Genomic DNA, 288358 nt, shown 5'->3' with positions numbered 1-288358 from the left:
AACAGCGGCTCACATTTTTGCTTCTCTCTCATGCGCTCTAGCTGCCATGTTCAGTGTCCGGCTGGCGCACTGTGATTTGGCATATGGGGGTCATGTGCGGAAGCGGGACTTCAGGAGCGATCGCGGACAGGCCAGCCCTACGCCTCACATGACCCCCATATGCCCAATCACAGGGTGTCAGACACTAAACATGGCGGCCAATGTGCAGGGGACACAGGAACTTAAAATTAGGAGGAGGCAGCCAGTAGTAACACATACTGGCGCCCCCCTAAATGTCAGCCCCTGCACTCCCCACGCTATGCCACTGACTATGGCGGCTCCCAACATTTATAGAGTTAGAAACATAGGAAAAAAAGAGATGTGCAAATACGTTATTGAATATTCGTACAAAAACACATAATGAGAGTAATTCAGTGAATGGGAATCAATTAATATTGTGTTTAAAATCACAAACAAAAAAATTCAAATGAAGTAATAATGAAGGTATGGTCTGATGCAGCACCTAAAAATCTGCAATGGCAAATGGTCGGTACTTTATATCCAAGTGGGGAAGTAAGCTAAAAGCCCGATGGCCTCTTAAGACAGGATGGACACCAAATTATAGGGATCAAGCTTGCCCGATATGGACAGTAATCAGCTGTGATGTTCCACCTGGTCTGCTCCAAACACTAGGCACTCTCTTCCGCCAAAGACAATGAGTTGTTTGGTAAGTTTCCAACCTTCCAGTCACTCTGCCTGATGCTCCTCCAGTAAGTATAAAGGATTTAAAAAAAAAGGAACTTCATGATGCAGTAAAAAGTGATAGTTTATTACAAATTTTGCATAAACACAGAGAAGAAATACGGTACAAAACACAGCCATGGGCTTTCAGACTGCCAGCTGGTGTGTGGTGACATCACAAGATTCTCTTCAACCGACGCAATTCCCTGTAACAAGCATTGACTGGGAACGGAGATAACTCTGTGATGTCACTCACCATGTAATTTATACTAGGCAGAGGAGACACCAGAGGTACAAAATTAATTTGTTTCTGCCAGGTGCCATACACAAAACACAGTTTTTTATGCGGCAAACATTGTTTAAAAACAAATATTTAAAAGACAATAAAATTCCTATATAAAAGGAAGGACCTAATTATTCATCCAGCAGATAAGGGTGGGGGAATTGTGTTAATAAAAAGACAGGAATATTTGAAGGAGATGGAAAATTTACTGTCAGATAAAAATACATATAAAAATCTCAAAAAAAAAAACGAATCAGTATAAGCGACTATTAAATAATCTAATAGAGAAAGGTTTTAAGAGAAATTCCTCTGGCCCCTAGGATACATATCATTTATTACTTGCCAAAAGTTCATTAAAATTCTCAAAAACCCCCCGGGCAGGCCCATTGTTAGCGGAATTGTAATGTCCTGCATAGGAAAATGTATTGATTTTTTTCTTACAGCCTTTGGTGTGCAAAACTCTGGCATTTTTGAAAGATTATAGACAAATCTTTAATGAAGTCTCAGCCATTAACAGAGAGAGAGAGGTCTTGCTTGTTACAGCAGACGTCTCATCTCTATATACCATTAGCCCACATTAAATAGGATATATGGCAGTTATATTTTTTTTTTCTATAATGGAGGAGAGTTTTATTTACAATCCACTGGTGTTGCGATGGGGGCTACATTTGCCCTAAGTCTAGCTAACTTATTTATGGCTCTATGGGAAAATGATTTTTTGTTTTCATGTGGGGGCTCACGCTTCCTTTTTTGGAGACACTACATTGATGGCGCCTTCTTCCTGTGGGGGGGGGGGGGGGGTGCATGTGGAGTCTCTACAAGAATTTATGGGGTATCCAAATTCCAACCAATGGGGTGTCAGATTCACCTGTCAGTTTAGTGAATGTTCTATTCCCTTCTTAGATCTAGTGATTTATAAAAAGCAGAACATATTAATGACCAGGACACATTTTAAGTCTGCTGACCAGAATGGTTACATTCCAAAAGAAAGCTGCCATCACCCTAGTTGGTTGGAAGCCATTCCCAAGGGACAGTTTCAAAGAATCAGGAGAAATTGTTTGAAGTGAATTTGGAGGAATTCTCAATACAAGCTGAAACCTTAACCAAACGTTTTTTAGAAAAAGGTTATAATCAAGATAATTTGAAACAAGAATTAGAAAAAGTCTGTTATATGGATAGAAATCAGCTATTGATTCCAAGGAGTAAAGAGCCAGGGGGAGAATAACCCATATGAATGAGTTTTTATTACTACTTTTTCTTCACAGTATTGGAGGATTAACAAGAATGTGAAGAAACATTGGCAAGTATTAAAAAGTGATAACCTTCTGGGTCTTAAACTTCCAGAAAAACCTAATGTAATTTTTAGGAAATATACCACGCTTAACTTCTTGCTGACCATCCGCAGCAGTTTTACTGCGGCACAATGGCACAGCTGGGTGAAATGACGTTACCTTACGTCGCTTCGTCTTTTGGTCACTAGGGGGGAGCGCACGTGCGCCCACAGCGTGTGAGTGCCCGGCGGGCGCAATGACTGCCGGGGCATCTGTGTGTGTAAACACACAAATCCCAGTTCTTTCAGGGGACTAGAGACAGATTGTGTGTTCATACTTAGTATATTTTTTGAATAAAGATCAGGCAATAAAAAACCTTTGAGGGAATTTCTTTTAAAATTATTAGAATTTGCCATGAAGCATAATCATTTCTATTATAGAGGAGAGTTTTATTTACAATCCACTGCTATTGCATTGGGAGCTAAGTGTAGCTAACTTATTTCTGGCTCTATAGGAAAATGATTTTTTGTTTTCATGTGGGGACTTAGGATGAGCCGAACACCCCCGGGTTCGGTTCGCACCAGAACTTGCAAACAGGCAAAAAATTCAGACAAAAACACACGAACACCATTAAAGTCTATGGGACATGAACATGAAAAATCAAAACTGCTAATTTTAAAGGCTTATATGCAAGTTATTGTCATAAAAAGTGTTTGGGGACCTGGGTCCTGCCCCAGGGGACATGTATCAGTGCAAAAAAAAAAAAGTTTTAAAAACGGCGTCTGGTATGGATTTTTGGGGGACCCCCACGCAATTTCTTTTTACATTTTTGGTTCCGAGTTCACTTTAATATTCATACCAGACCCAAAGGCCCTGGTAATGGACTGGGGGGAACCAATGCTGTTTTTTTCAATGAGTTTTATCTATATTGCCAAGACCCGACAATTCATTACAGCCGCGATCAGTTTTAAATGACTTTTTTTCCTTTAGAAATGTCATTTTGCTGTGGTACTGTTCTAAATAAGGGAAAACTGCGCCACTTTTGCAGGCATACTATAGACACCCCCAGGCATAATATCTAAAGTAATATTTCACTTTAAGCATTATTAAAATCACTGCTCCTGAAAAAACTTCAGTTTTTAAAACTTTTTTTTGCATTGATACACGTCCCCTGAGGCAGGACACAGGTCACCAAACAATTTTTATGACAATAACTTGCATATAAGCGTTTAAAATGAGCACTTTTGGTTTTTCATGTTAGTGTCCCATAGACTTCACGGGGTTTTGCGGCTTTAGAATTTGCCGCAAACACGGCATAATGTTCGTTGTTTGCGAACGTCCAAACAACCAAAGTTTGCCCATCCCTATTGGGGACTTACGCCTCTTTTTTGGAGACACTACATTGATGATGCCTTCTTCCTGTGGGGGGGTGATGTGGAGTATCTACTAGAATTGACTCAATAACGTCTGGGAGTAAAGATGGCCAAAGAGTTAGAGGGGTTTTTAAACTAGCCGACAGAGGGGAGGGCTAGAGGTAGAGATAGTCAGCGAGGAACATATGGTAGTATTGAGGGCATTAGTGGTAGGTTAACTAAAGCACATAAACCCAAGGTAAATATAGTAACAAGTCCTAGTTGCAATCTCCGAACACCCAATAAGAGGATAGTATGTGACCAGTCTAAACTAGGTGGCATGTTCACCAATGCCAGGAGCCTGGTGAACAAGATGGGTGAACTAGAGATACTGTTGTACGAGGAGGATTTGGATTTTGTGGGAATTTCAGAGACCTAGTTCAAGAGTTCTCATGATTGGCTGGCAACCATTCAAGGTTATACCCTTTATCGCAGGGATAGAGAGGGTAATAAAGGGGGAGGGATATGCCTATATATATCAAGAATAATGTACAAGTGAATGTGAGAGATGACATCACTAACGGAGCTAGGGAGGAGGTGGAATTCTTATGGGTAATGCTCCAAAAAGATGAAGCTAAGTGGAAAATAATATTGGAAGTATGCTATAGGCCTCAACCTGAGGGAGGAGGGGGAGATGGATCCCCTGTCACAAGTTGGATTAGCAGCAACGATGGGAAGTGTTATCATAATGGGGGATTTTAATTATCCAGACATAGACTGGGCGGAGGGAACCTCGTATTCGTCGAAGGCTCGCCAGTTCCTAAATGTCTTGCAGGACAATTTCATGGTTCAGATGGTAGATATACCAACTAGAAATAAAGCGTTACTAGATCTACTGATTACCAACAATACAGACCTGATCACGGATGTGGAAATATGGGGCAATTTATGAAACAGCAATCACAGGTCAATTGGATTCAGTATAAATCACACAAATAGGAAATATAAGGGAAATACAAAGACACTGAATTTCAAAAGAGCCAACTTCCTTAAACTACGAACCTTGCTAGAAGGCAGGAATTGGGATAAAATCTTAGGAACACAGAGGAGAGATGTGTTTTCTTTAAGAGCATATCAAATAAGGGCATTAGCCAATGCATCCCATTGGGTAATACATTTAAAAGAGCGAACAAAAGTCCTGGATGGCTTAACTCCAATGTAAAAATGCATATAAAATCAAAGGAGAAGGCCTTAAAAAATACAAGGTTGAGGAATCATCAGCATTCAGACTTTATAAAGAATGCAACAAGAAATGTAAGGGTGCAATAAGGATGACTAAGATAGAACACGAAAGACACATAGCAGAGGAGAGCAAAAAAAATAAAAATCCCAATACATTCTTTAGGTATGTAAACAGTAAAAAAGGGAGGACAGACCATATTGGCCCCATAAAGAATGAGAAGGGACATCTGGTTACAAAGGATGGAGAGATGGCAAAGGTATTGGATTTATTCTGCTCCTCGGTCTTCATGAGGGAATCAGGGGGCTTCGGTAAACAAAACTGCACTGTTTATCCCATGACACATCACAGGAAGCACCTCCATGGTTAAAAGAGGACAGAATTAAAATTAGACTTGGGAAACTTAACATTAATAAATCCCTGGGACCAGATGGCTTGCATCCGAGGGTACTTATTGAAATCAGCATGGATTCATGAAGAATCATTCTTATCAAACCAATCTATTAACCTCATTAATGAGGAGGTGAGTTGCCATCTATATCAAGGAAGTCCCGCAGAGTGAGTACATGGATTGAAAACTGGCTTCAAGGACGAGTTCAGGGGGTGGTGATAAATGGGGAGTACTCGGAATGGTTGGGGGTTGGGTAGTGGGGGTCCCCCAGGGTTTTGTGCCTGTATCAATCCTTTTTAATTTGTTCATTAACGACCTGGAGGATGGGGTAAACAGTTCAATCTCTGTATTTGCGGATGATACTAAGCTAAGCAGGGCAATAACTTCTCTGCAGGATGTGGAAACCTTGCAAAAAGATCTGAACAAATGAATGCGGTGGGCAAATACATGGCAAGTGAGGTTTAATGTCGAAAAAATTTAAAATAATGCATTTGGGTGGCAAAAATATGAATGCAATCTATACACTGGGGGAGAACCTCTGGGGCGATCTAGGATGGAAAAGGACCTGGGGGTTCTAGTAGATGATAGGCTCAGCAATGACATGCAATGCCAAGCTGCTGCTAACAAAGCAAACAGAATATTGGCATGCATTAAAAAGGGGATCAACTCCAGATATAAAATAATTCTCCTGCTCTAAAAGACTCTGGTCCGGCCGCACCTAGAGTATGCTGTCCAGGAAGGATGTACTGGAAATGGAGCGAGTACAAAGAAGGGCAACAAAGCGAATAAAGGGTCTCAATGATATTAGTTATGAGGAAAGGTTGCAAGCCCTGAACTTATTCTCTCTGGAGAAGAAATGCTTAAGAGGGGATATGAGTTAAATTTACAAATACCATACTGGTGACCCCACAATAGGGATAAAACGTTTTTGGGGAAGAGAGTTTAACAAGACACGTTAAACCTTAAACTACCTAGAGGGTTATTTACTGTAAGAGCGGCAAGGATGTGAAATTCCCTTCCATAGGCGGTGGTCTCAGCCAGGAGCATTGATAGTTTCCAAAAACTATTAGATAAGCACCTGAACGACCACAAAAAATAGGGATATACAATGTAATACTGACATATAATGACACGTATAGGTTGGACTTGATGGGTGTGTGTCTTTTTTCAACCTCACCTACTATGTAACTATTTAATTTATGGGGTATCTGAATTCCAACCAATGTGGTGTCAGATTCACCTATCAGTTTAGTGCATCCTCTATTTCCCTTCTTAGAGCTAGTAATTTATAAAGAGCAGACTCTATTAATGACCAGGACACATTTTGAGTCTACTGATCAGAATGGTTACATTCCAACAGAAAGCTGCAATCACCCTAGCTGGTTGAAAGCCATTCCCAAGGGATAGTTTCAAAGAATCAGGAGAAACTGTTCGAAGTTGGAGAACTTCTCAAGCTGAAACCTTAACCAAATGTTTTATAGAAAAAGGTTATAATCAGGATAATTTGAAACAAGAATTAGAAAAAGTCTGTGTTAGGCCGCGTACACACGGGCGGATTGTCTGCCCAACTAAGTTCGTCAGACAATCCGACAGACAGTCCGTCCAAATTTTGAATGAACGGACTTGACCACACACGATGAACAGACAGTCCGCTGAAAACTTGCGCGATGACGTGTACAGCACGTACGTCGGGACTAGAAAAACGACGTCCAATACACTGCAATGCAACCTTCGGCCGTGTAAATCCTTTCTGAGCATGCGCCATACTTAGTCCGTCCAACTTGCCTACACACGAGCGGACTGTCCGCTGAAACCAAGTTTGGATGGACAAAACCAAGTTTCAGCGGACAAAATTACGGAAATTCCCAAAGACAAAGTTCGTCAGACTGTCCGCTGAAAAAGTCAGCTGAAGCCCACACACAAGCGGATTGTCCGCTGAAACACGGTTCAGCGGACTAAGTTGGGCAGACAATCCGCCCGTGTGTACGCGGCCTAATGGATAGAAGTCAGCTATTGATTCCAAAAAGTAAAGAACCAAGAGAGAATAACCCATATGAATGGGCTTTTGTTACAGTATTGGTGGATTAACAAGATTGTGAAGAAACATTGGCAAGTATAAAAAAGGGATAACATTCTGGGTCCTAAACTTCCAGAAAAACCTAATGCAATTTTTAGGAAAAATACTACTCTTAAAGATACTTTGGCACCAGGCACCATAAACCCCCCTGTGTCTAAAGTGGATATGTTTGGAAATATGAAAGGCTTCTACCTGTGTAGAAGGTGGAAAGTGTGTAGGACATCTAGAACCATCAGAACCTCCTCTTTTTCCTCTAATGTTACATCTAAGATGTACATTGATTGAAGATTTTATTACCTGTGGGACAGTAGAGGTTATTTATCTATTAATTTGCCCATGTGGGCTCCAATATGTGGGGAGAACCACACAGGTTTTAAAAGTCAGAATTGGTGAACATTTGACCAATAAGTGTAAATGATTTATTGGCCATAATCTACCTAGATATTTTCATGAATGTCACACGAGGGAACCCTCCGAATTGAAAGTTATAACTATAGAAAGATATTCTCCCCATTGGAGGGGCAGTAATATGAAAAGACAGATTTCTAGAAGGGAAACGCGATGGAGTTTTGACCTTTGTTCTTATAATACTATGGGGCTTAAAATAGAATGGGACATTAAAGCGGTAGTAAACCCGCAAATTTTTTAAAATTTTTTTTAAACCTGCAAAGCAAAAGGCATAATGAGCTAGTATGCACCGCATACTAGCTCATTATGAAATACTTACCTTAGAACGAGGCCCCGACATCTGGCCCGATCCACGCCGAGGGAGCTGACATGCTCCCTGGGCGTCTCTTCCGGGTATCGCGGCTCCGGCGCTGTGAGTGGCCGGAGCCGCGATATCGTCACTCCCGCGCATGCGCGCGGGAGATTTCAGTCCGGTCGGACGAGCGCTGCCGGATTTTCACGGCGAGAACCCCCTTGTGCGCATGCGCCGCTGCAGTCAGCGGCGCATACCGAGGGGAATATCTCCTAAACCGTACAGGTTTAGGAGATATTTTTTTTACCTACAGGTAAGCCTAAGGCCTCATGCACACGAGACGCGCGTTCAGATGCAGTTGGACAGTTTTTTCAACTGCACCTGAACTCATTCAATGTTATCCTATGTGTCCATGCACACAGTCTCGTTTTTTTGCGTTTATATGCAGTTGCGTTTAATCTCGTTTTTCCAGAAGCAAAAAAATGCGTTCAGAAACAAAAATTTCTGCATTTCAGACGCAAAACGCGGCTAAACGCGGCTAAACGCGGCTAAACGCGGCACCCGCGTTTAGCCGCGTTTGCGTTTATATGCGTTTTTAAAGGTGACCTTTTTTTTACATTAAAAATCTCAAAAATGATTGCAAATGATGAAAAACCATTAGAAAAATATTTTAAACAATTGCAATTGCAAGTGGACAATCCACAACTTGTGGCAAGTGACGTGGCAAGTGGACAATCCACAACTTGTGGCAAGTGACATGGCAGGTGGCAAGTGATGTGGCAAGTGGACAATCCACAACTTGTGGCAAGTGACGTGGCAGGTGAAGTGGCAAGTGACGTGGAAAGTGGACAATCCACAACTTGTGGCAAGTGACGTGGCAAGTGACCTGGCAGGTGACGCGGCAAGTGACTTGGCAGGTGACGTGGCAAGTGGAAAATCAACAACTTGTGGCAGGTGACTGGCATGTGACGTGGCAAGTGGACAATCCATAACTTGTGGCAGGTGACGTGGCAAGTGACGTGGCAAGTGGACAATCCACAACTTGTGGCAGGTGACGTGGCAGGTGATGTGGCAAGTGATGTGGCAGGTGATGTGACAAGTGGACAATCCACATCTTGTGGCAAGTGACGTGGCAGGTGACGTGGCAAGTGACGTGGCAGGTGACGTGGCAAGTGACATGGCAAGTGGACAATCCACATCTCGTGGCAAGTGACGTGGCAGGTGATGTGGCAAGTGACGTGGCAAGTGGACAATCCACAACTTGTGGCAGGTGACGTGGCAGGTGATGTGGCAAGTGACGTGGCAGCTGACGTGGCAAGTGACATGGCAAGTGGACAATCCAAAACTTGTAGCAGGTGACGTGGCAAGTGACGTGGCAGGTGACGTGGCAGGTGACGTGGCAAATGATGTGGCAAGTGGACAATCCACAGCTTGTGGCAAGTGACGTGGCAAGTGGACAATCTACAACTTGTGGCAGGTGACGTGGCAGGTGACGTGGCAAGTGAACAATCCACAACTTGTGGCAGGTGACGTGGCAAGTGACGTGGCAGGTGATGTGGCAAGTGACGCGGCAAGTAGACAATCCACAACTTGTGGCAGGTGATGTGGCAAGTGACGTGGCAGGTGATGTGGCAAGTCACGTGGCAAGTGGACAATCCACAACTTGTGGCAGGTGATGTGGCTGGTGACGTGGCAAGTGGACAATCCACAGCTTGTGGCAGGTGGCATGGCAGATGACGTGGAAAGTGGACAATCCACATCTCGTGGCAAGTGACGTGGCAGCTGACGTGGCAAGTGACGTGGCAAGTGGACAATCCAAAACTTGTGGCAGGTGACGTGGCAAGTGACGTGGCAGGTGACGTGGCAAGTGATGTGGCAAGTGGACAATCCACAGCTTGTGGCAAGTGGACAATCCAAAACTTGTGGCAGGTGACGTGGCAAGTGACGTGGCAGATGACGTGGCAAGTGATGTGGCAAGTGGGCAATCCAAAACTTGTGGCAGGTGACGTGGCAAGTGACGTGGCAGGTGACGTGGCAAGTGATGTGGCAAGTGGACAATCCACAGCTTGTGGCAAGGGACGTGGCAAGTGGACAATCCACAACTTGTGGCAGGTGACGTGGCAGGTGACGTGGCAAGTGAACAATCCACAACTTGTGGCAGGTGACGTGGCAAGTGACGTGGCAGGTGATGTGGCAGTGACGCGGCAAGTAGACAATCCACAACTTGTGGCAGGTGATGTGGCAAGTGACGTGGCAGGTGATGTGGCAAGTCACGTGGCAAGTGGACAATCCACAACTTGTGGCAGGTGATGTGGCTGGTGACGTGGCAAGTGGACAATCCACAGCTTGTGGCAGGTGGCATGGCAGATGACGTGGAAAGTGGACAATCCACATCTCGTGGCAAGTGACGTGGCAGGTGATGTGGCAAGTGACGTGGCAAGTGACGTGGCAAGTGGACAATCCACAATTTGTGGCAGGTGACGTGGCAGGTGATGTGGCAAGTGGACAATCCCCAACTTGTGGCAAGTGACGTGGCAAGTGGACAATCCACAACTTGTGGCAGGTGCCGTGGCAAGTGACACGGCAAATGCAAGTGTACAACTGCTCTCTATGCTGCTGCTGCTCACTCTGATCAAAATAGCAGAAATAGTTAAAAAAAATGCTTTGAGAGCTTGGGGAGGGTCTACATGATGTTATCTTTATAAACGCGTTTAAACGCAAACGCGTCTAAACGCGTCTAAACGCGGCATGAAAACGCGGCAAAACGCGCGTTTCTAAACGCGCGTTTCAGCTTTTTTTTAACAGAGGTTTCATCTGCGTCTCATGTGCATGAGGCCTTATTATAGGCTTTCCTGTAGGTAAAAGTTAAAAAATTGACCATACAACCACTTTAACTGTTATATCAATAAAAGCTGAGTGCACCATTTGTTTTATATACTTTTTTATTATTTAATATTGTATATGATGTACTGACCCCGTCCTTAGCGGCTGTCAGATGGAGCAGTTATACAGCCAGAATATTATTACATACATTATCTCACCAAAGTGAGTAGTGTACTCACTTTTGTTGCCAGCGGTTTAGACATTAATGGCTGTGTGTTGAGTTATTTTGAGAAGACAGCAAATTTACACTGTTATACAGGCAGTACACCCACTACTTTACATTGTAGCAAAGTGTCATTTCTTCAGTGTTGTCACATGAAAAGATAGAATAAAATATTTACAAAAATGTGAGGGGTGTACTCACATTTGTGAGATACTGTATTCATTTATTGATTCACCAATTCATTTTCATTATCATCATATAGGTATTAACCAAATGATAAATACCGGTACATTTAAAAAAAAAAAAAAACTTTGAACGTTTATTTTATACATAGTGGTTAGATTGTTCTGTGTATTATTAGCATCACTTTGCAATATTATTGCTTGTCAGATGAAATCAGCTAACTATTGCAATATATTATAGTAAACCCTGTATCTGACTGAACCAAAATATGTTTAAATAGTAACTTTGGTGTCAGATCCAAAGTGATACCTAATAGCTAATTTGTGGTAATTGTGTCTACATAGAATTTTAAAAAATGTATCAAAAGAATGAATGAAAACTTTTTCAGTTTTAAATTTGATTGTGATATTTTTTAGTGTGACGGTTTATGTAGAATTCTTTGTAAATATTGTCTTTTAACTCTAAACTGAGGAAAAAAATGTTTTTTTATATATTTTTGGGGGATATTTATTATATCAAAAAGTAAAAAAATAATGTGTTTTTTTCAAAGGTGATCAAATACCACCAAAAGAAAGCTCTATTTGTGGGAAAAAAGGACGCAATTTTGTTTGGGAGCCACGTCGCACGACCGCGATGCAGTGCCGAATCGCAAAAAGTGGTCTGGTCTTAAGCCAGCAAAATGGTCCGGTTTGAAAGTGGTTAAACAATGTTTGCCACATAAAAATCTGTGTTATGTGTATGACACCTGGGAAGAACAAATTAATTTCGTACCTCTGGTGTCTGCCCTGCCTAGTAAAAATTACGTAGTGAGTGACGGCCCAGAGTTATCTCCGTTCCCATGCGATGCTTGTTACAGGGAAACGCATCGGTTGGAGAGAATCTTGTGACGTCACCACGCACCAGCTGGCAATCTGAAAGCTCGTGGCTGTGTTTAGTACTGAATTTCTTCGCTGTGCTTATGCAAAATTTTGGAATAAACGACCACTTTTTACTGCACCATGACGTTCCTTTTTTTTTTAAATCCTTTATACATTACTGGAGAAGCATCAGGCAGAGTGACTGGAAGGTTAGAAACTTACCAAACGTCTCTTTGTCTTTGGCGGAGGAGAGTGGCTAGTGTTTTTGAATGGACCAGGTGGAACATCACAGCTGATTACTGTGCATATCAGGTGAGTTTGATCCCTATAATTTGGGGGCCATCCTGTCTGGTAAGAGGCCATCTGGCTTTTCGCTTGAATATAAAGTACCGACCCAGTTGCCATTGCAGATTTTTAGGTGCTGCAACAGAAGTTGCCTTCATTATTACTTCATTTGAAGTTTTTTTTGTGTTTGGGACTTTTCAACACAATATTAATTGATTCACATTGACTGAATTACTCAAGTGATTACCGTATGTGTTTTTGTATGATTATTCAATAATGTGTATAAGGTTTGCGCAATCTCTTTTTTTCTATATATGTTTGTGAATTGAGTATTTAATTCTTGGAGCAGTATACACATTCACATGTACCTTTTTTTCACTACCTTTTTCACATCACATCTAATATTGTATTACATACAATATTGATCACATTATCAGTTTGGTGAGTGCAGAATAATTAAACTATATAGTTAGGGCTGCAGATAATACTGGGGTGGATGCTGTGGCCTCTGTAGCTTACACACGTATTTGCAAACGCGTGCAAACTAAACTCTTGTTTTTAACGTGAACTGTTAGAAAGGACAATTTAGTTTGTTGCAGGCTGGTTGATAAGTTGAGCCGGGATTTACCTTGTTTTTGTTAGCTGATAAGTGTGCTGGGAAATTTTTGGTCTGTTTTTGTTGCACTTGCACTCCAGAGAGGAAATGACAGCATACTCCATACATTCATAGTTAAAATAATGTAGAAACTGCACACAGTGTTGTTGCCTCCTTTGATTTCTTGAAATTGTAATATATAAAGAACACGCTAAAAACAGGAAGGTCAGTTCATAGCAATGCTCTGGGTGGTACTAGAGAAGAATGTAAGTTGAGTTTCCACCAGTGTAGAGCACCAAATCACAAGCTTCCACTGTAACTGGATTCCTCCCAGATTCCTCCAACCTCCCCCCTAGAAAAGCCATTCTCAATCAGGGCTCCTCCAGAGAATGCCATATTTACATGGTTACTTAGTAGGTGAGGTTGAAAAAAAGACACAAGTCCATCAAAATGGTGGTTTGATGGTGCCTGCATAATTCTGGGGACAACACCACTTGGCAGAGTCAATGGCATGACACCAATGATCTTTTTAGCTGTCTGAAAGACATTCTGACCACCACTCTAAGGGGTGGAAGCAGTATTCTTCCCACTGATCCCCAATGTAAGGAGCATTCTTCCCACTGTCCACCAATGTAAAGAGCATTCTTCCCACTGACCACCAATGTAAGGAGCATTCTTCCCACTGACCACCAATGTAAAGAGCATTCTTCCCACTGTCCACCAATGTAAGAGCCATTCTTTTCACTGACCACCAATGAAAGGGACATTCTTCCCACTGACCACCAATGTAACAATGATGAATTAGGTTGAGAATGAGGTTTTAGAAGGATTTCCCCGAGGGCTGATGATTATTTTAGGGTTTCTTCTGGGGTAAGAGGATTGAGAAAGGCCTAGAATATAAAAAAATGGGTTTCCTCAAGGAGGTGCAGGGGAAAGTCACCTGTCAATGTTTTATTAATTTACAAGACAGTTATTCTGATAATTGTGCGTACAATTTGAAGCATTGTAAAGCCTATCTCTGGCCAAATCATTCTCTCTAAATTTGGATAGAGGAGGGGGAAAGTTAGAACTGCCCATTTTTTTGCCAGCTAGCTCTTGGATTGGCCACTGTGTATATTTATTCTGGTAGAGATGGGAGTACAACCCAGACATTTTCAGCACTGGTTTTTCTCAAAGGGAAAAGAAATAATGATCAGCTAAATTAATTCAAAATGGCCGATTAATCGTTTTCTCAAGGTCAATGATCCTCATGTATGTCCAACATACATGGGGATCTTTGTTCAATCTGGTCAAAATCAGACAGAATGGTTTAAATTATTTCATGTCCAAGAGAACTTTCGTTTAAAGTTCATTTCCAACAAAGATTTTATCATATTTTGGATATGGTTAAGGTTTAAAGTATATGCCACGTTGTATTACTCTCCCAATTGGGAAAAATTAACTCTCATTTCAGGTCAAGACAAAAAGTTATGGAAAAATCTCTCAAATGGGTACACAGACAAAAACAAAAAACTATTTTTCATAGGGTAGAGAAAGCGCTAGAACTAATAATATTGTTATTGCAAGGTGGACCTTTATTAAATTTACTAAATCAATAGTGAGATTAAAAAAAGGACCTAGTGGCACCAACCCATATGTCCTTGGGGGCTTCCTGGAAGCCTTGAAACTCATGCCAGTTATTCAGAAAGACTATATGCTGATTTGCCAGAAATCCAGTGTGTTCTTAACTTCCAGTCTGAGCTGACAACACGGTCCATTTTCTGCATTGAAATCCCAGCCAGCATTGCCAGCCCTGCCTGCTGTACTATCCTCCACCCTTTCTGCCCCACTCCACATTTACTGTAAACATTTATTTGACTTCCAATAGCCTGTCCACAAATTGTGTTTAGGGAAAGGACTCCTGGGAGATGTAGTTCCGGGGATTCGATGATGATATCACAGAGAGTAATAATAGCTGTTTCTTGCTTCAGGAACAAAGTAAAGAAAATAAGTTATGCTAGGACATGTTTCTGGAGGGGGTCATGGATACAGCTGTAGCCTGCCCCTCCAACCTCTTGCTTCTTGCTATTTATTTCTCAAAGTCACGAGCATCCTATGGCCCATTCACACTCTGGATGTCATTGCAGCAACAATCACACATCAGGGGTTATTTGTGAAAGGCAAATCCATTTTGCACTGCAAGTGCGCTTGAAAGTGCAGTCGCTCTAAATCTAAGGGGTAGATCTGAAATGAGGGGAAGCTCTGCTGATTTTATCATCCAATCATGTGCAGGCTAAAATTCAGTTTTTTAAATTTCACTTTCAAGTGCACTTGCAGTACAAAGTGGATTTTCCTTTAGTAAATAATCCCCATTGCATGTGTGTTGGTGCAATAATTTGAATGGCACCCCAGTGCACCATGCAATGAACTCGAACTGTGGTGCACCATCCAAAAATTTTGCATGCATAATCTTTTGTCGGCGCAGAACTCCATACAACACATGTCAAAGTACCATTCAGAATGCATGTCACTGTTCTGTACCAATGCTTTACTGAAACACATAAGAGTGTAGCTATAGAAAAAAAATTGCACAGTGATGTGTCCAAAAAAACTGCTGGTACCATTCATTCTGTGTGAAAAGAGCAAAAATGAATGTTTTCCTATTGGTATTAGTTCATAAATAAAGAGGAGTGCAATGCAGTACATACCACATTATGACCACTAGATAGAGCTGATGCTCATATTAATGAAACACTTTTTTCCTATGATTCTCAGCTCCATCTAGTGGCCATAATGCAGTATTTTCCCAAACAATGAATAAACAAATCATTCATTAACAAACAAACTGCAGAGGAAATAGAGAACATTTGGATTTGCCCCATTTACACAGAACAAATGTACCAGCAGTTTTGCTGGACAAATGGCTATTTTAGTTTTTTTTTTTATAAATACACTCTTTAGTGTGAACGAGCCCTCAAGAAAGACAGGTAAAGTTGTAACTGAACATTTCTACTAATTTAAGAATTTAGTTTTAAGACATCATTACGTTATATTTAATTGGAATTGGTCCTAAAGAAACAAAACAAAAAAAAGCGTATTTAATCTTTTTAAACACATCTAAAGTGCCTATTCAGCATTACAAATGAAGTTCATACACAAAGAGGATACGAGTGACAATTCATAAATCTTGGCTTGAGTTTTATAAACAAATGAAAGCGCCGCATCACCCTCCCTCCTGGCCTCATTTCATTCTCATCATCACATCAATAAATTCCATTGCCCAGATTTCAATCTGATAGAAGGCAGCCACTTTGCTGTGTCAGCACATCAGATAAAAAGCCTGGCAGAAGGACAAGCAGAAAGCATCTTATTACAGGTGGAACATGAGAATTAAAATAGTCAGCCTTGGGAATTTCTACACGAGGTAATGTAGCACTGCTTGGTATTTTCCACTCTTTAAATCAGGCATGTCGAAATCAAATAAAATAGAGGGCTGAGCTGATTAAATCCATCTTCAAGGGGCCACATTATATCTAATGGCCACACTTATAGATAGCACTTCAGTACTTGAATCTGTTGAAAAAAAGCATATTCATCAATTTTGTACTGGCCTGTAATACCCCTTCATTACCTAGTCATTAGTTTGACTGACAATTGCCTGGTCATGCAACACTGTACGCAAACGAATTTGGAGATGGAAGGGCTAACCTATAGACTAAGGAGGGGTTAAGGGTTAACATCCAAATCTTATACTGAGATTAGATGAAGGGCCAGGGGTTAAAAAAAAAACAATTACACAATCAAAACCACACTACCATAAATCTGTTGCTGCCTGAGATCTGGAAGTGATGAATGATTCATTCATTGGTTCCTCTTTCTTGCATTGTGATAGAAAGGGGGTGGGCTCTCAAATGCAAGCAGTATTGATTACATCTGTACATCACTGTGATGACCATTCATAAGGTACAGAGTCATTCAGATCTGCCCTGTACACTTTGTCTGTAATTTAGGCCGTCTAATGACGGCTCAGATCCAGGGCTGGATTAAGAGCATCATGGGCCTGGTGCTAAGGATTTTGATAGGCCTTTTAATGAAAATAAATAAAATGAAAATACAAAATTTTTTTGTTAAATTAAATTAAATATGTTGCTGCAATTTACATATAAATCATGTATACAGCATACAGAGCAGGGATGGGCAGCATTTTTTTTTTAAATCAGAAAAGTTTATTGAGTAACAACAAAACATTTGAGTACAACTTGCAGCTTACATCTCAAATTCAAATCTTTGGCACAGTGTACAAACTTGTTCATCCTTACAAAAGAAATATACAGACAATTATTTCACCACTTCACATGCCTCAGCGCCCCAGCTTCCACATAGATTGACGCAGTAAGTTTCACCTGTCCCCGGAGTCACCCATAAAGAGTCATGTATTTTCAGTGGGCGTCTAACAGTCACTGCCCTTCGCATTCTAAGTTCCCTCCCCTAGCCCTTATCTCAGCATTCTGTCCAGAACTAAGTCAACCAGTGAAAGGCCAGGAGTATCCAACCAAAATGCCCAGAGTTTCTCAAATTTTTCCAGTCGCCCCCTATGTTGAAAAATGTATTTTTCACACCTGGGGCAATCTGAGTCCTGTTGCACCCCCATCCTAAACAGCCTATCCGGCGTGTAGTGTACTCTGAGTACAATATATAACTGAGATAGCCGCTGGGCCACATTTAGTGAGCAGTATTGTACTGCCTGTAGGGCCTCCTCCCATTGCTCCTCCTCGAATGTACCACAATCCCTCTCCCATTTACTCAGTGCCGTCTGTGGGAATCCCCCGAGGCAGGCAACGAGGACCATGGAGGATAAAGCCCTGAAACTGTGTTACATTAACCATAGATCGGAAGATCGGGGTCGGTGAAAGAGTCCACGGGACCCCCCCCCCCCCCCCCCGTCTGAGCCTTCACTGCATGTTGCAGTTGCAAGTAATAGAAAAGCATAGACTGCGGCAAGTGAAATCTCTCCCTCAAATCGGGGAAGGGAGTCAGCCTCCCTGCTGTAAAGATTTGACCCAAGTACATGACCCTGTGTCTCCTCCACCGAGCACCACAGTCCAGCAGTAGCAACTCCTCGTAATGCTTATTCTCCCATATTGGGCTGTACTCAGTGAAGCCCTCCACCCCCTGCATTTGTCATAGTTTATTCCAAATTTTCTGCATAAGGGCATAGGTGGGCAGTCGTTTATTTGATTTTGCGTATGCCAAGGCCTCCATTCCCGAGGGTACACCATGGCCAGAGGTCAGGCACATCAGGGCCTTAACTGGGTCCAAGCATAGGGTCTCCTCCTCTTCCCCTGTCCCCACCTGCATAGCCCTTGCTATATGTTGTGCCTGTGCTGCCAGGTAGTAGGCCCAAGGGTTAGGAAGGGCGAGGCCCCCCGCCTCCTTGGACCGTTGTAATTGTTCCAGTTTAATCCGGGGAGGGGGGTCTATCTAACCAAATAAAAGCTCTAAAAATGGAGTTAATAATGCGAAAAAATTTCAGGGGGATTACCATAGGGGTATTGTGCAAAATATATAAAAGTTAGGGCATAAAGATCATCTTTATCAAATTGACTCTACCGACCAGTGACATCTTAAGACGGGACCAAATTTTAGTTTTATTTCTAATTCTATATAAAAGTGGGGTCAGGTTAAGAGAAACATAATCAAGAGGATCCGACGTGACCTGTATACCCAGGTACTTTAGACCCGAGGACACAGGCACGCCGTGTATCATCCGACCTTCACTTTCCGGATTAGCATCCAGCAGCAGCAGGGAGGATTTGGTCCAGTTTATAGTTAGTCCTGAATACACACCAAACTTTCCTATCATCTCCATAGCCTCCCGCAGGGAAGCAGAGGTGTCTCCCAGAAGTAGCATGGTATCATCTGCGTATAGCATGATTTTTTTCCTGGAATTTCCCATACTGAAAGCCTCGTATCCTCTGATTTGCTCTAATCGAGGATGCCAAGGGTTCGATGGCCACGGCAAAAGGAGGGGCGACAATGGGCACCCTTGACGAGTGCCCCTGTGCAGGGAGAACGGGCGGAAACATGTCCCGCCTCTCTGATAGTCGCCCGAGGCGAGCAATATAATAGCTTCACCCATGACAGAAACCCTTCGCCGAAGCCAAACCTACCCATGACAACCCATAAGTATTCCCACTCCACACTATCAAACGCCTTGTGGGCGTCCAGCGAGAGCAAGGCCCGATCGCCCACATTCTCTCCTTGTGTTTGAAGATTCAGGTAGAGCCTTCGGTGATTAACGGCCGTAGACTTTTGGAGCATAAAACCTGCCTGGTCTGCGTGCATAATAGAGGAGATGACCCCATTCAATCTCAAGGCCAAAACCTTGGCCAGGAGTTTGATATCGCTCTGCAGAAGGGATGTCGGTCTATATGAGCCCGGGTCTAAGGGGTCTTTACCTGGTTTTAGAAGGAGAACAATATTGGCCCTGGTCATAGAATCAGGCAGACTTTGGCCTTCCCTTGCGTAATTAAGAACTCTCAATAGGAGGGGCAGAATTTCCTCCCCATATTGTTTAAAGACCTCCATTGGGAGACCGTCGTCCCCCGGGGCCTTAGAGTTCGGGAAGAGGCTAAGAGCCCCTTGCAGTTTCTCCAAGCTAATTGGAGAGTCCAGGAGAGCTCTGTGAGAGTCAGAAAGTTTAGGCAGATCATTTCCCTGCAGGTATTCTCCTAATTCAGTGGTCGAATAAGACGCCCTGGATTTGTACAAATCTGAGTAAAACCCCACCAATTCTGTCATAACCTTAGTTTGGGTATTTACCAGCCTCCCTCCCTCAGCGCGCAACACACCAAAAGACGGGGACAGCTGGGAGACCTTAACAATTTTGGCCAAAAGACGTTCCGTTTGCTCTCCCTCCTCATAGAAGGCCTGCTTTTGGAAAAACCTTTTCCTGTCAGCCGCCTCCTTGGAGATCCGGGTAACCGCCTCCTGCGCGGCTATCCACGCCGCCCTTGCTGTCTCAGAGGGTTCAGCAACATAGTCTGCCTCCAGTCGGCTAACCAGTCGTTCTGTCTGTTTCCTGATAGCATGTGATTTGGATTTAATTTCCGCCACCTCATTGATCAGGAGTCCCCTAAGATGTGCTTTAAATGTCTCCCATACTAGCCTTAAATCAGGGCAATCCTCATGTCGGCCCCAAAACTCAGAGATCTCAGTCAGCACCCTGTCATGGGATGGAAATAGATTAAGCCAAAATGCATTGAGTTTCCATGGTGCCCTCGGCAAACCCGTAGCCGGCTTGGCAACCAAGGAAACCAATAGGGGCGAATGATCGGATATACCCCTCACCAGATACCTAATATCCTCCAATAAATGGATCGCCTGAGGCGAACAGAGACACAGATCAATTCTCAACAAAGAGAGGTGGGTCTTCGAAAAACAAGAAAATTGTTTCTGTAGTGGATTACGATTGCGCCACGGATCAGCCCATCCAAACTCCTCCGTAAACTTCCGCAGTGCCGTTCGAGCCCTCGTGTTGGAGGCTGCCGGAGGTGGATGCTTTTCCAGGACTGGATCCATGTAACAATTAAAGTCGCCCACTATAATAAAGGGTACATCCGAGTGACCCAATTGGTACGTCAGCATGACCCTCAACACCTCTGTCGTGAAAAGAGGTGGCACATAGACAGCAGTGAGTATACAATGCAATTGGTAAATTTTACACAATAGGATTACATATCTCCCCTCAGTATCTATAAATTTTTCCAGCAGTTGGAAAGCTATGGCCCGGTGTACCAGTACACTCACCCCCCTGGAATACGAGGTGTGAGTGGAATGGAACGCACTACCCACCCAGGAAAATCCCAGGCAGGAGATCGTCTCTGGCACCAAGTGAGTCTCCTGCAGTGCATAAATGGCAGGGGAATATTTCCTAAGGATAGTAGAAACCATAGATCGTTTCAGAGGATTCTGAACGCCCCTAATGTTTCAAGACAACAACGGTACATTACACATGAGGATAGTCACTCATCAACATAACAGGGTAAGGCATCGTGTGTGCCCTAGGCGCTTTAGGGCGTGCATATGTGTGGGGCGCCAAGTGTGACAAAATCTTGATACCTGAGTCCCAATAGACTGAGTCTGCCATGGCATGGAAGGCAAAACAGTTTAGAATACAGTCTCTCCTGTACGCCTGCCGGTTCCCACTCGAGCTGAAGCTGCGGTAACAACAGAACAAAAACAGAAAAATAAAAAGCACAACTGTAGAGTAAAAATTCTCCCGGACCCCGCAGGGGCAGAGAGGGTAGCCCTCTCCAAAAAGTGAGAGCGGACCCTCCATGCGGCAAAATAGGGGATAAACAACATTCAATAAAAGGGGGGAATACCGAGAGAAAAAGTGTACAGAAAAACTCGGGTTGAACATACCCAAAAACTCCAAATGGCTCTTCATTTAAACCACTGGATGTTCCAAACTAAAGTGTTGCTTAACTGTGTTAAAGGTAATTTCACTTGCTCACGTCGCTTGTGGAAAGTCAGTAGGTAATGGCTTCCCAGCCCAATAGTGTAATGACAATCGCTATACAATCATGCTGAAATGGAGGTCTGGTCAGTCTCCTTCCGCCGCATTTCTTCCTGCTTGTCTAATGATGTGTTCATTAGCATCCAGCCACGCGGACGCCTCGGCAGCCGCCTCAAAAAAGTGGGATTAGCCCCCCGCCGTAATCCGCAGTTTCGCCAGGAACAGCATGGCGTATGACGCTCTAAGCCTTTGCAATCGCTTTTTGACATCAGTAAATCTTGCTCTGCGCTTCTGTATCTCCGCTGAGTAGTCAGGATAGAATGAGATGCGTGCCCCGTTATATTGGACATTGCGTCGCTCTCTGGCCTGGCGCAGTACTATTTCTTTATCTTTAAAGTTAAGTAACCTGGCTATCATAGTGCGGGGCGGGTGCCCTGGTGGAAGGGGCCTGGGCGATACCCTGTGCGCTCGTTCAACCGAGTACAGTGGTGTGAACACTTCTTTCCCAAACACCCCCAGTAGCCATTGTTCAACAAAGTCTGTGGGGTCCCTACCCTCCGTCTTCTCCCCACAATACGGATATTATTCCGTCTCAAGCAATTCTCAATTTCGTCAGATTTCAGTTCATTTGCTCTAGCAATCCTGGCTGTAATTTGTGCGTCTCTCAGCAGGGGTGTCAGCTTGTCCTCTATCTCACTGATGCGGCCTTCCGCCGCGGTGGTGCGCTCTCTCGTTTTCTGTAGGTCATGCCTAATAAACCCCAGTTCTTCCTTCAGACCACCAAACTGATCCTGCAGAGTATGAACTGAAGCTGTGCATCGCTGTACTGCTCTCAGTATGTCCGCTAAGGATGGCTGAGCTGCGTCCTCTCCCTCATCTCCCTCCTACATAGTAGGAAGGCTCTGGCTGGGGGACACCACAGGGCCCTGTGCGTCGCTCCCCTCCTCCTGCTGGGTATGAAACACCGCAGGGGTGGCAGACATGTCCTCCCCACTCCCCTGGGCGTCTGGGGCACTATTTTCTGACGGACTTTAGAAATGGAACATGCTTCAAATTTTTCAGACGGAACTCCGCCGGACCTGGTCCCTTCGAAAAATTCGCTCGTGTGTATGCTATTCCGACGGACTAAAACCGACGCTAGGGCAGCTATTGGCTACTGGCTATGAACTTCCTTATTCGAGTCCAGTCGTACGTCATCACGTTCGAATCCGTCGGAGTTTGGTGTGATTGTGTGTGGCCAAGTCCGCTCAGTCGAAAAGTCCGTCAGAACTCTGTCGGAACTCCGGCAGAACTCCGGCAGGACTCCTTCGGAAGTCTGTCGGACATAAGTCCTCTCGTGTGTACGGGGCTTAAGAAATCAAATGAAATGTGACTTTAGAGTCTCTGTTGTGAACTCAGAGGATGAATAACTTCAAGTTCACAGTACATGCATCTACATAGGTCAGTATTGGTTTGTTTTAAAGGACCAGTGTACCTTTAGCACAATAGTAATTTAATTAATGTTTTTACCAGGGCTTTTTTTCTCAGAGAATAGGTCCAGGAACTCGCCCTTTCCCAGTCATCCCTTGTCTCCGCCTGACCCACCTCCGAGCCCTATTCTTTGGTTCCACCCCCTACCCGCCTCCCAGTACCACACCTTTAAAAGAATACATAACCACATATCTTTTTGTGGTGCTCAATAATTTGTATGGAATTTGGTAATGATAGCAAGAAAACCAGTAAAATGGATCCCCTGCAGCCAGTAACAATAGGGCCCCACGTCAGCAACAATAGATCCACCTAATAACAATGGATCATACGAAACAACATTTCCCCTCTACTAACAGTAGACTATTGGCAGCAACAACAGATCTCCCCACAGCCAGCATCAATAGACTCTCTGTCAGCCAACAACAATAGATTCCTCCCTCAACAATAGATTTCTCCCAGCAACATCTGACCCTCCCACCAATATAAGACCCACCCTCAGCAACAATAGGTCCCCCACCAGCAACATTAGACCTCCTCATAATAATAGACCCCCTCCAACCAGAATAGATCCCCCAATCAATAGACCCAGCAGCACACCCCAGCTTTTCTTGCCATTACATACGGTCAGCGCTGGAGGTGCCGAAACTGCGTTCCCCCGCATTCCTGCTGAAAAAAGCTCTGGTTTTTACCCCACTTAATGAAACCCTGCCATGCATTATACCTCCCTCTCCTTTTCATCAATATTCACTATGCGGCCCTGCCCAGTGCAATGTAGCCTTTGCTTGGAAGATGCCCCCACTGGGACCTCTTCTAACTGTGCACACATGCCATGTCCCCATTGATTCCTATGGGTTAGCTGTAGGTTATCGAAATTGTGACAGACCCAACTGGGACATGGGCTTTTGGAGGGGACTAGGGGCTAGCCTTCTACCCACTGATTATGACCCATGGAGGCGATCAGGATCTTGTCTACTTCTGAAAGCTGTATATTGGCAAAGGCACCAAGGCGCGGTGCCAGGCAGTCTATCACATTTGGTGGCAGCAGTGGGATCGGCTTTATTTCAACTGGCAGACCAAACCACTACTGGGACCTAGTGTCAGCTTTTGTTGGAGAAGTGTTCCAGGAGCTAGTTGCCATGGAAGTGGAGTTCCAGTGGGAATGCAAGAGATGTTCACCCAGTACTGGTTTTGTCTGGGAAGTGCTGAAATTGAGAGACGCAATCCGCCAGGTGCTCTGTAGGGAGGATCTCCAAGTGGAGCAAGACTATTATTAAAAAGTCCTCCCTATGTCCATGAATCAATACTGGCTGCAGTTGGACTTGCGTATACCATTCCTAAGAGAGCATCCTCGGGAGGAATGGCTAACAGAGCTGGATAGGCTGGCCAAGACAGAAATTATGCTGGACAATGGGTATTGGATTCTGCAATGGTTTGCTACCTAAGTGTGTCTGGGGCTAGAGAACAACAATCCCATAAAAGGCTCTGACTCTGGTGGCCTGGGATTGATATTTGAGGTGCTTTAGGAGGATACACAGTTCGGTAGTGCAATGGAGTAGAGATGGGAGAACATCCAAAATTTTAGAGAGTTGGAACGTCCCAGTGAGCTCAGATTGAGCAGTCACTTAGGTCACATACACACGATCTGAATTTTTGTCGGAAAAAGCTCTGATGGTTTTTCCGACAGAATTCCGGCGGGATTCCGCTCAAGCTGTCTTGCATACACATGGTCACACAAAAGTTCTCGGAACTTTTGACCGTCAAGAATGCAGTGACGTACAACACTACGACGAGCCGAGAAAATTAAGTTCAATGCTTCTGAGCATGCGTAGGAATTTTGCACGTCAGAATTTGTACAGACGATCGGAATTTCCGATCTGAACTTTTTCCAACTGAAAAATTGAGAACATGCTCTCAATCTTTTGCTGGCCAAAATTCCGCCAGCAAAATTCCGATGGAGCATACACACGATCGCATTTTCCGACCAAAAGCTCTTATCGGATTTTTGCTGGCGGAATTTGCAATCGTGTGTACGGGGCATAAGACTTTATAGACACACAAGAATGGGAGCTGGAACAAGCATATAAAAGACTGTTCAGCACCTATGGATGTTATTGATTATGAGTCACCTGCTGAAGAGCTGGCACTGGGCCCAAGTGCAGCCAGCCCATGCCCTCGCTTTTCAGCAATTCCCAAGATTGGCAATTTAACAGACTTTTCTGCTGAGGAGGAGTAACCCAGTGAGCCTCCAGCAGATGAGCTGGCATCAGGGCAGAACATTTCTGAGCTCTGCTCAGCACCCACAGCCTTCCTGGGAGAAGAAGCAGCTGGCCTTTCTCTCATACTACCAGCAGAGATGTGGGATTTCATGCCAGCAACATCTGTGGAGGTACAACAAACTTCTCCAGCCAAAGCACTGGCCGCAGGGCAGAGTGCTGCCCAACTCTGTCCACCCTTGTCTGAAAACCCAGCAGAGACATTGGCACTGACCTCTGCCAAGCACCGGCAATCCCCCCAGAGCTCCAGGGAGCTGGGAAAGACAGCCCCTTTCCACAGTGACAGGCCGATGAAGAAAAGCTCGAACCCCCAGCTAAAGAGCTGGCAAATGGACAGAGGGTCCATTTGGATCCAAGACCTCTGCCCCACACTTGCAGCAGTTCTGGGGGCCCAGGGAGAGATGGTAGTGGATATTTCCCCCATCAGCAATCCGAGATGCAGGGAGGGGAAGAAGCCATGCCCCTTCCCTAGTGGCAGGCCAAGGACCAGGGAAAGAAGGTAGTTGTCCACATTCCTTAGAGGCAGTTCAAGATGCAGGAAGAGAAGTTGGTTATCCTCCCTCCCCAGCAGCACATTCAGTCAGGGAGTGGAGGAAGCAGTCCTCCCTCCCCAACAGTCAGCTAGAGTGGAAGAAACTGCCTTCCACCCCAGCAAGTATTCCTGCACTTGGGAGACAATACCAGATAGACTCTTCCTAGGAGCTGGATGAGAGTTCAGGATGGAGCACCCTGCTCATCTCCCCACCAGTAATTTAAGGACATGGGAGAGGAGGAAGCAATCTTCACAGCGGCAGATTCACAGCCTGGGAGAAAAAATGGTTGTCCTCCCTCCCCAGCAGCAGATCCAATCTGGAAGTGGAGGAAGCTCTCTTCCCTTCCCAAAAGTTAGCCAGAAGGGAGAATGTGGGGGTCCCCAGCTGAAGCGCTGGCAACAGGGCAGAGCACCCCTAGCCTCTGCTTAGCACCTACCATGTCTTTACGGCTTCAGGGAGTCGGTGCAGTTGGTCTCTCTCTCCAGCAGCAGACCGAGCCCCGGAATGGTAGCAATCTCCCAGTTGAAGTGCTGGCAGACAGACAGAGGGTCCACAACCTCTAACCTAAACCTACAACCTCTAACCTAAACCTACATCTCTTTCCTGCTGACAAGAATGGAAATCAAGTGGACCAACTATGTGTGTTCACTCTGCCCTACTAAAGCAAGTCCAGACCAGGTTAGTCTACCTTTGATGTAGAAATGTGACAGACCCAACCAGGACAGGGGCTTTTGGAAGGGACCAAGGGCTAGCTTTCTACCCACTGATTATGGCCCACAGAGAAAAAAGGGGATTTTGTCTGCCTCTCCCAGTCATAGCATGGAATAGATCTAATTTCAGCCTCTGATCCCATGGAGAGAGCAGATCATTCTCTAATGATGGATAACAACATGATGAAAGATGAGAGTGAGGCTTGGATTAATGCTCTGAATAAAGACAATACAATAAAGAGAGTTCCTGTGTGCACCTAAGCTAGTGTTGTTTAGTTGCTGGGTGATATTCCCAACTATAATACCTCGTTCCTGGGTTCCAGCGGCAAGGAAGCACTGTTTGGTGGGGTATCAGGCAGTCCGTCACAGAAGTGTCTAGCAGCTGAGTGCTGTGGTGTGTTGACTAGGTGCATTGGGGTGCCATACAAAATGAATGGCACACATCGGCAGGTGTTGTGGTACAATGCACTTAAGTTGCACTGTCTTAACAATAACATTATTAAAATTCTCCAATTTACCAGAAGCTTGAATTGCAAGGGACTGTAACTTGCAAATCTCATCATATTCTGGTATTGTCAAGAGCTTGCCTACCACCTCCCACATACACCAATTGCTTTATCACTATGATGGGAAACTTTACTGTCCAAGATGAACGTACAGGTAGAAGAAAGGGCTAACCAAGCTCTCAATCAGGAAATGTTTACAAGTGCATGTTACAGCATCCAGGGAGTTACAGGGCTCTTGGGAAGCTGGAAATGGCATATAAAAGCTTTATTTAAACAGTTGGATACTCATTCTGAATGTGAGGAATTGGCTCATTATAAGTCAGTACACTCTGTGTTCTAATGAGAAAAGCTGCAGTGTCTGTGTCACTTTAGGGCCTGTTCACACTGTGTGCGGTGACCTGCATTTTTATGCACTAGATAAAGGGCAGTCACTGCTAGTACGTGTAGAATTTTTTTGTTTTTGTTTTTATGTGCCCCTTTCACACCAACTTTACATCCAATGTATGGTAATAGTCCCTCCATGGGTCTTGATACGGTCAGGAGAAGGGAGAATTTTAGAGTTTCCTAGAGTTGGCCATTAAGTATTATTAAAATCACTGCTAAATGGGATTTTTTAGACATTTTTTATTTTTTTTGCTTTGGTACATGTTCCCTACAGCAGTGATCAGTCCCCCATGCCACTTGGCTATTAACAATCCCTTGCCTATTAACCTGGAAAGTGGCTATTAGTAGCTGATAACCAATAGGGTTAAGATCAAGCACAAACTTTGATTTTGGCTGGTGCTGTTCTATATTCTGCAGCATCACAAGGGACGTTGGATCCAGTTGCACCCTGTGAACTACAAACTTCAATAAGTATGTTGTATAAAAAAGCCTGAAAATGACATCCCTGCATATCAAGTGCCCTCCTACCCCATCTACACTTATCCTCCAGAGCGATTTCACATTGCTATCAGCGAGGCAGCAGCTGAGTCCCCATCAGGACTACCTTTCTCTTCTCCCTCATCTGCCCGTGGGATCCCCTTGAAGAGCACCATATCACAGATAACCTCCAGAGTTACCAGACTCCATATTGGTCTAGCGTTGTCTTATACACACTTTTCTTTAGCACCCAACTTCAGTAATGTTCACTGATCCTGCCTCCCACTGAACCGAGGTACATTCTGCTCATTGCATAGGATGAGGATTGGAATCATCTACATTTGATACTTCTGTGTGTGTGGGTTGCCTGCATTCCCTAGTGCAGTCTTGTTTTGGCTACCATGTCCCTACAGCTACAGTAGCCATCAATGCACACTGGGGGGGACAATCGACACACACACATGGAAATGACATTATTTTTCTGCCAAGTATAGCTCTGCAAGAGAGAAAAAGGTTGGCGTCACCCACATCAGGACTGGTATAATTCCTCTTTTACAAGGTGGTTTTTCTAAACAAAAACATTTTTGAGCAAGTCTTTTTTTAGAAACCTTAAAGAGAATAGAGAAGGGGGCTGCCACTAAAGGTATCCTCCTGAAAATTATAGTGACTGTTAATGATTTTAATATGTAGTAAGTACAGTTGGGGTATTTTAGAAATTAAGATCTCCATCAATGGCCAGCACCCAACACTGTTGGCATGTACTGTAATTGCTTATGCACATAGTTTTCCAACCAGGATTGGCAATTCTGAGCACTGGGCTTGGAAAAAAATATTTTTTTCTTAAGACTTTTCTAAGCATAGACTTTACATAAACAAGTAAAATCAAACTATCCTTGTGAAAGAAGTCAAGGACAAAACCCTTTGTATGTGTCCAAAATACATCTAGTTTCCTTGAGTGTTCATTGTGTCTGACATGTTTGTCAGACAGGTAATGTAGGATTTTACCCATCACGTGTCCAAACGTCCCTACAAGAATCTGCTAATACAATACCATTGCTAATGTCCCCAACATGGAAAAAGCATACAAACAGAACACATACAAATAAGTGTGTCGTGTAAAAAGAGTAAGCAGCTGACAACTTGAAAAGCACATTTTTACATTTGTTGACAGTTTAGAGTCAATTTTCAGAAGATGACAAAGAAGGGCTGCCATTGCTGAACTACTGCTTAAAGCAGTGTTTCTCAAACTTTTTCCCCCCAAGGCACCCTTTAAAATTCTGCACAATCTCGCAGCACCCCATTCTAAAATTTTAAAAACAAAACTAATAGTTTTACATAATGCAGCAACATCCAAATGCGTAGGACACCCAACATTAGAGGTGATTTATTCCTCCAAAGCAAACACACCTTTGTACACTGGAAACGACTAGTATTCCAATGTTCCCCTTCTCCCTCACTCAGCTAATGTGACCCCAGTGTTGAAGGAGAGGGGAAGAGGAGGGAAAACAAAAATGGTGTGCAGGTGCTCAATGCCCTCCTTATCAACCGATGATGTCATTAGTTGTTATGACACTGGTAGCTAGAAGGTAGTAATGGTGCACAATGAAAACATGGCTTGTATACAATTTTTTGCCAATTTCTAGGCATTTTGCCAAGGCACCCTGGTTGAGAAAGGCTGGCCTAAAAAATAATTCCAGTTATAGCATTTAATACATAGTTATATTGGTCCTGCTTAAACCAATGTAACTATGTACTGTATGTACCAAACCCGTGTAAGCTGGAAATAACTGTAGTAGACATCACTACTCTAGTGATCTCAACTTGTTCCCGGGTCCCATGCGAGTGGCTGCCCCACTGTATTGTGAACACAGGAGGTCAGCCATTAGACAAGGGCACTATTCAAAGAATTCTTTGCATTTTCTCAATAAAAGCAAAGCATTCTCTGATAGGATGCGGCAGAGAGGTGGGATGCTGACATCATGCTCTCCACATCATCCAGAGAATGCTTTACCCATGAATGACACCCATGCCGAGTGGTTGATTTCTGATGTTTACAATACGGCAGAGCAGCCACTTGGCATGGAATCCAGAAGCTAATGAAGATTAATGGAGTAGCAGTGTCTACTACAGGGATTTCAAGTTTCCACCAGAGTCCCACATGTATGTTACATACTTACATTAGTCCAAGCTGGACCAATGTAACTACGTATAAAATGCCTTATTTGTAATTCTTCTTTAAAAGGCTAGATATCTAGCTTCCACACTTAAAGGGTTAGTTCACCTTTTCAGAAAAAAATCTAAAAGGTAAATAAACACCATACCTACCTGCCCCTTTGGTCTCCGGTGTACTTACCTTCATGGGTGATGAGCTGTCAGTGCCTACACAGATGGTGCAGTGGTCTGGGGATTGGAAATCAAGCTCTTCTCTCACTTTTTTTTCTGGAGCGGTTCCAGGATGGTTCAGTACAATGCTCTGTGCTGATGCTAACCAATGTTATTGCCTATATATGGCCAAGTGACCATATTTAGGCAACGATATGAACTGCTCCATTCCCCACCCATTTGCTTACGTGGCTGGGGATTCCCAGCCATGTAAGTGAATGAGTTGGGTGATATCAGTGATTAGTAAGGATGTGGCGAGTGCAAGCACAGCCTGGTTGCTTAGCAACCATGGACAGCTGAAAGCTGTCGAGTTCATCCACGTGGAATGCCCTAAACGTTCAGATGAACATCTGAACAGGCAGTGTTTGGTCTGACTTTACTTTCAGATCAAACAATTGAAAAAGTATTCATGCACCTTGAAATTTTCCACATTTTATCATGTTACAACAAAAAAATTAATTTATTTTATGTGATAGACCAACACAAAGTGGCACATAATTGTGAAATGGAAGGAAAATGATAAATGCATTTTACATCTTTTTAAAAATTCATATTGGAAAAGTGTGGCGTGCATTTGTATTCAGCCCCCACTGAGTGGAACCACCTTTCGTTGCAATTACAGCTGCTTGTCTTTTTTGGGGATGTCTCTACCAGCTTTGCACATCTAGAGAGTGACATTTTTGTCAATTCTTCTTTGCAAAATAGCTCAAGCTCTGTTAAATTGGATGGAAAGCGTCTGTGAACAGCAATTTTCAAGTCTTGCCACAGATCCTCAATTGGATTTAGGTCTGGACTTTGACTGGGCCATTCTAACACATGAATATGCTTTGATCTAAACCAGTGGCGTAACTAGAACCTTCAGGGCCCCGATGCAGGAACCCCCCCCCCCCCACCTCCGGATAGGGCTCTTTACTCCGAGCCCGATGGTGGAACACCAGGGCCCAGTCCCAAGTGGGTGGCTGCATATAAAGGATCCAATTTAAAAAACATCAATTACAGCCACTGTGCCCATCAAACGCCACCGCTGTAACATCTAATGCCACCACTGTACCAACAAATGTCACTACTGTGCCCATCAAACTCTGCCGCTGTGCCCATCAAATACCACCGCTGTGCCCATCAAATGCCACCGCTGTGCCCATCAAATGCTGCCAGTGTACCCATCAAATGCTGCTACTGTGCACATCAAATGCTGCTACTGTGCACATCAAATGCTGCCACTGTGAATCCCCACCGCCCGCTCACTGTCTGCCCGCCACTTACCCTGTCTTGGTGGGGCAGCAGGTAACGGCCATGAGCGGGGTCCTCCATGCAGCTACTGCCATCCTCATCTCCCGTCCTCTCCTCCTGATGGGCGTCCAATAGCTGTGTCTATCGTTTCAGCCAATCGGGTGATGGGTAAAAGACCCGCACACCTGATTGGTGGAGAGGCGGTTCAGTGTTAGGAAAGTGAATATTAATTCACTTTTCTAACACACCTGGGTAGACTGTGAGCGTCAAGCATGGCGCTCGCAGTTAACCTATTTTGAAGCCTATTATAGCCCATGGCTCTAATCAGGTGCTGCAAAAACACCCCCCGCCGCTGTAATTCAGGCACCCGGCACCCCAAAAGGGACCAGACACCTAAATATGGAGGTGGCAGCAGTGGCCATGGATAGATTCATACTATGCTATGCATGAGTCTATCCTTTGGTCATAGAGGGGGTGGAACCTGTGCACCCTTTTGGATGCACCGCCACTGATAAACACATGCACACACACACACACACACACACACACACATACATACATGCTCTCACACATACACACGCACACACACTCACACACATACAAGCATGCTCACACACACACACACACACACACACATACAAGCATGCTCACACACACACATACAAGCATGCTCACACACACACACACAAACATGCTCACACACACACACACACACACACACATGCTCACACACATACAAACATACATTAATGCTCATACACACACATACATGCATGCTCACACACATACAAGCATGCTCACACACACGCACACACATACATGCATGCTCATACACACACATACAAGCATGCTCACACACACACATACAAGCATGCTCACGCACACACATACAAGCATGCTCGCACACACACACATACAAGCATGCTCACTCACACACATACATGCTCACTCACACGCACATACAAGCATGCTCACACACACGCACATACAAGCATGCTCACACACACACACACACACACACACACACACACACACACACATGCTCACGCACACAAGCATGCTCACACGCACACACAAGCATGCTCACACGCACATACAAGCATGCTCACACGCACACACAAGCATGCTCACACACACAAGCATGCTCACACACACACACGCACACACAAGCATGCTCACACACACGCACATACAAGCATGCTCACACACACACCCACATACAAGCATGTTCACACACACACACACACACACACACACACATACAAGCATGTACACACACACGCACATACAAGCATGCTCACACACACACATACAAGCATGTTCACACACACACACACATACAAGCATGTTCACACAAACACGCATACAAGCATGTACACACACACACACACATACAAGCATAAATACAGTAGATAGTCTTATTAAAAAAAACAGCAGACATTTACCTTTGCTCTTCCTGACGGGTACTGCACTCTAGGGGGAGACAAAGAGCACACACTGCTTTCACTAAGCCTAATGTGAGGAGCTCCCGCACCGCCGATTTCAGTTCGGCTGATGATCGTGAGCTCCTCTCAGCCTCCCCTCCTAAAGAAGAGTACAGGGGGCCCTGGGGCCCCCTGCAGCAAGGGGCCCGGTCGCCATGGCGATCTTGGCGACCCCTATAATTCCACCACTGATCTAAACCATTCCATTGTATGTCTAGGGTCGTTGTCCTTCTGGAAGGTGAACCTCCGCCCCAGTCTCAAGTCTTTTGCAGATTCTAACAGGTTTTCTTCTAAGATCGCCCTGTATTTGGCTCCATCCATCTTCCTATCAGCTCTGACCAGCTTCCCTGTCCCTCCTGAAGGAAAGCATCCACACAACATAATGCTGCCACTACCATGTTTCATGGTGGGGATGGTGTGTTCATGGTGATGTGCAGTGTTAGTTTTCCGCTTAGGCCAAAAAGTTCAATTTTGGCTACATCTGACCAGAGCATCTTCTTCCACGTTTGCTGTGTCCCCAACATGGCTTCTCACAAACTGCAAATGGGACTTCTCATGGCTTTCTTTCAAGAATGACTTTCTCCTTGCCACACCTCCATAAAAGCCAGATTTGTGGAGTGCATGACCAACAGTTGTCCTGTGGACAGATTCTCCCACCTGAGCTGTGGAACTTTCAATTCCTCCAGAGTTACCATGGCCCTCTTGGCTGTTTCTCTGATGAATGCTCTCCTTGCCCAGCCTGTCAGTTTAGGTGGACGGCCATGTCATGGTAGGTTTGCAGTTGTGCCATACTCTTTGCATTTTCCGATGATGGATTGAACAGTGCTCCGTGAGATGTTCAAAAATTGGGATATTTTTTCATAACCTAACCCTGCATTAAACTTCTCTACAACTTTATCCCTGACCTGTCTGGTGTGTTCCTTGGCCTCCATGATGCTGTTTGCTCACTAAGGTTCTCTAAGAAACCTCTGAGGGCTTTACTAAATTACACAATTGGTTCCACTAGTTTTTAGTTAGGGATATCAGAGTAAAGGGGGCTGAATACAAATACATGCCACACTTCACATATTTATTTGTAAAACATTTGAAAGCCATTTATCATTTTGCTTCCACTTCACAATTATGTGGGCCTGGAACTGGAGTGGCAGGCAGCTTGTGTGTGAGCCCTGACCAATCCCCATTGAGATTGGCAGGGGGCATGCCTCATATATAAGCGGAGGTAATTCTCCACAGGGTACAGAGATGGCTGAGTAAAGTGAGGAATGGCATGTTAGTCAATCCATCCCCATCTGGGGGTGCGCTGATCGCAGGAGAGGCCCAGGAAGAGCTGTGAGGGAACATTGCCATTGGTCATTGGCAATGTCTCTGCCACCACACGGTCAGATGGCAGGGAACTCCTGGAGCAGAAGGGCAGGTGAAACTGGCAGTTCGCTTGGTCCAGTCAAAGTTCCTCATCAAGGACTCAGGGCTGTTGGAAGGTCGGTAAGTGTTACCACAGTGGGGCTGGAGGTGCCAAGGAGTCTGTGAAGGGAACTCTGCTAGTATATGGTCACTAGTGGAGTTTTCATCAAACACACAGTGGATGATGGTGAGACCTGAATTAGAAAAGAGACTGAGGATCTGTGTCAAGTCGATGTAGCCTGCGGGCTCATGATTTGCAAGTTGGGCTGGCTGGGAACAGTAGTCCATATTTTCTAGAAGATATGCTTTTAGCCCACTGGGCCTCCAGGCCTGGTTTCTCTGCTCTCCATATTGCCTTTTTATACATTGTGATCACTATTTTTTTGTTTAATCTGTATGTGTTTTTTTTTTTTAAATAAATGGCCATCTTTTTTTGACCTACACCATTGGAAGCTTTCTTCCTTTTGTTTTACATATTACCTGCAATACGAGCTGGTTTGGATCTCCGGTTGGTGATTCATTGTTTGGTGGCCTTTCTTCCATTCTCCCGATTCCATCGAGAGAAGATTGGATTCCCTGAGGACACCATGGATTGTTCCATACCGATTGAGGGACTCCTGCATGATCGTGGTTCCATCCTTTTATGCTCGCTTGACCTGGTGTTGCTGACACATAGGTCCATTGGCTCCAGTAAGAGTACCCATCTTTTTTTACATCATCAAAGTCATTCCTTCAGAGATCCACTAATAATTCCTGCTTTATTATACACCACCATGTTTGTGGCAGACCTATTGATTATTGGGACAGACTTCTTTCTTGGATTGATTTTTAGTTCTATATTTCCTTTCCCGGACTTATGTTTTGGTAGTTTGGTTGTTTTATGTTGATGTTCATTTATCAGCAGTTTTTTTTCCACACAATGAACACTTGTCATTTATGCACTTTATTATACACCAGTATTGTTTAGTCACTAGCGCTACATTTTTCCCCCCTCACATTTATGAATTTTGTCACATTCGTATGTAGCTGCTCTTTTTTAGTTTCTTACAGATTAGCGTAATAATTTTTTTTTTTATATATATTCTACACAATGTTTATTTATACAATTTTAACTTTATATGCATGCAACGTTTCACTCCATTGGGTTTTAAATGTGATGTAATAAAATTATATATTTTATCTAAAAATGTTTTTCATTATAGTGCAACGTCTTTAAAGTTCCCCATTTTCTGTAAAGAAGTTTCCTTATAGGAAAGCTTTCATTAAAAAAATAGCAATAAAAACACCACTTCTTCGTGCTTAGACTCAATGGATCTGATACATACTGAGGGTTATTTACTAAATGCAAATCCACTTTGCACTACAAGTGCACTTCTGCTTGCACGATTGGATGATAAAATCAGCAGTGCTTCCCCCCCCCCCATTTCAGAGCCTCCACTCAGATCTACAGCTATCGCACTTCCAAGTGCTCTTGCAGTGCAGAATGAATTTGCCTTTTGTAAATCAACCCCTCTGTATATCAGATCCATAGAACTCATTTCATTGTTGATCTGTATTGAGGGACTGGCGCCATCTAGTGTCTATAGACCATATTTCAATATCAAAAATTTATACTGTACATTCCTTTTAAGAAGGCTCTTTTGTAGATGAAAGCAAGGTCTGCTCACTGCATAAGGGCCTCTTCCCACTTCCAAATCACTGTATGATTTACCTATAAAACGCACCTGTGGGGGGGGGAGGAGAAAAAAAAAAAAAAAAAGATGGAATATAACCTTACACACCCCCCCCCCCCCCCCCAACTTTGCCAATAGGACCCAGGCAAAGGTGATATCAGTCTTTATGGAAATATACTGAGAAGCATGTGAATACAAAAATTTTGGGAGAATCCGCTCTTGGAGATCATTCACGGGCCAGATGTTAGTAAAAGCTTGTACCTTCATAAGTGAACAAGGCCAAGTATCTGCATGCATTGCAGATCGGTGGGTCAGCATTTTGAGGGTTAGAACAGGTGGTGACATACAGATCACCTTTTCAGTGCCTGTCAAACCCCTTTAAAAAAGTTATGCACCATAGATCACTTTTCAAAGGGGCAGCAATAATGCCGCCCCACACACACAGTAACCCTACAAGATTTGGTGTATTCTGCATTTCCTGGGAATCCAGCTGGAAAGTCACCCCCCTGCACTACAGAACTGGGGTAAGGCAAGTATAGACCTTTTTTTTTTTTTTTTTTTTTTAGACCAGGGCTGTGCTTTTGTACAAGCATCATCATTCTGTGATCCATAGCAGATCTTGAGATATCCACTTTTAAAAATTAATGACCTAATAAAATCTGCTCCTCCAATTGTGTAGTTACTATATTTTAGGAATAGGTTTTTGAGCAAGTTAAGACTTTTTGGAGGGGGCTGAGGGGAGCTTGAGTTATCGTACTCTTGACTGCTCACTAGGGGTGCAATGGATCAAAAAACTCATGGATCGGATTGATCCCCAGATGAGAAAATAATTGATTTTACAAAAACCTGTGAAAACTCCACCGCCATATCCACAATCTCCCCCACTATAATAGTGGCTGAGCATGGCTGGGTATTGCAGGGTATGGCAGAGTAGGCTGTCAAAGAGCAGCACTGTGGGCACTACAGATGCAGCCCACAGTGCTGCATCCATCTGATCTCTCCCTCTCCACTGTACAGATCAGTGCAAAGAGGGGAGAGAGGAACCGGCGTCATTTGACGGAGCGATCACATTGTAAACGGCCTGGGTGTAGAAAGATGGCCGCTGCTTCAGAGCTAGACCGCAGCCTTTCCTAAGGCCGTGACCATGGCACGCTCCGCAGATCGCGGCGTGTGTCGATTCATTGCACCCCTACAGCTCACCAAGTTTAGAGCAGTTGCAATTGGGAAGAGATATCTGGGTTCTTGAGGTGGCTTAGATTATAGAACCTTTTTACTTTAGTCAGCAAGGGTACAATTTGAGTGAGCTCAGAACATCTGTCCTTCCTTTTCGGAGTGTTGAGGTTGCCTAGTTCATAGCACTCAGAGGGATTTCACTGTGAAAATATTAAAAGCCAGCAGCTACAAATACTGCAGCTGCTGACTTAATAAATGGACACTCACCTGTCCCAGGATCCAGCGATGTCGGCAGCCAAGGCCGATCGCTTGGCTCTCGGCTGCTGCCGCCACCATTCTAGGTGAGGGAATCAGGAAGTGAAGTGTTGCGGCTTCACTTCCCGGTTCCCTACTGCGCATGTGTGAGACGCGAAGCGCAATAGGAATTGTCCATGCTGGCTCTGGGACCCGTGTGTGTCCCAGTAGACAGGGCGCAGGGACAGGAAGAGGCATAGACTCCCGTGGGAGTCTATGACCGGAAGTGGGTGTAAAAAATCTTTGACAGGTATCTGCACCCCCCTCCCCCCTGAAAGGTGCCAATTGTGACACTGGAGGGGGGAGGGTTCCGATGAGTGGAACCCTGCTTTAACTCCACTGGAATAGGTAGCAAGGCTATATCCTTTGAAGCTTTTAAAATATCATTCAGCTCCAGTTTGTAAATGTTGAACACAGAACCTAATGGGTGTGCTACCCCTTTAAGCAAGTTTTAACAAGCTTCAAGTGCTGAAGCCTGCTAGCAGCTTACTTAAAGTGTCAATCAGCACCCCAGTTAGGTTCTGTGTTCAACATTTATAAAATGTAGCTGAATATTTTAAAAGCTTGCTGAAATTTCTGCAAATGTCTTGGCAAAGCTTGCTATCCACATTGTTAATTGGTTAAAGCGGGAGTCCGCCGGGACTCCGCGTTTTTTTTTTTTTTTTTTTAAAAGCCAGCAGCTACAAATACTGCAGCTGCTGACTTTTAAAATAGTGACACTTACCTGTCCAGCGCGCCCGCGATGTCGGCACCCGAAGCCGATCTCTAGATCGTCTTGTCGGGTGCTGCCGCCGCCATCTTGGGTATGGGAATCAGGAAAATGGAGCCTTTTGGCTTCGTTTCCCGGTTCCCTACTGCGCATGCGTTAATCGCGCTGCGCAATAAGGATGGTCCCCGCTGCCTCTGGGATCTGTGTTTCCCAGCAGGCAGCGGGGCACTTGCGGAAAGCGGCGGGCACTTGCGGAAAGGGGTGTAATCTACGCCCCTTTCCGCAGAGAGCTATCCCGGAAGTGGGTGCAGAATACCTGTACAGGTATCTGCACCCCCCTCCCCCCTGAAAGGTGCCAATTGTGGCGCCGGATGGGGGGAGGGTTCCGATGAGCAGAGGTCCACTTTAGGGTGGACCTCCGCTTTAACATGGTTCTAAAGGCTATTTTTTTTTTTTTTTTTAACCTACTATGCATGAAGGAAAAAAAGCTTCTGGGCGCAGCTGCCCCCACTCCCCTAATTTACTTATTATATTTGTATTGCTGATTAATTTATACGATTACATTACTAGCTAGCAATTTACACTTGGTCACTTTAAAAGCAACACAGGTAAATTTTGGTTATTGCCTATAAGTGTTAAACCACTTCAATACCAGGCACTTTCAACCCCTTACTGCCCAGGCCAATTTTCAGCTTTTAGTGCTGTTGCACTTTGAATGACAATTGTGCAGTCACGCAACACAGTACCCATATGAAGCTTTAATCATTTTGAGACAGATAGAACTTTCTTTTGGTGGCATTTAGCCTTTTGGTGGCAAGCGTATGGAAATATGCAGCCTCATCTTAGCGCCAAGTGGCCAAATTCTTGCATGCAATAGCACTGACAGTGCTGTAAGAGCGCCTTGACAGGTGACCAGTGGTCATGCGACCATAAGCCTCACCTCCTGGCATAGCAAACCCCTTAAAGGGCCAGCAGCAGCTGGTGTTTTGTCCAAATGGCCAATTCATTGAGATGTCCAATCACATCACTTCCGGTTACTGTTTTGACAGAAAACCACCAAGTGGGTACACAAAGTTAGCTGCTGTTCTGTCAAAACAGATAAGAAAAATAAGTTGTCACTGCCTTGGAGGCAGCCATGTTCTTGGTTAGTATTTGGCAGACTAACAATGTTTGCTCATATCATGTACCAGAGTTTACAAAACAGCAATTTGTCATAACCTCCATTACAGCAATGGTTCTCTGTCCTCAAGTACCCCCAACAGGCCATGTTTTGAAAGTTTCTCCTAGATAAAATAGCTGCCCAAAATAAGCCATTGACTGATTTAAAGCACCTGTGCAAGATAAAGGAAAACCTGGTCAGTTGGGGGTACTTGAGGACAGAAGTTGAGAACCACTGGTTTACACAGTAATCAGAAGTTATTAGAGCCCTCAATGGATTTGGCTATCTTGACAGAACACCAGTGCCAAGGGGTTCATCACCGCTGGGATAAAAAAAAAAAAAATCCCATTACAAAATTTTGCATATGATAATCAGTGAGAAATGTCCCCATCACACTTGCCAGCTCTCTAACAGCGTATGCCGATAACTGGCAAGTTTACTTGTGACAGGCCCATTATCATGGTCAGCTGTGTCCAAAGGAGTCAGCAGTCAGAGAGTGCGCTTCTGGGAAGATGTCCTCCCAAAACAAGAGCTGAGCTGCAGCTGTCTTTCTGCTATAGCATGGGTCAGAAGTGGTTAATGTGCCTTGAAAAAGTATTTCGAGGCCCTTGAAACGTTGTCATGTTACAACCAAAAATGGAATTGTATTTTATGTTTTAGACCAACACAATTGTGAAAAAAAAAATTAATTATATTATATATTTAAAAAAATTTCCTGCAAGCAGCATCTTTAGGGTATGTTAGGATGCTACATGGTCTATATTAACCACTTCATCTGCCAGCTGCCCCCCCCCTCCCCCCCCCCCCCACCCCCCCCCCAAGATCCACAGCTCAAGTGAGAATCTGTCCACAGGACAACTATTATTTGTGTGCTCCACAAATCTGGCCTTTATGGAAGAGTGGCATGAAGCCATGAGTGGTCCAGTTTGCAAGAAGCCATGTGGGGGACACAGCAAACATGTGGAAGAAGCTCTGGTCAGACGAGACCAAAAATTGAGCTTTGACCTAAAAGCAAAATGCTATGTGTGGTGAAAAACACTGCAGATCACCCCGAACACACCTGCCCCACCATGAAAGATGTGTTGGTGATACTTCAACTCTGATGCCTGTCCCTGCAGATAGGGCCAAATACAGAGCAATCTTAGAAAAAAAAAAAAAAACACAACATGTAAAGCCCCATACACCATCATATTTTCTGCTGATTTTTTTCCCCCTTCAGTTTGACCAGAACCGTATACTATGAGGTCAAACCTTAGGAGTTTGAATCTGTATGCAGGCAGGCCCTTGCACTACATGGTTTTGACAAATATGAAGACAAAAATCTGGGGCTTTAGAGTCTGCAAAAGACTAGGGCAGAGATTCACCTCCCAGCAGAACAACCCTAAACATATAGCCAGAGGTACAATTAATTTTTTAGATCAAAGTACATTGACATGTTACTCGCCCAGTCAAAACCCCCCCCCAAAAAAAAAAAAAAAAAAAGATTCAGTGGCAAGAGGTTTGAAAATTCAGACGCTCTCCAATCTGACAGAGCTTGAACACACACACACACCCCTCTAGATGTGCAGAGCTGGTAGAGGCATACCCAAGAAGGCTTCCAGTGAAAGGTTGTTCTACAAATTGACTTAGGGGGCTGAATATAAATGCCTGCTACACTGGTGACAGGGCACTGATAATCAGTGCCAACTGATTACATGTGTAGCTGTCCCCCTGTATGAAGATGCTGATCAGCTCTCCACACAGTCAGTGCAAGGAGCGCTGATTACATGTGACCGGCTGGGATTGGACACAGCCAATCACATGGTTAGAGCCATGGCTCTTTAGAGCTCAGGGTCATGCCGTGTCCTAGCAGCAGTGCAATAGCCGTTCTGCGACGCTGTCATGTGATAGCACCCCAGAATGAGAGCTGCGCCACCCAGCTGTCATTTGATGGGCAGCAACTAGAAAGAAATAAAAATAAAAATCTAATTTCCCTGCAACAAATATGTGCCACTTTGTGTTGGTCCATCACATCTATGTTTTTGGTTAGAATGTGACAAAATGGAAGATCAAGGGGTACACACCTCAAAGCACTGTATTTAAGATGTTTAAATGGTTGGGGCAGTGACATTACAGATCTGAAGGGCTTATTCTATGGTAAGCCTTTTATAGTGTGCAGTGCATACTAGCACATTGTCTTGGAGGCTTTTTGCAGCATCTGCTTTGTGGAGGTAAATCTTTCCTTCTAACACATTACAGGCCCCCCCTTGTCCTCCAAGGACCTCTTACCAAGTGCACAATAGGAAACACTTATGGTGATCATACCCCCTCATAGCCAAGCTCCATGCCCCTCATCAGTTTGCTTGCCCTTCTATGTAGCGTCCAAACACTGAACCTTAGGGACCACCACCAACAACCTTCGACTAGAGCAAGAATCCTTAACCACTACTCTGAAAATGTTATTTTAGCCAGTTTTCTATCCATTTACAAACTGAATTGTCAAAGCCTGTAGGTTAACAGGTTCAGTCAAATTCTATACCAAGAATATGCCAACTACCCTGAAATATAGAAGAGGTACACTAACTATTCTGAATTAGCTCTAGTTTGGTCACATGATCTCCAGCAGCCAGCAATGGCTGCAGTGACATCATGGAACTTCCCGTTGGTGCCCATCTCTCGGCACTGAAGCTGTCGCTGGGAGCCAATTGTAACCAGAGAAACCCTTAGCATAGACATTTTACAGGGTAGTTTTAGTATAGTTTGGATTTTACTAAACTTTTGCTATGTGGGGGAACTAACTAGTTTAAGAAATCCTGTCACTGAGTCAAAGTAAAGAGGCAGACAAAAAAAAAAAAAAAAAAAAAAAAATAACCTAAGCAGCTTGTGTCTAAATCAAATGCCGAGTACCACACAGATACAAGCCAAGGATGCAGCTCAGCGCTTGTACACATCTACAGGACATTGGGAGACAGGAGGAACCAGCCTATGAAAGGGAAAGTTATTTGACACTTTAAAAGGCATCAGATACTTTAAAGGTCAGAGATCAGCAACATTGGAACACAGGAGCATTTCTAACATGCTGCCTTTTTCCCCTTTTTTGCAACGGTCACTTTTGGTGCATTTAGGAGTAATTTTACATGTGTTCAAACCTAGGAAAAGATCACATCTAAGGACTGGTAAGATGCAATAGCTACCATTTGTTTCAAGTTCCCCACCCCCATTTTAACCTGGTAATCCTATACGCACTTCCTGTCCTAGGGTGAGGCAATGGACTAGTGCGGTTATCCCAAAAGTGATGGTGAACCTTGGCACCCCAGGTGTTTTGGAACTACATTTCCCATGATTCTAATGCACTGTACAGTGTAGTTGAGCATAATGAGAAATGTAGTTCCAAAACATCTGGGTTGCATTTCCCATGATGCTCAACTACACTGTAGAGTACATGAGCATCATGGGAAATGTAGTTCCAAAACATCTGGGGTGCCAAGGTTCACCATCACAACAAGCTTAATTTTCTATTAGAGAGGAGGTAGGAGAATCAAGGCTACAATCAGACAGCTGCCTACTGTGGCCACTGTCAAGCAGCAGATTGTGGTTGTGAATGCTGCTTGCACATACTGACCAGCAACAGTCAGGCTTATAAAAAAAAAAAAAAAAAAAAAAAAAAAGTGTATTCATTAAAAAACAAAAAATGTATGCATGCATGTATAATTTTACTTCTACAGCTGTGTTCTGCCTGTAGCAGCCATGTTATCTTACGTGTCCATGCACATTAGGACAATTATAGGCATATTTGAGCTCAACATTTAGAGGCAGAATAAAAAGCCTTCTGGTTTGCGTTGGAATTAACTTTGCTGGAGTATTTTTACTTGCCAGTAAGTTCCAAATCAACTTGGGTACAACCAGCCTATTGGATTTTTACATTTGATTACTGCTAGCAGCTATAGCTGTTAGCATTGGTTCTGCTGGCCAGGAAAGCTCCCTGCTGGACATGTTGTGTCCCCCCCCCCCCCCCTCACCACATCAATACTGACATTTGATGGGGGAAGAAATGCTTTCCTTAGGCCCAATTCACACCAGCAGACAGATTGGGTCTGCCTGTTTTTCCAGGCAGACCAGATTGACCATTGTTTTATGGAGTGGCAGATGTTAGCCGACATGTGGTCACCAACACCCACAGGCATTGGATCTGGTATGCAAAGACAGATAGGGATACGTTCACCGGATATCAGATAGAAACGAAAGGGTTTCCATCCAACTGCCCCATAGAGAACAGTGGCCTGTCAGTGTCTGCCCTGCATAGTGGAGTGGACCTGACATGCTCTCCATCTGAAAGGGGCCTTATACACTCATGGTGAAGGAAAGAGCAGAGTGGCCTATTGGCTGCTTAAGCCTGGTAAGTGGCAACATTACATTTTGTCCTTGTAAAGACATCTTTAAATATAAATTCAAAAGCCCAAAAGCAGAAGTCCTAAATCTTTGAACATGGCTGATATCCATCTCAACACCAACAAGTCCAATGGAAGACAGCCGGCAAGTGCTGAAGATCAATTGACAGCCTTTTAGTGAAAGCTTTCCTGGAGAACCATAGTGTAATCACTACAATCCTCCCTGTGGTGGAGGATGGCAGATTAACATGTACACAAGCAAAGAGACAAATGAAAGTTGTATTCCTCTTTTATTGAGGCAAGATTTAAAAAGTAGGGGTAAAATCTGACAATTAGGGTACCCATGTTTGTCAGGCCTGGGTGAAAAAAAAAAAAAAAAAAAAAAAAGAAAAAAAGAAAAAAATAAGAATTAAAAAAAGGGATTAAACAAACGTTTACTACCACATTAGGAACTGAACCAGTCTGCCTCCTAATGGGTGGAGAGTTTCCAAATTTCGAGCTTCTTTTGCCGATTCTTTGATTCTTGTAGGAAAAAAAATTAAATCGTCTTTAGTAGTGTATCACACCCATTGAGCAGGTGGGCTTGACTTAGTCTATAGTCTTAGTATTTCCGGTATTTTGTCTGGAAGTCACCGGTATTCAGGCGAGGGCGAGGCAGATCCCCAAATGGCTGAGTGTTGTCATGCGCCAGAGCTCTCATGCTGGCAGCAATTCGGTCTAGATCTGGAGAGGGAAACTGAAAGGAGAATTCAGTTAGTACTGTAGGACTCCAATGTTAGACGTTTTATTAGTAGGAAAGGCTTGCGCATCATTGCATACACCCATTGTGGGACAATATGTGACACAGAGTGAATACTGAAGATGACCCCTCAATATGATACTGCATTTTTAACCAACCTTCTCATGTACAACACTGAGGATGGACATTACAGCAGCATGCATACTTGATGCCTGAGCTCAATACACTTTACACTACTAAGGGACCGTAAAACCTGCAATACAGCAGGCAAGGTCTGCAAACTTTGTGGTTATAAAGGTCTGACTCACCCAAAAGGGTCATACTACTGATCAGTAGTTATAGGTGGTCTGGTTCATAATTGGTCAGGCTTATGATCCATATGCCCCACCCTTTGTTAAAGTGAATCATGTACAGGGGAAAAAAAAAAATAAAAAATAAAAAATAAAAAACTCAGTCACACAAGTGCATGTAAATGGAGGCAAGTGATACACAACACTGATGCAGCCCATATGCCTCCATGGCCATGAACCTCTTAAACATGCTGCCTGCATGCAGCTAGATGGAAAGATTAGTTTTCACAGCATGTTCCTTAAAAGGGTAGTCATGCAAAAGCCTGATCTTATGCAACACTTATGTCAAATCTTGTTAAAGGCCATGGCAATACCATAGAAAAGAAAGCTTCCTCTGCCTTTGTACATTTGAGGAGGGGGGGGATGGGAACACCTGGATTTAACTATCCCTATAGACCTTTCCCCATACAAGGATAGAGGTTAGGCTGCCAGAAGAGTGCAAATAGCATGATCTGAGGTATACCACTTTAATAGAAAGTTAGTGGGAGAGAATGGTAAACGTCTATTGAACAAGGTACTGGCAACTACACAAATGCAAGCTTACAGCATGTAATATAAAACATAAGCATGAGATATAGATGAACACTGGCTTCGGTTGAAAGCAATACAGTCAAATGTTAGACTTGAGTTGGATTATAGAATGTGTGGGACATCATAAGCACTAGTATGCATTGGTAAATCGCCATTAGTAAGGTTACAGAAGTCAGTGACAAGGCTATCCAATATAGCTCAGAAATTCTTAAACCCACCCCCAATTTTATACACTGGTGCCTATTGTAAGGCATACATCTGTAAACAAGAGTTTACTCTTCACTTATGCTGACCTTTGCGCCTTCATCATCAGAAGATTTGTTAGTCAGTCTTTTCTCTTTGAATCCCCATACAGGCACAGTGACAGGCAGAGACTTGGCATACTGCTGGAGATTGCGTTGTTGCAGAGGTAGCCCAGGGGCATCCTCAGTTAAACTTCCATCTGTAGAAATACCAGAAGATTATGGTTACATACCAAGATATGAGTATTCTATAGCTTTTTCTTGTCAAGATTATTATTCTGTTACAGAGCACTTTACATCAGCCATTGCTTTATATAAAAAATAAATAAATAAATAAATAAATAAATAAATAAATAAATAAAGCCCTCATAAACTAGAGCCATTTTACCAACCGGTGTCTGGAAGTTGGAGGAAACCCATGGAAGCACAAAGGAGAACATGAACACTCCATGCAGGCAGTAGCCTGGTTAGGCTTCAAACTGACACTAGGAAGTGGAAACCACCAAGCGACTGTAGTGCATACTCAATATTCCAAATATAGGCACACCATATGAAAAACCCTTTCCATATACACATGCAGCTTCCCTTTCACTGGAAGACACAAGTTAAAGATGTAACATTTGAGATGCCCTGGATACTTTCAGGTTTAAACATGTGTGATTATATAAAGCCAGATGAAAGGGCTAGGCATCCTGCAAGCTTGCATCTTTCGTCAATTGGGCAATAAAGATCACTTAACCCAGTGTTTCTCAAATCCAGTCCTCAGGTTCCCCCCCCCCCCCCCCCCAACAGGTCATGTTTTCAGGTTTTCCATTATTTTTCACAGGTGATTTGATCAGTTTCACTGCCTTAGCAATTACCACAGCTGTTTCATGAGGGAAATCCTGAAAACATGACCTGTTGGGGGGGCCTGAGGACTGGATTTGAGAAACACTGACTTATCATGCAGAAAATCTGGGGTTGCCAATGCAAGACACATCAGGTGGTGGCAGGAAAGTCTGCAGTCTTACCATCTGTGCCTTCTTCTGGGTCAGAGTCAAAGAAAGGTTCACAGTCTGGGTGGTTTTCTTCATCCATCATAAAGAGCCCTGCAGACAACAAATACAAGTTAATAAATAGTGTCACCTAGTGGAGCACTAACATTTTACAAGCAAGCATTTTCTGCAATGCTAGTACACAATCTGTATGTTACTGTACCAAATGCAACATCATGCACAGGAGTCTACACAAGTCCCACCTGAACTTACAAAAAAGTAGCGCAAGAACTACTTTCAAAATCTGTGCGACTCCAATGGAGTCAGACCAATTTGACTGCTTTCCATGAGTTAGGGTGTGACTTGTCAGGCAGTTTGAAACTCAAGTCACACTTGTGGTTCAGTGAGCAGGGTTGCCAGCTTCCAACAGACAGTTTGTAGATTCCATCATTTTTTGCATCTGTCCATAACGCAATCAGATGAAAAAAATTTGATTTACAAACAAAGTTTACTGAAAGCCAACAACGCTGTTAGTGAAATCCTCAAAACATTACATATTAACTAAACACCACACTTTTAAGGATATTAATCAATTAATCGGTCAACTAATCGATTATGAAACTAGTTAGTTGCAGCCCTAATATAGTGTGTACTTGTCTCAATTCAGAGTACCAAGTGTAACTTCTGTCTGCCGTTTCATTCTTTTGCCATCAGCATGAAATCACAAGTTTTCCTGACAGAAAGAAGGTGACGGGAGCACCAGCTTGGTTGCCGTGTTCAGTGTGTCCCTTTCAATCCGCTCTCCAGAACAATTTCAGTTTTCCACCCCCTTTTCTGAACTCAGACAAGCTTTAAAATTGAGCACTATGGATGTGAAAACACAGATAAACAGGTACAACTTAAAAAGGAGCGTTCCATCTCAATCACCTGAATGAATGAATGAAATACTTCTATAGCGCACAATGCGAACTGAATCGCCTCTAGGGGCCAGTCACTTCACTAGGCATATGCCCAACAGTTGCCTGAACAGCATGATAGGCTTATTCTAAAACCACATGTTGTAGGTGGTCACTTTTGTACAAGACAATCCCCCCCCCCCCCCCCCCCAAAAAATAAAAAACCATACCCCCTTTCTGGGATTGAGCAGCCAATGTTAAAGAGGAAGTAAACCCTTCCAAACAACTTGGACCTATAGGTAAGCCTAGATTAAGGCTTACCTGTAGGTCCAAGCAATATCTCCTAAACCTATATGGTTTAGGAGATATTTGCCCGAAAATGGGCACCGCTGTCTACGGCGCATGCGCCGTAGACAGCGGCGCGCAGGCGCACTAAATGCGGCAAATCCAAGAATGGATTTACCAAATTTGTCGACTCCCGTGCGCATGCGCGGGAGTGACGTCATCGCGGCTTCGCCGTATGACAGCAGCGGAGCTGCGAGGCGCGACTCCCGTGCGCATGCGCGGGAGTGACGTCATCGCGGTTGCGCCGCTGTGATTCGTCGGAGCTGCGAGACACCACAAGCAACATGGATGCAGCGGACTACAGGGGACAGCGGCGACTTCGCTGGCTCCTGTGTCAGGTAAGTGACACATAATGAGCTACTATGCGATGCATAGTAGTCCATTATGCTTTACCTTTGCAGGGAAAAAAAAAGAGGAAGTAAACCCATCAGGGTTTACTTCCTCTTTAAAGGGGTTGTTCAAATTTTTTTGGCAAAAAACCCTCTCGTGCACCAGTGGCCCCCGGCCCCCCACCCTTACCTGAGTCCAGTAATTCCTGCACCAGGGATGAGCACACCTGCTGTCTCAGGTCCCAATTGGCAACAGAGCCATTGGCTCTCACTGCTGTCAATCAAATCCAATGACGCTGGAGGCAAGGTCAAGTCCTGCTGTCAGTGGACACAGTAGCATACCGAGGGAGAGTGCTTCTGTGATGGGCACTTGAGAAAAGGAGCCAGGAGTGCTGCTGAGGGACCCCAGAAGAAGATTGGGGCCCACTCTGCAAAACCAGCTGCACAGAGGTGGCAAGTATTACATGTTGGGGGGTTTTGGGGAACACACGAGACTTTATATATCCTTCAAGGTCACAAACGGTGCCATTGGAATTAGTCTTCATCATGCCTTAAATGGTTCCAAGTGCATTCTAAGGGCCAGCCATAGACCATTTGAATCTTGGCCAGTTCAGATTCAATGGTGTGTGGGTAGGTTGAATGTACCAGGTTTGAGTGTTATAACAAGCCTGGATTCATTTGCGATTATTGCTAGCAATAATCACCTTCTCCCAGTGGGGACGGATTCCCCCATTGGGAGAAAACCATTGCTTGGCAGAAGCACAGGCTATAGCCCGCTTTAGTCAGGACCTCCATAGTCCCCCTAGAAAGTGACCGCTACAAAAGGATACATCAAGTATTGGGTGCTGACTCCCAACCCATGGGCTCACTGGCCAGGCCGTACACTCCCTGGGATTTCAGCCATCTAGTGGAACACTTACAACAGGAGATCTAGAAATCTGAACAACCTGGCACAGTGCAGACAGGATATATTAACAGGGTCACAGCAATACCAGGCTACTGACTGGTAACAATGCTCTATTATATGACTACATAGTTATTAAATGCAATATTACCAAGACAAGCAAAGTTATCTAATGCTTGGCATCTAGTCTTTGACCCATGCGCCCAACACTTCACTGACTGCCATGCTTGTTCCATATCATTGACTTAGCTAAGTAGCAAAGCCTCAGCATACATCTTTAAAGGACAAAAGCAACCCAAGAACGCAATAGGAGTCCCTTGGATAGAACGCCACACTTGAGATGTAGCACAGTCAATTTGTCTGGGTGTTTAAAGTATAGCCACAGCTGTGTATTGGAGCACAAGCAACTGGGACGTAAAATCCCATCTAGTGCAGCATTAGGCAGAGCAAGGAACACGCTGCATTGGAAGTCGGATTTTTGGTAAAACAGAGGGTGCAACCTATACAAGAGAAGGCTGTACTTATTTTTAGAAATAGCTATCAGCATGTTCTTCCCATCAGAAACCACAACTGGTCCACCACCCTTGATGCTTGTTGACTTCCAAGTCAAAAGAGACACCCAATGTGCATTAGTCTGGTACAGTCCTCTCCCTGTAGTTTTAAAGGGCAACATTACCCATAATGTTACAAAAAATAAAGGTATATTCAGGGAATACCAGGATTGCTACTGTCACATTTGCTTGTTTCAAACTGTCGTGTCTGGTGTCATTTAGTCATCACATGTGCTGCAGATGATAAAGAAGCCTCTTCGCTGTAAAGGATGGTTAATTCTACTTTAATTCTAGCAGACTGGCCTCTACAGACTTGTCTGTTCCCAAGGCCCCTTTCACACAGGCATTTTCCACAGGCACTACAGCGCTAAAAATAGCACCAGTATAGTGCCAAAAAAATAAAGCGGCTCCTTTTATCCAGTGAAAAAGCCAGAGGGCTTTCACACTGGAGCGGTGCGCTAGCATGACAGTAAAAAAGTCCTGCTACCAGCATCTTTGGAGTGGTGAAGGAGCGATGTATTCTCTGCTCCTACCCATTGAAATCAATGGGGCAGCATGGCTAAACCAAAGTGCTGCTGCAGCAGCACTTTTAACCCTTTTTTGGCCACTAGCGGAGGTTAAAACGACCTTGCTAGCAGTTGAACAGCTCCGCTAACTTTACTGCTGATGCTAGTGTGAAAGGGGCCTAAAAATGGAGCAACTGAGCCCATGCAGAGCAGTGCGAGACATTACTGGATCTTAAACAGTATAGGCACTTTTCACAAATAGGCACTTATTTTAACGTTTGATATAGCTATACCAGCAAAAAGGGGCCAGCCTGAAGTGATCTAGGAGGAGGAGGGGGACTTCATTTTTGGAGTGATGTTCACTTTAACCCCAAACCCCTGTTAATATTGCTACCTGCAATGTTCAAAAAAGCTAGTAGAGCATTGGGACAAACGGATTGTACTACAGCTGAAGTGAGACTGATTTTACCAGAACTGCTTTGCAGCTGCAGAGAATGCAAAGAACCCCGTGTGCAATTCCATTAGATTGCCTGCATACTGACCACAGCATAATATGGCAGCTGACAAGTCTGGCAACATGGTAAGAAACACTTTAAAGGGAAACTGGTCATTAGGAATCTGCACTCAACTTACATTTCTCAGCTAGAGTACAGCACCCAAGATTCACTGATTACAGCTGCAGTGCTTTGCAGGCTCAAGTGCACCATTCTACAATATGGGTGCTTTATTGCAGAAGATGGCATTCTCCTTTAGGTTACCAACATGGAAAAAGCCTACAGTGGGCATGTCAAACATTTGGGTCACTAGGGGTGACCTTTTGCAGCCTTTAAGGATTTCATGTTGAGATTTTTTTTTTGTTTTTTTACTAAAAAGTCTGTACTTTTGCTACCCGGTACTTCATTAAGATGATTTAAGCCCCTGGGGCTTTACACCTGCTGTGTAAATGATTAGATTACAGTATTTTTTTCCCCCCCTCTATATTACACCCAACTAACACAGAGCCAATCTGAACACAGGTTTCAGATCAGCAACCCAAAGTACCAGAGCTACTGGACCAGCATGAAATCAGGAAGAGGGTCACATTCAGAGAGAGTTCAGTAGTAGCCCTAGTTTTTCATGACAGGTTTCCTTTTTTGAACAGTGCAAAGTCCTAGGCTACCATGGTTCAGAGCTTCACATTTTAGTTATAACCTACATCAGCGTCTCAATTCCAGCCCCCAAGGCACACAAACAAGTCATGTTCTCAGGCTTGCCATTATTTTGCACAGGTGATGTGATCAGTTTCACTACCCTAGTAATCACCACAGCAGTTTCAGACAAGGGAACAGCCTGAACACATGACCCGTTTGCCTTGAGAAACACTGGCCTAGAGCAGGTATATGCAGTTAGCGGACCTCCAGCTGTTGCAAAACTACAAGTCCCATCATGCCTCTGGGTGTCATGCTTGTGGCTGTCAGTCTTGCTATGCGTCATGGGACTTGTAGTTCTGCAACAGCTGGAGGTCCGCTAATTGCTTATCCTTGGCCTAGAGCAGTGATGGCGAACCTTGGCACCCCAGATGTTTTGGAACTACATTTCCCATGATGCTCATGGACTCTGCAGTGTAGTTGAGCATCATGGGAAGTGTAGTTCCAAAACATCAGGGGTGCCAAGGTTAGCCATCACTGGCCTAGAGCAACCTTATCTATTGAAAAGCAGTGGTCTTATATGCTGGGCCTTTCTAAACAGCTTTAACCAGGTTTTCACAGCTCCTTTGAGTAAATATTCAGCATCCACCAGAGCCTCACCTGTTGAGTCACTTAGAACACTGTCCACCTTATGCAGGCAGCTCTGCTTGTTGTAATCATAATCCTCTTCAGGTGGATTCAGAGGTGGCAGCAGCTCAGGAAGTTGAACTGGGGTCTTTGGTCTCTCATTGTCCTCCAGTGTTGAAAATCCATCCTTGCCATAGATAGAAGGGTAGCTCTTAGAGTAAGAGTTCTGTCTGCCACTTGTGGCCTCTGTGCTGGTCTTGCTGATAGGTAGTGGGCTGGTAAAAGCAGTGGTTTTATGTACTACAGCAATGTCATCAACGTACCGCTGAGTGGCCTCTAGGAGCACCCCATTGCCGTGAACATGATAGCCATAGGGGGGCACAAACTTTGTTTTATAAGCAGTTATTAGCACGATGTCATTTCCAGTCTGTGTGCGGTATTTATCTGCAGCATTAATCAAGGCTTCCCAGGCCTCCTTGTGGTTGTCAGCCATGTCAGTCATGATTGAGATCTATCACACCCTGTGAATGGAGAACAGATTGTTAATCAATTCCGTCTTATACACAGGTACAGCAAGCAAAGAGAAAGCATGGTGGGGGGAAACACACACACACACACACATTTCAGCCAGGATGCAACTAAAATTCAAGATGTGCTAGCCAGCTGAAAGTTGTCATTCTGTCGGCTTGGTTCCATTAAGGGCCAAAAAAAAAAAAAAAAAAAAAAATATTTATATAAATCCACACCACACTAAAGACGACCCAGTGTTTCCAATGTGCAACAATATGGCACTTAGACCCCTTTCACACTGGGTCGTTCTGCAGGCGCTATTGTGGTAAAAATAGTGCCTGCAAACCAACCTGAAACAGCTGCTGCTGTCTCTCCAGTGTGAAATCCCCAAGGGCTTTCACTGGAGTGGTGCGCTGGCAGGACAAAATACCGCCGCCGACACCTCCTGCCCCAGTGTGAAAGGGGCCTTAAAGTACCCCTAGATCCACTGGAGCGCTAGCAACTCTATTCCAATCATGGGTGGCATAAGTGATGGAGAGCCTGAAAACATGACCTGTTGGTGTGCCTTGGACAGGAGTTGAGAAACAGTATAGGGCAGTGATGGCAAACCTTGGCACCCCAGATGTTTAACGACATTTCCCATGAGATATATATATATATATATATATATATATATAGTGAATAAAGACACCAGTCCAACCTGAGGGAGTGTCTACAATTGTCCCCAACCCCGTACATTGCACTCTCACATTGGTCCCTACCCTCAAGGAGCCCACAACCCAAGGTCCCCATTCATATACTAGGGTAAGGTGACCAGATTATATATTTTTTTACTAGTAATGGAGGCAATCAGTGGCTCTTTCCATCGCCGCCGCCACCCTCCTCACAGCCTGTCAAGTCGTACTTTCTGGGCCCCGGCTACTACTGGGTGGGGAAGATGATCATTCCACTAGGGAAGGCAAGATAAGCAGGCAGACGGCTGACCGGGACTTGAGCCAAATCGGAAGAGCATGCGAGCGGAGCCAAATGGGCATGTACCCGAAACTGAAGAAATATTCCCTCAGCTCCGACCAGCACATGATCAGAGAGGGGCAGGAGGGAAAAATAAATAAAACCCACACACACCTTCCTAAGCTAGTAGTAGCGGTACTGTGCAATTCAGATTTTTTTATTTTTTATTTTTAATTCTGCACTGCCTGACTTTGGATTTGAACAGTGGTTGGGGCAATTTCAATCTGGGGACAAAACTGGGGACAGTGTTCTCAATCTGGGGACTGTTCCCGGAAACCAGGGATGTCTGGTCACCCTATACTAGGGCCAATTTTTGTACAGAAGCCAATTAACCTACCAGCATGTCTTTGGAGTGTGGGAGGAAACCACAGAACATACAAACTCCAGGCAGGTAGTGTCATGGTTGGGAATCGAACCAGCAGCCCTTCTTACTGCCAACCACTACACCACTGACGCCCATTTATTAATGATCCTTCCGCAGGTCCACCTACGGAAACCTTGTTACCACTTTCACTGCCTCTAGATAGTAAAGTTCGATAGTCTTCTTGGCGCTCCGCCAGAGCCATCGCCAACCCCGGCGGGGCCAACCCAAGGACCTCACTAAACCATCCAATTGGTAGTAGCAACGGGAGGTGTCTACAACTACACTTAACAGCAACAATGTAGTGCAAGAGCTACCCTGATCCGATACAAATTAGGTTTAGATTTGCCAGGTCTTGTGGTTACCCTAAACCAGTGATGGCAAACCTTGGCACTCCAGATGTTTTGGAACTACATTACCCACAATGCCCATGCACTCTGCAGTGTAGTTGAGCATCATGGGAAATGTAGTTCCAAAACATCTGGGGTGCCAAGGTTCGCCATCACTGCCCTACACAATACAGCCTGACCAGAACATCAGCTGTAGATTTAGCAAATCTATGAGCACCTACCTAATCTGACCAGTTTCTATTGAATGAAACAAGCCCTTGCACTACACAGAGGTCATCTCACACAAGAGGTGTCCAATCACAGCCATGTAGTGTAAGGGCTTACTGGATTGGATAGATTAGGTAGGTCCTCATACTCTGTTAGGCTTTTTTCACATGAGCGATCCGTTCAGGTCCGCCTGTCAGGTTTTTTTTTTTTTTAGGCGGACCTAACAGATGCTCCATAGAACTCTAGTGAGCATCGGATATCAGCGGTGACATGTCCACTGACATACAACCCACTCCGTTCCAAAAAAGTGTGACGAGGAAAACTATTTTTCCATCAGTCATCGGATCGGGTGATGGACTCTGCGGTCCGTCGTCGTCCGATCTCCCATAGAGGAGAGCAGCGTTCTGACAGGTCCGTCCCTGCGCAGTGTGCAGAGACGGATCTTCCAGCTCACCGGGGATCGACAGAGCGATCCCCTCTGAGCAAGCAGAGGTCCACAGGGCAGATCAGCACAGATCCGTCCTGTGCGAAAGAGGCCTAAATCTAAGAGGCTTTACAATCAGATTGCAACAGATGTTCTGAGCTTATGGCTAGCATCTATGCAATCCGATTGTATAAGCCCCTTTACATGCACAAACAGCTAGGTTAGTGCAAAGGCCTATCAATTTGATACAAAAATCATGCCTAGATGCATCTATCATGTAGTTTTAAATATAACTTTTTTTTTTTTTTTTTTATCAGATTGCCTAGTGTATGGTCATTCAACTTTAAAGTAGCTGTAAAGGCAATCGTTTTTTTTGCATTCAACACATGAAAGTGAAAACATTCAGCAAGTGGCTTCCTCCAAGTACTTACCTGAGCCCAAACCAGCAATGTGCATAAGAGCAGTGCATTCACAGCCAGTGGGGGGGGGGGGGGGGGAAGCAGGGCCAGAATGCACAAGTCCCCCCCCCCCCCCCTCCATAGCCTGCTATGGTGGAATCCCAGAAGAGAAGGATCAGGGCTGCTCTGTGCAAATCTATTGCACAGAGCAGGCAAGTATAACATTGGGGGGGGGGTTGGGGGGGAAATTAAAAAAAATAAAAAAACACCCCTACCTTTAAGGTTTACCATAATTGTAATGCAAGGACCTACCCAATCTTAAGTTGAGCAGGTCATTGCACTATATACACACACACACTACTTAGATCAGATTGCAATATGTGTTGTGTGCATACCATACAAGCGGATGGTACAACTTCTTTAGCTACACTATCATCTGTTAGTATGAAGGCCTGCCTGATACCAAACTTGCACTCCTATTCCATAGTTGGGAAAGGAGATCGTATAGAGGAGACAACACTGAGCTCATCCCACGTTACTTCTACATTATAAAGTTTGCAGAATGAACGCAATTTGAAAGAAAACAAATCTGTTGTAGAACCAGAAGTCTCAGCATGTCCACCAACAGATCGCTCATGCAGCAATATCTATAGACAGATTGCCCGATCATGATCGATGCGAGATCAAAGCAACATCCCCACAGATAGTTGTGTTCTGCACGCCTAGGACCATGACGGGCGTGCAGGACTACAAGCTCCAGCATGCCAAGGAGAGCCGATCTGATCGGCCGCCACCGTCTACACTGCAACCATACACAACGTGCCCACCACTCATTGGCAACCCCCCCTCCATGCCAGGTAAGGCTGACCGGTCCCCGTGCAGTACCTGGCTCTCTCCAGCAGTCCTCACTCTTGGCCCCTGGGGTCGCACAGCTACCAACGTCACACCGCCCGGTCCTGCACACCGCGTACTCCCCCTTAAACCCCTCAACCCCGCCCCTTTCGCTGTAACCACGCCCCTTTCTATGCTAGACGCTCACCGCAGCTGATGAACACGGGTGGCGGAGCAAACAAGTTCTAATTCAAGGCCAAATCTCCATGCAGCCGAGTTTTCCCCAAATTCTTACATTGCCCACAACAAACATGGTGCCCGCTGCCTCCACAATAAAGCACTGAGTGAATGCAAACAATGCCACTGCCACGGGGGCGCTTGACAGTGGCGCAGCATGCCTTGTGACAAGTAGTCAGGGTGCCCTTAGATTGTGGATGCTACGTTTTAGAACTATGAGTGCGCTGAAAGCAGAGAGACAGGCGTTGCCCTTAATAAATATGGCGGCGCCAGGCTGCAGCTGTTCTGCATGTGTGGGAGGTTGTTGACACTTTCCAATGCTGTGGTGTGATCAGTTTGTTTTTATTGCAAGGAGTGTGTTAACAGAGGCAGAGCTATAGCAGACTTGTATGGCGGCCCATATGTGTAAGCACGCATGTTGCTCAGTCATTCTAGTTACCTCAGAGTTTCCTCACATTATCACATCACACACCTGTTCACCCGGCCATTTTATTACTTGTTACACCTATGAGAAAATCTGCAATTTTTGCTAGAAATTAAACCTAAATAAAATATATATTTTCTGAAAGCAGGCCCTGGAGAATAAAATGGTGGCAGTTGACATTTATGTTGCATGAAATTTGCGCAGTAATTTATCAAACATATTTTCAGGAAAAATACACTAAAATTCGTTTCAGTGAACACAATAACAATATACTATATTAATACTATATACCAGGGATATGCGATTAACGGACCTCCAGCTGTTACACAATTACAAGTCCCATCATGCCTCTGCCTCTTGGTGTCATGCTTGTGGCTGTCACAGTCTTGCTATGCTTCATGGGACTTGTAGTTCTGCAACAGCTGGAAGTCCGCTAATTGCATATCCCTGCTATATACAATATATAATTTGACCCTCCCTTCACGACTGTAAGCTCTAAAGAGCAGGGCCCTCTGATTTCTCTTGTAAGGAATTGTATTGTAACTGTACTGTCTGCCCTCATGTTGTAAAGCGCTGCGCTATATACATCTTGTATAATAATAATAATAATATACTACCACATTTTTTGGTAATATAAAAGATGGTGTTGCACTAAGTAAATAGATACCAAACGTCAAGTCTTAGACTCCATTTACACTGCTAGCGTGGCCGCGTTAGCGGTAAAGCGCTGCTAGTTTTAGTGACGCTTTACCGTTTTTAGCTGCGCTCTTCGGCCCCTACCGGGACACTTTTAACCCCCCCCCCCGCTAGCAGCCAATCAAAGGGTTAAGAGCGCCCACAAAGCGCCGCTGCCAAAGTGCTTTGCAGGTGATTTCCTCAGCCCCGCCATTGATCTCAGTGGCAGAGGCAGTGAAGGAGCGGTGTATACACCACTCCTTCAGTGCCCCAAAGATGCTGCCTGCAGGACTTTTTTTTCGGTCCTGCAAGCACACGGCCCTAGTGTGAAAGCGCCTCAGGCTTTCACACTGGAGAGGATTGAGAGGTATTTTTCAGGTGCTTTACAGAAGCTATTTTTAGCCCTAAAGCACCTGATAAACGCCTCAGTGGGAAAGGGGTCTTAAAATTGCGCATGGCTGTGAGATCACAAAAAAAAAAAGATGGTAGGCAAAATTGCCCATAGGCTATGTTAGGTTTGCCACCTTTTCTTTAAGTCAAACCTGAACACTTTAGTGGCACACAGCAATTTTTTTTAATTATATAAACTATACATATATTTTGCTATTAAATAACATTTCTAATCATAAGAAGTTAATAACAAGAGTCCCCCTTTACATCAGAGTCAACAGAGTTCCCGTTTTACATCTGAATCCAAAAAGTTCCCCTTTTAAATATGAACTCGCAGAGTTCCCTTTCACTGTAAGGTAGGGTTGCCACTTTTTCTTCAAGCCAAACCCGAACACTTTAGCGGTGCACAGAAAAAAAATCTTTTTTAGCATTCACTATAGGATTGTAAGAGACCGCAGACACCTTTTGGGCACTACAAAGAGAATAGTATTGCAGTGTGCATAGTGTCCCCCCACTCTCCTGTCAGGCCCTGTACCAAGTCACACTCTTGTCTGAATGTTGTGTCCGGGTTTCAGGTGGACTGAAACCCGGACACATGATTCAAAACCCGAACTGTAAGGGTGAATCCTGGACAGGTGGCAAACCTACTGTAAGGGAGAACTCTGGGTACCCTGATTTAAGGGGGAACACTGAGAACTCTGATGTATGGAGAGGCCTTAGGGATTGGAGTGTGGGAAGACACAGAGGAGTAGGGGTGGGGGAAGAGGTGCAGATCGAGCCCTCTCCTCTCCCGTCTGTGTGTGTGTGTGTGTGTGGCTGGAGGAACTGTTAGTGCTGACTTTGGGCAGTGTGAAAAAGTGTAACAGACACTCTCAGCTTAGACAACTGCAGCCAGCAACCCTGCTGGGAATCCATAGTCCAGTCTAAATAATGTGTCCGGGTTTCAGGCAGTCTGAAACCTGGACGCATGATTCCAAACCCGAACTGTCCGGGTGAATCCTGGACAGGTGGCAACCCTAGGCTATGCTTTAAGGCCAAGGTCACACTTGCTAAAAATACTAACGCTGACAGTAATGCAAACCAACATGTCCTCAGCATTAACGCCTGTTTATGACATATTTAGCATGCGTTTAACTTGCGTTAAAAAACATACCGCAGATACCCTCCAAGTGATTTATTTTATTTTCACCTCACTAATATTCCACCTTCTGCTTCAATGATATTTCACCTTTCACCCCACTGATATTTGATTAACGCTTGTCAAGCATGCTGCAAACAGACCATAAACATACTGCAAACGCTACAGGCGCATTTATGACACGTTACTAACCAGACATCCCAAGTCTCCCCGAGACGGGAGTCTCCCGCATTTGGTAGCAGGCTCTCAGACACCCGCGAATGCCCTGCGATCTCCAGCTGCAGGGCTGGTCCTGGGCGGCAGTGGTGTCATCCATGTGTCCCCCTCCATTCTCCTTCTCTGACCCTTCCTCGTCACCCTGCAGCAACAATACAAGAAAAAGAACCGCTGCTCCAGGTGTTTAACCCTTTCATGACTACTCCCATTTCTGACATTTGGTGTTTACAAGTTAAAATTCGTATTTTTTGCAAGAAAATTACATAGAACCCCCAAACATTATATATATATTAATTAATTTAATTATTTATAATTTAGCAGAGAATGTAGAGAATAAAATGGCGATGTTGCAATATTTTATGTCACACTGTATTTGTGCAGCGTTATTTTAAACGCAACTTTTTGGGAAAAGGGACACTTTCATGAATTTAAAAAAAAAACAGTAAAGTTAGCCCAATTTTTTTTTTATAATGTGAAAGATGATGTAACGCCGAGTAAATAGATACCAAACATGTCACGCTTTATAATTGCGCACACTCGTGGAATGGCGACAAACTACGGTACCTAAAAATCTCCATAGGCTGCGCCTATTTTACATCCCCTGTGACAGTAATAGGTGGTGACAGGTACTCTTTATGGAGATCCCTCCTCGCCGATTCTGAATACTGTATATTTTTTTTAAATTGGCGCCATTGGCAGCCGAGTAAACAGGAAGTGACGTTGTGATGTCGTTCCTGTGTTTACAATCAGGAGACTGGAACAAAGCCATTTCCGGGTACGTTCCAGTCAGTGGCTAGACGCTGGAAGTGGCGGTTCGTGAATCGGTTGTCCCGGGGGGACGGGAGGAGCGTTCAGAGCAGCGGGAAGCGGCGGGAGGCAGCAGGAGGGGGGACGTCCCCTCCCGCTCATCCAGGATAACAGCCGAGCAGCTTTTAGCCGCATTGATTGTTATCCCTGGAAAGTTGATCGGCGGCTCTAAAAAACGGTACCGGGATGATGCCTGCAGCTGCGGTACGCACATCTGCGTACACTTGACGGGAAGGGGATAGAGATAAGGCTGATGGGAGTATCTTGCAAAGTTCTATCCCCGGCCCACCTCCATGGGAAACTTGGAAAGAAGAAAGCAACTAGGGTTGCCACCTTTTCTTCAAGTCAAACCCAAACACTTTAGCGGCACAATTTTTTTTTATAGTATAAACTACACATATATTTTTCTATTAAATAACATTTCTAATCATATGAAATGAATAAATAACAAGAGTCCCCCTTCACATCAGAGTCTGCAGAGTTCCCCCTCCACTTCGGAGTCTGCCGAGTTTCCCCTTCACGTTGGAGTCCGCAGAGTTCCCCCTTCACGTCAGAGTCCCTAGAGTTTCCCCTTTCACGTTGGAGTCCGCAGAGTTTTCCCCTTCACGTCGGAGTCTACAGAGTATCCCCCTTCACATCGGAGTCTGCAGAGTTTCCCCCTTCATGTCGGAGTCTGCAGAGTTTCCCCCTTCATGTCGGAGTCTGCAGAGTTTCCCCCTTCATGTCGGAGTCTTCATAGTTTCCCCCTTCACGTTGGAGTCTGCAGAGTTCCCCTTTTACATCAGAGTCTGCAGAGTTCCCCCACACTGTAAGTGGGGACCCTGATTTAAGGGGAAACACTGGGAACTCTGATGCACAGAGAGGACTCTGATGTAAGGGGGAACACTGTGGCCTCTGGTGTAAAGTAGAACTCTGATGTTAGGGGTGCTTTGAGAACCCTGATTTACCTTAGTGTACTCTCTCAGTAGCAGGAGAGAGAAGATGTATCTGAGGTTGCTGGAATGTGTGTGTGGGGAGGGAATTGTTAGGTTAGTGCTAACTTTGGGCAGTGTGAAAGAGAGTGTAACACACACTCCCGGTTTAGACAACTGCAGCCAGCAACCCTGGTGGGAAGTCCCGTGTGAATAATGTGCCCGGGTTTAAGACAGTCTGAAACCTGGACGCATGATTCCAAACCAAAACTGTCTGGGTGAATCCCAGACAGGTGGCAACCCTACTACCAACACTGTCTACTCCCCCAACTCCCCCCCCCCCCCCAAAAAAAGCATTATGAAAAAAATAAAAAATAAATTAAATTGTAAAAAAATCAGCAGGACAGTGTGAAAGCGTTGGCCCATTGACACCTCGCATAGTGGGAACTTACATTCCTGCTTGCGATTTTCATGTGATTCCACATTTGGCACTTAGGGCAGCCCATTCATTTCAGTGGGCTGCCCCATGCGTGTTTGATGCCCAAAAGAAGCTCCCTGCTCCTTTTTGGACGACAAGCATCATGAGATTTTTAAAGGTGTGTTTTTCCACAATTGCTGTGTGATTCTGTCGTTCAACAATTGTGGCAAAATCACACTGCGTTTGGGGGGGGGGGGGGGGGGGCATTTAGAATGAATTGCACCCAATCACATGTAGCACATTATGCAGTGATTGCCACGTGATTTGGAATTGCAGATAGAATTGCCTGCAGTGAATGGGACATGGGTCTTCATGGTACACTTGGATAATTTATAAGGCATAGATTATGGAACACTCGCCGGCACATCCCACATGCCGATTGTTCCCCTATTCTCCAGATTTGATAACCCCCCTCCAATATGGAAATTCATGATATTTCCAGGGACAGACATTTAAAGAGATGCAGCTTCAAAACTGGAAACTTGAGACATCTGCCAGGAATGATTCTTCTGTGCGTCATCTATCTTCTTGTGACTCATGTGAGAAAACACTGAATGGCCGTGCAAAATGTTTCATAGTTAGTTAGGTTGATTAAAGACACCAGTCCATCCTGAGTGAGTGTCTACAATTGTCCCTATCCCTGTACATTGCACACACACATTGATCCCTACCCTCAAGGAGCCCACAATCCAAGGTCCCCATTCATATACTAGAGCCAATTTTGGACAGAAGCCAATTAACCTACCTGCATGTCTTTGGATTGTGGTAGGAAACCCATGCAGGCACAGGGAGAACATGCAAACTCCAGGCAAGTAGAGTCGTGGTTTGGATTTGAACCAGTGACCTTCTTACTGCTAGGTGAGAGTGCTAACCACTACACCACTGTGCTGCCCTAAATGATAATTGTGTTTTAAAATAGAACTAAAGGTAAAACTTTTTTTTTTCAATTGTTTATTTTGGATAGAGTAAGATAGAGAGGGTTATCACCCCTGCCAGGTTTTTTTTTTTGCCATCTGTGTCCCATTGGGCAGATTTTCCTTAATTTCCTGTCTCATAGCACAGGAAGTGAGAGGAACACTTCCTAATCAAGGGAATCTCTGGTCATGTCCAGAACTAATGTCCCCATTGAAAGATTTCCCCTCTATTCCCGTTCTGGTGACCACTCAAAATGTGGATTTTTTGTTCAGTTTCCCTGATAATGGTCACCAGGACAAATAGAGAGGGCAAATCTCCCCAGGGGGTGCCAGCATGTAAGATGGCGGACGCATTAGTTCCTAGCTCCAGTTCCCATCTCCACGTCTGCGGCTCCTGCAAGCTACAATAGCACCCAACACTTTGGGAGCTATACCACTCGCTGTCGGAGGTGTTCGGACATCCCATGGGCAAGATTGGCTTCCAAAAGCACACATATATCGAGGGTATAATCCGCCGCCACCGTCCCGACCTACACAACTCATGGAGCGCTTCCTGCTGCAGCCGCAATCCCTGACCTTGAGTAGCCTAGACGTCCCGCCAGACCCTGTTGCATTTCTTCTAGCAGCTGAAGGTATGCCTAAAGGCCCATACACACGATCTGACTTTTTGACAACAAACTTGCAAATTAGCTGTTTTGGAGAAACATCCAACCGTGTGTACGCTCCATCGGACAAACTTTGTCAGTTTTCATCAGACTTTTGTTGGCTGTGCAAATGGACAAACTTTCTGGCAACAAAAGTCTTATGGAGCAAAGTCTGATCGTGTGTACAGAAAACTATAAGACTTTTGTACAAAGTACAAACACGCATGCTCAGAACCAATGCAAAAGATCAGACAACAATAAGGAAGTTGACCAAAGGTGGCAGTAAAGAGCAGAAAAACCACGTGATTTGGTGAAAGTTGGCTGAAAAAGGCCTGCCGTGTGTATGCAATACAAGTTCTCGGCCGACGCCCTTTGTACAAAAATCCCCAGGAAAGTTTGTACAAAGTCCGATTGTGTGTATGAGGCTTTACATTCCGCACTGTACATTCCAGTTTAGTGCAGTGATATTTGAGCCCATTCATTTCAATGTACTACTTTTGCAAAAGCACAGCACCCGGATCGCATGGTACTGCTGTACATGCGATCTGGTGCAAGTAAACGCAGTGCGCTTGTGACCTGCATTCGGGTTGTTGTTAACGTTACATCAATGCCCACTGCAGATCGCACTGCAGATCCTGCACCCCGCTTTGGTGCATACCTCCCAACCTTTTGAGATGGGAATGAGGAACATCTACCAACAACGTGTGTAGGCATAGGACATGCCCCCTGTCACACCCCCTTAAAGGAGAATTAACCAAAAAAAAGGTTAATTAAATCCAGAAGGGCTTTTTTTTACCACTACTGTTCCTTTATATTGGCTATTAAATTGTACAAATGCATCAATTTAGAAATTGGATGAAAGGTTTAGCACTGGGAAACACTTTTTGAAAGATAAACGTGCATTTTATATACAACTATAGAGATAAGACCAAAATGAGGGACAAAATGAGGAGGAATGAGGGACAGAGGGACATTGCTCCAAATCAGGGACAGTTGGGAGCTATGTTGGTGTGAAGTAGCCCTGAAGTCCAACGTGTTTTTACAATCCTGGATAGAGTAAAAATGGTCATACACAAGTAGACTTTCCACCGAACATTCCTACAAAAATTTGTGCAAAAATTACATTCGATCACTCGATGAATGTCATTTGAACGTGCTTCAAAATTTTGTTACTTTTAACATCGAATTTTGGAACAAATAGACTTTACTAAATGAAAACCCCATTCACTGTTAGAAAATTCTTAAAATGTTCTTGTCAGTGTGGTCAAAAATATCGATTTGACCCCACTAACGTTTAGAAAATCAAACAAATGTTCTTAAAACCAAGAATTTCAATAACATTTTTGCCATTTCGAGAAATAAGTCAGTGGGTTTAATGCCACTTTATTTACAACAACCCGCTACCATCATAGGCGTGCACAGGGGGTGTGTCTAGGCTCACCCTAAGCACTCTTTGTGGTGCTGATTCCCCCTGTTACCTGGGCTTCCCTTTGTTTTGTGCCCCCCCACCACAGTGCTGCTGGCTTTCCTCCTCTCCTCTTCCCCCGGCTGCTTTAGGGGATGTTTCAGGATGGGGGAAGGCACTAATCAGTATGTCATTTACTGGCCCCTTTCTTTTCTAAATAAACATAGTGAACACACTCACTCACTGTGTTCAACTGTGTTTACTAGGGATGAGTTTCGTGTTTGAGTCGAACATATGTTCGACTCGAACATCGGCTGTTCGCTGTTCGGCGAATTCCGGACGTTATGGGCCGTTCGCGCCAAATTCGTGTGGCGCTCAAGGCCCACAATGCACTGCGATGGCGCAGTGCATTGCTGGCTCATGATTGGCCAAGCATGCACTGTGACCCCGCATGCTTGGCCAATTACAGCGCCTGTGGCCAATCATAGCTCAGGCTGTGTAGTACACGCCCCACACTATATAAGGCCGCCAGCGCGGCGGCCTTGTGTAGTGTGTTGGCGTCTGTAGCAGTTAGTGGGTGTTCTGTGTACCTTCAACACAGTATACACCGATCGTTATCGGACGATTTTTCGTTCTTGCTCTTCTGTAGTGGTTGTTGTCTGCGTGCCCTGACCGCAGTATACACCGCTATATTCACCTATATAGCTAGCGATATATCTATCTTTTATAATAGAGCTTGCAGTCAGTGTTAGGAGATTGTGCGTGCTGTCTGCATGCTCTGAACGCAGTATACACCGCTATATCCACCTATATAGCTAACTATCTTGCTCATTTTAAATAGAGCTTTCAGTCAGTGTTAGGAGATTGTGCGTGCTGTCTGCGTGCTCTGAACGCAGTATACACCGCTATATCCACCTATATAGCTAACTATCTTGCTCGTTTTAAATAGAGCTTTCGGTCAGTGTTAGGAGATTGTGCGTGCTGTCTGCGTGCTCTGAACGCAGTATACACCGCTATATCCACCTATATAGCTAACTATCTTGCTCGTTTTAAATAGAGATTTAGGTCAGTGTCAGGAGATTGTGCGTGCTGTCTGCGTGCTCTGAACGCAGTATACACCGCTATATCCACCTATATAGCTAACTATCTTGCTCGTTTTAAATAGAGATTTCGGTCAGTGTCAGGAGATTGTGCGTGCTGTCTGCGTGCTCTGAACCCAGTATACACCGCTATATCCACCTATATAGCTAACTATCTTGCTCGTTTTAAATAGAGCTTGCAGTCAGCGGTAGGAGATTGTGCGTGCTGTCTGCGTGCTCTGAACCCAGTATACACCGCTATATCCACCTATATAGCTAACTATCTTGCTCGTTTTAAATAGAGCTTGCAGTCAGCGGTAGGAGATTGTGCGTGCTGTCTGCGTGCTCTGAACCCAGTATACACCGCTATATCCACCTATATAGCTAACTATCTTGCTCGTTTTAAATAGAGCTTGCAGTCAGCGGTAGGAGATTGTGCGTGCTGTCTGCGTGCTCTGAACCCAGTATACACCGCTATATCCACCTATATAGCTAACTATCTTGCTCGTTTTAAATAGAGCTTGCAGTCAGCGGTAGGAGATTGTGCATGCTGTCTGCGTGCTCTGAACCCAGTATACACCGCTATATCCACCTATATAGCTAACTATCTTGCTCGTTTTAAATAGAGCTTGCAGTCAGCGGTAGGAGATTGTGCATGCTGTCTGCATGCTCTGAACCCAGTATACACCGCTATATCCACCTACATAGCTAACTATCTTGCTCGTTTTAAATAGGGCTTGCAGTCAGCGGTAGGAGATTGTGCGTGCTGTCTGCGTGCTCTGAACCCAGTATACACAGCTATATCCACCTATATAGCTAACTATCTTGCTAATTTTAAATAGAGCTTGCAGTCAGCGTTAGGAGACTGTGCGTGCTGTCTGCGTGCTCTGAACCCAGTATACACCGCTATATCCACCTATATAGCTAACTATCTTGCTCGTTTTAAATAGAGCTTGCAGTCATCGTTAGGAGATTGTGCGTGCTGTCTGCGTGCTCTGAACCCAGTATACACCGCTATATCCACCTATATAGCTAACTATCTTGCTCGTTTTAAATAGAGCTTGCAGTCATCGTTAGGAGATTGTGTGTGCTGGCTGCGTGCTCTGATCTCTGAGGACTTCCAGAGTGGTGGAGAAAGAGAGGGAGCTGATGACTTCAGTCAGCCCAGGCCAGGTGCCTGTTTCTCAGCCTAATGAAGGACGTGGAGCCCCTAAGCTCCTGGAGCTCGTCAAGGAGGAGAGGTTGTTTTTGGAGAACCAGCTGGATCTTGCAGATTGGTCTCTGAGACAGCCAGGAGAGGATGTGGAGAAATCTGCAGACAGAAGAAAGAAAGCTAAAAGCTTAATTGTAAAGGCTTCCCGCAGCTACTGCGAGAAAATGAAGGTCCTGGCGGAGCTAAGGAACCGGAGAGACAGATCAGGCGTTGTAAAGAGACAGGAGTATAAGACGGTGATAGACGGATTGAAGAAGCAGTGCAACATATTGGGTGAGCTGTTATCCAACCTGATTGACAGTGCTTCTGGTGAGAAAGACTTTCTATCTAACGTGGACAAAGCGATGAGAATTGCGTGTGACGAGGGGACCCAGGCAGGGAGACGCCGTAGACTGTATCCAGCCCCAAACACAACGCAGGAGGAGGAAATGGCGGGTCCCTCTGTGGAAGCCAGCCATGAAGAAAAGGAAAATGCGGTGGAAAGAAAGGTGGCCAGTGACAAACCAGAGGGAAAGACTGTGGTGGAAAGAAAGCCAGCGGTGTGTAAAGAAACAGTTTTGGAGAGAGAGAGTGCTGTGAAGGCTGAAAATGTGAAGAGCATTCCTGGTGAAAAGACTGCTAGCCCTGCTAACTCCACTAATCCTGCAGAGGGGTCAGGTAAGCCTAAGGGTTGCCAGCCTATGAATGAGGCTGTGTCCCCAGAGGGCAGGTTAGACCCCGGTGAAGTGGGAAGGAGGCAGCAAAAGGACATTAAAGACAGGAGTGTTGTTAAGAAGATACCAGTGGTGCAGCTTGCTAGGATAGTAAGCAAAGGAAAAATGGACTTACCTGTACAGTCCCCAGTGATCCCAGCCGGTGGTTGCAAGCAGGGCACGCCGTCAGTTGCGTTGTCGGCTGCCACTGCTGCAAGCCGGTCTCAGGGTAAGGGGACTAGGGTATATGAGAGTCAAGCCAGCTTGGCTGCCGCTGTGGGCAGCGGTGCAGTGTCGGCCGGCGGCATGGCATCTGACAGTTCGGGAATGGCGGCCGTGAATAAGAGAACGCCGTCTTCCCGCGGGAGGAGGGGTGGTGCTACTGACCGCGAGGCCAATAGTAGCGCGGGAAGGGGTGATGACGCACTTCCGGTGCGCGAGCTGGTTCATGGCGAGAATAGCCCGCGGCCGGAAGTGACGGTGGCGGGTCCGGAAGTTGACCCCGAGGGTCGTTTTCAAAGGACTTCCGGTCTGCTTTCTGGTCAAGAGAGTGTAAACAGTAACAGTAACAGTAATGTTGAAATGTCTAATTGTATAGTGCCAGAACAAGCTACGGCCTGGGGTGACTACCCAATGGGCGAGCTTGATGGTGAGAACCCTGCAATGACGTTCATTCGCGGCTTGGAGGGTTCTCAATCAGGGCCGAGCCAAGTGTCAGTGGATTCCTGTGGGGCCCATATGGAGGTGGAGTGGCAGGAAGCCTGGGAGGCTTTGCTTTATAGCTCTGAGGATGAGACCTATCCTAAAGTTCAGGCTGGGGTAAACGATGTGGGGAGTGTGACTTCCCATGCCGTGAGTGGGGGGGCTGCTTCTCATGTTGTACCCCCAGTGTCTGTGGCAGAGGCTCCTCCTCCGGGACCCGTACTAAGGGGGACACCGGAGGTAAAGTTGCTGACGGCACTTGGTGAAAGGCGTTCCTACGCCAATGTGGCTGGGTCCAGTGTGCCTCTGGACCACCTGTACCACCAGTTTGGGGCCAGTAACTTTCGGGTACCCCCGGCTGGTCAGACCCCTGGGGCCAGTACTTGGTCTAGGGGGACAGGTGGTCTGGAGCGCAAGCGTAGGAATGTGGTCCAGCTGAGATGGGAGGGTGAAGGTCAGTGCCCCACGAGGGGCCAAGTGGTTGGCATGGTCCTGGCGTTGGGGTTCAGGGTGGCTGAGCTATTTGCTGTGATCCACCCAGCTGGCACCCCTGACTTTGATGTCAGTTTCACCAACGCTGTGACTATGGAGCGTTTTATAACCGCTTTTGGGTTGGTTAAAGGGGCTGATCCCTGGAAAGGGTTCCGCCTGATTCCTTTGAGTAGGCAGGAGGAGATTAAAAACCTGACGGTGTTAGTAAGGAACGAGAGCCTGCCCCCCGGAGGACATAGCAACTTGGCTGGGGAGACATGGCCAGTTGCAGTGTCCTCTAAATAAATGCTTAGACGAGCGTGGGGTATGGACTGGAGCATGGAACACCAGGATTCGTTTGAGAAGATCTGGCAACACGGTTGCACATGTCCCAGGAAGTGCTTTCCTGGGACGAGATAGAATCCTGGTGTTCTACCCAGGCCAGCCCCGTAGGTGTTTCAGGTGTGGGTGTCCAACCCACATGAGTGCAGATTGCACAGTTGTGCGCTGCACTAAGTGCAATAAGTTTGGACACTCAGGTGACACGTGTGGGTTGATCTGCTGCAACCTTTGCGGTCAAATGGGGCATCCCTTTAGCAGATGCCCCAGAGCCTACAGGGGTGAAGCTGCAGCAGGTGGTGGGCCAGGAGGGGATAGTGCACCTCCTCCTGCTGGGCAGAGTTCTGGAGGGGAAAGGCAGGGAAGCGCTCCTACGGCGGAGCCACAGGGTGCACCTCGAACCCAAAAGGCAAGTAGGGTCCCTCAAAGAGAAAAGGGGGTACGGCCTGCAGATGTTGCCCAGGCCCCTGTCACTGAAGTTCAGGTGCCCGGTCCAGATATTGGTCAGGTGGAGGTAGTTGGGCCTCCCTTTTTGGATAAGGGGGGGGCACAGGGTTCTGTTTCCCAGGTTACTGCTCCCACTCCCCTTCCTCGGAGATGTAGGCCGGGCAGACGTCTGGTCACTGTCTCCTCATCCGATTCTTCGGCTGGGGATGACATGTCTGGGGAGGAGGAGATGGAAGTCTCGGTTAAGGGGGCTCAGAAACGCCCAAAAGAAGTATCGGATGAGGAGGGTGAAGTGGCTTGGGTCACGATTAGGAAAAAGCAGGGGAAGAAGAAGAAAAAAAGGGCCCCGTTATCTGAGGTGGATCCTGGGCCACCAGAAGGGCCTAGCAGTAAGGGTGATGCTCTACTTATAAATTTTTCTTATGGGGAGGAGGAGGGGGAAGATGACATGTAAGTTGTTTTTTCCCTTTTGTTTGTATAGTTTATTATCTGTTAAATTGCAAAGTGTATGTTAACTGATATTTGATTTGTAATGAAAAATTTGTATGTTCGGTAGTAGATAACCATTAAAAAAAATATCCACCTATATAGCTAACTATCTTGCTCGTTTTAAATAGAGCTTGCAGTCAGCGGTAGGAGATTGTGCATGCTGTCTGAGTGCTCTGAACCCAGTATACACCGCTATATCCACCTACATAGCTCTTCTCTATTTGAGCCATCTGCCATCTGCAGGAGTTAGTGGAAGTTGTGTGTGCCTCCAGCACAATGTACACTACCCAATTGCTGGTTTTCCCAACTCCCTTCAGGCCATTACCATGTCTGGAAGGCCAGCAAGGAGAGGCAGACAGGCACGAGCCGATAAAAGAGGGCAAGCAGGCTCTGTGTCTAGAGACAACAGTGCTGATCGTGGACGCAGTGCATCGTCATCATCAGCACGTGGCCATGGGACACGCTTGTCCTTCTTTTCGGCAGCTGGACATGTTGAGCCACAACATGCCAACGACTTGGTAGAGTGGATGACCAAGCCCTCTTCATCCTCCTCATCCTCTCTCACCCAGGCTCAGGGTACTAGCAAAGCAGCTGCCAACGCATCGTCTTTCCTCCTCTCAATGTCATCATCAGTGACTCCTTCCCTAGACCCACCACGTCCTCCTGAGGAGTCTCCTGAACTCTTTGAGCACAGTATTGGGTACATGCTCCAGGAGGATGCCCAGTGTTTTGCAGGCTCTGATGATGATACTCAGCTAGAGGAAGGCAGTAGCGTGAATGCAGAGAGAGGGGATGCTCAAGAAGGACAGCAATCTGGCAGTCATGTTCCACAAGCTGCAGCATACTGCCAGGTTTGCTCCAGCGATGAAGAGGGAGGGGATGATGAGGGCACTGACTCCACGTGGGTGCCTGGTAGGAGAGAGGAGGAGGAGGAGGAAGCACATGTCCAACGAGGCAGGATGCCCTCAGGGTGCCAGCTTAGGGGCAGCACACTGACTGAATCACACCGCAGAGCTCCGCCTGTGCAGGGCGCTGCCTCTGCACGTTATTTCAAAAGTTCTTTGGTGTGGGCCTTTTTTGAGACGAGTGCATCAGATCGCACCGCTGCTATTTGCAACATATGTCTCAAGCGTATCTCGCGTGGCCAAAACATCAGCCGCTTGGGCACCGCATGCTTGACCAAACATATGTTGACCTGCCATGCAGCTCGTTGACAAGCGTACCTCAAAGACCCACACCAAAGAACAAAGCGGACCTCTCCTTGCTCCTCATCAGCTGGGATCTCCAACCCCACTAGACCTTCAGTCCTCTCTGAAACCTGCTCTGAGAGGAATGAAGGTGTAGAATTAGGTGTGTCACAGCCAAGTGCTTCTGGGCACTCTGCTAGCAGTACACCCACGTCCGATTATAGCAGGCAAATGTCCCTGCCCCAGCTGCTGGGCCGGCGAAAGAAGTTCACTCCCAGCCATCCACATGCCCAGCGGTTGAATGCTAGCTTGGCTAAATTGCTAGCACTTCAACTGCTGCCTTTTCAGTTGGTAGACTCGGCCCCCTTCCGTGAGTTTGTACAATGTGCGGTTCCTCAGTGGCAGGTCCCCAAACGCCACTTTTTCTCACGGAAGGCGATTCCGGCTCTCTACCGGCATGTGGAAGGCAAAGTCCTTGCCTCGCTGGACAGGGCGGTCAGCGGTAAGGTGCACTGACTCATGGTCCAGCAGGCATGGACAGGGACGTTACCTGTCTTTCACGGCCCATTGGGTCACTCTTCTGGCAGCTGGGAAGGATGCAGGACAAGGTGCAGTAGTGTTGGAGGTTGTTCCGCCACCACGCCTCCAAAATGCTACTATTGGTTGTGACACACCTCTCTCCTCCACCCCCTCCACTTCTTCTTCCTCCATGGCCTCTTCCAGTGCTCTGTCCTCAGAACCAGCGGTGCTCCGTAGGCTTTCCAGGGGCTACGCAAGTACGCAGGCAAAACGATGCCATGCCGTGCTTGCGCTGGTTTGTTTGGGGGACAGGAGCCACACTGGGGCGGATGTTTTGTCAGCTCTGCAGGGGCAGGCCGAGAGGTGGTTGATGCCACGTCAGCTTAAGCCAGGAATGGTGGTTTGCGACAATGGCACCAACCTCCTCTCCGCCCTCCGACAGGGACAACTGACCCATGTGCCCTGTGTGGCTCACGTCCTTAACCTTGTGGTGCAGCGGTTCTTGGGCAGGTACCTGGGCATACAGGATGTCCTGAAGCAGGCCAGGAAAGTCTGTGTGCATTTCCGCCGATCATTTAAAGCGGAGGTCCACCCTAAAGTGGACCTTCCGCTCATCGGAACCCTCCCCCCCTCCGGTGCCACAATCGGCACCTTTCAGGGGGGAGGGGGGTACAGTTACCTGGATAATCCAGGTAACTGCACCCACTTCCGGGATAGCTCTCTGCGGAAAGGGGCGTAACGTACGCCCCTTTCCGCAAGTGCCCGCCCCTTCCCGCAAGTGCCCCGCTGCCTGCTGGGAAACACACAGATCCCAGAGGCTGCGGGGAGCGTCCTTATTGCGCAGCGCGATTCGCGCATGCGCAGTAGGGAACCGGGAAATGAAGCCGAAAGGCTCCATTTCCTGATTCCCATACCCAAGATGGCGGCGGCAGGACCCGACAGGCGACCTAGAGATCGGCTTCGGGTGCCGACATCGCGGGCGCGCTGGACAGGTAAGTGTCACTATTTTAAAAGTCAGCAGCTGCAGTATTTGTAGCTGCTGGCTTTTAAAAAAAAAAAAAAACGCGGAGTCCCGGTGGACTCCCGCTTTAATGCCTGTACTCGGCTGGCTGAGCTCCAAAAGGAGTTGAACCTGCCCAAGAACCGCCTTATATGTGACATGCCCACCAGGTGGAACTCAACGTTGGCCATGCTGCAGCGGCTGCACATGCAGCAGAGGGCCATCAATGAGTACCTGTGCGACTACGGCACCAGGACAGGGTCAGGGGAGCTCGGTTTTTTCTCACCACGCCAGTGGGGCATGATCAGGGATGCATGCACTGTCCTGTCACCGTTTGAGGAGGCCACAAGGATGGTGAGCAGTGACAGTGCATGCATCAGTGACACTGTACCTCTTGTCCACCTCTTGGAGCATACGCTGCGTGGAATAATGGACAGGGCACTTGAGGCAGAACAGAGGCAGGAAGAGGAGGACTTCCTTGCCTCTCAAGGCCCCCTTTATCCAGACAGTGTTCCTGCTGTGCCACCCATCACACAGGAAGAGGAGGAGGAGGAGGATGATTGTGTCAGCATGGAGGTGGAGGCTGGCACTCAGCATCAGCAGCAGCATCAGCAGCAGCAGTCTTGTAGGGATGATTTACAGTCCCAAGAAACCCGTTGACTTGTACGTGGCTGGGAGGAGGTAGCTGCGGATCATGTTGTCCTTAGTGACCCAGGACTCCGGACTGAATGCCTCAGCTAACCTATGCTGCATGGCCTCCCTGATCCTGCAAAGCCTGCGGAAGGATCCTCGTATTCTTCGGATCAAGGAGAGGGACCATTACTGGCTGGCCACTCTCCTTGATCCACGGTACAAGGGTAAGGTTGCCGACCTTATCTTGCCATCGCAGAGGGAGCAGAGGATGAGACATCTCCGGGAGGCCTTGCAGAAAGGTCTGTGCAACGTGTTCCCAGAGACTGGGAGGTTACAAACTCCTGGTCCTGGACAACGTGTTGCTGAGGCATCGGTCAGAAGGAGCGGTGGAGAAAGTGGCCATCTGACCGATGCTTTCAGACAATTTTTTAGTCCGCAGCCCCAAGGTATGATCGGTTCCAGCAACCATCGCCAGCGTCTGATTTACATGGGGCAGGAATACCTAGGGGCAAGGTCAGACTTGGACACCTTTCCCACCGAAAATCCTCTGGCTTACTGGGTCTTGAGGATGTATCACTGGCCAGAGCTTGCACAGTATGCAATTGAGCTACTGGCCTGTCCTGCATCCAGCGTTCTTTCGGAACGCACCTTCAGTGCTGCTGGTGGCTTTGTTACCGATCACAGGGTGCGCTTGTCCACCGAATCAGTTGATCGACTGACCTTCATCAAGATGAATCAGTCTTGGATCACCCACAGCTACCAAGCACCTGAAGCTGATGTAACCGAATAATTTTTTTTGAAATATCACATCCCTTCAAGACTGCCTATGCTGATGCTGAGTGACTGTCCTGTTATGTTGATTGTCTATCCTCTTCCTCCTCCGCTGATATGTTGGAAGAACATTTCTTGTTCTGGGTGATGCCATCAGCCTAATTTTTCTGCCCCTGTTTAACAGGGGCGTTTAATTACAATTTTTGATGCAATGCTTTGCAGTAGGGCTAATTCCTGCACTACAACTAGAGTATATGGGAGAGGTTGCAGTGTCGTGGCACCAGCACCAGTGCCTAAGGCCCAATTTTTCTGCCCCTGTTTAACAGGGGCGTTTAATTACAAATTTTTGATGCAATGCTTTGCAGCAGGGCTAATTCCTGCACTAAAACTAGAGTTTATGGGAGAGGTTGCAGTGTCGTGGCACCAGTGCCTAAGGCCCAATTTTTCTGCCCCTGTTTAACAGGGGCATTTAATTACAATTTTTGATGCAATGCTTTGCAGCAGGGCTAATTCCTGCACTAAAACTAGAGTATATGGGAGAGGTTGCAGTGTCGTGGCACCAGCACCAGTGCCTAAGGCCCAATTTTTCAGCCCCTGTTTAACAGGGACATGTAATTACAATTCTTGATATAATATTTCACAGGAGGGCCCGTTCCTGTGCCCACCCAGAGTAACTGGGAGGACTTATAGTGTTGTGGCACTAGCACCACAACCACCAAAGGTCAATTTTTCTACCACTGTTCAACAATGGCATGTAATTACAATTCTTGATATAATCATTCACAGCAGGGCGCTCCAGCGCCCACCAAGGGTCACTTTGAGGGCTTACAATGTTGTGGCAAAACCAACACCTTGTTCCGCCATTTCTGCAGAGCATATAGGGCAGGCCCCTACTTTCAAACATCCAACTTACAAACATCTCCTACTTGCAAACGGAAGGAGACAACAGCAAGTGAGATGAAAAAAGACGGACGGCAAAACAAATTATACAGGGGTGATAACCCTTCCCTATGTTTTCCAAAAAGCTTAAAAATAATTTTTTTGACTGGAGCTACACTTTAAAAATGTACCAGTTGAAAATTACAAACAGATTCAACTTAACACAACAAACCTACACAGTCCCTGTCTTGTTTGCACCGCCTGTATACTGCTGTTCTGAGTATATAGGGCCTGGGGGCCACACGTATTTCCTTTTTTTAATATGGGTACGGGGTTCCCCTTAATATGTGTACAAGACCCAAAGGGGCTGGTAATGGGCAGGGAGGGCTACCCATGCCATGTTTCTCAATGATTTTCAACCATATTGTAGGAACCAGATATAACATTAAAACCGCAAGCAGTTTTAAATGACGTTATTTCCGTTAAATGTCATTTTTTGCAGGGACTAGTGATGGCTGAACGGTTCGCCCGGTGGTCGTTTCGCGGCGAATTTTGGCTGTTGGCGGTCCGCCCGATCGGCAGACTATTGCCGACATTCGCCCCGCGGACTTCCGTGTTTTCTGTGTAAAAGAACTTTGACCTATGATGACACATCCATCATGGGGTACAGGACAGCCAATTGAGACATTACAGCACATGGACACTTGGACATTCCCCCTAACTTATAATTACACCCGATCCGGCGGCCATTTTACATTCTTTCTTCTGTCACTATAGGGAGAGGTTGCTGTGTGGAGCAGGGAGAGATTGCAGTGACCCAAATCGCTAGCTATTTGGTACACAAAAGTTATTTTCAGGACTGGTATAGGTGTTAGGTGTAGTTCAGGATATAGGTTTGAGGCAGTGCTGTGCTAGTGAGTGATTGTTGCAGCAGCCTGAGTGTCTTTTGTCAGTTTAGAGAAAGGGACAGGACGGTGTGTGCTGCAGGGACAGTCAGTTTAGTCATTAGCTGTTACTATCAGGTCCACAAAAGTGCTATTCCAGTTATTGTTCCAGCAGCCTCTGTTTTATCAGTTTATATAGGGACAGGCAGGAAGCTTTGTGTGAGGCAGTGAGGCTCAGTTTAATCAGTAGCTGTTACTATATTAGGTCCACAAAGGTTCTTTTCAGGACTGGTATCAGTGGTATGTTAATAGGCTTGTACACGTATAATATTCTTTCTTCCAAATATAGAAAGAATATTATCCTTGACTGCTGCCCTTCTGCTGCAGTCTGCTAATCAGTCACAACCTACTTGTTCCACAAAGGTCCTTATAAGGACTGGTAAGGTATAGGGTACTACAGTACATAGGGTTGAGTGAGGTACAGTCTGCTATTCTGTAAGGACTGGTATAGGTCCACAATACATAGGGTTGAGGTGCACTACTGCTGACCGTTGCCCTATACTGCAGCAGTCCTTCATCAGTATAGGGACTGACGTACAGTCTGCTAATCAGTCACACACAACCTACTTGTTCCACAAAGGTCCTTATAAGGACAGGTGAGGTATAGGGTACTACAGTACATAGGGTTGAGTGAGGTACAGTCTGCTATTCTGTAAGGACTGGTATAGGTCCACAATACATAGGGTTGAGGTGCACTACTGCTGACCGCTGCCCTATACTGCAGCAGTCCTTTATCAGAATAGGGACTGACGTACAGTCTGCTAATCAGTCACACACAATCTACTTGTTCCACAAAGGTCCTTATAAGGACTGGTAAGGTATAGGGTACTACAGTACATAGGGTTGAGTGAGGTACAGTCTGCTATTCTGTAAGGACTGGTATAGGTCCACAATACATAGGGTTGAGGTGCACTACTGCTGACCGCTGCCCTATACTGCAGCAGTCCTTTATCAGAATAGGGACTGACGTACAGTCTGCTAATCAGTCACACACAACCTACTTGTTCCACAAAGGTCCTTATAAGGACTGGTGAGGTATAGGGTACTACAGTACATAGGGTTGAGTGAGGTACAGTCTGCTATTCTGTAAGGACTGGTATAGGTCCACAATACATAGGGTTGAGGTGCACTACTGCTGACCGCTGCCCTATACTGCAGCAGTCCTTTATCAGTATAGGGACTGACGTACAGTCTGCTAATCAGTCACACACAACCTACTTGTTCCACAAAGATCCTTATAAGGACTGGTAAGGTATAGGGTACTACAGTACATAGGGTTGAGTGAGGTACAGTCTGCTATTCCTTAAGGACTGGTATAGGTCCACAATACATAGGGTTGAGGTGCACTACTGCTGACCGCTGCCCTATACTGCAGCAGTCCTTTATCAGTATAGGGACTGACGTACAGTCTGCTAATCAGTCACACACAACCTACTTGTTCCACAAAGGTCCTTATAAGGACTGGTAACTTGGTCTAGGGTGCTAGAGTACATAGGGTTGAGTGAGGTACAGTCTGCTATTCTATAAGGACTGGTATAGGTCCACAATACATAGAGTTGAGGTGCACGACTGCTGACCGCTGCCCTATACTGCAGCAGTCCTTCCTCAGTATAGGGACTGACGTACAGTCTGCCAATCAGTCACAACCTACTTGTTCCACAAAGGTCCTTATAAGGACTGGTAAGGTATAGGGTACTACAGTACATAGGGTTGAGTGAGGTACAGTCTGCTATTCTATAAGGACTGGTATAGGTCCACAATACATAGGGTTGAGGTGCACTACTGCTGACCGCTGCCCTATACTGCAGCAGTCCTTCATCAGTATAGGGACTGACGTACAGTCTGCTAATCAGTCACACACAACCTACTTGTTCCACAAAGGTCCTTATAAGGACTGGTAACTTGGTCTAGGGTGCTACAGTACATAGGGTTGAGTGAGGTACAGTCTGCTATTCCTTAAGGACTGGTATAGGTCCACAATACATAGGGTTGAGGTGCACTACTGCTGACCGCTGCCCTATACTGCAGCAGTCCTTCATCAGTATAGGGACTGACGTACAGTTTGCTAATCAGTCACAACCTACTTGTTCCACAAAGGCCCTTATAAGGACTGGTAAGGTATAGGGTACTACAGTACATAGGGTTGAGTGAGGTACAGTCTGCTATTCCTTAAGGACTGGTATAGGTCCACAATACATAGGGTTGAGGTGCACTACTGCTGACCGCTGCCCTATACTGCAGCAGTCCTTCATCAGTATAGGGACTGATGTACAGTTTGCTAATCAGTCACAACCTACTTGTTCTACAAAGGTCCTTATAAGGACTGGTAAGGTATAGGGTACTACAGTACATAGGGTTGAGTGAGGTAGTCTGCTATTCCTTAAGGACTGGTATAGGTCCACAATATATAGGGTTTAGGTTATCCTGGCTGACATTATCCTGGATGATGAGCAGGAGCCAGGCCACCACACCGCTTCCACTTTAGTGCAAATGGGGGCCTTCATGCTCCAGTGTTTTAATAGGGACCCCTGTATAAAAAGCATAAGGGTCAAGGACCAGTACTGGGTGGCAACGTACTTAGACCCCCGGTACAAACACAAAATGGCGGAAATGCTACCGCCGTCACAGAGGGCTGTCAGAATGCAGCACTTCCAGGCCTTGCTTCGAGAGATGCTGCATTCTGCTTTTGCGTGCGCTGGCAGAGGAGCAATTCCCACTCCCAGAGAAGGAGTTGCGGGTACCAATCCAACAGCGCCTGCAAGAAGAGGCTGGTTTGAAGATGTGTTGGTGACTTCGGATATGAGGTCATTCTTTCAGCTGACCCATCGACAGGTGTCATCCGGATCCAGCATCAGGGAACGCCTAGACCGTCAGGTGTCCGACTACATCGGGTTAACGGCCGATGTGGACGCTCTGAGGAGTGATGAACCCCTGGACTACTGGGTGGGCAGGCTTGACCTCTGGCCAGAGCATGCCCAATTTGCAATCAAACTGTTGGCTTGCCCCTCGTCCAGTGTCCTGTCCCAAAGGACGTTCAGCGCAGCAGGGGGGATCGTGACCGATAAGCGTACTCGCCTAGCTCACGACAGTGTTAACTACCTCACATTTCTAAAAATGAATGAGGCATGGATCTCGGAGGAATTCAACACATGTGACCAGTAGATCATGTATATTTCTATAAACAATTTTTTAAATCGAGCACACAGACCTTCTTTCTTCATTTGGCTCACTTCCTTGTCCAAAAAAAGCACACCGTACTATATGCCCGTACCCTCCTCTTTGAAGAGGTTGAGCGGTGCCATATTTCTACTGGGGCTGCTTATTATGAGGGGCTCCCACCATCCCTGTGCTGTGCTGACTTCCTCCTGGGGCTGCTTATTATGAGGGGCTCCCACCATCCCTGTGCTGTGCTGACGTCCTCCTGGGGCTGTACCTCTGCTGTGCATATTATGAGGGGCTCCCACCATCCCTGTGCTATGCTTATTATGAGGGGCTCCCACCATCCCTGTGCTGTGCTGACTTCCTCCTGGGGCTGCTTATTATGAGGGGCTCCCACCATCCCTGTGCTGTGCTGACTTCCTCCTGGGGCTGCTTATTATGAGGGGCTCCCACCATCCCTGTGCTGTGCTGACTTCCTCCTGGGGCTGTACCTCTGCTGTGCATATTATGAGGGGCTCCCACCATCCCTGTGCTATGCTTATTATGAGGGGCTCCCACCATCCCTGTGCTGTGCTGACTTCCTCCTGGGGCTGCTTATTATGAGGGGCTCCCACCATCCCTGTGCTGTGCTGACTTCCTCCTGGGGCTGCTTATTATGAGGGGCTCCCACCATCCCTGTGCTATGCTGACATCCTCCTTGGGCTGCTTTTTATGAGGGGCTCCCACCATCCCTGTGCTATGCTGACATCCTCCTGGGGCTGCTTATTATGAGGGGCTCCCACCATCCCTGTGCTATGCTGACATCCTCCTGGGGCTGCTTATTATGAGGGGCTCCCACCATCCCTGTGCTATGCTGACATCCTCCTGGGGCTGCTTATTATGAGGGGCTCCCACCATCCCTGTGCTATGCTGACATCCTCCTGGGGCTGCTTATTATGAGGGGCTCCCACCATCCCTGTGCTGTGCTGACTTCCTCCTGGGGCTGTACCTCTGCTGTGCATATTATGAGGGGCTCCCACAATCCCTGTGCTATGCTTATTATGAGGGGCTCCCATCATCCCTGTGCTGTGCTAACTTCCTCCTGGGGCTGCTTATTATGAGGGGCTCCCACCATCCCTGTGCTGTGCTGACTTCCTCCTGGGGCTGTACCTCTGCTGTGCATATTATGAGGGGCTCCCACCATCCCTGTGCTATGCTTATTATGAGGGGCTCCCACCATCCCTGTGCTGTGCTGACTTCCTCCTGGGGCTGCTTATTATGAGGGGCTCCCACCATCCCTGTGCTATGCTGACATCATCATGGGGCTGTTTACGTTGCAGGTGTCAGTGCTGTATATCATGGTGCTGATGTCAGTACTCTCTATCACGGTGCTGCTGTCAGTGCTGTATATCACGGTGCTGGTGTTAGTGCTTTATGTCACGCTGCTGATGTCAGTGCTCTCTATCATGGTGCTGGTGTCAGATGACTCTATCACAGTGCAGGGGTCATTGCTGTATGTCACGCTGCTGATGTCAGTGCTCTCTATCACGGTGCTGCTGTCAGTGCTGTATATCACGGTGCTGGTGTTAATGCTTTATGTTACGCTGCTGATGTCAGTGCTCTCTATCATGGTGCTGGTGTCAGATCACTCTGTCACGGTGCAGATGTCATTGCTGTATGTCACGCTGCTGATGTCAGTGCTCTCTATCATGGTGCTGCTGTCAGTGCTGTATATCACGGTGCTGGTGTTAGTGCTTTATGTCTCGTTGCTTATGTCAGTGCTCTCTATCACGGTGCTGTTGTCAGATCACTCTATCACGGTGCAGGTGTCATTGCTGTATGTCACGCTGCTGATGTCAGTGCTCTCTATCACTTTGCTGCTGTCAGTGCTGTATATCACGGTGCTGGTGTCAGTGCTGTATATTACGGTGCTGGTGTTAGTGCTTTATGTCACGCTGCTGATGTCAGTGCTCTCTATCACGGTGCTGGTGTCAGATGACTCTATCACGGTGCAGGTGTCATTGCTGTATGTCACGGTGCTGGTGATCATCTCCTGCACCCTCTTCTTTGCCTACCCTGGTCCCTGACCTTCCCTCTCCTCCATTGCCTTCATGCGCTCCACAGTCCTGAATTGTCACAACAATTTCCCATATAAAAAAAGAATGCTTGTAGTTGTCGATCCCAGATTCACCTCATACATGTGTTATGTCATTGGCCATGTGGTGGGACTATGTTTGCACAGCTATTAATTATTTTGTGGCTGCAAATTTGACCTGTAAGTTTGCAACGTTACGCAAAACGTCCCGTCGGAAGTTCGTCCATCACTAGCAGGGACTGTTCTAAACACGGGAAACACGTGGCACTTCACAGGCATACTACAGACACCCCCCAGGCACGATATTTAAAGGAATATTTCACTTTTTTTTCACTTTAATCGTCATTAAAATCAGTGCTCCCGCCAAAACGGCCATTTTTAAAAACATTTTAGGCATTGACCCATGTCGCCTGGGGCAGGAGCCAGGTCCCCAAACCCATTTTAGGACAGCATCTTGCATATTGGCCGTTAAAATTAGCACTTTTAATTTTGAACACTCGAGTCCCATAGACTTCAATGGGGTTCTAAAGTTCATACAAATTTGGGGTCCGTTCGAAAGTTCTGGTGCGAACCGAAGCGGGGGGTGTTCGGCTCATCCCTAGTGTTTACTATGCTTCAGATCGTGAATGAACCTGAAGCAGCTCAGCACAGAGCACTTCCCATTCATTCACTGTTCCATATAAGTGAAAAAAAAGTTGCGCTACTAGTGGAATATGATGAAAAGATAGGTCAGCAGCTAGCACCAACAATCTGGTGGAATTGTATAACAAAAATAAAAAAATATAAAGTGCAGCGCTTGTGAGAAAGAATTATAAGGTGATCCCAGGGGCGATTCCTGGGGATAAATAATAAAATACTGTCCCCTAATCATTAAAAAACTAGCAACATATATATATATATATATATACACAACAATTAATGCAAATGTGCTGCCAACATATATATATATATATATATATATATATATATATATATATATATATATATATATATATATATACAACAAATAATGTGAATGTGCTGCCAAGCTTATGACTATTTACTGAAACAAAAGGAAAAATACCCCTGAACCGACTTCTGAGAGTCTGTGATGTTCAAATGCCTCTCAAAAAATCATTTAGTAAATATGTATCGGAATGTATTAAAAAACAATTGATACTTGCATATAATGACTAAAGACAAAAAAGTCTGTGAACACATATATACAGTGAACTTCCTCCCTTAGGAGGAGTATGGTCCTATTTGGAGAAATTAGGAGTGATGCCTCTTCAGCGTGATACTGAACCAGGGAAGATGGGTTACTCCATATATCACCTGTGCCTATCCGTGTGTAGCAACAAGAAGATTAGGTACCCTTACCACAGCTGGTGGACACACATGCTGTATAGCGTCGGGTCAAATGAGCGTTTGGATCACCAAATCCAATGGGTCTTTCATCGGAGACGCTGATGATATAGGAGCTTGCCTTGACTACATCACAGATGGTGAACGGTGGGTAGCTGGCACTCAAATCACTCCAACAGGTAACCGCACCTGTGAGGGAAGTCAGTCTCTGGCCGAATAGATTTGTAAGTCTCTCAATGGCATCCAATTGGTAATTTCAGATCATAAAAGAGAAGGAAGAAACAGGCCTCCACAATACTACTGGGGCTGCTTATTATGAGGGGCTCCCACCATCCCTGTGCTGTGCTGACTTCCTCCTGGGGCTGCTTATTATGAGGGGCTCCCACCATCCCTGTGCTGTGCTGACGTCCTCCTGGGGCTGTACCTCTGCTGTGCATATTATGAGGGGCTCCCACCATCCCTGTGCTATGCTTATTATGAGGGGCTCCCACCATCCCTGTGCTGTGCTGACTTCCTCCTGGGGCTGCTTATTATGAGGGGCTCCCACCATCCCTGTGCTGTGCTGACTTCCTCCTGGGGCTGCTTATTATGAGGGGCTCCCACCATCCCTGTGCTGTGCTGACTTCCTCCTGGGGCTGTACCTCTGCTGTGCATATTATGAGGGGCTCCCACCATCCCTGTGCTATGCTTATTATGAGGGGCTCCCACCATCCCTGTGCTGTGCTGACTTCCTCCTGGGGCTGCTTATTATGAGGGGCTCCCACCATCCCTGTGCTGTGCTGACTTCCTCCTGGGGCTGCTTATTATGAGGGGCTCCCACCATCCCTGTGCTATGCTGACATCCTCCTTGGGCTGCTTTTTATGAGGGGCTCCCACCATCCCTGTGCTATGCTGACATCCTCCTGGGGCTGCTTATTATGAGGGGCTCCCACCATCCCTGTGCTATGCTGACATCCTCCTGGGGCTGCTTATTATGAGGGGCTCCCACCATCCCTGTGTTATGCTGACATCCTCCTGGGGCTGCTTATTATGAGGGGCTCCCACCATCCCTGTGCTATGCTGACATCCTCCTGGGGCTGCTTATTATGAGGGGCTCCCACCATCCCTGTGCTGTGCTGACTTCCTCCTGGGGCTGTACCTCTGCTGTGCATATTATGAGGGGCTCCCACAATCCCTGTGCTATGCTTATTATGAGGGGCTCCCACCATCCCTGTGCTGTGCTAACTTCCTCCTGGGGCTGCTTATTATGAGGGGCTCCCACCATCCCTGTGCTGTGCTGACTTCCTCCTGGGGCTGTACCTCTGCTGTGCATATTATGAGGGGCTCCCACCATCCCTGTGCTATGCTTATTATGAGGGGCTCCCACCATCCCTGTGCTGTGCTGACTTCCTCCTGGGGCTGCTTATTATGAGGGGCTCCCACCATCCCTGTGCTATGCTGACATCATCATGGGGCTGTTTACGTTGCAGGTGTCAGTGCTGTATATCATGGTGCTGATGTCAGTACTCTCTATCACGGTGCTGCTGTCAGTGCTGTATATCACGGTGCTGGTGTTAGTGCTTTATGTCACGCTGCTGATGTCAGTGCTCTCTATCATGGTGCTGGTGTCAGATGACTCTATCACAGTGCAGGGGTCATTGCTGTATGTCACGCTGCTGATGTCAGTGCTCTCTATCACGGTGCTGCTGTCAGTGCTGTATATCACGGTGCTGGTGTTAATGCTTTATGTTACGCTGCTGATGTCAGTGCTCTCTATCATGGTGCTGGTGTCAGATCACTCTGTCACGGTGCAGATGTCATTGCTGTATGTCACGCTGCTGATGTCAGTGCTCTCTATCATGGTGCTGCTGTCAGTGCTGTATATCACGGTGCTGGTGTTAGTGCTTTATGTCTCGTTGCTTATGTCAGTGCTCTCTATCACGGTGCTGTTGTCAGATCACTCTATCACGGTGCAGGTGTCATTGCTGTATGTCACGCTGCTGATGTCAGTGCTCTCTATCACTTTGCTGCTGTCAGTGCTGTATATCACGGTGCTGGTGTCAGTGCTGTATATTACGGTGCTGGTGTTAGTGCTTTATGTCACGCTGCTGATGTCAGTGCTCTCTATCACGGTGCTGGTGTCAGATGACTCTATCACGGTGCAGGTGTCATTGCTGTATGTCACGGTGCTGGTGATCATCTCCTGCACCCTCTTCTTTGCCTACCCTGGTCCCTGACCTTCCCTCTCCTCCATTGCCTTCATGCGCTCCACAGTCCTGAATTGTCACAACAATTTCCCATATAAAAAAAGAATGCTTGTAGTTGTCGATCCCAGATTCACCTCATACATGTGTTATGTCATTGGCCATGTGGTGGGACTATGTTTGCACAGCTATTAATTATTTTGTGGCTGCAAATTTGACCTGTAAGTTTGCAACGTTACGCAAAACGTCCCGTCGGAAGTTCGTCCATCACTAGCAGGGACTGTTCTAAACACGGGAAACACGTGGCACTTCACAGGCATACTACAGACACCCCCCAGGCACGATATTTAAAGGAATATTTCACTTTTTTTTCACTTTAATCGTCATTAAAATCAGTGCTCCCGCCAAAACGGCCATTTTTAAAAACATTTTAGGCATTGACCCATGTCGCCTGGGGCAGGAGCCAGGTCCCCAAACCCATTTTAGGACAGCATCTTGCATATTGGCCGTTAAAATTAGCACTTTTAATTTTGAACACTCGAGTCCCATAGACTTCAATGGGGTTCTAAAGTTCATACAAATTTGGGGTCCGTTCGAAAGTTCTGGTGCGAACCGAAGCGGGGGGTGTTCGGCTCATCCCTAGTGTTTACTATGCTTCAGATCGTGAATGAACCTGAAGCAGCTCAGCACAGAGCACTTCCCATTCATTCACTGTTCCATATAAGTGAAAAAAAAGTTGCGCTACTAGTGGAATATGATGAAAAGATAGGTCAGCAGCTAGCACCAACAATCTGGTGGAATTGTATAACAAAAATAAAAAAATATAAAGTGCAGCGCTTGTGAGAAAGAATTATAAGGTGATCCCAGGGGCGATTCCTGGGGATAAATAATAAAATACTGTCCCCTAATCATTAAAAAACTAGCAACATATATATATATATACACAACAATTAATGCAAATGTGCTGCCAACATCCAACATATATATATATATATATATATATATATATATATATATATATATATATATATACACAACAAATAATGTGAATGTGCTGCCAAGCTTATGACTATTTACTGAAACAAAAGGAAAAATACCCCTGAACCGACTTCTGAGAGTCTGTGATGTTCAAATGCCTCTCAAAAAATCATTTAGTAAATATGTATCGGAATGTATTAAAAAACAATTGATACTTGCATATAATGACTAAAGACAAAAAAGTCTGTGAACACATATATACAGTGAACTTCCTCCCTTAGGAGGAGTATGGTCCTATTTGGAGAAATTAGGAGTGATGCCTCTTCAGCGTGATACTGAACCAGGGAAGATGGGTTACTCCATATATCACCTGTGCCTATCCGTGTGTAGCAACAAGAAGATTAGGTACCCTTACCACAGCTGGTGGACACACATGCTGTATAGCGTCGGGTCAAATGAGCGTTTGGATCACCAAATCCAATGGGTCTTTCATCGGAGACGCTGATGATATAGGAGCTTGCCTTGACTACATCACAGATGGTGAACGGTGGGTAGCTGGCACTCAAATCACTCCAACAGGTAACCGCACCTGTGAGGGAAGTCAGTCTCTGGCCGAATAGATTTGTAAGTCTCTCAATGGCATCCAATTGGTAATTTCAGATCATAAAAGAGAAGGAAGAAACAGGCCTCCACATGGTGCATGAATCCGAATAAAAAAAGGTATTTTATTTAAAAGTAAAGTAAAAATATACAATCACCCATCGAGGTAAGTATATATAAAAGTCATAGAAAAGATGGCGTGGTAACAAAGAATGCAATGAGCTAGCAACCCGACATGTTTCGGACCATAGTCCATCTACTGGGGCATATATGAGAATTTCGGAAGATGGTTATATTCTATTCTATTCTGTTGTTTTTTTCTATACTACTCAGTTATTGTCTATTCTATTCTAATCTATTCTTTTCTATTCTATTCAAACTTGAATTGATCCTATTTGAATTTTGCGAAACGGTTATATTCTTTTTATTCTATTGTATTCTATTGTTTTTTTTTTGTTTTTCTTTTTATTCTATTCTATTGTAGTCTATTCTATTCTTTTTTTCTATTCTTTTATTTTCTATTTTGTTCTCTTTTACTCTATTATATTCTATTATTTTATTTTCTGTTATATTCTTTTTTATTCTATTATATTTTTTCTATTCTTTTCCTCTATTTTGTATTCTATTTTATTCTGTTTGGAAATTCAAAAACTATTAAAATTTGCAAACTATTCGAATTCAAAAACGTTTTGAATTTTAATTTGAAAACTATTCAAATTCAAAAACGATTCTAAACTGGTTAAAAAAATATTCAAATTGATTTGAATTCTGTTTTCTTTATTTTGGAGGATTTGTTTAACTGCTTGCCGAACCAGCCGCCGTCATTATACTGGGGCAGGTCAGCACGTTCCCGCAAGTCATCGTAACTATACGTTGGCTCCTTTAAGTGGGATAGCAGGCGCGTGCCCACTACACTGCGGGGAGTACCGATGTTCGTGGCCGGTGGTCGGAATGACCGATGGCCACGAGCGATCGGGGGAACGAGAGGCAGAACAGGGGCGTGTGTTTGTGTAAACAAACAAATCCCTGTTCTGTTCTGTGAGGAGAGACAGATCGTGAGTTCCTAATAGCTAGGAACCACAATCTCTCATCTCCTCTAGTCAGTCCCCTCCCCCTACAGTTAGAACACACACATAGGGAACACACTTAACCCCTTGATCGCCCTCTAGTGTTAACCCCTTCCCTTCCAGTAACATTTATACAGTAATTAGTGCATTTTTATAGCACTGATCGCTGTATAATTGTCAGTCGTTCCAAAAATGTGTCATAAGTGTCCGATGTGTCTGCCATAATGTCGCAGTCATGATAAAAATCCCAGATTGCTGACAATATTAGTAAAAAAAAAAATTAAAATGCCATAAATCTATCCCATTTTGTAGACGCTATAACTTTTGCACAAACCAATCAATATACGCTTATTGCGATTTTTATTACCAAAAATATGTAGAAGAATACGTATCGGCCTAAACTGAGAAATAAATTTGCTTTTTTTTTTTTTAAATGGCGATATTCATAATAACAAAAAGTACAAAATATTGTGTTTTTTTCAAAATTGTCGCTCTTTTTTTGTTTATAGCGCAAAAAATAAAAACCGCAGAGGTGATCAAATACCACCAAAAGAAAACTCTATTTGTGAGAAAAAAAGGACATTCATTTTGTTTGGGTACATCATCGCACGACCGCCCAATTATCAGTTAAAGTGACGCAGTGCCGTAAAAAAAAAAATTCTCGGGTCATTGAGCAGGCAAATCTACCGGGGCTGAATTGGTTGAATTCGGTTCTAACGTAATTCGGAAATTCGTATGTATTTCAGTTCGGAACCAAACGAAGTGCACGTGTCTACATATTACACAGGTGCGCGCCAAACAGAAAAATATGCGTTTCTAATAAATTTTTCAATTGAGCAGTGTGAAAGCAGGCTCTGTTCAGATCTATGCGACCTGCGTTCTGCAGTTAGGGCAGCCCATTCATTTTAAAAGGCTACCTACCTGCAGTAGAAAAAAATTAATTGTTTCTTAATATTGTGCCGCATGGAACCGCATGGTGACGGGTGTTTTTCTAAAGAATGGGGGTGCCATTCTGGCTAGGTTCACCTATGTGCAATTAAGCACATGTTCCCGACCCACAGGCAAAACGCATTGCTCTTTAGCTGACGCAAGGGAATGCCATAATTCTTCATAGCACCCCACACATTATAAATGCGTGCTAATGTAATGTCTGCTAACAGAAACGCGCTTTGAGTTCCCAACACACAATAGTATGAATCTCGCCTTACATAGATCCATGAATGGATCTTGTAGAAAATGTTTTTATTCTTCCTCATTCTGAGCACATTACAGTCAGGGACAGAGACTAATAGGGACACTCCTGCAAAAACTGGGACTGTGTATCTTCATATAAGAATCAGAGGCAACACGAAGGGGCGGGCTGTTTCCCGGGCAACGCTTATGGTGGGTGGAGCGAGCTGTCACTGGAGCGGAAGTGACGTTTCAGACGCGGAAGTTTTGGACTAGCTGGTCATGGAGTCAGATGCTTGCAAGGTGAGTTGGGTGATTGCGGAGGCTTGCGGGTCCAGCGATCGGGGCCGGGAGGGCGGTGTGTGCTGTGTGACGGTATGTGATTATGAGATGACCGCTGGGTTTTAGAACGAGAGCCGGTTGTAGTGAGGAGGCGCAGTGCTGCCACTAGGGGGAGCTGTAGAGTTCTGGAGATGGCCGGGTGTTGTAGTGGTGATCAGGTGATCGGCGGTCTTGTGATTCCTCCACAGTTTTATATATACAGAGGGGGAAGGGAGAATCCCCATGTATCTGGGGTGGATCGTTCTCCCTGTGTGACACCATGAGGATAACACAGAGCGATGGAGCCTTCCCATCCCGGGGATTGTCTCCTCTACACCCAACAGTGTGTTCTACTCCATACATAGAGAGATCTCCCTTCACCTCCTCTCCTCTCCTCTCATCAGATCTAACCCACCTGATCAGACTACAGCTGACCATACATCATACAATCTGATCATACCCTCGCCATACATCAAACAATCTGTTTATACAATCTGCAGACACCATACAATCTGAGTGTACAATCACCATACCATCTGATCATACACTATCCATACAGTCGGATTGTACAATCCAATTGGATTGGTGTATAGAGATTGCACAATCAGATTGTATGGATAGTGTATGGATTGTACATTGTATTTCTATTATACAATCAGGATGTATGGAGAGTGTATGATCAGACTGTACAATCTGCAGACACCATACAATATTATTGTACAATCTGGTCATACACTCTCCATACATTATACAACCTAATTGTACAATAGAAATACAATGTCCAATCCCTATACAACATCAACAGTACAATCACCATATCATCTGGTCATACACTATCCATACAATCTGATTGTGCAATCTCTATACACTAGGGATGAGCTCCAGCGTGTTTGCACACTCCACGTGCAGAGCCCGCCAGGAAGTTGGCGCAGCTCCGCGCTAATCACAGGCAGTGAGACATTGCCCCGATGCGCGGCTGCAGAGATCTGAAAATGTCTCACTGCCTGTGATTAGCGCAGCTCTGCGCCGACTTCCTGGCGGGCTCTGCACGTGGAGTGTGCGAACACACCTGAGCTCATCCTTACTATACAGATGCAGTAAAGGAGAGCCGATCGGCTGCTCCTCTGACAGGGGAGGTCTGTGCTGACTATCAGTGCAGCCCCCCCCCCCCCCCGAGGATGCCCACACTGGACCACCAGGGATGTCACCACCAGGTATGCCACCCTAGACCACAATGGGCATCACTGATTGGCAGGCATTGTTTGGCACTGATTGGCATCCTCTGTGCTGCCTTTCAGTGCCCATTGGTGCCACCTATGTGTATGCAGCATTGATGGATACACATATCCGTGCCACCCCATTAGTGCCCATCGGTGAAGGAGAAAACGTACTCATTTGCAAAGTTTTGTAACGGAAACAAAAAAAAACATTTTTTTTTTCAAAATTTTCTGTCTTTTTTTTTATTTGTTTAGCAGAAAATAAAAATCCCAGAGGTGATCAAATGCCACCAAACGAAAGCTCTATTTGTGGGAACAAAATGATAAAAATTTAGTACAGTGTAGCATGACCGCGCAATTGTCATTCAATGTGGGAGAGCGCCGAAAGCTGTAAATTGGTCTGGGCAGGAAGGTGTATAAGTACCCAGTATTGAAGTGGTTAAAATCCCGCACGCCTGTGCAACACCGACAAACTACATAAATTTTACTATCAATAGGCGATGTTTTTAAAGCCTTTACAGGTTACCACTTTAGATTTACACAGGAGGTTTAGTTCCAGAATTACTTCCCATGACCTGACGTTCACTGTTTGCTTATGTGCTGGACCTTTTTAAATTATTATTTATTCTTTTTATATATATATATTTTTTTTACACCGTTGCTTTTACATTTTTTTTTACTTTTTAATGATCACTTTTATTGCTGTCACAAGGAATATAAACATCTATGTGCCAGCAATAGGCATGTGACGGGTTTTCTTTATGGAGAGTTCTAAGATCTATAAGACCCCAAATCCCTCCTCTGCCCTTAAAGTGGTTGTAAACACACGAAAATAAAAAACTCCAGCAAGACAAAGGCATAATGAGCTAGTATGCACCGCATACTAGCACGTTATGAAATACTTACCTTAGATCGAAGCCCCCGCAGCGGTCCCCGTACACCGATGTGGCCGGCGACATGTCTCCTGGAGTTATTTCCGGGTATTGTGGGCTCCAGTGCTGTGATTGGCCGGAGCTGCGAAGATGTCACTGGTAACGGCACAGCAGCTGAAGAAATGGCACAAGCGAGCCGTTTCTTCAGTGCGCATGTGCAGATGACGTCGACACATGCTGATACAGTGCAAGTTTAGGAGATATTCAGGGTATCTACAGGTAAGTCTTATTATAGGATCACCTGTAGGTAAAAGTGGTGTGTAATGCCTAGGACTGAAACAACTAATCGATTATGAAATTAATCTATTACTATTTTCATAATCGATTAATTGGCCAGTAACATAATGAGGTTAAAAAAAACTAAAATGAGCCCTTTATAGTGCAAATAATTGCTACTATAAATATTACTTACACAGTTCTACAGTAAAAAAATTAACCCCTTACTGTAGCGATTATCTGCTTTTTTTGTACTATAAAGGGCTAATTTTGTTTTTTTAACCCCATCATGTGACTTGGTTCACATCTATGTGTTTTTTGGTGCTCTTTGCAGAAACGCACTACAGTTCATTTACATGTTTTCCTATGGGACACGTTCACATTTATGCTTTTTTCAGCCATTTTTCTGCGTATTTGGAAAGGGTCAGGGACACAAAACTTTGCTTTTTTGGTTCAATATTCTTCAATGGAGAAGCTGCAGAAAAGCAATGTAATCGCAGCAAAATCACGTGCGCAAACATAAAAAAGCTGAGCAAAAAGCACTGCAGGAACAGATTAATAGCAAACTGCATAGGTGTGTACTGAGCCTTCTGCTGGCCACACCGATCAATTTTCAGACAAGAATATTCAGACAATAAATCTGTACATTCGCTGAATGAAAGAATGTTTGACATTTTCACTTGTTTTTTAACATTCTGTTTTTAAAATGAATGTAATTTCTGAACGAAAACCACATCCACTGTCTGAAAATTCCTCTGACCAAGAAGTTTTCTATTTCCAAATTTTTCCTGTCACTGTGGTTGAAAATGAACGGCAATTTGACCCCACTAACGATTAGAAAATCGAACGAACGTTCTTAAAATGAAATTTTTTTTGAAGGAAGATTTTTTTTTTTTAAACAATAGTATAATAGTATATACAGTATATCCCTTCTAATAGTATATACAGTATATCACTTCTGTCTGTTATTCTCAGAGTAGATTAGAGATTTTGCTCCCTAACCATATAGTTGGTTATTTATATTTACCACTGCACAGAGATATTTAAGAATAAATTGCCTTTTTTTTTTAACTTTGCATATTTACCGTATTTATCGGCGTATAACACGCACTTTTTTCCCCTTAAAATCAGGAGAAAATCGCGGGTGCGTGTTATACGCCGATCCTCCACGATTTCTGAACGATTTTTGGGCTCTGGGTGGCTTTCGGCCGCCGAGAAGGGCCGAGTACGGCCGAATGTGGCCTAGAACTACCGGGCGCCGCCGAGATACACAGGACATCTCGGTGCTGCTATTTTTAAAAATAAAAGCTGACATTGTCACAAAAAGCTGACAACGAGGCACAAGGCTGCAGTGACGGACAGGCTGCAAATGACACTGACAAGGCTTCAGATGGACACTGATAAGGCTGCATTGATGGGCATTTATATGTACGTTTTTTTTCCTTACATTTCCCTCCTAAACTTGGGGTGCGTGTTATACGCCGATAAATACGGTAACTAAATTATACACCTCATGTTTTTTTTTTTTTTAAAGGTTATTAACCAATTAATCAAAACTATAATCGGCCAACTAATCGATTATGAAAATAATCGTTAGTTGCAGCCCTAGTAATGCCCCATACACACGGTCAGAAATTCCAACTGAAAAAGTCCGTTCGGATTTTGTCGGAAAATCTGATCGTGTGTGGGCTCTATCGGACTTTTTCTGTCGGAATTTCCGACGGAAAAAGTTTGAGAGCTGGATCTAAAATTTTAGGACAACAAAATCTGATCTGACTTTTTCCGATCGGGTGTAGAGAATTCCGACGCACAAAGTGCCACACATGCTCAGAAAAAAATTGGAGATGAAAGCCATTGGCTACTGGCCTCTACGTAGTCCCGTCGTATGTTACAAACGTCACCTCGTTGCGGACGATCGGATTTTCCGACAACTTTGTACGACCGTGTGTGTGCAAGACAAGTTTTGGCCAAAATCCATCAGAAAAAATCTGACGGATTTTGTGGTCGAAATGTCCGACCGTGTGTATGGGGCATAAGGGTTTACAACCACTTTAAAAGCAGTCAAAACACCAGGATCAGTGTTTTTGAATGCTTTTGATTTTTGAAATTGGCGCCGTTGACATCCGGGTAAAGCGGAAGTGTTGTCAGGTCATCTCTTCCAGGATACCGTAGCCGAAAGCCGATCAAAGCCAATCTGGGTTTTGTACATTCGGCTAGCGGAAGTGCCGGCTGGTCACTCGGGTCTCCCAGTGGGACGAGAAAGCCGCGGAGGGGGGCGGGCTTGTAAAGCCAATCCGGCAGGTAGTTAGCCGTAGGATTGCTTTTACAAGAGCGCTAACCACTGGCTCTAAAAAACAGAACCGGGGTGATGCCTCCAGCTGCAGGCATCATCTTACTATAACCACTTGGGGTCCAGCGATGTACCGGCAGGTCACTGGTCAGCAAGTGGATATAGAAAGCGTCAGCAGTATCCACCTTCACCAGGAATGATATAGAGGCGGGTTTACCAGACCATAATGACCCTCTTATTCAGAGTGGTCAATGAAGGCTCAACCAGTATACGCCAGCATATCCCAAGGGGGATCATTTATCAAATAAGCTCCTCCAGTTTCCCAAAAGCCCAGATTCATGTGAAAATAAGCATACAGACACTCCTCATAGTGTAGATAACTGCCAACTATATTTATTTAGTTAAAATTGCACTTACACATATAAAAAAAAAACAACAATGTGCATTACAAGGTTTGTTTCTGGTATGTGATGACGTCAGTGGGAGGCTTCGGCTCATGCGTTTCATCATCAAACAGACATCTTTTGGGCTGTGTGGAGGTGTGGTACTGGCCAGAGACCACATCTATGATTGGTAAGCTGCAGTATACAATTCATTCGGTAAATAATGTTGTGGCTCTACAAGCATTTTAAGCCGCAAATACAGTGAATGGGACGGTTTACATGCTGTGGTTGCAATGTTTACTTTATGGCCACAGCAAAAATGATCGCTTCCTCCTTTCTAGTCTTTTTTAACAGACCTATCTCTTAAGAACCTTTTGAAATATTTATTTATTTATGTTTTTGGGCTTTACTAAATCCAAGAGTTCTCCTTACATTGGTGGTCAGTGGGAAGAATGCTCCTTACATTGGTGGTCAGAGGGAAGAAAGTCCCCGTCAGAAACCATGAATCAGACTGAGACAGAAGTACAGTTAAATCACACTTGTTTAATAATAATAAAAAAATTTAAACGCAGTCAAAACATAGCCAGAGTTCAGGAACCGGAACGGATAGTCAGACAAGCCAAAAGGTCAGGGAGCCAGAGATGAGCATAGTAGAACAGAAAGCAGGATCTGATGCCAGAAAGAATGTCAGCCAAGCAAATCTTTAACAGGAACACAGGCGAGCGTAGCTAGAGATGTGACCAAGATGAAGGTGGAGATCATCTAGGCTGGACGGCTTAAGTAGCCAGGACTGACGAGCAGGCTATCATCAACAGGTGAGTCACTGTGGAGTGATAGGAGCTGGCAATTAGCTAACAGCTGAGTGGCCAGCTTTGAGAAGGAAGGACTGAGCCCAGCCCATCCCTTACATTGGTGGTCAGTGGGAAGAATGCTCCTTACATTGGTGGTCAGTGGGAAGAATGCTCCTTACATTGGTGGTCAGTGGAAAAAATGCTCCTTACATTGGTGGTCAGTGGGAAAAAATGCTCCTTACATTGGTGGTCAGAATGCCACACTATGCTGGTACCATCAGAGGGTAGATCAATCGGCCACAAATCAAGGAACTCCTGGCAACCTCTAAGGAACCCAAGGCTTCCAGAGATCTCCGGTTGAGAATGGTGGATTTCTGGTGTTATTATTTAAATATTATCAGCCACTTAGATTCTGTGGATTTAGCCACAGTTCACAACAGTGCAGCTTTGAAATTGCACTATTTTAGCAGATCAGTGATCTGGACCTCTGATTTCATTGCAGTTTGCAACTTCATTTAACAGAAGTTTATGCAAGTCGCAATGAAATCCCCAAAAAGTAGTGCAGGAATCGTTTTGAAAGCTGCTTCAACTTGAGTTGTAACAATTTGAACGGTTCCATTGCTGGCAATGGGGTGCGACTTGTCATGTGATTTTTGAACTGTCAAATTGCATGACAAATTGCACCAGTGTGAAGCAGCGCTTAGAAACACATCAAAGTCTTACATCACTGTGATTGGTCCGTCCACTTTCTCTAGGAGACCCCACCATGTTGTCCATTGTAGTCAGCTAGACATCTTTTTTTTTTTTTTGTGGGTAATAAATTCTATCTGCCTTCCTCTGAGGTTTTATCAGAGTGGGTTTGTGGTGTGATCAGATCAGCGCAGCTTCTCTGTTCTCTTTACCACAATGGTTACTTCGAAAAGCCCCATACACACTATCAGATTTTCTGCTGACTTTCCTTCAGATTTACCAAAACCATATAATATGAGGTCAAACCTTAGGAGTTTCAATGTGTATGCAATCAGGCAGGCCCTAGCGCTACATGGTTTTGGTAAATCTGAAGGCAAAAATCCGCAGAAAATCTGATGGTGTGTATGGGGCTTTAGAGGGGAATTCTTTAGAATGCATTATGATTAAAAAAAAGTTCTGCCTTTAGAACCCCCTTCAATTCTTAACCACTTGACCACTGGGCACTTAAACACCCTTAATAACCAGACCAATTTTCAGCTTTCGGTGCTTTTACATTTTGAATGACAATTACTCAGTCATGCAACACTGGACCTATATGAAATGTTTGTCCTTTTTTTCACACAAATGGAGCTTTCTTTTGGTGGTATTTAATCACCGCTCGGTTTTTTATTTTTTGTGCTAGAAAAGAAAAAATACAGAAAATTCTGTAAAAAAATGAATTTTTCTTTGTTTCTGTTATAAAATTTAGCAGATTAGTAGTTTTTTCTTCATGAATTTTGCCCAAAATTTATACTACTGCATATCTTTGGTAAAAATAAGTACAAATTGGTGGATATTATTTGGTCTTTGTGAAAGTTATAGAGTCCTCAAGCTATGGTGCCAATATCTGAAAATTGATCACACCTGAAGTACTGACGGCCTATTTCAATTCTTGAGACCCTAACATGCCAGAAAAGTACAAATACCCCCAAATGACCCCTTTTTGGAAAGAAGACATTCCAAGGTATTTAGTAAGGGGCATGATGAGTTTTTTGAAGTTGTCATTTTTTTCCCACAATTCTTTGCAAAATCAAGATTTTTTTTTACTTTTTTTTTCACAAAATTGTCATATTATAAGGTTATTTCTCACACACAGCATATGCATACCACAAATTACACCCCAAAACACATTCTGCTATTACTCCCGAGTATGGTGATACCACATGTGTGTGACTTTTACACAGTGTGGCCACATACAGAGGCCCAACATGCACAGAGCGCCATCAGGTGTTCTGGAGCACTCAGGACAATTCTGACATTTCTCTCCTACATGTAAAAATCATCATTTATTTGCTAGAAAATTACATAGAACCCCAAAACATTATATACGTTTTTTTAGCAAACACCCTGGAGAATACAATGGTGGTCGTTGCAACTTTTTATCTCGCATGGTATTTGCGCAGCAAATTTTTCGAATGCTTTTTTTTTGGAAAAAAAACAGTTTTGTGCTTAAAAAAAACAGTAAAGTTAGCCCAATTTTGGCATAATGTGAAAGACTGCGCTGAGTAAATAGATACCTAACATGTCACTCTTCAAAATTGCACACGCTCGTGGAATGGCGCCAAACGTCGCTACTTAAAAATCCCCATAGGCGACGATTTAATTTTTTTTTACTGGTTATTTGTTTTGAGTTACAGAGGAGGTCTAGGGCTATTGCTCTCGTTCTAACGTTCGCAGCGATACCTCACATGTGTGGTTTGAACACTGTTTTCATATGTGGGCGGGACTTACGTATGCGTTCGCTTCTGCATGCGAGCACATGAGGACAGGGGCGCTTTAAAAAAATGTTCATTTTACTTTATTTATTTTAGTTTGACATTTTTTTTTTCCCCAAAAATAAATTTTTGGATCACTTTTATTCCTATTACAAGGAATGTAAACATTCCTTGTAATAGGAATATGGCATGACAGGTCCACTTTACAGTGAGATATGGGGTCAATAAGACCCCGCATCTCACCTCTAAGCTGGGAAGTCTGGAAAAAAAAAAAAGATTCTGGCTTTGATCGTATTGGCGAGTTGGTAGAAGCACCGGAGGGCGGTGGGAGGGGGGGGGGGATGTCTATGGCTGGGTATTGCAGGGTATCACCGACTATGGCTGGGTATCTCCGAGTATGGCGTTGCAGAGTATGGCGTTGCAGGGTATTGGCGGGTGTTGCAGGGTATTGGCGGGTGTTGCAGAGCATTGCAGAGTGTTGCAGGGTATTGGCGGGTGTTGCAGAGCATTGCAGAGCGTTGCAGGGTATTGCAGGGTATTACAGGGTGTTGTAGAGTGTCTGCAACCGATCTCTTCCCCCTCCGCTGTACCGATCGGTACAGAGAGGGGGAGGGAGGAACCGGCGTCATAACATGATGCCGGTTTGTTTACAAGTGATCACTTCCGCGGCCAGGGCGTATAATAGTGGTGAAAGAGGGCAGCCTTGTCTGGTGCCTCTGCTGAGGTCAAACATTCGAGATGGCCAGCCATTGGCCACTACCCGGGCCGTGGACACCTGATACAGCAGTTGAACCCACTTGATGAAACGTGGGCCAAAGCCATATCCCTCCAAGCAGCTCCACAGATAGCTCCACTCCACCAAGTCAAACGCCTTTGCCGTGTCCAATGTCACCACCACCCGTGACCCAACTTCTGCGTGTGTTGCTTGCAGGTTAATCTACAGTTTGCGTAGATTAAAGGATGTGTTGCGGCCTGGCATGAAGCCTGCTTGATCTACATCAGGGGTTGACAAATTTGCTTGGAATCTAGGAGCCAGCTAAAAAAGTTAGGAGCCAGGTCCGTGACGGCGATCTGGACCTGTCCCTGGCCTGACATGGAGACGAGTGAGGGGAAGATAGCCCCCAGCCCCCCACCTGTCTCCAAGTCATTGCCCATAGCTCTTAGAGGGACATTTTTAAATTGCATTTTAGTGTAAATATGAGATGTGAGGTCTCTCTGACCCCAGATCTCGTATATAAAAAGAGGACCTGTCATGCTTTTTTCTATTACAAGGGATTTTTACATTCCTTGTAATAGGAATAAAAGTGACACACATTTTTTTTTTTTTAAAAGAACAGTGAAAAAAATTAAAATAAAAGTTAAAATAAGAAAAAAAAATGTTTTAAATGCGCCCTGTCTCGCCAAGCTTGCGTGCAGAAGCGAACGCATATATGAAAGCGGTGTTCAAACCACACATGTGAGGTATCGCTGCGATCGGTAGAGTAAGAGCAATAATTCTAGCCCCAGACCTCCTCTGTAACTCAAAACGTGCAACCTATAGAACGTCGCCTATGGAGATTTTAAAGGGTAAAAGTTTGTCGCCATTCCATGAGCGGGCGCAATTTTGAAGCGTGACATGTTGGGTATCGATTTACTCGGCGTAACATTATCTTTCACAATATAAAAAAGAAAAATTAGGCTAACTTTACTGTTGTCTTTTTTTTTTATTAAATAAAAATTTTTTCCCCAAAAAAAGTGCGCTTGTAAGTCCGCTGTGCAAATACGGTGTGACAGACAGTATTGCAACGACCACCATTTTACTCTCTAGGGTGTTAGAATAAATAAAAAAAAAAAATTATATATATATATATATATATATATATATATATATATATATATATATATATATATATATATATATATATATATATATATATATATATATATATATATATATATTATAATTTTTTTTTTTTTGTTTAGGGGTTCTAAGTAAAGGGATGGAGAAAGACTGGCAGGCAATCCGATTAGCATTGTTGGTTGTAATTCCAACGGCCACCACAAGAGGGCGCCAGATTCCAGAAGGAACCATAGGATCACAGAAGGCCTCAAAGCCGGGGGCTCAATTACCGGCCGCCTGCGGCGCGGCCCGACGCGATCGCGCGCGGGGGGGGGGGGTCCACGGAGACGGGATACCCCCAGCTATGCTGCCCCAGGCGCAAGGTCGCTGATTCTAGTCGCCAATGCGACCTGGCGACCGGGTTTTGTCGAGCACTGATCTACATGTATGAGGGACAGAATGACTTGGTTTAATCGAAGGGACAGTACTTTAGCTAGTATTTTTATATCTACTTGCAGTAGGGAAATAGGACGATAGGATTCGGGGTAGCCTCGGTCCTTCCCAGGTTTGGGGATGAGGACTATTGTCGCTTCCCGCATGGAGGGAGGCAGGGTGAAGGTTTCAAATAGGTGATTGAATAGTGCAAGCAGTTTGGGAGTTAGCAATTCTCTAAATTGGGAGTAAAATTCGACAGGGAGGCCATCAGATCCAGGGAATATGGATCTAGCAAAGCTGGAGTTCGCGGCGTCTATTTCTTCCATGGTAAGGGGTGCCTCAAGTGAATCTATTTGTTCTTTCATCAACTGGGGGAAGGTAATGCTGTGAAGGAAAGTGGTCCATACGTCTGTCGGGTCTGTCACTGTTGTTTTATATAGATCCGCAAAAAACTCTCTGAACTTAAAGGTAACACTGCGCGGGTCCGTGATCTGATTTCCCGCCTGGGCCATGTAGGGTAATGACAACTGGGGGCCTGTCTTCGCTATGCACTAGGTATGCGAGGAGCTTGCCTGCCTTTTCGCCATATTCAAAGAGTTTCTGCTTAGTAAAGAAGAGCTTTTGACGAGCTTTCGTATACTGGAGTTGAGTCACCACTCTAGTCTGCATTTTAAGCTGGGCCACCATTGCTGGGGTGGGATTGGCCGCGTATTCCCGTTCAGTGGAGCCTAGCTCCGCTATCGCCCTGTCAAACACTCCAACGGAATCTGTTTTGATTTTGTTTATGTGTGAGATCAGGGTAGTACGGGCGTACATTTTAAATGAATCCCATTTTGCAGCAACAGATGCTGTGTGATCATTTTCCAAGAAGTATTGCTTCCATTGGGTGATGAGCCCATCATCCTCTGGAAGCAGTGAGAGCCAGAACGGGTTCAATCGCCATGGTCTTGGTGGTTTATCAATGGGGATACTGAGGGTGGTCCAGTACGGACTGTGGTCAGATAGTAACCTGGGGGAAAACGCTGTTTCCAGGATCCGTGGAGCTAGGGCAGTGATGGCGAACCTTGGCACCCCAGATGTTTTTGAACTACATTTCCCATGATGCTCAACTACACTGCAGAGTGCATGAGCATCATGGGAAATGTAGTTCCAAAACATCTGGGGTGCCAAGGTTCGCCATCACTGAGCTAGGGTGTGGGATACAAGAATGAAATCTATGCGGGACATAGAGTTGTGAGTAGGAGAGAAACAGGAATAGGCTCGAGTGTATGGGAAGTTGTGCCTCCATGTGTCTACCAGATGATAGGTGGAAATGAGTTTAGAGAATTTAGTCGTATCAGCACTGGCGACTGTTGCCTGCGACGTCTGTAGTCTATCAAGGGCCAGACATAATGTCATGTTAAAGTCACCTAACCAGATCGCCGGTATTGTGGGGTTACGGGACATAAAGTTAAAACCATCGAGGAGCACTTTTACACTAAAGGGAGGAGGTATGTAGAAAACCATCAGAAGGAATGGTTCACTGTAAAGCTTAGCATGAAGAAATACATACCGACCCTTGGGATCAGTTAGAAGTTCAGAGTTCAAAATGTACCGATTTGGCTATCGATAATGAGACACCCCTAGCATGAGTCGTGTAGGTGGAGTGGTACACCCACCCAACCCAGGGGCAACGAAGGGCCATTTGGAGTCTGCCCTCAACATGTGTCTCAACCAGCACCACTACGTCAGCACATTGTTTTTTGAGGAATGCAAGGGCAGCCGAGCGCTTAATTGTCTCGTGCAGTCCCCTTACATTCCACGTGAGAAATTTAATAGTTGCCATGGTGCTGTGTAGGGAGCATAACCTCGCCTCAGTAGGACACGTATCTTTAGGTCTCGTGAAAAATATAATACATAATAGAACTGGAGTACATTAAACACTGTGCGGCACCTCTTCAACAGATATACATTTTCCCATATTTGGTTCCTGAGACACTGTATGCACATTTACGAATTGCAAAAATAACTGTTGAACAACCCCCTCCCCCCTCCCCGCTTTACACCCACCCCAACTTGTGTAGGCATGATCCCTTAACAACTTTGAACTTCCATCTGGGAAAAAACGTAACTTCGCATGTAAGGAGAAGATAAGGAACAGTTTTAGCCACTGGGACAAGTAGTGGTTCCGAGCTAGCCACCACAAAGATCAATTAAAATGGGGCCTAATTGCGCGCCCCCGCATGTTAGTATAGAGAAGTGTCAGTGAGACCCAGTCGCTCTGTTCATCTGGATAGTCATAATTCCCAGTGGTTAGTGGGGCATAAATTCGCTGCACTATGCATGAGTTCCACCTGTCTCCCCGGCCCGGCAAAGCACAACAACGTGAACCCGCCAATGTGAGGCGTAAGTCAGGGGGACTATGTTGCAAGGGTGATTAAGGCAGGCCAAGTGGTGATGGAGATATAAAACAGTAGCGTCTCACCATATGGCTCACCTGGTGTGCAGTCAGTCGCCCCTTCCCTGTGCAGGTCCGCGCTCCAGCCAGGAGATGACCTTGCGAGGATCCTCGACGAATGATACTCGGCCATCATGTTCCACTCTCAGGCGTGCAGGAAAAAGCATGGAATACTTCAGGTGACGGTCACGCAGTCTGCGTTTGGCCTCCATAAGGCTCTGTCGACGTCTCTGTATCTCGGCCGAGAAGTCAGGAAATATTGCCACTTTGATGAATCCTACCGGGATGTTACCCCTCTCTCTCGCCAGCCTCAACGCAGCATCCCGATCTTTGTAGTTTAAAAGTTTTGCAATAAAGGTACGGGGGGAGCCCCTTGAGGAGGAGGCTTAGCTGGCATCCTATGAGCTCTTTCCACCACCAGCACGGGGGAGAAGGCCTCCCGACCGTACGTGGTAATCAGCAGTTGTTCCAGGAATGATGTCGGGTCTTTACCTTCCGCTCCCTCCGGGAGACCGACAAAGCGGAGATTACACCTCCTCAGGCGATTTTCCATGTCGTCCTGCTTGGCGAGCAGCTGGTTAATCTGTCCCTGCATGCGTTCAGATCTAGCCTGTATCGGCGGGAGGATATCTTCTACCGCGCTGATGCGGGTTTTCGTCTCCGTGACCCGTTCACGGATTTTCTGGAAATCCTGTCTAATTAGAGATATGTCCGTTTTAACTTCCTCCATCTGGGCAGTAAGGGTTGTCCTGCAGAGTGTGATCGCTTCCAGTAGTTTATCCATGTCTCCCTGCCCACGCTCTCCTCCTGCCCTCTCAGTGACACCATCCTCCTCAGCCTCCTCTCCCTCATTCCGGCGGTACTGTGCTAGCTTTGCTGCGGCAGATTTTAGGCTCTTCGGAGGGGACATAATATGAGGCTTACGTGTGACAGGTTTAGCCAGTCAGGGTATTGCAGGCAGAGAAGGGAGAGGACGGCAGACGCAAGGCCCAGTAATGGCTGAAGGCTGGGGGTGTACAAAGATGGCCACGGATCTCCTTACACAGGCCAGAGCCTGAGACTTGCCTAATCACAGTAGCTGTGTAGGAGACTCATCCCTCTGTGCAGGCAGTTGGATGGCTGTGTAATTGAGTAGCCAGACTGGATGGGAGGAGGACGGCATGCACAGGGCCCAGCGCTGGTCCGGAGCCATGGTGTGCCAAGATGGCTGCGGACCTCCGTGAGTAGGCCAAAGCCGTACTCTCGCCTAAGTGCGGCCGCCGTGCGGGAGAGCGCCGCTCTGATCAGGCTGCCGGGAGGCCGGAAAACAGATGGGGTATTTAGGAGGTCCCCAGGCAAGCAGCCCGCACGGGTGGGAGGATTAATGGAGTGGAGGATCACTGCATACCAGGAGTAATAGACGGAGCCCTGGGTGTGCAGGTCCTACTCCATGCTCAGTCAGGCCACGCCCCCGCACCTATGCATTCTTAGTGCTTTTTGCATTTTGCAGATTTGCACTACAGAACAAGTTCCATAGCAAACCATGGTAAATCGACTGCAGTGCAAATCTGCAAAATGCAAAAAGCACTGGTGTGAATCCAGCCTAAAAGTGGGTGCAAACCCTCTTTTTGGACTTCTACCTATAGATAAGCCTAGAATAAGGCTTACCCATAGGTAGTGGAAATTTCTCCTAAACGTGCGCCATTTAGGAGATATTTCACTTGTAGTCCGCCGAAAATTCCCACGGCGCATGCGCTGGGAAGAAACAAAACTAAGTGCCGTCTCTTCCCTAGCCTGTGCCGTAAATCGCGGGTCCTGCGCACATGCGCGGGAGTGACGTCACTGCTCCGCCAAATTACAGAGCCGGAGTTGGCAGCACTGAAGGAAGAGGGGCCAGAAGATGGACGCTGCCTACACAAGGGACATCGCTGGATTCTTTTGTAAGTGGCACATAATGGGCTAGTATGCGATGCATACTAGCCCATTATGCTTTTCATTTGCAGGCTTTGCAGCGAGCAAAAGAGGAAGGAAGTAAAACCCATTAGGGTTTACTTCCTCTTTAAATGGAATGTAATGTGTTTCTGCAAAACTGAAAACCCACTAAGAAAACCATGGGTGTGAACCAACAAAACGTATAAAAGGAGACACTATGGCTACATCCTAATAGAGAAAGACTGAAACGGGGATTTCTAAGTATAAATAGTCCCTATAGTAGTCAAAATCTACCGTCATCTCGGGATATGTGTGTTCCTCTGAATTAAATTAAGCATACGGCAAACGGGGGAAAAAGGGTCCCCAAAGAATTCTTCAAAGAGGAACTGCCGGTATTTAAGGGTAAAAAATTGTCTTTATTGAAAACTCCACATAATACTAACAATTGATAAGTGTATAAATATACCAAACCTCCACCACATACATCTAAACATAGACAATTGTCTTAGGGGCATGGGTGGCCACCGCATACAGACATACAGGCCTCCCAATTATCATATATAACTGGTTCTCTATACTGAGTCCTGTCTCGGACATTAGTTGGATGAAAGCACAAAAGCAGGACAGTCCACTCGGTAGGTCAAACTGGATATCTGTAGATATACAAAGTCAATGCTTCAGATTCCAGTCAAGAGACCTGAGCCCGCGTACACACGCGGGGACTGTTCGCCCAACTTTGTCCGTCAAACAGTTTCGGCAAACAGTCCGCTCAAAATTAGCATGGACGGACATGGCCACACACGACGAACGAACAGTTTGCTGAAACCGTGCGCGATGACGTGAACGGCACGTACGACGGGACGAAAAATACGACGTCCTATACACTGCATTATAACTTTCGGCGTGTATATCCTTTCTGAGCATGCGCAGAACTTAGTTTGACGAACAAGCCTACACACGAGGGGACTGTTCGCTGAAACAAAGTTTCAGCGGACAGTTTTTCGGAATTTCCGAAAAACCTTGTTCAGCGGACTGTTCGCTGAAACTGTCCGCTGAAAGCCCACACACGGGCGGACTGTCCGCCGAAACACTGTTCAGCGGACAAAGTTGGCCGAACAGTCCCCGCGTGTGTACGCGGCCTTAGAGATTGGTATTACCCACTTTTATATATGAGATAGTTTTTCCTAGTAATACACTCCACATGGATTGGGCACTGGATTGGAATATGAGGATCCCCCCCCCCCCCCTTTACTTTCCGGTTCCCTACTGCGCATGCGCGACTCGCGCTGCACTATCCCACTGATTGCCGCTGTTTTCTGGGACTCGTGTCTCCCAGAATACAGCGGGGGGACGTGAAGTGGCGTAGATACCTGCGGGTGGCTCAGGTATCTATGCCTGGAGTTCCATTTTTGTTTGGAACTCTGCTTTAACCACTTCAGCTCCGGACCAATAAACACCTTAAGGACCAGAGGTCTTTTTCCAATTTCGCACTGCGCTGCTTTAACTGGTAATTGCGCGGTCATGCAATATTGCACCGAAACGAAATTTGCGTCCTTTTCTTCCCACAAATAGAGCTTTCTATTGATGGTATTTGATTGCCTCTGCGTTTTTTTTTTTTTTGCGATATAAATGGAAAAAGAGCGAAAATTGTGAAAAAAAAAAAAAGATATTTTCTTCTTTTTGTTATAAGAAAAATCGAATAAACTACATTTTAGTCATACATTGAGGGCAAAATGTATTCAGCCACATGTCTTTAGTAAAAAAAAATGTCAATAAGCGTATATTTTTTGGTTTGTGCAAAAGTTATAGCGTCTACAAACTAGAGTACATTTTCTGGAATTTACACAGCTTTTAATTTATGACTGCCGATCTCATTTCTTGAGGTGCTAAAATGGCAGGGCAGTACAAACCCCCCCCAAATGACCCCATTTTGGAAAGTAGACACCCCAAGGAAATTGCTGATGGGTATGTTGAGCCCATTGAATATTTATTTTTTTTGTCCTAAGGGATTGAATAATGACAAAAAAAATAATAATAATAATTTTTACAAAAAGTTGTCACTAAATGATATATTGCTCACACATGCCATGGTTATATGTGGAATTGTACCCCAAAATACATTCCGCTACTTCTCCCGAGTATGGGGATACCACATGTGTGGGACTTTTTGGGAGTCTAGTCGCGCACGGCACCCCGAAAACCAATCACCACCTTCAGGATTTCTAAGGGTGCAAATTTTTGATTTAACTCCTCACTACCTATCAGTTTCGAAGGCCATAAAATGCCAAAATAGCACAAAACCCCCCAAAATGACCCCATTTTGGAAAGAAGACACCCAAGCTATTTACTGAGAGGCATGTTGAGTCCATGGAATATTTTATATTTTGCCACAAGTTGCGGGAATATTACAAACTTTTTTTTTTTTGCACAAAGTTGTCACTAAATGATATATTGCTCACACATGCTATGGGCATATGTGAAATGACACCCCAAAATACATTCTGCTGCTTCTCCTGAGTACGGGGATACCACATGTGTGGGACTTTTTGGGAGCCTAGCCGCGTACAGGACCCCGAAATCCAAGCACTGCCTTCAGGATTTCTAAGGGCATACATTTTTTATTTTACTCCTCACTACCTATCACTACCTATCACAGTTTTGAAGGGCATAAAATGCCAAGATGGCACAAAACCCCCCCAAATGACCCCATTTTGGAAAGTAGACACCCCAAGCTATTTGCTGAGGGCCATGTTGAGACCATTGAATATTTTTTTTTTTTTTGTCGCAAGGGATTGAATAATGACAAAAAATAAAAAAAAAATCTTTTTTTTACAAAAAGTTGTCACTAAATGATATATTACTCATACATGCCATGGTTATATGTGGAATTGCACCCCAAAATATATTCCGCTACTTCTCCCGAGTATGGGGATACCACATGTGTGGGACTTTTTGGGAGTCTAGTCGTGCACGGCACCCCGAAAACCAATCACCACCTTCAGGATTTCTAAGGGTGCAAATTTTTGATTTAACTCCTCACTACCTATCACAGTTTCGAAGGCCATAAAATGTCAAAATAGCACAAAACCCCCCAAAATAACCCCATTTTGGAAAGTAGACACCCCAAGCTATTTAATGAGAGGCATGTTGAGTCCATGGAATATTTTATATTTTGCCAAAAGTTGCGGGAATATTACAAACTTTTTTTTTTTGCACAAAGTTGTCACTAAATGATATATTACTCACACATGCTATGGGTATAAGTCAAATTACACCCCAAAATAAATTCTGCTGCTTCTCCCAAGTACGGGGATACCACATGTGGGGGACTTTTTGGGAGCCTAGCCACGTACGGGACCCCGAAAACCAAGCACTGCCTTCCGGATTTAAATATAAAATGCTACCAAATAAACTGTTAGCGATCGCAGGGATCAGGCCTGACTCTGCGATCGCTGCAGTTATGTGTTTAGTGTTTTGTAAGTGACAGTGATCGATTGATACTGCACTTGGGTGGGCTGGGCAGAGGGGCAAAACGCAGGTGCTAGCAGGTATCTGGGCTGATCCCGCTAACAATGCGTTTTTTTGGAACCCTGAACTGCTGGGGACGCTAGTATAGATCTGATCAGATCAGATATTGATCTGTTCAGATTCTATACCACTACGGGAGGTGTATGCTTTGCGCGTGGGTGTTAGCGGTACTGGCACTAACCTAGCGCTGCCTGGGGCGACGCAGACCCTGACCCTAAAACCTAATTTATATCACCCGCCGGGTGATCAGGGGGTTAAACCTTTATTGGGTAATAAATGGTGGGTGCCCTGATGCTATAAAAAGCAAACTAACCAGAGTCACCCGTAACACTTATACGGTGATCAGTGGTGAAAGGGTTAACTAGGGGCAATCAGGGGGTTCAAATTTTTATTAGGTAGTATATGGGGGTCCCTGGCGCTATAAAAAACCTGACGGGGAACCTAAATAACTAACTGGCTAACCAGCGTCACCAGTGACACTTATACTGTGATCGCTGGTGAAAGGGTTAACTAGGGGCAATCAGGATGTTAAAACCATTATTGGGTAGTATATCGGGGTACCTAGCGATATAAAAACCTAGCGGTGAACCTAAAAAAATAACTAGCTACCTAGCGACAGTAGCGACACTGATGCAGCGATCAGAAAAATGATCGCTTAGTGACACTGGCAAAAGGGGGTGAAAGGGCTAACTAGGGGCAATCAGGATGTTAAAACCATTATTGGGTAGTATATCGGGGTACCTAGCGCTATAAAAACCTGGCGGTGAACCTAAAAAAATAACTAGCTACCTAGCGACACTGATGCAGCGATCAGAAAAATGATCGCTTAGTGACAGTGGCAAAAGGGGGTGAAAGGGTTAACTCTAGGGGCAATCAGGGGGTTAAATCTTTATTGGGGGGTGATAGGGGGCTACCCTGGACCTAACACTAACTGCCCTGACAGTTTTTACTTTTACAACTGACACTGAATGCATTGATCAGTAAAGAAATGATCAATGCAATCAGTGACACTGTGACTGGGGGGGGGGAGGGGGGATCGGGGGCGATCGGGGGGGGGGGGTTTGTGTACCTGTGTGTACCTACATGTCAGTGTAGTGTTGGTGCACACTTACTATTAGTCTTCTCCTCGTAGTCCGGTCAAAAAGACCGCCCCGAGGAGAATGACATCACTTCCTCCTTCCTGTGTAAACAATACACAGTGGGAGGAAGTTCGTCATTGGCCAGGAGCGATCCAGAGGGGGTGGCCGAAAACCAACGGCCATCCCCTCATCACGGATCGCTGCTGGAGGGAAACGGACCGCCGTACCCAGCGGGAGGGGGTCCGTTCGGACCCCCCACCCGCTGGAAGGCAGGCACGTAGATCTACGTGATTGTGCCTGCCTGTGCCATTCTGATGACGTATAATGGCAATACGGCGGTCCTTAAGTGGTTAATATTGTATTGTGGCATTATGGGTGTACCCTTATGCTTTTTAACTAATTAACTTTAGTATATATAATATACTGCCTGCCTGTATATATTCGCTACACCTGTTGACTTTAGTTCAATTACCGATGTGATTAGTATATGCTGAATACAGTACAATGACATGATGGATGTACATCTGTGTGTGTGTGTGTGTATATGTAAATGTATGTGTGTGTTCAGGCCACCAATATATGACTACTTCACCAGTGCTGCCTTGCTCCTCCTTTAGATCCTTCAACTTTTATATCCTCACTTTCTTTAAAATCTATCTTCTTTTGTTTTATTTAGCATCTGTATGTTTGTTTTTGTTCCTTATTTGTTTTTGTTTGCTTTTCTTTTGTTTTTGTTTTGATAATATGCAATTGGTTAAATGTGGCCTGTCTGCACTCCAGTGCCGCCCCCCTGTATTACTGTCTATCTGTGTGAATGGCTGAGTAACCGCAAGTAGACGTCTGCGCAACTGGTGGTGTCTCCAATGCTGGATTGAACCTATGGTATTTAAAGACTCAGGGAAGCCTATCCCACACCCACAAAACTGTCCCCGAGCCGCCCCATTAAATCATTCTCTGCAGCTATTACCTTTTGTACCACCACCCCCTCCCTTTAAAATGTAAGCTCTACAAGCAGGGCCCTCCTGTACCTTTTGTATTGTACTGTAATTGTGTTGTCCCCCTATACATTGTAAAGTGCTGCGTAAACTGTTGGCACTATATAAATCGTGAATAATATGTCCACACGTGCTCTTAAGAAACTCGGGTGACAGGCGAAGCGCGTTAGCATGACGCCATCCCGCCTTCTGATCTGAGGGCACAGATCATCCACCAATCAAACTCCCCTTTGTATCGTTCTGCTTCTCTCGAGGGACTTTGTAAGCACTCACAAGATTTCCGGATACTTCCTATCAGTACTAAAGCAACGATACTTGGCACTGCTTGCTTACTGGGCATGCTGGACATGCTGAATGCCAGATGATGATACCCCCCTACATTATGTGGCTTAGACTTAGCCTAGCCACAAGATGGTGGTAAAACCTGCCCTGCACAAAGGTACTGGATGGTGTGGACTACGGCTGAATCGCGGAGTGGTGAGCGATATCTAACCCTATTGGGATTTATCTATATACATACACACTCACCAGGATTCTTGAGAAATCATGAGTCCACCCCCAACCGCTACCGATTAGTGGGCTCTGTATATCTTTACACTCCAGGGGGATCCTCATATATTCCAATCCAGTGCCCAATCCATGTGGACTGTATTACTAGGAAAAACTATCTCGTATATAAAGTGGGTAATGCCAATCTCTACGGTCACTTGACTGGAGTCTGAAGCATTGACTCTGTACATCTACAAATATCCCGTTTGACCTACCGAGTGGACTGTCCTTCTGCTTTTGTGCATTCATCCAACTAATGTCCGAAGCAGGACTCGGTATAGAGAACCAGTTATATATGATACTTGGGAGACCTGTATGTCTGTGGTGGCCACCCATGCCCCTAAGACAATTGTCTATTTTTAGAAGAAAATTTCGTACCCTAGCAGTTCCTCTTTGAAGCATTCTTTGGGGACTCTTTTTTTTTTTTTTTTCCCCTGTATGGGTGTGAACTAGCCTTAGAAGCGCCTTTCTTGCATGTTTCGTTCACCCTAACCCTGCTTTTCTCTTTAACCACTTGCTTACTGGGCACTTAAACCCCCCTCCTGCCCAGAGCAATTTTCAGCTTTCAGCGCTGATGCACTTTGAATGACAATTGCGTGGGCATACAACACTGTACCCAAATGAAAATGTTATAATTTTTTTCCCACAAATAGAGCTTTCTTTTGGTGTTATTTAATTACAGCTGGGAGTTTTATTTTTTGCTAAACAAACAAAAAAATAATGCAAAATAAAAAAATCATGTTTAATAGTTTGTTATAAAATTTTGCAAACTTTTTCTCCTTCATTGAAGTGCGCTGATGAGGCGGCACTGATAGGCTGTACTGGTGGGCACTGATAGGCATAGTTAAGGTGGCACCGATAGGCACAGATAAGGTAGTACTGATGGGCACAGATGGGCACAGATAAGATGGCACGGATGGGTGGCACGAATGGGTGGCACATATGGGTGGCACTAAGGGGCACTGATAGGTACCACTGATAGATGGGACTGATGGGCACTGATAGGTGGCACTGCTGGGCACTGATGGGCGGCACTGATGGGCACTAGGCACTGGTAGATGACACTGATGGGCACGGATATGTGGCACTGGGGTGCAGCACCGTTGTTGAGGCAGATTGCGGGCACTGCTGGGTGGCACTATGGGCACTGCTGGGTGGCATTGACGGGGGGCACTTATTTATTGATGGGCACTGGCAGGGGGCAGGTGATCGGCTCTTTTTTTTTCTCCTCGCGCTGACAGCGCGAGGAGGAATAATAGCCGATTACCGGCTCCGTTGTATCACATGATCAGCTGTCATTGGCTGACAGCTGATCACGTGGTAAGGGGTCGGGATCGACTCCTTGCTCCGATCCGTGATCAGGCGAGTCTCAAACACTCACCGATCACAGAGGCTGCTCGTGCATGGGACGACGTCAATAGACGTAGTCCCGGCAAAGGAGGTCCGCGCTGTAGCCGTCATTCGGCTATAGCGCGGATCTCAACTGGTTAAAGTGCTGCTCTAGTGCCCCACCAGCTTTCATCTTGGATGATCCCAAAAGATTACAAGCCTCCTGAAGACCCTTGTAGCAGAAGCGCTCCTGTCCATTATCCTCTTCTACTATGGGGTTTTACAACCATGCATGGTTTTATATAAAAGGGTCGGGGACTACTTTCTCTGTGATTTTCAAGGGTACAGCAGTCCATTCAAATAAATGGGTTAATGAACCCACAGCTTGCATGCACAAAGTACACAAAAACAGTCTCCTGCGCTCAAAGGTGATGTAATAGTGGTGGATCTACCACAGGATCTTGATAGTTCCAATGAACGCACATGCTTTGCTGCCTATAAAGGTGCGGGGGGGGGGGGGGGGTTTAGAGGACTCTTCTGCATACAAATTGAAAGTGTTTAGGTTTGACCTCTATATAGTTTTGGTAAATCCAAATGAAAATTGTATAATGTATGGCCAGCCTTACACTAAGTTTTTTTTTTTTTTTGTTCAGCCCAGGACTGAAGTAAAGTAAGGAAGGCTATAGATTATGCAATTTTATTTCCCTCAATCAGTTGAAGGAAAGAAAATGGCTCGATTACTCCATCAAGGGAATCCCTCCCGCAGCACTATTGTATTTTGACAGCAGCCCTCAGAATAAAAATGATCACTCCTGGCGGAGATGGTCTTTAAGGATCCAAGCAGTTTTGTATATAGGACCTATGGCCATGTGTTTTTTTCTTTCTGTGAGCTCTAATGAGGGATAATGAGTTGTCCCACAAGTGCAGATTTATTAATGATGGCTGATAAGCCATCTACAGAAGTCCTCCTACGAAGTAAAACGTGAAGAAATCATCTCCAGCATTTGTAGAGATGTTCTTGCTCACATCATTTAATCTAGTGCAGTGGTAAGGAAGGTGTAGAGACATCCAGAGGGATAGCGGAGATCCCTTTTATCATAGCAGACTGCTCTGCAGGTCTCCTCCTCCTCCTCGGAGTTTCCTTCTTGTAGCTGCTTAATTGATGACCAGCACTGCTTCTGTGGACTTTCTAAAATATTATTTAGATTTCGGGACTGAGTGCTTTCACACTGGAGCGGTGCACTGGCAGGACGCTCAAAAAAATCCTGCAAGCAGCATCTTTGAGGTGCTGTAGGAGCGATATATACACCGCTTCTATGGTGCCCCTGCCCATTGAAATCAATGGGCAGCGCCACTGCATTGGCGCTTTTAACCTATTTTTGGCTGTTAGGGGAGTGGCCAAAATCACCACAGAAATGACGGTAAAGCGCCAATAAAAATAGCGGGGCTTTACCACCGACACCTGGGGTTGCTCAGCGTGAAAGTGCCCTTAGGCCTTGTTCACCCTGGTATTAGATACAGGTGTTTGAGTCGTGTTTTTTGCCCCTCCTCCAACGCCTATTAAAGCAGCCTACTATGGATAGTGGACAGAGATGTTTACATTTGAAAAACGTGGTGTTTAGCAAAAATGAAGACATTTGTCAAGTATGGGAGGAGTTGAAACTTGTCAACTCCTTCCATTCAAGTCTATGGTAATGCCCTGCAAACACACCTGTCTGTCCCCTTTTTAGCTTTCTGTAAGGGTGTAATTCTGACCACCAATGTAAGAGGCATTCTTCCCTCTGAGCACCAATGTAAGGGGCATTCTTCCCTCTGACCACCAGTGTAAGGGGCATTCTTCCCTCTGAGCACCAATGTAAGGGGCATTCTTCCCTCTGAGCACCAATGTAAGGGGCATTCTTCCCTCTGACCACCAGTGTAAAGGGCATTCTTCCCTCTGACCACCAGTGTAAAGGGCATTCTTCCCTCTGACCACCAATGTGAGGAGCATTCTTCCCACTGGCCACCAGTACACTGGTTTAAGCAGAAGTTTCCCCAGACCTGAGATTTTATTTCAAGCGTGTCTCTGGGGTAGAAAGATTGGAAAGGCTGCTCTAAAGTATATGTAAACCCAATCACTATAATCTCATATACTTTAACATGTTAAAATAATAATAAAATATTATGTGGTGATCCTGTTGTGAAGGTCCTTGTTCAGGCACTTTTGTTATAGAGCCACAACGTTGCATGTATGACCAACATTAAAGTGGTTGTAAACCTCAGACATGAAATCTGAACAAAACATATCCCTCTATAATGTGTATTTGTCTCAATCCAGAGACCTAAATGTAATTTCTATCTGCTGCCATGTTCTTATACGATCAGCATGAATCGCCTCTGACAAGTTTTCCTGACAACAAGCGAAAAATGGTGACAGCGGAGGGAGCTTCAGCAAACAGCTCTGTTCCTGTGTGCTGTGTGAAGGAGGGGGTCCCTTATCTTCCCTTCCCCTTCCACTTTCCTTTTATTTGCTCTCAGAGGTCTCCTCGCTGAGCTCTGCAGAATGTAACCTCAGCTCTCTGCCCCCTGCTTTCTGAAAGCCCAGACAGGCTTTTATAAATTCTGCACTTTGGATGTAGAGATGATAATACTGCAGAAAAACAGGTTCAAGTTATGTAGGAGGACTTGTTTTATCTATCTGTATCACCTGAGGATAGTCCCTTCACTAGGTATATGTAAGGGTTTGCAACCACACATGTCCATTCCAACCAGCAGGGGATCAGTACAAGGAGCACCAAGAAAATCATTCTGAATATGTTCCATGGTGTGTATGTGTATAATATAAATATAATTATAATAGAGATAATATATTATATCGGAAGCTAAAGACACAAAACAACATCAGGCCTGTCCCGCCAAGGCAGTTGGAGCCTGTACATAAATGTAAAGTTCTCTAGGACGGTGCCCTATGACTGAGTGCTAAAGGAGCACTCTAACTCACATCACTCGGAGGTAAACTTAGAATTTCTCACTTTGGCATGCCCGCAGTGTTTACTGGATAGCATCAGCAGTTTGCTGACTGAATTTACTTTTTCTCCCTTTTGTGACATGTTTTTGTTTTTTGACGGTTTTACCACTTTTTTTTTTTTACAAAAAAAAAATTTAAATATATATTCATTGTGAAAATATTGTGAAATGTTTTTGAGTGATTGCATTGTTAATAGATGGATAGATGTGTACCTTAGCCAGGTTTGTTGCTGTCTTAGTGGCAGGATTGGTACTGCTTTGCCATATTAAGAAAGGATTTCTGCTTCTTTTTCCAGGTGGCATTTGAGAAACAAGGCGTGTTCTTATATACCAGTGCTAAAAGGCAGAATGATCAGGATTCTATGATCCCTGGTGTCATCCGCATTATTGAAAAGGTAAATATGTTCAGTAGTCAAATGATCCATGATCAAGACAGAAATAAAAGACACAAATGCAGCTTGCTATTCATTATTACATCAATAAACAATTTTATTTTTTCACATGCAACCAGTGTACAGTGTAAAGTATTTGATCCCCTGCTGATTTTGTACGTTTGCCCACTGACAACAAAATGATCAGTCTATAATTTTTAATGGTAGGTTTATTTTAATAGTGAGAGACAGAATAACAGCAAAACTATCCAGAAAAACACATTTCAAAAAAGTTATATTGATTTGGATTTTAATGAGTGAAATAAGTATTCGATCCCCTATCAAACAGCAAGATTTCTGGCTGCCAGGTGTCTTCTATACATGTAACGAGCTGAGATTAGGAGCACTGTCTTAAAGGGAGTGCTCCTAATCTCAGCTTGTTACCTGTATAAAAGACACCCGACCACAGAAGTAATCAATCAATCGGATTCCAATCTCTCCACCATGGCCAAGACCAAGAGCTGTCCAAGGATGTTGGGGACAAGATTGTAGACCTACACAAGACTGGAATGGGCTACAAGACCATCACCAAGCAGCTTAGTGAGAGGGTGACAACAGTTGGTGCGATTATTCGCAAATGGAAGAAACATAAAATAACTGTCAAGCTCTCGGTCTGGGGCTCCATGCAAGATCTCACCTCGTGGAGTTTCTACGATCATGAGAACGTTGAAGAATCAGCCAAGAACTACACAGGAGAATCTTGTCAATGATCTCAAGGCAGCTGGGACCATAGTCACCAAGAAAACTATTTGTAACACACTACGCCGTGAAGGACTGAAATCTTATAGCGCCGTCAAGGTTTCCCTGCTCAAGAGAGTACATGTACAGGCCCATCTGAAGTTTGCTAATGAACAAGTGAATGATTCGGGGGAGAACTGGGTGAAAGTTTTATGGTCAGATGAGACCAAAATTGAGCTCTTTGGCATCAATCTAACTCACCGTGTTTGAAGGATGAGGAATGCTGCCTATGACCCCAAGAACACCATCCCCACCGTCATACATGGAGGTGGAAACATTATTCTTTGGGGGTGTTTTTCTGCTAAGAGGACAGGACTACTTCACCGCATCAAAGAGACGATAAACGGGGCCCATGCACCGTCAAATCTTGGGTGAGAACCTCCTTCCCCTCAGCCAGGGCATTGAAAATGGGGTCATGAATGGGTTCCAGCATGACAATGACCCAAAACACACCGACAAGGCAACAAAGGAGTGGCTCAAGAAGATGCTCATTAAGGTCCTGGGGTGGCCTAGCCAGTCTCCAGACCTTAATCCCATAGAAAATACTGTGTGTGGAGGGAGCTTAAGGTTCGAGTTACCAAACGACAGCCTTGAAACCTTTAGGCTGGGTTCACACCACAGCACGTTCCAGCTCACAGCACTGTGAAGGGAGTCGGGTGCGTCTCCATTCACAGTTTCAGGTCTGATTGCAGCCTGAATTTTGGGTTGAATTCGGACCTGAAATGGACCAAAAGACACACGTATCTTTCTACATCACATGCTGGGGGTCAGCATTGGTGTGAGTGGACGCAGTAATAACCCCCAGCATTGGTGTCAGTGGACGCAATAATAACCCCCAGTTTTGGTGTCGGTGCATGCAATAATAACCCCCATCATTGGTGTCAGTGGACGCAATAATAACCCCCAGCATTGGTGTCAGTGGACGCATTAATAACCCCCAGCTTTGGTGTCGGTGCATGCAATAATAACCCCCAGCTTTGGTGTCATGTATGTAATAATAACCCACAGCATTGTTGTCAGTGGATGTAATAATAACCCCCAGCATTGGTATCGGTGGACGCATTAATAACCCTCCAGTACAGATGTTAGTATTCTCAACTCCTTCCCCACATTGGTGGTCAGTGGCATTGAAATTTAACCCCTCCCATGACCACTAATGTGGGGGGACTTTCACTGTCATTACAACAAATGCAGAAGGGGGTTGGCAGGTTAAAATGTCACTGATATGAGGACCAATGCAGGGTGGGGTTAACATTCACTGCCATGAGGACCAATGCAAGGGGGTCAGTGGCAGTGAAAATGAACCCCCTATCCCCAACCTGCATTGTTGGTTAGGGCAGCGTTAACCCCTTCCTCAATTCCAGCCTGCTCCAGTCTCATTCCCCCACTTTTCTGTGCTCTGGCGATGGACAGGGAGCAGCAATGATATCAAATGTTGCCGGCTGAGCTTACCTCGGCTCACATCTTGCTCTTCCAGACAGGCGGGTGGGAACTACGAGGCTGGCTGTATCTCCATCCCACCCACACAACAAGCGGCAGTATCCAGCAAACCTCCTCGGGGTTTGTCCTACACCAGAGCCTCAAACTGTAGGGGGAGGAGATCCAGTCTCCCAGCCAATGGGAGGGGGGTGCAAAATCCTCCCTCCAGCAGCTATTGCAGCCTGCTCTGTGCTCTGTTCTGAATGACGGGAGTAACAGCAGCATCGCTCCTGTCATTCAAGTACCTGGAGAGCTGAGTGCTCATCTGCTCTCAGCGCCCCCTTACACATAGCACCTCTGCGCCCAGGGCACCTTCCCTTTCTGCCCACCCCTTGTCCCGGCCCTGTGTATATGCAACGGCAATTCCAAAAAAAAGTTGGGACGCTGTGTATAATCTACATAAAAACAGAATGCAATGATTTGCAAATCTCAAACTCATATTTTATTCATAACGGAAAATATAAAACATATCAAACGTTTAAACTAACAAAATGTACCATTTCAAGAAAAAAAAGGTACTTTGAAATTGATGACAGCAACACGTTTCAGAAAAGCTGGGACGGGGCAACAAAAAGCTGGCAGAGTAAGTGGTACTAACAAGGAAGAGATGGAACAACATTTTGCAATGAAATAGGGTTATTTACAACAGGTCAGTAATATGACTGGGTATAAAAAGAGCATCCTGGAGAGTCAGAGTGTCTGAGAAGTAAAGATGGGCAGAGGTTCACCAATCTGTGAAAAGCTGTGTCTACAAATTATTGAACAATTTCAGAATAATGTCTCTCAATGTAAAATTGCAAAGACATTAAATACATCATCATCTACAGTACATAATATCAATTCGGAGAATCTTGAGAAATTTCTGTGAGCAAGGGACAAGGCCGAAGCACAATATTAGATGCCCATGTTCTTCGGGCCCTCAGATGGCACTGCATTAAAAAGAGGCATGATTCTGTGATGGCAACAAAAACAAAGAAAAATTCCCAGCTCAACTTTCCAACCAGCCAGCAGAAAACTGAACTATCCTGTCTAACAGTTCACCTTAAAAACAGGGGTTTAGTTTGCACACATTTGACAGGACAATTTAGTTTGTTGCAGGCTGGCTGGTAAGTTGAGCTGGGAATTTTTCTTTGCTTCTGTTTGACATGCGTCGTCCTTCCATGTGCTTCTTGCTGTTAAAGTGGGGTACCCCCTAAAAAAAAAAAATTAAAAGTCAGCAGCTACAAATACTGCAGCTGCTGGCTTTTAATAATCGGACACTTACCTTCCCCAGGGTCCAGCGATGCGGGGGAACGAAGCCCCCCCCTCGCTCCCCGCTCCGCTCGCGGCGCCGTCATGCATACTGTGGGCACCCGGCTGTGGCTTCACAGCCGGGCACCCACTGCGCATGCGCGAGCGGCGCAGGGCGCCGTGATACGCCGTACAGTCACCTGGGACACATGACAGGTCCCAGGTGAATGTGCGGCGCGAGGGGAAGTGATGTCACCAGCCCGGGCAATGAAGAAGGCAGACTACGAGGGACCCCCTAGCAACCGGTATTTAGAGGTGAGTAAAAATTTTTTTTTTTACCAATTATTTTTTTTTGATTTTTTTAAAGAATTTTAAGTAGTTTTATTTTTTAGGGGGCCAAACACCACTTTAAGAGTTTGGAGCAGTTGCCATTTCTTTGTACTGTTGGTTATTTGGTGGTGGTGGTGATGGTGGACACCTTTCCTGCCATTGTGCTATTTGCTGGGTATCCAGTGCGCCCATGTGCCTTTAAGGAGGGGTGGGCTCCCTAAAGACAAACCTGCCCTCTGCCTATCCATTATTTAGTTACCGGTGAATAGGAAAAAAGCTTTTCATGTTGTATCCTCTGCTCAATACAGGCAGGGGTGTTGAGCTTCCAGGAATCCTCTTTTCTCTGCTCACCATGTGATCCATTGGGCAGTAGAAAGTCTCCGGGCCAGTTCACACTACATGCAGTCCAGTGTTTTTTTTTTTGTTTTTTTTTTTTTTTTTTTATAATTTTTTTTTTTCCTGCATCAAAAACGCATGGAAAGTAGGTTATGTGGTTTTCAATGGCATAGTTCACACTAATGCTTGCAGCTGCAGAAAAAAAGTAGAACATGCTGCATTTTTCCTGCACTGGATTGTACTGGAATGCTAAAAAACGCACTGGAACACACATGTTGTTATTTAAGGTTTAGGGCCAGTTCACACCACATGCAGTCCAGTGCGTTTTTTTTTTTTTTTTTCTGCATCAAAAGCACATGGAAAATACGTTTTTATGGTTTCCAATGGCATCGTTCACACCAGTGCGGTCAGTTCCAGTGCAGTCAGGAAAAAAAAAAGTAGAACATGCTGCATTTTTCCTGCACTGGACTGTACTGGAACGCAGTAAAATGCACCGAAACACACTGGAATATGCATGTCCTTATTTAAGGTTAGGAGGAAACGGGGGTGAAAAAAACGAGTCAAAAAGGCGCATACAGAAAAGCAACTGGAATGCATCCGGACTGCGTTTCTATGGTGGGAACTGGCCCCCTCTCTAGATAGCCACTTTTATAATTGTTATATCCAGATATGCAGCGGGAGATAGCAGGACCCAGGAAGATCTCCAGTATACAAGTACAATAACACGTTTCCTCCGATTCCACAACATGTCGGTTTGACAAACGCCATTCAGAAACTAACTGAAAAGCGTAAAATGAAAAGCGCGAATCAACACTCGCCAAACTCCTACTAACACGAAATTGGCAGAAGGAGCCCAAAGGGTGGCGCTAAAGAGCTGAAAAAACACGTAGTATGCCACTACATTCATGTTTGTTGGCTGTCAATTCCTTGCCGTTTTGTTTGCAAGACAAAATCCAGGCACACGCCTTCGGACAAATGTCAGGTTTTGACTGCGGAAAATCCGAGTGTGTGTACAAGGCTTTTTTTTTAAAAAAAACACACTATACTTACCTCCTCTGTGCAGTTGGTTTTGCACAGAGCAGCACCAATCCTCCTCTTCTTTCCTTTTGGCTCCTCCCTCTTGTTTAGTGCTGCTACAGCAAGCAGCTTTCTATGGGGGCACCCAAGCTGAGCCACAGCTCCGTGTGTCCATTCAGATTCGGAGCTGTGGCCCGGCCCTGCTCACCCTTTTTCTCCTCATTGGCTGACTGAGTTAATTGACAGCAGTGGGAGTCAATGGCACTGCGCTGTTGTTTCAACCAATGAGGAGGGGAGTCCCGGGGAGCTGAGACTCTCTCACAACATTGCTGGTTCTAAAGGGACCTCAGGTAAGTATTAGGGCAGATGAGAGGGGCTGATGCACACAAAAGGATTTTTTTATCCTAATGCATAGAATGCATTACGACGAAAAACCTTCTGCCTTTACAACCACTTTAAAGCATGAGCAGTAGTAATCCTTTCAGCAAAGTAAAAAATGGCAACCATCCAGGTCGGTTGATGGCCTTTCCATATATATTAGCATAAGTAAGGTGCACATGGGCAAGACCATTCACAGAACTATTGCATCAAAATCAGGAGCTTGCATGAAACCTAGTTATGACTAGTCCTCTTTTGGTTGGGAAATGCCAATGGTGGAAAGATATATTAAACTTTTTAAGGCTCCTTCTATTTTCATCTGAGGATCCAGCCAGTAAGTCTGTTTTTCAAAAGGACAAGCTCGCCAGAAGAATGCATCAGTTACAGGGATGAGACAAACCATTTAACACCGACAGGGGTGCTTACAATGATCATATTCTTTTTTTTTATTTTTTTTTTTTTTTTATGTAAAACCTTTATTCTAAAAGCAAAAACTGAGTTTGGCTTCAGTTTGTTAGGGAATCCAAATCTGCTAGTACATCGAACACTCCCCTCCCTCCAGACTGAGAATGCTGCTGTCCAAAGGTGCCCCCTGTGCTCCTTCATCCAGAGTGGGGATGCTCTAATTCAGGACGTGTGCTACTGGCCAGATTACCAGGGGAAAACAGGAAAAAAAGCCTAAAAAAAAAAAAATGCAGCAACCACAATAATTATTGATGAGCTGCAATATATTACATTTTTGATTAGAGGCTTAATACCACTGTAAAGTAGTTCTGGCTCTCGCATTATTGTAATAATGCTATCCAGAATGTAGCAGTTTACTGAAATACTTTTCCTAAGTTATTGTTTACTATGGATGGAAGATAATGCTGGATCTCTCATTTCAGGCATCAGATGTTCTTCTTCAGTGGATCCCTGTGGATGAAGATGGAGACGCCACACAAATTCACTTCTCCAAAAAAGTAAAGTTGTACTTCTCTTATGCTGACCTCATTCCTAATAATTCACAGTGTTTCGGGGGAATTACCTCTCCCTTCCTCAGGGCTGTATTTCTTCAGGAGTGGTTAGACTCTGAGAGGGTTAAATATTTTTCGTTTTGCGGCTCTGCAGTATGCTGGCGTTGTCACTGCAGATCCTCTGATTGAATATATTTTAACCCTCTCGGTCTAACCATTCTCCAAGAAATATAGCCCCGAAGAAGGGGGAGGCAATTCCCCTGAAACACATTGGCTCTTGTATCTTTAAAAAACAACTCTAAAATTCATAAAGCGACTTTTTTGGGATATTGGGCGCTCCTCTCCAATCCAAGTGTTTGTTTCCTGTGGTAATGCCCCCATTGTTGTTGTTTAAAAAGGTAGGAGCCCTAGACGCCAACAGAGTCTATCACATACCACCTACAATTGGTGTACAGCTCATTGGAAGCAATTCCCTCTATACCTGCCACACAGTAATCTGCTGCATCGGATTTTCTGCAGATTTTTTTTTTTTCCCCATCAGATTTGCCAAAACCATATAATATGAGGTCAAACCTTAGGAGTTTCAATGTGTATGTAATCAAGCAGGCCCTTACACTACATGGTTTTGGTAAATCTGAAGACAAAAATCTTCAGGAAATCTGATAGTGTGTATGGGGCTTTCTTGTGTATTGGGCTTGTTCACTCTCTGCACAGAGATATCCATTTTTCTGCACTCAAACACAGACTGGTAGGACACGGGACACGCTTTGCTTTGCTCTGTAATAGAATAAAACAAAGCCACATAATGTGCGAATTACAGTAACTCCTAACAGACAAACATTTCAAGGTACTATACTTGGGCTGTTCATAGGAACAAACATTTGTGAAAATTAAAATGGTCACCAAAATACAAAGAGAATGTAATACTATCGAAATTGTGGGATGATCTTAAAGTATGTGTAAACAATCGCCTTATAAGAAAAACCCATTCAGTTTGAAATATAAATGAAAGGAAAAACATTTGTGTATAGATATAAAAAAACATTGTAAATGCCTGTTTTCCCTTTTTTAAAAGTGATCACATTCCCTCTGTTCTCAACTGCATAAGAGCTGGGGGAGGAGAAACAGCAGTCCACTGAGCTTCCCAGTAAATGGCTGTGTGTGTGTGTGTGTGTGTGTTTGTGTGTGTGTGTGTGTGTGTGTGTTGGGGGGAGTTGGTCAGGACAAGTCTGATCTTTGGAGAAGAGCAGGCTGAGTTCTCAGAACAGCTAGACTGAACTGGTCTCATGCCTAGGGTGGTCTGTTTTCATAGAATGGCAGAGGGACTGGCAAGAATACCAGGGAGTTCACACAAAGGAAGCAAGTACAGATTTATTTTGGTGGTATGTGATCACCTCTGCGGTTTTTATTTTTTTGGTAAAGAAAATCACAATAAGCGTGTTCCTGAATTTGTACAAAAAGAACAGGATATTTTTTATACAAGTAAATGGTACAGCAGGCACATATCAGGAATATAAAATGCTGGATTTACATAATCTTTAAATTCCATGCAAACCCTACAGTAAGGCTTCATGCACACAGGGTGTTTGGCCATCCAGCCTATATAGCTTTCTTCCTGCCAGCAGCATTTTGGCAGGAAAAAAAAAAACTCTTGATACTCGTAGGCACATTTAGGAGTGTCAAGTGCTTCTGCATTAAAGGGGTTGTAAAGGTATTTTATTTTTTTAATTTAGTTTTTTTAATAACAAACATGGTATACTTACCTCCACTGCGCAACTCGTTTTGCACAGAGTGGCCCCGAACCTGGTTGTCTGGGGTCCCTCGTGGCTGCCTCGGCTCCCCCCCGCAAGGACTTCTCATGTTCATGTGAGCTCCCTCGCATGGTGAGGAGTGCTTGCGGCCTCGCTCCCGTGATACAGCTGGCGGCCATAGCCGCTCACTGCATCACTCGGCCCCACCCCCCCAGCAGGCAGCCTCATTGGATGTGATTGACAGCAGCACGAGCCAATGGCTGCGCTGCTTTCATTCCATTCACTGTAACCAATCAGCGGCCAGGCTGATCGGTGAAGAGGATGTAGGGTGCGAGCGTGGGACTTTCGAGGGGTCAGGTAGGTAAAACGGGGGGGGGGGGGGGGGCGACATTGTCTGTCTGATGTTTTTTCATCTTAAAATTGAAAATTGTTCTACCTTCTCAACCCCTTTAATTTTAGGGTTGCACTGATACCATATTATCTATTTATTATTTTAAAAAAAATTTTAACCGATACTTTTTTTTTTTTTTGTTTACACTTCAGCGGTCAGCAATGGTACAAAACATTGAAAAGTTATTTACAACTTAAATATTTTTTTTTTTTTTTTTTTTTTTTATTTAGCGCTTTTTCAATGTGAAATGTGTAAATACCATATATGTTAATATATATGTGTAAAAAATATTCACTAACAAAGCAAACAAAAAGTTTTAATTGTTTTATTGTTTATAAAATAAACGCGAAAAAAAAAAAAAAAAGCAGGAAAAAATAATTTAAATGGAGGAGAATAGGGAGTTAATTAAGGCAGAGTAAATTAAGGGGTTAAACAGAGGAACATTTGTTCATCCCTTTGATCTGCAGATGAAGAAACAGAAATATACAAAAAGAAACAGTTTATGTTTATTTTTATTTTAGTGTTTCAGGGCTGAGCAATGTTGGTAATAAACATTGTCGGCTGCTTTTTTCTTTTCACCGCTCCAATTACCGGACTTCTTTTAAAGCGGGAGTTCCGCTGTTCTTTTTTTTTATTTTTATTTTTTTAAGTCAGCTGCTACAAATACTGCAGCTGCACTTTTAAAATATGGACACTCACCTGTCCAGCGTGCCCGCGATGTCGGCGCTCGAAGCCAATCTGTCACTCAGCTCTCAGGTGCTGCGGCCTTGCGGCTTCACTTCCCGGTTCCTTACTGCACATGCGCGTGTTGCTCTGCGCAATATGGACGGTCCCTGCTGTCTCTGGGACCTGTGTGTTTCCCACCAGACAGCAGGGAAGGGAAAGGAAGTGGCGTAAATACCCGCAGATTCTGCGGCTATCTATGCCCGGAAGTGGGTGCAAATACCTGTATTATACAGGTATCTGCACCCCCCTCCCTCCTGAAAGGTGCCAATTGTGGCACCGAAGGGGGGGAGGGTTCCGATGAGCGGAATTCTCCACTTTAGGGTGGAGCTCCGCTTTAACACTGAGGAGACCCACTGACAGCTCAAAGAGCCGAGCCTGAAAGTATTGACTTCAAGTATCGGTGTATTTGCATGAGTACTGATGCTAGTGCAAATACTCGGTATCGGCACCAATACTAGTATCGGTGCAACCCTAATTCATTTAGTTGGCTAGAATATTAATTTATTCTAGCCATTGAAATGAACGCTCAAGCGCCTAGTGTTAATGCATGTTTTGGCGCATTTACATGCATCAGGCATTTTTTTTTCTGCCAAAACATTGCTGCTCCTGGACTTGTTGGCTGTGGGTTTATTTTTTCTGCCTTTTAAATGCGTCTGCCTCTAAACATCGATGTGTACATAGACACATAGGCTAGCAAGCATGCCGGGACTTTTAGAGGCAGAAAAAAAATGCCAAACGCCTCTTACAGCCACGTTAAAAATGTCCAGTGTGCATGAGGCCTTGTTTTTCAGTATGTTGTATCATTCCTCCCTGTATATAGTTTTCATGAGCAAATATTTGTTTGTCAATTTTTTTTGAGAGTTTCTTAGTTGATGATCCTGCCAGCAACAGGATTAACTGTTGCAGGCTGACACTGTAAATACACTGCCCGATGGCATCAATCGGCACTTGGGCTGTCTGTCAAGTCTGTGCATCCGTACCGCAGACCTGAAAGGAAGCCCAATAGGCAACTGAAATGGGGCACATGGTAGGTCGACAACACTGCTTCTACTTGCACATGGTAGGTCGACAAAACGGCTTCTACTTGCACATGGTAGGTCGACAACACGGCTTCTACTTGCACATGGTAGGTCGACAACACGGCTTCTACTTGCACATGGTAGGTCGACAACACTGCTTCTACTTGCACATGGTAGGTCGACAATGCTGCTTCTACTTGCACATGGTAGGTCGACAACGCTGCTTCTACTTGCACATGGTAGGTCGACAACACTGCTTCTACTTGCACATGGTAGGTCGACAACGCTGCTTCTACTTGCACATGGTAGGTCGACAACACTGCTACTACTTGCACATGGTAGGTCGACAACACTGCTTCTACTTGCACATGGTAGGTCGACAACACTGCTACTACTTGCACATGGTAGGTTGACAGCAATGAATAATGATTTAAAGTAGTAGGTGTGGCGCTGTTCTTATGAGTGAAACAATTCCTACCAGAAATACGAGTGCTCCAATACGACACTCTAACCAGTGACTTTAAACCCAAATATTGCCTGGTGTATAAATAAAAAAATAAATAAAAATAAACCTTCCTTGGTACAAAATATATAAAATATGTAAAGTGACTGGTGCTTTAAAACCAGCTAGTGATCTAGCAATTAATAATAAACCTTTTTTAGATTCATATAACATATAGTGACATTTGTGCAATTTTGAATAAAGTGACTTTTTAAATGCATAAACACAAAGTTACATAGTGGGTGAGGTCAAACAAAGACACAAGTCCATTAAGTCCAACCTATGTGTGTGATTATATGTCAGTATTACATTGTATATTTCCAGAATGGCTGCAGTAATAAAATGCTGGCCTGTGGTGGAGCCTGTGCATATCACTTCTATACTTGCCTCCGGTGTTAAGGCCTGGCCTGCAGAAGGTTGGAGGGGACAGACCAGCCCCTGACCACTGCAGGGGAATAAAAGGCCAGTCATGCATGGATTGAAATTCACCCAGTTCAGCAGGGACAGGCTGAGATTCGATCCATCTATGGGCAAGCTGATTGTACTCAAGTCAAATCGGCGATCAACTTGGGTACCACCAGTCTGTTGGATTTTTCACACGTGATGTGACTATAGTCGTTAGCGGTAATCCTGTTCTACCGGACAGGAATGCTCACCACGCCCCCATATTGGCAGAACACAATAGCGCTGCAGGAGGCCATCTATGGCCTGCTTTATAATGTGGGTAAGGAAGACCCCGGACCTACAAGGCTCTGGGGGGGGGGGGGGGGGGTGATTGCATCAGGATTATGTCATATGTCTTATGTTTGTATTCCATTTACACCTCATCAACAGGAATCTCCAGGCAGTGCAGCATGTCGTATGGAAGAGGACCTGTATGACCCCGGGTATGAGCCAGACTGGGCCGTCATCAGCACAGTAGGAACTAAAGTTCGTCCCCAAGAACTGTCAGGTATGTGTTGGCTGGATCATACATTATGGAGATGTACTGAATCTGCAGGGGTGACATTTTAATGGAAATCTACCTTGAGAGGAATGTGGGGGCAGAAACTGAAAGACCTCCTTCTGAAAATGCTGGTTGTCTGGTTGATCCAATGATTTTAATTTTGCATTTACAGATCTACAAAAACTATGCAGCGTAGCAGTGCTGACTATTGGCTGCATACATTTTCTTGGTTATTGACAGGGCCGCTGATAGGGCAGTACAACTGGTGTTGTTGTACCGGGCCTGGTCCCATCAGCTCCACAGGGGGGCCCAGGCAGCATTATAGTTTTATTATTGCATAATAAAAAAAAATATCTCTTACTAAACATCTACCCTGTTCCTACTTGCTTATGGGGGATTCAATTTTTCCTATTTTCCTGGGCCCCATCAGGTCAACAGAGGGGCCCAGGAGGTGAGTGTAGTGGAGAGACTCTTTCTTCATTTTTTGGGTGTAGGTACATCATTCCTCCCCACTATTTAATTAGTCCCGGCTTGTGACTGATAGTATGATTCCCTGCCCAGCTCCTATCTGGTTTTCTGAGGCAGCCGACAGGTAGCAGGAGGACCACGTGGCTGCACTGGACACTGAGTGGAGAATAAAACATGGAATCCTCGCTGTATACCATCTTATATAATATACAGCACAGTAGGTTATCATCAGCATTATGATAATCACACAGCCAGCACAGTAAGCAGGGACTCTATCACTGTGTCACATGTCTTTCTATAAAGCCCAGCATAGGAGAAATATGGAGGCTGCTATTGCTGCACCTTTTCTGAAAATACTAATTTCCTGGTTGTCTCTGGCCGCTGTACTAAGAGTGACCTATCATCTTGCTCCTATGACAGTGCTTGCTGATTGCCCAGGAAGGCACACTCACTGTTCTGCACTAATTCGCTTTTTACCAGTTATGGCAGAGCCCTTGTGCCATATTGCTCTAACATAGCAGGACTGTCATGGTCAGTAGACAGGCTTTGTAGGCCAGTAGCTATAGCAGTAGAGAGGCTCCCATCAACCAGCTGGAAAAGCGGATGACACAAGCTCCAAGAAAGTCACTCTCCTGCTCTTAGGTGTAATGCTTCGAAGGTAGGAAGTGTGTCAGGTCCCCATTGTCAAAGCCTGGGGTCTTGCTGTCTGCTCAGGACCATAGGTATCCCAATATACTGTAAAACAACGAAAAACAAGAGAAGGGCGCACCAACCTTGTGCAGTTCCATTATAAACATTTATTAAAGGATAAAAAGGGACACACATAATACTCACAAATGTATGATGTATACATGCATATTAAAGAAAATGAAGACAAGTCACCTCCGGGATTGCTGGAAGGCTCCAATAGTGCAAGGAGACCAAATGGTGTCTGTGATGGCTAGGCTGACGCGTTTCAAGGGAGAACCCTCTTCCTCCGAGCCAAAAGAGCAAATGACCCAACATGCATTGAGATATATAGATATATAGATATATAGATATATAGATATATAGATATATAGATATATATATATATATATATATATATAGATATAGATATATATGGATAGACAGTCTCTACCACCCTCTTTGGTAAGCCCCACCCCTCATATACTGTAGATTTAGGGGTGTGTACATTATCGGTATGACATGGGCTCATTTGAGGTGCAGGGCCTAAGCACTAACCGATGTTCACCAGGGCTCCTGATGGTGGAGATGGGTTTTGCTACATGTTAGTACCAGGTTTTGGGCCTCAGGATCGCCCTACCAGGAGGAGAGCAAGCCGGGGCCCAATAGCAGCTACAGTGGTCTTGTTGTATAACGCTGATCTTCACCTAGTTAAAGAAGTCACAGGTGCCGGCAATGCGTATAGTGATGAATGGAAAATGGTACTGGACAGCCGCACTCCGAAAAAGCCTTTTTATTCAAAAAACACGAAATCCATAGTTACATGTCACAGCAGAACAGGAAACTGACGCGTTTCACACTACACACAGTGCTTAAAGAGGAAGTAAAGGGGGGGGAAAAAAACCACACCCTGCAAGGCAAAGGCACAATGAGCTAGTATGCATAGCATACTAGCTCATTATGAATAACTTACCTGAGAACGAAGCCCCCAAAGCGGTCCTCCGTCTTCATCTTCGCCACTGCCATTGATCCCAGAGCGACTTCCGGGTCTCCCGTCTCCGGCGCTGTGATTCGCCGGAGCCGCGATGACGTCACTCCCGCGCATTGCGCACAGGAGCCGACACTCGCGGCATGTCGCTGCGATCTGTGGCCTGCCCAGTGCGCCTGCACGCCGCCGTAGACAGCAATGGCTGTCTTCGGGTAAATATCTCCTAAACCGTATAAGTTTAGGAGATATTTCTTAGACCTACAGGTAAGCCTTAATCTATGCTTACCTGTAGGTCAAAGTGGTTTGTAAGGGTTTACAACCACTTTAATGATTAAGCACTGTGTGTAGTGTGAAATGCGTCAGTTTCCTGTTCTGCTGTGACATGTAACTTTGGATTTCGTGTTTTTTGAATAAAAAGGTCTTTTGACATGACAAAATGTGAAAAATCTCAACAAGTGTGAATACTTTTTCAATGCACAGTATGTTACAAAGAGGAAGGTTTGGTAAGGATACGCAGGGCATGGTGTAAAGCTGGACTCCTCCTGTTTTGGGGTTTAAAAGAAAACGACATTGTACATTTAGAGATATTATTGGAAAATTTTCTTAAAAGTAATGTTAACAAGGCTCTGAACCTGGGATCGATCCAGCGGGGTTCAGGATGGTAGATCAGGAGAACATTCTACTCCTATGAGGAGTGACCCAGAAGTACTCTGAGCACTCCTGGGTCACACATATCAAAATTACAGCCGTGGTGACCATGTAACAAGCAGATTGGGAACTCTGTCGTTGATTTACTAGAACTGGAGAGTGCAAAATCTGGTGCAGTTCTGCATAGAAACCAATCGACTTCCAGGCTTTAGCCTAGGTTCACATTGCTGTGGGTTAGAAATCAGGCGTGTTCAGGTGAACTCACACGATTTCAACCTGGCAGTGCAGTCCGACTTCAGGGGTGATTTGACAGAACTCTGTGCAAGTACAGGAACTACTTTTGGGAATTGGTAGACGCCATTGCCGGGAATAGCCTGCCAATTTGGCATGCGATTTGACACATCAAATCGCATGCCAAATCGTACCAATGTGAACATAGACTCATTGTCAAAGCTTAATTGAACAAGCTTTTTTTAAAAGCTGATTGGCTACCATGCGCAGCTCCACCAGATTCTGTGTTCTCTACTGTCAGTGAATCTCCCCCTGTGTCTCTGATCTGCGCTGTATGGAGGCATCAGAGGCATCGGGGTGTAAAAATCATTTTGGCATACAAAGCAGTTGAAAAGTTATTATTGATAAACTGCTGTATGGCAATATCTCCTGGACCTAAAGGAATTACCCGTTATTTTATTTTATTTTTTTTGGAAACCCCTATGTTTTGCTGATGCCTGTGCCCCCATTTAGTTGATTCCTCCTCCCCTGTCCTAGTGATAATATCCCACAACAACATCTGACATTTCATTTTAATCGTGATTGTCCTGTTTTATCCTACAGCTGCAAAGCCTGGTAGTCGGGAGAAATGGGCATTTTCGTTGAGCTTATCAGAACTAAAATCCATTCGCAAGAGCAAACCTGGCCTGAGCTGGTCCTACCTCATATTTATTACCAAGGAGGGGGTCTCCATTCAAGCTCTGCATTTTCATCAGGGTGGGACAAAGGCTCTGTTGAAAGCCCTCCGGAAATACATCATATTGGCAACGTAAGTACCGGAGACCTTCACCGATCCTTATTCACATAGTGAATGAATCTTTGAGGCTACTTTTAAAGAGTAACTCTACTTATGTTAAAAAAAAACAACAACATTCCCCTCCGGGTGTACATTGCAGGGCTTTTAACAAACTTTGTTGCAGTTTCCTACTTTTTGTTATTCTGAAGAAATGGCTGTTTGTTTGTATGTGTCCGTGTGCAAAGTGAATGTGAAAGGGAGTGACCTTTCATTATTGATCAGCTGCTGCACTTGCAGGGTTCTAATCAGGAAAGCGGGAGGGTCTGCATCCCTTTGGATGTGATTTCACTTCAATTATGTCAACAAAAAATTAATTTTTGTTGCAGGGAATGCCCAAAATCTGACTCCTATCTTAGTGCAGACTTCTGGGAAAGTCAGTGAGCCAATCACACAAGCAGGAAATTTGATTTCTGGGGGGCGTCCTGTGCACCATCTGTGTACAGAAGGCCTCCATGTAACCATATTGTAATGTATTTCACAGAAAATTGGTGCTGTAGATTGACAAGGAAAAGTAATTTTAATAACATTCAATTACAATATGATTTGTGTAGCAATTCTACATGCTATATATATATATTTTTTACTTGTTTCCCATAAAAGTGGGAAGGCTAAGTACGTTTTCTGCTTTACTGAAAAAGTCCCGTTGACCCCTTTTTAAAAATATTGTGTAAAACCTTGGATTGTGAGCATAATTCATTCCAGAAGCATGCTTGTAATCCAAAGCATGCATAGTATACTAACTCATTATGAATTACTTACCTGAGATTGAACCCCCACAGAAGTCTTCGTTCACCGCTCCTTCGGCCGACATCTCTCTGGGGGGCTACTTCCAGGTATAGTGGTTCCGGCACTGTGATTGGCCAGAGACACGATGACGTCACTCCCACGCATGCGTGCGGGAGCCGCCGGTAATGGCACAGTACACCTGAAGCAATGACACATGCATACCTTTGCTTCAGTTTGCTTAAGTGTGCATGTGCCGATGACGTTGGCACATGCAAATATAGGGGATATCGCCTAAACTGTTTAGGTTTAGGAGACATCCAGTGTAGCTACAGGTAAGCCTAATTATAGGCTTACCTGTAGTATCCAAAACTAAAAAGCAAGGGGGGGGGGGGTTGCTCAGCGTTCAAGCAATGCATCCACGTTCTAGCAGCAGGACCCCTGTGCTCCTAAATGACTGCTCTTGTGTTTCTCAGGGCCTTCCAGATCTATTTGCCCTTCGGTGTTCTCGGCGTCTGTTCAGCCTTTACCCACCACATGTGTCTTCAGTATTTTCTGTGTCCATGTAGCCTGAATTCAGCTCCCTGCTTCAGTGATCCCATGCACCCCAACATACAACCTGCTGCAGTGAGACCCTGGGCTCTCCATCTTGCCCCTGTTTCCAGTGACCTTTGTGTGTCTCCACGGTATCACAGCCTGCTCTCTAACCTTGTGTGTTCCCGTGCATGTTGACTTGCTTTCCGTGATCCTGTGTGATTCTGTGCACAGCAAGCTGCTTCCACTCCAGTGTGGTCCTGTGCACTCCAGCTTGTACCATGTTTCAGTGAGCATGTGCACTCCTGCCAGTGTTCTGCTCTAGTAATCCTGTGCCACAAGAGACTCCATGCCCACCTATTCAAACTCCATCTCCAATAACTTGTCTGCTCTGGTGAGTCAGAGGGCTGTTACCTGGGAACCATCAACAGCCAAATCCGTCTCCACCCACCTCTCATCAAGAGAACCTGAATTTGCTTGCCCCTTCTGTCCAACTGCTCCATTCATAGAGCCCTACTACAGCTTCTATAAATGAAATGGGATCTATAAATGGAGGACCAATGAATAAATGATAGCTCTGCCCCTCCATTCATAGATTGTGTTCCATTCATAGACTGTGTAGTATGACTTCTTTGGATGAAGCAGCTGGGCAGAAAGGGTGGGCATAGTTGGGCTCTTTTGATGAAAGCCTGTACCCCCCGCCACACTGGAAGATAACGGGGATAGGGGGTGGTTAAAGGATAAGTTCACCTTTTTTGCAGGTAGAACAATGTGCATCTTTTACTAGGAGCCTGCAAAGCATAGCACCCGCAATCAGAAAATCGTGGGTGCTATGAAGGACTCTTGAAGACTTGTCTGTGTAAGCTGTCTGCTCGTACCTCCATACTGGTAGGCAGTTACACACTGATAGGAAGAAACAATAAACAGCACTCTGGTAGTTCAATGAGATCTACAAGCCGAAAGCCACAAAGGCTGTTGGTACTTGTAGTTTGCTTCTCCGTGCGGGGCTTCGCCCAAATGGCCATTTTTCTTTTTAAGCTGTGACAGTGAATTCGGGAGAAGATCCTTGGCTCACAGTCACTAGAGGTGGCCAGGGAGAGGCTGCAGCAGTGGGAACATGTTACATGTTTCACTCTAAAACTGGGTAGAACGTGAAACATGTTTTTCCAAAGGTGAACTTGTCCTTTAAGACGTAGGAAGATTTTCAATAACAGATACATCCTATTGACTGCAAGTTATGTCCCTTGTGCTGATTTTTCTGTTTGTGATTTTGCCTGCACTTAGGCTTTAAAGTGGTAGTAAACTATGTTATACCACTTGTACCTACAGGTAAGCCTATAATAACACTTAGCTGTAGTTACTGTGAATATCTCCTAAACTTGCACAGTTTAGGAGATATTCAGAGTGCATACACCCAGTGACATCACCGACACATGAGCTCACAAGGTCTGGCTTACAGTGCCGGACCTTCAGAGCCCGTGCCGTAAACGGCGGCTCCACACGCATGCTCCTCTTTTCTGTGATTCAAAATGTTTTCTAAAGCTGACCATCCAAGTTATAGTCTGATTGTACAATCTCCTTAAGATCCAGGAACTATAGAGTCCAGCAGCTTTGGATTGTTTAAGTAGGCTTCCATATTAATTAGCTTTGATAAATCTAAAGAAGAGTGTTCTTGAAAGTGTATAATCAATGTATGGGCAGCTATAGAGTTTTACAACTTTTTACAGCTATTTGCAGTAAATGTATTAATTTATCCAGGCATTTGCAGTAGCATAACATTTAGTTTTCATTTTTTATTAAATTCTAATCCCTAAAGCACAACTACAGTCATAAACGAAAATAAATGTAAAAGTAAAAAAGCAGTTTGTGCTGCAATTCTCACCTTCAATGTGTAGCTGCTCTCCACACCAGTGAAAAAAAAGCAGCACAGTGATGGGCTCATCTGTGTCACTCTGCTTTCTCCTTCTATTAGCATTTTTCTTGCAGCACATAAACTGATTAGCTGCTTATGCTGCTTCTTTCTCTCCCACTTAGGCAACTGCAAATGGCTGATAACAGGTCACATTAAGGTATTTGTACTGCTTGCTATAACAAATACATTCAGCGTTAAATCACATGTAGAGCTACCCCTCGAAGGGTCCACTTGTACTAGCTGGTTCTTCCCTGATAGTACAGAGGCTGCCCACCACAACAAGCACCAGTCAATACACTTAGGCTCCAATAATGCAGTCTAAGGGATGTATTATTTTAACTTTAAACAGGAGAGAGGTTAGGGCATGGGGTACTCCAAAATGTGTGCACCGTATTCAAAGGACACTTCTCTAGGCTCACATGCTTGATTTCTTCTGAGGACATGAGGGAATTGCCAATACCCTGAGACTTTTTGAGAATGGTCTCAGTCCATAGCTACCTTTTGCCACTTACATCCCAAAAGTGCAGTCATCTTTGATCACAATTTACGGTTAGTACTCACAAGTCTGCAGGACAACTGCCCAGCTTCTAGCTTACTCCAGACATGGTCCAACAAAGGAGACAATCCAGACCACATCCCTTATGGTGATGTCCCACAGTCAGCTCCTCACTTCAGGCTCCTGGCTCTGCCACAGCAAAGACCTCAAAGAACAGCTAAACAGTCCACCAGCTGCCTCAGGGGCAGCAGCCCCAGAGGCTTCAGAACCCTCCCTGCTGAAGAAAGAACAACCTCTACATGGCTCCAGCCTATTTATTACCTCCCCAGCCACCTTTCAGATATTCCCTTCCAGGTACTGGCTAGGGCAGGGGTGCCCAACCTTTTGAAGAGCGAGGGCCACTTAAGCGATTGGTAACCGGTCACGGGCCACAATGAGTGGAGCAAATGGATGACAGTTCCATGTCCACTCTGCATATGCAGAGTGGACCTGGACACAACCCACTCTACTCTATGGGCCCTTGGATCCAATCTGCCCAGCTAGAAGGGCACGGATCGGATTGGAGGTAGGTGGGGTGTAAACGGCCACAAGTCCATTTACATCTGCGACACAATAGAGGTAAACGGAGGGTCAGACTGATAGTGTCAATGGGGCCTAAGTCTGTTTCCACACTGATGCGCTGTGGTTTACCCACACAGAGGGTGCAGACAAGTGCACCTGTGGCTTTTTCTGTGGGTTAGCTGTACTTTGCTATAGACCTCTATTATCCTGTAGGTGTGGTACACTTTCTGAAAGAGCACTAAGTCTGCACATAATAACAGAGGTCTATGGCTCAGTGCAGGTAACCTGCATGTGTTCTGCGCTGCACCTGCGGATCAGTTTGAAAGCGGCCCAGTAACCACTGCAGAACAGATATGCCCATATATACACAGTGATTTAAGTAATAAACGTACCTTTTAATAAGTCTTCCATTCAGGTATCGCCGACTGTTGTCCCAGGCAAAGCGCATTTGGCTATACAGCGCTATATATATATTTTTTTAACAGAAGCACTACCAGTGGATTTATATACAACACTGATGCTCTGGGATGGCGAGTTGGCAACCCGCCATTCCAGAGCAGGAGGTCGCGGGCCACATCGGAGGGCTCCACAGGCTACATGTGGCCCCCGTGCCACTGGTTGGACACCCCTGAGCTAGGGCATGACGAGCATTTAGACCAGCCATTTAACTCTCCAAGCCCCATATTCTGGAAACGTCTTCCAGAAGCAGGGAGAAGCAAGCAAACTCTCAGCCTGTAAAATCCTGAACAGACAAAACAGAACAATTGCTGCTCCCTTAACTACAGAAGGAGCCAAAAACAAAATTTGCCTAGCATCCTATGCTAGCAGGGTGCTACATACACTTCACTTTTGTTGAAATAATTATATAATGCAGGGATAGACAACCTTTTGAGTGTAGTGTGCTAAAAAAATGCTGAAATTAACTGCTAGATATATGAAACAAAATGCCTACTTTACAATCTCAGTCAAGATAAGGAATATTTAGTAAGTCAGATCAGCCAGAAGCTCTGTATGTGGGGGACAAGCACATGTGTCAGGGGTTGCTGACCCCCAGATATAATGTGGATAATTGCCACAAAAGTAATTTTATCATAAAGTGTTATGAGAATTACCATTTGCATTTCAACCTGCAATCAGCTATGCACTAAAACTGCCTAAAATGCTCATTTTATTTTCTTGCAACACTACTTTTATGTTCAGAAAGTCCCATAATTTTCATCTTCTGCTCATGTTCATAGGCGTGCGTACGGGGTGTGCCAGGTATGCCTGGGCACACCCTAATCACCCTGCATGCATTAGTGTTGGCTGTCTCCCATGTTTTTTACCTCTCCCCCCCTCACCGCTCTGGGCAGTGGGGGACCCAGAGGAGAGATGGCTGTGCTGTGGGCTCTCTTCTCCCCACACCCCATAGGCATTGCTGCACTCAGTTTCTTCTTCTGCACACCCCCACCCCTCCCCCCGCTGCTTAACACAAGGACAGAGTGCAGCAGGCGACAATGTGTCTATGTGAGAGCCCACTCACCTCCTTCCTCCTGCAGCTGACACTCGGCCAATCAGCAACAGGAGGAGGACACAGGACTGCAGCAAGGGACACTGGAAGGTGTAGTTCAGGGATAGGACTGTTGCCTTGTACAGGAATGGCTGCAAAACTACAACACCCATAAACCTATGGCACGCAGAAGGAGCAGGGGAGGATTTCTGTTAAAGAATAAGTTCACGTTATTGAAAAAAAAAGCAAATTATTTGCAGGTAGAAAAAAAAAATGTGCATTATTTTTTATTTTTTTTGAAGGAGTCTGCAGAGCATTGCACCCACAATCAATGCAAGGCTTCTGCAGACTGTCAATATAGCTGTCTGCCCATACCTCTCGTATGGGCAGACAGTTTGAGAGAGAGAAGATCAATGGACTATAAGAGCGCTCACCAGCAACCTCCAGTTCATGGAGAACTAAAGTCTTCAGCTGCAATGGCTGACAGTACTTGTAGTCTAGTCATTCACAAATGCACTGTGGGTTTAGATGCATGGGGGTGCCATTAAGAATGAATGCCAGCCCCCATGTCTTTACAGAGCAGCGCGTTTTGGCTTTGTGTGTGTTTGGGCTTTGGGGTGCACACCCTATGCAATAGGCTGCGCACACCTATGCTCAAGTTATTCATTCACTGCTTTTTCCTCAAAGTCTTTACAGAGCTTGAAATCAAGTTGCAAGCATCCTGTGCAATAGAAGTTCATACTTGGTAAACTCACAAGCTCAAAAATGTATCAGGTCTTGATAAAGAAGATAGACCCTGCCACTAAGCAGTCAGTTTTAGAAAGTGGTAGCAAAGCCTACCTCTTGAAAGCAGTAGCAAATATTGATTTGCAATAAAGTTCAATTAAAACCTTCTACTATATATAGTTCTGGAGAAAGTTGTTCATCAGAGTTTCACTTTAAAGCAGTATTAAACCCAAAAGCAAACATTTATTTAATTGCAGCTTATCACTTCCTAGATGTGATGGCTGCATTTGTTTCCTTTTTCATCTTCTATTTTGGTGATCTAGCCAGTAAGTCAGTTTTTTTTTTTTTACATGCTTAAAGTGATACTAAACACACAGAGTTTAATTTTTTTTTTAACCAAAGTAAGGTTTATTGAGCATGTAGAAGCAGGATACAGCATATATACACACATAGAAACCGGTGCAACAGGCACCACACGTCACACAAGAAAAGAAAAAAAAAGGAGATGAGTAAATTCCATGTCTGACATACAACCTTGAGGTATACAGGATAAACAGTAAATTGCCTACACATGTTACAAATAAAAATTCGAAGGCCCCCTCGGGTAATCGCAACAGAGAGACCCAGGGTCACAGTACCATCGCGGGCGCACTGCCCTAAGTCACGCAGCTATGAGGGCTCTCTAACCACCTGTCCCAGATTTTATGAAATTTCAGAGGGCATCCCCGATTAGAGTAGATAGTTTTTTTGTATGATAAGGTCAAATTGACAGCTCTCTTCCACTGCTGGACCGTCGGGGAATCAGGACGGAGCCACAATCTAGCTATCTGCATCCTAGCAGCAAAGAGAGTCTCCTGTAGGAAAGTCCTAAGATATTTGTCTTCTTCCCGGAGGGGGAGAAGCCTGAGGATACACTGGCGGGGGCATAGTGTGAGAGGAGAGCCCATATGATCGTGCAGAAATCCGACTATCTGTGCCCAGTATCTTTGGATGGGGGGACAGGTCCAGATAAGATGAAAAAACGTGCTGGAAGCATCACCACACCTGGGACATAGAGGGCTAAAGTCAGGTTTATATTTAGTCAATCGTCTAGGGGTAACATAGGAGCAGTGGAGAATGTAAAGGTGGGTCAGTCTATCAGATAATTTGGGAGATACCTCAGTCGACACCGCCAGGGCCTCACCCCAAAGTTCGTCCTCCATATCACCTACGTCCGCCTCCCACTTAATTTTGAGATCGTAAGCATGAGCTGTGGCCCCCGGAGTAAGGAGGTGCGTGTAAATAGTGGAGATGAGTTTCCGGGAGTCACAGAGTTTAATTTACATTTGTTTTTATTATTTCTGTATGTGGACGATGGCACTCTAATTTAATAAAAAAATGTAATGACCTTTTTCCTAATCCATATGCAGCTGCCACATGACCCAGATCTTTCCCAGCCTTTCTGCAGGGAAACCTAAGCAGGAGGAGCTTCTAGGTCCTCTGCTGCTGGTCACATGTTTTTAAAAAAAAAAAAACAGCCATTGGGATACAGAGTAAAAATAAGTAATATCAATTGACTTATAAATTGTTAAATATATATATATATATATATATATATATATATATATATATATATATATATATATATATATATATATATATATATATATAGAAATCTTTATCATTTTTGACAATAACATGGTGTGGGTGGATTTTTGCCAGTCACAGGCTGTGTCTCCTCTAATAATCTACATGTAATAATATCCCACCCCCATTGTGTTTTTAACTGGTTAGTGGACATGGAGGGCAAGGGAGGGAGTGAGCTGTCATTTACCACTGTGTATACGCCCACATGTGTGACTCTATAGTCGCATGGGCTGCTCAGATGTGATGGGGAGGAAATGCTTATCATAGAAACTCACTGAAATCTGAGCATGTGTCAGTGCCAAAACTGCTCTACAAAATCCCTGGCTGAATTGGGGACATGGACAGAAGGTGGAGATCGTGTCAGAAACCATGAGATCAGACCGAGACAGAAGTACATTTAAATCACACTTGCTTAATAATAAAAATAAATAGAACAAACTTAGTGAAATCATAGCCAAAGTTCAGGAACCGGAACGGATAATCAGGCAAGCCAAACGCCAGGGAGCCAGATATGAGCGTAGTAAAATGGCAAGCAGGATCTGGAGCCAGAAGGGATGTCGGCCAAGCAAGTCTTTAAACAGGAATGCAGGAGAGCGTCACTGTGATGTTGTCTAAGGCGAAAGCAGAGATCCCCTAGGCTGGACGGCTTAAGGCATCACACGGGACGGATCCGCTATGATCCGCCCCGTGGACATCCGCTTGCTCAGCAGGGATCGCTCCGTCAATCCCCACTGAGCTTGCAGATGACAGGTCCTCTCTCTCTGCACACTGTGCAGGGACAGACCTGTCAGAGTGCCGCTCTCCCCTATGGGAGATCGGATGACGACAGACCGCAGAGTCCGTCGTCATCTGATCTGCAGACGGATGGAAAAGTAGATTTTTCCTCCGTCACACTTTTTTTTTGGATCAGAGCGGGTCGGATGTCAGGGGACTTGTCACTGCTGACATCCGACGCACCATAAAGGTCTATGGAGCTATGGTGGACCTGAACAGATTGTTCGCCTGAAAGAGGCCTAAGTAGGGAATACTGACGAGCAGGATATCATCAACAGCTGAGTAACTGGAGAGAGATAGGAGCTGGCAATTAGCCGACAGCTGAGTGGCCAGCTCAGAGAAGGAAGGGCTGAGCCCAGCCCTGACAGGTGGAGAGCAGCAGGATCAACTTTTTTTTTTTTTTTTTGCAGAATACAGAAAACAAATCTCATAGTGACTGAGACAATATGAACAGCATGTAATACTGCATTTATTGATAGTTTTTTATTATGTGGGTTTAGTGACACTTAAAGCAGAATTCCACCCCCTACGAACAAATGAAAAGTCAGAAGCTACAATTACTGCAGCTACTGACTTTTAATATTAGTACACTTACCTGTCCAGAGAGCCCGTGATGTTGACATCCCAGCCAATTTTCGGATCGAATCTTGGGTGCTGCCGGCTCCCTACTACACATGCGCGGAGTGCGGAGTGTGCTGCACTTTCTAACTGGCCCGGTGGCGGAGGAATGAGGAGGGGGGGGGCAAACTTCCGAGGAACGTTGCCACAGCTCAGGGTCCTGGAAGTGGGGACAAGTACCTGTTCCCCCCCCCCGAAAGGTGCCAAATGTGGCACTGGAGGAAGGAGATGAGGAGAGCTCCACTTTTGGGTGGAACTCCGCTTTAAGCTCTCCAGTAGAATGTATCAGTTTACATGGATGAGACAGACCACTGACAGATGTGATTAAAATGATCAGCTTTTATTTATTCATGCAAAACCTTTATCCTAAAAGGATAACAAAAATAAAATTAAAAAGGGTCAGAGCAGAGAGCCGCTGACTGACAGTCACAGACAGCACTCTGCTCAGTGCGGAGGGGAGAACTGGGTGATATATATATATATGTATGTGTATATGTATGTATATGTGTATATATATGTATAGTATATTTTATTTTATTTATTTTTATTTAATTTTTTTTGGTTGAACTGGATGGACTTGTGTCTTTTTTCAACCTGACTAACTATGTAACTATCAGGGGTGTTTGGTCGCTCGGTTCTCAGTGCAGAGCTGGTGGGGGACTGAGGCTGCATCCACCTAGGTGAGTATGATTTTTTTTTTTTTTTTTTTTTTTTTTTTAAATAAACCCCATATGTCTTTTTTTTTTTGTTCACTTTTCACTTTTATATATGTTTTAGAAAAAAAAAATAAAGTATACAAATGTAAAATGTTGCACCTCCTTTGCATTTTTTCCGCAGCATGGCAGAGAATGATGATCTTGTGTACTTTAACCTGCTGAGAAATGTCCAAGCTTGTATTTTGCATATGGATACATTGACTGTTTTCAGTTCCGCACAGCTCAGATTGAAAAGCCAGAATTTCAGGTCCATCAATACTGGAACTGACTAGATAGCATAACCATTAATAGACATTCCCGCTTTGAAAGAATTATTGAGTGGCCTCTTTGTTTTCCTATGTATTATGTATGAGGCTCATCTTGTCATAACTGCTAGAGTTTCACTTATTTTCTTGTAATACAGCTGCCGCCGGAATCGGCACGATGCTGACAAGTTGCCGAGTCAGGCTATTAGGGCGGCCTGGGTATTTCTCAATGAGCTTATCAGAGTAATGGAGTAAGAGTAACCTGTAGCTCAAACTTTATTTAAAAAGGCATTGTTTACCTTGCCTATGCAGGAAAAGTGACTGTGTCTCTCCAGCGGGCCTCCCAGACAACCTTATACCTTATCTGTGCTCCTTCCTCTGTTGTAGCTGCCACTAAAATCGGTGATGTAAGCAACCCAGTGGAACATGTGTGGTTGTGTTTTTTTTTTTGTTTTTTTTTACCTATCCACATGACCTGCTATCTTGCTTATCAGCTGGATTTTCCCAGTGCTTTTATACTTGCAATAAAAAATATAATTAAAAGGAATATCCATTTTAACCACTTGCTGCCTAACAGTACATTTATGGCTGGCGGGTGGCACAGGAACGTACTGGTATGTCACAATCCTTGCTGATCTGTGCTGTGACTGGACACAGCATGAGTTTGTCAGCAGGTTACAACCAATGATTTTAGTTGTATACCTACTGGTTGGCTGTGGCCAATCACAGCACAGAGTTCTCTGCTTACAGACTGTCAGGATCACTAAGGCTCCTTTTCACACTTTACTAACGCTAACAATAGTGCCTGCATAGGGCCTGTAAAGAGCCTGAGTGGTTTCTCACTGGAGCGGTGTGCTGGCAGAACGCCCAAAAAATTTCTGCAAGCCGCATCTTTGAGGTGTTCTAGGAGTGGTGTATACACTGCTCCCAGTGAAGTCAATGGGCAGCGCAGCTGAAGAGCTGCCAAAGCGGGGGGGTGGGGGGTTAAAAGTGCCCCAATAGCGGGGCGAAAAGTGCAGCAAAAACGATGTTAAAGTGGCGCTTTAGCGCTGACTAGGGATGAGCCGAACACCCCCCAGCTCGGTTTGCAGCAGAACAGGCAAAAAATATTTGTTTGAACACCGTTAAAGTCTATGGGACACAAACTTGAAAATAAAAAGTGCTAATTTTAAGGGTTAATATGCAAGTTATTGTCATAACAAAAGTGTTTGGGGACCGGGGTCCTGCCCCAGGGGATATGTATCAATGCAAAAAAAAGTTTTAAAAATGGCTGTTTTTTCAGGAGCAGTGATTTTAATAATGCTTAAAGTGAAACAAAAAAAGTTAAATATTCCTTTAAATTTTGTACCGGGGCCACCTCGATCACTCCTACTTGACATGGTTGATCAATGGTTTAAACAACGTATGCACTATCTTTCCTGGGATATTAGTTGCGAATTTTGTTTTGACGCCCCTACTCCGCTTCCTCCCCGGGGAGATCATAGCCGACTACATTTTCCCCTACACTTGCGTTACCTTACAATTTACAATCCCCCTCCTACCCCCTTTTTTATGAGGCCTCACCACCCTCCTCCCCACCACACCTATGGGAATTCTATTACCGACCCCCCCCTTCCCCTTACTTTACCTTTACCTGAGTATCAATATTGTACCTATACCATGGGTATTGTGATTTCATTATTGGCCCCCTGGCGGATCTCCTCCCATATTGCACCTAGAAGTTTTCCCTTGTCTATCATCCAGTGTGATCCCATTTGGGGTGGATGACAGCACAGGTGATCCGTCAGGATCCAAAACTATTATATGATCCTAGTTCAAATCTTGTTGTGTACCTCATTTGTTCCAAATACTGGATTACTTATTTTTGACTGTTCCTTCTCAGTATGTACACAATTCCTTTATTAATTTTTGATTCATCAATTGCTGTACCTTGAGCTTTATGTTCTATTTTCATTTTTCTTATGCTATTTTACCTTGTCAATGTTATCCTGTACTATACATACATGCCTTGATTGTATAGTGTGATTCTCAATAAACTTTCTTGGGAAAAAAAAATTTGTACCGGGGGGTGTCTATAGTATGCCTGTAAAGTGGCGCATTTTTCCTGTATTTAGAACAGTCCCTGCACAAAATGACATTTCTAAAGAAAAGTAATTTAAAAGTACTAGCGGCTATAATGAATTGTCGGGTCCCTGGAATACAGATAAGTCATTGTAAAAAACGGTATGGGATCCCCCCCCCCCCCCCAGTCCATTACCAGGCTCTTTGGGTCTAGTATGATTATTAAGGGGTACCCCGAACCAAAATTAAGAAAATAAATTGTGAGGGGGTCTCCCAAAATTCCATACCAGGCCCTTCAGGTCTGCTATGGATATTAAGGGGAAACCCTGCGCAATTTAAAAAAAAAATGGCATAGGGGCCCCCCCTCTGACACGCGGGGACTTTCCAATGGCTTTCCGTGGCATCATAGGGGGAGGGGGCACCCGAGTACGTCACCATGTGGTCCCGCCCTCAGTCATATAAGAACTGTCACCTGCGAAGACACGTCAGGCGGCTGGTGCCTCCCAAGGAGGCAGATTGGTGGCGTTCTTTTTTTTTTTTTCGGTCCATCAGTGGAGCCATAGAAGAAGATGAATGGACTTCGTGGGACATTTTTATTTTTTAATAAAGGACTTGTTGGAGTCCTTGTTGAAGGGTCTGGTATGGTTTTTGAGGGGGACCCCTATGGCGTATTTTTCTTTTAAATTGGTGCAGGGTTCTCCTTAATATCCATACCAGACCTGAAGGGCCAGGTATGGCGTTTGAGGGGACCCCCACGCAATTTTTGTTTAAAATTTTGGTTCGTGGTTCCCCTTAATATTCATACCAGACCCAAAGGGCCTGGTAATGGACGGGACGGGGGGGGTCCGATGCCATATTTTTTTTCAATGACTTATGTGTATTGCTGGAACCCGACAATTCATTATAGCCGCTAGTAGTTTTAAGTGACTTTTTTTCCTTTAAAAATGTCATTATGTGCAGGACTGTTCTAAACACAGGAAAAATGAGCCAATTTACAGGCATACTATAGACACCCCCCAGGTACAAAATTTAAAGGAATATTTAACTTTTTATTGTTTCACTTTAAGCATTATTAAAATCAGTGCTTCCGAAAAAACGGGCTTTATAATGCTCCTGTTCCTCATTCCAGCATCCGGGTTTTTGGATTGGCGTTCTCCTTGTCTGTCTATCCACCTACACGCTGATTAATGTGATCAGTTTCTGGGTGGAAACCAAGCCTGTTCTAAGCCAGCTCAGACCTCATTTGGGTGCTTACGATAGAGAGTGATACATATGTTGCTCCTGATCAAGTTCCCTGTCTGTCTGCCCTGCTTTGCTGGTTTGGATTTCCCTGTGTATGACTTTGGACCAGGTTATTGGTCTATTCCTTGAACTCAGCCTGCCTTTTACCTGGATTTTCATAGAACCACGTTATCTGTCTGCTAACTTCAAGTATCTATTTGCTTTGCTCAGTTTGCATCTACTCTGGTGTGGTGGCCAGGCACTATAGCATTGTGTATAAGACCTGGGGGCAATCGAGTACTGGTAGGCCTGCTTGCCTTATAGGAAAGGGGGCTGCTATAGGTGAAGAACACAGTAGCTAGCTATAGTGTCTGACCACTTGCATTGGGGTAGACTTGACACAAACACTGAAATCAACTCTGAGTTCAGGATGAAAAGTCAGCCAGATCCTGTGAATAAAACCGGCACACATACACTTGTTTGGCACACAGTTAACCCCTTGTCTGACCTTCTGATCACCCCTGTCACCCATTAGTGTCATTAGTACAGTGTTGTACAGTATTATTACTGATTACTGTATTAGTGTCACTAGTAGAGTTGAGCGGACACCTGGATGTTCGGGTTCAGCCGAACTTCGGAAAAAAGTTCGGGTTCGGGACCGAACTTGACCCCGAACCTGAACCCCATTAAAGTCAATGGAGACCCGAACTTTTGAGGACTAAAATGGCTCTAAAAAAGTAATGGAAATGGCTAGAGGGCTGCAAATGGCAACAAAATGTTGTTAAGAGCATGGCAAGTGCTCTGCAAACAAATGTGGATAGGGGAATAAAATAACATAAAATAAATAATAAAAAAAAATATGCTGGAGGCCCCCTTCTCAGAAGAGGTACAGGAAGTGATTAAGAACCTCAGAAACTCAATGGCACAATGCCACACATATGGTGGGAATGCCCCAGAATACGCCCCTTTCTGGAAAAAATTATTCAATTTAATGGATAAGCTAGTAGGAAAATAAAATACTTTGAAATTAAAAAAAAAAAGGTCCATATGGAGTAGGAGGTTGAGGTGGCGGTGGATGTGGCGGTGTAAGTGGAAGCGGCGGTAGAGGAGGACGAGGTAGCTGATACTGGTTCGTGCCCGAAGCGTGGCGAGCGTAGCGAGCCCGTAAGGGGCCCTGTTACTATGTGCTACCTCACTGCGCAGGTGCACACAATCTCTTCCACTTCTGGGGCAGGGCTAGGTGGATGGCCCTGGTAAACCCTGCTAATAGTCATCAAAAAGCAGAAGAGACTGCTGCATGATTTGGGGCTCAGAATGCTTGGCAGATTTGCAAGGTGGTGATGTGAAAGACTGATGGACATCGGTTGCAGGTGCCAACTCTGATCTTTCATCAGGAGATTGGGTGGGAGACAATGTCAAGGAACCGGAGGCACTGTCAGCAACCCAATCTACTATCGCCTGTACTTGTCCTGGCCTCAACATTCGTACAGCCGCATTAGGCCCGACCAAATACCGCTGCAGGCTCTGTCGTCTACTCGCACCTGAGGAAGGTGTTTCACTTGTGTGTGTAGCTGGCACAGATCGACCACGTTCTCCCTGCAACAGGAGCTCCACCAGCAGCACCACGACCGGAGCCACGTCCCTTCTTTGACGTTCTCATATTTTTCAAAATTTAGGATCCTTGCCCTAAATGGGTGTTCTTGCAATAGCAGAATACACCCAGAGTATGTAAATGGTGTATCTCAGAGCTACAGAAATGCCGAAAATGCTATTCAAAAAAAAAAAATTTGCCCTAAACTTTTTTTATTTGAATAGCACAATAGAAGAAAAATATATAAATTGTGTAACTCACACCTCCACACCTTTTTATTTTTTTTTTTTATTTTTTATTTTTTTTCCCTAAATTGGTGTTTTTGGAAGAGCAGAATACACCCAGAGTATGTACAGGGTGTATATCACAGTAACATATGCAGTGCTGGTGCACTGAGCTTGCAGATAAGTTATATTTTCTCTGGTACTGTGCTCATGGCAGTGTAAAAAGACTGTGCACTGCAACCCAACCAGGTAAATCTGTGTAGATCGCTGAGTTATTAGAATAGATTTCTGAATCTGGACTCCTAGATAATTCTCTCTCCCTCAAAGCAGCAACAGGAACCTTGCCCTACACTGTCTATCTTTTCTCTCAGTGCAGTGTAAAACACAACTAAATCAATGTTGATCGCTGACTAATTCAAATAGATTTCAGAATCAGGACTCCTATCATGTAATTCTCTCCCTCACAGCAGCAGCAGCCAGGAACCTTTCCCTATACTGTCTAAAGCAGAGTGATGTGCTATACTGTGTGCCTCTAGCTTAAATAGAGGCTGGGTGACATGCTGCCAATACTGGCCAATCACAGCCATGCCATTAGTAGGCATGGCTGTGATGGCTTCTAAGGGCACACCAGTTAAACGAATGTTGATTGGCTGCTGCAGGACTTTTTCGGGTTTGGGACCCAAAAATCCAAAAGTCCGGTAGGAATCCGAACTTTACAGTTCGGGTTCGCTCAACCCTAGTCACTAGCGATGCCCCTCCCAGCCAGTGTCCGTTAGCACTAGATTGCTCACCACACTATAAGTCGCTGATCTACACCATTACTAGTATAGCATCTATAGCTGTGTAAATTCCAGTGTATATATACCATAGTTTGTAGAAGCTATAACTTTCACACAAACTAATCCAATATACTCTAATTGCGTTTTTTTTTTTTTTATTCGTCATCAAAGGCATGTAGCTGAATACATTTTGGCCTAAAGTTATGAATAAATTTGATTTTATTGGATATGTTTTATAACAAAGTGGAAAATATATTTTTTACCACTAAATAAGCAGTTGAAATATGTATATACAGGAAAAATCTTGTCTGCAAAAATAGTTGTAATTCTGTGTTTAGCCCCTCCTAAACACTCCTGCCAGACAGCATAACAAGGCCCTTGACCTTTCTTTTCTCTACTTCAGTCAAGCAATACAGATTGTTTACTAGCTCATCCTCAGCCTGCTGATTGGACTATAAAGGAACAGCACACTGATAAGATCATCCCTCGGCTCTGTTCTCTTTAATCATGATCAGTAAGAGGCTCTGATGGCACTTCTTTGTAGAATAATCAATAAACTAGTGTAATACAGCCCATAGATTATTTATTGTTTCTCGTTCAACCAGTAGGTTGAATGTAAAAAAAAAAAAACTTGGTTCCCCCATCCACACATTCGATGTGCATAGGGGAATCCTCTTAATGTGCCTTTGTATTCTGACAGCAAGGAGACTTCCCTGTCACCAGAATACACTGATCAGTACTGTGGTCTATAGCTGGTGGCGCTGGTCGAGTGGAAAATATTCAACAGGGCGGTTTATACAGAAGTCAATCAGTAGATTGACTTTTGTATAACCACCTGCCCGTACATGGATAAAAATTTGTCTGGTTCTTGCTGAAGTGGCTGTGACCTGAGAATACAAAGCCCTGGTCCTCTACTAACATGGCTGCCTTCACCTAGAATGTGCAGAAGAAGCCTGCAGGCAATACTTGGGACCAGTCAAAACTTCTGTCTCAGAATGCCACGGCGGAAGTGGGTACCTGTTAAAACCAGGTTTCCCATCACCCCCCCCCCCCCCCTCCCAAAAGGTGCCAAATGTGGCAGATGAGTGGGGTGGAGGCAGAAAAGCTGAGCTTCCCCTACAGCATACAATGACCTAGTCTAGTAATCAAAAGTTTGGTGCTGCTTAAGTCGATGGGCGATCGCTTCCCTGGACCCCACTGACAAACAAGGTGACGGCATATCCAAGTGCCAGGCCAGAAGGCAAATTCATGTCATTAGAAAGGATCGCCACTCTCCTGATCAGCCATGTAGGCAAGAGTGAAAAACCATGCCCCTCTGACGCATCTGTCCCACCCACGCTTCAGGGGGCGTGGTTTTGGCAGGGACATGCAGGCTGAGACCGCCTTTCACTCTTTGCTATAAGAAAAAGGGAGAAAGTGATCCCTAAAGCCGTACATCCGTCTCGTACTGTGGTTGGTGTCAACGTGTCAGAGTGGCAACCTCAGCCTGGGCTCCAACCAGGCCACACCCAACGCCTTTTCCTCCATCTCCCAGAGTTTTAGTCACTCTTGTCTATGCGGCTCATCGGAAGAGCAGCGATACTTTCTAGTGACAGTTTCCTTTTTGCATAACTAAAAACTGATCATTGTAAGCACCCCTGCCACTGCTAAATGGTTTGTTAGCCTTTTAACTGCTGCATCTGCAGGACAGCTTACAACACTTACTAGCTGGACCACCAGGTGAAAATAAGGGAAAGCGAGTCTGAAAAAGAGTAGGCCATAGATTATGCAAATGTATTTCCTTCAACCACAGGTTTTAAGAAAATCGCTCAATTTCCCCATCAACACTGTGCTTTTATATTCTGACTGTGAGAGGTTTTCCCACCATCAGAATACGATTATTGATGCCGGCTATAGTTGGTGGCCATTATCACATGGAGGAAAGAAAAACAGCCTGGTTGTACTGAAGTTGATAGGTCGGCTTCAGTACAATCTGCTTGCCTGTAGATGGATCGAAATGAGTTTATCCGAAATTTTGATCCATCTTTGGCCGGCTTTAGAATTGATAAGCTGCAATCAATTGCAATCAATAAAACGATAATTCTCCCGCTCTACAAGACTCTGGTCCAGCCACACCTAGAGTATGCTGTCCAGGTCTGTGCACCAGTCCTCAGGAAGGATGTACTGGAAATGGAGCGAGTACAGAGAAGGGTAACAAAGCTAATAAAGGGTCTGGAGGATATTAGTTATGAGGAAAGGTTGCGAGCACTGAACTTATTCTCTCTGGAGAAGAGACGATTGAGAGGGGATGTGATTTCAATATACAAATACATAGCTCCCAACTGTCCCTGATTTAGAGGGACTGTCCCTGATTTGGAGCAATGTCCCCCTGTCCGCCTCATTTTGGTTTGATCCATATAGTTGTATATAAAATGCACTTTTTTTCTTTCAAAAAGTGTTTCCCAGCACTAAACCTTTCATCCAATTTCTAAATTGCTGCATGTGTACATTTTAAAAGCCAATATAAAGGAATAGTAGTAGTAAAAAAAAAACCTTGGGTTAATTCTCCTTTTAAGGGTGTGTAGCAGGGGGCGTGTCCTATGCCTACATACATTTGTTAGTAGGTGTACCTCATTCCCATCTGAAAATGTTGGGAGGTATGCAAATGCCATACTGGTGATCCCACAATAGGGATAAAACTTTTTCGCAGAAGGGAGTTTAACAAGACTCGTGGCCACTCATTAAAATTAGGAGAAAAGAGGTTTAACCTTAAACTACGTAGAGGGTTCTTTACTGTAAGATTGGCAAGGATGTGGAATTCCATTCCACAGTTGGTGGTCTCAGCCGGGTTGCATCGATGGTTTCAAGCAACTATTAGATAAACACCTGAACAACCACAACATACAGGGACATACAATGTAAAGCCGCGTACACACGGGTGGACTGTATGGCCAACTTAGTCCGTCAGACAATCTGACGGACAGTCCGTCCTACTTTCGAATGAACGGACTTGACCACACACGGATGAACAACAGTCCGTCGAAAGCTTGCGCGATGACGTGTACACGTACGACGGGACTAGAAATAGGAAGTCCAATACACAGCAATGCAACCTTTCGCCGTGTAAATCCTTTCTGAGCATGCGCCATACTTAGTCCGACGAACTAGCCTACTCACGAGCGGACTGTCCGCTGAAACCAAAGTTTGGACGGACAATATTACGGAAATTCCGAAATACTTAGTCCCCCAGACTGCACGCTGAAAAAGTCAGCTGAAGCCCACACACGAGCGGACTGTCCGCTGAAATGTGTTTCGGCGGACTAAGTTGGCCAGACAGTCCGCCCGTGTGTACGCGGCTTAATACTGACATATAATCACACACATAGGTTGGACTTGATGGACTTGTGTCTTTTTTCGACCTTGCCTACTATGTAACTATGTAATATAATGTTTGCTTTCGTGTTTATTGCCGCTTTAAGAAGAAGGTACCGTATGAGGTCAAACGCTAGGAGCCTGATTCATAAACAGGACATAAGCTAAAAACGATGAGTCAAATGTCTTGTTTTGTGATACTGTTCCAGGCAGTAAAGGTTGTGTACTTTTTCATTTGGGTTACTATTAGTTTTCTTTCAGTCAGCAAACCTTAAGTAAAATAAGTCAGGCTTTGACTTTGACAGTTAGTAGCATACTGTGCGTCATCAAAAATAAAAAAACGTAACTGCTAGCTAGGACATAACAGTCCTTCCTGTGCCTTATTCAAGAAACGGAGAGGATAACAGCCGGGCAACAGCCGACAGTGCATAACGTCTCCAGGCCTGTTCACGTTTGCATTACCCTCCATTATAATGCACGCGTTTTCTCAAAGAGACACTAGAAAATAATTTTATCTGTGTAGCGTGTTCAGATCACTGCATGTGCTATAATGTACTGCTAAAAAAAAGTCCCCGTTATTTTTTATGCAGTAACATACAGTATGGGACAGCAGTCTATAGGAAACTAATGGTAGCAAATAGAAGGCAAAATAGCCAGCAAAACCTTGTTGCTGAAGGAGGGCGGTGACATTGAACGCCATGACGCTTTGTAAAGCCCCCCAGTCGTGGAGTAGATTACTCCAAAATATGTGAACATGAAGAGGGACTTTGTGTGAGGCAGGTGGAAAACAAATAGGGTAATACACGTACAGGTGGCTTAGCAATATATCTTTATTTTTCATAAAGAGGGTATGAAGTATATAGCAAAGCCATTGAATATATACACACAATTGGATAAAGTACAGTTCATGAATGTATGCTTATTTATATGTATTCATGTTTAGTTTCTGGGTTGTGCAGTATTTGAGGGTTGGCCCGCCAAACATATGCGTTGTGGGTGGGATAGGGGTCTTGGAGGGTTACAAGGATGGACGCATGATCCGACCATATGTTGTTAATCTGAACATTCATTACCTTCTGGAGTAGCAATCTGTCTGTTAAAAACAGGTCAATTCTCGTGTACGTACAATGCCTATGTGAATAAAACGTGAAGTCTTTTTCAGTTGCATGGGTACAACGCCAAGCATCAAATAATTGTGCGAGTTCAGAAAGGGTGACATAGTAGGAGTTTTGTTGGGGGATTTCAGTGTGGGTCCGATGTAATATTGAAGTGACCACATATTACAAGGGACCCCGTTGTGTCTTTTTTTTTTTTTTTTTTTGAGGAAACTGAGTTTGGTGTTTGTTGGGCACGTATACATTCACTATCGTTTACGTTGTAGAATTAATATCACAAACTAGTATAAGATATCTACCCATAGGATCAGAGATTTCCAGGTGGAGATGAAAAGAGATGGAGTCTCTAATAGCCACTAGGACTCTTCCTTTTTTTTTTTGCGGCTATACTAGAAAAAAAATAGTGTTGAAATCCTTTGTGGGCACATTGAGGCTGGGCATCTTGGTGGAAGTGAGTCTCCTGAGCACATAGTATATCACAACGTGTTGAGTCGGCTTCCCTCCATAAGGATGCTCTTTTGGCCATAAGCATTGATAGATAGTATCTTCACCGGCATCAGTTATAATCGATAGTCAGTGAATGTAGATAACAGAATGAAGTAGTAAAGAGGAGATCTGTACCTGTATATGTTATGCGCATTCGGTTAGATTTCCAGCGTGTAAGGATGGAATGGCAGTCCATATCTCCAGCATGCAGCGTTGAGGGATTTTGGTGGTGGTGCGTGGTCGAAGTGTAGAAATGAGAGTCCCATTGCAGTTCAGTTGATCCATTTGTGGAGAAAGGAGAGAGTCTTGGTTCAGCCCAGTTGATCTGGCAGCAGATGAAAACTGTGAAACAAAGTAAATAAAAAACAAAACAGAAAAAAAACAAAATGCTTGACAGGGTTAGGGGAAATCCCTATGGGTTTCTCACATGTGATGCCCTGTACACTTTTGGTGAGGGAATGTGGAACTGTTTCCATGTCCCAGTGTTCCCAGGGGGTTGTTGACGGTGTTTCGTTGGTATTTTAGTGGGAGCCTCTCCGTTAGCCCTCTGTTTTTCTTTGCTTTGTGTTTCCTGGATACTACCTGCCATTCTTCCAGGGGTTGAATGGTACCTCCCATGTGAGAGGAGGTTGGTGGTGGATCTGTTATTATCCCCCATTGCCTAAGCGCTTTCAGGCCGTCTTCCGGGGTGGAAACAGATAAATTGGTTCCATTATGGGTAATGGATAAAGTTGCAGGGTACTTCCACTTGTGGAGGATAGGATGATTGCGTAAAGCTTTAGTAATGGTCGCTAAATTCCGATGCCTTTTGGAGGGTGTATCTGGAAAGGTCTGGAAGCAATTGTATGGCATTGTATTGTTCTGGGCATTTTTTGAAGGTGTCTAGGATGCATTCCTTTGTTTTGTAAAAATGTAGTCTTAACAGAACGTCTCTGGGTATTTCATCGCCAAGAAATGAAGGCTTAGGGACTCTATGTATCGTGAGCTCCAGGGCGGTCACAGTAGGCAGTATGGCTGAAAACAGGTCCACGCGTATTGTGTGAGCTGCGGAGTTGTCGCGGTCTCTGGGATGCCCCTAATTTTTAAGTTATTCCTCCTGGATCTGTCTTCTAAGTCTGATAACTTGTCTTTGATCCAGGAAATATCATCTTGGTGGGCTTCATGTGCATCCACCATTTTGTTAAAGGAACTGGCATGTTCTCCCAATGCAGTCTACTCTGTCACCTAGCCTGTGGATCTCGGCTTGGCATGTTTTAATAGTGTGGAGCATGTCAGCCTGGATAGATGATCTTGGGGATAGTAGCATATCTTTGAGCACTACATCTGACACAGGCTCTCCCGTGGCAGGGAATCCCATCATAGGATCAGGCATGGCAGGGGTTTTAGGCCTCTGAGGTGCAGCGTAGTCACTCACCTCCATCTCGTGCGACTGTGGACCACTATGTGGAGAGGCCATGCTCTGTCTACTTTTCGCCAGGCTCCTGGTGGTTGGTGTGGAGGCGGCAGATGACGAGCCAGTGTGTGGGCTGTGTGAGCTGTTCCGCTGACCGTCGCTAATGGAGCCTCCCGCCACCGCTGGCTGGCTCTGTGGGAAGTATCCCGACAGCTTTCGAAGCTGTGCTGCCGGTTCTCTTCTCCTCCGTGGCATTCCCAGAGTGTCTCTGGGCGCTGTGGGGCTCGTTAGTGGTGTGACTGGTAGGCTCCGGCTCCCGCGTGTCTGTTATCCCTCGGGTGAGTGACGGAGCTCCTCGGCTATGTGGCCATCTTCGGGCTCGGTCGCCACGCCACCTCTTTTTCTACTACTTTATCCAATTGTGTGTGTATATATTCAATGGCTTTGCTATATATTTCATACTGAGTGCGATTTTATACCCTCTTTATGACAAACATATTGCTAAGCCACCTATATGTATATTACCCTATTTGGTTGCCACCTGTCTCACACAAAGTCCCATCTCCCTCTCCATGTTCAATTGAATCAGAGATGGAGGCACATAGTATGTTGCCTCATTTTAAAGTCAAACCCCCCCCCCCCTTATATTACTCAACATATGTAATGAATGGAATTCCAAGTGGGTATCCCTCTAGCAGGAAGGGGGTAGGGTGTTCTGTAAAGATGTTTTCTGTCATTGTAAAAGAGGAGAATCCCTTTAAGGCAGGGCTATGCAATTAGTGGACCTGCCAGCTGTTGCAGAACTGCAAGTCAAATGAGGCATAGCAAGACTTTGACAGCCACAAGCATGACGACCAGAGGCATGATGGGACTTGTAGTTTTGCAACAGCTGGAGGTCCACTAATTGCATATGCCTGCTTTAAGGTATCCTTTGGGGCCAGATGTTCTCTTCAGATTTTAGTCTCTGCAGTCAATGTTAGCATGGCCTTCACTAGACTTCTGAATTTATGCAGTGGTATCTGGCACCCTACCGACAAAGTGCTGTATAGTCAAAGCTATGGTATTCCCAGTAGTAACCTTTGGATGTGAAAGTTGGACCATAATGAAGGCTGAACGCTGAAGAATTGATCCTTTTGAACTATGGTGTTGGAGAAGACTCTTGAAAGTACTTGGATGGCAAGAAGATCAAACCAGTCAATCTTGAAGGACATCAACTCTGAATATTCACTGGAAGGACAGATCCTGAAGCTACAACTCACATACTTTGACCACCTAATGCAAAGAGAGGACTCATTGGAAAAGACCCTGATGCTGGGAAACATGGAAGGAAAAAGGAGAAAAGGACGACAGAAAACAAGATAGATAGTAAGGATGAGCTCAGGCTTGTTCACAAACAGCATGTGCAGAGCCCATCGGGAAGTCGGCACTGCACAGTTCTAATCCCAGGCAGTGAGACGTTTCTCGATCTCTGCAGCCACGCATCGGGACAATATCTCACTGTTTGTGATTAGCGATCTGCAGTGCCGACTTCCTGACGGGCTCTGCACGTGCTATTTGTGAACACACCTGAGCTCATCCTTAATAGATAGCATCATCAAAACAATGACATGACTAAAGAACTGAACAACAACATCTGGCACCAAGCGATGAGTAGCAGATCTGTTAATTCCTTGTGAGGTGGGGCCTTCATGGATTAGACTTTTTTTTTTCTAGGAAATTCCACAGATGTTTAATTGGTTGGAGATCTGCAGAATTTGGAGGCCAAGTGAACATTTCAAACTGGTTGTGGAGAAGGATCTGGGGGTTTTGGTAGATCATAAGCTCAATAATAGCATGCAATGGCAAGCTGCGGTTTCCAAAGTGAGCAAAGTCCTTTCTTGTATTAAGAGAGGTATGGACTCCAGAGAGAGCATTATAATTTTGCCACTGTTCAAATCATTCGTAAGACCTCATGTGGAATATGCAGTTCGGTTTTGGGCAGCAGTTCTCAAAAAAGATATCAGGGAACTGGAGAAAGTGCAGTGAAGGGCAACCATGCTGATAAGAAGAAAAGGAGGAGCTCAGCTATGTGGAAAGATTAGAGGAACTGAATTTATTCACTCTTGAGAAGAGGAGAATAAGGGGGGATATGAGCAACATGTTCAAATATATAAGGGGTCCATATAATGAACTTGGTGTTGAGTTATTCTCTTTAAGGTCAACACAGAGGACACGGGGGCACTCTTTACGTCTAGAGGAAAAGAGATTCCATCTCCAAATACGGAAAGGTTTCTTCACAGTTAGAGCTGTGAAAATGTGGAATAGACTCCCGCCAGAGGTGGTTCTGGCCAGCTCAGTAGATTGCTTTAAGAAAGGCCTGGATTATTTCCTAAATGTACAGAATATAACTGGGTACTAACATTTATAGGTAGAGTTGATCCGCGGAAAATCCGATTTGCCTCTCGGGGGATCAGGGAGGAATTTTTTCCCCTGCTGTAGCAAATTGGAGCATGATCTGCTGGAGTTTTTTGCCTTCCTCTGGATCAACTGTGGGTATAAAATTGGGTATATTGGATTGTACGATATTTTTTAATCCTATGGTTTTTAAGGTTGAACTGGATGTTTTTTTTTTCAACCTGACTAACTATGTAACTATGTTGTGTTTCTCAAACCATTCTTGAATTCATCAGGCCAGACCACCTTCTTCCATTGCTTGTGGTCCAGTTCTGATACTCACATGCCAATTGTAGGCACTTTTAGCTGTGGACATTAGTCAACATAGGGATGCGGACCAGTGTGTGGCTACGCAGTCCTTATATACAACAAACTGCGAAGCACTGTGTGTTATAACACATTTCTATTGGAACCAGCAATAGCTTTTTCAGCAATTTGAGCTATAGTAGCTCTTCTATTGGATTGGACTACATGGGCCAGCCTTCACTCTTAACGTGCATCAGTGAGTCTTGGCCACCTATGACCCTGTCACCGGTTGGCCGGTTTCCGTTCCTTGGACCACTTATGGTAGGTCCTGACCACTGCAGACTGAGAACATCCCAAAAGAGCTGCAGATTTGCTGATGATCTGATCCAGTCATCTAGCACTTACAATTCGGCCCTTGTCAAAGTCATTCAAATCCTTACGCTTACACATTTTTTTTTATGCTTTCAACACATCAACTTCAGGGACATGTTCACTTTCTGCCTAATATATCCCACCTACTTTCAGATGCCATTGTAATGTGATAACCAATGTTGTTCACTTTACTTGTCAGTAGTCATAATGTTGTGGTAGATTGATGTATGTGTGTATATATAATATTGTGTGTGTGTGTGTATATGCATGTGTAAAAAAATAAATATATATATATATATAATCTGTCTGTATATCTATTGTTTATGGATGGATCTTGATCGTCTCTCGGGTGCTGCCGCCGCCATCTTGGGTATAGGAATCAGGAAGTGGAGCCTTTCGGCTTCATTTCCTGGTTCCCTACTGCGCATGCGCGAGTCGCGCTGCGCAATAAGGATGGTCCCGCTGCCTCTGGGATCCGTGTGTTTCCCAGCAGGCAGCGGGGGACTTTCGGAAAGGGGCGTAATCTACGCCCCTTTCCGCAGATAGCTATGCCGGAAGTGGGTGCAGATACCTGTACTGTACAGGTACCTGCACCCCCCTCCCCCCTGAAAGGTGCCAATTGTGGCGCCGGAGGGGGGGAGGATTCCAATGAGCGGAAGGTCCACTTTAGGGTGGACCTCCGCTTTAAGCTGCTCCTCCCTAACAATATTTTATTTGCCAGAAGGATGGTATTAACTTTAAAAGGAAATGTGACGCTTGTATCCTTAAGTCATTTTACAGTAAGGATTGACAGTAGTATTGTCTTCTTTAATTCTTTAATATTGTATTTTATCCTTACAGTTCTCCAAGGGATTCCCGTCTTTTCCTGGTCTATCCTCATGACTCTCATGCTCTGTCCCACTCTTTCGATGAGCTTCAGATGTTTGATGATGGTTCCTCCGACCTGGTGTCTGTAAGCAGTGACCTTTATTTTACCTTTTTTAAAACCATAAGGGAGTTTTACTAAAACTGGTGCACACAAAATCTGGTGCAGCTGTGCATGGTAACCAATTTTCAGCTGAACTGAAATCGGTGCGGCGCCTCAAAGTCAGCATTTCACCGATTGGTAAAGTGCCGTTGCTGTCAATAGGCTGAGTTGTGAGAATGTGAATGGGGCTTATTGTCAAAGCCTAAAGTGTTTTTTACCCTGAAAAAATAAAAATTGGATCCTGTTCCTTTAAAGCGTGTTATACAGCACGTTGCACTTGTGCTGTGTAATTTTGCCCCCTGTAACGCCTGCAATACCTGGCGGATCCTGCCCTCCCCTTATAAACTGACCACGGTTTATTGTGGCTGCTGTTGGTTTCTGAATGCTGTGTGCCCCTGTCTCTGTGTTTTATTTTTAAAAAAAATGCTGCGTATCTCACGTGACCGGCTGGCTTTCTCCTATGTCCCCCTCCCGACTGACGTCACATAGCATTAGGGAACAAACGGGATTATATATAAGTTATCACAGTGGCTTAACAACCACTTTAATTGAACAAGCTGATTGTTTACCATGCACAGCTGCACCAGATTTTGCACTCTTCAGTTTTAGTAAATCAACCCCAATATCTGTATCTGTTCTGTCTGACTTTTATTTGAGAGATGCAGACTCCATACTGCAGCAATAGATATGTTTCTTCATAATGAATACCTGTGTGCACCAGTTTTAGTAAATCTCCTCCATTATATTGTCGAAAAACGGAATGAAGGGTAAATCGGGGTGCTGACAGCTGGCGACAGGCCATAGTCTATGCTACCCTTACAAACCACTTTGACCTACAGGTAAGCCTAGATTAAGGCTTACCTGTAGGTCCAAGCAATATCTCCTAAACCTATATGGTTTAGGAGATATTTGCCCGAAAACGGGCACCGCTGTCTACGGCGCATGCGCCGTAGACAGTGGCGCACTGAGCGCGGCATTTCCAAGAATGGAACTGCCGCGCGTGTCGACTCCCGTGCGCATGCGCGGGAGTGACGTCATCGCGGCTTCGCCGAATGACAGCGGCGAAGCTGCGCGACCCCACCAACAAGATGGATGTGGCGGACTACAGGGTACAGCGGCGACTTTGCTGGCTCCTGTGTCAGGTAAGTGACACATAATGGGCTACTATGCGATGCATAGTAGTCCATTATGCTTTGCCTTTGCAGGGAATGAAAGAGGAAGTAAACTCATCAGGGTTTACTTCCTCTTTAAAATCCAACTCCTCACTGCACCAGCTTTGACAGCCGTCAGTGGTTTTCTGCAGGGCTCCATTGATCTCCGTGGATGCACTGAATGTCGGTGCAGGTCCACAAGCAAGCAGACCATAAGTTCCGCTTTGATTATCTTTGGACTGATAATTTCCAGAGTTTTGATGACCTCCCTTCATCATAAGAGGCCAAGAGATTAGCGTTCAAATCTTGGTGCAGTAGTTCTTGCTGACCTCCATGCTACTACTTTGCAAGGATTGTCCGGGGGAACCACTGAGCGCGGGGGAACATGGGATTGATACCCCTGAACTGCCTTTTTTTCCCCCAGACTTCAGAGGATAATTTGAAAATCTAGGCAGTATATAATGTACAGAACATTGTGCTGAGGGAGAGGCATGGAGTATGTTAAACAGTACAGTACAAAGAGAGCTGCAATGTGGAGTATATATTGTACATCACAGTTTACAGGTTAGAACAGTGTAATATATAATGTATATCACACTGTACACCATGGTGCATGTTGTTGTTTATAAATAAACCTTACAATGAGGAACGGTTTCATATATAAAATATTTCCTATTGTGCTATCTTCCTAAATGTTCGGTGTTCTAGCTCCGTATCCCTAAGCTCACAGCTGTGTTGACTTTAGCCACATATATTCATAACCTTGCCGCTACAATTTTTTTTAGAGCCCAAGTCCGGACACAACTAAAAAAATAAATAAATACTCTTGCAGTTGCCCACCCACTGCAAGGGTTAAATGCTTGTTAAATCTATTCTCCTCAATCCATAAGCTGCTCCCAACTGCGGTCACATGCTCCACCCCACCGCATTCAGTACAGGCTTAATAGCCCTGCATTGTACCAGACAGCAGGCGCCACCCACAGATTGTGGCTTTGGAGAGCAGAGAGGAGCGTCAGAGCTTGCTGGAGTGGAGAGTCAGGTAAATAATGAAGTAGTTCTTTGCCCTGTTTGAAAAAAAAATTAAGTCAGCAGCTGCTACTACTACTGTAGTGGCTGACTTTTTATAAAAGGACGATTCCCTCTCCAGGGGGTCCAGCACTGTCCTCCTCCTCCGGACCGTTTCTTTGCCGGTCTTTGAGTCTCTAGCACCGGCATGTTGACTGTGGGCAGTTGATTGCGATTCCTTGTGGCTTCACACTGCACATGTGCGATGTCACAGGTCCCAGAAAGCTGCAGGACCATTCACAAAGCACATCGCAGCACAGATCGTGCATGCGCAATGGGCCGCCGGCTGTAAAGCCACAAGTAAACACAGCCAGTAGCTCACAGGTTGCAGGAAGGGGGGGGGGAAGGAGAACAAAAAAAAAAAGTGGGAGTAGGTACCTGTCAAAGCCCGATACCGCTGCCCTCTCCCCCCTCCAAAAAAAAAAAAATGAAAAATTACAAAAATAGAAGAAGAGGAGTGGGGAGGAGGGCATAAAGCGGATCTTCCCCTTTAGGCTTGGTTCACACTATTGCAGGTGTTTTGCATCTGTTCCCGCACCAGCAACCACTCTTTAAAAACACCTGGGGCTGCCATTCATTCTTAATAACACCCCCACGTATCTTAAAATGCAGCATGTTTACGGGTGTGAGAACCACAGAGAAATGGCATAATGCTTTTGCCCGGCTGCTACGTTTTCAAAATGCTGCAGGAATCTTCCTGGGTGAAACGTGGGCACAGCAGCCCATTTAAATTAATGGGCTGCCGTGCCTGCACAAACATGGCCCGCAAAGCCATTTATAGTGTGAACCTAGGCTTAATGAGCATTGAATGCTTGCAGTGCAGGGGGACCCGACTGCAAGGGGTTCCCCCCCCCCCCAGAGTTGGACTTTAGAATCTGTACGAAATATCCAGAGCAGCTATAGTCATTTGATGACACAGAAGTTGGCAGAAAAGTTTTAGGAATCAATGATGATGTTTCCTTGAGAAAAACTATAGACTCAAAAATGTGAGATTCCAATTTCAGGGTTAAAAATAATAATTGGATAAAAAGTTTTTTTCCATATATCCATTGACCATTGCTTGGAAATGGTTTGCCTCTTCTAGCACCATGGTATTCTGCAACATTTGTACAGAGAAGGTTGAACCATTAAAATCAGCCCCAACCACAAAGTAACTCACAGCTTAATGTCCCTACCATAGTCATACCGGCACATGCTTTGAACTAGGGATGCGCCGATGCACTTTTTTTTTTTTTTTTTTTTTTTATGTATGAGTACCGATACTTTCGGTCAAGTACTCGCCGATACCGAGTACTGATACTTTGCAGTGCGATTTGGGCCCATACAAAATGAATGGGCAAAAAATCACACTGCAAAAAATTGCATGCCATTTGAACAGGAATGCATTGCGATTCCTGTCTGAATCACATGGTTTCTCGAAGGGAAACCTCCCTGTGTGATGGGTTTGGGCTCCTCCTGCCTTTCCTGTGGCTTTGTTCCCCACATCTCTCAGGCTCTCTCCTTCCAGCCTCCAGTGGTTCCAACTATCCACTAGACCCACTCCCTATGCCCCCCGTCCCGCTGTACCAGATTGACATCATAGGATTGTGGCAGATGCCGAAAAGCCGATTCACTGGTCCGGGGATTTCAAATCTCTGTGGCTTTCTCTCTCCTGACAGAAGCTGACAGTATGGGAGAGACAGCCTCTGATTGGTCAGTGCTGTCCATGTGATGGTGTGAACAATTAGAATTCCTGTAGTCTGAACTGTCAGGCTGGGGGGGGGGGGGGGGGAGAGTGTTGCTGGAGATGTGGGGAACAAAGCCATGGGAGAGGCAGGAGGAGCTCAATCTCCTCCTGTTCACACGCACTTCTGCTGTGTGAACTCAGGTTTGTTTCATGTGATTCGGACAGGAATAGCACAAAATTCCTGTTCAAATCGCATGCAATTCTTTTGTAGTACGATCTACACCCATTCATCTTGTATAGGTTTCGGGTATCGGGAGCATTTTCATTAGTGATGCACCGATTCAAATATCGGTGCCGATACTAGGCATTTTCGAGAGTATCGGTACTCGTGAAAATGCTTAGATACCGAAACCCGATACCGGAAGTGATGTCAGCTGGGGCGGGGTGGCTCCTCCTCCCCTCTGGCAGCAGGGTTCGGAGCAGTACGAGCCTTATGGCGCCAGGACAGCGGGGCGGGAAAATCCTCAGCACAGTGAGAACAGTCTGACACCTGGCCACACTGACACTCCTGCTCCCGGCTGTCTTTTTTCATTATGTAGCACCACCGCCATCCTCTCCTGCATCTGTAAACAAGAAGAGGGTGGGTGATGTTATGACTCCTCCCTTCCTGTCCCTGCACAGAGAGAGAAAGTTGGCTGCTGGGCTGGATGGATGGCTGGCTGCTACCCAATGGCAGAGAGTGGGTGGGTCGCTAAGGTCAAGAGGCTGGACAGCATCAGCACCTGTGACTGAGCTGTGGAAGCATCCCTGAAAGCAGAACAGAGTATTGAGGGGAGCAAGTCCTGCAAATAGGTTGGTGTGGTATGTACAGTACAGTGTCAGCAGGGTACAGACCAGTCTTATACACTAGCACCATGCAATTGTAGCACCCTGGAGTTAGTCAGGGTTGCTCCCTGAAATTTACTTGCCAGGAATAGTTATCTTGGCTATTAGAGATCCATTGATTTCTCCCTAAGTTTGGCCTGGTTGCACTTCTTCTACCACTAGGTAACTGGGTACTTGGTGGTACCAGATACCAGAAAGGCAACACAAATTCAGATTATGGGTATATGGGGCATCTCAGCCAATGGGCAGGGGTTTTCTTGAATCCCTTGGCCTGCTGGGAGAACCTATATATATTGGGTGGAGTCAGGTGATCTGTGTTCTGTGCCACCTGGACGGCTGTCTGGATGGGCGTGTGTTGTATTTCTCGAGCTGCTAGGCTGTCTGAGGGCCTATCCAGAAGCAAGAGAGCAGTGCAGGATTGGGACCGCGGCTTGCAGTTCAACCAAAAGTGACGGTTCTGCCGGCCGGAGAACCTGTCGTGGTCGGAGGTAGAGGGGAAGCTGTCGCCAGTAAGGGGCCAACCACCTTATTACCAGGGACCAACGTGAGTAGGTGAAGCAAGTACCAGAGCAGAATTCTCACCAACCAGGGAAGTCTGCCAGTTAATCAATAAAGAGAAATAAACTTTCTTTTGCATTCAAGAAGTGTCTGGCACTATATAACTTTAACTACTCTGCACCCACCATACCTCACAACCCAACATATACAGAAGGATGTCGTCTATCCTTGACCCTGGAGGTCCTCATTAGATCAAAGGAGGCCTGGGACCTCCTTACATTGCATCACTGGAGGGCTTTGTTTTCAGGTACATTTAACATAATGTGATAGTATGCTATGCATACTAGCACATTATGCCTTTACCTTGCAGGTCCTAAAAAAAGAAAAAAAGACATTTCAAAGCCATTGTTTTAGGGACTCGTTAATAACTGGAATGGTACCACTGGATTGGCGCAGAGCCAATGTGGTGCCCATATTTAAAAAAGGACCAAAGTCTTTACCAAGTAACTATAGACCTGTTTAACTTCTATAGTCTGGAAGATACTGGAGAGTTTAATAAAAGACCACATAGCCGAGTTCTTGCTGGAAAAAAATATTTTAAAGCGGAGTTTCACTCAAAAATGTAACGTCCGCTTTAAGGGAACATGACCCCCTGACATGCCACATTTGGCATGTAATTTTTTTTGGGGGGGGAGAGCAGAAACCTTCTTTTTAGAGGGTTCCAGCTCCCACTTCCTCCTGGGGCGCCGCGGAGCCGCAAGGAAGTTCACCTCTCCCCCCCTCTCTTTCGGCAATCATCTGACACTTCACAGGTCCCAGATGATTGCCTGGCCAGTCACAGCATGCTGTGAAGCTGGGCGCCCACAGTGACAATGCTGGCACCACAGAGAGGAGGGGGAGACGAGCAGGGCTTCATTCCCCCGTATCTCTGGACCCTGGGACAGGTAAGTGTCCGAATTAAAAGTCAGCAGCTGCAGAATTTGTATTGTATTTTTTCTGCAGAACTCCGCTTTAACCACTCAAGGACCTATTTTTCAAACTTGTTTACAAGTTAAAATCATTATTTGTGTGCTAGAAAAGAAACATTATATATATTTTTTTCTAACACCCTAGAGAATAAAATGGTGATCGTTGCAATACTTTTTGTCACTCGTATTTTCGCAGTGGTCTTATAATTGCACTTTTTTGAAAAAAAAAAAACCACTGTTTTGAATTAAAAAATAAGACAACAGTAAAGTTAGGCCATTTTATTTTTTACACTGTTTTCATATGCAGGTGCTACTCATGTATGCGTTTGCTTCTGTACGTGAGCTCGGTGGGACGGGGTGTGTTTAAAAATGTTTTTTATTACTTATAAAGAAAAAAATTGCTTTAACTACTTCAGCCCCGGAAGAATTGGCTGCTCAATGACCCGGCATTTTTTGCGATATGGCACTGTGGCACTTTAACTGACAATTGCGTGGATGCGCAACACTGTACCCAAACAAAATTGATGTCCTATTTTCCCACAAATAGAGCTTTCTTTTGGTGGTATTTGATAATCTCTGCAGTTTTAATGTTTTGCGCTATAAACAATATTGTGTACTTTTTGCTGTAATAAATATCCAATTATTTTTTTATATAAAAAGCAATCATTTTCCTCAGTTTAGACCGATATGTATTCTTTTACATATTTTTGGTAATAAAAATCGCAAAAAGCATATATTGATTAGTTTGCGCAAAAGTTATAGCGTCTCCAAAATAGCGGATAGATTTATGGCATTTTTATTATTATTTTTTTTACTAGTAATGGCGGCGATCTGCAATTTTATTTTATTTTTTTATTGGGACTGCGACATTATGGAGGACATATCGGACACTTTTGACACATTTTTCGGACCATTGGCATTTATACAATGATCAGTGCTATAAAAATTTACTGATTACTGTGTAAATGTCACTGGCAGGGAAGGGGTTAACACTAGGGATCAATCAAGGGGTTAACTATGTGTGTGTTCTACCTGTGGGGGATGGGAGTGACTACAGGACAGTGATGGCGAACCTTGGCACCCCAGATGTTTTGGGACTATATTTCCCATGGTGCTTGTGCACTCTGCAGTGTAGCTGAGCATCATGGGAAATGTAGTTCCAAAACATCTGGGGTGCCAAGGTTCGCCATCACTGCTATAGGAGATGAGAGATCGTGGTTCCCAGCTCATAGGAACTCGCAATCTCTCTCTCCTCACAGAACTGCGATGTGAATGTGTGTCACTGTTCTGGCTCTTGTGCCCACGATCGCTTGGTGCCGGCGGAAAACTGGCTAAAAGGCTAAAAGACAGAATTCAGAGAGTAGTGGTGAATGACTCTTATGCCGCACACAGTAGCATTTTCCAATGGAAAATGTTCGATGGGAGCTTTTTGCCGGAAATTCTGACCGTGTGTAGGCTCGGGCATTTTCCATCGGCATTTCCGACACACTAAATTTGAGATCTGGATCTCAAATTTTCCAACAACAAATTCTGTTGTCGGAAATTCCGATCTTGTGTACACAATTCCGACGCACAAATTTCTATGCATGCTCGGAATCAAGCAGAAGAACCGCACTATTGAACTTCAATTTTATCGGCTCGTTGTACGCCACCCCGTTCTTGACATTCGGAATTTCCAACAACATTGTGTGACCGTGTGTATACAAGACAAATTTGAGCCAACATCCGTCTGAAAAAAAAATCCCATGGATTTTGTTTTCGGAATGTCCGATCGTGTGTACGCGGCATTACTCTGAATGGTCTAAGGTTATCAGTGGTGTACCCAAAGGTTCAGTGCTGGGACCCTTACTTTTTATAAATGATATAGAGTTTGGGATTTCAGTCTTTGCAGATGACTCCAATCTATGCAGTGGAATAACGTCCTTACAGGATGTCTCCAATTTACAAGCCGCCCTCAATGCTCTGTATAATTGAGCAACTGTTGCAAATGAGGTTTAATGTTGATAAATGTAAAATTATGCACTTGGGGCTAAGAATATGCACGCATCATACATGCTAGGGGGAGAACAACTGAGGGAATCAATGGTGGTGAAGGACCTGGGGGTTTTTGTTAGATCACAAGCTTAACCACTTGCCGACCAGCCGCCGCAGTTTTATTGTGGCAGAATGGCACGGCTGGGCGAAACAAGGTTATTTTAAGTCACTTCGCCCTGTGGCCACTAGGGGTGCAAGTGCCCAATGGTTCCGATCACCGCCGGGCTCCCGCGATTGCTCAGGGCACACAACAACAGTTTCTCTGAGGGGAGAAGGGACAGATCGCCTGTTTATACAGCGTATGAACAGCGATCTGTCACCTCCCCTAAATAGTCCCCTCCCCCTTCAGTTACAACACACACTAGGGAACACTGTTAACCCCTTGATCGCCCCTAGTGTTAACCCCTTCCCTGCCAGTGACATTTTTACAGTAATCGGTGCATTTTTATAGCGCTTATCACTGTATAAATGACTATGGTCCCAAAAATGTGTCAAAAGTGTCCGATGTATCCACCATAATGTCGCAGTCTACATAATAAAAATGCCATAAATCTATCCCTTATTTTGTAGAAGTTATAACTTTTGTGCAAACCAATCATTATGCGCTTATTGCGTTTTTTGTTTTTTTATTATTATTATTTTTTTTTTTTTCATACCAAAAATATGTAGAAGAATACATATCGGCCTAAACTAAGAAAAAAATAAATATATATTTTTGGGGGATATTTATTATAGAAAAAAGTATTGCATTTTTTTCAAAATTGTCGCTCATTTTTTTGGTTTATAGCACAGAGGTGATCAAATACCACCAAAAGAAAGCTCTATTTGTGGGGGAAAAAAGGGCGTCAATTTTGTTTGGGCGCAACATTGCACGATGGCGCAATTGTGGGTTAAAGCGGAGCAGTGCCGAATCGCAAAATGTGCTCTGGTCAGGAAGGGGCTAAAATCTTCCAGGGCTGAAGTGGTTAATAATGGCATGCAACGCCAAGCTGTGGTTTCAAAAGTGAGTGAAGTCCTTTCTTTGTATTAAGAGAGGTATGGACACCAGAGAGAGAGATGCCATTTTGCCCCTGTACAAATCATTAGTAAGACCTCATCTGGAATATGCAGTTCAATTTTGAGCACCAGTTCTCAAAAAGGATATCAGGGAACTGGAGAAAGTGAAGAGAAGGGCAACCAAACTGAAAGAGGCATGGAGGAGCTCAGCTATGAGGAAAGATTAGAGAGCTGAATTTATTGTCTCTTGAGAAGAGGAGATTGTAGATTGTTTTAAGAAAGGCCTGGATTCTTTCCTAGGTGTACATAATATAACTGGGTACTGACATTTATAGGTAAAGTTGATCCAGGGAACATCTGATTGCCTCTAGGGGGATCAGGAAGGATTTTTTTCCCGCTACTAGAACAAATTGGATCACGCTTTGCTGTGGTTTTTTGCCTTCCCCTGGATCAACTGTGGGTATAGGATTGTGCATGTATAGGATTGTATAACTTTTTTTTTTATTATTATTTCCTCTTTTTATTGGTTGAACTAGATGGACATGTGTTTTAGTTTTTTTTTTGTTTTCACCCAGACTAACTATGTAACTATGTAACTATGTAGAGATTTTTCCAGGATCCATACTCTGCCACTTTTGGGGGGTTTTCCAAAGTGACCAACTTTTTCCGAGGAGCTCTGCGACCCCATGATGTTCCTCACCAGAGACCCTTATCAGAAATGGCTGTCGGCCTGGAGGATGAACCAGGTTTCGAGGTCATCACGTGTGTAAGTTTTGCATGTGCTGGTTTTATTGTTTGCTTTCTGGATGGTCTGATTTTAAACTTTGATACTTCGTGATCAGGGGTCTCCAAACTGTCTAAACAAAGCGCCAGTTTACTGTCCTTCAGACTTTAGGGGGGCCAGACTGTGGCCAGTTGGAGTAGAAAATGCCCTCTCATTGGTTTTAGTGGAAGGAATAGTTCCCTCTTGTTGGTATCAGTGGGAGGAATGGCACCCAATCATTGGAGTCTATGGGAGGAATTGTGCCACATCATTAGTGTCAGCTGTGGATGGTATAGTGCGCCAAGGGCCAAATAGAGGCAAGCAAAGGTCACCCGGGCTGCAGTTTGGAGACCACTTTTCTAGAGCATATTTGCAAATCTAAATTAAATTGGTTCAAAGGCAGATTTTTTTTTTTTTTTTTACCCTAATGCATTCTATGCATTAAAGTAAAAAACCTTCTCCATGCAGCTCCAACCCCAAACCCCCCTCATAATCACCTGAGCCTAATCTCGATCCAGCGATGTGCATGAGAGCAGAGGCTTTCTTGGCTGTCTCCTTCCTCATTGGCTCAGACACAGTAGCGGGAGCCAGTGAGGAGGGGGCAAGGTTGAGCCATACGCTGTGTGTCTATGGACACAACCGACTCAGAAGCGGGCACCTGGCAGGGGGAGGAGCCAGAAGTGCCAGCAGGGGACTGGAGAGGAGACAGATTGGGGCTGCTGTGTGCAAAACCAGGTAAGTAAAACATGTTTGTAATTTAAAAAAAAAGAGAAAAATGCTCATTTACAGTCACTTTAACCACTTAAAGTGGAGGGCCACCCTGAAAAAAGAAAATACATTAAAAATTAGAAAAAAATCATAAAAAAAAAAAATGAAAAAAAATTTTTTTTTTTTACTTACCAGAAATGCCTGTTGCTAGGCACATCATCCTAATCTGCCTCTTTCTCCTCCACGGAGATCTTCTTTCTTCTCTCCTCCGTGCGGCGTCTTCTGGGTAATGGGTCGCGCTGTGTTCTGGGAACTGTGTGTCCCAGAACACAGCGCGTCCCATTCGCAAAGCGGTGCGCGACTCGCGCATGAGCAGTAGGAAAACGGGCAGTGAAGCCGCAAGGCTCCACTGCCTGTTTCCCTTACCCAAAATGGCGGCGCCGGGACCCGAGACTGAGGGACGGGTCAGCCTCGGGCGGCCGACATCGCGGGCGCCCTGGACAGGTAAGTGTGCTTATTAAAAGTCAGCAGCTACAGTGTTTGCAGCTGCTGACTTTAAATTTTTTCTTTTTTAAAACCGGCCCTCCTCTTTAACCACTTGCTTCCTGGGCACTTAAACCCCCCTCCTGCCCAGACCAATTTTCAGCTTTCAGCGCTGATGCCCTTTGAATGACAATTGCGCGGGCATACAACACTGTACCCAAATGAAATTTTTATCATTTTTTCCCCACAAATAGAGCTTTCTTTTGGTGGTATTTAATTACAGCTGGGAGTTTTATATTTTGCTAAACAAACAAAAAAAGATGCAGAAAAAAAAAAAAATCATGTTTAATAGTTTGTTATAAAATTTTACAAACAGGTCATTTTTCTCCTTCATTGGAGTGCGCTGATGAGGCGGCACTGATAGGCTGCATTGGTGGGCACTGATAGGCTGCACTGGTGGGCACTGATAGGCATAGTTAAGGTGGCACCAATAGGCACAGATAAGGCGGCACCAATAGGCAGAGATAAGGCAGTACTGATGGGCACAGATAAGGCGGCACTGATGGGCAAAGATAGGCACAGATAAGATGGCACGGATGGGTGGCACTAAGGGGCACTGATGGGTACCACTGATAGATGGGCTCTGATAGGTGGCTCTGATAGGTGGCTCTGATGGGCGGCACTGATGGGCACTGATGGGCACTGGTAGATGACACTGATGGGCACGGATATGTGGCACTGGGGTGCAGCACCGTTGTTGAGGCAGATTGTGGGCACTGCTGGGTGGCACTGTGGGCACTGCTGGGTGGCACTATGGGCACTGCTGGGTGGCACTGACGGGGGGCACTTATTTTTTAATGAGGTGGCACTGGCAGGGGGCAGGTGGGCACTGGCAGGGCTGGCCGTGATCGGGACTGATGTCCCGATCATGACCGCCGGTGATCGGCTCTTTTTTTTTCTCCTCGCGCTGTCAGCGTGAGGAGGAATAATAGCCGATTACTGGCTCCATTGTATCACATGATCAGCTGTCATTGGCTGACAGCTGATCACGTGGTAAGGGGTCCGGATCGACCCCCTTGCTCGGATCAGTGATCAGGCGAGTCTCATAGACTCGCCCATCACAGAGCGCGCCGCAGGGTGCGCGCAGGCCGCTCGTGCATGGGACGACGTCAATAGACGTAGTCCCGGCAAAGGAGGTCCGCGCTGTAGCCGTCATTCGGCTATAGCACGGGTCTTAAGTAGTTAAGGACCGAGCCTCTTTTTGTTTTGTTGTTTACAAGCTAAAAACAGGTTCTTTTGCTAGAAAATTACTTAGAACCCCCAAACATTATACATTTTTTTTTTCTAACACACTAGAGAATAAAATGGCAGCCATTGCAATACTTTCTGTCACATTGTATTTGCGCAGCGGTCTTATAAACACACGTTTTTTGGAAATAAGACATCAGTAAAGTTAGCCCAATTTTTTTTTTATATTGTTAAAGATAATGTTACACCGAGTAAATTGTTACCCAACATGTCACGCTTCAAAATTGCGGCCGCTCGTGGAATGGCGACACACTTTTACCCTTAAAAATCTCCATAGGCGTGGTTTAAATTTTTTTTACAGGTTGCATGTTTTGAGTTACAGAGGAGGTCTAGGGCTAGAATTATTACTCTCGCTCTACCGATCGCGGCGATACCTCACATGTGTGGTTCAAACACCGTTTTCATATGCGGGTTGCTACTCACATATGCGTTTGCTTCTGCACGCAAGCTTTTTATTTTTTTTATTTTTACACTGTTCTTTAAACACTTAAGCCCTGGACCATTTTGCTGGCCAAAGACCAGACCACTTTTTGCGATTCGGCACCGCAACGCTTTAACTGACAATTGCGTGGTCGTGCAACGTGGCTCCCAAACAAAATTGATGTTCTTTTTTTCCCCCACAAATAGAGCTTTCTTTTGGCGGTATTTGATTACCCCTGGGGTATTTATTTTTTGCGCTATAAAAAAAAAGCTTAAATTTTAGAAAAAGCATTATTTTTTACATTTTGCTATAATAAATATCCTCCAAAAATATATATAAAAAACATTTTTTTCCTAAGTTTAGGCCGATATCTATTCTTCTACATATATTTGGTAAAAAAAATAAAATAAAATCACAATAAGCGTTTGATTGATTTGCGCAAACGTTATAGCGTTTACAAAATAGGGGATAGTTTTATGGCATTTTTATAATTTTTTTTTTTTTACTAGTTATGGCAGCAATCAGCGATTTGGCAACCAATAAACAAAAGCTGGGGTGATAACGTAGTCATCCGATTGCGCTGGATGGCAGATGTGCTGATAATTCATACCAGCCCTTCAGTCTCTCTCGTTTACATGGCTAGGGATTTCTGGCAAGTAAATGAATGGGGCTGGGTGATCTCACTGGTTGCTAAGGACGCAGTGGGTGCCAGCACCTGCTGCTTCCCTAACATTCATTGCTTCAAGTCACGTCAAAGTCGCTGCAAAATCGCATGAAAGGAGCCTCAACAAGAACAAGAATGTAATATATTGCAGGCTATTGGTCCTTGGTGGCTGCATTTGTTTTCTTTATTTTCATCTGGTGATCCTGCCAGTAACACTTTCTGTCCCCGGGTGACAATGCTCACTCAGTACTCTAAAGAAGAGCAGCATTGTCAGCCTAGAACAGGGCTGCAGAACACCCCATCTCATTTTTTTTATAACACACAGGGGATGTGTTCTGTAGTCTTCAGAGATAGCTGAGGACAGTCAGCAGAGTGCACAGGAAGTGCTCATAATTTCAGGCAGGATCAACAAGTATTTTTTGCACTTATTCAACAGATATGACAAAATGCTTTCAATTATGCTGTATATTTAAAGCCCAGTGAAATTCTCAGTTTATATAGGCCAAGTACATTCCAGGTGCATCAAAACGAAGGGAGTCAGAGCCGCACTATGGTCGTTGGTTAGAATCCAGGCTAGGACACTATCACCTCTTTCACACGGACAGCCATGGGAGCGGTAAAGGCAGGCAGTTGAGCCGCAGTTGTCCCATCCCACCCTGACCACCAACCTAAAGTCTACAATACAGCCAGATTGACAATGCTGCTGTCCATCCATCCTCTAATACACACGGTGTGATACTGGCCAGATCACCAGGTAAAAACAGAGGGGGAAAAAGCTTTAAAAAGAAAAAAGAAAGAAAACGAATGCAGCCATCACATCTAATGATTGATAATCTGCAATATATAATTTTTTGTTTTTGTTTTGATTGTAATACCACTTTAATATAAACCAAAGGAAATTTGAACAGGCAGGACACTTGTTAATGACTCTCAAAGGAAAAAGGGAAAAATAAAGAGTTGTGTTGTCAAACTTGCTTTATTTGCCTCGGTCTATTAAAGGAAATGATGTGTTTTTTAAATGTGCACTTATCCTTGAGAGGGATTGGTAATTACAGTTGCATTTGCCGCAGTTCAGTATGTTAAGTGATATTGAGAGTCTTGGGGATTGTCATTGTGGGTTTCAGGCGGTTCGCTAACAACCAAAAAAAACCAAACTAAATATCTATTTCAGCAAGTGGATTTGGGCGAACGGCCAGTCATACAGCGCCAGGCACCCGTCAGCGAACAGGAATGGGAATCTAACATCGATTCAGAAGGACGAGTGATAGATGTGGACGGTATGAAGAAGAGGATATTTTCTGGGGTGAGTCCTGCTGGAGAGAAGAGATTAGGTCTTAACACTGCAGCATTCACTGCAGACCCTGCACTTCAATTATTGCACACAAGATGGGGCTGTCTCCCTGAAATAGCAGAAAGCTCATTGCAGATATATTGAAGCACATGGGGATCTATTCAATTAAAGATTTGCTATTCGTTTTATTTTTTTTAGGGCTTATGTTCTGCACTACGGAAAGATGCCTGGAAGTTTCTTCTGGGTTATTATCCATGGGACAGCACAGCAGAAGAGAGAAAAGCTTTAGTCCGTAGGAAAACGTAAGCATGTTTGCATACTGCATAATTGTGTGAGCCCTCTAGTGGATAACATTGTAACCACGTCATTTATCCCGTTTAACTGACCTTACGGTTTTTGCAGACCCTGAACATATTGACATATGGTGATGGGTCCGGAGATGCACATTTTTGGTGGGGGAGGGGGTAGCACAACAGTGATGGAATTAATTTCTCATCTGGTGGGTAGTTCATCCTACACAGATTTCAATACCCTCACTAAAACCAGTGTAAAAATAGATAAAGAGAAAATGTGGCTGATGACTGAAGACAAATTTTTTCTTTCAGTGGTTGGAGGTCAGCAATAGTAGTTTTCAGCACAAGGCTTCCAGCACCAAGAACTAGTATATATGCTGAATCCTCTACAACACATATTCACACATAGTCTTACAAGGCCCGGCCTTGTCATGTGGCCCTCGCACCCAGTTTTGCAGCCAGAATGTGGCGGACCACCATTCTGCCACTTCTGGCTTTCACCCTCCACTCCCGTTCCCCGCTGTCACTTGTAAACACAGAAGCCTGGATGTAACTGATTCCTGCACGCCCTGACAGCGGGGACAGATCTCGAGAGAGAACTATCACCCTTGAAAGTGAGGCACACTAAACCTTAAACTCTGTACTAAGTGCACCCCTGAACTATGCACTCTATACATAGCGCACCTCTGAACCCTGCACTCTGTATATAGCGCACCCCTGAACTCTGTGCATAAGAAAAACCTTAAACCCTGCATTCTGTACATAGTGCACTCCTGAACTCTGCACTGTGTGTATAGGAAAACCCCTAAACCCTGCATTCTGTACATAGTGCACTCCTCAACTCTGCACTGTGTGCATAGGAAAACCCCTAAACCCTGCATTCTGTATATAGGGCACCTCTGGAACTGCACTCTGTACTTGGTGCACCCCTGAACTCTGTATGTAGCATACTCCAGAACTCTGCACTCTGTGTATAGGGCACTCCTGAACCTTGCACTCTGTACATAATGCGCTCCTAAACCTTGCACTCTGTACATACGCACTCCTAAACCTTGCACTCTGTACATACGCACTCCTAAACCTTGCACTCTGTACATAATGCCCCCCAAAACTCTGCGCTCTGTACATAATGCACTCCTGAACTCTGCACTCTGTATGTAACACACCTCTAAACCCTGCACTATAAGTAATGCACTTTTGAACCCTGCAGTCTGTTTTTATCTCACCCTAGATACAACTGGCCCTTAGGGGCAACCATACTGCTGATACAGCCTGCAATGAAATTAAGTTTGACACCCCTGCTCTACAACAAAGCAACCCCCAAGCACTTAACCCTCCCCTACCTAAAAAAAAAAAAAAAAAAAAAAAGCAGAATTAAAATTAAAAGTTGAAAATGACTGACAGGTTTTTATGACAGAACAAACCCTATTGGTCTATTCTGTCATAACTGCTTTTCCCTGCACATGCGCAGCTCAGAGTACATTTTCAGCATGGCTCTGTGCCGAGACAGTACTTGTATGCATGGGAGTGATGTCATCATGGTCAAACCAATGAAGTGGTTGAAGTTTCCGAATTCAGAAGAAAGATCCGGTGTAGATGGAAAAACCTCTGATTAATTGCAGCGCTGGAGGGGATTGCATGCAAGGTAAGTGTTTTTCATAATGTGCTAATATGTGCTGTGTACTAGCACACTATGGCTAAAAGCTCCTGGTGGCCCATTTTTATCTTATTTATTTTTTATGCTGCAGTTTAATTCCACAATAACACCTAACCTCAACAAGTCCTTAGCACTTCATTTTCCCCTCAAAACCTAACCCATTCTTACCACACAAACCACACCCCCGCCCCCATTCCTACACTTAAAGTGGTATTAAACCCATAACCAAAAATCGAAGCTATTGCAGCTTAACAATCAGTAATTGTGGTGGCTGCAGCAGTTTTATTTTGTCCCCTCTGGTTTTTACGTGGTGATCTGGCCAATAACACACCTCCTGTAACAGAGTACCTACACTCTGGATGAAGAATTGGGGGCACCCTTGGATAAAAGCATTGTTATTCTGGGGGGAGGGGAGTGTTTGATGTAGTAGCAGATTTGAACAAATTGAAGCTAAACTCCAGCTCACACATTTATAAGGAGTTACAGCAACACTGATCTATAACGGAGCCAACCTTGTTTCTTATTGGATTAGTGTATATGGTTGCTAGCACACTGACTGAAGTAAACAGTCTGGAGCTACATGCGGACACCTAGATATTGAGGTGAAGATGGGGGAGTGGCAGTTATTCCCAATGGGCCTGACACAAGCCCTAGCCTCCTATCTTTATTTTAGAATCTAGATTAATGCCCCTTTTTTCATATTCCCATAGGACTACCTACAGCCTTTGCCCTGACTCTTGTGCACGATGGCTGGTGAGAGAGCGGTAACTCCTGTTCATCATAGTTATAGAGCAGAGTTTCTCAACCAAGGTTCCGTGGAACCTCAGGTTCCTCCAGAGGTTGCTAGGGGTTCCTTGAGCAGTAAGCAATTTCTACCTCTCAGATAAGTTGCCGCTGACACCATTGATCGTTTTACTATCTGTAAGGGGGTATTTCTTCCAATGACCACAAGTGTAAGGAGCATTATTCCTACTGACCATCACACTAATATCTCATAATTTGTAGATGTAGTAATTTTTAGCAGGGGTTCCCTGAGACCGGAAAGTTATTTCAAGGCATCCTCTGTGTTGAAAAGGTTGGGAAAGGCTGCTGTAGGGCTCTTTTTAAACAAAGAAAAGGTTTTCTATCATTTAAAAGACCACTGTACTGACCTTGATACATTCTGGGTGCATAGAAAAAAGGTTTTCAAGTTCAATTTCTTCAAAAAGTAGCCACAACTTGGGATTAGAAAAGCCTGTCACCTGTCAGCATGCTGCAGCGGAGGATCCTTGTTGCTCTCTGTGTAGAAGCAGTAGACTGTGTAAGGGTCCAAAACACGCTCTACCAATTCAAATCTCTTCACTCTGCAATCGGACACATTTATTCCCCCTGCTGATTGAAGAACTCTAGCTCTGACCACAGAAAGTGTGTCAGACCTCTGCAGAGAGACCATTGCTTCCACATAGAGAAGGAGAGAATCTTTCTCTACAACATGCTGGCACTGATACAGGCTTTTCCACTTGGGCAAAGAAAACAAGCTGTAAGACTTTGCACACGTTTTTTGATACACCTGGAATGTATTCATGTTATTTGAACTGAAATATCAGTTGGGATGTAAAGGAGACCTATCAATAGAACTCCACTCAGGCTGCTGCCATTATTGCTCTCTTCTTCTGGATAGTTGCAAGGCAGTCATGCTAATCTTATTGATTTAGTAATCACTGATTGGAACAAGTATGCATATTAGGAATTCTCACTTTCCAAATATTCATATGTTTTCAAGCTCAGTAACTCTGAAAGTATTAAAACTATGAGGTCACAACAGCCAGGCAACTAGCTTTTTCAGGGGGTCAGCTGTGGCAGCCCCCATATGGTTTACTCAGAAGAAAGTAAGGACAGGACATTGAGGTTGATTTATTAAAGGCAAATGGACTGTGCACATTGCAAGTGCAGATGCACTTATTTTCCACACTTTTGGGGCAAATTGGTGCAATTGGAAAGTGTACACTCTATTTGCCTTAAATTATTCAACCCCATAGTATCTTTCCACATATGGTCAGACATCCATTTGTGTATGTATAATGCCGCGTGCACCTGACCGGACTTTCCAGCAGACTAGGTCCAACGGTCTTCTAGAGGGACTTTCTGCGGAGTTCCAATGGACATAATGAACGGACTTGGCCACACACGAATGGACTAAGTCCGTTCGTAAGTCTGTTTGTTTCAACGCGATGACGTAAACGGGACTAAACAAGGAAGTTCAATAGACTGTAGCTTCCTTAGCGTCGTATTTGGTCCGTTGGACTAGCACACAGACGGACAGTTTTCCTGATTTTAGTCTGACGGAAATTGAGTCCATCAGATTTCCAACATGTTCTATTTCTAGGTCCGTTGGATTTATTTTTCAAAAAACGATCGGACTAGCCCACACAGGATCGGATTGTCCGACAGACTAATCCCTTTGGACATAGTCTGGTGGAAAGTCCGGTCATGTGTATGCGACATTAGAATCTAAAAAGAAAGTTAATAGTTCCCATTTTGACCATAAAAAAACTGCTAACAGAATGCAGGCGCTACAACACTTCTCCTTCAACAAGGATTAGAAGATAAAAGTATTCCAGAGAATATTTGATTGTCTTCTGGGGGATCAGGAAGGAATGTGTTTTTTTTTATTTTTTTTATTTTTTTTGCCTTTCTCTGCTTCAATTATGGGTATAGGATTCGGTATAAGGAGGTTTTGTATTTATGTACAGTATTTCTTTTCTATTGGTTTAACTAGGTGGACTTGTCTCTTTTCAGCCTTCCTATGTAATTATGTGGTTTGAATGGGCCTAAAAAATAACTAAAACTGCATGGATCTATATTCAAGCGCTCCTAAAGGCAGAAGGTTTTTTTTTTTTTTTTTTTTTTTTACCTAAATGCATTCTCTGCATTTAGGTAAAAAACATACTGCATGCAGTTCCACACAGAGCTGTCTCAGGAGCGAGCAAGCTGGTTTCTATGGGGGCACTTGGCAGGGGGGATGAGCCCAGAGCGCTTGCGGGGGGACCCAAGAAGAGGAGAATCAGGGCTGCTTTGTGCAAAACCATTGCCTAGAGCAGGTAAGTATAACATGTTTGTTATTTTAAAGAAAAAATAAGTTTAGGTTTAGAATCACTTTTAGAAATGGTACCTTTAAGGCTGCAAACACAATGTGGTCAGTAGGGTTGCACCAATACTAGTATCAGTGCAGATACTGGGTATTTGCACTAGTATCCGTACTTGTGCAAATACACCGATACCTGAAACCGATACTTTCAGGCTTGGTTCTTTGAGCGGTCAGTGGATCTCCTCAGTGTTAGAGAAGTCCGGTAATTGGAGCTGTCAAAAAAAATAAAAAAAGCAGTCGGCAATGTTTATTAACAACATTGCTCAGCCCTGAAGCACTAAAATAAAAAGAAACACTGTTTATTTTTGTATATTTCTGTTTCTTCTCCTGCAGATCAAAGGGATGAACAAATGTTCCTCTGTTTAACCCCTTAGTAACCCTTCATTTACTCTAAGCAGCCTTAATTAACTCCCTATTCTCCTCCGTTTAATTATTATTATTTCCTGCTTTTTTTTTCTTTTGGTCATGTCTATTTTATAAACGATAAACAATTAACTTTTTTTGTTTGCTTTGTTAGTGAATATTTTTACACACACATATATATGTATATATATGTATATATATATATATATATATATATATATATATATATATATATATATATATATACCGGTATATATACACATTTCACATTGAAAAAGCGGTAAATAAAAATAAAAAAAATAAATTTCACTTGTAAATAACTTTTCAATACCTTTTTACCATTGCTGACAGCTGAAGTTAAAACAAAACAGTTGCCCTAGGTATCATTAATTGGTATCGGCAAGTATTAAAAATAAAAGTGTTGGTACTTGTACTCATTGTAAAAAAAAAATGGTATCGGTGCATCCCTAGTGGTCAGTAACAGCATGGTTATAGATTTGTTTGGGCCTATTCAAACTTACACGTCATTTTCTAAGCCCTGATGAAGCGGAGGGTTGCAGCCCCCAGAAACATGTTAGCTGTTTTTTGATGATCGAAGTGTGAACTATTAGAATTCTTGGTCTCTTTGACTTTATGGTCTGGTGCACATTTGTATATGCTTACATTTGGATTCTTTCTCTGCCACTTGTTGAGGGAGGCTAACCAAGACAATGAACTTCTTTTACTTTGTTTAAATAAGCACAGGAACCTCAGTGCCTCTTTTCTTCCATAGTATTTTACCTGTCTGGGAAGTGGATTCTGGATATCTTGCTTCCAGCCATACCACTTTCATTGAAAATATTTGATCTTCTGCTAATCTGAAAGTTTCCCATATCCTTCCACAAGAAATATTAAAACAGTGGCTAAGTGGTTAGCACTTCTGCCTTGGCAGCACTAGGGTCGCTGATTCGAATCTTGGCACTGCCAGCCTTGCACATTCTCCCTGTGCCTGCATGGTTTTCCTCCGGGTACTCCGGTTTCCTCCCACACTCCAAAGACATGCTGGTAAGTTAATTGGCTTCTGTCTAAATTGGCCTTCGTATGAGTATATATGAATGAGAGTTAGGGACCTTAGATTGTAAGCTCCTTGAGGCCAGGGGAAAATGTGAATGTACAATATATGCGTAAATTGACAGTGCTATTTTAGTACCGGAAATGAATAAAACACCGCTCCACGATTATGTAATCTGTGTTTGGGGCTCTCTATAAACCTGGAGGGGTTAATGCAGTTCCACCCACACATTTTGCAAGTTGTAAACTGTGACAGAACCAAACAAGCGGGCAGATAGCATGGGCTCGGTGCCATCTCCGTGGGACACTACTCAACACATGTTCTTGCTGTTTGCAGGGATGAGTATTTCCGTATGAAGCTGCAGTGGAAATCTGTGAGCGAAGACCAAGAGAGGAGGAATTCTCTGCTGCGCGGATATCGCAGTTTAATAGGTTGGTAAACACGATGGATTCATGCTGGTTTTGCTGCAGGTTGGTCAGGAAGCTCCTGTGTGATGTACAGGTGTCACTTAGGTTGGCTGTGTGCTATATAAAGGGATTATATGAAGGGATATTGTAGAATCCTGGTTATTGATCTCTAGTCTGAGTACTATAGCTAAGAACAATCTACTGATGATTACAGTATAATATAAGACTATTAGAAAGGCACTAATATTGTAAAACAGAATGGCAACTTTTAAAAGTTCACCAATGCAAAGCATTGCAATCACGATCTGTGGTTGTAAGAGGTTGGTATGTACATAAAGTTGTGCTCCAAAGTTTGGGAAATTGGCAATACACAGTATGTACCATTTTTAAAGAAAACGTGAGTGAGCGGGCAAAACACATTTCATTGGTTTTCTTATGGGATTCATATTCTGTAAGTGTGGGTCATAACAGAATGGCCCAATCATAAAACAAAACATGACATCCTGTAAACAAATGACATGCCCCCTGTTCAGAAGTCTGAATACCCTTAGTTCTTTATATTGTGTATTGCCCCCTTTAGCATCAATGAAAGCGTGCAGTCTTTTGTAATGGGTAATAGTTGTCTATGAGGCCCCAAATTCTTGCAGGTGGCCAACTGCCCATTCGTCTTGGCAAAATGCCTTCAGGTCATGCAAAGTCTTTGGTTGTCTTGCATGAACAGCATGTTTGAGATCTCTCCAGTGTGGCTTGATGATATGAAGGTTACTATGATTGCCACTCCACAACCTTCACCTTTTTTCTGCTGTATCAACTGGAGGGTCAACTTGGTTTTGTGCTTAGGGTCATTGTCGTGCTGGAAAGTCCAAGAGTGTCCCATGTGCAGCTTTCATGCAGAAGACTGCAAATTGTCTGCCAGTATTTTCTGATAACATGCTGCATTCATCTTGCCATCAATTCAATATCAATTCAATTTACAAGATTAAGCCACCACCATGCTTCACAGTGGGGGTGGTATTCTTGTCGCTGTTAACATAGCGCTTATGGTGGTGAACCTAAAGCTCTATTTTGGTGCATCAGCCCCCCTAATACTTACCTGGGCCCCATCCAGATCCAGAGATTTTGCACGAGAGACTCGGCTGTCCGGGACTCTCCCTCCTCATTGGATGAGACAGGAGCGCAGCGCCATTGACTCCTGCTGCTGTCAATCAAAGTCAGTGAGCCGATGAGAGAAAGGGGGCCGGCCCGCAGCTCCATGTTTTATTGGACAGAGGGATCTGCGGCTTGAGTTGGGTGCCCTCATAGCAAGCTGGGAGCCCTCAAGAGGGAGGGACCAGGAGTACCAAACAGGGGCCCAGGAAGGGGAGGATCTGGGCTGCTCTCTGCAAAACCATTGCCATGAGCAGGTAAGTATCGACATGTTTGTTGTTTTTAACGAAAAAAAACCCAAGACTTTAATATCACTTTAATTTGTGATTGAACAGTGCTGACTGGCATATTCAAGGCTTTGGATATCTTTTTACAGTATATCCTTTTCCATCTTTATAAAGTTCCATTATCTTGTTACGTAGGTCTTTTGGCAGTTCTTTTCTGCTCCCCATGGCTCAGTATCTAGCCTGCTCAGTGCATCCACATGAGAGCTAACAAACTCATTGACTATTTATATAGAGTTGTCCCGATACTAGTGTCAGTATCGATACCGATACGGAGTATTTGCAGGAGTACTTGTACTCCTGCAAATGCTCCCGATGCCTAGTCCGATACCTCAACACTCAGAAACAATCGGTGCGGCAGCAAGGAATTTATAATCACCGATCTCCCTGTGTGGCTAAAAAGCAACAAAAAAAGCTATGGAGAGGAGAGGAGGAGAAATACACAGGGAGATAGGTGATTATGACTTCCCCCGCCACTGCACCGATTGTTCCTGGGTGTCCCCTGTATCCTTCTCTGGCTCCACTCTGTGAGATGTCATGGGTCTCACCAAAGCCCCCCTACCCTAAGATTGAATAATAAAAAAATAAACATTGTAATCAATAAATATTCTGGTATAAAATTGAAAAAAATAAATAAAAAATTGTAAAAGGTAAAATTGTAAAAAACAAAACAAAAAAAAGAAGCTATGCTGCATATTAGTGCCACTGTCGCATGACATTAAAAAAAAGTATCGGTAATCGGTATAAGCGAGTACTTGAAAAAAGTATTGCAAATTATACTTGTACTTAAAAAAGTGGTATCAGGACAACCCTAATTTATTGCACAGACACTATTTGCAATTTAAAAAGCCATAGATGTGGGAAATTAACATTTAATTGCCATTTCAACCCGTGTGTGTCACCTTGTATGTCTGTACCAAGGTCAAACATTCCAGGGGATGGAAACTTTCAGGCCATTTGGGTGATTTCTGTTATTATGATTTAAAAAGGAGCCAAACAACCTTGCAGTAATAAATCCCTTCATATGATCACTATCCTTAATAAAAGACAGTTTTTGGCATGGTCAGTCATATTTTCAATATCAATGCCAATATGTCACAATTTCTGCCAGGGTATGCAAACTTTTGAGCACAACTGTGGTTCAAAGAAAACAGAACAACGTGCGTATAAATGAATAAAGCTGAACACTGAGCATACAATGTAGTATGTAGGTAACAACACGAGTGCTATATGATGCATGTAGTATCTAGGCCAACAAGCCTTTTAGGAGGTAACTTGAAAAGGTGGGGTTAAGATTAGGGATGAGGTTCGATTCGGTTTGGTTCGAACCCAGAAGGCAGTTGTCCGTGTCAGACCAATCCGCTTCAAGTGAGAGATTTCTGTGGCCCACAGCTGCACATACACGAAGAAGTGGGGATATTGGTGACATCATTGACCTAAAACAGACACATACTAGGTCAAAAAAATGTTGGTAGCATATCTATTAATGTAGAATGTATTTTCCTTACTAAAGAACTTTTTTTTTTTATCAAGTTGTTATGGGTACCGCTTAAAAAAAAAAACTAAAATATTAAAATTGCCATAACATTTTTTTTTTTGTGTTTATTTTTTATTCAGAGAGAGATGTCAGCCGTACTGACCGAAACAATAAGTTTTATGAGGGGAATGATAACCCAGGTCTAGGCCTTCTCAATGACGTCTTGATGACATACTGCATGTTTAATTTCGATTTGGGTATGTTGCTTTTAGTTTGTCTTTCTGAGCCCATTTTCCTGTAGCCATTTTATTTATGAAGTCTGTTTCTGTTCAGGTTATGTCCAGGGAATGAGCGATCTTCTGTCCCCCATCCTCTATGTCACACAGAACGAGGTGGACTCCTTCTGGTGCTTCACTGGCTTCATGGAGTTGTTGGTTAGTATGGATCACAAGTGAATGCTTTCCGGTCTAAGCAAAAAGATTGTGTTAAAATGAGGAGCCAGTACAGCCAATTCACACTTTATTTACTGAATCCTCTGGAGAGTTGGTGATACCTTCACAGGCCCTTAAAAGATTCTCTGAGGCCACATTTATGCCTCTGCATTTTGTGCTAAAAAAAAAAAAGCATTTATATTGAATAATGTGTACGCCTTCTGTTTAAAGGAGGCTTTACTGTGCTACTAAATGATTCAATTAGGGGGCTTTTTGATTTCTCTAAATCTTCCTCAGCATAACCCATATGGTTATACTGCCATTTTGGATAGACTCTACTCCATAGAAGCCATGGTTTCCATACAGTGCACTGATGATGGCCAAAAAGTCTGAAACAGCCTTACGCAGTTTGGATTAAATGGCTCTGTAATATTGGGCTATATTTGCACTATACACCAGCGATTCAGATGTGCAGCTGGCTGATGGGGTGTAAAGCAATTATTTATGTGGCTTCACTGTCCTGAAATTAGGAATAATCCCTTTATTTTTGGATATGTGATGGAATAAGACATCCATCCAACCATCTGTTTTAGGAAGACTTTATTGTGCTACGCACTGATGTGGTTGAAGGGCTTTTTTTGATTGCTTTAGTCTAAGGGTGTCCAACCCACAGGATGCCTGCAGCCCAGGAGAGTTTAGCATGCGACCCCGTCATGTCTGGAGGAACGCAGTGCAAGAATAGGTGGCCAACGTGTATGGAGGGACCAGGGGATGCCGTATAGGTATATGCATAGAGGCCATGGAGGCACAGCTGATGGGATGTTGGGGGTTCTGTTTCTGTAAAAGCACCAGCATCAGCAACAGTGAACAGAGGGAGTTTGTGCCAGGCAAGTAAATACCTCTTGACTGTATCAAGGATGTGCTGGGGTGGGTCAGATTTCAGTTGCAACCCCCAAAGTCCCCTACCTCCCCACACAGCACATACCAGGGGTGCCAACTGTCATTAAATTCAGTTTGAAGGACAGTTTGTAAAATCCATGATTTTTTCTCATGCCCATGAATGTCTGTAACACATATTCACAGACAGATGTAAAAATCACGGATTTAACAAACTGTCCGTGAATTTAGGCTAGGTTTACACTACTGTGGGTGGTTGCGGGAAGAATCGCAGCTGTTCCTGCACTGGCAACCACCTGCAGCCAAAACGTGCTGCTACTTACTGACGGGCCGCTAAGTCAATCTTAATGGCACCCCTACGCATTTAAAAAATCAGCATGTTTTCAGGTGCGGGAAATGCAGGCACACCAGCACATTCAAATGAATGAGCTGCCGCGCCCGAGCAGATGCAGCCCAAGACAATTCCTCTCCTTCCAGTGTGGCCCAGGAAGGCCAAAAGGTTGGAACCCTTTAAGGGCCATACATACAGGCCGAATATTGGGCAACGTTGGCTGGTTTAATAGAAACTGGCTGATTTTCGGCCCGTGTGTACAGCAGCTAGTCCAACAGAAGCCGGCCGTTTGGTCGGCTCCTGTCAAAGGGGCATGACCAAAAAAGGTCATTTGACTGACATTGAATCGTCATTCTCAGCCAGTGGTGTGTTCTGGCAGTAGGGCCGTCAGCGCAATAGCTTAGTGGGGGAGATCACTGTGCTAAGATTGCATAGTTAGTACAGGGGCTGCCTCCGAGCTCTTTTTTTTTTTTATTCAGCCCACTGGGTTGAGCACAAAAAAATAAAAAATAAGTGTGTACTAACTAGGCTTTACTCCCTTCTCAATATAACAGGTTCTGAGCTTTCCTTACTCCTTCCAAAACAATAATTTTTTATGAACTAAACTTTACACATAAAACAGCTTGCTTAAAGCAGAATTAAAATCTTTAGATACCCCCTCCTCATTCCACCAATGCGACCATTAGATCCCTCGCCAGCTGCTGGCGTTTTCTCCATGGGTTTTTTTTTGGGTGCCGGTTCTTCATAATTTCATAGTTTGTAAGGTTGAATAAAGACACCAGTCCATCCAGTAGTGAGTGTCTACAATTGTCCCTGTACATTGCACACTCACATTGGTCCCTACCTTCAAGCAGCCCACAATCCAAGGTCCCCATTCATATACTAGGGCCAATTTTGGACAGAAGCCAATTAACCTACCTGCATGTCTTTGGATTGCGGGAGGAAACCGGAGTACCTGGGGGAAGCCCACACAGGCACAGGGAGAACGTGCAAACTCCAGGCAGGTATCGTCATGGTTGGGATTTGAACCAGCGACCCTTCTTACCGCTAAGTGAGAGTGCTAACCACTACACCACTGTGCAGCCCGATTCTGTGGCCTCTTGATTGGCTGGCAACGGATAACTTCACTCCTGCACATGTGATGGGAGCCATTCATTCTGGCTGGCAATGTCCCCTGATCTGCGCAGCTCAGTGTACATTTAATCGAAGATTGCAAACAGGCAAGGCAAGTTTGGCTTTTTGCAGAAGAGACAGGGTATGTCTTTTCTTCAATAAAGAACTGCTTTTTAAAAAATGTTTCCTTAATTGTAGGTTTGGTTCCACATTAGTGTGGAGCTATACTCCCCTTGCCTTCAGCGACAACCTGGAGCTCCCCACTAGCATCTTCGAGAGGCCGGCTTCTGGGTATCGACCGCTCTCATAAGATGGGCCGATATGACATCACTCCCATGGGAGTACAGTGGGCTTTGGCATTGTACAGGGGCAGACAGGTAGGTAAGTAACTTTAATGCAGAAGAGACAAAGCATGTCTCTTCTGCAATAAAAAAATCCTGCCTATTTTCATTTCTTACATAAAGTATATATTTGGGAGGGGGCATGGCCAGGACCGGCATGTGAGAAAACGTGCGTCTCACAGCTCTGCTCCAGCACAGACAAACAGTCCTCTCCCAGCAGCGATCTGGCAGTGAAATGCAGCTTTCTAGCTGGCGACTGGGCCACTCACCCTCCCGGGCCACCCACCGGCCCTCGGTACCTGTGGAAAGCAAAGAAAAAGGATGAAAACATGACCTCCGAAATCCAAGATGGCGCCGCCGCGGCCCTGGCACCGCGCATATGAGGGGCAATGAAAAGGCCAAGGAAGGGTCCAGCAGAAGGACACAGAAACACCAGGGTAAGGACTACCCGAGGGACATGGTATATTATGTCCAAAAGCTGGGAAAACACCAGAAACAGGGCGCAGGGTGGGGGGGGGGGGGGGGTCTGCTGAACCATCCCACGTGGCAGCCCAAGAGACATTAGAGCAGATTACACTGAACCCTGACTGGCAGGGAGAGCTTGAAACCCAAGCAGAGCAGCCCCCCTCCCTCCATACAGACACTGACAATGAGGAACCTGAACAGCCAACTCTGGCTGAAATACTTAGGGCTGTGCATGTTTGTACAGCCTCAGTGAACACCCTTAAAGAGCAATTTGGTGGGTTGAGAGAGGATGTTTCCCTGTTGAGGCAAGACTTTCAAAAGATTAGAGAGGGAACGACTGTTGTGGAAAGCAGGGTGAGCGACATAGAAGACAAATTCCCGCCAGTTGCTCGGGAGGCCTATGCCTCCTACCAGCTGACCAAAGACACTAATAACAGAACAGACGACATGAAAAACCGCCTGCGACACAATAATATCTGTATAGTAGGATTGCCGGAGGAAACTGAGGGGAGAGATACCACTTTTGTAGAGACCTGGCTGACCGAGATCTTTGGGAGGGAGGCCTTTTCCCCATTCTTTACAGCTGAGCAGGCGCACTGCACACCAGGTCACCCACTGCAACCAGGAGCTCCCCCAGACCCATTTTGGTCCGGCTCTTGCATTAAAGAGACAGCGAAGTGGTACTGAGGCACACACGAGAGAAGGCCAACGTTCAGGTGAATAGGGTTAGAGTGTCATTCTATCCTGACTTCTCCGCAGAAGTACAGAAACGCAGGGCCAAATTATCGGACATGAAGAGGCATCTGAGGGCTCTGCAGCTACTCTACGCCATGCTGTCCCCCGCCAAGCTAAGCGTTACAGCCAACAGACAGGCCCAGTTCTTTGAATCGGCTCAGGATGCAGCCATGTGGCTGGACTGTTACTAACAGGCCCTACATCACCGTGACAGATGAAGAGGGGGATAGACCAGTCTGACACACCTGCTACTGAGGCCGCTCGGAGACCCACACACGTGCCTTACAGAAAGTTTGTTTGAAGCTCACTTATTGCTCCCTTGATGGCGCTGTTATTCCCCCCTTGATCCTACACTTACCTGCTTTTTCCCTTTTTACAAGAATATATTGGCATGTTATATAGTTCAGCCTTCAAGGAGAAGTATGTTCAAAGCTCTTTTGGCACTACTTCTTGTGTGTGCATTTAGTTCTACACTTCTGTGACCCAGATTTGGCTGACAGCATGCTAAAGTCTGTTGTTGGTTGGCAACACTCAACCTGTCTAGGCTCTGGAGGGATCACCCCCATATGCCTGAGCGCTGGCTCAACCTCTCAGCCTGCTGCTGGGGGCCTGAGCCACAGCCTGTTTAAAACTTCACATTTTATTTGAAAAAGGTAAAGTATTACACTTACAAAAATAGCACTATAGGTAGTGCTAACCATGAATCATGTGTTTGTCATATACAACCACAGGATCTTTAGATGCAGAGATGATCGCAAGATGACGCCGTATATGTGAAACCTTGTCCTATACGTAAATTACGTCCAAACCTTAGGACTTCCCTACTGGGTGCCAGGAAGGTGGGTTGTAAAGGGGACTAGGGTGCCAGAAAAATGGATTGTGAAGGGGACTGGGGTGCTAGGGGGGGGGGCCTGTAAAAGGAATTGAGATGCATGTAAAGCGGGGCTGAGAGGGGTATTGGGACACAAGAAGGGGCTTTGAAAGGTACTAGGGGCAAGTAAGGGGGGGGGGGCTGTGATGGGGACTGAGAGATGCAAGTAAGGTGAGGCTGGAAAAGGGACTGGGGTGCAAGGAAAGGGTGCTTTGATGTGGACTGGGGTGCAAGGAAGGGTTATGTGAAGTGGACTGGGGTTCAAGTAAAGAGGAGTTGTAAAGGGGGCTGCAATGCAAGTAAGGAGACACTGTAACAATGAATGAGGTGCAAGGAAGCAGGGCTGTGAAGGGGAATAGGATTCAAGTAAGGGGGGCTGTAAAGGGGACTGGGATGCCAGTAAACAGGGGCTGCAAAGAGGACTGGGGTGCACGGAAAGGGGCTGTGAAGAGAACTTGGAACTAAGGATGAGGGGTGTGAAGGGGATTGAGCTGCAAGTAAGAGGGCCGCAAAGGGGACTGGGGTGCAAGGAAAGGGGGCAAGGAAGGGGGGCTGATATAAAGAGTGGGGGTCTCTGAGGTAAGGTGGGGGTGCTGTGATGTGAAGTGGGGCAGAAGACAGTTAAGTAAAGGAGGGATGTGATGTAAAATGGGGGGACTTGGATGCAAAGGGGCGCTGTGATGTAAAGGGGCTGTATTGAAAATGGGGATGCTCTGATGTAAGGGGGGGCACTGTAATGTAAATGGGGGGGGGGTCTGCAATGTTAAGGGGGCTGCTATGGTGTAAAGAGGGGGCTGTGATGTAAATGTAAGGACTGAGGAGACTCATGTAAAAGGGGAAACTGTAATGTAAGGGGAAAGGGCTGTGATGTGAAGAAACCGAGTCACAGTACAAACACGAGACTCGGACCTCTGAAAATTTTAATTCAATACCCCTGCCATATATGTTTGTTATTTTGAAATCCCACCCTTCTCTTTTAACTCTTACAAAGTTGTTAGCAAGTGATGTGTTCAGTTTATAAGCTTTCACTGTGAATGTCAGCCCACGTATGTAAACCTTGCATTGGAATCCGTAGTAATGTAAATTCTGCATGAATGAGGAAGCACCGTTATCATTTTGCTGATAGCAGCTGTAACCTATCAAAGCTTGCATTGTTTGGAGAGAGCACGCTAATCAATGCATTGATCTGCTTCGCCTGCATTTCAGCACCACAACTTTGAGGAAAGCCAGGAGAGTATGAAGAAACAGCTCGCCCAACTGAACCTCCTCCTCCGTGTACTAGACTCGACGCTCTGCGATTTCCTAGGTATTTATATCTGTTACAGTTCTATGTTGAAGCAAGCTTGTTCATTATGAAAAAAACATATCTGTTGCTGCAGTATGGACTCTGCCTATCTCTAATAAAAGTCAGAACAAATATAGACATTGGGGTTGATTTACTAAAACTGAAGAGTGCAAAATCTGGTGCAGCTGTGCATGGTAGCCAATCAGCTTCTAAGTTCAGCTTGTTCAAATAAGCTTTGACATTTAAGCTTTCTGTACAGAGCTGCACCAGTTTTTGCACCCCTCAGTTTTAGTAAATCAACTGTCAATCTTAAAGTATAACAAAAGGCAAAACGTTTGTATGTAACTTTGGAGAGGAGTGGAGTGGAGAAGGATTAAAACAGTTGTCAAGTATTAATTTCTGTCTGGAAAGGAAGGGAAGGGGGTGGATTTCCCTTTACTTTGTCCCATAGGCAAAACAGGAATTCAAGGAAATCCCTCCAAAGTGAGGGAATCCTTGGTAGCTACTAAAAATGAACTTGGGTGTCCTCCTAAGGACTTTTCGTCAGCAAAGGTCCGACGGAACAAATCCATCTGACAATTCGACCGTGTGTGGGCTTCATCGGACCTTTGCTGTCAAAAATCAGACAGACTTTAGATTAAGAACAAGTTTTAAATCTTTCCGACGGACTTGAGTCCGGGCGAAAAATACATTCTTCTGTATGCTAGTCCGTCAGATGAAAACTGACGCTAGGGCAGCTATTGGCTACTGGCTATGAATTTCCTTATTCTAGTCCGGTCGTACGTCATCACGGTCTAATCCGTTGGACTTTGGTGTGATTGTGTGTAGATAAGTTCGTTTTGGCGGAACTCCGTTGAAAAGTCCTTCGGAGTTCAGTCCGACAAACACGGCATAACTCATCTATAATTGGGCTCTGAACTACCTCCTTTTTTTTTTTTTTTGGTACTCTGAGTTGCAGGCAAACCAATAATTCCCTCACTTTGGAGGTATTTGCTCTAATTCCTGTTTTGACTATGGGACAGGAAGTGAAGTGAAATCTCGCCAGTGGAACATAGATGGGGAAAAAAAACTGTTTCTACTTCGAAATCACACCAAACATGTGCGGTATCACTGAAAATCAGATCAAGAGCAATAATTCTAGCACCAGACCTCCTGTGTAAATCTAAAGTGGTACCCTGTAAAGGCTTTCTAAAGCATCACCTATAGATAATTGAATGTACCGTAGTGTGTCACTGTTCCATGGGCCTGCACAATTTTTAAAGCGTGACATGTTTTGATATTTTTTTTTACTTAACTAACTTTTGCGTAACATAATCTTTTTTTTATATTTTAGCAAAAAATTTAGTACTATATTGTGTTTGTGTGCACTAAAATGAATTTAAGTTAATTTTTTTCCCATAAAAACGCTGTGCAAATACCACACGGCATAAAAAAATCATGACAACCTCCATTTTATTTTCTAGGCTCTCTGCTTAAAAAAAATAAATAAATAGGTGAAGAATAAACTCCTTGTTCAGAGCCGTGAGCTCCTCCTCCTTCCTCCTCACTATTGTCACACAACTGCGTGGGATCACTGTGCCCCGAGCACACCCTTTTTTTGAAGCCTATTAGAGCCTCTGGCTCTAATCACGTGCTTCGAAAAAAACACCCCTGCCATTGTAATCCATGCATCCGGTGCCCTGTATGTAGGTCAGGTAGCTGGATGCATGGATGGGAGGGGCCCCCCTAACGGATGGACCGCCGCTGCCTGCAAGTACTGTGAAGATCTCCTGAACTTGCACAGTTTAGGAGATATTCAGAGTACATGTAGCCGATTACCTCACTTCCCACGCAGTGAAGTTATCGCACCCCAGGCCACTCATGCAGCCAGAGGCTGTGAACCTGGAAGGAAGACCCTCTCAGCGGTGACATCGCAGAGTTGGATGGCTTTGTTCTAAGGTAAGTCTCTCATAATGGGTTAGTATGCAATACTAACTCATTATGACATTGCCTTGCAGGGATTTTTTTTTTTTTTTTTTTTTTAACCACATGCAGTTTACTACCGCTTTAAGCTGGCCATACATGGATTGAAATTCGGCTGGCTCAGCAGGGACTGGCCAAGATTCTATGCATCTATGTGCAGGCTGATGGTATTCAAATTGATTCATCGATCGACTTGGGTACAACCAGCCTGTCGGACTATAGACGCTAGCAGTAATCATTTTGTTTGGCTGGCCGGTAAGGCTGCCTGCACCCCCCCACTGGCAGAATAGCGCTGCGGGAGGCATTCCCCCTGAAAGACTGACTACGTTGATGGGGGAATTGAGTGATTTTCTTTTCTTCCAGCTGTGGTGAAAGCTGGCTTGCCTTACAGTAGCTTGGGGGGCTGCAGAGCTTTTTAGTGAACTTGAGTGTGTTCTTTTAGGGATAATAATAAACAAATAGAGACTGACATTGTAAAATGGGGGTAGAGTAGACTTTTAACGGGTAAAGATTCATGTCCAGTTGCCTAGCAATCTAAATCTACTGATCATTTTGATATGCTGTACATAACTGTACATTAGGTTTCGATTGCCCAAGATTGTGACAATTTTGCTTCAAGGAAATATTGTGTACATGATTTCCTCCTAATGAATGTCTATTTTTTCTCCTGGCAGATTCCAAAGAATCGGGTAATCTAAGTTTTTGCTTCAGGTGGATCCTCATCTGGTACAAACGTGAATTTTCTTTCCAGGATATTCTCCTGCTGTGGGAGGTAAGTGCCAGTTATTGATGTGCGATCTTTTCTCCAAAATGCTTGTAGCAGCAGATCTGTTGAAAATGTTCTATTATTTTTGAGGTCATAACTAACTAACTAGTGGAATGTACCCTGGATATTCTAGTTCCTTGTTGTGCATGTTTTTTTTTTTTTTTTACATCAATATTGTGCACCTCTGAGGCTATTCCTACAGGATAAGATTTAGTAAAACTGGTGCAGTTGTGCATAGTAACCAATCAGCTTCCAGTTTTTATTCTCAAAGCTTAATTGAGCCAGCTGAAGTTAGAAGCTGATTGGTGTGCACCAGTTCTACTAAATCTCTCCCCCCCCCCCCCCCCCCCCCCCTTGTGTGAGACCCCTTTCAATAGCACCTTCAAATCGCCCTGAAAGTGCCGCTGCTGGGGATTTCACCCTGGAGCAGTGTGCTGGCAGGACGGTAAAAAAAGTCCTGCTAGCAGCATCTTTGGAGAGTGGTGTATACATCGCTCCCTCAGATTGAAATCAGTGGGGCAGCGCGGCTATACCGTCGGCAAAGCGCTGATGCAGCAGCGCTTTGCGGGGGTTTTAACCCGTTCTCCGCTGCTAGCAGGGGGGTTAAACCACCCGCTAGCGGCCAAATACCACCACTAAAGCGATAGTAAAGCAGCACTAAAAATAGCGCCGTTTTACCACCGACGCCGTTCCCACCCCAGTGTGAAAGGGGCATAATGCTGCTGTATAGGCTGTGCCTGTACTCTAGTTTGGCAATATGGCACTTTGGCCATGTCATGCTGTTCGCTGCTGTTGTACATCCAGAATAAAAGGGATGGATGTAGACTCGGCAGCAAATTGAGAGGCCAGGCCAGCTGCTGGTCGGGCATCTGGGCAGATTCTAACATTATTGTCCGTATCCCTGCAAAATCTGGATAGACTCTGTGATGGCAGCCGGAAGCGGAATTTAGCCCGATGTCTGCTGAATCTGGGTCACAGGAATGCAGAACTAAGTGCACTCTTTTGATCCATGGGAGTAGGACCGGACTCTAACATCCCAAAGACTTCCCACCATATTCTTAAAGTGGGACTTTGGTCATACTTCAAGTTTCATCGTTCCTGAAGTTGCCGAGGCCATCTCACTGGTAGATCCAGAGAGAACCGGAGCCACGCTCCAGGCAAAGTGCTCCGCAGCATCTCTGCCCCAGTCTTTAGTCAGGGAGCTGGTCAGTGCCATCTTGAGGCCCAGGGTCCAGCACCACTCTGAGGTCTTTCAGCCACATTGCCCTCGTAATTTGATGTCGCTGCAGGGTCATTCCTGCTGGTGAGCCGCTCTGTGGGAAGGTAATTGCGGATGATTATAGCCCCAGGAGATGCCTCTTTTGCTGGTATTTAGGCAGATCATCAGCGGAAGCACAGGGCAGCACATCCTCTCCCATACCAAGCCTAGCCATGCCCCCCTCCTTTAAGTTCCAGATATAGCAAGGAAAGTTTAAACCCCAATCCAGTTAATTTTTTTTTTGCCTGTGTCCTGCTGGGGAAATTTCCCTTCACTTGCTGTCCTGGAGGCGCAACAAGTAATAGGAGGAAATCTTCCCAAATTGAATAGGATTCCCATGTGAGAGAATTGGCACAGGAACGGGAGTCCCCTTTGGAGTTTTTTTCCCTCACCTGTTCAAAATTGTGGATTTTCTCAATTTGTGTCTTGGTGACAATGATCAAAGGGACAAATGGAGAAGGTGAATCTGTTGGTGACGCTGACAGCAGAAAAGACTTGACAAACAGTTTAACCCTTTATTGGAAAAATTCGGTCTTCACATACGTTTTAATCCTGCCAAAATCATTTGGGACAGCAAACCATCATCTAACGTCAAGGGGTACTAGCAGTCCTTTCTGTGAAGCAGCAAAATGAATGGTCATTTATTAACATAGCATAACTCCTGGCCTAGTGTTGATCACCAGACTATTAAATCCCATTTTCTATGAGCATTGCTCTAAACCGCTTCAGGCTGCCCACATATCAGATGTTCAGTGTGAAATTCTACAGACGTCTCCTATAATGCCAAATTCCATTCTGATTCAGATCCATCAAAATAAACACGCACAGAAATACTCTGCTTTGTTTATTTGTTTCAATCAAGGTGTTATGGACAGGTCTTCCCTGCCCCAATTTCCACCTGCTCATTGGCTGCGGTATCCTTGACCTGGAGAGAGAAGCGCTAATGCATTCAGACTACGGCTTCAACGAGATCCTGAAGGTACGGGTTTTTAAACCGCTCATCTTTTTCTTTGTAATGGTCCTACAAACTGCCGTTTTCATCCCATTATGGTATAGAGAAAGGGTCTCCAAACTACGGCCTACAGGCCACAACCGGCCCACTTTGGGATTTTGTCCACCCACAGCTATCGTCAATGGCGTATCTTCAGACTATCTTCAGACTAGTCTCCACCTCTGATAAATGCCCTGATGTAAGGGGGACTCTGATGAATGGGGGAACTCTAATAGGAGCCCTAATGTAAGGCGGCTCTGAAATGATGGTGAGATTTTTATGTGAAAGAGGGGCTCTGATGTTATGGTAAGGCATCTGATGTGAAAGGGGTTACTTCTGATGTGATGGATGACTTCTGATATGAAGCTATTTCTTGGAGCTCGTTTGTTCATTCAATTAAATGTTGTTAATTCTTTAGAAATATTTGTATAGACAAGAATTTTTTCTAAAGTATACAGTGTGGCCCTTTACTGGAAAGCTTGGAGACCCCTGTGGGCTGAACAAAAAACAGATTCCTCCATCCACACTTTACAGCACAAGTGGATAAATCTCCCCCTGCAGCTATTGTTTTCTGACAGCTGGCACCAGCAGCTGGCAGAATACCCAAACAGTGGCTGCATCTGATTGGAAGTAATCGCTGTTCAGCAGACAAAAAAAAAATTGAAGGGGGTCAAGCAGGAGGGTGGCAACAGGACCACCCACAGAGCGAATTTCAATCGGTTTATCTGAAACCGGCAGCAATTTGTATATTTTATGGCCAGCTTTAATTATTTACTTTCAAAGTATACATTAGGTTGGTGAGGGGTTAAAAACCCTGACAAATTTGTATTGCTGTTTATGTCCCTGCTGCACTTTTTAATTGACTTTGGAGAGTTTTTCTCTCTAAGTAGTTGTAAACTTTTGAAATTATAAATTAAAAAAAGCATATGCTACTATCGAGTGTGCTTGCCTCAGTTCATGGTATTTAGTCCTTTCTGACGTTTCCTTCCACTGCTATATGCAATCACTGGAAGGGGGCCTCAAGCACACAGTAGGTGATTGATAGCCTCAGCTGTGCATGTTTCTCTATGAGACTGTGTAGAGAGTGGTGTGTTAATTCATTACACTCAGCTTTCTGCTCGATGTTCATAAATGCTGGAAAAATGTGTGCTTTTGGGGACTATAAGGTAGAGCAGGCTGCAGATAAACAGGTACAACTTACATAGGGGGATTTGTTTCATCTGAGGCCAGTCACTTCTGGTATGCAACCACTTTAAGCTGAACATTCCCCTCCATTTTTTTAAGTTGGTTTCTCTGTTGCCTGTGTTCTCTACCACTTGCACGAGCTGTACTCTCACAATTAGCTCCTCTCCACAAATGTCCCCTCTGCTGCCTGTGTCCGCAATCACCGGCACACTACACTCTGCCAATCAGCCCCCCTCCCTTCTTTGTGTGTCCCCTCTGCTGCCTGTGTTCTCAATCCCTGGCCCACTACACTCTGCCCTGACAATCAGCTCCCCCCTTCCTTGTGTGTGCCCCCTCTGCTCTCTTCCATGTGTGTACCCTCTGCTGCCTGTGTCCCTAATCACTGGCACACTACACTCTGCACTGACAATCCGATCCCTTCCATGTATGTCCCTCTGCTGCCTGTGTCCCCAATCACCGGCACACTACATTCTGCTCCCTTCCATGTATGTCCCTCTGCTGCCTGTGTTCCCAATCACTGGCACACTACACTCTGCACTGACAATCTGCTCCCTTCCATGTATGTCCCTCTGCTGCTTGTGTCCCCAAACACCGGCACACTGCACTCTGCTCTGACAATTTCATTCACTCTATAAACTTCCTGTTCTGGGACAGGCACACTAGTATGCTAGTATAAAATACCGTAAATAGCCATTGAGCATAATGTGCATAGCACCTGTGCATATTCATAAACATATGCACAGATATTTCACTATTAGATCCCCAAAGGGGAAACTGTCAGATGGTTTAGGGCTCATTTAGTGGTTGGGGACAGTAAAACCACACTGTTGAACGTAGATTTTACCACGCCTCAACCGCTTCCCCATTAGTTAGAAAGGCAGTGGCCAGGGGGTGGACACATGCCATGTTGCTTTCCCGCCACAGCAGGAAGTATACCCCCGGTTAGATTTGTCGGGCACTACCACCCACCGAACACGACCCATTTAAGTGATAATAGATTATACCACACACATACAAAAATGTCATTTAAAATCCTACAAGGCTTTTTAAAGCACCTGAATATAATAAGCAAATATGGGAATTTGGTCACACCACATGGCCATACGGTGCTTAAGCCCACTACTGCATCAAAGTACCCCACTTTTAGTGGGTCCTACACTATTCATAGAATGAAAGATCCCACGTCTCATCCATGGGAGAAATACACTCCTCTTTATGGGAGAACTGAAAGGACTCCTCTTATAAACACAGGTGGACACTGATTAGAATTACTGATGGGGGGTGAAGGGGTGCTCCATCCCAAGGGGTCTGGTCAGCACCCATATAACAGACAAACAAATACTGGGGGGGACAACCTAACTATGCATCAAATTATAGATGGTGCTGCTATAAGACCACACAAACAGAACAAAAGATTACAGCGTACACATACAAAAATGTTATTTAAAATCCTACAAGGTCAACCATGGGAGAAATGCACTCCTTTTTTTTTTTTAGGTGGACACCTCCTTTAATTTAGGTGGACACTGATTAGAAGTACTGGTGAGGGATGAGGCGGTGCTCATATATGCTTAGTATGTTCAGGTGCTTTAAATAGCCTTGTAGGATTTTAAATCACATTTTTGTATGTGTACGCTGTAATCTTTTGCTCTGTTTCTATGGTCTTATAGCAGCACAATCTTTAATGTGATGCATAGTTAGTGTGGCCCCCAAGTCTTTGTCCATTTAAGTGAATGGGGCCATGCTTCAACTGCCCCTCAACCACATGCAATGCACGCAGTTGCGGTGCTGTAGCCCAACATTTAGGGAGCCAAAGCAGACAGTGAGGAAGTGATACACGCCTCCTCAGCGCCTGTTAAACACACTCTAAAGAGTGACACAAATGCAAATTGCTGTTAAGAGACCAATACAAGTCTAAACAAGGGCTTAAAGCGGAACACCAGGCATTTTAACTTCCCTGCATATAGAGGCTTTAATGCCAAGAGGCCGCATTTATATGCGGCCCTATGTAAACATTTGTCTGTGATAAGAGCACACGCCCTGCGCACTACCTATATGGTTACCAGCGGGGGGGGGGGGGGGGGGGGTTGAAAGCTCCTGATGCATACTAGAAGCTCTTAAGGGGTCGAGGGGCAGTGACAGGAAGAGGTTAAAAAAAAACTTGTGAACAGGCAGACTATTTATCGTAGAAGAGAAATGAAATATCTACCTGCTTGCAGTTTTCTGTGGTATGTAAACTGAGCTGGGCATGCCCAGCTCAGTTTACATCACAATGCTCTGAGTGCCAAGATGACTGACTCAGGAGTTACCTCCTCCCGCGCCAGCCAATGGAGACGCGCGAAGACCAGCACTTGGAAGGAGTGGGGGAGAAAATGCCGGTGCCGAGGACGGCGTCTTAAGGGACTTTGTACAGTTAGAGAGGATGTAAGTATAGTGAGTTTAGTTCTGCAGCAGCAAAACCAGTAATATCAGTTATGGATGCGCTGACCCTTTAAATGTCATACAGATACAATAAGACTCAATTAAAAAAATGAGTTTTGCATCGAAACAACAAAAAATGTATTATGCGCTACTTTTTCTGCTTATCCTGTGATTTTAGTGTTTTTTTTTTTTTTTGTATTACTTCCTATACAGTATGTTTCTGCAGACCTTATTTATCTGTTGCTTTGCCTCTGTTCAGCACATTAACGAGCTGACCATGAAGATGAGCGTGGAGGACATTCTGTGTCGTGCTGAAGCTCTGAATCAGCAGCTGGCACACTGTCAGGTGAGTGCCGGGGTTGTGGCTGCTAACGCTGCAGCACCGCCAATGCTTTGTGACCTAACCATTGCCTCTTCTATGACAGCCAGCCTGTGGTTTCATCAGTATGGGTAGCAGTGTTTATGGGTATTTTTTTTTCTGTTTAAAGCGAATGTGTCACTCAAGAAATAAAAAATAAAGCACAATATAAGATGAAATAGAAAAACTAAGAAAGTGCTGTATGAAATTGTGACTTCACCATCATGTCACAGTGCTGCAACATTGTGGGGTGCAGGGTGGGGATTGAGCCAGGCTCTGATTTAGGACTAAACTGTAGACCAGGGCATCTAGGAGCTAATGGGTGAGCGCAAGAGAGTGCAAACACCGAAATGTCTTCTATCCCATGGTTATGCTAGTTGGAGTATACTAGTGTTAAAAAGTTTGGAAAAATTCTTAGTTTTTTTGTTTTGTTTTTTTGTTGTTTTTTAAGTATTGATGTATATTTTTTTTGTATCATGGTGCCAATAAGGCTCGGTTCACACAGGGGCGACACGACTTTGGAAAGGCAACTTGGAGACGACTTGTGAATGATTGACAGCGCGACTTGGCACTACTTAACAGCGCGACTTTTGCCGTGGCCAATCAGAGAATGAGCTCTGAAGGGGGAACTCCACGCCAAATTTCTGAAAAAAATTTGGAATGGGTTCCCCCTCCGAGAGCATACCAGGCCCTTAGATCTGGTATGGATTCCAAGGGGAACCCCCCTATGCCGAAAAAACGGCGTGGGGGTCCCCCCCAGATCCACACCAGACCCTTATCCGAGCACGCTACCCGGCCGGCCAGGAAAGGGGGTGGGAACGAGCGGGTGGCCCCCACCCTCCTGAGCCGTACCAGGCCGCGTTCCCTCAACATGGGGGGTGCCTTGGGGGAGGGGGGGCGTGCAGCCCCCCCACCCCAAAGCACCTTGTCCCCATGTTGATGAGGACAAGGGCCTCTTCCCAACAACCCTGGCCGTTGGTTGTCGGGGTCTGCGGGCGGGGGGCTTATCGGAATCCGGGAGCCCCCTTTAATAAGGGGGCCCCCGGATACTGGCCCCCCACCCTATGTGAATGAGTATGGGGTACAATGTACCCCTACCCATTCACCTGTAAAATAAAAGTACAAAAAAAAAACACAACACACGAGATAAAATACTTTATTGCACAGCTCCGGGGGTCTTCCGTCTTCGGGGGTCTTCTCGCCGGACTCCTCCGCTATCTTCTTCTAGCTCTTTTGCTAGCGGAGGAGTCCGGCTTTCTTCCTCGCCGCCGGCCTCTTCTTCCGACTTCGGGGGTCTTGTCCCCCTCTTCGGTTCTTCTGCCGGGCCACCGCGTCTTCTTATAGCTTTTACAGGCGGTGGCCCGGTCTTCTGTCGCCGCCGTCGCCACCTTCCGTTCTTCTTCTCCAGGAGATGTTGACTCGACGCTCTCTCCGGCCGCAATGCCAGGGAAGCGCTGCGCTGCCACTTATATAGGGACAAGGGGCGGTGTCACATTCAGTCGCGTGCATTAAGATGGCTCTCATTCACTTACATTGATTTTTAAATGTTGTCCGACCTGAGGCGACCAGGGGCGACCTCAAGTCGGATCGCAGTTGCCCCTGTGTGAACCGAGCCTAAAGCCCATTTTCAGCTAAATAATATAAATATTTTCATGTTGCCTTCTATATAATTCAGCCTCCCAGTGCCAGCAGAACAACTTGCCCTTGACAGTCAGCTGCAGAGAAAACTCCTGCTTTTTGTTTGTAAGCAGCGGCCTCTCTGCAGTTGTCTGACACCACCCCCCCCCCCCCCCTCCTTACCCCCCACACTGAATCACAGCTAAAGCTCTGCAATTAGCAGCAACAGGGAGCTTTGCCTGTCCCAATGACTTGAAATATTGTGATAGAGCTTCTGACTCTCTGCTCGTGAAAAGGTATGGCTTCAGCCAGCGCTGCTCTAGACATTGGCTGCCGCGTTTCACCCCACACATCAGGGCTTGATTGAAATGCATCAGTGGTGTGGCTGGAGCAGCGATGGCTTAGGCCACACACTTCACAAGCACCGTGTCGGTCAGAGCTGCGTCCTGCAAGTGAATGGGGCTGCGCTGCAACTGCATGCAATGCATGTGGTTGTGGCATAGTGATTCTGCATTTTAGGGGATTTAAAACAGGCGGTGAGGAGATATGCCTGTCAAATTCTCTCTGAAGAGCGATCGCATTCCTAGTATAAACTAGCTGTAAATGTGTGCATCAAATAGCCAGGTTTTCTTCCAAATAAAATATCCCCTCTAGTGTCTGCCAATAGCAGCTGGCATTAAAATTGGCAAGCTTTCCTGCATAGCTGTCTTTTACATATATCTTTTAAAAGGAGAAATATGGGTTTGGTGTTTTTTGCTGTTTTATACTTACCTTGGCGGATGGAGCATCGGACCAATGCTGCATCTGTCCCCCTCCATCTTTTCACTGAGAACTGAGCCACAGAACACCACTGATGGCTCAGTTCTCTCACCTCCCCGAGAGGAGAGCTGCTGACTGTCATTCAACAGCTCTCCTGCTCTGCTTCTCCACGATCATTGGAGCGCCGAGCTGTGGAGGGACGGGGGATCAACCGTCTCAGCAGCTCGCTGAGAGGCTGAGACTGCCATCAGTCCAGGCACCTGGAAGATCCAGACTTCCGAAGTCGGGATAACGCAGTGCCTAGACTGATCTGTGTAACGTCGGCAGAGAGCGGACTTCAGACCGCTCTTTGAAAATGGGTCACAGGAGTGCAAAATTAATTGCACTCCTGTGACCCATAGCAGAAGCCCAGCCAAATGAGCTCAGGCTGGACGTCTCCTTTAAAGTGATTGTAAAGTCTCGTTCTTTTTTTTCCTATAAAAATAACAAACATGTTATACTTACCAGCTCTGTGTAGTGGTTGTGCACAGAGCAGCCCCAATCCTCCTCTTCTCGGGTACCTTTCCAGCGCTTCTGGTTCCTACCTCCTTTTGAGTGCCCCCACAGCAAGCAGCTTGCTATGGGGGCACTCGACCTGAGCTGCAGCTCCATGTATCCATTCAGACACAGAGCCCTGGTTCAGCCCCCCTGTCCCCTCTCTCTCCTCATTGGCTAACTGACTTTGACAGCAGTGGGAGCCAATGAAGGGTGAGTCCAGGACAGCTGAGGCATTCGTGGACATCACTTGATCGAGGGGGAGTTCAGGTATTAGGGGGGCTGCTGCACACAGAAGGCTTTTTATCTTATTGCATAGAATGTATTAAAGCGGAGGTCCACCCTAAAATGGACCTCCGCTCATCGGAACCCCCCCCCCCTCCGGCGCCACAATTGGCACCTTTCAGGGGGGAGGGGGGTGCAGTTACCTGGATAATCCAGGTAACTGCACCCACTTCCGGTATAGCTGTCTGCGGAAAGGGGCGTAGATTACGCCCCTTTCCGCAACTGCCCGCCCCTTTGCGCCAAGTGCCCCGCTGCCTGCTGGGAAACACACAGTTCCCAGAGGCAGTGGGGACCGTCCGGATTGCGGCTCACGGCTCGCGCATGCGCAGTAGGGAACCGGGAAATGAAGCCGAAAGGCTCCATTTCCTGATTCCCATACCCAAGATGGCGGCGGCAGGACCCGACAGATGACCTAGCGATCGGCATCGGGTGCCGACATCGCGGGCGCGCTGGACAGGTAAGTGTCACTATTTTAAAAGTCAGCAGCTGCAGTATTTGTAGCTGCTGGCTTTAAAAAAAAAAAAAAAAAACGCGGAGTCCCGGTGGACTCCCGCTTTAAGATAAAAAAAAAACCTTCTGCCTTTACAACCATTTTAAGCAGGGTACACACTATAAAATTCCATACATGGGTACGATCATTCGATTTTCGGATAGTGTGTGTACACAACTTTCAACATCCGATTCATACTTTCCAAACAGGTTTCCAAAGAGACATACTCAAAAAAAATTCTTGTACGTGAACCGAATTAACAATTTTCGTTTAATGTGTACGGTTTTTGTATGAAAAAAAAAATCAGATACAAAAGACTGTGCATGATCAGAAACAAGAAACAACAAACAAAAAAGCCTTTGTCGTACAAGAATTTTGGACTTGCTGTGAAACATCAAGGAAAACCAGACAATCGTTCGCTTGATTTTCCTATAGTCTGGTACCAGCAGAGAGAATTCTAACAGCAGAGGTACTTCTGCTCCATTCCAGGAGATACCGATGTACATTATTTGGCACGCCAAGAAGCCTTATGGCCCCCAGTAGGGCACAATATCAGTTTTTAATACAGCTGTCCGTGTGACCATTGAAGAGCGAGTGTGGGAGGATACGGGGGTAACACCCCTTTTAAATATCATCCTACTCTTATCACAATACGTTAAATATGTTAATAGTGCAATAGCTGATCGGTAATTCTGATTTGCCCTTGCCAACGTATTTTTTTTCTACTTGAATCCACCAAAACTAGAGGAATGAAATATCCTTGAAGAGATTGCAATGCGTACAAGATAGCAAGGACGTTGTGGTGGAAAATGCAGTGTAGCGAGATTTATCCTAAACATAGATACTGCTCTATGTATCTAGGTTTCTGTTAAACAAAGGGCAGGATTTCACCTCTGTTGCGATCCTCTGCAGTAATTTGAGATTTGTGTTGTTTTCCATATAGAATTATTTAGACTAGCTTACCCGTATTCTGCAAACTTGGTTACATAGAAATAAAATAAGTCTTAAAGGTATATCCCAGGCAAACTTAAATCTGAATTCCAGTTGTGGATTTTATAGTGCAATTATATTTGTTCCGCAGGACCAATGTAAATGTGCATATTTCATACCTGTGGCATTTCTATGGAAGCTGGAAATCACGTTAGGGGGGGGGGGGGGGGGTGCCATTCACAGAACACCTTTAATTTTTCTCAGTAATGATCTCTGATCTCTGATTGGATGAAGTGAAGGGATGTGGCGGGGGACCTGCACCTGGTCCAATCAGAGAACACTTTGGCATTCACAGAGAAAAATGCAAGACAACACAATAGGTACCATAAGGTGCAAAATCTTGCCTAGGCCACTACAGAAATTCTCTTTAACTACCATCAGAACCCTACGTTGGCATATGAGGAACATAGTATTGCCTCCATTAATAAAAAGGCTGTACAAAAAGCAATGCAAAACTGTGCATAACTTTTTTTTTTATTAAAGTGCTAAACCCAGGAACCTACATTCACTATATCTGGTCTCCCACAGTACACAGAACATGGAAATGCAGTTATGTAAGTAAATATAAACTTCTAAATGATCTTTCTCATCAGCAGTATATAGCAGTCTTGTGACTTCTATTGGTGTCTGGTTAAAGTGGTTGTAAACCCTCCCTAGTGACTTTAATCTATAGGCAAGCCTAGAATAAGGCTTACCTATAGGTAGTGGAAATATCTCCTAAGCGTGCGCCGTTTAGGAGATATTTTACTTGTAGTGCACCTGCTTGTGCTGTGAAGAAACGGACATCTGTGCCATTTCTCCCACCCCAGCGTGTGCCTTTACTGACAGCTCCCGCGGCTCTGGCCAGTCACAGAGCCGGAGTCTGCAGCCCTCGGAAGAAAGAGGGCTGAAGATGGATTCAGCCTGCACAGGGGACAGCAATGGATTCGTTTGCAGGTAAGTGTCACATAATGGGCTAATTATGCGATGCACACTAGCCCATTATGCTTTTAATTTGAAGGGAGCAAAAGAGGAAGTAAAACCCATCAGGTTTTACTTCCTCTTTAAAGCTTATAGGAGTTTTCATTCTCTACCCCTGTCTGGAGAGTGCTAATTGGCCCTGTGCTAATCACATGCACTCTGCCAAGAAAAAAAACTCTCTAGCAATACACACAAACTGAGCATGTGCAGAGTGCCTCCTAGGGCTCTGTGCTATCGACAGATGGATTGTGGAGTGTGGAAGAAGGGGAGGATTAGAGAAGATAGGATCAAAACAACCTTTTTACACAATGCAGAGGATTAACCCCCTTAGGTTCCACGAGTATAACAAGCATGCTTTATTGCTAACACAAACTGATTTTACTGTTGTGGGTTTAGTAACACTTAAACTTATACAGGTGAACCTGAAAAAAGCTTTGGATCTCTGCTCAGGCTTTCACAGCACGGTTCAGTGGATCCTGCTGTGCATAATACATAATATGGCATTGGCTATATCTAAGACCATGCAAAGCTGGATTATAAGGATGATAGCCACCTCATCAGACTCTGTCCAAGTCATGGCCCCAATGTGTTTTGCCCTGCCCCGAGGCTTAATTATGGGGGTGGGGCTTGGACGGAGTCTGCTGAGGCTGCTATTAGCCTTATGACACTCGGTTTTTGCACAGTGTGTGCTCTGAGATCTCCAATAACTTACACAGGTCATTAAAATTTTACATTTTGGTAGAGTAACTGTTCCTCTATAATAACTCTTCTTCTTTTTCATTACAGGTAAATAATGGATTCAGCAACAGAAACAACGTGTCATCATTGCATTCTTGATGAAGGTGGGGTACAAGCTGTCCAATATCCACAGAAAGCTACAGAATGTTTACGGAGATGACACCACTGACAAGAGTTACCAATGACAAGACATAGCTTTTGTTAGTGGTGTCATCTCCATAAACATCCTGTAGTCTTCTGTGATGTTGAACAGCCTGCACCTTTACTTCATCAAGGACTCAATGACGGCGTGTTGCTTCTGCTTAGAATCCATTATTTACCTGCAATGAAAAAGGAGAACTACTAAAGAGGAAGAGGTACGCTACGAACATGTGAAATTTGAACAAACTGTGGTATTATAAAAAGTATGCCTACTTTTGCATTACTTTGGGTACAGCCCTCGTAGGACAGCTCTTGGCCCGAACGGCCAAGTTGCCAAAATTTGTGCAAATGGTAACTTTCAAAAAGTCCCCAAATGATCTTCTTGGAGGCTCCAGTTCTTTTGAAGAGGATTCCTGTAACACTGGTGATGCCTACTACTTTCATTTCCATTTTTGACTGCAGTAACCTTTTATTACATACAACAGATTGCAGATGTTAGTTCTACAGTAAGTCTTAGGTCCAGCAAAATTGTAATTTTAAACGTAAGCATCTCCAAATGAATTGCAGGTTGAATGTTCATGTTACAATTTTGTTCTTTTTCTGCAGGAGTTGCCTCTTAATGTTAAAGAGCTTCTTGGCCTGATCGAGGTGAAGAGCCCAGCACCCAGCACAGACACTGCCAGTTCTCCCCAGCCACTTTCTCCAAGTCAAGTCCAGGAATTAGACCTCACCGAAAGTGTATCCCCAAGCCAGCCTGACAGTAGCATTGAGATCCTGCCAACAGAGGACACCACAACATCACAGAGCCTGTCTCCCTGACCTGGACCATGTTTGAAGGCCCTGCTCTGTGACAAGTCTACGTTTATAAGCAGGCTCCTGTCTAGTACTTCAGCCTTAATATGGTTCCGCACAGTCATGTGATCACGCACACACATCCATCGATGGTTACTAAAAAATTACCTTTTACTGAGAATGAAGGATTCCGTTGTCGGCAATAGAAGAGTTTTCAAAGTCTGTATACTCCACCCATGTCTTGGGAACATGCAAGTACATAAAGACCCATGAAAGCTCATTGTACAAAAAAAAAACCACCATTGTGTAAAATATTTGAATATGATGGGATTGTAATTTTTACCATTGTTAACTACGTGTGTGCATTCTGATCGTTTGTTTGCTATGCCCAGCTTTCAACTGGGAACTTATTTTTGTTTCATAGGGCTGCAGAATTTTAATGGCTGGCTTTGTCATTTAGAAACTGGTCATTAAATTGGGTCTGAAGTTTTTAATGCTCCATTTATAACTCCAAAATTAGCGTCAGGTGAGATACGTTGTGTCAGATTGCACAATAGGATTTTATCTCCTTAGCTGGTGCCAGTGAGATTCTTATTCAAGCAGTATGTAGCATTGTTGCATTGCCTCAATTTCTTCTATTTAATCTGAAAAATTAGAATACAATAGCCTTGGCTCCCTTGTCATGGTCCAAATCGTAAATGGGCATTTGGCATGGTTATCTACCTTTTTTAATGTTCCTAATTTTGTTTAGGCGCTGAGGATTTCAGTCACAGAAAACTTCTAAGCCCACGTACACACGGTCGGAGATTTTGCCAACCAAATCCGTCGGATTTTGCCCGACGGATTGTGTCCGAAACTGTTGCATACACACGGTCGGGCCAAGTTGGCAAAAAATCAGATCTTTCAGAACGTGATGAAGTAATTTCGTTACGATGGGACTACATTCAGGCTAGTAGCCAATAGCTTTGATGTAGGAATTTGATCTGAGCATGCGTGGCACATGGTCCGATGAAAATGCTCTACACATGATCGGATTAGGTCCGTCCGGCCCAGTTGGTCGGGAAATATTTCCAACATGTTGGAAAATTGGGTCGGACGGAGATTCGGACGGAATCAGTCCGATGCATACCACACACTGTCGGATTATACGACGACACGGTCCGATAAGACTCATTCTGACAGATTCTCTGACCGTGTGTACAAGGGCTAACACTTCAGAGCTCAAATATTTGTATATCCGATGGTGTCTCAACCTGTAATGTTCCGTCCAATGCAGGGTATCTCCAAAAATAACTGAAAACACACAGGAGGGTGCAAACGCTTTGTGCATTATTACCAACAAGGTTTATTAAATTCGAAAGCCAAAGACATACTCAGAAACATGAGAACGAATAAGTGCATCAAACACTCCAGCCATAGCTAATGTCATCTAACCATGTATTCCGCAGTTGGAAGGCTAACGTGTTTTGGGAGGTGTGCACCCCTTTTTTAGATCTCTGAAGATGGCTGCACGTCTCCAGAAACACGTTAGCCTTCCAACTGCAGGATGCATTGTTAGATGGCATCGCCTATGGCTGGAGTTGTGTTGATACACTTATTCATTCTCACGGTTGAATGTTTTTGACTTTTAAATTCTATAAACATTAGTGGTGGTATTGCACTAGGTGTTTGCACCCTCCTGTGTGTCTTCGCAGCTGAGGATTTCAGCATTAGTATATCAAGCTGACCATAGATGGATCTAGGTTTGGCCAGTTCAGTAGGGACTGGCAACATTTTGATCCATAGATGGCCATTTCTGTTCAAGTTGATCTAACAATTGAATCCTTTCAGAATAGACTGTTGGTAAATTTTCATTTGATCAGCAGCTGACCAGTGTATTCTGACAGAAGAGGGGTCCCCGCTGTAAGAATACAATAGCGCTGCAGGGATTATTCCCCCATCTACCACGCTTGGGTGGATGGGGTAATCTGTTCAGTTTCTTTCGATCAGCTCACCGTCTGATTAAAAAAAAAAATAATAATAATCTATGGACAGCTTTAGGCATATGTATATATACTTTTTTTTTTTTTGCACGTGACAATTGCAACTGCAGTATTAATGCTAATACATTTTGTTATGATGTTCATTGTGACATCGTATTCGGAGAAATATTTATGGATGGACTTGAGAGTAAAAAGCTAGATTTAATTTGAGGTTTATTTTTAGGGCAACTATGTGCTGCAGTAATGCATGGTAAATGTGCATTTTACCGCACTGCATTGTGCTTCAGCAAACTAATATAATGCACCCACACTGCATAGGAACGCACATGAATTGCATGTTTATGCTTTTCTATACATCATGGCCTGCAGCCTCCTGTGGTCTGTTTCCATCCTACTTTTGCTGGGAAGAAAGCTGATCTCCGTTCGTTAGAGGAAGGAGATGGGAGAGGCACATAACACTAGGCTGAATGGGCAGCTTGTCTTCCAAAAGTGCCTTTATAGAAGCTCACCCTGCGGTAAAAGTAATACAAACAGAACATGGGAGACTGCAAGCCTTGGCAGTCCAGGCAAGAAAAGTAGTTCCTAGATTATAGGGACAAGGCCACTTAAAGGATGTACTCTATAAGGTCACGTTAAAATGACTCAAATTACGTTTTGGGAATAAATTCTGACGGTTTCTTCAAAATCCATTCCCTATTTAAAGCTGAACTTCAAGTATGAGCTTAATTGCAAAACAATGTAAACGAGTAACCAGACTGGTAACTCTATAAAGAGTTGTGTAAGGAGGACCAACTACAGTGTGCCAAAAATAGAAAAAAAAATCTTTATAGAAAATACATTTAATCACAATTTAGAAAACAGATTTTCAAAATGTGACAGATTGGAGTTAACTGAGCTCAGAACATCACCACTCTAAAGTTCAGAGGTGTGCATACCCGACAGGTGTTAGTGCATAACCATGAAGGCACTAAAAATGAAGTGTAATCAGAAGAACCTTGCAGAATAGAGATGTGGGGCTAACCTAAGCAATGCAGGTGGCGATTAGTAGTTTGATGAGCCGTGACCTACTCCCAGTTTGGACACTCGGTGGCCACCTCTGTAGTGCCACATCTCTATTCTGCAAGGTTCAGCTGATTGCACTTACAATCACCATTGCACCATAATCTTCTGGGTCCTGTTTTGAGTGGCGGCCCCACTGCGCACTGACCACAGGGGTCACTGCCATTATTTACAGAACGCCCTTTTTTTCAATGTATACAAGGCTTTCTCTGATTAGATGAGGTGGAGAGGAGGATGTAATGATCTCCATCTTGTCCAATCAAAGAATGCCTTGTATCCATAGAAAAAATACAAGACTTTCTGTGAATGGTGGTGGCGTTGAGCGAATGAGTGACCCATAAGATTGCGGTGATCACTGTAGTAGCTCCACCTACTACAGTGATTGTTTGCTTCCACATTGGTTCTTCATGTATGAGTTATACATACTTACATTGGTCCAAGCTAGACCAATGTAAGCATGCATTTTACAATGAATTCAAGGCCTTCTCTGATTAGATGAGGAGCCGTGATGTAACCATCTTCATCTTTTCCAATAAAAGAATTCCTTGTACACATTGAAAACAATACAAGACCTTCTCTGAATGGTGGTGGTGTTGATCGAACAAGTGACCCCCATTAGATTACGATGATCGCTGTAGTAGCTCTAACTACTACAGTGATTGTCAGCTTCCACATCAGTCCCTCAGATATGAAAGTATACATACTTACATTGGTTCACGCTAGACCAATGTAAGAATGCAATTAAGATGAAACCTGGAGTTCAGCCTTAGTTTGGCCATACATTTATAGTGATCAATATACAGTGTTTTAAGATTCACCTGTTATAGCATATTTTTACATAAAAGTAGGAGAGTATTTTCTAACTGGGATTGGCAGGAAAAATTTAAAATGGCGGTGATCATGATTCCTCGTTGTAGTAACAGGTTCACCAATCCTGTAGGTCCTGTTTGTTTTTTGTTTTGTTTTTTAGGAAAGGCAGAAACAAATAAAAGCTTCACCTACCAGTGAGATCTAGTATTAGGCTTCATGTACACTACAGCTCTTAAACTTGTGTTTAGGAGCTTTTGGTGTTTTTTTGCCGAAGCACCTAAACTCAACTCTAAAAGGGCTCATGCACATAGGACGTTTAAAAAACGCCAGTGCAGCCGCCAGGAAAAAGCAGCTGTAAAAATGCAATTTTATTCAAATTTTTGATTAGCGTTTATACATGTTTTTGGGCATTTTTACGGTAAAAACGCACCCTATAATGTAAAAACATCTAAAAACGCAAAAAGTTTGTTAGCGTTTAGCCGTGTTTTTACAGCTCAACAGCCTCTGTTTATAAACGCACAGGTTGTCGTTTTTTTCTACTGCCTCCAAACGCCTCTGAAAGCTTGTGTGCATGGACACATAGGCTGACATGGAGGGCCGTTTAGATGCCCCTAATAGCAGCTGTAAAAACATCCTGTGTGCATGAGCCCTTTAAGCCTTATGTGTATGTACACACAGGTTTTTAGGATAGTTTAGGAGCTGCTGCGGTTAGGGGAGTTTCAACCTCGCTTACTGAACGTGAAAGATTCACGTTCAGGATAGGAACGTTTTGACCGCTGGCTGCAAAACGCAGCAAATTTTGAAGTAAAATTGCGCATTTTTTTATTTTCTGTGGGAACTTCCAATCAATTGTCTGGGCTGAATTAATAATTTGGGCTGCATTACTACATGCAATTTACCAAGCGTGGTGGAAGAGAGCTCATTCATTTTGAGTGGACAGCCAGTGTACCACAACAGAACTTTTAATGCACATGCACTTTCTTTCCAGCGCACCACAATGCACAGATGGCCATAACTCTGCATTGTGGTTTGTTAAAATGAAGACCTTGTACGGTAAGTTACAGGACTTTATCTTTAATGGAGATCTGGGGGAGATATTATTTTGGGGGCCTTTCCATTTTAAAGATTTTTGTACCGGTAAATAGTTTAAAGAAAATAGCAGTGTTAATAAAGTTTCTTTTGTTAGCATTTTGGGCAATGTTGTGTGCGCACAGAAGTAGCGGCACTTTGGAGCATACTGTCTGTTTACTCTGTAAGGCTCGGTTCACACAGGGGGCGACCCGACTTGCCGAGCCGCGACCTCAGCGGCGACTTTCAAATGACTTCTGTATAGAAGTCAATGCAATTTGCCCGAGGTCGCCCAAAAGTAGTACAGGAACCTTTTTTCTAGGTCGGAGCGACTCGAGTCGCTCCTCTTAGAACGGTTCCGTAGTACAGAACGGGGGCGACTTGTCAGGTCGCGGCACGGCAAGTCGTGTCGCGGCGCGTCGCCCCCTGTGTGAATCGAGCCTAACAATAAGCCCCAATTGTTAAATTGTAGGTAGGAACAATGGATTTTACTGATAGCGACTAGTCAATATATATTTTTCTTTGATCTTTTTTTTAGTACGATTTGGGGGATTGAGAGGCAGAAACCAATTGTCTATGAGAAACACCTACCTTATCATAGTTATAGTATAACTTCTTGCCTGTTTTCCTCAGACCAACCAAAATGGCATCTAAGTTCTTGGCACCATAAGCAAATAGGAACTCATCATAGGTCATTTTTAGTTTTTTACTCTTTTTCTACATTACAGAGCATGGGTGAGTATAAAGCAGTACACATACTCTGAAATGTAAGTGGAACCAGAGGGTTGGTGTTGGACAGAGGCATGCCATGCTGCCATAACCAGAAAAAGGCATGAGATTGTCAGAGGTAACACATTGCCAGAAAGGTGACATGTAGTCAGTGGGGAGCTATGTTGCTCGTGCAATGCCATGTTGCCAAGATACCTAAAATGGGGTGCCATGTTGCCACACTGGCTGCATGCAGCAAATACTAGAGCCCAGTGGGAAAATATGTTACCAGAAGACAGGGGAAGTCATGTTACTATGAAGGAGACATATCACCTGGGGGTACTGTATGACCAGCAGCCAGTGGAATGCACTGTTATAACAAGTGTGCCACAAGCCTGCTAAGGAAATGTTAAGAGGAGCATCCATTTCCTGAGTTTATTTTCACCATTGTAGGGGGGCTCATAAATACCATCTTTCTGTGATCTAGGGACTGGATGGGGAATAGATGTGCTCAGGAGATGGGCCCCTCTTGCATGCAGATACGCATGGGACTCTGCAATTGAGCAGGTCACATACGTATAAGGTCAGCTCTAGCTAGTGCAGTGACAAAGAAAGTGAAGGGGTTATGTTCACTTTTAACAATATGATATATTCTATGTTATTGACTATAATTTAACATATAATTTAAAGCCGATCTGCTACCTAAATACAGCAATACATTAAATCTTTATCTAAACGAATTACATTTTATACAAAATTTTGCTTATTGCTGTTCAGTTCTTCCAGATCCAGCTTCTGATAGTCAGTATAAATTTGCCATATTCTAGGTTGATACATATTCAAGACAATATAAACCAGCCATTCTCAACCTTTTTACCAAAGGGAAACCCTTTAAATAATTTTTCAGGTCTCGGGGAATCCTTGCAAAAACAAATTCATTGGTATAAACAATCTTTTTACTGGCACTGATCAGGCTCCCGTTGCTTGGGCAGGGCTATCCCAGTAGGCATTACAGCCTCCTGATTGTTTCAAACATGCACCTTAAAGTTTATATTAAGCCAAAAACTTTTAGAGCAGGAAGCATTAGAACACTGTTGGGTTTTTACTGCTCATGAAAGGGTGGAAGTGAACAGCTGGACACAAATCTCAGGTCAATAAAAAAAAAAAAAAGTTATTTGAGCTTTATGGCTTGGGGTCAGCCAAAACAGGGACCCCTCAAAGGGTAGGGCTTGCCCCGACCGAGAAACCCACGTCTAAAAGAACCAATAAGAGCACCAGCACAATGTCTTGGGAATCCAAAGTCTTTTATTCATTTCACAAGAAAGCAACAGTCATCTGTTGAGTTCCAAGGGTAAAAGTCCCTCTTCATCAGGGCTTAGACAATGTTTTGAAATGTATCTGTGACAGATTTGCAGGTAAACCACCAGTGCGTGCGCCAGTAAGGGGAGAACACAAACCGGTGCAAAGGCCACCTTAGTGTAGTATTAAAACAAACACGTTATTAAAAAATTGTAAGTTGCACTCACAAGAGCAAGTATGAGACAGGCGTAAGTGACAAGAGGAAAGCTGACAGGAAGTCGTCCTGCCTTACGGTTGGATGCTGAGCCCCGGTGCTGCGAATCTTGTCACTTCTGCCTGTCTCCTACTTGCTCTTGCAAGTGCAACTTGCATTGTTTTTCATAAAATGTTTGTTTTTAATACTACATTATGGTGGCCCTTGCGCTTGTTTGCTCTCTCCCCTTGTGTGCATCCTTATTGAAATATCCCCTCCTGCTTTTGCAGGCTGCAGCACCCACCTCTCAGTGTAGCATTTATTTGTATAGTGTTGGCTGCCCACTCAACATATTCCATTTGCGTATATACTATATATTGATTTGTAGTATCACATTTACTTTTTGAGATTATTAAATGGTATACTGCTACTTTGCCATCACACATTAACCATTTGGTTTCACACTTTTTTTCTGCCTAACCATTCCAGGGCCTGCTTTGTGGAGCGCTGTGGTCCCAGTGGATTTTTTTTGCCATTTTTTTTGTGTGTTTTGCACCAGTATCAGTGGCAAAATGTATGGAAGAGCTAGCACCACTCATTGCTGTTTAAAAGAGGAGTTCTGACGAAGGGGGATTTTTTTTTTTACCCACCAAACGTGTTGGGTGCCTGTTGCTTTCCTATGGCATTAATAAATTACTTTGGACTCCCAATATGCCATTTTGGTGCTCTTATTGGATATACTGGGGGTCTTCAAACTTGCGCCCTCCAGTTGTTGGCACTACAATTCCATTCATGCCCAGTCATGTCTGTTAATGTCAGAGTTTTACCCTGCCTCATGGGATGTGTAGTTTCACAGTAGCTGGAGGGCCGTAGTTTGAAGATCCCTGAGGGCATATTAACACAAGGTTTTAACTGCTATCCAATGAAGAGATTTTCCCCTCGCTTCCTGTCCTGCTGACAATGGTTGATCAGACAGGCAGGAAGTGATTCTGTGTGTGCTGCTGTTGGAGAGACCCCTGGTAAACTGAAATTGGGGCAAATCTCTAACAAAACCCTAGATTGCAGTAAAAACCTGACATAGGTTTTATGATTCTTTCCCCACACTATCTAAAAAAAAATATAAAAAAAAAAAAAAAAAAAAAAGCTTTGCTGGACATGCTCTTTTAAGTTTTGTGTAAAAACTCTTGCCTTAGCATTTTATATATAAGCAAGAAGAGGGGAAAATACAGCTGACGTTAATTGTAAAATTTATATGTGGCAGCAGCTAGCTTGGATTTCTATTAGCCACACTGTAATTAAAACAGGCTTTTATTTATGAACAGTCCAGAGCAATAACCGTTCTTGCTGCCAATAGCATCCATTTTTCCCCCCCCCATCAATAAAAGGGACATTTTCAGCCTCGCATGGATTATACAAACTAGTCTTTTGGTAAAATATTCAGTCCTAAAATTTGATTACAAATCCCTTAGACTTTTGCTATGTAAAAATAAGGCCTAAAACAGCTGACTTTGGATTATGGCAAGTTAGATTATTTGTACTGCACTTTTTATGGACATGTAGTTGTTAGTCCTATATGGATCCAATGTAAGCACCGGCTGTATTAGCGAGGGGGTGGGGGGGTGCATGTTATGGTCTATAACACAATAAATCCCAGGATGGAGCTCATTCATCATTCATCTGTTTGTATGCTTGTCTGCAGTGAAAATAAACAAAAATGAAGGAGCTTCGGCTAATGGATGGGTATGGGGAGGGGCAGTTTCTTGTCCCGAAAAGGTTTTACAGTTATGAAGCTTTGCACTTTTTATACCTCTATGTAACTATCTTCTAAATGTATTATAACTGTTTGTATTTGTATTCTGTACTTAACACATATTTCTATATTTGCATAGATTGGTGAAGGTCAACAGGGAAGTCCCTGTAGAGAACTATATCGGCGTAAATGCTAATGCAGTTTGTTTGTTACCGCTCGTTGTAAAAGGGAAAACTGACTAGTGCGGGATTCAGTCATTTAATTTTCTGTGCTGCCTTTCCCGCTCGCCACATGCCAACTTTGTTCACCTTGTGAGTTGAGAAATAAAATTACTGCTCTGAATACCCTTGTGTAATGACATAAAACACTTACTTTTGGCATGCTGTCTACCTCTTTGGTTAATGGCTTCCTTCCTTAAAATGCATTAAATGTAAAGCAATTTTTGCCAGATATTCTCTGTGTTTTAATACAGACTTGGGTGTGAGGTGACATTGTGTGTTTTTATTTTTATTTTTTTGTCTTGAAGGAAAACACCACCGTTAACTCTTTCTCCCCCCCCCCCCCCCCCCATTAGGCTATCCATATACAGCTAAACAAGATGGATGGGGGGAACTTTGTGCCATCTATTGTATTTAGACCGCAGATGCTAGAATACCTGAACAGCAGCTGCATCCTTTGAGTTGCAGTCATTGTTTGGCCGAGAATTTTCCACCTGGTTCTTGAATTACAGATCAACCTTTGTTGAGTTGCAAATGGCAGGCATTACCATTTCCAAAATCGCTTGACTAAAGCCAGCAATAGATAGATGGAATCTCAGCCATTTTAGCAGGGATCGAACATAGGTCTTCTGTCAAAGGGGCATGCCAGAAAAACGTCTGCCAGTAGGCAGCCGGTCAGCGTCAGTCCCCCTGTCATCACCAGTATGTAGGAAGTGACCTCAAGCAGACGTTACCAAGGGACCCACTATATGCATGGCTATCCTTTTGAAAGGGACTTCAATTATGAGCAGAGGGACCAAAGGGCTACGGATGTGAGTTATTGGAGTGGTTAACTGATAGGTAGTACAAGAGATACTGTATTTCCTTACCTCTGCTTTCAGAGCTGGCCGGTGATCCGTACCTCTGTCTTTTCAATTCCCAGGTGTCCCTCTAACACATCGTTATGGCCCAGGACCTGTTGTCTATACTGTTGGGGAACCAGCAATTGTTCTACCACACTTTCTCTTACTTTGTTAACACAATAAAATAATTTATCTGCAAAGTGTGGCCATCGCTCATTCGCACCTGGCTCTTGGGGAACCCCATTTACCAATACAACCTGTTCCTGTACCAGGGCCAAAGTGGGATCCTGCATCTGGGCTGTAGCAAATGCCCCCTGGGGAACACCCAAATCTGGCAGGGGTAGAGGCCACTTCCTCATCTTCTCCTCCCAGTATTACCTGAAGTGAAGAAGACCCCCCCCCCCAGTATTCATGTTCTGACACTGTATCACCATTAACCAAATTATTAGCAGTTTCATCATTTGCCGATCCTCCCAATTACTCTGGGATGAACCAGGGTTACCATGCTTTCGGAATCCAATGAAGCCCTGGCAGGGAGGTGGTTCACTCGAACTGCACACTCAAATTTCCCCTCACCAATGTCAAGATGTGTTGTGCATGCTTTATTGGCATAAAAAGACCCCTCCGGAGAACCACGCATTCCATGGGCTCCTCTTGCAGTGGGCAGTGTGCCCCCAGGAATGACATTGCCAACATTGTACCTCCCCTCCTCTCTGAACAGGAACAGAGCGCTAAGGAGGTACCGGTGTTTGTTACAGGGCTCAGTGGGACATCTTTTCGAAGGGCGGCAGTTAATCGAAAAGGCCGTGGCAGACTGGGCCCTTGACGCTTGGTGGGGCTTAGTAGATCCTCCACCACTGTATATCTCAACACCATCTCGACAAGGAGGTTCACTGTTTTGGGGTCTCCATAGCTGACCCACCGTCAGCTATGGCAGGAACCACAGGCATCAGTCCAGCGGGTCTCTCCACGATTTGGGGCCAGACAACACCTCAGGCTGCAGCCATTTTTTTACCAGTTGCACCAGGTCATGCATTTGAGACCGGGTTGGCCGATTTGGATGATACTTTCATTGGTGCATTCGTTGGGCCCGAACGGCTGTAGTCACCCCCAGACGAGCCAGAATTTCTGCCTTTAGCTTTTGATAATCTTTAGCATCATCCGGTGGCAGATCAAAGTAAGCTTTTTAAAGGATCTCCTGTGAGGAATGGAGTAATAAGGCCTGCCCACTGGTCCTTCTCTCTCTCTACCGTCCTCTCAAATGTAGCAAGAAATGCCTCTACATCATCACTCTGGTACAACCTCTCGCATAAAATGACCTTCCCTCACGGTCACCTAGTTGCCAGGAGCAACACCCGCTTGTTCATGCCCCTAAGAAAGCTGTTGCACTTTTTCTTGTAAGGCAGTCACCTGAGCCTGCATAACCCCTTGTTGGTCGCCTGCTGGGCCACCAACAGGCGAGTACTTTCTTGCTGCAGAGCCAGTGCCTCATTGTGGTGAGTTTATTGTACCTCCAGCTGGGTTGCCAAGCACTGATTAGCTTCCTTGTGGCAAGTCTGCACTTTCATATTAGCCAGGGACCGCTGTTTAATTAGCTCCTCCATTGGTTCAGCTTTCTGGATTTGTGCAGCTTTTACCCAGGACATTAATCCAATGTACTGTCCCTTTTAAATGTCCGTTTTTTAAGTTCAATGCAAAACAAAAAAAATAAAACAATTATATATATATAGTTTCATAGTTTGCAAGGTTGAATAAAGACACCAGTCCATCCAGTTCAATCTGAGTGCATGTCTACAATTTTCCCTATCCCTGTACATCGCACACGCACATCGGTCCCTACCCTCAAGGAGCCCACAATCCAAGGTCCCCATTCATATACTAGGGTCAATTTACCTACCTGCATGTCTTTGGATTGTGGGAGGAAACCCACGCAAGCACAGGGAGAACATGCAAACTCCAGGCAGGTAGTGTCTTGGTTGGGATTCGAACCAGCGACCCGTGCCACACACACACACACACACACACACCAAAAAGTTTCAGTACTTTTATATTTTTTGTTAGAAATGGTGAGAATGAGAGGAGTAGTATTCGTGTCTTGGAGTGTCATGTGACTAGTCTGTCTAGCAGTGGTGGCTGGTGCTCAAAATCCACTCACTGACTGGCCGGCACTTATCTTGGTGGGGGATCAGGCAGCAGGGGGTGACAGCGGCAAGCTGTGGGATGAAGAGCGGGTCAGGCGGCAGCTCCTGTGTCGTCCATTTGTCTCTTCTTCCTTCTGTTAGGCATCCAATTGGAGCGCCTGTGCCTTCAGCCCTTCTTGTGACGGGTATTAGACTCGCGTCTCCTGATTGGCTGGCAGGCGGTTCACCTGGGTGGGCTCCAAATGCAATGATTTTTACTCCGAGTCCACCTTTTTTGAAGCCTATGGCTCTAATCGGGTGCTTACAAACAAAAAAAAAAAAAAAAAAAACACACTCTCGCCGCTGTAATTCAGGTGTCCGAAAAAGGGACGATGGCTGATTAGGGGGTGGCTACAGTGGCCATAGATAGATTCATCCTATGCATGAATCTAGCCATTCTACACAGAGGGGGCGGCGCCTGGGTGCCGTCAATGGACGGACCGCCACTGCTGTCTATCAAGCCTTGCAGTTTAGTATAAGAGATGTCAAGCTGTGGTGAACATGGCTGCTAAACTTATAAACAAAAAGTGTGAATATTTTTTGAAGAACCCTCATACTTTTAAAACCAGACTTTCTTAAGCATTTTATCCTAGAGGAACCCTTAAAATAAATTTTCAGGTCCCAGGGAACAACTGCCGAAAATATTAATCAGGGTCATTGGGAAATTTCCCCCTTACAGTGGTGGTCATGGTCAAGAATGCTCCTATGTAAGTGCTCATTGGGAAGAATGCTCCTTGCAGTAGTGGTCATTGTGAAGAATACTCCTACATTGGTGCTCATTGGGAAGAATGCTCATTAAAGTGGTGGCCATTGGGAAGAATGCCACCCTTACAGACAACTGAAAAGATCACTAGTGTCATGCTACTAGCTCCGCCAAGTGGTGCTGGAATAAGCACTATGCTGACATCATCAAATAGGTCAATCAGCCACATCTTAAGGAACCTCTAGCAAGCTCTAGAGGAACCCTGGTTGACAATGGCTGATTTAGACAGGAACACCTATTTAACACAGAGTAGCACTCTCTTGTCTTTAGAACCACGTGAATTCTTAACTTTCTCTATTTAACAAGGTGACAGATATGTTCCTCAGGGATGTTGGGTGATGCTAGCTCAATTATCATCACTTGGTTTCTGCTCTTGTTGGTCCAACATTCATTCTATAAACTGATTCTTGTTCATCCCAAAGTATTCTGATCCTACCATCTACACATCTTGGCAGAAATCGAGATTCATCATACCAGATGTTTTTCTAATTTTCAGTTATCGTGTCTTGGCAATCCTGTACCCACTGTGGCATCATTTTCCTCTTCTTAGCTGACAGGAGAGGTGCTCGGCGTTATCTTCTGCTGCTGTAGGCCAGCCACTTCAAGTTTTGATGTGTTTAGCATTCAGAGATATGACAGTACTTGGGTCTGATGATAGGTTACACAGACACATAGCACTGCATTGTGGGAAATGGAGGGGGTGTACAAGTCCCCTCTCTGTAGGTCTTGAGTTTTCTAAAGAGCTCCGGTAGCATAGATGCCGGGCCAGAAGTGCTGTTACTTTGTTTCTGTTCAAGTAATTGCTGACTTAATATAAATTGGACCAATGCTCAAATATTAATATAATGTTAATACACAGCTAGGATAGATTGATAATAGGTTACCAATTTACCCGGTAAAATGTTGTTCCTAGCTCTATTACACTAGCACTATAGTCACGTGTTAAGATTTGGTCATATGATCTCTGCTGGTATGAAAGGTCAGAATTGGTTGTTCGTCCCTTCAGCAGAGATCACATGACCTAGTGCCTAGGCTAGTTATTCAAGAGTTCCCATGAGGGGAAAAAGGTTTAGAAAGGCAGGCCTAAGCCCTCAAGAAAGAATAGTATGTAAGCCCTTCTATCCCTCTTTGTTTATTGTTCTCAGCAATACCTGAAATGAGAACTACCATTTTAAGCCTTTACTATATTTACAAGTTAAGAAAGGTTCAAAACAAAACCAAAGAAAATTTCCAGCTCAACACGCCAGCCAATCTGCAACCAAATTATCCTGTCAAACAGTTTGCTTTAAAGTGGGAGTACATTTTTTTTTATTACCACGATTTAGCAGATATTCACATTGCATGTGCCCGTGACATCACCAGCTACATGCACTGTGAAGGGATGGCATATTTGTGTTGTTCCTTCAGAGTTCCGTGCTGCGGCTCATGACTCCCGCATGCATGCGAGAGTAATGTGATCATGATGCAACCACTCAGCCAGCCGAAAGATGCGAACATGGCAGGAAGACCGGGTGAAGATGGAAGCCCTGTCCGTGGTGACAGCACGCTGCTGGGAGGCTTTGTCCTAAGGTAAGTGTAGCACTCTGGTGTTTAGGCAGGGTTATTAAACAAATTTAGTTTGCCAGCTAATAATTGTCCTGGTTAACTGATTCCTCTCAAATTCTGGCATTGCTGCACCTTTTCACTTCTGTCATTAGGTGGCACTGTGGCTGGTGACCTTAGATTGACAAGGGCTTCACAAGGTCAGATTATGAATGAATGGGCCAATTGGCAGGGGTTTCTTTAGTCCCCTGGCCTGCTGGGAGAGCCTATTTATTTGGGTGGATTGAGGTGATCGGGGTTCTGTGCCACCTGGACGGCTTGGGCTGCTAGGCCAGATGTCTGAGGCCTATCCCGGGGACACCTGGCTGCTAGGCTACCTGAGGCCTATCCAGGAGAAGCAGCGTAGGGTTGTGACTGCAGGATTGGAGTCAAACCGAGTTGTGAAGGTTCAGCTGATTGGAGGTAAAAGGGAAGCAGTCACCACTAAGGGACCAGCCACCTTGTTACCGGAGACCACTGTGAGTAAGTGTGAGCAAGTGCCAGAGCAGTCTTCTCACCAGCTGGGGATGATAAAGAAGTGGGAAAGCTTCAGCGAGTGCCAAGCCAGGGACTCAGCAGGTTAGCAGGGGTGACACTTGAAGAGTGTACAGCAGGATAGCTGTGGAAGAGTTTTTCAGAGATCCAGTGCCGATTGGATCTGGAAGTCCAGTGCGATACTGGGAGCTCAGTGAGTGAAGATCTATGGGATACTGTGAGATAAGAGAAGAACTATTCTGTGTTACCAAGGAGTTATGTGCAAATACCTTTAGTGACTGTTACTAGTTCAGTTTCCATAGGAGAGAGCAGTCCGACCTATACAGACATAGCATCCGGCTGGAGGCCTTTCCCTGTATATCTGTCTACCTATAGAGTCTCAGTGTCTGCCAATTATCATTGCATCTATTCAAGGGTGTCCTGGCCCTAACCTGCTCTTCCATAGATAAGTTGCAGTTGGGAGCTAGCGGAGATCAAACCAGGAATCAGCAGAGACATGTCATAGTCAGAAACTTGGCCAAGGTCAATAGCAAGCAACCAGAGCAGAGACAAGTCCAAGGGCAGCCTGGGTCAGAAGCAGGAAAATGGATCTCAGGAACAGGTTCAGGGTTCAATTTGCAGTGTCAAGACCATGCAGCAGCTTCCTAATTTGGCTCTCTTCCTTAAACATGAATCTCAGGTATGAATATTTTTACATAGCTACTTTGTAACAGCTTGAACTAATGTAACTATGCTATACCATACCTGGCTGATCCCTCTAGAACAGAGGTGTCAAGCTCAATTACTTTGCAGGCTGAATTAGCATTAAATTACATGGGCTGGTTGTATCTGTAAGACTATAAATGTATCTAATCTTTATCATGTTAAATAATTGCCTCTGCGTTCAATTATTACTGGTTTTAGTAATGACTCGATACCAGCGGTGTATGACCCTCCTTTTCAACTGGCATAGAACTGTATTATTCTCATAAATATAAGCAGATGTCCAGAGCACCCCCCCCCCCCCTTTACATCAGAAGTCAAGACTCCCCCACCTTCCCTTACATCAAAATGCACCTTGGTACCTTGTGCTGCTGCTGCGAAGAAGCTGGGGGCAGAGCTGGGAAGCAGAAAGTGCAAGGTCTGGAGGAGGAACGCAAGAGGGCTGGAGTCACCTGAATGCTAAGAGCAAGAGAGGTGAAGACCAGGGGGTGCTATGGCTGCACAGAGAGATACAGGATCTGTATGAGAAATTTCTGTTGTCGACTGCTGAGGCGTGGGGGCAGAGACCCCGTAGGCTGCACAGAGAAGCACAGGGTCTGGCAATGGAGTTTTGTCCTCCTCTCTCTCCTCTCGATAGCTGAGATACGGTGGAGGCGGAGCCAAGGGACGGTGCCACAGGTGCAAGAGAGGTGTGAGGGCCACATGAAATGGCCTGGTGCGCTGGATTCGGTCTACGGCCTGGTGTTTGACATGTGCTCTAGAAGCTGGAAATCAATGTGGTAGTAGGCACTGCTGCTCCAGTGATCTCCACTAGCTTCGATGTCCCATGTCGAGCAGCTGCCCTGCTGCTTATTGAACGCAGGAGGTCACATGCGTGGCAAGGGTGCCATTAAGAGAACGCATTGTATTTTCTCAATAAGGCTGGGTTCACACCGCTGCGATGCGGGAACGCCGCGAATCCGCGGCGTTTTCCCGCATCGCACACCTCCCGCCGGCAGTTCACACTGCCCTATGCGGACGGCTGGGAGTGTCAATGTTATGTTAATGACACCCCCAGATCCGTCCGCATATCGCAGTGCGATCTGCCGACTCGCACAGGAATCGGATCGCATGGTGTGAACCCCCATGCGATCCGATTCTGTTGCGGACCAAAAAAAGGGTCCCGTGCGAGTTTGCTGCGGGAGCGATGCGAATTCAGCCATACTATCTGTATGGCTGAACTCGCATCGCTACGGAGATCGGATGTGATTTGCGGTGCGAATCACATCCGGATCTCCCCCGCAGCAGTGTGAACCCGGCCTAAATGCAAAGTGTTCTCTGATTGTACTAGGTGGTGATGTTTGATGTCACTGCTCTGTCTCCACACCTCATCCAATCAGAGAATGCTTTGCATTTAGACCCCTTTCACACTGGGGTGCCTTGCAGGCACTACAACGCTAAAAATAGTGCCTGCAAAGCGCCCTGAAAGAGCCGCTGATGTCTCTCCAGTGTGAAAGCCCCGAGGGCTTTCACACTGGAGAAGTGCGCTGCCAGGACGCTAAAAAAACTCCTGCTAGTAGCATCTTTGGAGCGGTGTATACACCGCTCTTGCCATTGAAATCAATGGGGCAGCATGGCTATACTGCCGGCATAGCGCTGCTGCAGCAGCTCTTTGTGCTGGTTTTAACCCTTTCTTGGCCGCTAGTGGGGGTAAAAGCACCCTGCTAGTGGCTGAATAGCGCTGCGAAATAGACAGAAAAAAAATAAATAAAAATCGCTGCTAAAAAATAGCACCTACCCAGTGTGAAAGGGGCCTTATTGAGCAAATACAAAGCGATCTCTGAATATCGCTGAGGAGGTGCTCTTCTCTCTTCGCAGGGCAGCCACTTGGTATGGGGCCTGGGAGCTAGTAGTGATCACTGTAATAGTGGGATCATATATGTGTGTGCGTATATACAGTATCTCACAAAAGTGAGTACACCCCCTCACATTTTTGTAAATATTTTATTATATAGTTTTATGTGACAACACTGAAGAAATTACACTTTGCTACAATGTAAAGATTGTATAACAGTATAAATTCGCTGTCCCTTCAAAACAACTTAGCACACAGCCATTAATGTCTAAACTGATGGCAACAGAAGTGAGTACACCCCTAAGTGAAAATGTCCAAATGGGCCCAATTAGCCATTTTCTCTCCCCGGTGTCATGTGACTCGTTAGTGTTACAAGGTCTCAGGTGTGAATGGGGAGCAGATATGTTAAATTGGGTGTTATTTTTCTCACTCTCTCATACTGGTCACTGGAAGCTCAACATGGCACCTCATGGCAAAAAAAGGATCTGAAAAAAAAATAAAAATAAATAAAGATTGTTGCTCTACATAAAGATGGCCTAGGCTATAAGAAGAGTGTCAAGACCCTGAAACTGAGCTGCAGCACGGTGGCCAAGACCATACAGTGGTTTAACAGGACAGGTTCCACTCAGAACAGACCTCACCATAGTCGACCAAAGAAGTTGAGTGCACGTGCTCAGCATCATATCCAGAGGTTGTCTTTGGGAAATAGACTTATGAGTGCTGCCAGCATTGCTGCAGAGGTGGGGGGGGGGGGGGGGGGGGTTCAGCCTGTCAGTGTTCAGACCATACACAGCATGCTGCATTAAATTGGTCTGCATGGCTGTTATCCCAGAAGAAAGCCTCTTCTAAAGATGATGCACAAGAAAGCCTGTAAACAGTTTGCTGAAGCCAGACTAATGAGACTAAGCTAAATTTATATGATTCAGATCGTGTCAAGCTTGTGTGGCAGTAACCAGGTGAGGAATACAAAGACAAGTGTGTCTACAGTCAAACATGGTGGTGGGAGTGTCATGGTCTGGGGCTGCATGAGTGCTGCTGGCACTTGGGCGCTTACATTCATTGAGGGAACCATGAATGCCAACATGTACTGTGACATACTGAAGCAGAGCCTAATCCCCTGGGCCGCAGGGGCAGTGTTCCAACATAACGACCACAATCACACCTCCAAGACCACCACTGACTTGTTAATAAAGCTGAGGGTAAAAGGTAATGGACTGGCCAAGCATGTCTCCAGACCTAAACCCTATTGAGCATCTGTGGGGCATCCTTAAACGGAAAGAGAATGGTCTCTTAACATCCACCAACACTGTGATGTCGTCTTTTGCAATCATAATGACAACAGAAACTACCCAAATCACCCTGATCAAAAGTTTACATGCTCTGGTGATTTTGGACTAAAAACATGCACACAAGTTGACACAAAAGGGTTTGAATGGCTATTAAAGGTAACCATCCTCACCTGTGATCTGTTTGCTTGTAGTGTGTGTGTGTGTGTGTGTGTGTGTATGTATAAAAGGTCAATGAGTTTCTGGACTCCTGACAGACCCTTCCAGCTTTCATCCAGTGCTGCACCGAAGGTTCTGGATTCTGAGTCATGGGGGAAAGCAAAAGAATTGTCAAAGGATCTGCGGGGAAAGGTAGTTGAACTGTATAAAACAATATCCAAGGAATTGAGAATGCCAATCAGCAGCACTCTAATCAAGAAGTGGAAAATGAGGGGTTCTGTTGAAACCAAACCATGGTCAGGTAATTCCAGCCACAACTGCCAGGAAAATTACTCGGGATGCAAAGAAAAACCCACAAATAACTTCAGGTGAAATACAGGACTCTCTGAAAACATGTGGTGTGACTGTTTCAAGATGCACAATAAGGAGGCACTTGAAGAAAAATGGGCTACATGGTCGAAAAGCCAGAAGAAAGCCATGCAAATGCCATAAAGTATCCCGCTTACAATACGCCAAACAGCACAGAGACAAACCTGGCACAAAGTCATTTGGAGTGATGAGACCAAAATTGAGTTTTTTGGCCACAACCATAAACGCTACATTTGGAGAGGAGTCAACAAGCCCTATGATGAAATGTACACCATTCCTACTGTGAAACACATAAGTGGATCGCTGATGTTTTGGGGATGTGTGAGCTACAAAGGCACAAGAAATCTGGTCAAAATTGATGGCAAGATGAATGCAGTAAGTTATCAAAAATACCGGAGGAACATTTGCATTCATCAGCCAGAAAGCTGCGCATGGGACGTACTTGCACATTCCAACATGACAATGATCCAAAACACAAGGCCAATTCGACCTGCCATTGGCTACAGCAGAATAAAGTGAAGGTTCTGGAGTGGCCATCTCAGTCTCCTGACCTCAATATCATTGAGACACTCTGGGGAGATCTCAAATGTGAAGTTCATGCAAGACAGCCCAAGAATTTACAGGAACTGGAGGCTTTTTGCCAAGAGGAATGAGGAGCTTTACCATTTGAGAAGATAAAGAGCCTCATCCACAAAATACTTCAAGCTGTCATTGATGTTAAAGGGGGCAATACACAGTATTAAGAACTGAGGTATGTAAACTTTGGATCAGGGTCATTTGGCTATTTTCTGCTGTGATTATGATTTTAAAAGAGTAACAGTTGATTGATAATAAATGGTTTCAGCCAAACACTAACCATGAGTGAAAGAAATGTTTTTGTGTTATTCATATTCTATGAAAAATGGCTAAGAAATCATAAATTCTGCCAGGGTATGTAAACTTATGAGCACAACTGTATATACACATGTATAAAGTAACCAATTCACATATGCTCAAAAATAATGAGTCAAAATGTACTCCATGTCTTGGGAAAAATGGGTGTTGTAAAATTGGTTTAATAGATAGGCATCGTAGGTTAACGGCATCCCAAAAGCTTGACGTGTTTTCGCTCCACTTGCTCAGGAGCAGATGCACAACCTATATAATGCATAAAGTTCATGACGTGCGGTACTGTAGTCTGAAGCTGCTGGAAGTGTATGCACTGGGAGCTGCGGTGGTAAACCCCGCAGAGAGACCAGGAGCACACATAAAATTCCCAGAGAGATGGAAGACCTCATTGTGTAATTGGTGGTATGTATTGATAGTTGCATAATATCTTAAATACCCACATGGAAACATGGTCCAGGGTAAGGGTGGACTGACAACTCATGGGGCCCCCGGGCAATAGGAGAAGATTATAGGGGGCCCCAGGCAATAGATTATGGGGCCACTTAGTATACACATACAATATACAAACACAGAATACACATACTGAAAAGGTACTGGAGAGGCGGCGCAGCTATAATCTTGGGATTTTTTTTTTTTAAAACAAACACACAGATTTTTACATACTGTCCCTGGTTTTATTGAGGCTGGCAACCCTGATGGGGCCCCTTAGGGGCATGGGGCCCTCGGGCAGTGCCGAGTGCCTGAATGGTCAGTCCGCCCCTGGTCCAGGGGAGACATGCGATGTCCCCAAGGTGTGAGGTTAACCCATACCCATATATGTATTCAATGTAATATGTCATTCATTTACAGAAATAAAATATTAAAATATGTTTTTTTACAAGTTATCTGTTACTCACCTCATTTAAAGTCCCAAATCCTTTCTCCTAACAAGCTGAATATCTATACCTGGAATTCTTCTTGAAATAGGCAGTCTGGCTCCAAGATTCAAATTTAGCATGCACCCGAATGAGTGTATGTCCACGTATTACACATACCTCCCAACATTTTGAGATGGGAATGAGGGACACCTACTAGCAAATGTATGTAGGCATAGGACACGCCCCCTGCCAATCCCCCTTTAAGGAGAATTAACCAAAAAAAAAAGGGAAGGTTAATTAAATCCACAAGGGCTTTATTTTTACCACTACTATTCCTTTATATTGGATTTTAAAATGTACAAATGCAGCAATTTAGAATTTGGATGAAAGGTTTAGCACTGGGAAACACTTTTTGAAAGATAAAAAGTGCATTTTATATACAACTATATAGTTTAGAGCAAAATGAGAGACAGTTGGGAGCTATGATTACATGCCCTTGTGTTTCAGCATGTCCATGTAAATTAGCATGCACATCTGATCGGATGAAAATGAGCATTTTCTACCCATTGGTGCACGTGCAATTTTTTTTATGCTGTTTGGGTGCTTGGTTTTATTGATAGTGTGCAGTGTGAGTGGCAAAGTTACGCAAAGTCAGTCTTTTACTTTCAGAGGACATTAAATGCTTATGGCACATAGCAGGCCTGGTACCCAGGCCACTTGGCATGCACCCTGGAAACCAAGACCTAGCGACCACAATGCAAACAGTAGTTATTTCCACATTCTGCCAGATAAGGACTTCATTGGTTCATTTTCAATTCTCGATTCCAATTATAGAATGTTCTGTGCCACCAGATGTGGAATTCCATCTGGTCATTTATCATCAATACATTTATTTGTTCTGTTCTTCATAGAACCTTGAAGTTTAGTGATGTAAAACCAGCGTTACACGGCAGCAAAAGAGAACATTCATATGCTACTAATTTTTATCAAACTACACATTAGCACCTGTGTTCTTTACAAGGAACCTTTGTGAAGCCAAAGATGCAAGTCTCTGCAAAGAGGATAATATTGATTAACGTAATGAGTTCAGGGCTGGGTTTTCTGACATGCCGAACAGAAAAAAAAATAAACTGCAACTGTGTTGGAGTCAAAAAGTGCACATCATTAAATGTAATCAGAGGTTTATATGACCCCTTGCAGCCACAATAATCAAGGTTCTCACATGCGTTTCTGGTCTGAGTAGGATTGTAGATTCTTATATCTTATTCCTATACTGCATCTGTGATGTTCAGCTTCCAATTCTATGTTAGTTCACCTTTACCAAAAAGCTGTAGATATAAAAAAAAAAAAAAAACTATGCAGCTTTGACCAAATATTTCAATATTGCCCTTGTTATAGTTGTAGGCCATTTATGTACATCCTGAACCCTAACAAATTTCCATGGATGACATCATCCCAACTTGCATTGTTCATACCTTCCAGATTTTGAACTTGAGAATGAGGGACATTTCAGGGAGACAATGACCTGTGGAATACACCACAGCAAAAAAGCAGCTGCGGCCAAACATGATAGTGGGAGGGGCTTAAGGGCCATGGTTGAACAAAACTCGGCTTCCTTGTACCTTTAAAAGATGCTTTGATCGCTGTGCCACAAGTTGGAGTCTCAGGGATACATTTCAGCCTCAAAGGATCACTAAGGCACATGGAAGGCAGAAAGGAAGGAAGGAACGAACTAAGAAAGAAATAATGGATCACTAAGGCACATTGAAGGCAGGAAGAAAGAAAGAAAGAAAGGATCACTAAGGCACATGGAAGGCAGAAAGGAAGGAAGGAAGAAAGAAAGAAAGGATCACTAAGGCACATGGAAGGCAGAAAGGAAGGAAGAAAGACTTGATCACTAAGGCACATGGAAGGCAGAAAGGAAGGAAGGAAGAAAGAAAGAAAGGATCACTAAGGCACATGGAAGGCAGAAAGGAAGGAAGGAAGAAAGAAAGGATCACTAAGGCACATGGAAGGCAGAAAGGAAGGAAGGAAGGAAGAAAGAATGGATCACTAAGACACATGGAAGGCAGAAAGGAAGGAAGAAAGAATGGATCACTAAGGCACATGGAAGGCAGGAAGGAAGGAAGAAAGAAAGGATCACTAAGGCACATGGAAGGCAGAAAGGAAGGAAGGAAGGAAGGAAGAAAGAAAGAAAGAAGAAAGAAAGAAAGAAAGGATCACTAAGACACATGGAAGGAAGGAAGAAAGAATGGATCACTAAGGCACATGGAAGGCAGGAAGGAAGGAAGAAAGAAAGAAAGAAAGGATCACTAAGACACATGGAAGGAAGGAAGAAAGAAAGAAAGAAAGGATCACTAAGGCACATGGAAGGCAGAAAGGAAGGAAGGAAGAAAGAATGTATCACTAAGGCACATGGAAGGCAGAAAGGAAGGAAGGAAGAAAGAATGGATCACTAAGGCACATGGAAGGCAGAAAGGAAGGAAGAAAGAATGGATCACTAAGGCACATGGAAGGCAGAAAGGAAGGAAGGAAGAAAGAATGGATCACTAAGGCACATGGAAGGCAGAAAGGAAGGAAGAAAGAATGGATCACTAAGGCACATGGAAGGCAGGAAGGAAGAAAGAATGGATCACTAAGGCACATGGAAGGAAGAAAGAATGGATCACTAAGGCACATGGAAGACTGAAAGGAAGGAAGGAAGAAAGAATGGATCACTAAGGCACATGGAAGGCAGAAAGGAAGGAAGGAAGAAAGAATGGATCACTAAGGCACATGGAAGGCAGAAAGGAAGGAAGGAAGAAAGAAAGAAAGGATCACTAAGGCACATGGAAGGCAGAAAGGCTCACTATGGCACAGGGCCGCTGATAAGCCAGTAAGACTGGCCCTGTTGTACCGGGCCTGGCCACCAGGGGGGGCCCAGGCAATATAAACAGGGATGAAAGAATGCATAGTAACTAATTAAAAAAAAAAAAAGTGTAGCCCTCCCCTTCTTCAGCCAGCTCACCTTTAACTGTAAACAATGCTGGAGTGGGGCTGAATGGGGGAGAGCCAGGAGGGAGACACAAGGAGGTATGACTACAGCAATACAAGTTCTGCAGGAAACAGGATCGTCTGGAGCACAGTTACACGTAACTGGCTGGCTGCAGTGTCTTCCGTGGGATTAGCCAGTGTACAGGTTATCGTTCAGCCTCCCCTCCCTCTTGTCTTGCTGGTTACTTTTTTTTTTTATCTGCCTAACCTGACCTGCACATTGTCTGATCACACTGATAAGATTCCTGGAAGACTCTGTAGCAGCTTTTAACCATTTCAGCTTATAATCAACTATTTAGCCAGAGCTCTGTGTGCTGCACAGATTGTTTGATATTTTAATTCTTTTTTGGAGAAGGATTTACTTCTAAATCAGGCTAGAAGCTTCACAGACCCATTAACTGGTTACTGTCCTCAGTAATCCTGACCAGTTCACTGTTTGTAAGAAAATTAGTATTTTGGAAATTGTATGTGAAGCTGTCTTCTGTCACTTGGTTGTACTTTCAAAGGCAAATCACTGACTTGATCTTGCAGAGGTGGTTTAAATAGAGTGGATCAGCCCTGTGATACTATATACTTGTACACTGGGTTCAGCCATAAACGGAGTCTCTGACCATCTCCTGAATCAATCATGTCTGCGATCCCTAACCATCTCCTGTACCATGTCTGCAGTCTCTGATCATCTCCTGTACCATGTCTGCAGTCTCTGATCATCTCCTGTACCATGTCTGCAGTCTCTGATCATCTCCTGTACCATGTCTGCAGTCTCTGATCATCTCCTGTACCATGTCTGCAGTCTCTGATCATCTCCTGTACTATGTCTGCAGTCTCTGATCATCTCCTGTACCATGTCTGCAGTCTCTGATCATCTCCTGTACCATGTCTGCAGTCTCTGATCATCTCCTGTACCATGTCTGCAGTCTCTGATCATCTCCTGTACCATGTCTGCAGTCTCTGATCATCTCCTGTACTATGTCTGCAGTCTCTGATCATCTCCTGTACCATGTCTGCAGTCTCTGATCATCTCCTGTACCATGTCTGCAGTCTCTGATCATCTCCTGTACCATGTCTGCAGTCTCTGATCATCTCCTGTACCATGTCTGCAGTCTCTGATCATCTCCTGTACCATGTCTGCAGTCTCTGATCATCTCCTGTACTATGTCTGCAGTCTCTGATCATCTCCTGTACTATGTCTGCAGTCTCTGATCATCTCCTATAGTATGTATGCAGTCTCTGACCATCTCCTGTACTATGTCTGCAGTCTCTGACCCTCTCCTGTACTATGTCTGCAGTCTCTGATCATCTCCTGTACTATGTATCCAGTCTCTGACCATCTCCTCTACTATGTCTACAGTCTCTGATCATCTCCTGTACTATGTCTGCAGTCTCTGACCATCTCCTGTGGTATGTCTGCAGTCTCTGATCATCTCCTGTGGAATGTCTGCAGTCTCTGATCATCTCCTGTAGTATGTCTGCAGTCTCTGACCATCTCCTGTGGTATGTCTGCAGTCTCTGATCATCTCCTGTGGAATGTCTGCAGTCTCTGATCATCTCCTGTATTATGTCTGCAGTCTCTGACCATCTCCTGTGGTATGTCTGCAGTCTCTGATCATCTCCTGTGGAATGTCTGCAGTCTCTGATCATCTCCTGTAGTATGTCTGCAGTCTCTGATCATCTCCTGTACCATGTCTAAAGTCTCTGACCATCTCCTGTGGAATGTCTGCAGTCTCTGACCATCTCCTGTACTATATCTGCAGTCTCTGACCATCTGGGGAGGGGTGGGGCTGGAGGAGGGACCAGGGGAGAAAACAGGGTGGAGCTGAAGGGGGCCCCGTCAGGTAGGCTGTACGGGGCCCCATGATTTCTATCAGCGGCCCTGCTATGGCACATCGCACTCCTGAACTCTGCAACTCTGCACGCTAGGCTTAGCTGTAGGTCAAAGTGTGTTGTAAGGGTTTACAACCACTTTAAAGAAAAATTTGTTAGACACACCAGCCCATTCATTAAGAACAAAGGAGATGAAGGTACCATCCACATACAGAACCCTCTTAGATATCCACCAGGGTGTATCTGGGAGATGATAGAGCTCTTTAAAGTTAAGATTACTCCATAATGGCACATTCAGGGAGAAATTTCATTCTTAGAGAGATACATCCCAAGGGTTAAATACTTCTAAATGGATGCTGTCACTGCAACTTTTCTCATCAAAACACTGAGAGTGCCCCAGGTGATTATAATGAACCAGACCCCCCCCCCAGCACTTGCCCCTTGGAGACCTATTGGTTATCCTGGGCGCTGTCACATTCCTATTGCTCTGCAAATACAGATATTCTGAAAATTTGCATAGACTCTACGTTTCACCCCATTCTTCTCCAAAAATTACAAGTGCTCTTTAATCCATTTTATGAGTTGGATAGTGGTGGAATCATTTGTGTATTAGCACTGGGGGCCACGGGGACTGCTCTTTTGTCTGAACGTCTGATAATGAAGCCTTGTGTTTGCACAGTTGTTACAGTGCTGTATTTATACTGTGAAATCGCTGCAGATGCTCCCTGTCCTACATAAACCTATACACTGGAAAAAAAGACATTTGCACAACATGCTGTGTAATCAGGACAAAGAGCCCTGGAGATTTCAGCTGCCGGAATCTGTGTAAAACAGCATTTCCTGACTTGGAATTATATTGCCACCTTTACTGCAGGTTTGGTGTAACTGGCGCTCAGTGCAGCGTGCCGACTCTAGAATGCAGCAAACACATTCAGTGCAATGAATAAATGTTCATCTCTGGTGGTGGTGCAGGAATGAAAAGGTTCACTTTATATAGCGTGCTGCAATGCTGCTTTCATAAACTCTTATATAGTGGAGGCCACCAATGGCACAAAAGCTAGCTCTTTGTATGGGGCACTACTAGGGTTCTAAAAAGGTAATCTTAACCCCAAACAAAAATGTAATATATTGCACCAATCATTAGATGTGATTGCTGCACTGCATCAGTTTTCTTTGGCTTTTTTTAACCCTGTGTTTTCATCTGATCCAGCCAGTAACTCATCTCCTGTATTAGTGAGATAGAACTCTGGAGGAATGAGCAGCGGAAGCACACCAGACAACAGCATTGTCAATCTGGGGGGGGTTGTGTTAAATGCAGGGCCGTCTTTAATACTGATTGGACCCTGGGCAAAAAAAAATTTGGGGCCCCCCCCATGCAGTTTTGCTCTCCACCTGCTCTGAGACATACAATAAATAGCAGCTAGACTCAAAATCTATTTACTGTATCAGATCAGGCAGCAATTGCGATTGGTTACCAGCAGTTACAGCATATCGTTACTGCTTAATGACTGGTTGCTAGAGGTTACAGCACACATTACGGCTGACTGATTAGTTGCTTGAGGTTACTGCAAATGATTTCTGCTTGTTAATTGGTTACTAGAGATTACTGTAAAGTAATAATGCTCACTGATTGGTTGCTGGAGGTTACAGCACATCATCTCCTCACTGCAGGTGAGCATGATACACATATGAACACCACCTTTATTTACATATAAATGCTGCCGGACGCATCTATTTACTTAGTAATGCCGCTACTATTTACATATGAATGCCAGTTATTTACATGTAAACACAGGGTCTGCAGGTGAGTTATCTGTACACAACAATAGGGCAGAGCTGGGCAGCATAAGTACCATCACTTCAGACTGAGATATTGGGACTAAAACTTCAAGGGACAAGGGAATTTACACTGGGATAGTTGGCAAGTATGAGGCAGCTGCTTTGGGCCCCACAACAATGACAGGGCCCAGGCCAGCTGCCCCTTTTGCCCTGCCTTAAAGACGGCCCTGGTTAAATGTATTAGCAGATACACTAACAAATTGAAGCAAAAATCCAGCCCACTCTAGAAAAATCTGCAAGGTGAACTAAGACTGGCCATACACCTATATATTATCTGCAGATTTTCTATGGTCAGATGGAAAAAGTGTGAGATTCCTCCATCCACACAGTTCAGCATAGATGGAGGAATCTGTTCCACTTTTCTTACCATAGAAAATCTATAATCTATAGGCGTATTGGCCCCTTACCCGCACCCCCCCCCCCCCACCTTGTCCCTCTGACCTGCAGCGCGGTGATCTCCCATTTTGACCCCCGACTTAGACAACCCCCCCTGCATTTTCTCTACTTCTTCCCCACTGACAGGACAGGCTACGTAGGATCTGATTGGTCGGCACTGTCCAATTAGAATGCCTGATGGTGGGACGTTTTGGAGTTTAAGCCAAGGGGTTTGCTAAACCCTGGTCCGTTGAGGCGGCTATACCAGGACTCATAACGGGAGAATGCCACACTGCGACGGGGGGGGGGGGGGGGTCCTGTGTAAGTTCACCTTACAGATTTTTCTGTAAAAAGGTGAACTTACCCTTTAGAAACAGAGCGAACAGTTTTTTTCTTTTGGGATAAAAGTTTTGCATGAATAAATAAAAGCTAATAATTTAAATCACCCCTACCAGTGTTCAGGTCCCTTTCACACTGGGATCCCGGTGCCCTTGGCAGTAATTGTCGCTATTTTACTGCCGATCTTGCGCGGGGGGGGGGGGGGGGGGGTTTCGGGCGCTAGCTAGCGTTTTAATCCTGCTGGCGGCCGAAAAAGGGTTAAAATGACCCGAAAGCGCTGCTTTGTCGGCACTGCCTATTCAGTTCAATGGGCAGGAGCGGTTTAGGAGTGTTGTATACACCACTCCAAAGATGCGGCTTGCAGGACTTTTTTACTGTCCTGCAATCGCACCGCTCCAGTGTGAAGGCCCTTGGGCTTTCACACTGGAGTGACAGGAGAGGCTCTTTACAGGTGCTATGCAGGCGCTGTTTTTAGTGCTGTAGCGCCTGTAAAGTTCATCAGTGTTAAAGGGGTCTAAGTTGGTTGTCTCATCCATGAACAGTAAACTGAAGCTTAACCACTTCAATACTGGACTATAGTAATATGACCTCTGCAGGTGGGATCTCCCATCTTGGGCGAGCATAATATGACGTCCTCAGCTTCCGGCCCGCATAGGGGGGCGCGTGTGCGTCAGCAAGCAGCTGATGCCCGTGCCTGACGGCCGCAACGTCTGCCAGGCACCCTCGATTGCTAGTGACAGAGCAGGAACATATGTTCCTAATATATAGGAACACCAATCGATCTCTCATCTCCTATAGTCACTCCCATACCACACAGGTAGAACACACACATAGTTAACCCCTTGATCACCCCCTAGTGTTAACTCCTTCCCTGGCAGTGACATTTATACAGTAATCAATTGCTATTTATAGCACTGATCGCTGTATAAATGTCAATGGTCCCAAAATAGTCTCAAAAGTGTCCGATCTGTCCACTGCAATGTCCCAGTCCTGATAAAAATCGCAGATCACCGCCATTACTAGTAAAAAAAAAAAAAAAATCAACCTATTTTGTAGGTGCTCTAACTTTTAAGCAAACCAATTAATATACGTTTATTGTATTTTTTTTTTTTACCAAAAATATGTAGAAGAATGCATATTTCTCTTTTCAACCTAACTGTATCGGCCTAAACTGAGGAAAAAATATATTTTTATTTTTAATTGGGATATTTATTAGAGCAAAAAGTAAAAAATAAAAACCACAGAGGTGATCAAATACCACCAAAAGATAACTATTTGTGTGAAAACAATTATCAAAATTTAATTTGAGTACAGTGATGCATGTCCGCACAATTGTCATTCAAAATGTTAGAGAGCGGAAAGCTGAAAATTGGCCTGGGCAGTGCCCGGTATTGAAGTGGTTAAAGAGGAACTGCAGTCTGCTCGCATAATTTGTAATAAAAACATCTTTGCCATTCTGAAGCTTTCCTCCAACCACTTTACATATTATTTTATATATACTGTGGTTCTGAACTTGCCAAATATGCTGCAGAAATCTTCCTCCACTGTCCGCTGCAACCATTTTAACTGTGGGTAGCTGAAGCTGCTGCCTGTTCACTTCCTGGATTTACACAGAGGCACACCTCCAGCTCTGCCGCCTTGCAGCTGTCATTGGCCCTCTTATGACTCATCCCCCCCCCCCCTCCCTTCCTGGCAAACTCTCACAAGAGTGAGAGAGAGAGAAAGAGAGCTGTGCATGATGTCATAAGCCCCTAAGCTAATGACCAGACAAGAAAGAGGAAGTAGGCTGTATAAGGCATTTACTGACAGAAAAAAAAAAAAAGTTTTATTTTTCAAAGTTAAAGGGATTGTAAACCTTCTGTTTTTTTTTTCACCTTAACACATCCTATGCATTAAGGTGAAAAAACATCTGATGGTTACAGGCCCCCCAGCCCCCCGGTTTACTTACCTGAGCCCCGGAAAGTCCTGCATCAAGAATGCGCTGGCTTCTCGGCTCTTCTCAGCCCAGTCTTCTCGGCTCTTCATTGGATAGATTGATAGCAGCGCAGCCATTGGCTTGCGCTGCTGTCAATCAAATCCAAATAACGGGGCCGTCGGGTGGGCGGGGCCGAGACACTGTACACTCTGTGTCTTTGGACGCAGAGTGTATGACACGGGAGCACGCCCGCAAGGTAGCCCCATTGGGAGAGAGCTTCTTCAGGGGGTTATCTATTGCGGGGAGGAGCCGAGAGACTTGCCGCGGGACCCCAGAACAGGAGAATTGGGGCCGCGCTGTGCAAAACTAACTGCACAGCGGAGGTAAGTATAACATGTTTGATATTTTAAAAAAAAAAACAAAAAAAAAACGAACCTATACAACCACGTTAAAAACAACAGGGGCAGAAGATTTAATAGATGAAAAGATGAAAAAATGACTGAAGATCTGCTTTAAGCTTTTAAAAAAACAGACTTGCTGGCTGAATCACCAGGTGAAAATAAAAGAAAGAAAACGAATGCAACGATCACATCTAAGAATTGGTAAGCTGCAATATAATAAATGTTTGCTTTTGGGTTTAATGCTGCTTTCAAGGGTTAGTTCACCTTTACCAAAAACTGCCTATGCAGGTAAGGGGCGCCTGTAAATTAAAACAAATGGTGCAGCTTTGAATAAAATGTAGGCCAATTACGAACCTCCTGAAGCCTGGCTGGAAAACTTCCAGAGATGTATTCATCCCATTCAGAGCTTGGTGACGTCATCACGCCACCAGGAAGGGGCTGCCTGGATACAAATGTCTGGTGATGCTGTGATCTATGTGACTTCATATGTAACATGTTTTTAAGGTGGTGCACTGCTGATAAGTAGTACATTTACATTGTGAGCGTATTTTAGTATGTTTTAATAAATGGCTAATGGTATTTTAAAACAATAGAACACTATGTACAGTTTCTATTCCTTTTGAGCGATATAGATTGTGGAGAGATTGCTTGGATGATTTTATAACATTGGCAATCCTAAAGGAGGTTTGAAAACCGTGTTAAACCAAATAGACCCATAAAGGGGAATACACATGGTGACCTTTATTAGGTCTAGGTATTAAGGTGAGTGCGGACAGTGATTGGTGGTGGTATTCACTGAAAAGTGCTCACATTGGTTGGTGAACATGAAACATTTAGATATAAACTTTGTATTACATTTACAGTATTACAGTGGTGGAGGAACCCCGTCACCTGCACATTGGATTTTTGAACTCATATTTTGTACTTTGGACAAAAGTTGGAGGATACTCCCGTGACTGCTGATCGTGTCTTCAACACAAAGATTGACACTGCATCATCCTCTGGGGTCCCTGCAACTGGACTTTACTGCAACATTCATCTGGAGGCACAGTGGTGTAGTGGTTAGCACTCTCACCTAGCAGTAATGTTAAGTAAAGTGAAGGGTCGCTGGTTTGAATCCCAACCATGACACTACCTGCCTGGAGTTTGCATGTTCTCCCTGTGCCTGTGTGGGCTTCCCCCGGGTACTCAGGTTTCCTCCCACACTCCAAAGACATGCAGGTAGGTTAATTGCCTTCTGTACAAAATTGGCCCCAGTATATGAATGGGGACCTTGGATTGTGGGCTCCTTGAAAAGTGGGGACTGATGTGAGTGTGCAATGTACAGGGATAGGGACAATTGTAGACACTCAGGTTGGACTGGTGTCTTTATTCAACCTTAATTTAATTATTTGCCCACTTATAAATAAATAAGGGTCTAATTGTTATCATAGGTGTATAACCACTTCAGCCCCAGAAGATTTGGCTCCTCAATGACCGTACCATTTTTTGCGATACGGAACTGCATCATTTTGTGCGGTCGTGCAAACCAAATTGTTGCCTTTTTTCCTCACAAATAGAGCTTTCTTTTGGTGGTATTTGATCACCTCTGCGGTTTTTATTTTTTGCGCTATAAACAAAAGAGCGAAAATGTAAAAAAAACAAAAAAAAAAAAAACAAACCCACACACACAATATCTTTTACTTTTTGCCTATAATAAATATCCCAATTTAAAAAAAATACATTTTTATCATTATTATTTTTTACTAGTAATGGCAGCGATTTTTATTGAGACTGCGATATTGAGGAGGACAAATTGGACACTTTTGACACATTTTTGTAACCACTGACAATTATGCAGTGATCAGTGCTATAAAAATGCACTGATTACTGTATAAATGTCACTGGCAGGGAAGGGTTTAACACTAGGGAGCGATCAAGGGGTTAATTGTGTTCCCTAGTGTGTGTTCTAACTGAAGGTGGGATGGGACTTACTAGGGGAGATGACAGATCGCTGTTCATACTTTGTATGAACACACAATCAGTCTCTTCTCCCCTGAAAGAACTGGAATCTGTGTGTTTACACATACAGCTCCCAGTTCTTGCTCTGTCAAAGCACCGGGCACTCGCATCGGCTCCAGCAGCACGCACGCCCCATTTAGTGGCCACAATGGGTAGCAACTTAAGGCAACGTTGATTTGCCCAGCCGAGCCAACCTGCCGCAGTAAAACTGCAGCAGCTGGTCAGAAAGTGGTTAAATTATAGAGACAGAATATTAACCAAAAATCCAGAAAAAAAAAAAAACAGATGATACAAATTTTAAAAACGGAGTTGCAATTCAGTGAGTAAAATAAGTATTTGATCCCCTACCAACCAACAATCATTCTGGCTCCCAAAGCCTGGCTACTGCTCATGTGATACACAGATTAGTCCTTTCAGTTTAAGAAGGTGGCCCCCATTGGAGGGCTTTGGTGAAATATCAGGGGTCTAAACAGACCTCTGACGTTTCACATTTGAGACAGAGAAAGGAGATTTAAAGACACCTCAATCTCAATCTCTGCAGCCTCAGCAGCACGTAATGAATGAACAGGAATAGCTCTGTACAAAGCTTCCCATTCATTCATAAACTGAAGCATAGTAAACATAATTTTCTATGCCTCAGCTATGAACGAAAAAAAAAAAAAAAAAAACAGAGTCAGTGATCGTTAATGGTCACTGGCTCTATTCATTAAAACAAGGACGGGTCCGCCCTCCTTCCCCGCTCTTCATCCCGACAGGGAGGGTGGGGGGGCAGCAGGACAGGGATAGGGAAGTGGCGGCATGTAGCGCAACCAATGCTCTCTATTTACTTCCGCCAGCTGCTGAATGTCTGCAGGAGGGAGAGGAGAAGCAGGCATTCAGCGGCTACATGGAAGAATTGGTTCCTCTACATGCTGCTGCCCCCCACCATCCAGGTGTACAGGGGGACTGGATGGGGCCCCTGGACATAGGGCTGGGTCGCTATCGTGACCCATGTACGTACACCACTGAATATCCTTTATGGGGAGGGTCATTTCTCATACTCCCTCCAAAAGAGTGCTACGTATGCAATAAAACCCATACCTAGATTTCACATCAATTCTCCAGCATCTATCAAAAAATGTAATATCCGTTCTGACCCACAATGTACTCCATCATAAAGTGGGGCCAAGAGAATAATAATGTGTAAAATAACCCAAAACTACCAATCAGATGTTACCTTTCATTAAATAAGAGCTGTGTGAACAATGAAAGCAGATTGCCAGTTGGTTGGTATGGGTTACTGCACTTTGCTCCGTGCCTTATTAAATAAGCCGCTTTGTGTACAGAAGGTTTTTTTTCGTGCTCCTGATAAGACTGGCTAACTAATTAAGACAACAGTTATCAGAGTGAGAAACTGGATGTGACACAATTAAGAATATATTAATGCAAATCGGAAATGCTGCATTGTTAACCCATTCCCTGCCCTGGGAAAGCGGACCATCACCTTTGTAGGGTTGAGCGTTTTCTTGAGGCGGCCACTTGGTGGCGTCCTAAACAAAAGGATTCTGGAAACTGTGGTCAGGAAAAAGTCATTTCTTTTATTGCTGGGATTTAGAGTCTGCACCAGATTTACTACTCTGTACAGTCACTGAATGATGGGTATTATGTCAGCGCTACAAATAAAAATCAAATTCCTCCAGCTGGCCAAGTCTCAGCACTAGAGGATGCTAACACGCAGTATGGACAGTACACGTGAGTGTTTGGATGACCTCTGCATGCGTTACAATGTTAGAAAAATACCTTCACAATAATGCACAGGAATGTTGCATCTGATTTGTGAACTGCAGAGTGAAGCAAAAGGAAAGCTTTGAATATTTTTTTGCTTTAACTACATTCTAATCACATAATTTGTAATAAAAACATCTTTGCCATTCTGAAGCTTCCCTCCAACCACGTTGCATATTATTTTATATATACTGTGATTCTGTACTTGCCAAATATGCTACAGAAATCTCCCTCTACTAAGTCTGGCTGCAGCCATTTTAACCTGTGGGCAGCTGAAGCTGCTGCCTGTTCACTTCCTGGATTTACACAGAGGAACACCTCTAGCTCAGCAGCTCTCATTGACCCTCTTATGACTCATCCTCCCTCCCTTCGTGGAAAACTCTCTCTCTAGAGAGAGAATGATGTCATAAGCCCCTAAACTAATGACCATACAAGAAAGAGGAAGCGGGCTGTATAAGGTATTTACTGGGAAATAAAAATGTTTTGATATCCTTCCGCGCAATTGTCAGTTAAAGCGGCGCAGTGCCAAATCGCAAAAAGTGGTCTTTGACCAGCAAAATGGTCCGGGGCTGAAGTGGTTAAGGGGGTGTAGCAAGGGGCGTGTCCCATGCCTAGATACATTTCCTAGTAGGTTGTACTCATTCCCATATCAAAATGTTGGGAGGTATGCACTATGTTGCCAAAAGTATTGGGACACCTGCCTTTACATACACATAAACTTTAATGGCATCCCAGTCTTAGTCTGTAGGGTTCAATATTGAGTTGGCCCACTTATTGCAGCTATAACAGCTACAATTCTTCTGGGAAGGCTGTCCACAAGGTTTAGGAGTGTGTCTACGGGAATGGTTGACCATTTTTCCAGAAGCTCGTTTGTAAGTGTTGTGCTAGTTAGTCCCGTAGAAGCCGCTTAAATATTACACTGACAGTCCTCAGGCTGGCAGCCAGGTGAAAGGTATTTTTTGCAGCCAAGCACATACACACTTAGGCTCGTTGTAGTCAATGACTCGTCTAGGGATGCTGTTTTGAAGTTTTATTTTGTAGGAACGTGCATAGGGTAGGGGATTTTAAAAGGATACTCTGGAATAAAGCCAGTTATGGCAGGCTGCTCAGCAGTCCAAAAGTAGTTGAACTAAGCAAAGTCCCATGAAGTAGCAACAGCTGGAAAAGCTCTTCAGACCACTAGTCAGTGATCCCTTTAGTTGGACCCTTGGCAGACTGTATTAGCTCAGGGAAGTAGCCAAAAAACAAACAGGCCCTCTAGATCATGGGTCTTCAAACTATGGCCCTCCAGTTGTTCAAGAACTACAATTCCCATCATGCCTAGTCATGTCTGTGAACATCAGAGTTTTACAATGCTTCATGAGATGTGTAGTTTCGCAGCAGCTGGAGGGCCGTAGTTTGAGGATCCCTGCTCTAGATCATTGGTCTGTACTCACTGGAGTTGCAAACAGATCATAAGGCACGGCCCCCTCTCAGTCAGCGCTTCAGTCAGCGCTCCTTTCCTTTTCCTTCAGTCCCTCAAGTCAACCACCTAAAGCTACATGGCAGCGGGTGGCAAGCCTGCCTCACCTCTGGCTGGTGCATTTCACCATCTGGGTAGGGAAGGACCCAGAGATCACAAGTTTCCTGAATATATAGGCCAATCCCAGTATGCTCAGGGGCACCCCCCCCCCCGTAATTGGCTGAGACTGCTACATAATCATGCTGCCTATTTGTCTAACTCTCACCTGTGTTCTAAAAAGCTCTACTAGTTTCTAGAAGGTGGGAGGAGTCCAAGCAAATTTAGCAGCTCCAGAACACAGGAGCAGCTCTAAGTAATAAATTGCAGCATTCTGTTAAGCAGACCTGCTGAAGATAGATTTGCCTCTAGCCCCACCGTTAGGTGGAGCAGAAAATTACACAAGTCTAGCTATTTATATCCTAGCATCTAAACTAGGGGGTTGTTACATGAGGCCAGGCACTGATGTGGATGAGAAGGACTTGCCTTGCAGTCTCCTCTCTAATTCCTCCCAAAGGTGTTCTATCGGGTTGAGGTCACCCATGTCTTTATGGACCTTGCTTTGTGCACTGGTCCAAATCATTTGGTGGAGGGGGATTATGGCGTGGGGTTGTTTTTCAGGGGTTGGGCTTATATCCTTAGTTCCAGTGAAGGGAAATCTTAAGGTGAAAAAACTTCTGACACAGACCCCTCCACTGTTTAACTCACCTGAACCCGTTCGTTCCCTCTGCGTAGATGCGCTCACCTTTTATGCCCAGGGTTCTCGGCTCTTGATTGGGTAGATTGATAGCAGCGCATCCATTGGCTCCCGCTGCTGTCAACCAAATCCAATGATGCAATGGAGCCCTGCATAGACGGGGGTAAGGACAGGCCAGAGGGAGGAGTCAGGGCCTGTCAATCGGGATCGGTGCCTGTGCAGTGAGAATGTTTAATTGAATGACTGCGGCTGCTGGAAGGAGTCTCCTCCCCCAGACAACACAGCGCTGGCCCCACCTCCTCCCCAAGATACACAGCTGCGGCTCTGTCCACTCTCACCACTGCCTGGCCATGGAGCTCGCAGGCAGCATTGTTGTCAGCCATGGTCCTGAACCCCCAGAGGCAGCTCTTCAATTAAGGCAATTTAGGCGGCCGTGAGGCCCCTGTGGGTGCAAGGCCTTAGACGACCGCCTAATTAGAGAAGGTCATGGGGTGAAGGCACAATCGACCCATTTATCTGCATGTGTTTGACAGGGGCATCAAATTTCATTTTTTTTTACAGCAAGGCCAATTCTTGCTTACCTCAAGACTACCTCTAGAACAGGGGTGCCTTACCGCTGGCCCATGAACCACACGTGGCCCGCCGGCTCCTGTTCTGGGTTGGCAAGCCCAGATTGCGGATTTCCGACCAGCCATCCCCGAGCATTAGTATGAAGAATGGAGCCAGCGCTAGAGGAAGCAGAGCCGATTCTTCCTATATAGCGCTGGCTGCTGTCACAGGTGGAGTGATACCTAATGTACTCCGCCTATGACAGGAGCGATACAGGAAGCATCGGCTCTGCTCTCTACTGCAGCCACATGATTCCTTCAGAGCTCCTGCCACACTGATGCTCGTAATGGTGGGTCAGGAACCGTGATCTGGGACAGCAGCCACTAGGGATACACACCAACAGTGCCTGCAGTACCCACCAACAGTGCCAGCAGTACCCACTGCCAGAAGTACCCACCATCAGTGCCAGTAGTACCCAATGCCGGCAGTATCCACCAACAGTGCCAGCAGTACCCTCCAACAGTGCCAGTGCAAGCAGCACTTACCAGCAGTGCCAGCAGTACCCACTGCCAGTGCTAGCAGTACCCACCCATCAATTTCCTCATTTAACCCTTCCAGTACCAAAGTCCCTAGCGAATAAATTCACGTTCAGCTACAGGTAATGTCCTAGGAATGGACTCCAGGACCCGAACCTTCAGGCCCACGGTGGATTTTTTGTGTTGGCAAAGAAAGTGCTTAGGAACACTGTGATGATCTAGTTCCTTGTCGAAAAACCGCCTATGTTCTCCAAAGTGTGCTCTCAGGGGCCTAATAGTCCTTCCTACGTAAAGCAGCCCGCGTGGGCACGTGAGGCAGTAGATGACATATTACGTGGGGCAATTATAGAATTCTTTAAAGGTATATGTTTTACCCTTAGCTGCGAAAGTCTTCTGTCCATGCTGGACAAACTGGCAAGTCAGGCAGAGTGGTTTCTTACACTGGAACATGCCAATTAAGGGAATTAGTACCAGTGGGGCAGTGGATTTGGTGTACAGTGGTGTGAAAAAGTGTTTGCCCCCTTCCTCATTTCCTGTTCCTTTGCATGTTTGTCACACTTAAGTGTTTCGGAACATCAAACCAATTTAAACAATAGTCAAGGACAACACAAGTAAACACAAAATGCAATTTGTAAATGAAGGTGTTTATTATTAAAGGTGAAAAAAAATCCAAACCATCATGGCCCTGTGTGAAAAAGTGATTGCCCCCCTTGTTAAAACATACTATAACTGTGGTTGTCCACACCTGAGTTCAATTTCTCTAGCCACACCCAGGCCTGATTATTGCCACACCTGTTCACAATCAAGGCATCACTTAAATAGGAGCTGCTTGACACAGTAAGGTCCACCAGAAGATCCTTAAAAGCTACACATCATGCCGAGACCCAAAGAACTTCAGGAACAATTGAGAAAGAAAGTAATTGAGATCTATCAGTCTGGAAAGGGTTATAAAGCCATTTCCAAAGCTTTGGGAATCCAGCGAACCACAGTGAGAGCCATTATCCACAAATGGCGAAGACATGGAACAGTGGTGAACCTTCCCAGGAGTGGCCGGCCGCCCAAAATTACCCCAAGAGCGCAGCGACGACTCATCCAAGAGGTCACAAAAGACCCCACAACAACGTCCAAGGAACTGCAGGCCTCACTTGCCTCAGTTAAGGTCAGCGTTCATGCCTCTACCATCAGGAAAAGACTGGGCAAAAATGGCCTGCATGGCAGAGTTCCAAGGAGAAAACCACTGCTGAGCAAAAAGAACATCAAAGCTCGTCTCAATTTCTCCACAACACATCTTGATGATCCCCAAGACTTTTGGGACAACATTCTGTGGACCGATGAGACAAAAGTGGAACTCTTTGGAAGGTGTGTGTCCAAGTATATCTGGCGTAGAAGGAACACTGCATTTCATAAAAAGAACATTATACCAACAGTAAAATATGGTGGTGGTAGTGTGATGGTCTGGGGCTGTTTTGCTGCTTCAGGACCTGGAAGACTTGCCGTGATAAAAGGAACTATGAATTCTGCTGTCTACCAAGAGATCCTGAAGGAGAATGTCCGACCATCTGTTCGTGTACTCAAGCTGAAACGAACTTGGGTTCTGCAGCAGGACAATGATCCTAAACACACCAGCAAGTCCACCACCGAATGGCTGAAGAAAAACAAAATGAAGACTTTGGAGTGGCCTAGCCAAAGTCCTGACCTGAATCCTATTGAGATGTTGTGGTATGACCTTAAAAAGGCCGTTCATGCTCGAAAACCCTCTAATGTAACTGAATTAGGACAATTCTGCAAAGATGAGTGGGCCAAAATTCCTCCAGGACCTGTAAAAGCCTCATTGCACGTTATCGCAAACGCTTGGTTGCAGTTGTTGCTGCTAAGGGTGGCCCAACCAGTTATTAGGTTTAGGGGGCAATCACTTTTTCACACAGGGCCATGATGGTTTGGATTTTTTTTCACCTTTAATAATAAACACCTTCATTTACAAATTGCATTTTGTGTTTACTTGTGTTGTCCTAGACTATTGTTTAAATTGGTTTGATGTTCCGAAACACTTAAGTGTGACAAACATGCAAAGGAACAGGAAATGAGGAAGGGGGCAAACACTTTTTCACACCACTGTATTTCACTTTGCTGGGGGCAATTTTGGTTTTGATATTGCGTGTTTTTCGATAGGCTACATTGGGATGAGTGGTTATGCCAGACTTGAGGTGGGGGTCCTCAAGGAGTATAGACCAGTGGTTGGATAGAATTTTCTCCATCTGTAATTGAGTGACAAAACGTGTGGGTGGTTTGGTACTAGAGGTATTAGAGGTAGTCTTAAAGTGGTTGTATACTAATTTTTTTAACTTTTACCTACAAGAAAGCCTATAATAAGGCTTACCTGTAGGTAAAAAAAATATCTCCTAAACCTGTACGGTTTAGGAGATATTCCCCTCGGTATGCGGCGCTGACTGCAGCGGCGCATGCGCACAAGGGGATTCTCGGCCTGAAAATCCGGCAGTGGCCGACCGGCCGGAATGAAATCTCCAGCGCCGGAGCCGCGATACCCGGAAGAAACGCAGAGGGCACATGTCAGCTCCCTCGGCGTGGATCGGGCCAGATATCGGGGCCTCGTTCTAAGGTAAGTATTTCATAATGAGCTAGTATGCGGTGCATACTAGCTCATTATGCCTTTTGCTTTGCAGGTGTTAAAAAAAAAAAATTTGCGGGTTTACTACCGCTTTAATGCAGTTGGTGTTGTTGCCTTGTTGATAATGCTCACAAGCTTTATTAACCAACGTGGGTGGGTATCCTTTATCAATGAACTTTAGTGTAAGGAACGCCCCATGGTGGTCATAGTCACTGTCCCTGGTGCAAGTTCTCCTAATGGACAAACCGCTGGACTTTCCAAACGAGCTACCTGCCCACACACGGCACTTTTGCGGCGGACTAAGTCCGCCGGACTACCCGCTGTACCGCTGGAATATCCTCCGTACTTTTGAAATGAACGGACTCGCCCACACACACGGAGGAAAGTCTGCTCATTTTGAGCGTGGCTCCAGGTAGCCGGGACCAGCGAAGGAGGCGTCGCTGGCCCCGTCACCTGGTATGGACTTAAAGGGGAATCCCTACGCCAAAAAAACGGCATGGGGGTCCCCCCAGGTCCATATCAGACCCTTATCCGAGCATGCTACCCGGCCAGCCAGGAAAGGGGGTGGGGACGAGCGAGCGCCCCCCCTCCTGAGCCCCCCCACCCAAAGCACCTTGTCCCTATGTTGATGAGGACAAGGCCTCTTCCCGACAACCCTGGCTGTTGGTTGTCGGGGTCTGAGGGCGGGAGGCTTATCGGAATCCGTGAGCCCCCTTTAATAAGGGGGCCCGGGATCCCAGCCCCACCCTATGTGAATGAGTATGGGGTACAATGTACCCCTACCCATTCATCTGTGAAAAAAATTTAAAAAAAAACACACAAGGGTTAAAATAGTTAATTTTGCACAACTCCGGGGGTCTTCTTCCGTCTTCGGGGGTCTTCTCTCAGGACTCCTCCTCTATCTTCTGCTCTTTTGCTAGCTCTTTTACTAGCGGAGGAGCCGGGCTTTCTTCTTCCCTGCCGCCCTCTTCTTCCAACTTCGGGGGTTTTGTCCCCCTCTTTGGGGGTCTGGTCCCCCTCTTCGGTTCTTCTTGCCGGGCCACCACGCCTTCTTCTAGATCTTTTACAAGCGGTGGCCCGGTGACAACTTATATAGGGACATCGCCGTATGATGTTCCCACCCATTATAATGTCACAGTCCCAGAGGATGCGGGAACTGGGCGGGGACATCATCCAGCGATGTCCCTATATAAGTCGCTGCACTCCGTGTTCCTGTCATTGTGACATTGCCTGTCATTGTGACCAGAGACAGCGACGAGGCAACAGCTCAAGAAGAGAAGAAGAGAACAGAAGACAGTGGCGAATGAAGACCGGGCCACCGCTTGTAAAAGAGCTAGAAGAAGGCGCGGTGGCCCGGCAAGAAGAACCGAAGAAGGGGACAAGACCCCCGAAGAGGGGGACAAGACCCCTGAAGTCGGAAGAAGAGGGCGACGGCCATGGGCGTCCGCAGAACTTTTTCCAAGGGGGGGGGGCATCATTTTAAGGCCACTCATGCTCTGCCCCTTTTCGACAATCTCATGAAAATCTTTCCACTGGTAATACATATGTGTTATATAACAGATAATTAATCTTCACTTTGTATTGGAAGTTACTCTGGCGGCTGTGTTCCATGCCCATATAGCCTAAAGAATGTACATCTTTTTACATTGCAATACATCTGTTGTGGCCATATTTTGATCTCATACTGTCACTGTATAGGCTGTTTTCATCAAGATAAAAATATGGCAACAACAGATGTATTGCAATGTAAAAAGATGTACATTCTCTAGGCTATATGGGCATGGTACGCAGCCACCTGAGTAACCTTGCAGACACCCATGCTTTCAAAAACCAGCCCTGGAAATTTCATACCGGCCTCACAGCATTATTATACAAGCCCAACAGCATAACGTCATTATTTTCTTGTTCATGAAAGGGAAAACCATACATTTTAAATCACATTTGATGAAGAGAGTATTATATATAGATATGAAATCACATAGGGCATATATATATATATATATATATATATATATATATATATATATATATATATATATATATATGTATATATATATATACTGTGTATATATATATATATATATATATATATATATATATATGTATATATATATATGTGTATATGTGTATATGTGTATATATATATATATATATATACATTGGTGTGAAAAAGTGTTTGCCCCCTTCCTCATTTCCTGTTCCTTTGCATGTTTGTCACACTTAAAGAGGAAGTAAACCCTGATGGGTTTACTTCCTCTTTTTTTCCCTGCAAAGGTAAAGCATAATGGACTACTATGCATCGCATAGTAGCTCATTATGTGTCACTTACCTGACACAGGAGCCAGCGAAGTCGCCGCTGTCCCCTGTAGTCCGCCGCATCCATGTTGCTTGTGGCGTCTCGCAGCTCCGACGAATCACAGCGGCGCAACCGCGATGACGTCACTCCCGCGCATGCGCACGGGAGTCGACAAATTAGGCAAATCCATTCTTGGATTTGCCGCATTTAGTGCGCCTGCGCGCCGCTGTCTACGGCGCATGCGCCGTAGACAGCGGTGCCCATTTTCGGGCAAATATCTCCTAAACCATATAGGTTTAGGAGATATTGCTTGGACCTACAGGTAAGCCTTAATCTAGGCTTACCTATAGGTCCAAGTTGTTTGGAAGGGTTTACTTCCTCTTTAAGTGTTTCGGAACATCAAACCAATTTAAACAATAGTCAAGGACAACACAAGTAAACACAAAATGCAATTTGTAAATGAAGGTGTTTATTATTAAAGGTGAAAAAAAATCCAAACCATCATGGCCCTGTGTGAAAAAGTGATTGCCCCCTAAACCTAATAACTGGTTGGGCCACCCTTAGCAGCAACAACTGCAACCAAGCGTTTGCGATAACGTGCAATGAGGCTTTTACAGCGTCCTGGAGGAATTTTGGCCCACTCATCTTTGCAGAATTGTCCTAATTCAGTTACATTAGAGGGTTTTCGAGCATGAACGGCCTTTTTAAGGTCATACCACAACATCTCAATAGGATTCAGGTCAGGACTTTGGCTAGGCCACTCCAAAGTCTTCATTTTGTTTTTCTTCAGCCATTCAGTGGTGGACTTGCTGGTGTGTTTAGGATCATTGTCCTGCTGCAGAACCCAAGTTCGTTTCAGCTTGAGTACACGAACAGATGGTCGGACATTCTCCTTCAGGATCTCTTGGTAGACAGCAGAATTCATAGTTCCTTTTATCACGGCAAGTCTTCCAGGTCCTGAAGCAGCAAAACAGCCCCAGACCATCACACTACCACCACCATATTTTACTGTTGGTATAATGTTCTTTTTATGAAATGCAGTGTTCCTTCTACGCCAGATATACTTGGACACACACCTTCCAAAGAGTTCCACTTTTGTCTCATCGGTCCACAGAATGTTGTCCCAAAAGTCTTGGGGATCATCAAGATGTGTTGTGGAGAAATTGAGACGAGCTTTGATGTTCTTTTTGCTCAGCAGTGGTTTTCTCCTTGGAACTCTGCCATGCAGGCCATTTTTGCCCAGTCTTTTTCTGATGGTGGAGGCATGAACGCTGACCTTAACTGAGGCAAGTGAGGCCTGCAGTTCCTTGGACGTTGTTGTGGGGTCTTTTGTGACCTCTTGGATGAGTCGTCGCTGCGCTCTTGGGGTAATTTTGGGCGGCCGGCCACTCCTGGGAAGGTTCACCACTGTTCCATGTCTTCGCCATTTGTGGATAATGGCTCTCACTGTGGTTCGCTGGATTCCCAAAGCTTTGGAAATGGCTTTATAACCCTTTCCAGACTGATAGATCTCAATTACTTTCTTTCTCAATTGTTCCTGAATTTCTTTGGGTCTCGGCATGATGTGTAGCTTTTAAGGATCTTCTGGTGGACCTTACTGTGTCAAGCAGCTCCTATTTAAGTGATGCCTTGATTGTGAACAGGTGTGGCAATAATCAGGCCTGGGTGTGGCTAGAGAAATTGAACTCAGGTGTGGACAACCACAGTTATAGTATGTTTTAACAAGGGGGGCAATCACTTTTTCACACAGGGCCATGATGGTTTGGATTTTTTTTCACCTTTAATAATAAACACCTTCATTTACAAATTGCATTTTGTGTTTACTTGTGTTGTCCTTGACTATTGTTTAAATTGGTTTGATGTTCCGAAACACTTAAGTGTGACAAACATGCAAAGGAACAGGAAATGAGGAAGGGGGCAAACACTTTTTCACACCACTGTACATACACACACACATATATACAAATTCCAGTTAATAGTGGTAAGTGATCAATCATCAAGGGGGACCCCAGAAACTCAGAATGTGGGGGGTGACCACCTTCTACAGAAAGAATACTCTAAGGTAAGGGGGGTGGGTTACTAATATAAGGAGGAAACCCTTTATATCAGTGCCCCTTATATTATCGTATTCACTCCCCCCTTACATCAGTGACCCCCGACTGGCCTGGTGGTGCTTTCACTGACCTCCTCTCAGGGGCACTGTGTGGGGCTCAGTCAGTCGGCTCCAGCTTGGTGGCTCTGGTTTTATCCTATAGTCTCAGTCCACCCAAGTCTGACTTCTCCCATGACCCCCATCCCGGCGGTGCTCCAACTCTTGATTCCTCTCCAGACTCCCTCAGAGACTGCAGACATGCTACAGGAGATGGTCAGAGACTGCAAAATTCAGCCTCACCGTGTCCATCAAATGCAGCCTCACCGTGTCCATCAAATGCAGCCTCACCATGTCCATCAAATGCAGCTTTACTGTGAAGTGAATGCAGTCTCACTGTGCCCATCATTGAAGCCCCTCCTGTGCCCCATGTCCCAGTCTGCAGGCCCTGTCTGTGGGAAGGTGTGTTGTTGATGCTTGGTACGGTACCTTGCATGCCAGCAGGATATCCATGATGGCCAACAGCAGGCAGGGTCTGTTCTCGTTTTGGATGGGGACGGTGCTCCTTCCAGAGGATCTGTCTGCTGTGAGATGGAATGGTCCACATTTTCCGGCCCCAGTCAGCCTGCCCTCTGGTCCTGGGGAAGTGGAGAGCACTGGGTGGGAGTTGGAGAGAAGGGGGAGCAAAGAGTACTGGTGGGGTTGGAGAACACATGGGTGGGGGCAAAGAGCGAGGGGGATTGGAGATCACAGGGGTGGGGAGCGGAGAGCTCTGGGGGGGGACTTGAGAGCACTGGGGGGGGCCAATAAGAACAGGGGTAGAGAGCACGGTAGGCTGAGAGCACTGGGGGGGGGCTAAGATTGTGGGGTGGTGAAGAACACGGGGGGGGCAGAAAAACAGGGGGAGTGGAGAGCAATGGGGGGGAGCTTGAGAGCACCAGTGGGGGCCAGAAAGAACAGGGTTGGAAAGCACAGGGGACTGGAGAGCACTATGGGGGGTGGAGAGCACATGGGTGGGGGCAAAATGCAGGGGGAGTGGAGAGTACAGGGGTGGGGAGTGGAGAGTGCTGGGGGGGAGCCAAAAAGAACAGGGGTGTAGAGCACGGAGGGTAGAGAGCACTGGGGGGGCTGGAGAGCACCAGGGGGGCAGAAAGAACAGGGGTGGGGAGAATGGGGGGCTGGAGAGTGATGGGGAGAGCTGGAGAGCACTGGGGGGGGAGAAAGAACAAGGGGGAGAGCACTGGGGGGAGAGCACTGGGGGGGAAGAACAGGGGGAGAGCACTGGGGGGGAAAGAACGGGGATAGAGCAGAGCACTGGGGGGGGAGAGCACTGGAGGTAGTGGAGAGGAAAGAACGGGGATAGAGCAGAGCACTGGAGGGGAGAGCACTGGAGGTAGTGGAGAGCACTGGGGGGGAGAGGACTGGGGGGAGTAGAGAGCACTGTGGGGGGGGGGGGGCAGGCGGCGGAGCACTGGGCGGAGTGGAGAGCACTGGGGGGAACAGGGGGGGAGAGCACTGGGGGGGACAGGGGGGAGAGCACTGGAGGGGAACAGCACTGGAATGGTGGCTAGAGAAGGATGGGGAGAGCTGGAGAGCAGGAGGGGGCAGCAAGAACAGGGGAGGAGAAAACTGTGGGGGGGGCAGGAGAGTGTGGTGGAGGAGAGCACTGGGGGGACAAGGGGGAGAGCACTGGGGGGGAGTGGAGAGCACTGGGGGGGCGAGAACAGGATGGAGAGCACTGAGGGGAGTGGAAAGCACTGGGGGGCAGGGGGGAGAGCACTGGGGGGTGAACGGGGGGTGGAGAGCACTGGGGTGGTGGCTAGAGAAGGATGGGGAGAGCTGGAGAGCAGGGGGGGCAGCAAGAACAGGGGAGGAGAGAACTGTGGGGGAGCAGGAGAGTGTGGTGGTGGAGGAGAGCACTGGGGGGGGGGCAGGAGAGTGTGGTGGTGGAGGAGAGCACTGTGGGGGGGGGGCAGGAGAGTGTGGTGGTGGAGGAGAGCACTGGAGGGGGTGGCAGTGTTCGGCGGCCGCTCTGTAACACAGTCCCGCCCCCCCAGACCGACTTGTGTGATAGGCGGAACATTGATTCTCTCTACTATCACACGAGCAGGTCTGGGGGGAGGGACTGTGTTACAGAGCGGCCGCCGAACACAGAGCCAGCCAGCGTTGTGTGATCCAGAGGAGAGAGCGGAGGATGCAGCCTCCAGCGGACTCAGTAAAAAAAATGCAGCATGGCGGCGGCTGCAACACCTTGGGGATTCCAGGGGGGGGGCACTTGACCCCCCTTGCCCCCTGCTGCGGACGCCCATGGCGGCGGCGAAGAAGAAAGCCGGGCTACTCCGCTAGTAAAAGAGCTAGCGAAAGAGCAGAAGATAGCAGAGGAGTCTGGTGAGAAGACCCCCGAAGACGGAAGAAGACCACCGGAGCTGTGCAATAAACTATTTTAACCCTTGAGTGTTGTGTTTTTTTTACATTTTTTATTGTACCCCATACTCATTCACATAGGGTGGGGGGCCGGGATCCGGGGGCCCCCCTTATTAAAGGGGGTTCACGGATTCCGATAAGCCTCCCGCCCGCAGACCCCGACAACCAATGGCCAGGGTTGTCGGGAAGAGGCCCTGGTCCTCATCAACATTGGGACAAGGTGCTTTGGAGTGGGGGGGGCACGTGGCCCCCCCTTCCCCAAAGCACCCCAAAGCACCTCCCCCTGTTGAGGGCACGTGGCCTGGTACAGCTCGGGGGGGGTGCTCACTCGTCCCCACCCCCTTTCCTGGCCGGCCGGGCGAGATTTTACGTCACTGGCCCCGTCACCTGGTATGGACTTAAAGGGGAAGCCCTACACCGAAAAACCAGCGTGAGGGCTCCCCCCAAAGTCCATATCAGACCCTTATCCGAGCACACGGCCTGGCCAGTCAGGAAAGGGGGTGGGGACGAGCGAACGCCCCGCCCCTCCTGAGCCATACCAAGTCGCGTGCCCTCAACATGGGGGGGTGCTTTGGGGAAGGGGGGGTGCGTTGGGGAAGGGGGGGCCCCCACCCCAAAGCACCTTGTCCCCATGTTGATGAGGCACGGGTTGTCGGGGTCTGAGGAGCAGGGGGCCCATCGGAATCCGGGAGCCCCTTTAATAAGGGGGCCCCCAGATACCGGCCCCTCACCCTATGTGAATAAGTATTGTGGTACAATGTACCCCTACCCATTCACCTGGTGAAAAAAAGATGTAAATAAAACACAACACAAGGTTTCAAAATAATTTATTGCACCGCTCCGGGGGTCTTCTTCTGTCTTGGGGGGTCTTCCCGCCGGACTCCTCCCCTATCTTCTGCTAGCTCTTTTACTAGCGGAGGAGCCTATCTTTCTTCTTCGTCGCCGCCCGGGGGTCTTCTTCCGACTTTGGGGGTCTTGTCCCCCTCTTCAGGGGTCATGCCGAAGAGGGAGACAAGACCCCCAAAGTCGGAAGAAGAGGCAGCGGTGACAGAAGACCAGGCCACCACTAGTAAAGGAGATAAAGGAAGAAAGCGGAGGCCCGGTCTTCTGTTGCCGCTGCCTCTTCTTCCAACTTTGGGGGTCTTGTCCCCCTCTTCGGTTCTTCTTGTCGGTCCACAGCTCCTTCTTCCAGCTATTTTACTATTAGTGGCCCAGTCTTCTGTCGCCGCCGCCTTCTCTTCTTCTTGTTCTTCTTCTTCCTTGAGATGTTGACTCGACGCTCTCTCTGGCTGCAATGACAGGGACGCGGTGTGCGGCGACTTATATAGGGACAATGAGTGATGTCCCCGCCCATTATGATGTCCCAGTCCCAGAGGATGCTGGGTTGGTATCTGGGGGCCCCTTATTAAAGGGGGCTCCTGGATTCCGATGAGCCCCACGCCCGAAGACCCCGACAACCAACGTCCAGGGTTGTCGGGAAGAGGCCCTTGTCCTCATCAACATAGGTGCTTGTCCTCATCAACGTGGAGACAAGGTGCCGTTTTTTCGGCGTAGGGCTTCCCCTTTAAGTCCATACCAGGTGACGGGGCCAGCGACTTGTCAATGTCGCCCATGGAGGCGGCAAAATTTACCTCCTGCGCTAATCCCGTCTACCTGGTGCCTCGTTCAAAATGAACGGACTTTCTTCCGTGTGTGTGCAAGTCCGTTCATTTCAAAAGTATGGCGGACTCCCGCCATAGTCTGGCTGACCTAGTCTGCCGGAAAAGTCCAGTTGTGTGTGGGCAGGTCCGCTCGTTCTGAAAGTCCATATCAGACCCTTATCCGAGCACACGGCCTGGCCAGTCAGGAAAGGGGGTGGGGACGAGCGAACACCCCGCCCCTCCTGAGCCATACCAAGTCGCGTGCCCTCAACATGGGGGGGGTGCTTTGGGGAAGGGGGGATGCTTTGGGGAAGGGGGGGCCCCCACCCCAAAGCACCTTGTCCCCATGTTGATGAGGCACGGGTTGTCGGGGTCTGAGGAGCAGGGGGCCCATCGGAATCCGGGAGCCCCTTTAATAAGGGGGCCCCCAGATACCGGCCCCTCACCCTATGTGAATAAGTATTGTGGTACAATGTACCCCTACCCATTCACCTGGTGAAAAAAAATGTAAATAAAACACAACACAAGGTTTCAAAATAATTTATTGCACAGCTCCGGGGGTCTTCTTCTGTCTTGGGGGGTCTTCCCGCCGGACTCCTCCCCTATCTTCTGCTAGCTCTTTTACTAGCGGAGGAGCCTATCTTTCTTCTTCGTCGCCGCCCGGGGGTCTTCTTCCGACTTTGGGGGTCTTGTCCCCCTCTTCAGGGGTCATGCCGAAGAGGGAGACAAGACCCCCAAAGTCGGAAGAAAAGGCAGCGGCGACAGAAGACCAGGCCACCACTAGTAAAGGAGATAAAGGAAGAAAGCGGAGGCCCGGTCTTCTGTCGCCGCTGCCTCTTCTTCCAACTTTGGGGGTCTTGTCCCCCTCTTCGGTTCTTCTTGTCGGTCCACAGCTCCTTCTTCCAGCTATTTTACTATTAGTGGCCCAGTCTTCTGTCGCCGCCGCCTTCTCTTCTTCTTGTTCTTCTTCTTCCTTGAGATGTTGACTCGACGCTCTCTCTGGCTACAATGACAGGGACGCGGTGTGCGGCGACTTATATAGGGACAATGAGTGATGTCCCCGCCCATTATGATGTCCCAGTCCCAGAGGATGCTGGGTTGGTATCTGGGGGCCCCTTATTAAAGGGGGCTCCTGGATTCCGATGAGCCCCACGCCCGAAGACCCCGACAACCAACGTCCAGGGTTGTCGGGAAGAGGCCCTTGTCCTCATCAACATAGGTGCTTGTCCTCATCAACGTGGAGACAAGGTGCCGTTTTTTCGGCGTAGGGCTTCCCCTTTAAGTCCATACCAGGTGACGGGGCCAGCGACTTGTCAATGTCGCCCATGGAGGCGGCAAAATTTACCTCCTGCGCTAATCCCGTCTACCTGGTGCCTCGTTCAAAATGAACGGACTTTCTTCCGTGTGTGTGCAAGTCCGTTCATTTCAAAAGTATGGCGGACTCCCGCCATAGTCTGGCTGACCTAGTCTGCCGGAAAAGTCCAGTTGTGTGTGGGCAGGGCCGCTCGTTCTGAAAGTCCGGCGAACTTTCCGGCGGTTTGTCCGCCAGACTAAGTCCGCCGGATAGTCTGATCGTGTATACGCGGCATTAGGAGATCCCATAGGCACTATGTTTAACCACTTCTGGAACGCCCACTGTACATATACCGTAGTAGGGTGGCCCGGCTGCATGAAAAAACATACCTTCACGTTGTGCACCCCGTGGGTAGGGTATCAGGTATGTTACAGAACCAATTAATCAGGTCCAGGCCAATGATCTCTGGCCTGGACCTGCTGATCGGTTCTGGCAAAAGACATCCTCCTGTGCCTGTGTAATGTAAGCACAGGAAGCCCTTTCGGTTCCAGCATGGAGAGAGCATCCAACTGTGTGTACACCAACACTACACTGACACCAGGACACTTAGGCACAAATTTAACCCCCCCCCCCGTTAACCCTTTCACTCCCTGTCACAGTGTCATCAAGGTACAGTGTGCAGATTTTTTAATGATTACTGTATTGGTGTCACTTGTGACACTAAACAGCGTTAGGGCAATTAGTGGTTAGGAATGAGCTGAACACCCCTCCCCCCCAGTTCGGTTCGCACCAGAACATTCGAACATGCCAAAAAGTTTGTTTGAATATGCGAACACCATTAAAGTCTATGGGACAGGAACGTGAAAAATCAAACATGCTAATTTTAAAGGCTTATATGCAAGTTTTTGCCCTAAAAAGTGTTTGGGGACCCAGGTCCTGCCCCAGGGGACATGTATCAATGCAGAAAAAAAGTTTTAAAAACTGCAGTTTTTTCGGGAGCAGTGATTTAAAGAATGCTTAAAGTGAAACAATAAAAAGGAAATATTCCTTTAAATATCGTGCCTATAGTATGCCTGTAAAGTGGCACCGTTTTCCTGTGTTTAGAACAACACCACAGCAAAATTACATTTCTAAAGGAAAAAAGTAATTTAAAACTGATTGCGGCTGTAATGTATTGTCTGGTCCCAGCAATATACATGAAAATCATTGATAAAAACAGCATGGGTCCCCCCAGGCCCATTACAAGGATCTTTGGGTCTGTTGTGGATATTAGGGGGAACCCTGCACCCAAGTTAAAAACAAAAAATGGCGTTGGGGGGCCCCCAGGCACTATATAATCTGAACAGTAGTGTATATACTATAAGGCTTGTCCTAAATACTCTGCAGAAAATTGGGCCTTAGGTGGTGGTGCCAGAACACTGTAACCCGTCACAGTTACGCTTGTTGGGTGCAGGAACAGGCCCTGCTATGAAATATTATATCAAGAATTGTAATTACATGCCCCTGTTAAACAGGAAATTGTAACCTTCCAGGATCTGGAAACGCATTACACAAACCTTTCTTCATGGCCTCCTGAAGATGTTTCATCCTCTGCTCCCTCTGCGAAGGCGGGGTGAATTCTGCAACCTTACCCTTGTAATGTGAATCAAGAAGGGTTGCCAGCCAGTAATGATCCCTCTCCTTGATACCACGAATCCTAGGGTCCTTTTGCAGGCTTTGCAGAATCAGGGAGGCCATGCAGCGTAAGTTTGCAGACGCATTTGATTGTGAGTCCTCTGGGTCACTGAGGATGACGTTGTCAGAAACGACCTGCTCCCAACCACATACAACTCCTTGGATTTCTGGGGACTGAAAACCATCCCTTGAAGACTGCTGCTGAGTGTATCCTCTACATCCATGCTGACACAATCCTCCTCTTCTTCCTGTGTGTTTGGCGGGCCCACAGGAATGCTATCTGGATAAAGGGGGCCTTGAGAGGTAAGGGAGTCCTCCTCTTCCTCCCGCTGTTCTACCTCCAGTGACTTGTCCATTATTTCACGAAGCGCATGCTCCAACAGGAAGACAAGAGGGACAGTATCACTGATGCATGCATTGTCGCTGCTCACCATCCTCGTGGCCTCCTCAAATGGTGACAGGACAGTGCATGCATCCTTGATTAGTAGCCACTGGCGTGGTGAAAAATAGCCAAGCTCCCCTGACCTTGTCCTGGTGCCAAACTCAAACAGGTACTCATTGATGCCCTTCTGCTGTGAGTGCAGCCGCTGCAGCATTTCCAACATTGAGTTCCACTTGGTGGGCATGTCACAAATGAGGCGGTTGGTGGGCAGGCTGCATTCCCTTTGAATGTCAGCCAGGCCGAGCACTGGCATTGTATGACCAGTGGAAATGACCACAGACTTTCCTGGCCTGCCTCAGGAGATCCTGTAAGACTGGGTACCTGCTCAAGAACCGCTGCACCACCAAATTCAGAACGTGTGCCAAACATGGGACATGGGTCAAGTGTGCCTGTCGGAGGGTGGAAAGAAGATTGGTGCCATTGTCGCATACAACCATTCCTGGCTGAAGCTGGCATGGCGTCAACCATCTCTGAGCCTGCCCCTGCAGAGCTGACAGAATCTCTGCCCCAGTGTGGCTCCTGTCCCCTAAGCAAACCAACTCAAGCACCACATGGCATCTTTTTGCCTGAGTGCTTGCACAGGCCCTTGACCATTTACGGAGCACCACTGGTTCAGAGGAGAAATCAGAAGAAGAGGCCATAGAGGAAGAAGAAGAGGAGGGAGTGGAGGAGAGGGCTGTGGCAGCGTGGTGACATACAAGCTCCAACAAAACTGAACCCTGTCCTCCGCCGTGAAGGAAAGGTAAAGTCCCTGCCCAAGCCTGCTGGACCATGAGTCAGCGGTAATAAGCATCTTACTGCTGACAGCCTTGTCCAACGAGGCCAAAACATTGCCTTCCACATGCCAGTAGAGAGCCGGAATGGCCTTCCATGAAAAGAAATGGCGTTTTGGAACCTGCCACTGAGGTACAGCACATTCCACAAATTCACAGAAGGGGGCAGAGTCTACCAGCTGAAAAGGCAGCAATTGGAGTGCTAGCAACTTGGCCAAGCTAGCATTCATTCGCTGAGCATGTGGATAGCTGGGCCGAATTATTTTCCGGTTTAGCAACTGGGGTAGGGAAATTTCCTGATAATGGGTGGCACAGTGGTGTAGTGGTTAGCACTCTCACCTAGCAGTAAAAAGGGTCGCTGGTTCGAATCCCAACCACGGCACTACCTGCCTGGAGTTTGCATGTTCTCCCTGTGCCTGCATGGGTTTCCTCCAGGTAATCCGGTTTTCCTCCCACTCTCCAAAGACATGCAGGTAGGTTAATTGGCTTCTGTCCAAAATTGGCCTTAGTATATGAATGGGGACCTTAGATTGTGGGCTCCTTGAGGGTAGGAACCAATGTGAGTGTGCAATGTACAGGGATAGGGGTAGACACTCACTCAGGTTGAACTGGATGGACTGGTGTCTTTATTCAACCTAACTAACTATGAAACTATGAAAATCAGATTGAGGTGTACTGATAGCAGATTGGCTGCAAGTACTTGGGACACCTATTGCTATACCTTCATTCCTCTCAGTGCAGGTTTTTGAGAGGACTGGAGGTATAGTGGGTTTGGAGATCCCAGATGAGGAGCAAGGAGAAGTCCGCCTTTTTCTTTGCTGTGGGTCTTTCAAGTGCTGTTGCCAACGGATTACATGGGAGGTCATCATATGTCTGGTCAAGCATGTGGTGCCCAAGTGGCTGCTGTTCTGGCCACGCTTTATCCGCTTCAGACATAGGTTGCAGACAGCAACGGTGCGATCTGCTGCACACTTGTCAAAAAAAGGCCCACACTAAGGAACGTTTCAAAATCAGCAGGGAGTCAGCAGCGCCCTGCACCTGCGGAGCTCTGCGGTGTGATGCAGTAGGGTGGCTGCCCTTAAGTTGCCCCCTAGAGGACATCCTGCCTTGTTGGAGTTGTGCCTCCTCCTCTCTTCTGTCATGCACCCAAGTAGAGTCAGACATCATCCCTTCCCTCCTCGTCACTAGAGCAAACTTGGCAGTATTCTGCAGCTGGGGCAACATGACTGCCAGTTTCTAGTCCTTCTTGGGCACCCCCTCTCTCTAGGCTCATGTTACTCTCTTCCTCAACCTGGGCACCAACATCGGAGCCTTCTAATCACTGCGCATCCTTCATCAGCATGTACCCAACACTGTGGTCAAATAGTTCGGGGGACTCCTCTGTGCATGATTGTGGGGCTACGAAAGGAGTGACTGTGACAAGAAGCCGGTGGAATAGGCCACTTTGGCAGCTGCATTGGAAGGCAAACTACTCTGAGCCTGGAGGACAGAGGATGAGGAGAATGAGGACGGCTTTGGTATCCACTCCACCAACTCTTCTGCATGTTCTGGCTCAATAACACAGCCAGCAGCAGAAAAAAAAAAGGAAAAGCGTGCCCCCACGGCCACCTGCAGAGGATGCACCATGTCAGCGACCAGCACTGTTGACTGTAGACACAGAGCCTGCTTGCCCTCTTTTAGTGAGGCTTGAAGCGAGAAAGAATGTAAGGAATGGTAGCAGAGAGCCGGGCATGACAGTGTGGACAGAGAGGAACATGTTAAGGGTTAACTCTGGCTGAGACAGTGTGAGGAGAGGAAGTAGGAGGGGGAGAGGAACTTTTGGTGAGAGGGGGAGTGGTGATATAAAAGGAGTAGGAGGAGTCAGGAAGGGGCTATTGAAGAAAGTTTTAGCAAGAGGAGGCAGTTTTTACACGCTGCTCCTCTTTGACTTAAAATGGCGGATGTGGATAGGATCCTGGCGAGGCTGAAGGCGGAGGTGGCGACGAGGGGAGTCAAGTGGCTACAGCTGCAGGTGGGAGACCTGGTGGCAGAGGAGGCTGGGAGCGTGCAGAGATCGCGGCGATCATGGCCTCCGGCGTGGTTTTCGGTTGAGGCCTGTAAAGTATGCGAGGAGCCCCAGGGAGGAGCAGTCGGTCCCGCCGGTGAAGTGGCCAGTAACCGGTGGTGGCACAGGGCCAGGGTGGTCGGTACGCTGCGGGCCTGCAGTGGGCATGGCAGGGCCATGGGCCAGCATGGCGCCGCTTCCCCACAGTGGAGTGACAGAATGGGAGTCAGGGATGTGGCTGAACAGAGTGGGGGGGAGCAGCGGGAGTGAGGGAGGCCGATGGGGGAACCAACAGGAGATTGGGTGTGCAGAGCAGGGCATGTGCAGAGGGGGGGAAGGGGGGAGTGACAGGGGCCAAGATGGCGGTGCAGGACATCATCTAGCTAGTGTACAGCGGTCCGGGGCGACTCGAAGCAGGGGCTCAGCAGTATGTGGGGGTCGGCCCTTGCAGCGTCAGGACACGGCCTCTGGGGCCACTTCACCCTGGGGGCTGACAGCGCCACTTGTCCAGGAGTTGAGTGACCGGTCTGAGGGGGAGCTGTCGGAGGTGGAGGAACCACAAGAGCCAACAATCCCGGCCAGCGCAGAGGTGTCAAGGCGGTCGCTCGAACGGCCCGGTAAGTCAAACAATAACTCGCCCGTCACCGGGGGGCCAGGGTAGTGAGTGTGGGCTCAGGTAGTCTGGTGGTGCCTTCGGGTGTAGACTCAGCGGGGTCGAGAAGGCCCTGAAGAGCGGGGAAAAAGGGGCGGTGGCTGGGTCTGGAAGGGAAAAGCCTCCGAACAGGGGGAAAAAGGGTCGAAGGACAAATGTGGTGAGGATCGCGAGGTGTACGTTTGCTTTGAGGTTCCGTTGGGGGCACGCTTAAAGCAGGAGGTCCGTGGCAAAATTCACAAGGGTGAGTATGTGGAGATATTTTCCTTACTGCCTTTGGAGAAATTCAACCTAAACAGGGTAAAGCCAGATGACTCTAAGTAGGAAGATGAAGAAAAGAGGCGGCATCGTTTGATTCCTCGGACTTTTGCAAATTGTCTTCAAGCGTTCGCCATCATGGCAAGTGTGATTGGAGAGAAAAACACTGAGCATTGCTCTGCGTTATTTTGTTATTTAGATGCCATTGGTGAGGCTCATAGGGTATGCGGGGGGGGGGGGGGGGGTCGTCATGGCTGCGATATGACTAACAGTTCCGCCAGCGTAGAGCAGTTCGTCCATCTGTCCACAAGGACATAAGCCTCTGGATGCGTTCGGGGGCTCTTGCAAGTTCAAGCACGAGTGCTCGGGTTGTGGGGGAACCCACCCATTGTCCAGATGTTTCAAAAAAGGGAAACGTGCCAGCAAGCCTACTCACAAAAGGGACGACGCCGGTGAGATGGGAAAGGATGCAGCCTTTTCTAAGTAGGTATCCAGAAATGGAATAGACTAAACTGCTAGAGGATGGATTTAAGGAAGGTTTTAGGACACCCCGTTCTTTGTCGGTGGTACCTCCGCTGGCTAGGAATTTGAGGTCTGCATTGGAACATGGCGGGTTGTGGGTGAGAAATTGTGCAAAGAGGTGTCGCTGGGTCGCATAGGGGGGCCGTTCACAGAAGTAGCGTTGCCGGATTTGGTGGTTTCTCCATTAGGTATGGTGCCCAAAAGGAACCGAACAAGTTTCTGCTGATTCACCCCTTGTCGTTCCCAAAAGGGGGGTCCATGAATGATTTCATTGACCCCGAGGCCTGCACCGTCTCTTACACGTTCTTTGATGGGGCAGTGAGGTGGGTCAGAAAGTACGGGCAAGGGGCTCTGATGGCTAAGTTCTGCATGCTGTCAGTGCATCCTGAGAGTTTTCGGTTGTTGGGTTGTTCTTGGGAGGGGCAGTTTTATGTGGACAAATGTTTGCCCATGGGTTGCTCCATATCGTGTGCCATGTTCGAGGCATTTAGCTCCTTTTTGGAATGGGTGGTTAGGGCTGGATTCCATAATTCATTATGTGGATGATTTTCTGTGCATTGGCCCCCCTGCCTCCGCTGTGTGTGTGATTTTACTATCGACGTTGCAGCACATCGCGGGCAGGTTTGGAGTGCCTTTGGCACCCGAAAAGACTGAGGGCCCGACGACGGAACTCAGTTTTTTGGGTATAGTAATTGAGGCAGAGGAAATGGAGTGTAGGCTGCCCAGGGAGAAGTTGGAGGATCTGCAGAGCGAAATTCAGGGGAAAGTTCAGTTGAGGGTGCTGCAGTCCCTTTTGGGTAAGTTGAATTTCACGTGCAGGATAATCTCCATGGGGAGGGTGTTTTGCCGACGGCTGTCGGCAGCTACGGCAGGGGTCAAGTCTCCTAAGCATTTTGTTCGGCTGAACAAGGATCATAGGGATGACCTGCATGTGTGGCACGAGTTTTTGGAGTCAGACAACAGAAGAGCTGTATGGATGTCGGGCCCTGTAAGTAACTATGACGTGGAGTTAGCTACAGACACAGCGGGATCCACAGCTTTTTTCAGGGGGCAATGGAGTGCGGGGATTTGGCCTCTGGCGTGGGTTGCGGCTGGTTTCACTTGGAATCTGGTTTTGCTAGAACTATTTCTGGTAGAGCTTTGGGGCGAGGATTGTCAAGACTTGAAATTGAGGCTGAACTGCGACAACATGGGGGTGGTCCAAGTGATCAACTGCATGTCGGCTTCGTCACCGCCTGTAATACGACTGTTGCGCAGGTTGGTGTTGTGATGTCTGCGGCTCAACATTTTCATTTATGCTGTTCACATGACAACTCTTTGGCTTGACGCTCTGTCTCGCTTTCAGTGGTACAGGTTCAGGGAGCTGGGGGAAGGAGGGTCTTCCATGCCCATTTGGATTTGGGAACTGGCATTGGAGTTACCACGAGATAGATTTGCAGGTCCGTGAGTGAAGCCACATGGACATACTACAATAGAGTCTGGAAAGAGTGGTCACAGGACGAGTACGGGAAGCTGGGGTTGGTGAGGAGAGGGCCGAGGTAAGATTGTTGGTGTTGTACTTTGTGGCCAGACACATGGAGGGTGGGGGGTCGGAGTCTGCCATCGAGCGCAAATTGGTGGGTTTGTCCTTCCTGTTCAAGCTAAGGGGGGGGCGTAACAAAGGATTTTTGGGTGAAACAATCACTCAAAGGTTTTAGAAAAGGTTGCAGGCAGGTGGACGCTAGGCTACAGCACACCCTACTGCCCTAAAAAGTACGCCCTAAACAGCCGTGCCTCATACTCGGAAGTGCACACCGTCCCCAACAAACCACAAATCGTCTGGAGGTTGGAAAACGTCACCGGACGACTCCAGACGATTTGTGGTTTGTTGGGGACGGTGTGCACTTCCGAGTATGAGGCACGGCTGTTTAGGGCGTACTTTTTTTGGGCATTTTATGGTGCATTCAGGATTGGGGAACTGGTGAGTCCATCTCGGGGGGTGGAGGGTGGTATCCCGGAAAAGGGATGTGAGATTGGAGGGCAGTAGGGTGTGCTGTCGGTTGCGTAGGTCGAAGACGACCAACAAGGAAAAGGGGTGGACATATGGTTGTTCGCACTTCCGGGTTCAGAGGTATGCCCGGTGGGTGCAGTGTGGGAGTTTCTGAAAGTCAGGACGCCTGGAGGAGGCCCATTCTTAAGGCATCAGGACGGGTCTTACCTCTCTAAATTTCAGTTTGTTTCGGTGTTCAGGAAATGTTTAATGAGAGCAAGGTTTGATGGGGTACAGTACGCTTCGCACTCCATTCGCATAGGTGCCAGATGTTGGTTGGACGAGGTGGCAGTGCGTGGGATTGGTAGGTGGAAATCGAGGAGATTTCGTTCCTACATTAGGCTTCAACTGGTGGTTGAATGAAAAACATATGGGGTTAACGGCAGGAGACATTCATGTTCAAGAGGGGGTCGTTTTGTGTCCGTGAGTCTGAAGTTATAATGGGCTCTGTAGTTTTTGTCATCATCTCGTTTCATATGGGGGTTCACAACGCCTTGTCTGGATCGTTGGGCACTCGTACATGTGTTGGGGGGCCAGGAGAGCTGATGCTAGGCCCAATGGCCATCAATTAGGCATATCCCGGAGGGAAGCGCATTTGAGACGGCATCAAGTTGGATTTTTTGCTATTGAAAGAAACCTTACCGAACACGGTGTTGCTGTGGTCGGATATCGTGGTGAAGACTGTTTGGAGATGGGCGAGGTTGGTGACGAGCATTCAGAAGAAAAGAATCTGGGTAAATAAAGTGGTGGGGCAGTTTGTGGTCAAGCATGGAGGTTTGGAAATTAGACATATGGAGCTGGAGAAGAATGATGGATTGTACCTGCGGAAGGACGGGGTTCATCTTTCCAACGTGGGGATTGACCTGTGGTCAATGGGATTGCAGGATGGCATCCAAAGGGCTCTGAGGTTAAGGAGGCGCCCTCAAGAGTATGGTGGTCACCCTTTTGGGCTGTGGCGGTGTTACTGGTTGGTCTCTTATGGTGGCAGTAAATCTATGTGATGACAAATGGGGTGGGGAGCTCATCTCTGATCAGCCCCTCCGGTGGTTTCCAGCAAGGGGGCTGGAATTTGGTAATGGTAGCACTGCGGGAAGGTGGGTGTCTACAAGCGGTCACAGCTGTAAACTAACTGATTTTAAATGGTCCCGCAGTGTGTGGTGAGATAAACATATGGAAAAACGTGGGTCGCCGTCAGAGACCAATAATCTGGGTTAAAATGTTACAATGTGTGTGGTTATGCTTTTATTTATGGTTCAGAGCCCTATGACCGATACGTATAACGATGACAAACAGGGTTAACATAACTCACCACTTGACATAGACCTGAAGGTGTGCCCTGGTCTAACGTACGGTATACCAAAATAAGGGGGCATACCCTAGATAAGAAATGAGGATTAAATGAAATGAACATGAAATGAAGTGAAATGAGTACTCTGTGAGGAGTATGATGCCTTGAGAAATGCCCTAAAAAGGGGATGGGAGGGTGGGTATTACACACAGGAACCGACAAGGAACACAGCAGAATGAGCTGATTAAATACCCCTCCGGGCTCCTCCCATAAATTCCGGCCACCGTGCTGGCTGATAAGGAACACAGCTGAACGGGCTGATCAATTACTCCTCCGGGCTCCTCCCATAAATACAGGCCACCATACTGGCCTTTCAACATATATATATATATATATATATATATATTGTACAGGACGCCGTGGCTGGGTCCTGGAAGGATGCTATATTTCCCCTCTGTTTGGGTTGTGGTCTTTTTAAATGAATAAAATTGATTAACCCACCTGTTAAGGGAGTGTCTTTAAAAAACAAGACAGGAAGTGGTAGAGTGGTGTGGAGGAGTGGAGAAGACATGGTGGATGGTGTTTGTTTTGGACTGCAGCAACTGAAGTGGACAGCAGTGTCCTGTTTGGAAGGCTCCTGGCAGGGGAAGCTACCTGCCATCAAGATCAAGCTCTGTTTTGATAAGGACAGCTATTCTGGACTTTGCAAGTCGGTGAGACTACAAACCCTTTTTCCTTTTGTTTTTGGCTGCTGTAAAGCTATTTAAGTTAATAAACCCTTTGTTGTATGAAAAGCCTGTGTCCTGCGATCTACCTGGTCCCCCGAACATTACAAGTGGTGCTCGAATGCGGGCAGGACAAAGTAACAGGCGTTTTTCTTGCTATTTTTTTTATTTATTTTTTTTGCATTGGATTTGAACTGACATTTAAAGGGACAGTACAGTGAATTTATGTCCTGGGTTAAAGTTGCACAACTGTTGAAAGCTGAAACAATGGAAGCGCTAATTAAACAGCTGTCCTTGGCTAATATGCAAGCGCAGACTCGCCATGAGGAAGCTAATCAGCGCTTAGCAACCCAGCTGGAGGTACAAAAAACGCACCACAATGAGGCGCTGGCTCTGCAGCAAGAAAATACTTGCCTGTTGGTGGCCCAGTTAGCAGCCCAGCAAGCGACCCAACAAGGGGTGATGCAGGCTCAGATAACTGCTTTAAAAGAAGCAGTGCAGCAGCTTTCTCAGGGCCGTGAACAAGCGGCCGTTGCCCCTGGCAACCAGGTGACCATAAGGGCAAGCCATTTCTTGCAGAAGTTGTCCCTGAGTGATGACGTAGAGGCGTTTCTGGCAACATTTGAGAGGACGGCAGAGAGAGAAGGGTGGCCCCAGGACCAGTGGGCCGGCTTAATTGCTCCTTTCCTCACCGGAGATCCTCAAAAAGCCTATTTTGACCTACCACCAGAACATGCTAAAGATTATCAAAAACTAAAGGCAGAAATACTGGCTCGGTTGGGAGTGACTACGGCTGTTCGGGCCCAACGAGTGCACCAATGGAAGTATCGTTCAAACCGGCCACCGCGATCTCAAATGCATGACCTGGTGCAACTTGTAAAAAAATGGCTACAGCCCGAAGTGTTGTCTGGCCCCCAAATTGTGGAGCGGGTCGTGCTGGACCGATACTTAAGATCACTGCCAGACGACCTTCAACGGTGGGTCAGCCATGGAGACCCCAAAACCGTGAACCACCTTGTCGAGATGGTGGAACGATATACAGTGGTGGAGGATTTGCTTGGCCCCGCCAAGCGTCAAGGGCCCAGTCTGCCAAGGCCTTTCCGACCAACTGCCGCCCTTCGAAAGGATGTCCCCAGGAGCCCTGGAACCAACACCCCGGAAGGCCAAGAGTCACACCCGTTACCCCCTCAGCGACCTGTTCCTGATCGGAGAGGAGGGGATGTACAATGTTGGCGATGTCATGCCTGGGGCCATACCCGGGCCCACTGCCCATTGCAGGAAGAACCCATGGAATGCGGGGTTCTTCGGAGGGGGTCTTTTTATGCCCATAAAGCGTGTACAACACATCTTGACCTTGGAGAGGGGAAGTTTGAGTGTAAAGTCCAAGTGAACCACCACCCTGCACAGGCTTTGCTGGACTCTGGAAGCATGGTAACCCTGGTTCACCCTAGAGTAATTGGGAAGATCGGTCCGGTAAGCAAAATTTTGCGGGTTGTGTGCATTCATGGTGACACTAGAGAGTACCCTCTCATCTCGGTGTCCATCTCCGCAGCATGTGGCACTGGTACTCAAGAGGTGGGGGTGGTAAAGAACTTGGTACATGACGTTATCATAGGACGTGACTGTCCGTTATTTGCAAAACTTTGGAGACAAGGAGAACTATCTGACAGGTCCAGAGACTGGGAAGAAACTAGTACCTCTGTTCCTGTTGTTGAGGGTAATAACCCTGAGATGCCACATATTCGTAATATGGACCCAGTTGATAAAAACGCCAAGACTTTGGTTAATAATGATGAAAATAGTGCTGATACTGTTAAGGATGTCAATATGTGGGGTTCTCAGACCTACCTGAACACTAAGGGGGGGGAACCTTCCCCGCTTCAGGTAATGCTGGGGGAAGAGGATGAGGAAATGGCCTCTACCCCTGACTTGCCAGATTTGGGTGTCCCCCAGGGGGCATTTGGTACTGCCCAGATGCAGGACCCCACTTTGGCCAGGGCACGGGAACAGGTTGTAGTAATAAATGGGGAGCCCCAAGAGCCAGGTGCTAATGAGCGGTGGCCACATTTTTCAATATGTAATGAATTGCTTTATCGGGTTATTAAGTGAGAGAAAATGTGGTAGAACAATTATTGGTACCCCAACAGTATAGACGCAAGGTCCTGGACCTGGCCCATGATGATGTTTTAGGGGGACACCTGGGAGTTGAAAAGACGGAGGCACGGATCGCCGACCGGTTTTACTGGCCAGGCTTGAAAGCAGAGGTAAGGAGATACTGTACCTCTTGTCCCACCTGTCAGTTGACCGCTCCGGCGACCCATTTCCGGAGCCCGTTGGTCCCTCTGCCCATAATTGAGGTCCCATTCGAGAGGATAGCCATGGATATAGTGGGTCCCTTGGTAAAGTTGGCTCGAGGTCATTCTTACATACTGGTGATCCTCGACTATGCCACTCGATATCCTGAGGCGCTACCCCTGCGGAATACCTCCTCTAAGGCTATTGCACGGGAGTTATTCCAGTTGTTTACACGGACAGGTTTTCCCAGGGAAATTCTCACAGACCAGGGCATCCCATTTATGTCGAAGGTTATGGCTGATGTATGCAAACTGTTCCGGATAAAACAGCTGCGCACATCGGTCTACCATCCCCAAACAGATGGATTGGTAGAACGTTTTAATAAGACCCTTAAGTCTATGCTCAAGAGAGTGGTACAAAGGGATGGGAAAGACTGGGACTGCCTGTTACCAGCTCTCCTGTTTGCTATCCGAGAAGTGCCCCAGGCCTCCACTGGGTTTTCGCCTTTTGAATTGGTATATGGGCGGAGACCTTGTGGATTACTGGACTTTGTTAAAGAAGAATGGGAAAGTGAACCAATTCAGCATAAAAGTGTTCTTGAATATGTCTCTCAAATGCAGGAGAGGATCCGAACTGTAATGCCGCTAGTTAAGGAACATTTACAAAAAGCCCAGGAGGCTCAACGACGGGTCTATAATAGGGCAGCCAAAATTAGGAACTTCCAAGTGGGGGATCGAGTAGCAGTGTTGATTCCCACTGTGGAAAGTAAGTTCTTGGCCAGATGGCAAGGCCCTTTCGAGGTTGTAGAAAAAATGGGAGAGGTAAATTATAGAGTCCACCAGCCAGGCAAGAGGAAACCCTTCCAGATATATCATGTAAACTTGCTAAAGCCCTGGACAGACAGGGAACCAGTGACCTCCCTGGCTAGTACAAAACTTGAGCCTCGGGTTGGGGTGGAGAGTATCCAAGTAGCAAATACCCTGTCTAAAACCCAAAGTCAGCAGGCAAAGGAGTTCTTGCAGAGAAATAAAGAAACATTTTCAGACTTGCCAGGGCTCACTAGTGTCATACAGCATGATATTGTCACAGAACCAGGAGTCAAAGTTTTTGTCCGGCCCTACCGCATCCCAGAGGCTCAAAGGAAGGCTGTTTCAGAGGAAGTAAAAAAGATGTTAGACCTGGGGATTATTGAGGAATCGCAGAGTGAGTGGTCGAGCCCGATTGTGTTGGTACCGAAGCCCAACGGGACTCTGCGATTTTGCAATGATTTCCGGAAACTTAATGAAGTTTCCCGGTTTGATGCCTACCCCATGCCCCGGGTAGATGAGCTTATCGAGAGACTAGGTCCAGCCAGGTATATCACTACGTTAGACCTTACCAAGGGGTATTGGCAAATACCGTTGACTAAGGCTGCTAGAGAGAAAACTGCTTTTTCTACCCCAGAGGGGAGTTTTCAGTACAAAAGGATGCCTTTTGGATTGCAAACTGCTCCAGCCACGTTCCAGAGAGCAATGGATAGGATTTTACGACCTCACCGAAAGTATGCCTCAGTATACTTGGACGATATAGTCATTTTTAGCAAAGACTGGGAATCACATTTGCCCAGAGTGCAGGCAGTGCTGGACTCTCTTTGGAAGGAGGGGTTTACAATAAACCCTGAAAAATGCTTTGGGAATGGAGGAGGTGAAATACCTAGGTTATATCGTGGGTAGAGGGGTAGTGAAACCGCAGGTCAACAAGATAGAGGCTATACAGAATTGGCCCCGCCCCCTCACAAAAAAGCAGGTACGTGCATTCCTGGGCATGGTGGGATACTACAGGAGGTTTGTACCCAACTTTGCCACGTTGGCGGCTCCGTTGACCGATCTGACTAAGGGTCGGAAATTGGTCATGGTGGAGTGGAATGCAGACGCTGAGAAGGCTTTTTTGGAGCTCAAGTCGGCGCTGTGCCAACACCCTGTCCTGGTAGCACCTAATTTTTCAAAAGAGTTTGTTGTCCAGACTGATGCTTCCGATGTAGGGTTGGGAGCGGTGTTGTCACAGGTTATTCATGGCGAGGAACACCCGGTAGTCTTCCTCAGCAGGAAGTTAACACCAGCGGAGAAAAACTATGCCATAATTGAACGAGAGTGTCTGGCCATTAAGTGGGCTCTGGAATCCCTCAGATATTACCTTTTGGGGAGGAAGTTTAGGTTGATTTCTGACCATGCCCCTTTAACATGGCTGAGACAGGGAAAAGGGACTAATGCCAGGGTTACCCGGTGGTTCCTGGCACTCCAGGAATTTAAATTTGTAGTGGAGCATAGGCCCGGGAGACTGCATCAAAATGCAGATGCCCTCTCCCGAGTCCATTGTTTGAGCTCCACTGTTGCCTCCACCTCCTTGGCGTTGGGGCACAGGGGGGGGGGGGGATATGTACAGGATGCCGTGGCTGGGTCCTGGAAGGACGCTATATTTCCCCTCTGTTTGGGTTGTGGTCTTTTTAAATGAATAAAATTGATTAACCCACCTGTTAAGGGAGTGTCTTTAAAAAACAAGACAGGAAGTGGTAGAGTGGTGTGGAGGAGTGGAGAAGACATGGTGGATGGTGTTTATTTTGGACTGCAGCAACTGAAGTGGACAGCAGTATCCTGTTTGGAAGGCTCCTGGCAGGGGAAGCTACCTGCCATCAAGATCAAGCTCTGTTTTGATAAGGACAGCTATTCTGGACTTTGCAAGTCGGTGAGACTACAAACCCTTTTTCCTTTTGTTTTTGGTTGCTGTAAAGCTATTTAAGTTAATAAACCCTTTGTTGTATGAAAAGCCTGTGTCCTGTGATCTACCTGGTCCCCCGAACATTACAATATATATATATATATATATATATATATATATATATATATATATATATATATATATATATATATATATATATATACATATTGAGATAGGAGTTATTCTGGTTGAATTGTTTAATAAAGGCTGTTATGGCCATTTATACTCCAAAAGGCAAAGTGTGGTCTCGATTATTCTAGATGTAAGATAAGGGGGTAAGGGAAGTATGGTCATAACAGTTATGGTAATGGGGCTCATTATGTCTTAGCCCTTGTACACACGGTCGGACATTCCGACAACAAAATTCGTCGGATTTGCATACACACAGTCAGACAAAGTTGTCGGAAAATCCGATCGTTCAGAACGTGATGACGTTATTTCGTTACGACGGGACTACATTCAGGCTAGTAGCCAATAGCTTTGGTCTAGGAATTTGATCTGAGCATGCGTGGCACTTTTTCAGATCGGAATTCTCTACAAACATCATGATCATATTGTCAAATTTTTTTTATAGCCCAGCTCTACAACTTTGTCAGTCGGATATTCCAACGGAAACAGTGCGATGGAGCCCACATATGGTCGGATTATCCGACAACACGATCCGATCGTACATTTTCCAACGGAATGTCCGACCGTGTGTACAATGGCTAACACTGGTCAAGTGGCATGTGAGTGTCTGCCTCTCCTTGGTGGCCTTCCGTGAATGATGTATATTTTATTTGGCAACACCACACTTCACTGCATTGTGTGCTGTGTACACCAACAGAAAAGTAGGAGCAACTACACTACGGCTGCAGTGTATTAAGTAATGTGTACACCACCAGAAAAGTAGTAGCAACTGCACTACGGTTTCACTGTTTTGTGTGCTGTGTACACCACCAGAAAAGCAGGAGCAGCTGCACTATGGTTGCACTGTATGCTGTATATATATATATATATATATATATATATCCGGGAGTAGTCAATCAGGAGAGGACTGACTCGCAGTCCTCTCTATATTAATAGAGAGTTAGTTGGGACCCGGAATTTGGGAGGCTCTGAATTGATATTCGGGTAGGAAAGAGCCTCTTTCCCTGACCACAGGGATTCAGCATACAGGGGGTTAAAGGCCTCCAGGAAACAGCTCATGAAGGGCCTCATCCCCACAACCCTTGCCTAGTGGTTGTGGGGGTCTGCAGCCAGGGAGCTTATCGGAATCTGGAAGCCCCCTTTAACAAGGGGATCCCCAGATCCCGGCCCCTCTGTGTGAAATGGTAACAGGTACAAATGTACCCCTACCATTTTACAAAAAATGGGTGAAAATGGTAAAAAAAAAGACAATACACACCTTGGGACAATTCCTTTATTAAAAAAAATAAAACGTCTTCCTGTGACATGTCATGAGGATAAACATTTTAGTTTTGGTTACTGAAGTCCACCGATTCTCTTGTGAAGACTGGGGAGAAGAATAAATTCAATACCTTTGTCATCTCTCCATCCTTATTAACCAGATTCCCTTCATCATTCTTTAGGGACCAATATGATCTGACCTCACTTTCTTACTATTTATGTACTTAAAGAATTTCTTGGGATTTTTTTACTCTTCTCTGCTATGTGCCTTTTGTGTTCTATCTTAGCTGCACTGATTGCACCCTTACATTTCTTGTTGCATTCTTTTTAAAGTTGGAATGCTGATGATGATCCCTCAGCCTTGTATTATTTGAAGGCCTTTTCTTTTGCTTTTATATGCATTTTTACATTGGAGTTAAGCCACCCAGGACTTTTATTAGCTCTTTTAAATGTATTTCCCACTGGGATGCACTGGCTAATGCCCTTATTTAATATGCTCTTAAAGAGTGTTCTTAATCTTAATCCATGTTCTTTGTTCCTAAGATTTTATCCCAATTATCTTCTATCAAGGATCGTAGTTTAGGGAAGTTGGCGCTTTTGAAATTCAGCGTCTTTGTATTCCCTTATGTTTTCTATTTGTGTGATTTATACCAAAACTAATTGACCTGTGATCGCTCTTTCCTAAATTACCCCGCATTTCCACATCCATGATCAGATCTGTATTGTTGGTAATCCGTAGGTCTAGTAACGCTTTGTTTCTCGTTGGTGCATTTACCTTTTGACCCATGAAATTGTCCTGCAAGACATTTAGGAACTGGCAAGCCTTAGATGAATGCACGGTTCCTTCCACCCAATCTATGCCTGGATAATTACCTTAGCATAAGATCATCTTTTAGATTTTACCAAACATTTGGACATTAAAGTGTGTTTTTGTGCATTAAAATTCAAAACAGTTGCTGAGCAAATACTGTGGGGGAAAAAAAATTGCAACATCCACCACTTTGATCTGTAGGGGGTTGATGTTTGATGTTTGGGGGTTCAAAGTATTTTTCTATCATAAAAATGTATTTCATGTAAAAAAAAAAGTGTCAGAACGGCTTGGTCATCAAGTGGTTAGAAGAGTGGGGGTAAAAATATATAAAAAAAATAATTTGTTCCACAGTTTAGGCCAATATGTATTTTTCTACATATTTTTGGTAAAAAAAAACGCAATAAGCGTATATTGATTGGTTTGCGCAAAAGTTATCGCATTTGCAAAATGGGTATCAGAGCTAAAAATAGCCAAGTTCCCTGGGAGGTGTTGCTAACTGTATGGGGGCTGAGCTGACTGGAGGAAGAGAGAGATTGCTTCTCCTAATCACTAGGAACAGACGATCTGTCTGTCCTCCCCTGACAGAACAGGGATCTGTTTGTTTACACTGACAGATCCCCGTTCTGCCTGTCTCTGGAGCGATCGCAGGTGGCCGGCGGACAGTCTATAATTAGTTGAAGTATAACTAAATGCAAAACTTTATCTTTAACTTTTGAATACGGTGGGGAGGGATTGCATTGCTGTCTATGTCCCTGTTAGGGAGATTCACCCTCTCTATTTGTCCTGTTACTTTTATAATGGAAAGTGAAACAAAGGAAAATTCCAAATGTTGGGTTGTCTCCATTACGGGAATAGAGGGGAAATCTTCCAATGGGGATGTTAGTTCCAGTGAACCTGGAGACAACCATAGATTCCTTAATTTTGGAGGGATTTACTCTCTTTTCCTGTTTTTTTTATGAGACAGGAAGTGAAAGAAAATCTCCCCAATTGGACACAGATGGAAAAAAAATTAAAAACTAACAGGGTTAAAACCCTCCCTTGCTCTATCCAAAAGGAAAAATAGTTTTGTCTTTAGTTCTACTTAAAACTCATTTTTTCCTCCAAAAAAACCCCAAAAGCTTTAATTCAGTGGGGAATCTGTTCATGGGTTCCCTGCTGATTGGAACATACAGTGCCCTTGCGAAAGGACCCTTGCACATGTAGACATATTAGCCCTTGTACACACGGTCGGAGAATCCGTCAGAATGTGTCCTATTGGACCGCGTTGTTGGATAATCCGACTGTGTGTGGTATGCATCGGACTTGTTGGAAATATTTTCCGACAAACTGGTCCAATAGGACATACTCCAATCATGTGTAGAGAATTTTGATCGGACAAAGTGCCACGCATGCTCAGATCAAATTCCTACATCAAAGCTATTGGCTACTAGCCTGAATGTAGTCCCATCATAACGAAATTACGTCATCACTTTCTGAAAGATCTGATTTTTTTACAACTTTGTCCGACCGTGTGTATGCAACAGTTTCGGACTAGATCCGATGGATTTGGTTGTCGAAAATCTCAGACCGTGTGTACAGGGGCTTACTTAGGTTAGGTTGGGTCCTGGCTACTCCCATGTAAAAGTTTAGTTGCTTAGAGGAATTGTTTGACCACTTGAGATCAGATTCCTGTCCTCCCTTTCTTACACGGTGTAAAAGTCAGCCTGGATCTCCACTGACCTGAGAGTAAGGAGTGGTGGATGGACTTGGTACATACTGAAAATACACTACAACATATTGTTGGGTAAGTAAATAGGTACGACAAGTAGAATATATACAAAACTCCAAACAATTTATTATAGATATAGGATGGCTGGCCTCAGGGCAATGAGTTGCTATAGAGAATAATGGTAGTCCTATCAACCCAACACAGTTCTGTGTTGCTAGGTTACATGGATAGGCAGACTGAAAAAAGACACAAGTTTATTTAGTTTAACCAATAGAATGAAAAAATAATTAGAATAGAATAGGTAGTATGTAATTATGTGTGCTACTGTGGCTCTGCCCAACCTAGCTGTCCAGAGAACAAACTGGAATTCAAGCAGTTCCCTTCAGCGGGGAATATTAGTTTGGTGGTTTTGACATCATGGGTATTATTGGCTTACTTTGGCCATGTGCTTTATCAGCCTTCTGCTTTTATTAAAGTTATTTTTATGCAATTTCTAATAAAATGAATTTTTTTTATCATTGTGGTATTTTGGTGCCTGAAAAATCCAACTGCATTTGCTTTGTCTCTAGCAGGAAATATTAATTTATCAGACCAAGTCTTGTTGATTTGGTCCCAATGGCTGTGGGGTAATTAGCATTTACCAAGCCCACCAATGTCTGTCAAGATACAATTGTTTGCCTTTCTGGTCACTGGTCTGGCCCCCTGGTCCCCAGGGCATATGGAAAAGCATGCAAATGAATAGGGATGAACTCAGTGTTCCAGTTGAACATGCATCGGCCGTACATCTGTTCGGCAAAATCCGAACTTTGCGGGCCGTTCGCACCATATTTGTGTGGTGCGAACGCCCCACAATGCACTATGTCATCGCAGTGCATTGCTGGCTCATGATTGGCCAAGCATGCACTGTGATCCTGCATGCTTGGCCAATCACAGCGCCGCCAGCGAGGAGATCCATAATTGGCCACAGGCACGATGCCTGTGGTCAATTATAGCTCAGGGGGTTTAGTACACACCCCACACTATATAAGCCCGCCAGCGCGGCGGCCTTGTGTAGTGTGTTCGGCATGCAGGGAGAGAGCAGCATAGGCAGGGATAGTGTGTTCTTTTCTTGTGAATCTGCAGCAGTTAAAGTGGGTGTTGTGTGCCTCCAGCACAGTATACACCTGTAGCTACCCTTTATTGCTGGTGTTCTCTAATCTAGGCATCTGCAGGAGTTAAAGTGGGTTTTGTGTGCCTCCAGCACAGTATACACCTGTAGCTACCCTTTATTGCTGGTGTTCTCTAATCCAGGCATCCGCAGGAGTTAAAGTGGGTGTTATGTATCTCCAGCACAGTATACACCTGCAACTACCCTTTATTGCTGGTGTTCTCTAATACAGGCACCCGCAGGAGTTAAAGTGGGTGTTGTGTCCCTCCAGCACAGTATACACCTGTAGCTACCTTTTATTGCTGGTGTTCTCTAATACAGGCATCTGCAGGAGTTGAAGTGGGCGTTGTGTGCCTCCAGCACAGTATACACCTGAAGATACTCCTTATTGCTGGTGTTCTGTAATACAGGCATCTGCAGCATTTACAGTGGGTGTTGTGTGCCTCCTGCACAGTATACACCTGAAGCTACCCCTTATTGCTGGTGTTGTTCTGTTTCTGTAACACAGGCAGGCAGATGCAGTAATTACAGTCGGTGTACTGTGTCATCTGCTCAGTGTGCACCGAAACCTACCCAATTGCTGGTTTTCGCATCTCCCTGCAGGCCATTACTATATCTGGAAGGCCAACAAGGAGAGGCAGACAGTCATGAGCCAATAAAAGAGGGCAAGCAGGCTCTGTGTCTAGAGACAACAGTGCTGGTTGTGAACGCGGTGCATTGTCATCAGCACGTGGCCATGGGACACGCTTGTCCTTATTTTCAGCAGCTGGACGTGTTGAGCCGCATCCTGCCGAAGACTTGGTAGAGTGGATGATCAAGCCCTCCTCATCCTCTCTTACCCAGGCTCAGGGTACTAGCAAAGCAGCTGCCAACGCATCCTCTTCCCTCGTCTCAATGTCATCAGTCACTCCTTCCCTAGACCCACCATGTCCTCCTGAGGAGTCCCCCGAACTGTTTGAGCACAGTGTTGGGTACATGCTCCAGGAGGATGCCCAGCGTTTTGAAGGCTCTGAAGATGACACCCAGCTAGAGAAAGGCAGTAGCATGAGCACAGAGAGAGGAGATGCTCAAGAAGGACAGCAATCTGGCAGTCATGTTCCACCAGCTGCAGCATACTAGCAGGTTTGCTCCAGTGATGAAGAAAGAGGGGATGATGAGGTCACTGAATCCACGTGGGTGCCTGATAGGAGAGAGGAGGAGGAGGAGGCACATCTCCAATGAGGCAGGATGCCCTCCGGGGACTAGCTTAGGGGCAGCACACCGACTGAATCCCACCGCAGAGCTCCGCCTGTGCAGGGCGCTGCCTCTGTGCGTTATTCCAAAAGTTCTTTGGTGTGGGCCTTTTTTGAGATGAGTGCATCAGATTGCACCTCTGCTATTTGCAACATATGTCTCAAGCATTTCTCGTGTGGCCAAAACATCAGCCGCTTGGGCACCACATGCTTGACCAGATATATGTTGACCTGCCATGCAGCTCATTGGCAAGCGTACCTTAAAGACCCACACCAAAGAACAAAGCAGACCTCTCCTTGCTCCTCATCAGGTGGGATCTCCAACCCCACTAGACCTTCAGTCCTGAAACCTGCACTGAGAGGAATGAAGGAATGAAGGTGTAGAATTAGGTGTGTCACAACCAAGTACTTGCGGGCACTCTGCTAGCAGTACACCCATGTCCAAATTTCCCTGCCCCAGCTGCTGGACCGTCAAAAGAAGTTCACTCCCAGCCATCCACATGCCCACCAGTTGAATGCTAGCTTGGCTAAATTGCTAGCACTTCAACTGCTGCCTTTTCAGTTGGTAGACTCGGCCCCCTTCCATGAGTTTGTGCAATGTGTGGTTTCTCATTGGCAGATCTCCAAACGCCACTTTTTCTCATGGAAGGCGATTCCGGCTCTCTACCGGCATGTGGAAGGCAATGTCCATGCCTCGCTGGACAGAGCGGTCAGCGGTAAGGTGCATATTACTGCTGACTCATGGTCCAGCAGGCATGGACAGGGACGTTACCTATCCTTCACGGCCAATTGGGTCACTCTTCTGGCAGCTGGGAAGGATGCAGGACAAGGTGCAGTAGTGTTTGGAGGTTGTTCCGCCACCACGCCTCCAGAATGCTACTACTGGTTGTGACACACCTCTCTCCTCCACCCCCCTCCTCTTCTTCTTCCTCCATGGCCTCTTCCAGTGCTTTGCCCTCATTTTCAGCAGCTGGACGGTGCTCCATAGGCGTTCAAGGGGCTACGCAAGTACGCAGGCAAAAATATGCCATGCCGTGCTTGCACTGGTTTGTTTGGGGGACAGGAGCTACACTGGGGCAGATATTTTGTCAGCTCTGCAGGGGCAGGCCAAGAGGTGGTTGACGCCATGCCAGCTTAAGCCAGGAATGGTGGTTTGCGACAATGGCACCAACCTCCTCTCCGCCCTCCCACAGGGACAACTGACCCATGTGCCCTGTGTGGCTCTTGTCCTTTTACCTGGTGGTGCAGTGGTTCTTGGGCAGTTACCCAGGCTTACAAGATGTCCTGAGGCAGGCCAGGAAAGTCTGTGTGCATTTCCGCCAATCATTTAATGCCAGTGCTCGGCTGGCTGAGCTCCAAAAGGAGTCGAACCTGCCCAAGAACTGCCTTATATGTGACATGCCCACCAGGTGGAACTCAATGTTGGCCATGCTACAGCGGCTGCACGCGCAGCAGAGGGCCATCAATGAGTACCCGTGTGACTACGGCACCAGGACAGGGTCAGGGGAGCTCAGGGTTTTTTTTTCACCACACCAGTGGAGCATGAGCAGGGATGCATGCACTGTCCTGTCACCATTTGAGGAGGCCACGAGGATGGTGAGCAGTGAATGTGCATGCATCAGTGACACTGTACCTCTTGTCCACCTGTTGGAGCACACGCTGTGTGGAATAATGGACAGGGCACTTGAGGCAGAACAGAGGCAGGAAGAGGAGGACTTCCTTGCCTCTCAAGGCCCCTTTTATCCAGACAGTGTTCCTGCTGTCCCACCCATCACACAGGAAGAGGAGGAGGATTGTGTCAGCATGGAAGTGGAGCCTGGCACTCAGCATCAGCAGCAGCAGCAGTCTTTTAGGGATGATTTACAGTCCCAAGAAACCCATGGTGGCTGGGAGGAGGTGGCTGCAGGTCATGTTGACCTTAGTGACCCAGAGGACTCCGGACCGAATGCCTCAGATAACCTACGCTGCATGGCCTCCCTAATCCTGCAAAGCCTGCGGAAGGATCCTCGTATCAAGGAGAGGGACCATTACTGGCTGGCCACTCTCCTTGATCCACAGTACAAGGGTAAGTTTGCGGACCTTATCTTGCTGTCGCAGAGGGAGAGGGGATGAGACATCTCCGGGAGGCCTTGCAGAAAGGTCTGTGCAACGCGTTCCCAGAGACTGGGAGGTTACAAACTCCTGGTCCTGGACAACGTGTTGCTGAGGCTTCGGTCAGTCTCAGAAGGAGCGGTGGAGAAGGTGGTCATCTAACAGATGCGTTCAGACAGTTTTTTAGTCCACAGCCCCAAGGTATGATTGGTTTCAGCAACCATCACCAGCGTATGATTTACATGGTGCAGGAATACCTAGGGGCAAGGTCAGACTTGGATACCTTTCCCACCGAAAATCCTCTGGCTTACTGGGTCTTGAGGATGGATCACTGGCCAGAGCTTGCACAGTATGCAATTGAGCTACTGGCCTGTCCTGCAGCCAGCGTTCTTTTGGAATGCACCGTCGGTGCTGCTGGAGGCTTTGTAACCGATTACAGTGTGCGCCTGTCCACTGACTCGGTTGATCGACTGACCTTCATAAAGATGAATCAATCTTGGATCATCAATTTTTTTTGAAATGTCACATCCCTTCAAGCCTGCCTATGCTGATGCTGAGTGACTGTCCTGTTATATTGACTGACTATCCTCTTCCTCCTCAATGATCCTGCTGATAGCTTGGAAGAACATTTTTGGTTCTGGGTGACGCCACCAGCCCAATTTTTCAGCCCCTGTTTAACAGGGGCATGTAATACAATTTTTTATGCAATGCTTTGCAGCAGGGCTCATTCCTGCACTCCAACTAGAGTATCTGGGAGAGGTTGCAGTGTCGTGGCACCAGCACCAGTGCCTAAGGCCCAATTTTTCTACCACTGTTCAACAATGGCATGTAATTACAATTCTTGATATAATTATTCACAGCAGTGCACTCCAGCGCCCACCAAGATTCTGAGGGCTTACAGTGTTGTGGCAACACCAACACCTTAGGCCCACATTTCTGCAGAGCATATAGGGCAGGCCCCTACTTTCAAACATCCAACTTACAAACGTCTCCTACTTGCAAACGGAAGGAGACAACAGGAAGTGAGATGAAAAAAGGACGGCCAAAAAAATTATACAGAAGTGATAACACTTCCAAATGTTTTACAAAAAGCTTAAAAATAGATTTTTTGACTGCAGCTACACTTTAAAAATGTACCAGTTCAAAATTACAAACAGATTCTACTGAACACAACAAACCTACACAGTCCCTGTCTTGTTTGCACCGCCTGTATAACTGCTGTTCTGAGTATATAGGGCCTGGGGGCCCCACACCTTTTTTTTTTTAATTTGGGTACGGGGTTCCCCTTAATATCCGTACAAGACCCAAAGGGGATGGTAATGGGCAGGGGGGCTACCCATGCCATTTTTTTTCTCAATGATTTTCATCCGTATTGCCAGAACCAGACATGACATTAAAACCACAAGCAGTTTTAAATGACTTTTTTTCCGTTAAATGTCATTTTGTGCAGGGACTGTTCTAAACACGGGAAACACGTGCCACTTCACAGGCATACTATAGACACCCCCCAGGCACAATATTTAAAGGAATATTTCACTTTTTTTTTCACTTTAATCATCATTAAAATCAGTGCTCCCGAAAAACTTCAGTTTTTAAAATATTTTTTGGCAGTGACCCATGTCCCCTGGGGCAGGAGCCGGGTCCCCAAACCCTTTTTAGGACAATATCTTGCATATTAGCCATTAAAATTAGCACTTTTTATTTCAAATGTTCCAGTCCCATTATCTCAGTCCCTACCGTGTCTTTTAGACAGCCAGGGATGGTCACTCCCCAAGTGGCTCTTGAACTCATGACTGCCAGTTGTTGCTCCCGTTTCTTTACCTCTGAGCCACACCTCAGTTCTATTCAGCCTGCTTTCCAGCCATGCCTAGTTTAGCATAAAGTACTGTGGGCAATGCTCTGTTTGTACCTGTCACTCCTGGATCAGCTGAGGTAGGTTACCTAATTAGCCGGATATAAAACCCTGTCTCACTCTGAGGGCTTTGGCAGTTCATTTTGACATGTTTGCCAAGTGTTCCAGGACTGACCCCGGCTTGTATATCGTTTATTCTGACTTCTAGAATCCCTGACGGCTTTACCTGGACAATCCTTTGGCAAATTCCTGTCAAGCCCCCGTGCACAGATTCACAGCCCAGGTAGCTTATCACTTTGTTACCGTGGGCTGTGTCTATTTGCAAGGGTGAGCCTACATCTCTGCACCATGGACTCCAACCTAGGTAAGCCCTCACACCCATAGACTAAAGTTCGCACAAATTTTCAGTCCGTTCGAAAGTTCTGGTGCGAACCGAACCAGGGGCTGTTCAGCTCATCCCTACAAATGAACCTTTGCTGCCTTTGGGCTGATACCACTAAGTGACCATTTCATGCTGTACTAGGAGTGAGGACATCAACTTATCTGGAAATGCCATAGATTGCGTTTTGGGGTATCCTGATTTGCCTACCACCCCTCAGCTACATGTTCTTTGATATTAAATCCTTGCAGAGCATATTAAAGTGACTGGTGCCCATCGCTAGCCACTACATACTGAAGTACAGTCCAAAATCTTGCCTATGTACAGTAGATTTTGGGCTGTAAAGAGTTTAATTTTCTATTTGTCTTATCTTCTGAGAGTTACACAATTCATGATTTCAGGATTCTCCAAATTCTCCTCTCTGCCACCCAGACTTCCCCTAAAGACTGATGACAAAGCTGCCAGGCAGCAACCTCTCTTGCCAGTTGTTCAACTGCTTGTTCTGTGTCAAAACATTCTATCTGCGTTTGTAAAATAAGATTGACGAAGCTCGCAGCAAGTCAATAATCTCATAGAACACAGCAGTTTGTCCTGATGGAGTTTTATCTTTCCTAGGGAAGGTAACAAACCGCTCGACAACACTTTTGTGTTTTGACAACATCATCTCGAAAGATGATCTTTCTTCTGGTGTTATGAATGAAGCAATCTATTAAGAGAGAAATATAGGAGGACCTTTTGGTGACCTTTAAGAATGCTAATTCTTTGGCTTTCATGTTGATCTTCTGGCTTCAATACTTGCAGTTACCAGAAACAAATTTGGAGACAAGGCATTCACTGGCTGCATATCTGTACCAGCTCATGAAAGCCAGAGACATCCGGGCAACTTGCACTTTAAGAAGTCATCAATGGCAGCCCATATATTTCTTTCATGAAATGTTTCTTTGAAAGGATAGGGTTTTAAAACAATCAAATGGAGACCATTTCTTACATGTTTCTGAGCTAGATACTGCTGCTGTTGTTGAGGTTCTTGTGTTTTCTTACATTTTTTAATTACCTATTGATGTCTATAAGCATTTGAGCACAACAAAATCTGGGGTGCTTCCAAGAGGACATAGTGTGTACTAATTGTGTAGCAAAAACCTTTATTGGTAGCAGGGCTGGATTTAGGACAATGCATCCCACAGAGTTAAATCATACCCCCCAGGATCAGTGATGTTGGTGTAAGAAAGTGGAGAGGCTGGGGGGCACCCCACAACCTCTAAGATGAAATTAATTTTCATGGTGCAAAGGGACTGACCATGGTGCATGGCGTTATTTGTTGTTATGGTGCCTGCAGTCCAGGGCAGGCATTCAGAAGAGGATGGAAGTCCTGCTTCAGTCCAAACCTGCTCCATGTTCCACCCTCTGCCCTGATGCTGCAGGTGTGGATAAGATTTGAAGGCTTCATTTGTGAAGGGGTTACTGTGAGGACTGAAAAGAGGCACTCTAATGCAATGAGGGCTAACTTTCGTGTGAAGGGAGCTAATTCTAGTGTGAATAGGTGGACTCTGGTATGCAGAGGGGGTTCTAATGTGAACAGTAGAGTTGGGCAGACGGTTAAGGTCAAGCAAAGGTTTGACCCTAACATTGCCTGTTCGCCCGTTCAGCAAACACCAGTATTTTCAGGGCGCTTGGCATAATGTTCGCCCGCCAAGCGCCCCACAATGCACTGCACGCTGCACAGTGCATTGTAGGGACCTAATGGGATGAAGCATTGCACCTGACCACTGGTCAATCTCTTAGGAGCTGAGCACACTCGGTACATAGGGTCTTCCTCAGCATCTCTAGGTCTTTGGCTGTCAGGAAGGGCATCCCAGCACCCAAGATGGCTGCTGAAGAAGACAACCTGTTACCTCTGCCCCTGTCAGGATGTCATTGGTGTGCACGCACCCTGTGACAGCTTTTGCTGCCCAAACAGGCTATTTAAACTCAGCCAGTTTCCAGACTCAGTGCTGTCTTCTCTACAGCATTGCCTGTGTATCCTGCAATTACTTACCCGGCTTCCACTCCTGATGTGACCCGTTTGCTTCCTGACGTTCCTGTTTCCTGCCTGCATCCGACCCTGGCTTGTCCTTCACTCCGCACCTGCCTGCTCCTTCTGACACTCGGCTGCCAGCCTGTTGACGACCCAGTCTGTAATCTGATTCCACTTCTGCTTCAGCTTCTGTTCTTGACGTGCTCATTTGTGTATGACCCGGCCTGCCTGTACCGGCCTTCTCTTGAGCCTCGAGGGTGCCACCATCCCTTTTGCTGCATCTGCACTTCTGCCTGTGAGGACCGGTTGTCTACTCGCTCCAGCTACCTACCTACCACTGCTCTGGGATTCCTACAGACACCTCTACAGCCCGGTTGAGTGCTCAGATCCAGTTCCAGGTTCAGTGATCTCGCCAGGCGCTCGTGCGACTCTGCATCTCAGTGCTTCCTGTCAGCTCTATCAGGGGCTCCAAGTCAGAGTTGTAAGAGAGGCCGGCCTCTGCATATCAGGCTCCATCACCAGGTATGTGGCATTGGCACTCATGTTTATCAGTTGATATAAACCTCTTTTTTAATTTAGGATTAAAAATAGCCTCTAGAGCCACTTTAAGTTTCTGTTCTAATAGAGACTGATAAGTTTCAACACTGCCGTAGCAGGAACATGGAGTTTGCAAAAGTTTGGGTAGCTCTGTTGGCTGTGCACCAGACACCTTTCACCAGATTGTGTCTGCTTCTACCTTGTTGCAGATTCAATTTAACTGCTAGTGTAGGAAATCAGCCAAATATGCAGCTATGTATCCTGCCATAAATGTAACTCTCATCAGCCATCTTTCTAATCCAAACGATGTGCAAAGTGGACCATTTACCTAATTTTACCATTTACTTTACTCCACTGCACTCAAGCAATACAGCTTGGTCAAGGCAATGATGAGGCATCAAATGAGCATCAGCTCACTACTTTTTTGTTTTGCCCTTTTTATACTGTTGTATCTAACCTTTTTCATTATTGTAAAGAAAGACTTCAGACTTCTGAAATTACATTAAAGTAGATCCAAACTGTCTTCTTTTTTTTATATAATAAAGCATTTGACTCAATCAAGGCAACTTACAGCATCAACAATTATTAGCAAATGTATGGCCAATCTCTTATTTTTTTCCTTCCAAATGTAAATGGGTCCTGCGTGGCCCCCAAACATTGCACCTTTACTGCTGTGATGTGATCACTTTAATAAAAACGCTTGGGCGTTATCTTTAAGATCCATGATGTGCTGGCATTATATGCTTCCACTTATGATGTTACCAGCCTCCAGTTGGTACTTCCTACAGCACCCGCTTACTCCTTGCCATTTTCAGGAATGCGTGCGATGGGAATATTATATGTGGTTTGTTGCTGTTTCAAGCATGCGCCAGTTGGTCATTCATAACTCCCAACTGTCCCTGATTTGGAGGGACTTTGACTCTTTTGGAACAAGGTCCCTCTTTCTTTTTCCTCCTCATTTGTCCTTTATTTTGGTCTGAAGGATATACTAATATATATATATATTAAAAAAAATGCACTGTTTATCTATTAAAAAGTGTTTCCCAGTGCTAAACCTTTCATCCAATTTCTACATTGTTGCATTTGTAAATTTCAAAATCCAGTATAAACGAATAGTAGTTGTAAAAAAATAAAAATAAATCATGGCATAACGAGTAGGCAGAAGTTAAGCCTCCACATAGTTAAGTCCCACCTTGGGGTGTATCATAGTACTGGGTAATCCTGTTGTCTATATAATGCCTGCTTGGTATGGAGCTTCCACAATGTGTAGGAAGTGTTGGTCTCAGATGGACATTATGTAGACTGGGACTGGCCTTGGGTTGCACCTGTTTGAAGTGATCTAAATTCCAGATTGCTGGTGAAGTCATGTGGTACTTGTGAGTTGTACTGGAGATGAGGGAAGAAAGCTTGACAATGTGCTGTGTTATGGAGTGCGGGCCTTAGGCTGGAGGAACTAGAGCAGCCAAGGTGGCAAAATGGCTTTCTACAACAGGTATGTGTGCACCCTGCCCAAGTAAAGAGAATTGGGGAGTTACCCTTGGCCTGTTCAGCGAGAAGCAGGAACTAATCCAGGTTGCTAATAAACCAATCATGTTTTGTGTAATAATTCTCCATGTAACAGGGATATGGTGGGGCGTGTTCTTTGCCTACATACTTGTGCTGCCCCAACAGGGTATAGAATTTGGAATAGATTGTTTTCCTAACCATTTTCTATGGGCGTTTATATTTAGTTCACATTCTGCCATGTAGTGACCTTTTGTGATGCTTTTGTATGTAATGCTCCACCCCTCTTCCTGTGTTTGTACTTCCTGTGTTATGAATGCAGCTACAAGCCATATGTAGCAAGGCACATGTATTCTGCCTTTTAAGCTACAGACAATATCATATCATCTTTGGACTGCATAAATACTACAACCTATTCATCTGTTTTATATCCTGTCATGCGCTGTAATCTGATGTTCAGAATAAAAGCATCTTGTGGATGGAATTGGTATTTGGTGAGTTCAAACTATCTGATGAGGATTGTCCTATACAGGCCAGGCCTAGAGGTCTCACAAGGGATAAATCGTTTCACAACAATCGGAGTCAGAATAGTCAAAAGATGTATAGAATTCCCACAGCCTGCTGTGTATATGTGTGCTCCTGATCTGCAATCAAGCTCAGTGCCATCTGCCATCTTGTGAAGCACATGGTCGCACAAGTTTACTGCACCTCATGTGAATGTTAAAAATGTTTTCTCTACATTGAACTGTGTTACCCCACCTGTCTAAGTTGCTGTTCGTCTTCTTAAAGAGACAGTACAATTTTTTTCGCAAAAACGTGTAAAATGTCTAGACAAGGCTCTGAGCACTTTTTTGTGGCTGACCCAACGCAGATTCATCATGCCTCTGAACCCGCAGACATACAGGGAGCAGATTCTGAAGATATTTCTGAGTGTAAGACCCAAACGTACAATAAAACCGACACAAACTCTGAGAAAACTATTAAACTATTAGAGGTGAATTCTCCAGCAATCTGTCAGACTTATGGGACAGAACTTCACACTGCATGTTAGTTTTGTCACACTTTAATGATCAACCAGCTGAACTAAGAGACTCTATAGATCAATTATCTGCTGCGTATGAACGCTACCAGTAATTGTTGCAAAATAAACAGCTCTCTTGCAGGACTGTAATATAGAGGACTCTTCAGCAGAACTGACCAGGGATGATGCACTAAACAAACAAAGGGATCTCTTAGTGAAAAATACTCAGTATAAGGCAGAACTGTGCATTGCTCAACTGTAGGAGACAAGATCTCACAGATCCACATCAACCAAGCACACTGCACGTTCTTCTAGATCCTCTCGCTCCAGAAGTTCAACATTAGGCAACAGGCTAATAGAGGCCCTTGCAAGTCTGGAAGCGAATAAAGTGCGAAGCTCCTTTACCAGAAAGGAAGCAGAAGTAGAAACACGAAAGGCAGCTCGCCATGCAAAGATGGTAAATCGCCAAGCAGCTGCACTAGCAAGGCTGGGAGTCCTTGAACAAGCGATAGGAGAAAGTGCTAACTCAGACTGGACAGTTGAACGCACCAGTGAATATGTAATAAAGCATAACGTTTGCAATGATACAGAGTTACCTCCTATCTTACTAACAAAACTGTTCTGACTCTCAACACAGAGACCTCTCAGCTCCAAATGCCTGAACCTCTTCAAGTCTACAACACAAATGCATCTATGCAGCAAACCGCATCACCTCTTGCTGACAAGGTGACTTCTAGTGTCAAGCTGCAGCTCAAGCCACAGCCAGCACACGTCTTAGGGACTACACCACAGTTAAACTCTCTTACAACATCATTTCGTTCTGGCAAACTTCACCCTACTTCACCAGAAAACATTCACACCCGAGGGGTTCCACAAGTTATTTTGGCACGAAAAGTGAGAGATCAGACTTGAATGACTTCACCAGATATATGGTATGCCGTGAATTCATTAACACTACCCTCTCAAGGTTTGACGACTGTCCAGAGAGCTAAAGGGCCTGGAGATCAACCTTCAAAGCTGCCATTGCTGATCTGAACCTTACTACCAAGGAAGAACTTGATTTGCTCATAAAGTGGCTGGGGCCCGAATCTGCAGATCATGTTAAAAGACTGAGAACAGTGCACGTTGACCACCCAGATGCAGGTCTTGTTGCTGCATGGGCAAGACGTGAGCAAGCCTATGGTAGCTCTGAAGCCATAGAAAGCACTCTATTCAAGAGACTGCAAAACTTCCCAAAAATAGAAAACAAAGACTATTGCAAGCTCCAAGATCTGAGTGATCTTCTCGTGGAGCTGGAGTTGGCAAAAACAGACTCACGTCTACCTGGACTAAGCTTCCTGGACACTGCTCATGGTGTCAATCCTGTGGTGTCTAAACTGCCGTACGACCTGCAAGAGAAATGGTATCAGAAACCATGAATCAGACCGAGACAGTAGTACAGAAGTACAGTTAATCACACTTGTTTAATAATAATAAAAAGGTAAACAGAATAAGAGTAATCAATACATAGCCAGAGTTCAGTAACCAGATTGGGTAGTCAGACAATACCAATGTCAGAAAACCAGAGATCAATGTAGTATTACAGCAAGCATGATCAGGAGCCAGAAGGGACATCAGCCAAGCAAGTCTTCAACAGGAACGCAGGAGAAAAGTCTCTGAGATGTGACTAAAGGTGAAGGCAGAGATGAAGTGAGCTGGATGGCTTTATGTAGGCAAGACTGACGAGCAGATCAACAACAGCTGAGTTATTGGAGAGAAAGGAGTTGGCAATTAGCTGACAGCTGAGCTGCCATCTTGGAGAAGGAAGGGCTGAGCTCAGCCCTGACAGTACCACCCCTCAATGACCCCTCCCCCTCAGAGGACCACCAGGCTTGAGGGGAAAACGTCTATGGAAATCACGGAAGAGGACAGGGGCATGTACGTCCAAGGATGAGATCCAAGAGCATTCCTCAGGACTGTACCCCTTCCAATGCACCAGGTACTGTACGCGCCCATGGAACCTACAGGAGTCAACGATGGATTTAACTTCATACTCCTCATGGTTCTCAACCTGTATAGGGTGAGGATTTGGCACCGAGCTGGTAAAGCGGTTACAGACCAAAGGTTTCAATAAGGAGACGTGAAACACATTAGAGATGCACATGCTAGGAGGGAGGTCCAAAGCGTAAGCCACTGGGTTAAGGTAAGAGGTCTGACCAGTTGTTATGATGGTCAGAAACATAGCAACGTAGGAACTGCTCCAAGGACTGATTGGCTCGTTCTGCGGCCCCATTAGACTGCGGGTGATACGCGGAGGAGAAAGAAAGCTGTATACCCAACTGTGCACAAAAGGCTCGCCAGAACCGGGACACAAACTGATTACCCCTGTCTGAGACAATCAACTTAGGTAGCTCATGTGAACGGAAGATCTCCCGAGCAAAAATAGAAGCCAATTCCTTAGAAGTAGGCAACTTCTTGAGTGGAATACAATGCAACATTTTCGAGAACTTGTCAACCACCATAAGGATAACAGTGTTGCCCTGGAAGTTGGGTAACTCCACAATGAAATCCATAGACAGGTGGGTCCAAGGCCTCTCTCCATTGGGTATGGGTTGTAGGAAGGTTACATAGTTAGTAAGGTTGAATAAAGACACCAGTCAATCCTGTTCAACCTGAGTGAGTGTCTACAATTGTCCCTATCCCTGTATATTGCACACTCACATTGGTCCCTACCCTCAAGGAGCCCCCATTCATATACTAGGGCCAATTTTGGACAGAAGCTAATTAACCTACCTGCATGTCTTTGGAGTGTGGGAGGAAACCGGAGTACCCGGAGGAAACCCACGCAGGCACAGGGAGAACATGCAAACCACAGGCAGGTAGTGTCGTGGTTGGGATTTGAACCAGTGACCCTTTTTACTGCTAGGCGAGAGTGCTAACCACTACAACACTGTGCTGCCCAGGTGTTATGGAGTCTTACTCTGAGCACACACAGAACAGGCAGCTACGCAGGTGGTTAAATCAGCACGTAGATTAGGCCACCAGAATTGTTGGGAAATGGCCCAAAAGAGTTGCTTCTTTCCAGGGTGGCCAGCAGCCTTGGAAGAATG

General features: G+C 45.3%; 2 protein-coding genes across 4 annotated transcripts; one reads left to right on the top strand and one right to left on the bottom strand.

Moving 5' to 3' along the window:
- Positions 1-43996: 43996 nt before the first annotated feature.
- On the bottom strand, positions 43997-56285 carry AKT1S1 (AKT1 substrate 1). 2 transcript variants are annotated; one of them, XM_077457157.1, is made up of 5 exons: positions 56147-56285; positions 51880-52367; positions 46598-46675; positions 45639-45787; positions 43997-44461 (listed from the first exon to the last, which is right to left on the bottom strand). In XM_077457157.1, exons 2-5 carry the CDS (start codon positions 52346-52348, stop codon positions 44327-44329), a joined length of 831 nt encoding a protein of 276 aa, XP_077313283.1. In that variant the 5' UTR covers positions 52349-52367; positions 56147-56285; the 3' UTR covers positions 43997-44326. The 2 variants fall into 2 exon arrangements, with proteins under 2 accessions (XP_077313283.1, XP_077313282.1); XM_077457156.1 differs by lacking the exon at positions 56147-56285 and adding an exon at positions 55993-56136.
- Positions 56286-88331: 32046 nt separating this feature from the next.
- Positions 88332-213265, top strand: TBC1D17 (TBC1 domain family member 17). 2 transcript variants are annotated; one of them, XM_077457155.1, is made up of 17 exons: positions 88332-88420; positions 114096-114194; positions 120626-120700; positions 125918-126035; positions 129634-129838; positions 156398-156509; positions 166404-166553; positions 171306-171437; positions 171624-171727; positions 178253-178347; positions 181371-181487; positions 181564-181664; positions 187621-187720; positions 190336-190433; positions 192548-192664; positions 196542-196628; positions 203761-213265. In XM_077457155.1, exons 1-17 carry the CDS (start codon positions 88400-88402, stop codon positions 203971-203973), a joined length of 1944 nt encoding a protein of 647 aa, XP_077313281.1. In that variant the 5' UTR covers positions 88332-88399; the 3' UTR covers positions 203974-213265. The 2 variants fall into 2 exon arrangements, with proteins under 2 accessions (XP_077313281.1, XP_077313280.1); XM_077457154.1 differs by having other exon boundaries at positions 166392-166553.
- The last annotated feature ends 75093 nt before the right edge of the window (positions 213266-288358 follow it).

The sequence above is a fragment of the Lithobates pipiens genome, unplaced genomic scaffold (assembly GCF_037356315.1).
Source record: "Lithobates pipiens isolate NorthernLeopardFrog02 unplaced genomic scaffold, aLitPip1_a1.2 Scaffold_27, whole genome shotgun sequence".
NCBI classification, from domain to species: Eukaryota; Metazoa; Chordata; class Amphibia; order Anura; family Ranidae; genus Lithobates; species Lithobates pipiens.
This window is presented reverse-complemented; position numbering and strand designations above follow the sequence as displayed.

Excerpts from the sequence above, each read along its gene's own strand:
- AKT1S1 (XM_077457157.1), bottom strand. The coding sequence starts at position 52,348 with ATGACTGACATGGCTGACAACCACAAGGAGGCCTGGGAAGCCTTGATT. Across the intron at positions 46,676-51,879 it reads TGTTCTAAGTGACTCAACAG|GGCTCTTTATGATGGATGAA; the intron begins GTGAGGCTCTGG and ends TGTTGTCTGCAG. Across the intron at positions 45,788-46,597 it reads CCCAGAAGAAGGCACAGATG|ATGGAAGTTTAACTGAGGAT; the intron begins GTAAGACTGCAG and ends GTATTTCTACAG.
- TBC1D17 (XM_077457154.1), top strand. The coding sequence starts at position 88,400 with ATGGAGTCAGATGCTTGCAAG. Across the intron at positions 187,721-190,335 it reads GACGCTCTGCGATTTCCTAG|ATTCCAAAGAATCGGGTAAT; the intron begins GTATTTATATCT and ends TTCTCCTGGCAG. Across the intron at positions 196,629-203,760 it reads AGCAGCTGGCACACTGTCAG|GAGTTGCCTCTTAATGTTAA; the intron begins GTGAGTGCCGGG and ends CTTTTTCTGCAG.